At 46.6% G+C, this 229435-nt stretch overlaps 1 protein-coding gene across 2 annotated transcripts; it reads right to left on the bottom strand.

Moving 5' to 3' along the window:
* Positions 1-75756: 75756 nt before the first annotated feature.
* CSNK2A1 (casein kinase 2 alpha 1) lies at positions 75757-186846 on the bottom strand. 2 transcript variants are annotated; one of them, XM_078651725.1, is made up of 13 exons: positions 186710-186846; positions 141304-141494; positions 141011-141122; positions 139068-139169; positions 138784-138834; positions 138288-138347; positions 137830-137913; positions 123171-123281; positions 122524-122625; positions 98083-98183; positions 97341-97489; positions 97134-97220; positions 75757-77015 (listed from the first exon to the last, which is right to left on the bottom strand). In XM_078651725.1, the coding sequence occupies exons 2-13, from the start codon at positions 141402-141404 to the stop codon at positions 76900-76902; spliced, it is 1176 nt and encodes a 391-aa protein (XP_078507851.1). In that variant the 5' UTR covers positions 141405-141494; positions 186710-186846; the 3' UTR covers positions 75757-76899. The 2 variants fall into 2 exon arrangements, with proteins under 2 accessions (XP_078507851.1, XP_078507853.1); XM_078651727.1 differs by having other exon boundaries at positions 138288-138344.
* Positions 186847-229435: the final 42589 nt, after the last annotated feature.

The following is a 229435-nucleotide window of genomic DNA, read 5'->3' as shown; positions in this document are numbered from 1 at the left end:
ACACATTTGAAGTGAGCCCATGGCATATTTCAGCTTTATCAGTTCTTATCTCCTTCCAACGCTGTTGTAAATTCTGTTTGAAGTGGACTGCTGCTCTCTCATGGCATTCCCGGACTCTCTTTCACCAGTGGTTATTTGATCAACTTTGCCCAGGACAAGTGGATTTTGCAGGACATGTAGATCTCAGTGGTATTTTGTCCCTTGGACAACTAGATTATTTGGAAAATTCCACACCCCTGACTACAGCATACAGCATGGGGAAGTGGGTCAGCATCATTACTTAATCCTCTGATTAAAGTCACTTTGAGTAGCTGCAGTGCATTTTTCTCTTTCACAAGGTGCACATCCACACTCAAGGAGTTTCCCTGAGTACCAGAGTTACCAGATGTGATCGTAGAACACATTTGAAGTGAGCCCATGGCATATTTCAGCTTTATCAGTTCCTATCTCCTTCCAACGCTGTTGTAAATTCTGTTTGAAGTGGACTGCTGCTCTCTCATGGCATTCCCGGACTCTCTTTCACCAGTGGTTATTTGATCAACTTTGCCCAGGACAAGTGGATTTTGCAGGACATGTAGATCTCAGTGGTATTTTGTCCCTTGGACAACTAGATTATTTGGAAAATTCCACACCCCTGTAGTGTCCCATTAATTTGACCTGAGCTACTAAATTCATGGTAACAATTGTTGAGTTTAGACTCGCTAGACTCCAGACGGGTTCCCAATTCACAATGAAAACGTAGTTGACAAACTTTTTACTGAATATGCATTATTAATTGGTTTTTTTGTACATTTGAAAATTATGGTTTTTTAAGAACTGAATGTATTGTCCAAAATGTATTGTACATAAAAGGATTTTTATGATTCTATGTAACTATGATGATATCATTAGGATTTTAATGTGTTTAGCAAATTTTATGATTGTATTTTCTTTGCTTTGACAATATCAAAATAAAAACTATATTTTGATACATACAGTTGTTAGTGTTGGTTGAACTAGACTATTTGGGGTAATTGCTGTTGTGTTGAAGCCTAAATGAATGTTTTAGTCAATTATAAAGTTATAATACTCAGAAAGGAAATCTCCTTTTGTTGATTTATTTCCCGGTCCTTTCTGGGTTTTACAGGGAAATCTCTCCCCTTTTTTCAGTTGTTTTCTATGATAAGTTCATCAGCTTTTTATTTGAAACATTCAAGCATGTCGTGATTCGTTTGTAAATTCATACAATTTTCTTCATGTTTAGAAACATAATCAAATTCTTATGCCACTGACATCAATATAAGTAATGCGCCATTTTTTACAACACCCAATGCATTTCGGGTCGGAAATACATGACCCTTCGTCAGGGGTCTGTTAAATGAAAACAAAACAGGACCAGATTAGTCACTCTGCATACTATCTCAATGTGAAATACATTTGACACATAAAAAACGAAATGCACAGTGAAACATTCGTCTGTCAAAATGCTCGTAAACTATGTTCTCTAATAATCAGGGTCATGTGTGCTCCCATCAAACTCCTAAGCCATTGACAGCAAATTGTAGGTCTGCGCTACATATTCATTAAAAGATCTTTAAAGTTAAACATATCGTACATCCATAACACGCCATGTTAACACCCCAAAGTAACACTCACGTTAATCTTAGCGCGGTCGCGCTTCCCGGTGGATTCAAAACTGTTTCCTGACTGCGAAGCAACGAAGCTTCTCATAGGTTTACTTGAGTTACACGTGATCGCGGCATCAACCAATGGGGTTGAAATACCGTGATCATGTAATATGAGTGCAATGGCTTCACAATCTCAAGGCGCCATAGAGGACGACTAAAACTACATTACCCATGGTTATCTCACTCGATTATCATAAGAACCATACGATGACATTAACTGACCTGATGATTAAATGCACACGCTTAAATATATGCCAAAAAAAGAATAAACAACAGCATCCAATTTTAAAACGAACATATGGTGTTATACATTACCACCTTCTTTGGGGGAACAGAAATGTGCCGAAACACTGGCTGTGACTTCAGTTCTGTTATAATACCCATGTATGCTCAATACGATCATTTAAACCCCAAGGCAGGGTAGAATTCAGTCTCTTTATCCAATAAAATTCCGCTCTAAGTCTCTGTTTTATCGGATCCATGTCTGGGCTCTGTATGATCGACTCGATGACCATGAATTTTAATTGCGATATCTGATGATTCATCTCGTTCCAATGGCTTGCAACTGATGATTTAAGATTGCGTTGTCTAATGTTACTTTTGTGTTCCGTGATTCGGATTTTAACTTTGCGTTCAGTTTGGCCAATGTATATTTTGCCACATGGGCATTTGATCATGTATATACAGTTAGATGTGTCACACGTACTGGAATGTTGCAATGCGATTGAAAAACCCTTAGTAGGATGCGTGAGCGTTTTACCGCAGATGACATTATTGCAATGGATGCAATTGAAACATTTCGCCATGCCTTTCCATTTGGTCTTGTCTTTAACCGGTGCATTTAACAATTCTTTTAAATTTTTTGATCTTTGATATGCAAAGGTAATGTGATCATCATATAATCCTTGCAGATCGGGTTCCAACTGTATCAAATGCCAATGTTTGATGATGGATTTTTTGATTCTGGCCGAGTCTGATGAATACTTGAGTACACACACGGTTTTTTGTTGTTGAGATTTTTGCCTTCTCTGTGTTAAGAGATCTATTCTCTTGATTTTGTCTACTTTCATCAAAGCGTGCTGTAGTACATCATGTGGATAACCTCTTTGTTTGTACTTTGTTGTCTGTTGTTCAAAGGATTTGACTAATTCTTGTTCTGTAGATATGATTCTCTTCAGTTGTATATACTGAGACATTGGTAAATGTTTTTTCAATGGCTCTGGATGAAAACTTTGGAATGCCAAGCATGCATTTCTATCCGTTGGTTTATGAAAGACTTTGGTGCTGATGTCTTGATTGTTTATGGTGATGCTCACATCCAGGAAAGCTATAGTTTCTTTAGAGATGGTGTGGGTGAACTTGATTCTCTCATTCTGGTTGTTCAAACAATTTATGTTATTGACCAATGTGTCTTCTGTGCCGTGCCAGATTAAAAAGATATCATCGATAAATCGCTTGAACATGATTATACCTGCTTTCCACTCTGGATTATCCAAGATGTAGTCTTTCTCGAATTTCTGCATGAAAATATTCGCATATGAGGGGGCCCCCCCAAAACCCATTGATGTGCCGTTGGATTGATTGTAAAAGCGACCATTCCACTCGAAATAACTATGGTATAGTGCAAACTGCATTAACTCCAATATCAAAAGCCTCTGATATTCTTCCAAATCACTGTGTAGTAAACACCATTCCAATGCTTCAATGCCTTCCCTGTGGGGAATGGAAGTGTACAGAGACACTACATCGATGGTACATAGACAATACGACTCTCCTTGTAACAATTTAACTTCATTCAGCATGTTCAAAAAAGTTGTGGTATCCTTAATGTATGTCTCGCTACTTTGGACCAACGGTTGCAAAAATTTATCTACAAATTTACCTACTGGTTCCGAGATCGATCCGCAGGCTGAGACTATGGGTCTAAACGGCGGTTTGATGGGATCTTTGTGGATCTTGGGCAACATATACAGTTGCGGTCTTCTTGGATGTGTTATGTGAAAGTAGGCATGGGTTTTCTGAGTTATCCATTTCATGGTTAGCGCGTGATCCACAATTTGATATAATACCTTCTGGTATTCTTGTGTGGGATCCGAGCTGAGAGGGAGGTATATGTCTTGATTTAGGACATGCTTATTGACACTTAAGTTGTAGAATTCAGTGTCCATGACTATAAGGGCGCCGCCCTTGTCTGCTCTCTGGAAAGTCAAACTTTTGTCTTGGTTCAAATTTTTCAAAGTGTTCCATTCTTTTGGATTCAAGTTGTTGTGTTTAGGTTTGCTAAACGGTATTTTTTGGATATCAACCATTACCGATCTTTCAAAGGCTTCTATTGATTTGTGGGTCATAGGAGCACAAAAAGAACTTGGTGGTCTGAATTCATGGTCCCATGTGGGACTCTGAGACTGTAGACTACTATCTTTGAAGAAGTATCTCAATTTCAAGTTTCTAAAAAACTTAAAAAGGGCTAATTCGGTTTCTCCAACATTGGATCTATATGTTGGAACAAAGGTGGTGCCCTTGTTCAACGTCATCAACTGCATTTGTGACAACTGTTTCGAAGATATGTTAATAACTAAGTTGTCTTCTGGACTTGACTCCGTGTCCTTTTGGCCACTTCTTCTTCTGTTTCCTTTTCTCTTTGCTCTTCTTGTCGCGATGAAGTTGGTGGAGCGTTCGCTGCAGGACTGACGTCTAAAAAAGACGGCTGTTGTACAGGCACTTGACTGGTAGATGGAGTCACCGATTTATCCTTGCTTATAATGATTGGTGGCCTGTTTTGGGCAACATCTGAATCAGATACCACACTTTCTTGCGAAGATGTGGCGGCTGATTGTTTCTGTTTGGGTTGAGTTTGCCATTTTCTTTGTTGGTATATTTCGGCCCATGAATATACTTCATCTAACTTGTAGTCTAAAGTATCGCGACGATACTTTCTTAACTTTCTCTCATTCACTTCTTTGGCGTATCGGTCTAGTCTCTGATTGATCTCCTCTAATGTTTTATCCAAATCAGGAATTTTGTTCAATTGTTCTTTAAGATTCTTAATCTCTTCTTCTAATTCCAACAAGACTTTCGAAAGTTCCTCTACTATCAATAGCATCAAGTCCAGAGAACATTTATTCAATATTTGATACCACCTCTCTAGAAACTTTTTACTGTTGGCGCAAAGCATTGGTTTCAGCGCTATTCTGAGACCCCTGGGGATCCTTAGGTTTTTATGGTAGTGTATCAACGTGGTTGCATGCAACCTCTGGTTGACTTCTCTCTTACTTATATATTCGAATTGTCGAAGAATTTGAGCTGTAGTTGATTTATGCGGAGTGATGCATCTGGTCTCCTGAATGAGATCATAAATATCTTTGGCTGCTTCTGTGGAATATGCCAAGGTTTCGGCTCTGTTGGTTGTGGATTGTGCTATGTCATCCATCTTTAATTAGGTTGGTGGTGCTTTTAAGGATCAGGTATGACTGCGAAGTAATACTAAAAAAGAATGGTATCCTGAGCACTCCTATTAAGTGTGAATTAATAAAGTTCCTTTTGGTCGCCTACGTCGTCGCACACAGTCATAAGCGTGCCTTATGAACAGTAACAATTGTTGAGTTTAGACTCGCTAGACTCCAGACGGGTTCCCAATTCTGTTTAACGTTAAAGATCTTTTAATGAATATGTAGCGCAGACCTACAATTTGCTGTCAATGACTTAGGAGTTTGATGGGAGCACACATGACCCTGATTATTAGAGAACATAGTTTACGAGCATTTTGACAGACGAATGTTTCACTGTGCATTTCGTTTTTTTATGTGTCAAATGTATTTCACATTGAGATAGTATGCAGAGTGACTAATCTGGTCCTGTTTTGTTTTCATTTAACAGACCCCTGACGAAGGGTCATGTATTTCCGACCCGAAATGCATTGGGTGTTGTAAAAAATGGCGCATTACTTATATTGATGTCAGTGGCATAAGAATTTGATTATGTTGCTAAACATGAAAAAAATTGTATGAATTTACAAACGAATCACGACATGCTTGAATGTTTCAAATAAGAAGCTGATGAACTTATCATAGAAAACTACGTTTTCATTGTGAATTGGGAACCCGTCTGGAGTCTAGCGAGTCTAAACTCAACAATTGTTACTGTTCATAAGGCACGCTTATGACTGTGTGCGACGACGTAGGCGACCAAAAGGAACTTTATTAATTCACACTTAATAGGAGTGCTCAGGATACCATTCTTTTTTAGTACTACTAAATTCATGGAACAGGTTTAAAAGTGGAAGAGTTAGTATTGAGAAGAAGCTTTTGTAAAATTTGGCACTAAACCCATCAGGCCCTGGAGTCTTCCCAATTTGGAGGGACTTAATCAAGCTTTTGACCTCCGAGGCGTTATTGGGCTATTGATTTCTAGCTGTTCTTGATCTGAGAGGGCGGGAAGTTTGCATTCATTTAGATAGTCTTGCATCTGTGTGTTGTCCAACTCCTGGTTTTTGCTATGCAGAGTACTGTAGAAATCCTTAAAAATGTCTGCAGTTTTATCCGGGTCAGAGTTAGCTGAACCTTTATATTCTATTTTGTTCTTAATCATGTTCTTCTGTATTTTAAACTCGAAGTACGAAGCTAAGCTCTTCCCCGCCTTGTTGGACTCACAAAGCTTGATGCTTTTTGTTTACTTATCCATATTCCTGCTCTGTCACTGACAATTTTATTATACTCGTATTTCTTATTCACTATTTAGTTCAGGACTGAAGCATCCCTTGACATTATGTGTTTCCCCTCTAATATTGCAATCTCTTTTTCTAGCTTTTCAAGATTGTTACTCTAATCACTATTCATGGCGGCTCTAATTTTAATAATCTCTCCGTCTCTTCAAAGCCTTCCACCGGGTGAGGTCCGTTGTGTCATTCTGCTGGTTATCCATGAGGTAGTTCTGTATTGCATTTTCAATGAGTTGTCTGTGGGACTCTTTTTCTAAAACTTCATTGTTGAGCCCCCAAAGAGATTGTTTTTTGAGCGGCTTTGGGTCAGATATAGATATGGTGATGCATAAGTGGTCCGAGATCACTCTTGGTTCAATCGAAGTTTCTTCGATTCTGGCAGTGGCATTACCGGAAATAAGTAGGTAGTCAATGTGTAAGTAGGAGTTATGTGGGGATGAGTAAAATGTATATTCCCTTCCTGTGGGGTTTTGTAACATCCAAGTGTCTAACAGATTGAACAGTGTGCAGAGATTAATAAGGGCTTTGTGAGAGTCATTGCTGCGAAAAGGGCATCGTGAGTCTCTGTCTAATGTCGGGTCCATGAGTAGATTAAAATCGCCCGCTAGTATGTGCATAGCAGTGTCTGGGATAGTGTCAATTTGTTTGCTTAAATCTTCCCAGAATTCCAAGTTGTCCTAGTTTTGGGCATAAATATTAGTAATGTAGAATTCCGTATAGTCCTTTGCCAATTTTGTCATAACCCACCTCCCTTTAGTATCAGATGTGTGTATTAACATGTCGACGTTTAATTTCTTTGCTACTAGTCAGGACACCATTTTTCTTTCCTATTGCATGAGAGCCAGCAACTTCACTGTAGAACATATTTTTAAGTGAATTAAATTGTTTTGAGTCGATCTTCATCTCCTGAAGTAGGAAGACGTCACCTTTTTGTTTTTGAAGATAATCAAGAATCTTCCTCCATTTGACCGGGTGGTTTAAGCCCTTAACATTCAGTGAGAGTATCTTGTGGTTGTTATGTGGTACGACCCTTGGGGAGATTTGCAACATCATAAATGTGTTATCAACATTGTAGATGGATCCCTAGTTCTACAGCGACTTTTGTACACTTTACTCACTGTGTGGTAATAGGGTGTGTGAAATAATAGACTAGAGACATAAGGCACAAAGTTGAGTGTAGAGGCACGTCACTTCGAGAGGAAATACCTATCAATGCAGTTCCACCCTTATGTATAGAGGCATCATGGCAAGACCTGGTACCTAAGAGAAAAAGCATGATGAGCAAGTAGAGACACATGACATATCTTTGGCGCATACCATCCGACGAGGCGTACCATGTTTATATGACATTATCCTTGAGTAAGAAAACTTTGTACCTGCATGACAACACGCATCGCGTCTATAGGGCATCACATACAAATTGGTCGAACCTGTTTGTGCTGAGGTGTCATTGCGGGAATCACTGCGGAGACCAATACTTGAAGAAATAGGCAAGGCACTTGAGCAAGGAAAACAATTGTGAGCATCATGAAAAAGGCAGAAAACAATGAAAAATAATGTAAAGAACACAAAATCCAAAACCTTAACCCCACCCACGCTCAACCCTAACCTGAAGGTAGAAAACAGACATGGTGACTAGGGAAGAGAGCTCCCCTCCACTGTGAGCCAGACAGGATGTGTTGGTCGAATGAGACCATTGCGTGGCTTGATAGCAGTAAACTTCAGCATTTAGGAACTAAGAGCTGAGGACTAAGAACTAGGAACTGATAACTGAATGCAGTCGGGTTTGTGAAATGGATCATTGCAACACATAACGTACTATTCATGAATACAGTATCCCTTAATCTTACAATATCTACTGATAGCAATATATAGCAATATCTAACAATATCTAATATCTAATGACATTGATATCTAATGACATGCCTATCTAATGAAATGCAGCTTTGACAGTTCAGGCAACTAGTTGGCAACTAATTGGTTATCCATAACACAATACCATAACAGAGAAGGACAAACAGTGTTGTACAAATCACTGCAGAGTTGAGAATCACCATGTCCAAGGAGAGACAACCTGTATAAGGGTAGAAAACACTTGTGAACGTATCATTGCAATAAAGCATGAAGGTAAATTGAGCAATCTAAGAGCGACCTAAGAGCCTGTAGTAGAGGGACCCGGTGTAGCCGTATCCAAAGCTGGATCATCCGAGCCATCGAGGAATCTTTTTAGCTGTTAGTGATCTGTGAAAAAGTGCGGGGATCCCTGAATCATTACTCTGAATTTTGCTGGTCCTGCGAAGGCAAATTGATAGTTCAAGGATCGTAGCCTTGGTCGAATTGCTAGGAACCCCTTTCTAGTGTCCACAGTTTCCTTGCTGTAGTCTTGAGAGATGTACATTTTGTTGTTTTTCCACAGGATATGGTTGTTTTTGCGCATGAAGGCAAGGATCTGTTCTACATGTTGGTAGCGGAGAGGTTTGCATACAATTTGTCCAGGTATTCTCTGGCTTGCTACAAGTCTAATAGGGACCCGATGGGCCCTGTTGAATTCCAGCGGTTTATTAAAAGTCAAGTTGGTGGCATCCACAAACCATTTTTCCAAGAAGACGGTGCATGAGCCTGAAGGATCTTCCTCTCCTTCCGGCATTCCAAAAATCAAAGATTCCCTCTTCTGTTCCTGTCTTCGAGCCCTGACAAGCATTTTGTCAAAGAGTCTGTTGTGATTGTTAGGTTCTTGAGGGATTTGCACACTCTGGTTTCGGTGTCTTCTAGCTGTCTAATTCTACTCTCTGTTTCAGACAAACTGACGTTAGTGTCTCTAATATCTTGCCTAATTGTAGAGATTTCTTCCTTTGTTGATTTGGCGAGATCATGAACCTCAGCTAGCTTACTTAGTATGGTATCCTTCGTTGCGTTTATGTCGCGCTTGCCTTTAGTTGGAGAGTGTGGGTTTGGTGGGTCCGCTTTGATTCTCTTAAAGTTCTTGGGCTCTTTATCCGCCATTTTGGGATATTACCGTATTTCTCAATGCTTCCTGCAAACACAAGCAGCAGACCGAAGTGGTGTCTTGGTGTGACCTAGTATGGCTTGGTATAGCTGGATTAATTGTTTATAGTGCTAGCACTGTTACACAGTTAACAGTTACACACTGAACTCTGATTGTGGCAGATTTGTGATCCTTACATTGTATATAGTGCACACTGTGTATACTACAACACGAGCAGCACTAGGGCACTGGGAATAGGCTGCTGATAGGTAAATGCTAGGTGCCAACAGTCAATGATTGAGATTGGTTGTCGCAGGGGTAAGTGGTGGCTGTTGGGTGCTGGTGTACACTGGTATACACTGGTACGCACTGGTGGGCAGGTTGACAGACACTGACAGACACTGTTAGATATTGGTGCCCGTTGCCATTGCTGGAAGTTGTTGGTCAATATGTCGCTGATAATTAGGTGTTGTCTCAGTTGATTCCTGGTTGCTGCTGATTACTGAACCGTACAAACTTACAAAGCGGCCATTTTAGGGTCAGCCACCAATGGCAGGCGAGGATCCACAATATTGCATTAAGGCATCATTATTACACACCAATAACCATTGCTAAACATTCGCTGTGCTTATGGCTTGACTACAATTATCGTTTTGCTTTAGGCATTAAGGCATCAAGCGTGTGGCTGCTTATGTAGAATTGCAGGACTGCTCCGGTATGGCCGCCATTTTGTTCACAGTCTATATTGTAGTTGAATCTCCTTTAACACTGGTTGGGTTTCAGCGACACTGCCGTTTCTGTTTCAGAGTGTGGAGCTGCATTCATGCCCTCATTATCTTGACCGCTACAGTGGCCGTTGTGGTAAAAATCGTGGCAAATGAGCAGGGATCGGTACAGTTATGGTCTTTGTCCAGCCTTTTTTAAATAAATAAAAAGCTGTTTCGCTCTTTATGAACCAAGTCGATTAATTAATAGGTACCACATCACATCGCCATGCAGGAGCGTTAAAGAGCATAGCCCATGGAATGTTAAACATTAAAAGTTGCAGCGCGATTATTCTACTATAAAAGGAAAGACAAGGGCATGCTCGCCATCTTGAGCCCAGAACCACGATCGCACAATCTTACTTCACTGATCCTAGTGTCGCCGCAAATCACTGAGGCTGCTCTGTCTCTCCGCCTATGTCGGGTCAGGGGCAGAAAGTGCACTCCCCCTCTCCTGCAGTAAATACGGCCATCAGGTACAATGGTGCAGTGGAGCACGAAACGTGGTCAGGCTGTGTAACGGCCCGAGAGCGGCAGAGGCGATGAGGCTGTCTGCTATCTGCTGTGCCTGTCATCGGTCAAAGTACCCGGTTTTGGTACCGCTGGATGCTTCAGAGGTTCCGCCACATTATTGCCTCTGGGGATGTCTCCAAGATGGGTTGAAAAGCAGATTTCTGGCATTACATTGGAAGATACGAAGACTCACGGTATTTTCAAACACAGAATGTAAAATCCACCGTCACTAAAAGATGTAGTTTAACATTCTTAGTTCAGGCATACTAAACTTGAATTCCTACCTGGTTCCCCGAGTCAGTTAGGATTATAAGATGTTATAATCAAACTGCCCATTCTGGCCTATGGGAATAGGTAGCCTTGCAATACCTTTCACATACAATGCACCCTGCCCATGAGAGTACCTTGGGCCTACCTTAGATGTGACTAACAGGTAGAAAAGGGAAGGTTTAGGGACTGGCAAGTGGATGCACTTGCCAAGACAACTTGGCAGCCCCAGGCTGCACACAGGCACTGCAATGGCAGGTTTGAGCTACACTTTACAAGCTGCTTCTGTGGGTGAGCAACAAGTGCTGCAAGCCCACCAGCAGCATTTGATTTACAGGCCCTGGGCACACATGGTGCACTGTACTAGGGTCTGACAAGTAAATCAAATAAGCCAATCATGGAGTCACTAATCCATTACAACAATTTACAATAGGGAGCACTTGCACTTTGGCACTGAATAGCAGTGGCAAAGTGCCCAAAGCATCTAAACCAGCAAAACATGGCAACAGCAAACAATGGAAGGGAGACCCGCACCAATGGTGCCAGGTCTAACAGTCCACTCTAGTCAGTCTTCAGCTTGACCTTTGCTGTCGCAGTGTAATTGCTGCAATATTATAACATGTTTATAGTAGTGTCCACACTAGTCAGTCTTCAGCTTGGTCTTTGCTGTCGCAGTGTAGTATTGCTGTAAGTGTATAACATGTTTATATTAGTGTACACTCTAGTCAGTCGTCAGCTTGTTCATGGCTGTCGCAGTGTAATATTGCTATAAGTATATAACATGTTTATATTAGTGTCCACTCTGGAACAAACCATTACCCAGCTAGAATTCAAAAGAGAAATTTATAAGGTGTTCTTTGGGTAGCCTCAATTTTGTTTTTTTGCGATTTGGTCTTCACTTCTGTGGGTACTGACATCACCTTTGGGTAGTAGGTGTCTGGGGCGGATTTAGCACCCGATCTTTATATATATGTTATGCATTATACGAATTTTGTTACGCTTTACATGATGTACATAATACAATCGTAGTTGGTGAATTGTGCAGACGTTTCCTTAGGGAACACTACTACCTAAATCTTGCAGCATGTTTATAGTAGTGTTTACTCTAGTCAGTTTTCAGCTTGTTCTCTGCTGTCGCGGTGTAATATTGCTGTAAGTGGATAACATGTTTATATTAGTGTCCACTCTAGTCAGTCTTCAGCTTGGTTGTTGCTGTCGCAGTGTAAATGTTGTAATTATATAACATGTTTATATTAGTGTGCACTTGGATCAGGCTTCAGCTTGGTCTTTGCTGTCACAGTGTAATTGCTGTGAGTAAATAACATGCTTGTATTAGTGTTCACTCTAGTCAGGCTAGAGCTTGGCTGTTCTCTCGCAATATGATTTAAATAGATATATAATACATGGAATTCTGCAATGCTTGTATAAAACTGGTCTCTAATTCTAATAAAGTACTCCCTGGCAATCATAATAAGGATATTACAAGTCAACTTGAAGTTTTATAACCTTATAAAGGAACTCGTTCTTCCATCTCATTACTCTGTATGGTCATGGAATACTCTGGTGACTTGCAATATCCTTATAATGTACATCAGAGAGAACTTTATCCCATATATAACATGTCCATAATATTGTCCACTTTCATCAGTGTCCAGTTCGGTCTTTGCTCTCACAGTATGATTGAATAGTGTGTATATAGTGTTTATAACATTGTCCACTCTAATGAGTCTCCAGTCTCGCTGATGTAGATAGTGTGCGTCTTGAATATAATTCATACTGGTTGGTCTCTACCTCAGTTTTTAGCCTTGCAGTGTGATATTGTTCTTTATATATAGATATAAGGTGTCTGCACCACCACACTCTTCATTCTTAAGTTTTGCCTTCAGTCCTGCGATATTCTTTTCTTACATGAAGTGACTGGACACCATACCTTCTACTGATTCTTCAGCTGTCTTATCTCATTATGAATGCATTGTACATAGTGCTGTACACACTACTGAGCCATCAGCTTTTTCTGCCTAATGCACAAGTTACTTACCTTTGGTAACGATATATCTGTAAGAAACAGTAGTTAGTATTAGATTCCTTAATCAATCATAACACTTGTATAGCGCACTACTCACCCGGAAGGGTCTCAAGGCGCTTGGGGGAAGGGGTCCGCTACTGCTCGAACAGCCAGGTCTTGAGTTGTCTCCTGAAGGCGAGATGGTCCTGGGTCAGCCGAAGGTGGATGGGGAGGGAGTTCCATGTCTTGGCCGCCAGGTAGGAGAAGGATCTTCCTCCGGCAGTGTCTCTTCGGATGCGTGGTACGGCGGCGAGGGTGTGGCTGGTAGACAGTAGCTGGCGGGTGGGCGTGTAGAAGGTCAGGCGGTCGTTGAGGTACTTGGGGCCCAGGTCATGGAGAGACTTGTGTGCGTGGGTGAGGAGCCGAAACGTGATCCTCTTGTTGACGGGTAGCCAGGGCAGGTCTCTCAGGTGGCAGGAGATGTGGCTGCGTCGGGGGATGTCCAGGATGAGTCGGGCGGAGGCGTTCTGGATGCGTTGGAGTTTTTTCTGTAGTTTGGCTGTGGTTCCGGCGTAGAGGGTGTTTCCGTAGTCCAGTCGGCTTGTGACGAGTGCCTGGGTGACCGTCTTCCTGGTTTCGGTCGGGATCCATCGGAAGATCTTTCAGAGCATGCGCAGGGTGAGAAAGCACGATGAGGAGACGGCGTCGACTTGTCTGGTCATCGAGAGGGAGGAGTCCAGGAAGAATCCCAGGTTGCGTGCGTGGTCTGTTGGCTTGGGTGCGGTGCCCAGGGCGGGGGGCCACCAGGAGTCATCCCAGGCGGAGGGCGATGGTCCCAGGATGAGGACTTCCGTCTTGTCTGAGTTCAGTTTCAGGCGGCTGTTCTTCATCCACTCGGCGACGTCTTTCATCCCTTCGTGTAGGCAGGTTCTGGCGGTGTCGGGGTCTCTGGTGAGGGAGAGGATCAGCTGGGTATCATCAGCGTAGGAGATGATGTTGAGGTTGTGTTGGCGTGCGATGGCTGCGAGAGGTCTCATGTAGACGTTGAAGAGGGTGGGGCTGAGTGAAGATCCTTGCGGAACGCAGCAGATGACTTCGGTAGCCTTACCTTAGAATATCCTCAGGCGTCAGACTGGATCAGGAAAATTTTGCGTAGTAGTACCCCTGCACGTCGGTATGTGTCGTCTGCGGGTCCGCGTCCGTCATTGGTGCCGGGATGACGTCGTCGGAGTACTTAGCCGCCACCCTCACGCGCTGACGTCAGTTCTTATACACAGCTTTTCCGCGCCAGAAACGCAGAGCCATGATAAAAACCAACACTGGTGCCAAAAAACTAGGGCCCTGAAAGGGGATGACCTTAACCCTAGATATCGGTTCGCAGAACGGGGAGGATAGGTGGGGGCGGTAAGGAATCTAATACTAACTACTGTTTCTTACAGATATATCGTTACCGAAGGTAAGTAACTTGTGCATCTGAAAGAAACAGGTTGGTATTAGATTCCTTACCTTAGAATAGATACCCCAGCAATACCAACCCTGGTGGTGGGTCTGCGAACCAATGATCACACCAGAAAGTCCTGGAGAACAAAACGGTCGAAAAAGCCTTCTATGCGGACTTGGCTATCCAGGCAGTAGTGTCTTGCGAACATGTGCAGCAAGGCCCACGTAGCTGCCGGACAGATGTCCTGCAAGGGGACTCCCTGACCCAGGGCAGTAGTAGCCGCTGTGGCCCGAGTGGAATGGGCACGTAGCCCCACAGGAGGCTCCTTCTTAGCCAGAGAGTAACAAGCCTTGATGCACAAGACGACCCATCGAGAAATGGTCCGTTTGTGCACCGCCCGTCCCTTCTTAGCACCCACGTAACCAACAAAGAGTTGGTCGTCCACCCAGAACTGGCGTGTGCGATCCAGATAATATGAGAGCGCACGTTTTGGGTCCAGACGGTGGAGCCTCTCTTCCTCTTTCGAGGGATGCAGAGGCAGAAAGAAGGTGGGCAAGGTGATGGACTGGAACAGGAGGAAACATATGAGTGATGCCCTTAAAAAACCTATTTACAACCGGGGACTTGAACAAAGTGGGCTGATCAGGGAGCCTTAAGAAGGCGGAAATGGCAGAGAGGTAGCCCTTTAGAGTGCCCAGAGCAGAGCCCTGTTGGGCAAGAGAAAGAAGAAAGAGGAGAACCTCTGAAAGAGGAGAACCTCTGAAAGAGGGGCAGAAAGGGGATCCACAGCCTTTGCTGTGCACCATGCCACAAATTTGTTCCACCTGCAGGCATATACCGATTTTGTGGAGGGACGCCTGGCTGCCAGAATCACAGTCTCGTGGAGAAGTGTGGCTCAATGGTTAGAGCGGCAGACCCTGATGCAGAGGTCTAGCCCGGGACCAGGGTTCAATTCCCCGCCTCGGCGGGTCTTGGGCTCAAAAATTCCACGGACCTGATAAATCTCGCCTCGGTGCCTATTCCAATCATGGAGTCCCACTCTGCAACTCTGGGCAATAGCTTGCTTAATCTCCACAACGGCCCCCACAACGCTAAGGATGCCTGGCCTCCACCTTGGGGGTGCCCAGGAGTGGACACCTCACAGGGAAAGCCAGGATGGGTTCCACAGTGGTATTCGTACAAGCGCCTTGAGACCCTTGCGGGTGAGTAGTGCGCTATACAAGTATCAATTTACATTTACATTACAGACTTCAGGAGGCAAGTCAAATGGCCTCAACTGCCGCCGCTCAATCTCCACGCATGTAAGTGGAGACTGGACAGGTTCAGGTGGAGGACCGTCCCCTGCTGCTGCGACAGAAGGTCCTCCTGAAGAGGCAGACGAATCAGGGGATCGACTGACATGCGGAGTAGCTCGGGATACCAGTATCTTCGTGCCCAGTCCGGAGCCACAAGGATGACTTGGGCCCGGTCGTGCCTGATCTTCTTCAGCACTCTGGGTAGAAGTGGTATAGGCGGAAAGGCATACAACAGACCGCAACTCCACTCGCGACGAAAAGTGCCTCAGAGTGAGTGCCACCTTGGGAATTCCAACGCGCAGAACTGATGACATTGCGCGTTCTCTTCTGTGGCGAATAGATCTAACCAAGGCTCTCCCCACTGCTGAAAGAGGCCTTGCGCCACATCCGAGTTCAGACGCTATCCGTGATCCATCATGCACCGAAGGATGAGTTTGTCACAGGCACAGAGCCTCCTGGCAAAGGGTCCACGACCCCACCCCACCCCACCCTGTTTGTTGCAGTACCACATGGCGGTGGTGTTGTCCGTGAACACCTGCACTACACTCCCCCGGACAGAGGGGAGGAATGCCTTCAGTGCAAGCCGGATCGCCCGCAGCTCCAGAAGGTTGATGTGGAGCCGGGACTCCACCGGAGACCAGAGGCCTCTGATCTCCGCCTCTCCCATGTGGCACCCCCAGCCCTGGAGGGACGCGTCCGTCACAACTACGTGCTCGGGTTGGGAGAGGGATCTGCCGCTAACCCAATCGCGATCCGTGAGCCACCACTGCAACTGTCTTGCAGTGCCCTCCGAGATCAAGTCATGGTCGGACAAGTTGCCCTGATGCTGGGCCCACTAAAACTTCAGGTCCCACTGCAGAGCCCGGATCCGCCACCAGGCATGATGCACCAGAAGGATGCAGAAGGCCATCAGCCCAGGAAGCCGCAGCGTCAGCCTGACCGAGATTCGGGATAAAGGCTGAAAGATAGAAATCAGAGCCTGAATATCCCAAACCCGCTGTACGGGAGGATAAACCCGAAACTGCGCCGAGTCTAGAACCGCTCCGATGAAGAGGAGCTTCTGAGAGGGACACAGGTGCTACTTCGGCACATTGATGGAGAACCCCAGCAGGTGCAGGAGGTCGGCCATAGTCTAGAGGTGGCTGACGACTGTTTGGGGTGAGCCCGCCTTCAACAACCAGCCGTCGAGGTAGGGGGAAGACTGAAACCCCTAACCTGCACAGATGAGCTGCGACCACCGCCATCACTTTCGTGAACACCCGTGGGGCACTGGTAAGGCCAAAGGGGAGCACAGTTAACTGAAAGTGCTCATGGCCTACCGTGAACCGCAGGTAGCGCCGGTGGGCTGGCAGGACGGGGATGTGGAAATCGGCGTTCTGCAAGTCCAACGCTACCATCCAGTCTCCTGGGTCTAGGGCAGCTAAGACCTGAGCCAAAGTCAGCATCTTGAACTTCTCCTTCCGGAGGAAGCCGTTGATGTTCGGAGGTCCAAGATAGGGCGTAGGTCCCCTTTGCCCTTCCTGGGAACCAGAAAGTAGTAGGAGTAACAACCACACCCTACTTCTGGCCCATTGGCCAAGAGGGCCGTAACTTCCTCTCGCAGAAGATTCAAGTGATCCCCCGACATGCGGTGGTACTGCGGTGGCATGGCTGGAGGGGTCACCTCGAAGGAGAGGGAGTAGCCCCTTCGGACGATTTACAGCACCCACCTGTCCAATGTGATGGAGCGCCAGTGGAGGAGGTGACGGCGAACCCTGCCCCCCCACTGGCGTCACGTGGGCCTGAAAGCTCGGACTAGGAGGGCTTTGAGGCGGATGCTGTGGGGGTGGATGTGGACTGGCCTCGCCGTTGTGCCCGGGCACCCCCACGGCGGTTACCATGTCCGCCACCGCGCTGGATGTTAGTCTGCGGCGCGTGGCTGGCAGGACGTGTGGGGGCGCCCCTTCCTTGGCCACGAAAGGCAGTAGTTTGCTGGCGCGGGGCCGACAGGCCCAAGGACTTGGCCGTAGCCCTGGAGTCCTTAAAGCGCTCAAGCACACTGTCTGCCTAGTCGCCAAAGAGGCGACGGCCATCAAACGGCATGTCCATAAGGGTATTTTGGACATCAGCCGAAAAGTTGGCGGACCTCAGCCAGGCATGACAACGAATCGCCACCGTTGTTGCCATCGCTCTACCTAGCGAGTCCGTTGTATCCAGCCCACACCGGATGGAATACCGTTCCGCATCTCGACCCTCCGCAAGGGCTTGAGCGAGTTTAGTCCGGGCCTCCTCCGGACATTGTGGCAGCACGGCCGCGACCATGTCCCCCAGAGAGTGGGTATAATGGCCCAAGAGGCACGCAGTGTTAACTGACTGCAACCCCAAACTCAGTGAGGAGAACATCTTCTTACCATACTGTTCGTACCTCTTGGATTCCCGATCAGGGGGAGCCGTCGGGAATGCGGTCTGGGAATTACAGGCCTGTATGACCAGGCTCTCGGGAGTGTGGTGGGTGGACAGGAAGCAAGGGTTGCCCGGAGCCGGGCGGTGGCGTCTGGCCACGTTCCTATCTACAGGGGGACCTGTAGCGGGCCTGGACCAGGTGCCCAGAAGAACGTCAGACAAGGCCTCATTAAACGGCAACAGAGGCTCCGAAGAGCTTGCTTGCGGTTTAAGGACCTCAGTGAGGAGGTTAGTTCTCACGGCCACGAAGGGGAGTTCAAGGGATAAGGCCTTGGCCTCCGGCGTCAACACCACACTATAGGCAGCCCCCTCCTCCGTTGCCACGGAAGGATGGGAGACAAAACCAGTGTCTGGCGAAGTGTCCAAACCACTGGCATCCCCTAGCTCACCTGCCCAGTCCTGATAAGACTGGCACTCACGTGCCAGAGGGTCCTCAGACCCCTCCCAATCCGCCTCACCACCCATCTCCTGGTACTCAGGGTCAAATGATGGGGCCGGGTCATAGAAGAAAAAGTCTTCTCTCGACGTCGAATGCGGCGTCGAGCGGCGCCGCCCTGGGGTCGGAACCGGGTCGAGGGGGGGACCGGGGAGGACGTCGTCCGTGGACGGCGCTGGGGGCGACAGCCTAGGGGCCGGCGAGTTCGTAAGGTCAACCGGCAACGACCCGGATCTGGAACCGGATCCAGCGCGGCCCTGCGGCGTCGGGAGCTAAGTCGCCGACGGCGCTGGGGCCGAAGCACCTGGCCCGCTGGGGCTCCCAGTCGGAACCGCTTGGCCCGAAGGCGCCACGGAACCCGACGGAGGAGCGAGCGACCTCATGGCCGTGAGGAAGGCATCGATCTCCTCCGGCGTCGCGTTCTGCCCAGGGACCGGCGGGTATGGAGCAGGCCGCGACGCCTGCGGCTCCGGCAGGAGTCGCGTGAGCTGTGTCGCTCGAACCCCCGGCTGTGTCGGGGGGAGTCGGAAGAGCGATGTCGCCTCTTCGACTTCTTGTGCCTCTTACCTGAGGAATTTGAGCTCGAGGAGTGGCGTCGACCCTCCGAGCCGTGATGACTCCTTCCGGATCGGGACCTAGAACGGCGCGGGGCCGACTGCCGGAGCTCGAGGCGCTTGCAGAACTGCTCACGCCTAGCCCTCGACCTCAAGTCCCGGCAGTCGGGGCACGACTTGTCATCGTGGTCGGGCCCCAGGCAATGTAGACGCCGGCGATGGGGGTTGGTAACTGAAATCAGCCGGCTGCAGTCGACGCAGGGCTTGAACCCGGGCATCCCTACCGGCACCGTAGGAATTGTTCGACTTCGAAGAAAGATAAAAAATGATCGAAAAAGTTTAGTCAAAAATTGACTAAGGGTACCACTTCTTCCGGATCGGCGCTGGCTGGCGCGGAAAAAAGAACTGACGTCAGCGCGCGAGGCCGGCGTCTAAGTACTCCGACTAAGTCATCCCGGTGCCAACGACGGACGCAGAGCTGCAGACGACGCCTACCGACGCGCAGGGGTACTGCTACGCAAAAATTTTCGGATCCAGTCTAACGCCTGGGGATATTCTAAGGTAAGAAATCTAATACTAACCTGCTTCTTTCAGATAGGATTCCATCATTTGAAGTTTAAGTAGAACTGTACCTTCTCTAATATTGTGCACTCTTTAAGTCTACAGGTCTGTCTTCAGTATTGCAATATGATTCAATATTGTTTGACATCACAAAGGATTGAATTCAATGCGGTTTCGAATAGTGGGCCCCAAAATATAGGTCTTGCTCTGGGTCCTAAAAATCCTTAAAATAGCACTGCTTGGGAAGACGCCTACAGCAGCATTGTCCGTTGGTGGTTGGATATTTTGAAAGGCATTTTGTAGACAGTGTCTCGGAAAATGGAGTGATTAAGGGACGAAGTCGCAAGAAGGGGGAAGTTTTTGAGTACTGGTAGTGTCTGGGAGACTGAATATATGTGCAGTATTAGTAATGGCACCAGAATGGTTAAGGACAGCCCCAAATAAGAGATAAGCCAGTGTGTAAAACAGGGGGCTGGTAATATGGTATGAGCACTCGGAACCAAAGAGATGGTACAGTCACCACCTGTCCACTTCTTATGCAGACTATCGGTGAATCGAGATTGTCCCTCAGACATTTCAATAGAAGCAATGCCCGGAGAGTGGAATGATACACGAAATTGGTAATAGCATAAGGGGGGAGATAGTACTAAAGCCCGCTCAATGTAAAGGAATGGTAACAATACTCTGGGCCGGCTCTAGGGTGGTGCGACCGGTGCCACCACACTGGGCGCTGACTTGGGGGGAGGATGCCATTTTTGCAAGTATATTATTGTTTTAAAAGCACCTGCTGCAGTGTACCTTACCTCCAGCAATTTTCAGGGCATCAATAAAATGTCAGTTACCTCTGGTGATTAATGTTCTTCCTGGGGAGTTTCGTCCAGTGGAAGTTCTGACTCCGCGTAAGGTAGCTCAGAGGGTTAATATTCCTGCAGCAAAGAATGCATACCATGCAGATCACAAAGTGCATATAATGTGAATAGGTCAGTGAGTTACTGCATGTGTCAGAGAGATCCTTTTGTTACTTGCACTTTATAGGTTAAAATCCTAATATAGAACAGTGAGCAATTAACTGTTATCAAAGAGCTGCATGTAAAGGTATATATTAGCTCTATATGTTTTTTTTGCCCAGTCTTTCATTATCCTTATCTACAAAAAAGGGTTAATTTGGGTAGAAATCAATTCTTATTACTAAAGAGAACCACTAACAGTGGTGTTACGTTTCAAATTCTGAATCTGTGCTTTTCCAAACCAAGGACTCTTAAACTGTACTGCATACAAGTATGGTTGACATGTGACTCCTACACCTTAGTAGTGCTCTGTCTTATGTAACATTTCCTATACACTGATTTATACATGTATGATTGTCTCTGTGTAATATGTGTGTGATGTAAAATGCTTTGACACCTTACACTGGTTTGAGTGGCGCTATAAAACTAAATGAATCTGAGAAAGAGTGGTTATGGAGATGTGAGGGGCACTATGAAAGGAAGGTAGTGAGGGAATCCGTGGCAGAGGTGGTCATTGGGGGGGCGCCAACAAGCATTGTCACACAGGGTGCCACAAGTGCTAAAGCCGGCCCTGACAATACTCATACAAACAGCTCTAGTAGTCTAACTTCCTGAGACTTGTTCTGCAGATATAGCAACATTTGAAGCATATCAGAAAGAGCATGATAACATTTGGAGATATTTACATTCTCATCAACTTGCACTGAAGTGAAATATTGTTTAACAGGAGAAAGTATTTAAAAGCCATTTTGGGCTTAAGAACTGGGAGCAGACCATGCCCATCTTTTCATGGATAGGACGGGCAATCGAGACAACAAAGAAGGTACACAGCACCACCAAACGAAACAAACAAAATACTCCTGGTGATGCGCAGAGCACGGCTGATGGTAAGTCTCGTAGAATGAAGGAAATGGAGAGGAAATGTGGTTCAGGGAGTGGGCCATTTTTCAGAATCCTACATGGACAAATGTATCTGTTTAGAATATCCCTAATTAAATGTCACCTTATACATGGGATGGCTGGCAAGAGCAAAGCAGATATCAACTTGTTGGCATGTATATTGCACTGGAGGCCACTAGAAAATGATCAATACCTAATTTGGCGAGGTCCACATATATTTCATACCTCTTTACCAGTAAGGTGGCCTCCTCCCTCCAGATCATTAAGGACACTGTATTCAGACCCAACATTTTATAGCCTGGTGCATTCTGGATGTTGACGTTTTGTTTCGCTTGCATTGGACCAACTTTGTTGGTGAGAAGTTCAGGACTAGAGATAGTGTCCGTAAAGAGCTGGAGTGTGGTGGTCACCCGATTTACTAGTAGTAGTAGACCTCTACCTTTCAAAGTTTATTTTTAATGAAGGACCTCTCCTCTAGCCCTAAACTGCTGGTAACACTTGAGCTATCTCATGAAATGCTTTAAAATGAATGCAAAATGTGTCGAGAAATAGCAGATAAGTAGCCATTGTTTTATGCAAAACTGGTGCAATTTTTTGTTCAAAGAAATTGTAACCCTATGAACTTTCTTAACACCAGTATCTGCTGGCAGACATATTAGCTGATAAGAACACTTACTGGGATATGGCACCCTCTTCGGACTTCTGTAAAATCAACAAGTTTGGGAATTTGTGAAGGATTTAGGAAGCATGCACATACCTCGAAATGTGTCTGTAGCACTGAAAGGCAAGAACACTGAGACACTAAGGATAAAGCCCTTGAAAAGAGCAACGTTTTCAGTGCTTTACGAAAAGGCATAGGTTTGTTGGGGCTGTAAGTGAATCAGGTAACGAGTTCCATATTTTAGCAGCCGTGAAGGCGAGGATATGGCCACCCACCCATAGGTGATGAAATCTGGGAACATAGAAGATGAGCTGCTGACGATCGAAGAGAGCTGGTAGGGCAGTAGTGGTAACATTTCTGCTGGCGCTAGAGAGGACCAAATTGGTGGTAAGCATGAAACATAATTCAGAGAGATTTTACAATGATCCTATCGACCACTGATAACCAATTGGATTTTAGCACTTCGGAAGACTATGATGGCGTGGGAAGTTTGAGGGAGAGTGTGGTAAGCCTAATGGCATATTTGTTTTATTTCCCAGGTGTGTCTTTGTGTCCATTACTATGCATTTTGGTCACCACATGCCACTGAAATGATCAGCGCTTGAGTTTCCCGGGTTCTTTTCTGGTCAGTTGCTGAGAGGGGCTTGCTGTGACCAGTCCGCTCTCCAGCCTTGGGCCCTATAGCTTGTAAAATACACTTCCAATTACAACTTACCAGCTTGTCTTTGATCCTTGGAATGCTACATATTTTGGCAATGAGGGAGGGAGAGATGAAAGATTTTGTGGGCCACCGAGGTTGTGCTGCATGACCTCGAAGGAAGTTTGTGGAGACTTTCTTGCCCCTCTTGTTTGTAAGGAAGGGCGCAATGACGCACTTTCCCATGCGCCGCCTGCAGCAGCTGACACAGGCCGCCATTGAGGACTGGAGCTGGCGCTGTTTACTTGGCAAGTGTGTGATCTCTGCTGAAGTGATACTCAAGGCCCCTAGGCCTAATAAGTTGCCTGCACAGATATGTGGACTTTGGCATATATTAATTATGCAGGCGGTCATTTCACAGCCTACTCTGCAGCGCTTCATTGAGCATACCTGCAGTTGCAGGTGGGGAGAGGTCTGTGGGCACAGTGGGGGCACCGACCCCCACACCCCCCAAAAAAACCCAGCTAAGACCATGGGACCACATCGGCGTCCAGAGTGTGTTTTTGTCATAATGTGAAATGTCCGCAAATCATCTGCGCATGGGCACTGAGCCTCTGTTGAGCTGCACGCGCCTCCTGCCACGTTATCAACCAAATGCATCCCACAATTCCTTGCGGTGTTGCACATCATGCTCTCAGCGCATCATTGGGCATATTTTGGGAAACTCATCTTGATTTTAAATATAAAGATTCATAGCGGTTTGCTTCTAATAAAGTTCCCTAACGAGAACTATTACACACCAAAGCAGCATTTCACAAGTGATGCAGCACGATGGTGCTCTAAAAATTGAAGGGGTGCATCATAATCATGGATAGGCCGCACCCGCATATATTTCTGTGTTGTATTAATCTTTGATCATTAGAATTGTATTGTAACAACAAAGTGCAGAGTGAATTAATAGAAATTGTTCGTGCCATGCAAGAGACCAAATGGCATTCATGTTTGAAAAGAATAATCTTTAGCATGTTGCAACTGCCTAACGAAAAGCTCACGTGTAATGTAATGCATTTTGATTTAAACGTGCAATCATGTTGAAGTCTGCACGTGGAGAGGACTAATTGTGCTTCTCCAGTATTACATCTTTCATAGATTCACATGCTTGTATCTTCCCCGTCGTCATGGTGGGAGTCTCACGGTAACAGAATGACCAAGCAGTATCATAGAGAAGAAAAACTGCATAGAAAATCCCCATAGGGGCTGTATTATTTGGTAACCAGACCATATCTTTGTTTGGACCAAAAGCCAGCCAATCAGCATTGCTGCCCTGCCCTCACACTCCCCAGCAGAAGCTTCCTGCCTCAGATTTCCAACCGCCTTCGTGTGATAAGGAGTCTCCCTGAGCTCTGCTCAGTTTTCTTTCTGTTCCTGAGTGAACTTTTGACCCTTTGGAATCTTGTTTCCTGTCTACTAGATTGAGGTATTGTGTGTACTTATTTCTCTCATGATGGCTGACCGCTCTAAAAAGAGGCTTTTCAGGCCATGCAGGTCCTGTGGGAAGGCCAGACTTTTCTCTGAGGACCCACACGAGGACTGCCTTTACTGTCTCTACCCTAAACACCTGGTGAAAGACTGTAAGCTTTGTAGAAAATTTTCTGACAAAACTAAAAGAGACAGAGAGGCTAGACTACTGTTATGGCTTCAGAAGAAGAAGGCCACATCAGGCTCAGATTCTGAGGGGGAATCTTCTCATTCAACTCCCAAGAAAAGAAAGGCTTCTGTTTCTGTGGAGAGAGTGGAGTCTAAAAGGAGTAAGCCTAAGGAGAAATTAACATCATCTCTTCCTATTACTCCTCTGGAGAAACAGTCCAGTCTTAAGGAACCTGGGTCTGCACCTTCTACCAGCTCGCTGGCTTCTGCTCCAAAGCCTGTGGTGAAGACTTCAGCTCCGTCGACGACGACTTCGTCGACGACTATGGCCTCGTCGACGATAAGATCTAAAGCTACGTCGACGACTGCGACGTCTACATTGACAACATCGACAAGTAAAATCTCACTGTCGACGAAAAGGCCGTCGACGACAACCACGACGACTCCGTCGACGACAGGTTCGACGTCGAAGATGTCGACGGGGGTCCCGTCGACCAAGGTCCCGTCGACGAAGGTCCCGTCGACGAAGGTCCCGTCGACGATGGTCCCGTCGACGATGGTCCCGTCGACGATGGTCCCGTCGACGATGGTCCCGTCGACGAAGATTCCGTCGACGATGGTCCCGTCGACGAAGATTCCGTCGACAATGGTTTCGTCGACGATGGTTCCGTCGACGATGGTTCCGTCGACGAAAGTCCCGTCGACGACGGTTCCGTCGACGAAAATCGTGCTATCATCTGCAAAAGCGTTCAAATCACCGCAGTCGAAGACCATGATCTCGATCCGGTCTTTTCAGTCGACAAGAGGTTCGTCTACCATCAGTGAAGCTGCAGAGTTCACCTCATGGACAAAGATTTCGCCTTTGCCGCCGTCCTCATTGCTAGAGCAAGACTCAGATGGCGAGGAGTCCTCAGGTGCCGCCTACAGTCCTTCTCAGCTTCAGATAAAGAGCCAAGACACGGATGAGGAGGAGGTTTATTCCTTCAAGGCCAGACCACAATCTTCCAGATATGAGTCATTTCAGGAATCTGGTGATTACGATGAAGAGGAGGAGGAGCAGCATGAGGACTCAAGGGAGGAGGAACGTCAAGAGACGATTTCTATACCCATCACCCTTGTCTCTGATCTTCGGTTGATGTTAAACGACTACTACCGTCGCTTCCCAGAGGCGAATTCCTCGCAACCAGCTAGGCAGACGCCTTCCTCGCACACACCTGAAGCACCTGCTCCCCAAGAACAAGGGTTGAGATCGCCGCAGGTTGTTACTATAAGGGACGACCTAACGGAATCCGACGAGGATGAACAGCCCGAAGAAGGAGAACTCGTTCATGATGCTTCGGGGCAGGAATGGGACGAATACGTTTTACCATCGGCTGCATCGCCTGACCCACTCAAATCTACCTCCCCTCCTCAAGACATCGGAGGCTTTCACGATCTCATGGAAAGGGCGGCCAAAAGATTCAATCTGGATGTGGAGGTACAAGAGACGGATTGTTTCTTGTATGATTTCAAAGATGATAACAAGAGGTCGCTTCGCTCAATTCCGATTATCCCTCACATCTGGGAGGAGGGACTGAAGATTCTGAAAACACCTGCGTCTATAGCGGTTTCAGTTCCTCGCATTGACAAAAAATACAGAGCTCCAGAGTCCACATCAGCCTGCCTCATTGGGCACCCCAGGCCAGAATCAGTTGTGACGCAGGCGGCGCAAAGAAATTCAAAGAACCCGGTGGCTACTTCCCTAGTGCCACCAGACAAAGAGGGAAGGAGAATGGATGGGGCAGGTAAGAGGTTTGCGGTCATGGCTGCCTCTACCATTAAAGCGGCAAATGCTATGGCACTGATTGGACGCTACAACAGACAAATGTGGTCTGATATTGCACCCATACTTTCTGCACTCCCAGAGGATAGAAAGGAGGAAGCGGCAGCCATACTTAAGGAAGGAGCTAAATCTGCTGCCGAATCTATCGACATCGCCATGGATGTCTCGTCTATGGCCTTCAGGCAGATGGCTGGAGCGGTTTCGCTTCGCAGGCAGGGCTGGCTCAAGGCGACTTCTTTTCGTCCAGAGGTGCAGGCGAAAATCGTTGATATGCCTTTTGACGGTGAAAACTTATTTGGGAAGCATATCGATGAGGCGTTGCAAGGCATAAAGTCGGACACGGATATAGCTAGAGCGCTAGGAACTCTTCAGCAAGGAAGGTTTCAGTCCTTTCGGAAGAGGGGTTCAAGAGGTCAATTTAATCAAAGATCCTCTTTTCAGTCCAACCGATATCAGCCGTATAATCAACAAGGATATCGACAGTATAATACTAACAACCAATTCAGGTCCTCCAACTCCTCTTACCAACAACAGTCCAGAGGCAAATCTAACACCAGGGGGAAACCTCAGCAGTCTAATAGACGTCAATGATTTCAGGCCGGCGCTCCCCACACAACAGATCCCGGACAAAGACCACTATCTGTCTCAATTTTACACCAACTGGATGTCCATAACATCGGACAAATGGGTTTTAGATGTCATAAGCAGGGGCCACATTCTGGAATTTGTGGAAATACCTCCGGATCACCCCCCAGTACTCAGGCTCAACAAACATCGCCAGGAAATGCAGAAGGAAGTTCTCTCGCTTCTACAAAAGGGAGCCATAGAGGAAGTGCCGCAACATCTCAGAGGGAGAGGCTTTTACTCGCATTTCTTTCTCATCAAAAAGAAACAAACCCGGAAATGGAGACAGGTATTGGACTTAAGGGATCTAAATCAATACATAAAAAAGATACCCTTCAGAATGTTATCGTTACAAGAAATCCTACTACTGATAAAAGAAAACGACTACATGGCGTCCTTAGATCTCATGGATGCGTACTTCCATATTCCCATTCTTCGGAAGCACAGGAAGTATCTCAGATTTGTCGTGGAGAGTCGCCACTTCCAGTTCAAGGTCCTGCCATTCGGACTCAAGTCAGCCCCGAGGGTATTCACCAAATGCATGGCCCCGGTGGCGGCCCATTTAAGACTGCAAGGGCATTACATTTACCCATACCTGGACAACTGGTTGGTGACAGGTCCATCTTTCAGGGACGCAGCAACATCTCTTCAGAGCTGCATCCGGCTGTTTCAGCGATTGGGCCTGAAGACCAACTTAGAGAAATCCTCGCTGACTCCGGCCAAGGGCATCCAGTTCCTGGGGGCATTGATATGCACCAGAGCAGGGAAAGCCTATCCTTCCGAAGAACGAATGGGAAAGATCATGAGGCTAACGGCATCACTTCAAGCAAAAAGGTCCACTTCCGTGAGGATATACAAATCCATGTTGGGGATGATGTCATCCTGCATCCCACTGGTACCAAACTGTCGGCTTCGAATGAGGCCTTTTGCAGGAACAACTGGACGAGCAGTGGGTCCAGGCCAGAGGAACCTTCAAGGATCGCATTACCATCACGAGCCATATGAAGGTGGCAATGTCATGGTGGAAGATTCAAAAGAACTTGGATCAAGGCTTGAGCTTTATTCCTCTAGATCACGACTTCGTGATGACAACGGACGCTTCGCTGAAAGGATGGGGTGCGCATCTGGAAATTCAGGGCCTTTGGTCAGACTGGGAAGCTCAGCTTCACATAAACATGTTGGAGCTCAAAGCGGTGTTCCTAGGCCTTCAAGCATTTCTTCCCAGAATACGCCAATCGTCAGTACTTATCCAAACGGACAGCACCACTACCATGTTTTACCTACTAAAGCAGGGCGGAACGAGATCCAAACAGCTGTCGACATTGGCGCAAAGAATGGTTTGCATACGCGTTCCCTCCCTTCCCGTTGATACCGCGAATACTGCGCAAGATGAGATTGGAACCGTGCCGGATCATATTGATAGCACCAGCCTGGCCGAGACAGGCGTGGTTTTCAGACCTACTTCTATTGTCGAGGGGCGAAAAAATCCAGCTCCCGACATTTCAAGACCTCATCTCCATGAAAGAAGGGCAGATTCTGCATCCGAATCTGCAATCACTAAAATTGTCAGCATGGAACCTCACGAGCGGGAGTTTCAAAATCTAGATATTTCGCAAGAATGCAGACATATTCTCTCACAAGCTAGAGCTGTATCAACAAACAAAACATATGCAGCGAAATGGACCCGTTTCTGCCATTGGTGCAGCAGACAAAACTTGCATCCGTTTGAAGTACAACCTGAAGGTATCCTTCCTTACCTGCTGTCACTATCTAAGGCAGGTCTGTCGCATGCCTCGGTCAAAGTACACTTGGCAGCAATATCGCGCTTCCGGCGGAAGCCAAATGAACCATCTCTCTGGTCCTCCAGAATAATAAAGGAATTTATCAAGGGACTTTTTAGGGTTTACCCACCCATACAACGCCCTCCTGTGCCGTGGCACCTCAACACAGTCCTATCGCAGCTTATGAGGCCTCCTTTCGAGCCTATTCACAAGTCAGACTTACAGTTCCTGTCATGGAAAACAGCCCTCCTTCTCGCCTTAACATCAGCAAGGAGGGTTAGTGAAATCCAGGCCTTCTCAGTGGAGGAACCCTTCTTACAATTTCGTCAAGACAGGGTTATATTAAGGACAAATCCTACCTTTATTCCCAAGGTGGCAACATCTTTTCACCTCAATGAACCCATTATTTTGCCTACTTTTTTCAGCAATCCTTCATCGGAAGCAGAAAGAGCCTTACACTCTTTAGACATTTCCAGATGCCTAAAGTTCTACATTGAACGGACAAAAACGTTCCGCAGGTCCAAGCAATTGTTCATTGCTTTCGAAGGGCAAAGGAAGGGTCTTCCTTTGTCAAGGCTGAGTATTGCCAGATGGATCTCCTCAGCTATCCTGAAATGTCATGAAAAAGCGGGGAAGCCGCTAGATTCTAAGGTGCATGCACATTCCACAAGGAAGATGGCAACTTCGATGGCCTTGTTTGCAGGAGTGGCGCTGCCTGACATCTGCAGAGCAGCAACGTGGAAGAGCGTGCACTCATTTACGAGACACTACTGTCTGGACACTGCGTGGAAAGAGGACACGGCAGTGGGACAAGCTGTTCTGAAACGTCTATTTCAGTAAGGTATGACATGATGGCATGATTTGTTGTCTATGCAGTACTTTGATTTATGTGTCAACATGCATTTATCGTATTTCTTATATGCTGATGTGTATTGTTATACCTGTGTCTTACGGCAGAGCTTCCTTCTTAGTTCTGTCCTGGAAACGCTACAAATTTGGTGAGCACTGCTTACTACTCTGATACAAGCATGTGAATCTATGAAAGATGTAATACTGGAGAAGGAATTAGTTACTTACCTGTACACTATAGTTCTCCAGTATTATCTTTCATAGATTCACATGCGCCCACCCGCCTCCCCGTTTCTCAGGCAGATCCTGTTTCTCGGTATTTATCCATGTCTCTCACTCGGGGACGGAAATCTGAGGCAGGAAGCTTCTGCTGGGGAGTGTGAGGGCAGGGCAGCAATGCTGATTGGCTGGCTTTTGGTCCAAACAAAGATATGGTCTGGTTACCAAATAATACAGCCCCTATGGGGATTTTCTATGCAGTTTTTCTTCTCTATGATACTGCTTGGTCATTCTGTTACCGTGAGACTCCCACCATGACGACGGGGAAGATACAAGCATGTGAATCTATGAAAGATAATACTGGAGAACTATAGTGTACAGGTAAGTAACTAATTCCTTAACGTGTAATAATTGTAGATGCTTGCAAAGGGAAACACCGTTAACTTGTGTGTGCAACTTGATGTGTAAAGGCCTAAATTAAATGTTCACTTTGTGTAATTGAAGGCCTATTTGTTTATTCTGATTTTGGACGATTTGTGTAGGCCTGAAAATGTTATTCCCTGGTAAGCTCTCGCATTTGGTAGTCAGCGAATTTCATGTGTATGAAAGGTTGTTCTGTTAACACGTTTCTGTTGCAGATGGAAGAAGCTGCCATTGTAAGTTAGACTAACGCTCTTTGTTTTAGGGGTTAGGCATGGAGGAGGCTCGATACACTGTATGCAGATCGTCGATAATTGGGAGCCGGTGTTCTTTCTCACTGAGGAGGCCTGGGAACCAAGGTCATCAAGCCAAACTTGGAAGGAGTGAGGAAGTCGGTGGAAAATCACCTAGGAAAAGTATCCAGTGGTATGAGGTGATCTGTGGGCGTGTTTTACATCTTAGCGTTTTATATTATGGACATTGTCCCGAGGGAGGAGAGGCGGAAGGAGACGGGATTGGAAGGAGATGCAGTTAGGAGGAGACAGGATTAGGAGGAGAAGGGGTGAGGAGATCGATCTGGAAAGAGCTTTTAGAACAAGCTCTGTAGCTGTGGCTACTTGACGCATACAACATGTGTACTTCTTAGGAAGTCTTCACGAGCTGACACCTTGATTGATCTTGCCTGGGAAATGTGAAGTAGGCATGTCACTTTAGAGATAGAGTAGGGGTAGTCTAATGCTATCCACTTTTCAGCCACAGATGGAGTCTGACTTAGATATTTGAGCAGTTCTTGCTTGTGTTCTGTTTTTGGAACTCTTTATTCTCTTTAGGATTACCCGGATCAAGGTAACTCATAGATATGGCTTTGTATTAGTTCCGATGTACTTTTAGAACCTCGTCCGGAGGTGCTTGTAAATTCAGTTGATTCTGGCTTTGTAATAAACCCCTAAACTTGTGGTCTTTTGAGCCATTGTTATTGGAATTGTTGGATTGGTTCAAATGAGTTATTTCTCCCCTTTAGACTTCTCAGTAGGTAATAAAGGTTCGTCAACCTGTGCTTCCAAGTAAAACTTAGATAGCGGAACCTGACCTTATCGCAAGTGTTCACGAAGAAGCAAAGAAATCTCTTCTACAAACTATGGTTTGAAGTTTCTCTATAGGTACCCATAACACGTTTGCACAGAAGTCTGTTTTCAGGTCGAAAACTGGAGTCCTCACTATTTAATATCTAATTATTCTCAATTTGTACATTACCATTGTTGCGCTCATGCTTTCGGAATTGTTTTTCTATTCAGTCTTTCAGTAGTGTCGCAGCAATATCATTTCTCACAGCATGGCTCTCTATTAAACCAGGGGTCGCCAACCTCCTCTGTGGTGAGAGCAACGTCTGATCAGTGTAAATCATCGTGCGCTACTGAAAGCAAAACAACTCTTTTATTGTTACTAGACACCCCCTCGCCCAGCTTCATTGACTTTACGCCTAATGGTCATAGAATCAGATACTATGGTCTGAACAAAATACTTTGACTAGGGTCACTATGACAGGGCTGCCATGTGTGCCAGTGAGTGTGGTCTTTGGGGGATGTATGAACGTGTGCAAATGAATGGGGTATGTGTGACTGAGAGCCTGTGTTGTATGTCCTTGTGGCAGAGGACATAACCTTTCAGCAAAGGTGGCACAGTTACATGTAGAACACAAACCAAAACCATTTTTAGATCTCGCCTAGGCAGCGCTTGTGCTGTCTCTTCGAGACATGCTGTATTCAGGTATGGACTTGAGGCTCCACCCACTCTCCGTCCATCTTTTAATTGGCTGCTGTGACTGTTCTTTGTAAATGTTAACTTGTGATTTGTTAATAGGCTTATTAGTCCCTCCTTAGTAACTCTCTTTCGTTGTTACCTCCCCTAAGGACAGCCCCTCTTACATGTGTTCTTACACCCTACCTTTCATTAGCGGGTGGGAAGCACTATTTACTTAATTCATATCTTGCTGAAGCAAGCACAACAGAACGTGTAGCACTTGTGCCTTTCTGCTTTCACTTTAATAATGGTTGCCGCTTATTTTAGATGCAGCCCACAGCACCCGCGAGACGCCGGCTTCGGCAGGCACTAGTGTGTATTTGCAGCGCTGCATGCTCGCTTTCACTTTAGCAATAGCTGCCACCCACACAGCACTTGCATCCTGAGAGTGCTGTGTCGGGCGGCAGTTATTCTTAAAGTGAAAGCACGCATGGCGCTGCAAATACAATAAAGCTGCCAAAACGACATGAACGCAAAGCAGAACACCCGCTTCGGCAACGGCGGCAACTTGTTTGTATTTGCAGCGTTGCATACGCACTTTCACTCTAAGAATAGCTGCCCTCCCACACAGCACTCACGCCATAAAGTGAAATCGTGCACGGCCTGCTGCAAATACAAACAAGAGTCTGCCGACTTAACCGACAGGGAGCAAAGAAAAAAAAGAAAAACTGAACTTCGGCAATGGTCACTGCTTGTTTCATTTGCTTTTGCTGCATTGTTTTGAATTAGGTATCCCGCTTTTCATTTCCTTTATCTACCATTAGCTGTGCATGCTGAAGGGCTGGGCCTCCTTCCATAAAGCCAACATGGTGTGAGAGGTATTGGACTGCTGTACATTTGCACAGATTCACTGGATGTTAAGCCCACGCTGGGACTCAAATCTGCATTTTAGCTGCCGCCCTTAGTGTGTTTCCCCCCCCATGTTGCACTGTTGCTCTGCTTTAATATTTCCTTTCCGGGGAGGCATGAGGCATTGTAGCCTCTCATACTCCCCCCTTCCTAAGAATGGTGGGTGCTTCAGGTCCCGGGGGAGGGGGTCAGGGGGCTGGGGGCAGCTATGTTCCTTTCTTATTTTCTACAAGAGCCAGTTTTCATCATGCTCCCCCACCCACCCCTTGCTGCCATGTGTCCTCACTGCGTGTTTGTGCCAGTTTATAATTCTTTATACAGAGCAGCCCTCCTCCGTTCCCTTCCCCCTGTCTCACCCTATTTCAGCACAGAGGGAGTACGTAATGATTCCCCACCAAGCAGCTTCTTTTCCTTTCTTACCCGTCCTGCCAGTCGCCCTTCCCGCCCCCATGCCACCGGTCACATTTACCTCCTACCATTAATCCCCATGAAAAATAAAATACAGTGAGAAATTCCGCTTGGTAAAAAATGGATCTGCACAGTTATTCCTCATTCTGCTGGACTTAACTGCATTTACTTGAGTATTACAGCATTATACCAGTGTTTATGGGTGCACAGTTAGCAACACACCAGCACCGTCACCTTGTAAAGGGGGCCCTGTGAATAAGATGATCCACTTAACCCTGAAGAGCCTTCATCTGCATGCGTGGAAAGCTGTTCAGTCTTGACACAAACCTTACAGAGCGGTGGTGGTCCGCAAAAGCCTCAATACATTTCATCTCCATATCATCGCTACGCTCTCCAGCCTTTTTCCATTTTTCAGCAGCAGGCAGAAAAAATGTCAAAATGATGCAGGCTGTAGGCGTGCGAGATAAGGTGCAGGAGCCCTCGAGAGAAAATAAAACAAGCATTTGCAATGCAATAGGTCTCGCATTTGCGAGAGTTTGAGCTATTGGCATTGTAAATTACAATGCCTTTTATTTGTGTGTTGGTTTTTAAAATAAATAAAAGGCAGTGTCATTTACAATGCCAATAGCTTAAACTCTCGCAAATGCAAGATGTATTGCATAGCAAATGCTTGATTTCAAATGGGAGTAATTTAAAGTGCAGAACATTTTTCTTAAACAATCTTACAATTTGGAAAAAATGTTTGTCCTATTTAAAAAAATACTGTATTTTTCAGTTATACATATGGGACACAAGACCTGCTGTTTGTAAGTTTGACACTTTGAAATCACAGAAAATTAAAAACAAACAGTTAACTTGATCATTAAGGTAACTTTTCATTGTAATTTTCTCCTATTTAACAGCATTCAGAAACATCATTTTGTTCTCAACCTCCAATACTGAGTTGACCAGGACTTTTATTTAAGAATTAAATGCCTCTTTGCTTCAGTTTTTCACCTCTGTGCCCCAGCTGCAGCCTGGGTCATAAATTTGACTGAGCACTGCTCATTATCAGCCCTGCCATCTGCAACCGGATGATAATGATGCAAAATAAGCACAGCCTTCCCTTATGTTTAAAAGGAAAATGTGACCCTGTGCTTATTTAACAAGCATTTGCAATGCAATAGGTCTCACATTTATGAGAGTTTGAGCTATTGGTATTGTAAATGACAATGCCTTTTATTTATGTTTTTTTTTTTTAAACAGATGAATAAAAGGCATTGTCATTTACAATGCCAGTAGCTTAAACCCTTGCAAATGTGAGACCTATTGCATTGCAAATGCATGCTATAAATATAAAATACAGCATTAGGAGAAAGCCGGTCGTGCCTGCAACAGACGGCAGGACAACGCTATTTGAGAAAATAGTGCTCGGCGGCTGTAATTAAAGACTACAGAGCAACACACGTAACGGGGTGTCACCGTGGAAGGTTACAAAATGAGAAGGAGAGACTACACAGCCTTTTGACCAATGAACAGCCAGTTTACAGAGAACAATGACACAAGCCAATGAAAAATGTGGGTGGAGTGGGCAGAGCTTCAAGTCCCTAGCTCAATACAGAGTGCCTCGCAGAGCAGCCCATGTGCTGCCCAGGCTCAACCTAAAAATGAACTCCGGGCCACAAGCTACTCTGAAGGTGTCTGGGGGCTATTTACTGGTAGCTCACAGACTGGTTGGAGACACCGCTATTAAACAGTAATGTTGGCATCTGCATACTTATAAAATCCTGGGAGGCCTCCTATTACATGGAAACAATGTATAAGTATTCTCGAGAATTATCTTGTTGCTATAGATGCATATAAATGCAATGCTGAAAGGAAAGCCATATTTATTGTTTAATCATCTTGGCCAAAAGGGCCACAAGCTCCTCACACATGTCTACAAATTTTTTCACAACGCAGGATCAGCATATCTGAACCACTGCCTCGCATTCCACATACATGCCAGACAACTTTGCTCCGCCCATCTTGCCCTTGCCACTGTCCCAAGGATTCACAAGACCAGAACCGGAGGACGCTTCTCCTACCTCGCCACCAAAACTGGGAACACCTTGCCCCTCCACCCAAGGCAATCCCAGCCGCTGACCCAACTCAGGAATCATGCAGAGACGGAGGGCTCCGCCGTCGCCTTCCAGGCCCTGGCAATATGCCTCTCATTGAGGGTAAATCCCAGAAGCATGAGATGGCGCTTGTAAATATTGCCCCCAATTCCGTCCATAACGTGCAGGAGTACCAGTTTCGGTGAACAGGGAATGTCCCAACCCAACACTTCAGAGAGGCAGGCCATTTACCCCCCTGAATCACGCCAATGCAGAGCAGTGCCAGACAGTATGTAGCAGGGTACCCTCCTCATGCTCACATCGAAGTCACACAGGGAAGCCACAAGACCTGCCCTCCACAGCCTAACCCTAGTATAATATAGACACTGGAGGTATTTGAACGGGATAAGCTGTAAGCTCATTGCAATAGCTGCCCCTCGCGGAGAGGCCAGAGCCGCCGCCTTCTCCTCCATCAGACCTAATTCTCACTCTCATGTCTTGCGAAGATGCTGTAGCGAGGGGCAGCTATGTCTAACTAGGGACTGGTACATTTTGGAGATCTTGTGATCCTGGAGATCCGCCATAAACACCTTTGCCTACACCGGACGGACCTCTGCCAGCGTCTCCAACCCCTTCAAACTAGGGGAAATGGCATGTCAGAACTGTAAACATTTAAAAAATTGGGTTTTGGCATTTGGAAGTCTTTTTGTAGATCTTAAAAGGATTCCAAGACAGGCCCCCGCATAACATCCAGGGTAGAGATCAAGATATTGTCCCAATCGCGAAATCCAGGCAGAGCAGCCAACTGACACAGGCGCCCATTGCACCAAAGAGGGGTCTCCCGGGTCAACCTATTCCACCAACCCATCCTCTGTAGCACCTGCTGCCTGATCGGGAAAACAATCCCTGTGGCAGACGCAGGGAGCATAGCAACTGTGCAGAGTAGAGAATTGTGTATAGGGTTTGTTACCCCATGCACATCCGTTCAACAGCATACGCCGGATCAGCCCTATCCCCATACCACCATTCGTTGAGGACTAGCAGATGCGAGGCCATGTAGTACGATAGAATATCAGAGGTTGCCAGCCCCCCACGGTACGTGGACTGAAAGCAGGTCCGCAGGGCCACCCTCGCCACCCCACTAACCTAGAGAAACAGACCCAGGGCCGCAATAACCTGACGGAACCACTGGGCGGGATCGGATATGGATGATTTTGCACTTGGTACAGCAAGCGCGGGAGCGAAACCATCTTGAAGATGGCCGACCAGCCATATATTTATTTATTTATTTATAAAGGGGCAGGTAGGACCAAGTTCTAATACCCTTACGTACACGGTCCCATACAGGCACCACATTTCTATCCCAGGATGTGATAGGTGAGTCCGATAGGAACACTCCCAAGTATTTCATCCCCCCATACACCACCTGCACCGAAGATGCCCAGGAACAGAGACCCCCCCCCCCCCCCCACCATCACCTCCTAGGAACCAGAGGGTAGACTTCCGAGGGTTCATGTACAGGCAATAGGTCTCCCCAAAAAGCGGCATGATGCATAGCAGCCGCGGTCCCGTCCTATCCAGATCAGTGAGGAAAAACAGCACATCGTTGGCGTATAGGTCACTTGAGCGTCGATCCGCACCCAGGCAGCAAAGGGCTCCATCGCTAACATGAACAAATAGGGAGACAGTGGACACCCCTGTCTGGTGCCCCGTCCAATGGAAAACGTGGAAGAGACAGAGCCTGCCACACGCACAGATTCAGTGCGATCTGTATCGATCTGTATATAGTACGGTTAGGTAGGACAGGAAACGAGGCCCTATGCTCAACCTGCGAAGAAGTGCGAATAGGTACACCTAGCTTAGAGAATCAAATGCCCTGTCCATATCTGCCATAAAGAGCGCCTCCCGCTCCCCCAACCCCTGGACGGTCACAACGGGAACATGTGCCCGGCGAATATTGTGACGGGGCGCCGGTTGGGGTATAAACCCAGCCTGATCGGGATGGACTAATGAGGCAATATGCGGCCGAAGACGGTTGGCCAACGCCTTAGCCAAAATCTTGGCCTCAACGTTCAAGAGGGAGATGGGGCGGTACGACGCATGTTGATCGGAAGGTCTACCAGGCTTGTGGAACACCACCACTTCTGCAGGTCTCTAGTCACTAGGCAGGTGACCCAGTTACCTGGCCTGTTCCACCACCCTGCGGTAGGGGGGACCTAGCTGCAGGAAATACCGTTTAAAAAATTCGCTCGGAAAACCAGTCGGCCTCAGGGCCTTTGCGGGTGCTGGTCCCCTAGGGCGGCTCCCAATTCGTCCTCTGTGAGTGGGCGATATAACTCCACACTCACTTAATCTGAAAGGGCCCTAGGCGGGAGGTCAAGAAGCGGCCTATCACATCTGCTGAGAAGCATTCCTTGGGGGCATAGAGATCTGTGTAATACGTCGCAAAGCTCTCAGCAATAGCCAAGGAGTCCAAGAAGGGTTTCCCGTCTGGTCCCACAATACCAGGAAAAGCCTGGGGGTAGTGTGTCCCTTGGCACAGTCTGTGCAGCAGCTTGCTTGAGTCATCTCCCCACTGGTAGATCCTGCTATGGGTCGCCAACCATGCCTGGTGGGCCTCATCCAGTAGGAGATGCGAATAGCCCTGTGGCGCTAGCAGTAATTGGTGGTGAACCTGTTGACCCCCGTCTTTCCTACTGCCAGCCTCCAGCCCAAGAATTTCAGCTTCCGCTTGTATGAGGGACTCCCTGCGCGTTCTATGGGCCGCTGCACAGAAGGAAATGTCTACCCTATGAATTGTGGGCTTCATTGCCTCCCAGAGAGATTCAGCCTGCCTCACGGAGCAGACATTAAATGTCAAATATTGATCGATAGTATTCCTGGATTCAGTCCAGGCTACTGATGCACTGCTATGATCACTCACTAGGAGTGTAAATCCAAAATTTCGAGTAGTATACAATCTATTTCATGCAAATTCGTTACTTGTACACATTGTAATCATGCATAGTTTCACATTTCAAAACATTTTCATTTTATTCAATTGTTAATTCTTATATGAGTTCTATAGAAAGCACAATATGTGACGTTGTTACAAATTCACAAGCATCTACATTTAAACAACAATATGATAATGCGCATCCCAATGCATTTCGGGCAGGTTGTTGTGCCCTTCATCAGGGGAATCTGTGGAATAATATAACATGATATAAGTATCTATTAACGGCAGAATATACAGGGAGACATTTAGAGATGGTCAGGATTAACCAAGCGCGACTATCTGCAACCAGAGTAACTTAAAAAGTGAAGCATGACCAATTTAATGATTGATTCATACTTAAATGTAAAACCTTACTCTACACCAACAAGAAGACGTGTGTAATGTGATGTATCCTGTGTTAATATCATCAGTCAGAAGTTGTTCGTTTTCAATGATTAGTGGCATGCAATGACATGCAATGCGTTAGCGAGTGGCTAGGATTTATTCAGTGCCATGCAAGTCTTAACTTAATCGGAAAAAATATCTTGCGAATGTGTGAACCCGTTGTGAACATGCACAGGGTAAAGCTTGCATGCATATAAAACTCTTACTTCAATGCGCTATTCAAATTCCGGATATCAGGAGATACCCTTCCGTGATTACTACCCTGTTATGGATGACAATGACCCAACATGTGTTAGTCAATGACCCTGCAGTATGCACCCGTTTTACACAAGAAAAGAAAAGAGACGCGGTTACCGTTTTAGCTGGTGTGCACGATCCTCTCTAAAAAACGGAGAACGCGAGCCAGTTAGTCATCGTTTACTTCAAAAACAGTGCTCGACATATGCGGTGTCGCGGTAGTGCTCTTACCGTGAAAAGTGGACGCGAGTGCTCTTCTAAGTGATCAACGGTGCCGGTGTAGTAAGAGGAGCTAACAGGAAGTGCCTGTTTATGTGACAAATAGTGAACAAGAATGACGGACTATGGTCGCGCCATGTTGGAAGAATGAATAGAGCAAAAAGAGTCTCAACCGGACATGCAGACTTGTAATAGGACAGCTAACAAATCTCGATGTAAAAACCCTATTGTACACAATATATCGATCCATGTAAAGATCATTGCAGGAGCTTATGAATGATATCTGCCACTTTCGGTGTGCACAATCTCCTTAACTTAGTTGGATACATGACTCTCTGTGAAATGGTAGTAAACACCAATAACAGACTATGATTTTAGTCACGCCATCTTAAAAGGTGAATAAATAAAAGCATATCTACCTTTTAAAGCAATACAAAACACACAAACGAAAATACCCAACTGTAATTTAGTCGCACCTAGTACAGAGGTTAGGTGATGAGGATAAAAGAGTCACAGCAGAATGTGCAACCTCGCAAATATACCGCAGAACAGTCTTAGTGTATAAACACTAGTATACAAAATGTATCAGTTCATATCAGTTAAGTTAAAAAACCAATTACAGGAGCTTATAATTAGAATCTGCCACTATTAGTGTGCACAGTCTAATTAGTCAAATAGGATGTACATGTTATTACATGAAGCATAGCAATTCAAACTTATCATTAAGCCCTGTCGGTGTCAAGGTTTGTAAATACCATATCCAGTGTGTCTCGCGCTGAGACAAAATCTTCGCTCGATCATGTTCTGTGCTAGGTTCAATGGCTTGGAGAACCCCGAATCTTAATTGAGATATGTTATGTTTTGCAGAGACCCAATGCGTGGCCAGAGGGGAAGTTGTGTTTTGCGTGCGTATACGGCTTTTGTGCTCTGTGATTCTTATGCGCACGCTACGTTCTGTTTTCCCGACGTAATATAAGTCACACGGACATTTGATGTAGTAAACTACAAAATCACTATTACAGTTTGTGGTGTGCGAAAAAGTAATAGTTTTCCCCGATCTCGGGTGGTTCATTGACTTGCCAATTACTGCATTGTTGCAATTAGAACAATTGAAACATTTACTGAACCCTCTGTGTGTGACCTTGGGTTGAGATTGTTTTTTGTTCAGAATCTCCTTCAAATTACTCGCCCTTTTATATGCAAATAATGGGGGAGCATTAAATATTCCAACGAAATCGGGTTCTGATTGCATAAGACTCCATCGGTTTAGAATGATCGATTTTACTTGTCGTGATTGGGTTGAGTACGTTGACACAAAAACTTCTCTAGATGAAGTCTTGGTCATCTGTTTCTTCTCAAGAAGTGACTCACGGGTCACTTGTGCAATTCTGTTAGTGGCTTGATTTAAAACAGGATCAGGGTAACCTCTCTGCCTATATTTACTTTTGGCGACTTCAACCATCTGCAAGCCATCACTATCCTCTGAGTGGATCCTTTTAATTCGGAGAAACTGGGAGTACGGAAGATGTTTTTTCAAAGGCCAAGGGTGGAAGCTGTGGTACTGTAAAGCATTATTCCTGTCAGTGGGTTTAATGTAGATGGAAGTGGTTACGTGTGAGTCTGATAGTTTAACCAGTACATCTAGAAATGCTATTTGCTCATTGGAGATGTGGTGGGTAAACTGTATCCGGGGGTTGATGCTGTTGAGTTGCAGAATGTTTTGTTCCAACTCATGCTTGGTGCCCTGCCACATGATGAAGATATCATCGATGTAGCGCTTATAAACGAGCAATTTGGTGTTCCATTGGGGTCGGGAGAGGATGTTCTCCTGCTCGTACTTCATCATAAAGACGTTCGCATAGCTAGGAGCTCCAGAAAACCCCATAGAGGTCCCATTGGACTGGAGGAAATAACAATCCTTCCACTTAAAGTAGCTGTGAAAAAGACAAAACTGCAAAATTTCCATCAGGAAAATTTGGTTTGCTTTCAAAGTGTCCATTCTCAGAAGTGCCCATTCTACAGCCTCCATTCCCTCAAGATGAGGGATGGAGGTGTAGAGTGCAACAACATCAATTGTACACAGAAGGATGTCTCTATTGTTAGTGAAATTGATGTCTTTCAAGATATTCAAGAAATGAGTTGTATCTTGTATATACGTATCTCCTGCTTGAACAATTGGTTGTAAAAATGTGTCAAGATAGCGTCCCAATGAATCATGGATCGAGCCGCACCCTGAGACGATGGGTCTTAAGGGGGGATCCTGCAAAGACTTATGTATTTTAGGCACCATATAAAGCCTGGGTCTGCGTGGAAATGTGGTGTGTAAATACTCCTTAGTTTTAGGACTTATCCACTTCATTTCTAGTGCATGATCTAAAATGGTGTTCAAGACCGTTTGAAATTCATGGGTAGGGTCTTTAGGTAATGGTAGGTACGTGTTAGTGTCAGCTATCATGGTCTCAACTTTAGTTTCATATTTGTCTTTGTCCATAATCACCAGTGCTCCACCTTTATCTGCCTTGGTGAAATGTAAAGTTTGATTATTCTGCAAGGAGCGTAGAGCTGCCTTTTCACTTAAACTCATATTGGGCGTGGATTTAGTCTCTTTAGGTAGTTTGGTGATATCTTGTTTAACAAGAGTCTCAAACAAATCAATGGTCTTGTGAGAGATGGGGGAGATGAACGTACTTTTTGGTTTAAATTCTTGGTATTCTGTCTCTTTCTCACTAAGTTTAGTGGTGTCAATAGTGGAAAAAAAGTGTCTTAGTCTTAATTTTCTAGTGAATTTAAACACGTCAATCTGTGCATCAAGACTCTTGGCTTGATTTGTGGGTACGAACGAGCATCCTTTCTCTAACACCTGTGTTTGGAGTGATGTGAGCGATTTGGACGATATGTTAACTACTAGCGACTCACACGTAACCACTTCCATCTACATTAAACCCACTGACAGGAATAATGCTTTACAGTACCACAGCTTCCACCCTTGGCCTTTGAAAAAACATCTTCCGTACTCCCAGTTTCTCCGAATTAAAAGGATCCACTCAGAGGATAGTGATGGCTTGCAGATGGTTGAAGTCGCCAAAAGTAAATATAGGCAGAGAGGTTACCCTGATCCTGTTTTAAATCAAGCCACTAACAGAATTGCACAAGTGACCCGTGAGTCACTTCTTGAGAAGAAACAGATGACCAAGACTTCATCTAGAGAAGTTTTTGTGTCAACGTACTCAACCCAATCACGACAAGTAAAATCGATCATTCTAAACCGATGGAGTCTTATGCAATCAGAACCCGATTTCGTTGGAATATTTAATGCTCCCCCATTATTTGCATATAAAAGGGCGAGTAATTTGAAGGAGATTCTGAACAAAAAACAATCTCAACCCAAGGTCACACACAGAGGGTTCAGTAAATGTTTCAATTGTTCTAATTGCAACAATGCAGTAATTGGCAAGTCAATGAACCACCCGAGATCGGGGAAAACTATTACTTTTTCGCACACCACAAACTGTAATAGTGATTTTGTAGTTTACTACATCAAATGTCCGTGTGACTTATATTACGTCGGGAAAACAGAACGTAGCGTGCGCATAAGAATCACAGAGCACAAAAGCCGTATACGCACGCAAAACACAACTTCCCCTCTGGCCACGCATTGGGTCTCTGCAAAACATAACATATCTCAATTAAGATTCGGGGTTCTCCAAGCCATTGAACCTAGCACAGAACATGATCGAGCGAAGATTTTGTCTCAGCGCGAGACACACTGGATATGGTATTTACAAACCTTGACACCGACAGGGCTTAATGATAAGTTTGAATTGCTATGCTTCATGTAATAACATGTACATCCTATTTGACTAATTAGACTGTGCACACTAATAGTGGCAGATTCTAATTATAAGCTCCTGTAATTGGTTTTTTAACTTAACTGATATGAACTGATACATTTTGTATACTAGTGTTTATACACTAAGACTGTTCTGCGGTATATTTGCGAGGTTGCACATTCTGCTGTGACTCTTTTATCCTCATCACCTAACCTCTATACTAGGTGCGACTAAATTACAGTTGGGTATTTTCGTTTGTGTGTTTTGTATTGCTTTAAAAGGTAGATATGCTTTTATTTATTCACCTTTTAAGATGGCGTGACTAAAATCATAGTCTGTTATTGGTGTTTACTACCATTTCACAGAGAGTCATGTATCCAACTAAGTTAAGGAGATTGTGCACACCGAAAGTGGCAGATATCATTCATAAGCTCCTGCAATGATCTTTACATGGATCGATATATTGTGTACAATAGGGTTTTTACATCGAGATTTGTTAGCTGTCCTATTACAAGTCTGCATGTCCGGTTGAGACTCTTTTTGCTCTATTCATTCTTCCAACATGGCGCGACCATAGTCCGTCATTCTTGTTCACTATTTGTCACATAAACAGGCACTTCCTGTTAGCTCCTCTTACTACACCGGCACCGTTGATCACTTAGAAGAGCACTCGCGTCCACTTTTCACGGTAAGAGCACTACCGCGACACCGCATATGTCGAGCACTGTTTTTGAAGTAAACGATGACTAACTGGCTCGCGTTCTCCGTTTTTTAGAGAGGATCGTGCACACCAGCTAAAACGGTAACCGCGTCTCTTTTCTTTTCTTGTGTAAAACGGGTGCATACTGCAGGGTCATTGACTAACACATGTTGGGTCATTGTCATCCATAACAGGGTAGTAATCACGGAAGGGTATCTCCTGATATCAGGAATTTGAATAGCGCATTGAAGTAAGAGTTTTATATGCATGCAAGCTTTACCCTGTGCATGTTCACAACGGGTTCACACATTCGCAAGATATTTTTTCCGATTAAGTTAAGACTTGCATGGCACTGAATAAATCCTAGCCACTCGCTAACGCATTGCATGTCATTGCATGCCACTAATCATTGAAAACGAACAACTTCTGACTGATGATATTAACACAGGATACATCACATTACACACGTCTTCTTGTTGGTGTAGAGTAAGGTTTTACATTTAAGTATGAATCAATCATTAAATTGGTCATGCTTCACTTTTTAAGTTACTCTGGTTGCAGATAGTCGCGCTTGGTTAATCCTGACCATCTCTAAATGTCTCCCTGTATATTCTGCCGTTAATAGATACTTATATCATGTTATATTATTCCACAGATTCCCCTGATGAAGGGCACAACAACCTGCCCGAAATGCATTGGGATGCGCATTATCATATTGTTGTTTAAATGTAGATGCTTGTGAATTTGTAACAACGTCACATATTGTGCTTTCTATAGAACTCATATAAGAATTAACAATTGAATAAAATGAAAATGTTTTGAAATGTGAAACTATGCATGATTACAATGTGTACAAGTAACGAATTTGCATGAAATAGATTGTATACTACTCGAAATTTTGGATTTACACTCCTAGTGAGTGATCATAGCAGTGCATCAGTAGCCTGGACTGAATCCAGGAATACTATTAATACTTTCAGACTAAGGGCTTTAGCAGAATCCCTAAGACTGTTGCACGCCACGGTTAAGTTACTACATGCAATAGAAAAAGTTGAAATCAGACTAATTAGATTATTGAGTGCAAACGCTGCTGCGCCACTTTTCTGTTTCACGTATACTGCTCAGCAGACAGCAACTGCACCACCCAGTATACAGCTTTAACATGGCCACTTTCGATGATATTTTACATTTAACAGAAAACAAAGCACAAACTAAAGTATATTCAGCGGAAGAGGCGACAGATATATATGGTCTCATTAAAGAGGTCAGGAAATTTGATGTCACAGCAGGTCCAGTCCAACAACAAATAAAACAACTGGAATATCTTATGAGACGCAAAGTCAACCAACGCCTGCACGCCACCACATTAATTCAATATCACCGAGCCAGCCGCATCCCCAGAGGATTACGCCTGGCCATTAAGCCCATGTTGTTCAAGATGAATAAGAAATTCATGGATAAATGGCACGCCATTTTGAACAAGTGCTCACTCGACCTTATTCTTTTAATTGTAGAGGAGTTATCCCAAGTACTTGTAGGATTAGAGACTGAAATTAAAGATTTACAAAATGTACTTACACAACGCATGGAAAGTGATGTTTTGACAACCACACTAGAAGAGATTAATAACAGATTAGATGGGTACGCAAAAGACATTCATGAACGTAAAGTACGAAAGTTCCGCCGGGACACTATCGATTACAAGCTTGACGAGGTATACTCGTGGGCTGAAGTTTATGCGCAAAAAAGAACTTGGAGTCAACCAGGAAAGAATTCATCTGAGGAAAGTGTAGCATCTGATACTGATACCCGCATCACACGCCCACCACCTAAAGTAGGAGCCAGCATAGACAAAGATCCCCCAACAACCTCGACCACGGCCCAACCGGCTTTTTTGGCGAAAAGCCCAGCCTCCAACGAACCACCACAAGGGGCAAACACCAAACAAGGAGAGGTGGCAGGTTCAGGAAAGCCCAGCAGGAAAAAGAATCGCTAGTAGTTAACATATCGTCCAAATCGCTCACATCACTCCAAACACAGGTGTTAGAGAAAGGATGCTCGTTCGTACCCACAAATCAAGCCAAGAGTCTTGATGCACAGATTGACGTGTTTAAATTCACTAGAAAATTAAGACTAAGACACTTTTTTTCCACTATTGACACCACTAAACTTAGTGAGAAAGAGACAGAATACCAAGAATTTAAACCAAAAAGTACGTTCATCTCCCCCATCTCTCACAAGACCATTGATTTGTTTGAGACTCTTGTTAAACAAGATATCACCAAACTACCTAAAGAGACTAAATCCACGCCCAATATGAGTTTAAGTGAAAAGGCAGCTCTACGCTCCTTGCAGAATAATCAAACTTTACATTTCACCAAGGCAGATAAAGGTGGAGCACTGGTGATTATGGACAAAGACAAATATGAAACTAAAGTTGAGACCATGATAGCTGACACTAACACGTACCTACCATTACCTAAAGACCCTACCCATGAATTTCAAACGGTCTTGAACACCATTTTAGATCATGCGCTAGAAATGAAGTGGATAAGTCCTAAAACTAAGGAGTATTTACACACCACATTTCCACGCAGACCCAGGCTTTATATGGTGCCTAAAATACATAAGTCTTTGCAGGATCCCCCCTTAAGACCCATCGTCTCAGGGTGCGGCTCGATCCATGATTCATTGGGACGCTATCTTGACACATTTTTACAACCAATTGTTCAAGCAGGAGATACGTATATACAAGATACAACTCATTTCTTGAATATCTTGAAAGACATCAATTTCACTAACAATAGAGACATCCTTCTGTGTACAATTGATGTTGTTGCACTCTACACCTCCATCCCTCATCTTGAGGGAATGGAGGCTGTAGAATGGGCACTTCTGAGAATGGACACTTTGAAAGCAAACCAAATTTTCCTGATGGAAATTTTGCAGTTTTGTCTTTTTCACAGCTACTTTAAGTGGAAGGATTGTTATTTCCTCCAGTCCAATGGGACCTCTATGGGGTTTTCTGGAGCTCCTAGCTATGCGAACGTCTTTATGATGAAGTACGAGCAGGAGAACATCCTCTCCCGACCCCAATGGAACACCAAATTGCTCGTTTATAAGCGCTACATCGATGATATCTTCATCATGTGGCAGGGCACCAAGCATGAGTTGGAACAAAACATTCTGCAACTCAACAGCATCAACCCCCGGATACAGTTTACCCACCACATCTCCAATGAGCAAATAGCATTTCTAGATGTACTGGTTAAACTATCAGACTCACACGTAACCACTTCCATCTACATTAAACCCACTGACAGGAATAATGCTTTACAGTACCACAGCTTCCACCCTTGGCCTTTGAAAAAACATCTTCCGTACTCCCAGTTTCTCCGAATTAAAAGGATCCACTCAGAGGATAGTGATGGCTTGCAGATGGTTGAAGTCGCCAAAAGTAAATATAGGCAGAGAGGTTACCCTGATCCTGTTTTAAATCAAGCCACTAACAGAATTGCACAAGTGACCCGTGAGTCACTTCTTGAGAAGAAACAGATGACCAAGACTTCATCTAGAGAAGTTTTTGTGTCAACGTACTCAACCCAATCACGACAAGTAAAATCGATCATTCTAAACCGATGGAGTCTTATGCAATCAGAACCCGATTTCGTTGGAATATTTAATGCTCCCCCATTATTTGCATATAAAAGGGCGAGTAATTTGAAGGAGATTCTGAACAAAAAACAATCTCAACCCAAGGTCACACACAGAGGGTTCAGTAAATGTTTCAATTGTTCTAATTGCAACAATGCAGTAATTGGCAAGTCAATGAACCACCCGAGATCGGGGAAAACTATTACTTTTTCGCACACCACAAACTGTAATAGTGATTTTGTAGTTTACTACATCAAATGTCCGTGTGACTTATATTACGTCGGGAAAACAGAACGTAGCGTGCGCATAAGAATCACAGAGCACAAAAGCCGTATACGCACGCAAAACACAACTTCCCCTCTGGCCACGCATTGGGTCTCTGCAAAACATAACATATCTCAATTAAGATTCGGGGTTCTCCAAGCCATTGAACCTAGCACAGAACATGATCGAGCGAAGATTTTGTCTCAGCGCGAGACACACTGGATATGGTATTTACAAACCTTGACACCGACAGGGCTTAATGATAAGTTTGAATTGCTATGCTTCATGTAATAACATGTACATCCTATTTGACTAATTAGACTGTGCACACTAATAGTGGCAGATTCTAATTATAAGCTCCTGTAATTGGTTTTTTAACTTAACTGATATGAACTGATACATTTTGTATACTAGTGTTTATACACTAAGACTGTTCTGCGGTATATTTGCGAGGTTGCACATTCTGCTGTGACTCTTTTATCCTCATCACCTAACCTCTGTACTAGGTGCGACTAAATTACAGTTGGGTATTTTCGTTTGTGTGTTTTGTATTGCTTTAAAAGGTAGATATGCTTTTATTTATTCACCTTTTAAGATGGCGTGACTAAAATCATAGTCTGTTATTGGTGTTTACTACCATTTCACAGAGAGTCATGTATCCAACTAAGTTAAGGAGATTGTGCACACCGAAAGTGGCAGATATCATTCATAAGCTCCTGCAATGATCTTTACATGGATCGATATATTGTGTACAATAGGGTTTTTACATCGAGATTTGTTAGCTGTCCTATTACAAGTCTGCATGTCCGGTTGAGACTCTTTTTGCTCTATTCATTCTTCCAACATGGCGCGACCATAGTCCGTCATTCTTGTTCACTATTTGTCACATAAACAGGCACTTCCTGTTAGCTCCTCTTACTACACCGGCACCGTTGATCACTTAGAAGAGCACTCGCGTCCACTTTTCACGGTAAGAGCACTACCGCGACACCGCATATGTCGAGCACTGTTTTTGAAGTAAACGATGACTAACTGGCTCGCGTTCTCCGTTTTTTAGAGAGGATCGTGCACACCAGCTAAAACGGTAACCGCGTCTCTTTTCTTTTCTTGTGTAAAACGGGTGCATACTGCAGGGTCATTGACTAACACATGTTGGGTCATTGTCATCCATAACAGGGTAGTAATCACGGAAGGGTATCTCCTGATATCCGGAATTTGAATAGCGCATTGAAGTAAGAGTTTTATATGCATGCAAGCTTTACCCTGTGCATGTTCACAACGGGTTCACACATTCGCAAGATATTTTTTCCGATTAAGTTAAGACTTGCATGGCACTGAATAAATCCTAGCCACTCGCTAACGCATTGCATGTCATTGCATGCCACTAATCATTGAAAACGAACAACTTCTGACTGATGATATTAACACAGGATACATCACATTACACACGTCTTCTTGTTGGTGTAGAGTAAGGTTTTACATTTAAGTATGAATCAATCATTAAATTGGTCATGCTTCACTTTTTAAGTTACTCTGGTTGCAGATAGTCGCGCTTGGTTAATCCTGACCATCTCTAAATGTCTCCCTGTATATTCTGCCGTTAATAGATACTTATATCATGTTATATTATTCCACAGATTCCCCTGATGAAGGGCACAACAACCTGCCCGAAATGCATTGGGATGCGCATTATCATATTGTTGTTTAAATGTAGATGCTTGTGAATTTGTAACAACGTCACATATTGTGCTTTCTATAGAACTCATATAAGAATTAACAATTGAATAAAATGAAAATGTTTTGAAATGTGAAACTATGCATGATTACAATGTGTACAAGTAACGAATTTGCATGAAATAGATTGTATACTACTCGAAATTTTGGATTTACACTCCTAGTGAGTGATCATAGCAGTGCATCAGTAGCCTGGACTGAATCCAGGAATACTATTAATACTTTCAGACTAAGGGCTTTAGCAGAATCCCTAAGACTGTTGCACGCCACGGTTAAGTTACTACACGCAATAGAAAAAGTTGAAATCAGACTAATTAGATTATTGAGTGCAAACGCTGCTGCGCCACTTTTCTGTTTCAAATATTGATCGATGGCACCTTCCATATGTTCCCTGTAGTCCTCCTTCTGGTGGTTGCAGGCCGAAAGGTGCCATCGAAAAGGCCTGTGTGCCACCCTGCCCGTCAAGTGAGGGCCACCGGCGAGTGCTCCAAGAGCCCTCGTGGAAGGATATCAGCCGCCACCACCCTGCCATCAACCGCCCAGGGAACAAATAAGTAGCCGAGGCGAGAGTATGGGTCATGTACTGCCGAGAGGTATATGTATCCCTGTGTTGTGCCGTGTAGCCTAAGCCAAGGGTCCACCTAGCCAAGGCCCATCACTAGTGAGTGTAGTTTGGTAGGGTGACGAGCCTCCAGTGAACCCCTGGGCCTCCACCGGTCTCTAGCCACATCCATCACATCTTTCCAGTCCCCACCCACGACTGCCAGGCCATCCGGTAGATCCACCCACAGGGTCACAAGTCTCTTCACCAACCCCCAGGACAGCGGCGGGGGGGGGGGGGGGGGGGGGGCGTATACACTCCCCAGCACCACAGTTTCTTGACCCACTGTGCCTTGCAATTACAGATACCTGCCCTGAGTGTCCCCCCATGTCTTAAGGTGCGTTTATGGAACCCAGCGATGGATCAGGACTGCAACACCCCCCCCCCCCCCCCCCCCCGAGACCCCCTCATAAACCCCCCTAGTGGAAGACATGAACATAGCCAAAATGTTGAAAGCACAGTGCCATAATCCCCATGAGATGCGTTTCTTGCAGCATTAGAATGTCTGCATGGGCGCGCTTTCCCTGTTTAAGGATAGCCCGTGTCTAATCTTGTCAAGCGTCCCTCCGACGTTCCAGCTAATTATCCAAGGGGACCCAGGGAGATCTTGTGGACTACCCAACATCAACATAGCTGCCATTGGAGGGCTCTATACAAAAGAATGATACAAATGACATCATACAATAGGCGCGAAATTACTCTGGAGTAATACAAGACAGTGCGATCGAAGAACAACCCGCCCCCTCCCTCCTGTACCTGTCGCGGCGGGAGTGTGACATTTTACCTGAGGAACATGACCTACAATGACAATTTGGTATTTGGGATGAATAACAGGAGGCGTTATGTTTACAGAAACAGTATTCTGATTAATCTAATGATTTATTGGAACATTGCAATAGCTTTAAAAGAAAACAAAGCAGCAACAAAAGTGTTGAGGAGTACTTTGCTGCACTGCAAATCCCGGCCTCTACTTGCAGCTTTGAAATCAATATTGTTGTTTATTATATGTGATACGTTTGTCTTCAACTTCTTCTCGAAAGAAATACAGGAGCATTTATTGAGTTGTAGCAATCCTACACTTTAAGATGTTATTGACATTGTCAGAAGCATCAAGTGTTCTCTGCTTTCATCAAAGGTGTTTGGAACAGAGGTTGTCAGTTCTTCTATGGGGAGCATTAAAGACAATATTTCTTTGTGTGGAATCAACTGCAGGGAAAATCTGGTTGAAGTTAAAACAAAAGGAACATGGACTCTTATTACAGATGTGCGTCCAAATTCAATATGAGTTAACAGTATGACTGTTCTACTTAAGGCAAGCGTGCAATCTATTCTGGGAACAACCTGTCAAAGTTAATAATACTGAAGTAGAACAAGATGTTTGTAGCATGACTCGACAGCCAAGTCTAAGACAGTAGATGAAAGTTATAAATTTGAAAGTGATGGCACAACTGGGCTCACCTATCACCATACTCTCCGACAACTCCTTTTATGAGTATTGCGTCAAGAATGTTGCTTTGTCTAAAACTGATATTAATCCAAAAGCATATGATGAACATGATATTGACATGTTAGAGTTTTTTTTTGTTGTTGTTGAAAACCTTTATTGTGCAGAAATTGCTTACAAATACGGGCCTACAACCCCTCGGGCCGGCCACCACACTTATAGAAGCACATTGGTCAGGACAGAAGCTCCAACAGGATACCACAGTAATCCAAACAGGAATCAAAGGCGAAAAGCTACAGAGCAACCACCACGAGCAGGATGAGAGAAGGTTGATTTTATAATAGAAGAAGGGGTATAGCAGAATAATGGCAATCATTAAGGTCCAGAGGGCCGTGGCGGGCCGCGAGCAAGCAGTAGTACAGAACACAGGAGAATTCAAAAAGAACAGTTACATTTTAGCAAAGGCAGAACATGAGTCCCACATTAATAAGCAATTGCAACCGCTGCCCAGCGCCCACCCACCACTACGAGAACACACAATGATACACAGAACGAAAAATAGACTTGCAAAACAAAGCGCCCTCCGTTACAACAACCCAGGGGAGGGAAGAAAAAAGGGGAGGGGGAAAAGGGAAAAGGACAATCGGGAGAAAAAAGAAAAGGGGGGGGAAGAAAGAACGCAGCATCACAGCACGCGCCCCATGGCTAACGAAGCACTCGAAAATAGACCGGCACATGGAACCAGTGGTAACAGGAGTAATGAATGCGTAGTAAACCGTGACGGCAGGGAGACCGGAAGGCCCATGCTAGCAAAAACACCCCAGGGGGCCACACGCCGACACCGCGTCCCGAAAAAAGTGGGATAGATAAGAGCCATAGAACCAAAAAAGGAAAAAAAAAGGGGGAGAAAACAAAATGACAGACCCCCCCCCCCCACCCCGCACACCCCACCCTGCACCCCTGCAGAAGGCTATGGCCTACCCCCCAGCAGCGTGCCGGTCGCCCTAATCAGAAACCCGAAATATAGAAGAGTTAAAGTAAAGAAAGAACCACAAAGACAAAAAGAAGAAGGGGAAATAGGGGAATAACGGCGGGAGAGGAGCCCCATAATCAAAACCATCAGCTCCCACCCCCCCGCCCAAACACACTCAGAGCCCACGGGAAGATAGTAATTACAAGGATAAGCTCCAGGAACATGAAGGAGAATCGAACATAGCCATACAGTCACAAACGGATCATCCGACCATACCGCAAATCAATAGTCCACCGAGGCAAGTTCATCTCAACCCTGTCCTCGTCTATCCAAAGCCATAGGCATCCAACGCACAAGGAACCAGATCATGAGGAACCAGAGGCGAATAGCAGGGAGTCTAATCGTCAATCCACACAAGTCATATCGATTTCGACCCGGATGAACAGGAAAAGACGGCAACCACCGCAGGTAATGCAGGCACAGTTCCGCCGACAATAGGAGGAAAGTCGTCTCGGCGGAGCAACCACAGGATCTTCGTTCGGCCATTCGAGGCAAAAAAAGAATGGGAGATCCAACGAGACCGGTCCGGACGGGACCTGGCCGGCGGACCCCCAGCACAGGGGAGAGCACATGATGATTGAGGGCAGCAGGCATCCGTACACCCAAACAAGCGGCAGCCGCCGGATCCACGACCTCCAGGAAAGTCCCAGCAGCACACAGCAGCGATGAAGCCGCACACACCGGGGGGGCCCAGCAGGCCCGGCAAAATGATCATCCTCCAGTTCAGCGATAGGTGCGGTCATGGAGGCACTCCATGAGCGCAAGGCGGCGAGAATGTCGCCAAGCGTAGGCTCACCCTTACGGTATTCAGCAAACGTGCCACGCGGCGGACCAGCGTCGCCAGTCTCGGCCAGGCTGAGACCGGGCGCCGGCCGCCATCTTGAAAGCCCGGCGGGGCCGCAGCAATCTCCGACCCCCGTCCGGCCACAAGCGGGGTCATACAGGATACAGCCGACCACAAGCCGAGGCACCCCCAGGGCAGGAAGGCGGGCCACCAGAAGAAGGAGAGTCGCCGGCTCCCCCACGCCACCGGCTCCGTTCTCAGAGTCCGGGCGGCGGGACTCAAGATGGCCGGACAGGAGAACAAAGGGGAGACGAGCCACATACACGGTCAACCCCCGTCCATGGAAGGCAGCGCCCCAACACCAGGCCGCAGGACCGCCGAACCAGGCCCGGAGAGCCGTAACCGGTCTAATTGCACATCGGCCTCTCCGACCGAGTCCACACCGCCACCAAGGGCCGGCCACAGCGCTCTGCCCCGCCCAGGCGCCGCCGAGGAGTTTCAGGCCCGCCCGCTCCGGAGGCCCCAAAGCGAACAAGGGCGCAGCTCAGGATCCGCGGCACCTAGGAACAGACGGAGCAGACGGTAAGTGCCAGCGAAATGTCTTAGTTCCGTAGTCTACCAAAGAATACTTCCCGGGGCAGGATAAGACACAGGATAGACGTTCCAGGCAGGAAAGCGAACGGAGCCGAGCTTAAGCGCGGCCATCGCGGACGCGAGCTTGGCTCCTCCCATGTTAGAGTTTTTTAACAGTACACTTGAGTACCTGGGAAAGAAAACGATCATAAAAATGCTTGTGGCAATGAAGGTAAGCGATTTCGTGTGATGCTAGGATGTACACAAGATAGGTTTAATGTAGCAACTGGATGCAGAATGACCCTGTTTGTGGAGCAATGCCTACTTCAAGTTTGGCAAATAGTGTTGACAATGAAACTTGTGAGATGAAAAAGATACTTAATTTCCTGACGGTTTTAGTAATCTTGTTGATAAGGCAATGAGCTTTGAATACCACATTTATCTTAAAAGTCACGCCTCTCCAGTTGTCTATAAAGTCCCATTAAGTGTCAGGGAGAAGTTAGTCATTTAAAGTTTCATAAGTAAAATAGAGTGGTATGGGCCAATAAAAAGTGTGCAACATTATAGAAAGCAGAAGAAATATCTGGCCCGTAGTACAATGTTTGAATCCAGATTAAAAAATGTTTGCACACGTGACATTCAAACTTCTCTTGTTCAAGGGATGATTATGAGACAAGATTGTTTTATTCCACGGTTTTCATTTAGAGAATCATCATTTAAAATAGCATGTGGGACATTTGGGTGTTACTGCCACTTTAAAAAAAATTAACGAGTATTACTACTGGCCTTCTATGAATGATCAAGTAGTGAGGTGGAATAATAGTTGCCTTGAGTATTTGGCTACAGATAAACACTGTAAATATTGAAAACTCCATTCCACCCTATATCAATTGAAGGTAGTCCTTATGAAAAGGTTAGTTTGGATTTTGCTGGGCTATTTAATCTTCTAAAGGAAAATCTGCAATATAGGATTGTCATGATTGACTACTACTCTAAATGATTATATTCTTTCATTGAATCACTCAAATCTGTGAATGTAATCGCATTGATTAAATTTTTTTTTTCTGTTGAAGGTTCGCCCATTGAAATTGTTACAGACAATGGACCTCGATTTATTTCAGAGCGCATGCAAACGTTTTTGCTGCAGTATATCATGTATTTTCAGGTTGTGATACATTTTCTAGATTACTCTACAACATACTTAGTTGTTTTTTTTAGACCTTTGGCACTAAGGTTTCAGTCAACGTGCAAACCTGAGACAGAAAACCAGTGGGACTGTAACCACCCCACTGAGCAATATTTGAGTGAGATGTGCTTTAGGTAACAATCAATCTCATGAGACATTACATGGATAAACTAAATACTGGCTACAACTGCCGCATCCTCGTAGACCCCTCATTATGCAACCTAATACACAGTGACTGCTCCCTGGAATTCACCACCTCCTGCTTCTCTAGAACAGAACTCAGGGTACTGCATCTGAACAATACCCCTGATGGTCCATCTCCTCCTACGATGTCCTACTACTTCAGACCCTCCATTATGGCCAGTGAAGATTTGTTGAGATTAAGCCTCTATTGATCTCCCTTAATATCAAATTCTCCATTTTACTCCTCCCAGTTTCAAGTTATAGATCTTCCTATGATCCCTGAACTCTGCACCTGGACACTGAAATTAATAAAATGTTGAGATCAGACTCCAGTACGGGACACTGAACCTATTTTGGTGAGCTATCACCACTGTGTAACCTACACTTTGCCAGTGACACTGTCCATCCAATTTCTGCATGCTACTTGATGCAACAGTTGCTCTCAATAGTATGTGTGTTAATATTAAAAAACAAAAACAATGTTTATTCCGAAAAAAAACTAGCCAATACATGGATAGTTAGTGGGACTCCGTACCTTCTTTCATTGAGGAAGAACACACTCAATAATCATTAGGACACAATGGATATATTTTAAAGATTCATTTTAAAATCAAAACCATATCCTATCACACACGATAGGCATTATAACCAGAATGAAGGCAAATAGAATGGTAGCTGCAAGGATTTTATAGCAATCCTTCTTCAATTCACTAAAAGTAGCCATAGCATTATAGAGAAAAGAAAGCCTATTTTGAGATTCAAAGATGGTTCACACTGGCATACCCGTGTTAACAGCAAGGCTTATGATCGAAATAAAAGCAGGACCTGCTACTTTCATTGTACAAGGCCAGCAACTCTGATAAGCTCAGCAAGCGAATGCCGAATGCTTCTTTCCCTTGTACCCTTGAGTTTGTCTCGTCAACTGGTGTGAAGGTTCCTCTCTCATCCCTTACTCTTTGTGCTCAGTATTTCCCAGGTGTTGTGTCTTTGGTTTTATAACTATGCATTCTGGTCACCACATGACACAATTTGGAATGATCAGCGCCTGAGCTTGTCAGCAAAGTTCTGTTCCAGGCAGTCGCTGAGAGTTGTTTGCTTTAACCAGTCCTCCCTCTAATCGTGGGTCAATTTATCTTGCAATAAACTTCTATTACAAAGTACAAGCTTTCCTGTGAACCCACCACTGTCAGCCAGTGTCGGAATTTAATTGCCTCAGAAGATGATCAAGTGGGGAGTTCGAGTCAAGCAGCCATGTTTTGAATGCATTGAAACTGTGCAATGATAAAGATGGGTGAACCAGGAACCAAGAAGTAGCAGTAGTGATGTTCGTCCATTATTATTGATGAAAATATCGACAACTCAATAATTGGTTGACCGGGCTCTGTGCATCCAAAGATGATTGATTAGTCTGATTCGGACGTGGAACATCCTTTCACACATCGGACAGAAATGTGATGACATTGTTGGTTACATGCAGGCAGCTCTGGACTTGCACAGCTCACGCTTTCTGTGAACCTCAGCAGTATGCTTTGCCTTGAAGGGTAGCAAAAAGAACTATTGATGGACAGAATGCAGAACAATGTCATACATTCACCCCAGTACAGATATCAGGGTTAAATCCATCGTTTTGCTCACCATGCCATTCCAGTTTGAACCCATCCATATGCAAATCAGTCTTGACCCTGTGCTTCATGGGAACAGTCCAGCCCGAACTGCCAGGCCAGGTCCTCCCTGGACCGGAATGAATATGCTACTTACCAGTATGCATCTGTTCTTGGCATGTAGGGCTGCTAACATTCATATCTATAGCATAGATCGCCGCCTAGGATGATTGCACATTGTTGTCCTGGAAGAGTCTTCGAAGTATCACGAGATAGATGGCTCCTCCCCTGGACTACAGTGCGCATGGGCATCGACTCCATCCCCAGATTGTTTTTAGCCATTGTGGCAAAGATGGAGTGTAATAGTGTAAACGATGGCCATGCTTGAGATTGAATGCAAGAAAAGTCTGCAGCCGCTACTGGCGCCGGGGAGGAGGGCGGGCGATATGAATGTTAGCAGCCCTACATGCCAAGAACAGATGCATACTGGTAAGTAGCATATTCAGTTCGAGGCATGTGGGCTGCTAAATTCATATCTATAACATAGAATACATAGCAGTCCCTCCATTAACGACGGCCGCCCGTGCCAGCTGCAGAAGTTTGAAAAAGTGTCTTAAGAACAGCCTGTCCTACAGCTGCCTGCGGTTTGGAATGAACATCAACACAGTAATGTTTGGTAAACATATGTGGTGTAGACCATGTGGCTGCTCTACAAATGTCTTCCAAAGGAATGTTACCTAGGAATGCCATGGAGGCACCCAACTTGCGTGTGGAGTGTGCCCTAGGGGGGACCGTTAAAGTGCGCTTAGCTTTCTGATAGCAAATCTGAATTCACTTAACGATCCACCTGGCTATTCCTGCTCTGGAAATGGGGTTGCCTTTGTGTTGGGCTGAGAAGGCAACAAAAAGTTGTGTTTTCCTAAAATGTTGTGTTCTGTCAATATAGTACATTAACGCTCTTTTGACATCAAGCGTATGGAGCATTCTTTCCGCAACTGTTTCTGGGTTAGGAAAGAATGCGGGCAGTTCGATGGTTTGATTGACATGAAACTGCGACACCACCTTGGGAAGAAACTTGGGGTTAGTGCGCAGCACCACCCTGTTCGAATGAATTTGTATAAATGGCTCTTGTATTGTGAGCGCCTGTAGCTCACTAACGCGTCTTAGAGACATGATGGCAATGAGAAAAGCCACTTTCCATGTGAGGAACTGAAGCTCACATGAATGCAGAGGCTCAAACGGGGGACCCATCAATCTGGTGAGTACCACATTGAGGTTCCACACAGGAGCTGGCGGGGTCCTGGGAGGGATGACCGGCTTCAGCCCTTCTAGGAATGCTTTAATGGCAGGCACCCTGAAGACAGAGAGATGCTGCCTGTTTTGGAGGTAAGCCGCTATGGCGGATAAGTGTATCCGAATGGAAGCATATGCTAGATTGCATTTGTAAAGATGTAACAAATAGCAGATGATATTAGGAATGGATGCATCTAGCGGGTTGACATTGCGTTCTGTACAGTAAATGACAAACCGCTTCCATTTCGCTGCATAGCAAGCTCTGGTAGTGGGCTTTCTTGCCTCCCGAATGATGTCCATGCATTCAGGGGGCAAATTAAGGTAGCCAAACTCTAAGACCTCAGGAGCCAGATCGCCAGATTGAGCTGTTGCGGAACCGGATGCTGAATGTCGCCATGGTTCTGCGTTAAGAGCCGGGGCGTGAGGTGTAGCCTTTGATGCGGTACCACAGAGAGTTCTAGAAACGTGGTGTACCATGGTTGGCGTGCCCACGTTGGAGCAACCAGGATGAGTGTCATCGAGTGCTGCTTTAGCTTTCTTGCCACCAGCCGTATGAGAGGTGCTGGGGGAAAAGCGTACGCAAATTTGCCTGACCAGTTCATCCATATCGCATTGCCCTGCGACTGTGGGTAAGGGAACCTGGCGGCAAAGCTTTGGCATTTTGCATTTTCCCTTGTGGCAAACAGGTCTATCTCTGGATGACCCCATTGCTGGAAGTACGGGCGGAGTACTGATGGATGTAACTCCCACTCGTGCATCTGGTGGCTGTACCTGCTGAGCAGATCCGCCATCTGATTGTCCTTGCCCGGGAGGTGTTCCGCCATGAGGAAGATGTTCCTCTGAATGGCCCACTTCCACATGCTCTGAGCCAGATGAGACAACTGCGGAGAGTGTGTACCTCCCTGCTTTTGGATGTAGTACATGGCTGTCATGTTGTCCGTCCGGATCAACACGACTTTGTTGCACAGATGTACTTTGAAGGACTGTAGCGCCATGAAGATTGCCATCAGTTCTAGATAGTTGATGTGCATCTTCTTTTGCTGCGTCGTCCATAGTCCCTGCACCGTGTAGTCCCATCCCTGGAGAGATGCGTCCGTTGTCAGGATAATCTGTGGCACAGTCTCTTGGAACGGTCGGCCCTTGCAAAGGTTGTGTGGATTCCACCAATGCAGAGAGTTGTATGCCCGACCGGTCGCCAACACTAGGTCTTTCAACTGTCCTTGAGCCTGAGTCCACTGATGTGCCAAGCACTCCTGGAGCGGACGCATATGCAACCGTGCGTGCGGGACTATGAAGATGCAGGAGGCCATCATGCCTATCAACTGCATGAACACTCTAGCTGGAAGGGAGTGTTGCGGTCTGAACCTCTGGATGAGCGACTGTATGTTGTCGATTCTCGCTGGGTTCGGTTGAGCCGTGGCAGCCAGAGTATTTATCGTCGCACCCAAATACTGTCGCACGTGGGCTGGCTGAAGGTGCGACTTTGGATAGTTGAGAGAAAATCCCAGACTGTGAAGGAGGTGAATGGTGTGGGACATGTCCGCGGCGCACTGCTGGGCCGACTTGGCTTGAACCAGCCAGTCGTCCAGGTAAGGGTAGACATGTATGCTTTGTCTCCTGAGGTGCGCCGCAACTGTCGCCAGACATTTTGTGAACACTCTGGGAGCAGTGGTCACTCCGAAGGGGAGGACCTTGAACTGGTAATGCCTGTTGTGGATGGTGAACCTGAGGTATTTCCTGTGGGATGGGTAGAGTGGTATGTGAAAGTAAGCATCCTTGAGGTCCAAGGTTGCGAGGAAGTCCCCCTGTTTTAACAATGGAAGAACCTGCTGCAGTGTCAACATGTGGAAGTGTTCTGATAGAATGTACTGGTTCAGGGGGCGTAGGTCTAGAATTGGTCTGAGTGAGCCGTCTTTCTTTGGGATTAAGAAGTACAGGGAATAAACCCCTGTGCCTTCTTCCTCCACTGGCACGAGCTCTATTGCGCCTTTTTGCAGCATTACCAGAACCTCCTGCTGCAATAAGTGCAAGTGCTCTGCTGACATAGGACGTTGTCTTGGGGGTATGTTTGGTGGAGTGGAGGTCAGCTCTAAACAATAGCCGAACTGGATAAGTTGCCTGACCCACCTGTCTGTGGTGATGGACTTCCAGACTGGCAGGAACTGTTGGAGTCTCCCCCCGACAGGTGTTTGATGGTCGGGGGGCAGTGACAGGGAGTCACTGTTTGTTGGCGGCAGAGGAACGGGAACTGTGGTTTCCTCTGCCTCTACCTTTGGCACTGTTTCCTCTGTATCCACCTCTGCTCTGCTTGGGGTACGAGGATTGCGCACCACCTTTACTGAATGGCGTCTGCTGCGACATGTGCCCTCTGTTAACACCTCGACGGCCTGAGCGACGAAAAGTGTTTCCTCTAAATTGCTGTGACTGGAGAGCCCCCATGGACTTTGCAGTCTCTGTATCTTTCTTGATCTTTTCCAGGGTGGCGTCCACCTCTGGTCCAAATAACCTATCTGGGTTAACTGGCTGGTTGAGGATAGTAGTCTGTATCTCCGGCTTGAACCCCGAGATGCGGAGCCATGCTTGACGCCTCAACATCACACTAGTGTTGATTGCCCTCGCTGCCGTGTCCGCAACGTCCAGCGCACACTTGATAGCAGCGTTGGAGATGAGCTTTCCTTCCTGGATAAGCATTTCAGCTCCCTCTTTGAACTGGTCTGGAAGGTGTTGCAACAGCTGCTCTAGGGTGTCGTAGTGAGCCCTATCGTATCTGGCCAACAGAGCCTGCGTGTTTGAGATGCGCCATATGTTGGCTGCCTGAGCCGCAGCCCTCTTCCCCGATGCCTCTAGCACTTTTGACTCTTTGTCTGGGGGAGGAGCTTCACCGGTGGTTTGGGAGTTCGCCCTCTTGCGGGCATTAGAGACCACCAAAGAGTCCAAAGGCAACTGGCCCCTGATGTAGGTTGGATCGCCAGGTGCCGGCCGGTATTTCTTCTCTATTCTAGGGTTGACAACCCTTGACCTCGTGGGCTCTTTGAAAATGTCTGCCGCATGTTTAAGGAACCCTTTCAGCATCGGGAGAGTCTTGACTGTTTTTTTTGCAGTGGAGAAAGTGTCAAACAGGAAGTCCACTTCCACGGGGTCAGCATGCATTTCCACTTTATGATTTGTAGCTGCCCTTTCAATTAAGGCATTAAATGCCGCAGAATCTTCAGTGGGAGACGTCTTCACGTTATAAATCTGAGGATCATGGACTGCTTGCTGGTCCCCTTGATCACCTGTGTCCATCCATGAGTCTTGTTGCTCATCAGGCTCTGTGTTTGCAGGAAAGTTGTACTCCTCATCTTGCTCTCCTTCATCCCCACCAGAGTAAGTGGGAGAAGGTGTTGCACTCCTCCTAGGCTGTGGAAGGATCTGTTCAACCAGAACTGGTGTTTCTGGTGCAGGTCTTTTGCGTTTCAGAGGAATAGTATACGACCCCAAAGGTTGCGATGTTATTTTCTTCTTGTAGAGCGTGAGTTTCCCAGTGTCGGCATCAATGTAACGTTCCGACCGCTCTTCAATTAAAAGTTGTCGATGACTTAAAACCCCAGCTGGGGGAGTTGGCTTCGACACCGAGTCAGTGGGCACCGACCGCGGTGCAAAGGCCTTCGGCGCTACCTTAGGCGGTAACGTGTAGAGGATCGGGGTCGAGGTCTGTTTTGGTAGGTCTGTCGGCTTTGGTGCGGAAGGAGTCTTCAGTTCCGATGCCAGTGCCTTGTCCTTAATGCGCTTGAGGGAGTCCGAGACCTGCTTCGTAAAGGAAGCGGATGGTTTCGTTGACCCGACCGAAGCCCTCGGTACGCCTCCAGGGGAAGACCCGAGCGTTGATGACTTCTGCTTGTCTGCGCGGGGCGCAGGAGCACCCTAGACCGGTGCGCTTCGATCACTGTCCACGGCCGCGGACGTTGACGCCGACGGCTTTGGAGCAGTATCCTTTGCTTTTGGCGTCGGGACCCCAGACTTCGGCTCGGCGCCCTTGGCTGACTTCGTCTCGACGGCCCCCTTGTTCTTTGGGTCGACACTTCCCCGAGGCAGGCTCGACAGCCTTTTTGGATTTAGGCTCGACCGCTTTGCTTGAGCCCAGCTCGACGACCTTCTTCGAGCTTGGCTCCTTGACCACCTTCGGCACCTTCGCCTGGTCGACAGTTTTCTTTGGCTTCGAGGCCTCCGAAGACGTCGTCGTCGATGGTGGAGCAGGTGTCTTCGGTTTCGATGGCGCGTCGGCCATCTTAGTTATCGTCGACACCGATGGTTTTGGTTTCGATAATGGCGGCTCCGCTGAGGTGTCCGTAGCCGGGCCTGAAGGCGGGGCCGTGGATAGAGGTGTAAGGTCTTGGGTAAGGCCGAGTGGCGATCCCGCGACCTGAGCCTTTGTAAGAGTACGAACGGGGCATAGCTCATCCTCCGAGCTATCTTCCATGGCCCCATAAGCTTCCTCGTCGTCCCCTACCTCATCGACGATTCCTCTAGGTCTTGGCCTTCGACGTCCGCTTCGTAGTCGGACTCGACCACCACCGGTGCAGGTGAAATCTGCAACTGAAGCTCTCGCTCTTCTGCGTCGCCGAAGATGTCCACCGGTGCTGGAGCCGATCGCTGGGCCTCGAGGCGCGCCACGCGCCGAAGCTTGATCGTTTTCTTTGATCGAAATCTGGAACAGGCCATACAGTTGGCCTCGTCGTGGTCCGGCGACAGGCACTTGTTGCACACAGGATGGACGTCGATGTGTGGGTACTTGGATCCACACACGGACATTTCTTGAAAGGACTCCGCTCCATGTCGTCGAAGTCTTGCTGCGTCTACTGGGCCTCGATCACCGAAGAGTAACACGACTCCCCGGATATCCGACTCGACGAGTTGGAAGTTAAACGGGACCGAACGCGAACAATACAGACGTATAAGGAAGGCCTTTTGGCCTTGAAAAAGTTTTGTAACGACTCCGAACGGGAGACGTCGAAATCACATCCACACCCAATGGCGGAAAAAAACAATCTGGGGATGGAGTCGATGCCCATGCGCACTGTAGTCCAGGGGAGGAGCCACCTATCTCGTGATACTTCGAAGACTCTTCCAGGACAACAATGTGCAATCATCCGGACCCAACACTAGGCGGCGATCTATGCTATAGATATGAATTTAGCAGCCCACATGCCTCGAACACAAGGTTCCGAACACCAGTTTCGGGGTTTCACCCCTCATCAGCCAGGATAGCTTGACTCCAGTGGCATGGAGAGCACGGGACCCATGTCCTAATGATGATGCCCTGCCACCCTTGGGTGGATGAGGGCTGTTGCCCTTTAAGGAACACATTCCGTGTTCTGCAACTTTTGATGACATTGGCATAGTAAACCTGTTACTGCAGTGTTCGTGAAGTCAGCTTCCTACTGTATTCTCTTCTCAAGGTATTTCTCCCATTCTTTCCATGAGAAGAGCTAGGCACCTGCTCACTTGGGTCTAATCTTGAGTTTTGATTTAAATATGCGTCCTTTCCTTTATTGAAAATGTATAAGAGTAAAAATGCACTGTGCTCCAACTGATCAGTTGGCAAAGCGCTGGTCCGTACATTGTGCCTCTCAGAGAACATTTTTGCCGCTTGCTATGTTTTTGTATTAAACACATTCGAGTTCTACTGTTTTTTTTAGAGTGCATTTTCTTTCACACTGAATCTGCTACAATTGATTGAGACCTAGACTAGAAAAGAGTCATCGGCTTATGCGTGACAAAACCGTTGAATTTCACAATCTCATCGTGATCCCCCAGATTAAAACCCTACTACTCCAGTAGATCCTGACATTTCGAATCAAACAATGGCTGGAGATCCTAAGGATAAAACCATCTACACTGGGAGGCAAGTTGCTTCAGGTTATGAGCAGAAGAGTTGAAAGATCCCGTCTGAACTTAACAAAACACTTTGCTTTAAGTGGTTCACTAGCAGACAGATAACCACCTTTCTAGGTACTTTATATCGGGAGTTTACCTTGCCGTCCCATCGTTATATAAATACAAATTTTAGTGCCTCAACAAATACTTTCGATAGGAGTTTGCATTTCATAACTTTTCTATTTGAATCATAAGTTACTTTCGCATCAGAAAAAAACGCATCATAATGTGTGGACTGGGAGGTGAACAAGCTACTTACCTTTCATAATATATTTTCTGGTGGAGACAATGATACCCCACCTTTTGAATTACCCTGGCAACAGATCGGATCTGGTTTGGAGAGGGCTATTTTGCCCGCTCAGTCCTGCAAGATTTTTTGGTATGAAATCCACAGCTCAGACCATTGACTTTTTGGGAAATATTGCTCTGGTATCTATTCAAAAGGCAAGGAATCTGCAGTTAGAAGTATCCAAAAGAAGGAGTTACTTACCTTTGGTAGTGCTCTTTTTCGTAGGTATTCTAACAGAAGATTCCTCATCAACCACCCCAACCTCATTTTGAGGTGTGGATAACTAGGTTTAATAAGGTTGCAAATGGGACAGTGCACTCCATCACAGTTACTGCTTTGTTCTGATGCTCCACGATTGAGGGGGCATAATGTTTAATCACTAACTGATGTCAGCACTCAGGGATGGCACCAATATATGGTGCAGCACTGTCACTTACGGTGGTTGGAGAAAGCCAAAGTAGACAGATGGCATGACCCATGAGTGCGAGCAATTGCTGCATAAGCTTGCGTATCAAGTCTGGCGCCTGGGGGAATTCAAAAGGAGATCAATCAAAAGCAAAAATCAGGAAGGAAGCACAAATCAGGAAGGGAGTACAATGAACATAGTAAAAATCCCCAAGCGGTCAATCCAGAAGTCTCTGATCTGGTACAGTAGAAAATTGCAAAGAATAAGAGGCCTGCTCCACACACACTTTAAACATGTGCATACAGTCCTCTCACCGATAACATTAAATACCAAACCTGCTTAAATATACTTCCCAAGCAACATATATTCGATATTGCTCCTTCTTGTGGATACTTTAACCGCAGGTTACTCATCTTTTGAGCATCCCCAGGTGCCAGACTGATCTGGAGATTTTTGGAATAGTGGTCCACCTTACCGATAGGTGAAGTTGTACAGCTTCACAACGGCAACATATATTTGATATTGCTCCTTCTTGTGGATACTTTAACCGCAGGTTACTCATCTTTTGAGCATCCCCAGGTGCCAGACTGATCTGGAGATTTTTGGAATAGTGGTCCACCTTACCGATAGGTGAAGTTGTACAGCTTCACAACGGCTCCATACCACCCTGAGAGATTACATGTAGCTGCATACAACTGTCAATCCTGCACGCTGATGTCAATTTTATCAACTGCCCTTTTCTTTACCTTTAGACACACAGCACAAAACAATATGATGGGACAGAGAGCATCATTCTAAATTGGGACATTTTTATGTGAGAGGGGGCCCTCCACAATATGGGGAGGCGAAAAGGCAGTGAGAAATCTGCAGTTACATTATCCCCCAGAAAGAGCTTTTAAACAACTTGTTCTTCTGATGGATTCTTTTAATGACAGATTCCTCACATCTCGAGGAACAAGTCACTTACCTTCGGTAACGTCTTATCTGGGAGAGACAATGTATTGCCAGCTTCCTTACCTTTGAATTTCCCCACGTGTCAGACTGGATACAGTAGATTTTTCATGAGCAATACCCCTGCACACTGGTAGGCGCTCTAGGTCTGCTCAGTGTGGCGTTGTCAGATGACATCTGCGTCACCTCGGTGTGCTGACATTTACTTTTCACAGCTTTATACACCAGAAGGAGCCATGAAGTGAACAGAGAATAGTGTGTCCCAACTAGGGCCCTAAAAGGGATTAGCCCTGAACCTAGAAATCTGTCCGCAGAGTAGGGAGGGTCGGTAAGTCTGTAAGGTATTTGCATCTAGATATGGTCTCTACCAGATAAGGGATTAACAAAGGTAAATAACTTGTTCATCTGATGGACATCTAGCCGCAGATTCCTTACCTTTGAATAGATACCCAAGCAATACCACCCCCGGAGGTGGGTCTGCTAAGAAGTACTGCAGGACTGAACAGGCAAAGTGCCTGTCCCTGCTGACTGTACTTACTAGGCAGTAATGCTTGGTAATTGCGTGCAGGGATGCCCACGTTGCTGCCTGACAGATGTCCAGGGCTGGAACTCCATGGGCTAACAGTGGTCGCAGCCTTAGTTCTGGTGGAATGAGCTCTTAAATCTTCGGGAGCCTGCTTCTTTGCTAGTGCCTAGCAGATCTTGATGCAGAGAAAGACCCAGCAAGAGATGGTCAGTTTCTGCACCACCCAACCTTTCTTCTCACCAACATACCCCATGAAGTGTTGGTTGGGCAACCGGAACTCGTGTGGTCAATGGAAAAAGAAAACTTTTTGGGTCTAGACGGTGGATTTAGAGGCATGTGGAGGAGCACAGAAAATGGCAAGGTGACAGATTGGCCCACATGAAATAGGGTTACCACTTTTGGAAGGAAAGAGTCCCTAGCGTGAAGCACCAGTTTGGCAGGAAAAACTGATAGGAAGGGAGGCTTGGATGATAAAGCCTGCAGCTCGCTCATTCTCCTGGCTGACGTAATTTCCACAAGAAAGGCTGTTTTGATGGTGAGCAGCCTGAGGGGGAAAATTGTGTAAAGGCTCGAAGAAGCGCACATCAGAAATGTGAGAACCAATTTAAGGTCCCACTGAGGCATAATGAAAGGGGAAGGTGGGAACATATGTACAAGAACACTGAGAAATCTATTTACAATGGGAGATTTAAATAAAGGTTGTTCAGGCATCTGCAAGAAGGCAGAAAGATACCCTTTCAGAGTGCCCAGAGCAGAACCCTGCTGGGCAAGGGTCAAGATAAAAAGTTAAATATCAGAAAGGGAGGCAGGAGCAGTATAGACAGATAGGTGCACAGGAGGCCTGCGCTCCACTCGTGTAGAAAAGCACCTCAGAGGGAGAGCTGCCTTGGAAATTCCAGTGTGCAAAACAGCTAACATTGCGCTGTTCTCGGCAAAGGCATCTAACCAAGGCTCTCCCCACTGTTGAAAGAGACCTTGCGCCACCTCGGGGTGGACTCGTGATCAGCTAGGCATCGATGGCTGAGTTTGTCCGACCTGGCGTTCAGAGAACCTGTCAGGTGTTGAACAACCAGGAAAATACCCTGCTGTTCCAGCCATGTCCAGAGACACAGCGCCTCTTGACAAAGTGTGCACAACCCCACCCACCCTGTTGGTCTCAGTACCACATGCCGGCGGTGTTGTCTGAACACTTGTGTCAACCTCTCCTTCATGGAAATGAAGAAAGGCTTTCAATGCCAAATGAATCGCTCGGAGGTCTAGCAAGTTAATGTGGAGACTGGATCCGCCAGAGACCAGAGTCCTCTGATCTCCACCTTTCCCAGATGGCTGCCCTATCCCAGGAGTGACTCATCTGTTACTACTGTGAGAGCTGGTTGGGGAAGGGAGAGCCTCTAACCCAATCGTAGTTCGTTAGCCACCACAGATAGCCTGAATATCCAGGACTCACAGCTTGGGAGGATAAGCCCGTCCAGAACAGCTCAGATGAAAGAGCATCTGAGAGGGAGTCAGGTGACACTTCGGCATGTTGACCGTGAACCCCAGCAAAAGCAGGAGGTCCACTGTAATCTGGAGGTGGGAGACAACAGCCTGGGGCGAGCCCGCCTTCAGCAGCCAGTCGTTGAGATAGGAGAAAACTGGCACCCGTGATCTGTGCAGATTAGCTGCGACTACCGCCATCACCTTGGTGAACACCCGAGGGCTGCTTGTACAGCCAAACGGGTGCACGGTTAACTGAAAATGCTTAAACCGCACGTAATGCTAATAGGCAGGCAGGACGGAGATTTGAAAATAGGCGTCCAGGGCAGAAAAGCCCTGAGCGAATGTGAGCATCTTGAATTTCTCTTTTAGGAGGAAGTAGATAAGGGCTCAGATCTAGGATAGGACAAAGACCCTGGTCCTTTTTCGGGACCAGACAGCAGCAGGAATAGCACCCACAGCCTACTTCTGGCACCGGAATCTTCCTCCTGGAGCAGTGACAGAAACAGGAGATCCTCCGTCAATCAGTTGTAAGATGGGGGAAGTTGTAGTCTTGAAGGGGAGGGAGTAGCCCCTTCGATCGATCTGCAGACCCACGTGTTCGATGTTATGAACCGCCAGTGGTGGCAGATCATGCTACCAACTGATGATCTAAAAGGGCAGCATTAGGAAGGTTTGGAGGCAGCAGGTGCCGGGTAGGGGTGAACCAGACGCTGCCTACTTGACCAACGAGGCTGTTAGGAACCGCGCCCACGCAGAAGCTGGGAAGCTTTCGTGGCTTCGGTAAGGCTGGTGCGGTTGAAAGCCCCTTCCAGGCAGACTGGGGACATAGGGCAGCAAGGAGGCCCCAGGACTTGGTCGCAGCCTGCAAGCCCTTAAAGCGCGCTAGCACAAAGCCTGCCTCGTCTCCGAAGAGACTGTAGCCATTAAAGAGCATGTCTGAGGGAAGCCTGGACATCCCGCGAAAAGCCAGATGTTCTTAGCTTGTCGTGGTGTCTAAGGGCAACTGTCGACGAACCTGCTCTGTCAAATGAGTCTGTCGTGTCCAAGCGACAGCGTATAGAGAACCAGGCCTCAAACGCTGATGTTCCTTTGACGTGTCAGCGGACCGACAGACGAGATGTCAAAGCACGCTTGCCAAAGAGTCGCATACCGGGTCGCTAGCGGCTTCCTTGACCACACCCTCAAAGCCTTTGGTACCATAGCCCAGCTGAGCACAACCTGGAGTCGTGGGTCCGTCACTGACATGGCACGGTGACCGGCGCTGCAGGGTTTAAAACATGTCTTCCTCAATGACATCCTCGACACACCAGGAGGAGACATCAAAAAAGTGACAAAATGTCACAAAAATCCTGTAAAAAACCGACAAAGGGGTAACTCTTCTCCTGGATAAGCGATGGCTGGTGCAGAAACTAAAGAACTGACGTCTGTGCAGAGGTGGCGCGAACGACGCTTACCGGCGTAGAAGGGTACTGCCCATGAAACATCTTCGGGTTCTAGCATGACGCCTGGGGAAATTCAAAGGTAAGGAATCTGCGGCTAGATGTCTCAATCAGATTAGATATTATACCACTCATGATGCTTGGTCTGTGGAATGGACTCAGACCAAAATGTACCAAGCGGATGAAGTGCCCTTCCTGCTGGACCAGACTTTTGAAGTAGAGCTTCGTAAACTTATGTACCGACGCCCACGTTGCAAGCTGGTAAGTGTCTAAAACAGCATCCATCATCCGAATGCCATCATGTCAGCCATGGCCCAGGTATAGTGGGTGTGCGGGCCTTCAGGGGAGTGGTTCCTTAACCAGTGCACAGGTTTTGATACGGAGGACTAGTCCTCTCGACAGGGTCCTTTTTTGGAGAGCCTTACCATTCCTTGCCCCTGAGAAACTCAAATAGCTGATCATCCACGCAATAGTGTTTCACGACGTTGCTAAAAAAAAAACAAAAAACACTTTGGATCAAGTCAATGGGAGTCTCTCCTCCCACTTTGAAGAGTGGGGCAGAGCAGACAAACACTGGCAGAGTAAATGAATGACCAGCAGGGGAGGGAGTCACAACCTTTGGTAGGATGGATGCCCGAGTCCTCTGTACCAACTTGCCTGGAAAAAAGGTGGTGGAGGGCAGTTGCACAGAAAACACCTATAGCTCACGCACTCAGCATGCTACCTATTGCAATGAGGAAGGCTGTCTTTACAGTAAATAGTTGTAAGGGGCAGTGGTGAATTGACTTGATGGGTATGCACATGAGGAACATGAAGAACAAGTTCAGGTCTCATTGAGGCATCAAGAACAGATAAGACACAGGAGTCAAACCTTTTATGAACCACGTGACAACCAGACAAACAAGAGTTGATCAGGTACATGCTGAAAGAGCAGACAAATACCTTTTCAACTCGCCCACCCTAAATCCTTGCAGAGTTAATTGGAGAATAAACAAAAGTATATCCGAAAGTCTAGAATACACATGATGAAAAGCATCTGGCCACACAGAGGACATTAACCTCATCGGTCGACAAGTCTAAAGCATTCAATTACTGACATGTAAGATTACGTTGTGGAAACTCACACCGGAAGTCTTCTCAAAGCAATAGCCTCATCAGAGGACAAATGTGGAGACTCTGGGTACCACAGCTTTCTGGCCCAGTCTAAGGGATTAAAAAGACACAGTCTGTTTCAATCTTCCTCAGAATTTGAGGAAGGAGAGGTTGTGGTGGAAATAAGCACAGTATTCCAAACACTAATGTGCAAAATTGTTGACCCCCCACGTTAAGACAGCGGGAAATACATCTAGCCAGGTTAAACCCCCACTGGTCAGAGACCCATGTACCACCTTGGTTTTGAGATATCACTGGTGGTCCGCCAGACGACGTGTGCTCCGTTTAACTCTGGCACTCAGGGACCCTATAAGTGAATGGATACCAGGAAGGGGACCCATTGGCCTAGCCACCTCCAAACACAGAGCCTCCTGGCAAAGGGTAGAGGGCCTCACTTTGACCTGCTTGTTGCACTATCACATGGCAGATGTGTTTGATGAACGCACGGAAGGATGTTAGGGCTAGACGATTGGCTTGAAGTTCCAGACTATCGATAAGGAGCAGGCTCTTCACTGGAGACCGGGGGTTTCTGATTTCTACCCGCCTCATATGATCTCCCCACCCCAGCAGTGAGGCATCTGTCGTAACAGTGAAGCCTAGGTGGGGAGGAGGAAACCTTGCTCAGAACAGGGTGGCATTTGTCTGAAACCACAAAAGATGACCAGTTTCTAGTAAGATCCAGATGGAATCCAAGATGAAACTCTGATGCCGGGCTCACTAAAATTTCAAGTTTCATTGCAGTGTATGTATGTGTCATCTGGGACTAGGAGAATACATGAGGCCAGCAGACAAAGAAGCCACAGAGCCAACCATACCAAGACCCAGGATTGAACCGCAACAGTGGGATTATATCTGGAATGTTCTGGACTATGTAGCAGTTTAAAGGCCAAAACACCACAGGGTCCAGGGCACCCCGCCCCAATGAACGAATGCTCTGCAAGGCAAAGTGAGGACTTTGGTTTCTTGATAGCAAACCTAAAATATGCCCAGCTGTTGTCTAGAGGTGGTGTGCACAACTGCGGTGAACCTGCTTTGAATAACCAGTCGAGGTAGGGGGAACCAGCCAGCAGCCCACCTTTGAAAGTTGCTGTCTGATCTCTAAAAGGTGGATAGCGATCACCAACATTCCCATTAGTGAACATTCGAGGAGCAGAGGTAAGGCCGATAGGAAGAATGGTAAATAGAAAGTGTTCCTGGCCTATATTGAAACTTCCGATAATGCCAATGATTCCACCAGAATGATATATAGAATTAAGTGCCTTGAAAATTCAGGGGCAACATTCCAGTCTCCTGTATTCCAAGCTGAAAGGACTTGAGCAAAGGTGAGGATTTTGCCGTTTAACAGGTTCCTGCATCAGGATTGTGGAGTGCTCCTATAAAAGTCGATCGGGCTGAGGAGTAACTTGGGATGTTGAAGAAATGAAAAGGCAAGGCATAGCCACTTTGAACAACTGGGATGGACCACTTATCTGATATGGATCATCTCCAGCTGGGAAGGAAATGCTGCATTCTGCCTCTTATGGTCAGGCACGGGCCTTTGAGGACAAACGAACAGCATGCTAGCTAATGCAGTAGAGGACAACAATTTGGAGGATTGCTGCCCCTGCTGGCGCAAACAGTTTCAACTGTTGCCATGCCCCCGGCCTAAAAAGAGCTGGGCCAGTTGCTGCAATACAATCTTGGACAGCTGGCGTGTCTGTAAGCTAGCCCCCAAACCGCCTGTATTTTTTTGTTGTATATTTTTTTTATTTAACAGTAAGACAAGAGGAGGCAATACAAATATCAGGTGGCAGACAATAAAATGCGGAACAGGGACAGGCGGGGGAGTAATACAGATAAAACATCAATAAAAGGAACACAGAGCGTATCACGATTACGGATATTGGAAATAGGGGAATAAACAGTCTATCGTACAATCCAAAACCATCCCACCCTCGAGACCCCGTCCTAAATGATACAGGATAATTAAGACCAGTTCGGACACCCGGACAATAAAGGATCCGTGGAGAATAGACAGCCCACCTCTCGTAGAAAGGAAAAAGGAGAAAGCAAAGGGGCCATAGAAAAAAACAAAGGCAAAATAAAAAAACCCTCCCCTAACCCCCCACCCTGCACCCCTGCAATGGCTACGGCCTAACCCCACTAGCAGCGTGCCTGTCGCCCAAGAACTACCCTAAAGGAAGGGAAAAAGATAAAGTGGAGGAGGAGAAAGCAAACACACTCCCGGTCTCCCGTACCCCCCGCCAGTAGCGACCACCCAGAAACATAGCAAAACCAATATGCAGTTAAATATACAAACCAGTCGGGGGAGTTTAGTCAAAAACCACCCAACTCCCGTCACAGTATAGGCACAACCCCAGTATTGCATAAAGCTATTGTATCAAGCCCAAGCGATCAAGTTCAGCCCTGGCCAGTACGGTCTTTCATTAGAGTCTTTCACTCGAGCCGCCATCTTGATGGTAAAGGCAAAGCGTTCACAAAAGTTCATGTCGGTGCTGCAGGATCGAAAACAGGATAAAAGTTCACAAAGTCCACCAATCGAACGAGGAAAGGTGTCAAAGAACAGCGAGTATCTCCAACAGTCACTGAGGAACTTGTCACCACACAAAAGACTGTCTATAGACGTGTTAGGCGGCTGCAGAATCGGGCAGGAGGCGCTGGCGATAAACACGGGCTGGCTTGTTAGTTGGGAACCGCCAAGGCTCATTAAATCCGGGATCTGCACGGGGACCTCGATCTCAGGCGTGCAATGCACCGCTGGTACCGTAGCTAGCTGGGAACTGAACGAAGAACCATCCTCCGGTCCCAGGATACCGTCCACTTTCACAATCAGTGTCCGGAACACAGCGATCGTGTGCGAATGGAGCGCCCCAATGGCGGCCATGACGGCCTGCAGCGATGGCGTGCCTTCCGTCCGCCCCATCCCCTCTCAATAGGCGATAGAACCCCGGAGGCCGGCTACTCCGGGGTACCAGGCCACGCAAAGCCGATGTCGAGCAGTGGGCGCTCCTGGTCGTGCAGTATACACCTTCGCCGTTGGCGAGGGCCCCAGCCCGTCGACCCCGAGAGGGTAGCAAGGTCTCCGGGCACTAGACCCCGACCACGGCAGCCGGTGCGGCACGCTGGTGTGTCCACGATGTAGTCCGTGAACAGGGTCGTCACAAAAAATCAACAATTCACGGCACACTTCGGGAGACCGGGCTCAGTCCAGGTCTCGTGGCCGGTGTTGATCAATTCCGACCCGGGTAGGCTAGAAATCGAGTCCCCGGCTTCCACACATTGTTAGGCCGAGAATGGAAACACGGCGTATCGTCGTCATCCGAGAAGGTAGAAAACTCGGGATTGCACCTTTAGAAGCAGAAAAACTTCACGAACACGGGAGTCTGGCGTGAGTTCTGGATTTAAGGCAGGATATTCGAGCTGCTGGCGGCGGTCGGCGGAGCTGGGAGCTTACACGGCCATCTTGGTTGCTGGCGTAGCTCCTCCTCCCAAACCGCCTGTATTGATGTGGAAATTGCTTAGCTGGCACTAATAGCCCCAAGGACTTGGCTGTAGCATAACTATTTAAATCTTTCCAGAACCAAATCAGCCTTTTCACAGAATAGGCCCAAGCCATCAAAGGGCAGTGTCAATAAAGGACACTTTCACATTTCCCTAAAAACCCGGTTGATCTGATCCAGAAGTGCCACCTGTTAAGTGCAAATAGCTCTGTCTATGCATTCAATATTGTCCAGGGCATCTCAGAGCACATACTTCACAGCATCCTGACCATTATTTAAAGTATGGGTTGACAGAGGCCTTGGGGTGCTTGGAGGTGGCAGGTAAGATCTCACTGGCCAAGTCCTACAATGTATGAGTGTACCTTTTCAGGAGACAAACTGTGGATCCGAGTGCTAAACCGTCCAAAGAAAACACTCTTTCCAAAGGCATCAATTCTTTTTGATTCCCTGTCCAGTAGACTGGTTGAAAAGAAATTTGGATTGACCTTACTTGTTGATGCCTAAACTATCAGGCTCTCAGGTGTAGGATGTTTTTTTGTTAGGAAATCTAGGCGCCCTAAACATAGGTCGACTGACCAGAGGTCATAAGCAATGTTTGGATCAAGTTCCCTTTAAGGGCATTACAAATTACTTAATTGAAGGGCATTACAAATTACTTCATTGAAAGGCATTAACGGCTCAGATGAAGCTGGCCCTGGTTGAAAAACCCCAGCCAACAGATTTGTATTTTTCTCATTAGTGCGAAATTGCTATTCTAGAACTTCAGGTAACCTCTGAACCACCACCGCAAACAAGGCACTTTCTTCCATTGTCAGTCTATGTGGGGTACCTCTGATTCAGAAGACATCTAGCCCACAGCACTTTGGAGGTTGAAAGACAATGCTTCAATATAATAAGGGGGGCTTAAGTCGTCCCCGCTATAATCCGTTCCTTGACAGACATGAATGCATTGAATCAGTCATAAAGAGACAGAAGTCTCATAGTATTGGCGCTGTGGTAGAAGTCTTTGATTAGAGACAGAAGGCATACCAACTGGTTGCACTTTTGCGATTTTATATTATGGCATGGAGTAGGCCAACATCAGTTAGAGGTCTGAGATCTAGCATCAGCGGTTTTAATGCCAGGCATAAACCAGCGTCGACATTGATGCCAGTGTAAAGACCAGGACCGAGTCGATGTGGGTTGCAAAGGGCAGACCAGTAGGCAGAAGTTGAACTGAAGACCTCTGCAGGCCCAAAGGTGCACCACAGGGATCCTGAAACACACTGAAGATTTGCAGCACAGCATCTACACAGGCAGCAATTTGATGTAGGGGTCAAAGATGGCCCAGGAGGTTCGGGCTGTGCAGGCACCAATTTCAGGGCCACGTCAGATTAGGTTAACACCGTGGAGCATCCTCTAATCTTGCTGCCTTTCTGCTTTCTCACGAGTGGAAGGCTAGGGGGGTCTAGTCTGGCATGGTCTTCTTGGGCCTATATCTAGAATTCTACTAACCAGAAGACTACAACCAGGTAGTGGGCTTTTCACAAGAACAGCCTCAAGACTGGGACCTACCCTTTTGCTCAATGATTTAGGGCTGACATCCAGCACCGGAACCACATTTGGGTGCATAAAGGCACACTTGTCACATGACAGATTAGAGTCTGGAGCCCAACCACCCGAGACACACTTTGTGCAGATCCTTAACCAACAGCTTTTTTGTGCAGTAACAAGATGGCTTGAATCCTGTTTTTGCAGGGCAAATAGTTTGTTAGCAAGCTGTTGTACAAAATTTGTTGTCGAAGACAAAGTTGGGAGCAGCGCTTCGTATCTGCGCTGAAGGGCGCAAAAAGTAATGAACTGATCTTCGGGGTCCTGTCTGGCACCTGGGAATATTTGGAAGATGCGATACCCACCATTATAAGAATCAATCCTTAGAAATCCATATAGGCGCTTTACAGAAGGCATATTAAGTGAACTTAAATGACCCTAAATACAACCAGTGACCTGCCAGGGCATTGGAAGATAACATTTCACAAGGAGACATTACATTTGATAAATAAAACCAAACCTTTATTTACACCAAAGTCCATGACTGGATCTTTCACAAGTGGAGGACAGAGGGTGTCTATGTACAGAACGGGTAAGCAGGGATGAACACATATTCCCGCCCCCTCCCCATGAGGATTCAAAGTTTACCAATGAGGCGAAGTCTGTCTGCAAGCTCTTGCCAGCTGTCCGTGCATATTTACAGGCCTGCACAATCCAAAATGCTGAATGAAAAGGGACTTGGGCACCGCAGAAGCTCAGCATAATGGCTCCTGGCACCTACCTCCGACCAGAATATAAAAGGTTCAAACAAAAATCCTAAAACCCTGCGACAAACTATCTTAAAGAAAAGAGTAGGACTGGGCAATTTAGGTTCATGTTCATCTCTCAGAGGGCTACACTGGAGAAACTGTGTACAGAACAAGAAGCCCCTGCTCTCCAGTGTCGGCAGGATTTACAGTTTATAAGTTTTAAATTAAAACAAAAAACATGCAGGTAAGAAATGGTAGGATTCAGTCATGGAGAGAACACAGGCACTCATTCCATTCTAGGAGGGGATGGCAAGCTACATTCTCAGGAAGGGTTGAGGCAGAAAGGACGTGGGGAGTAGAATCATTTCACATTAGCAGGGCACTGCTTGAAACCTGCTGCAGTAGCTCTGACACTTTGGGTCACATTTCCAGACCTTGGGTTTTCCCCATTTCCTCTGGGCATGGCTTTAAAAATAAACCATTAATGTTTAAAAAAATGCAAAGATTGCAGATTTGTCCATGAAGCTCCAGAGAGAAATTAGAAACAGCTGTGAAGAGGCGAGACCAAAAGACAGAGCATGAAAAAATCCCACCTGAAGAAAGACCAGGAAACTGGGGAGGAGGTGGGAAGAGAAAAAAAATTGCTCTTGGATGAAGAATTTCCACTTTTAACAAAAAGCAAAGTCTTTTGTTGAAGGACCCTTTCTTGCTGCCTGGGCAGCCACGGGCCAGTGTGAAAATACAAAAAAAAGTTCATGTAAAAAAAAAAAGTCATCCTATAATTATTGTAAGATATAATGACAGAACTACTATAAATCCACGGGCAACTGCTTAGATGCGGAGCTTGTGAAGAGTCCCCACACTCCACTGCATGGGCAGCAAGAGATGCTGGCATTACTGTGGTGCACCAGCAGTGGCTGCAACCGGCGTCCCCAGGCTGTTGGCGGCAGAGATGACCGGTGATCCTGCGAGAGGTCCCATGGGCGAGGAGGTTGGCACCGTAGAAATTCCTAAAAATTTGAAAAAGCCTTTTAATGCCATACATAAAAGCCATAGACACATTTACAAAGTATATCATTCTATGATCTAAAAATGTACTGATTTGAAAGAAAAAAAAAATGGTTAAACTTCGCCCCTTCCCATAAAAATCAATTTAGAACGTTTCTTGTGGTGCTGGTACCACTAGTACATGTGCATACAAAAGAAATATGTGCCGCAGTTGACTAAGGCAAGTCACAGTGACCATGATTTCACAAGTGGTCCATCGCAGTCCATACTTTGCTTATAAACCCTGAAAGTATCTCAATAAAATAATTATCTATATTATATAGGGATGGTTTGAGCGCTTGATTGCTGCTGGCAATGGCATTTTCGTCGATGAAGCGATCTGTATCTGATGCATACCGAAGAGCAAGTAATTTAAGACTATCAACCTTGGAGTAATCAAACAATGTGAGAACATACAGAAGCTTGGATCCTGCCAATTGCTTACAATTGGTTGACTTTCTGATCATTTGCCTACTTCTTACTCTTATTCCAGCTTGTCAATCTTTTGTCCGTCCCTCGCATGAGGAATAGCATCTTTATCATCTCGATGACTGTCCACTACATGCTTTTAAATAACGACTTTTTTTATTTTGACTTTAGCGCCCCATGGGAGGGTCCATGCACTTTCTAGCCATCTCCCTCATGTACTTCTCTCTGTCTGCACTTTGTGTTGTTCAGTCACCAGCGTGCTTCTCATGGTGGGCTAGCCAATGTGCACATGCCAGAGTAGCTCCCGTCCCACCATACGCCTCATGTATTGTATTGCTCCTTCCCGCCCTTTCCTTCTAGCCTCCGGTTTCTTCCACTCACCCGCTTTTAAAGAAATGTTTTCACAATTTTTTGGGTTACGGATCCAACTCAGATTGGCGACTAGAAGAAAAGTGCGACTGCTTCATTATGTAGGTGAGCATATGTGTGGCACGGATGCATTCAAAATGACACAGCCAGCCGCCTCAAAGGCTTTAAAACAAAATATTTAGCCATGCTGCACAGCATCTGCATTGCTGTGCAGCATATCAAAAAAACACTGAAAGTTAAGACCCAAAAAGTGAGACCTACTGGCTTTGGAAATGCTGGTTTAATATTCTTGACTGTTCCTCTTATTTTAAGTATCTACCTATGTGACATGCAGCACTTTAGAAAACGCCTAATACAAATCCATATCTCCTGCCATTGTTATGGAGAGATTCTTAAGATCATCAACAGATGTCCCGCCTTAAATAAAAAAAGTTTTTACCAAGAAGGGGTAACCCTGTGTCCCTCATAACCATACTTAAATAAAAAAAGGGCAATAGCTCCAAGATCTAGAAAAATTCACCCACAGAACAGCTCCACTGATTTTCTATTTATCATTATAAAATATTTTATTTAAAAAAAAATTATAAATCTATCAAACAGCACAAATAAATCAGCGGAAAAACTGGAAAAACCCATCTTCGCGTTTAGGCGGAATAAGAACCTCCGAAATGCCCAAGTTAGGGCCGCGGTGCCCCCGGACTCCGGGTTGACCCAGAGATCCATCAACCCTATCAATGGGAGTCACAGATGTGGCAATTGCCACGCATGTGATGCCGTTATGACTATCTCTGAACTTGTGTGGGGGTAAGAGAAAGTTTCTCCTTAAGGAAATGACAAACTGCCGTACCACCAATGTTATCTACCTCCTGCTTTGCCTCTGCCGGAAGGATTATGTTGGTGAGACTGGTAGACAATTCACATTGCGGTTCAGCGAGCATAAGTCATCCATTCGTAATAATCGGATGGGAGCTCCTTTGGTTGCCCACTGGAATGAATTCAAACATGCCATTGAGGACCTCAAATGGCTTATTTTTGAACGGGTGATCTGTCCCAAGGATGGAAACGTTGATGCCCTGAGAGATAAAAGAGGTATTCTGGATCTTTACTTTATAGATTGCGACCACGGGTTTGAATGAATGTCTTCCGTGGGAGAATGCCATTATTTAATGGCGGTATGGCCCTCGATCCTTATGTTTGCCATATAAGGAGTAGTTCTTACCTGTTACTCCAGTTCTGTAGTAGGGGTATCTCTGTTATAGATCAACAATAAGGAGAGAAAGGGTATTCGCCAGTGAAGGCAGGAGAGGGACTCCCTGTCCCCTTAGATTATCAGTAAACAACAATAAGGGAGTTACACCTTGAGGAAACTGTGGCAGTCCTTTGTAAACCTGTTTATACCTTTGATCTTCGCATTGCTGTATGACCCTTTAGACTGACTCTTTTGCAATGCAAATGCGCTAGACCATCCTTTAACAATATATTTCACAGGGATATTTTAAAACACTCCTTACTCATTTTCTCAAGATGATGGTAACACCCACTAAGCCGCCTACAACATTCCGCTTTGTACTCGAAAGAAAGAGAAAATATTACGAGGAAACGAAGTAAACACGAACCGGCCCTCTAACGCCCTCGCTCTGATTGGCCACGTCAATAGTGACATGCAGTATTCCACACCCCCGCTACCCCATTGGCTAGTTTACCGATGACACGCTAGAGCCAACCACGTACAACCCGGAAACGGTACACTCTATTACCACGCCGGCTTTTCACCCCAGTAACCCACGGAGCACTCGCGGTGACTGTTTAGGTGCAAGCGGCGCCCTCTTACAAGTAAGATTGTTCCTCTGAGGGGACGCCTATAGCCTTTTGGTTTCCATATCGGCATATCGCTAATACCCTGTATGTTACCTTCTGCTAGATCGTAACGAGGAAAACGCCAGTCCCGGGGTGGCTCATGGAGCATTGAATAGTAACGCTCCTAGTAAGATGTTCAGCCTCCATTTACTCTCACTAATTTTATGCATGCTCCCAATACCAAGCACCTTCGCTCTTTTGTTAATGTGTGGTTGGTGTAGCACGTCCAGAACTGGTTTTTAATTCACGCACTACTGGCGTTCTCACTGAATGCAGTTTTAAATCCCGTGTAGCCGTTTTCACTTCCACGACGACTCCGCTTTTTCTCAGTAATTGAGACAAACACCCAGGACTTCGCCATTACGTGTTGAGTGCCCCTTTCCAAGGCTGGCACTGACACCAAGTGATTTCAGTATCTATGATACATTGGGTGTGCTACCACGTGGTATGTAATTTTGCAGGTGGCCGCGATATTGGGACTTATCTCACACGTCCCTCACATCAAGACTTTGATGAATGAAGATGTACATCACGATTCACTGATTGTGTCTTATGTATGTTTTATATATATGTATGACCGTTATCCACAACTCTTCTCCCTCATTCTTTCCACAGGCTTTTTTCTACAAACTAAAGAAGAAAACAGCTTTTTGGAGATTCATTTTTAGCTTCTCCTTCTGCCTACCTACGAGGATAGGGTGCGCCTTAGCGTGCGTACACCTTCCCGAAGGTACCCCATGGTCCTGACGAATACCTGTTAAACTTACACATAGGTAGAAACATGTAGACCTTTTTAACCCACACTCTGTATAGTTTTTTTCACCGACAGCTCTCCTAATTGGGCAACAGGTGCCTTCCTTGTTTTAATATTATCCGTTACACCCCAGAATAAATGACGTAAGCGGGCAGTACCGGATACTTTTAATTACACCTAGTTCTCTCCTTTGCACATATAAAAGAAATAAAAAACAGCTCCACTGTAATCAGGTGTCGCAGCACACCTGGATGGCATTCGGCTGTCCGGGTGGGACCCCGATGATGAAGCATGTCACCAACTAGGTTGGTGAGTGAGGGGTCTTCTAAAGGACAAAGGACGTCCTTTTCCTGGATTGTGGTTAACACACACTCGCCTCCATTGAGGCTGGTTGTATCCTCAAGGTGTAACTCCCTTATTGTTGTTTACTGGTATCTCTGTTATAGTCATAATCTAGTGAATAGTCCCGCCCATGTGCATGGACCCGGAGCAATCAAAAATAATCTCTTAAGCGGTCTTCTTTGCAGTCCTGCATAGACACTTAAGAGAAAATTAAGACAAATAATGCAGCCTAACATATTCAAGGCTACAAAGGCCACCACTTCATCTAAACAGTGAAAAGGATAGCCCACCATGTCCGGTTTTACACTATTTACCAAGTTTTCCTCACAGGGAAAACTCTTTCACCAAAATCCTTGAAATGATAGAGGAAGGGTTGGACAGACAAGCCCCCATAGGCTGCCATTATGTGTCTGGAAAAGGGATACCGTGCCTTTAAGGAACTCTCCAGAGACCCTCGGTATCTCAGGATGCACAGCCAAAGTCCTTTTACTTTCAGTTCTTTTTGAAGGTGTATAAAGCAAGGCCTGTAGCATACATTACAGTACCATTTTCTCCACCGGGGAGGAAGGCGGGCGCTTATGACTATAACAGAGATACCCCTACTAAAGAACTGGAGTTGCAGGTAAGAAACTACTCCTTCTGTAGTAGGGGATCTCACTGTATAGTCATAATCTAGTGAAACAAATGGCAATCCCTTCCCAAAAAAACCAACCCTGCGGTGGAGAAAAAACAGACAACACCTTTATTGTGCAAACAGATTTCTCAACGAAGCCTTCCCAACCTGATCAGCAGCTCTAGCATCAGAGTCCAGACAGTAATGCTTAGCAAAGGTATGGACCGACTTCCAAGTGGGTGCCCTGCAGATCTCTGCAATGGGAACATTACGAAGCAAAGCTGTTGTAGCTGCTTTGCCTCTGGTAGAATGAGCCTTAGGCTTACCCCACCCCCTAAGGTCTTGTTAGCCTTCTGTTAACAGGACACAATCCACCTAGAGATGGACTGTTTTGAGGTGGCAAGACCAGTTCTGGCCGATCCATAATTGACAATTGGTCTGACCTACGAATGTCCTTGGTCTTATCCGAGTAGAATTTCAACACCCTTCTGACATCCAGGGAATGGAGAGACCTTTCCACTGGAATGGAAGGATTCTGGAAAAACGTAGGTAAAGTTATGGTCTGATTGACATGGAAATCAGAAATCACCTTAGGAAGGAACTTAGGGCGAGTACACATCACAACCTTAGCAGCATGAAATACAGTATAAGGTTCTTGGCAACACAGCGCCTGAATTTCACTCACCCTGCGGGCCGATGTAATGGCCACAAGGAAGGCCGCCTTCCATGACAAGTGCTGCCGAGAAGTCTTATGGATGGGTTCAAAAGGCTCCTTCATAATGTAAAATGTAATGTAATGTAATGTGTATACATGTAAAGCGCACTGTTGCCAGCCGGCGTCCTGGCGCTATATACCGCTGGGGAACCCATCCTGGCTTTCCCTGTGGGATGGTCCCTGCTGGGAATCCCCAAGGTGGAGCCAGGCATCCCCGGCGTTGATGGGGCCGTTGTGGAGATTAGGCAAGCTAATGCCCAGAGTTGCCGAGTGGGACCCCTGGTTAGAGTAGGCACCGAGGCGAGAATTATCGAGTCCACTGACCCTGGTCCATGACCCTGCCGCGTCGGGAATCGAACCCTGGTCCCGGGCCGACTTCTGCTTCCGGGTCTGCCGCCTCTAACCAGTGAGCCACACCACTCCATAACCTGGACAGCACAACATTCAGCTCCCATGCTGGCGAAGGACGCCGGACAGGAGGAAACACTTTCTTCAATCCTTCCAAAAAATCTTCAATCACAGGGATCTGGAAGGAGGTCTGTGAAGGGCATTTCCTATAAGCAGTCAATGCTGTGAGGTGAACCTTAATAGAATGAAAATTAAGGCCAGACTGAGCCAAATGCAAAAGGTATGGAAGGATGACATCTTCCTTGCAGGTTGTCGGATCACAATGCTTGGAAGTGCACCAGATGCAGAACCTCTTCCACTTGTAGGCATAGGAAGTCCTAGTGGAGGGTCTCTTGGCTTTCTTTAGTATAGTCATGCAATCTTCAGGGAGATTCAAGTGTCCATATTGCACTATCTCAGGAGCCATGCCGCCAAACTCAACGATGAGATGTTGGGGCGCACCACCTGCCCCCCAAACTTCGTGAGACGGTCCGGCCGACAGCAGCCACATGTGGGATAGGAGAGACCGGTGAAGCAGGTCCGTAAACTATCACTGTCGGGGCCACTCCGGAGCAATGAGGATCATCTGTGCTCTGGATTTAGACAGCTTGATGAGCACCGCCGGAATCAGGGGAATGGGTGGAAAAGCGTACAGAAAGCTGTTCGACCAGCTGATCCATAGCGCGTTCCCCAGGGTCCTCGATTGGTAATACTTGGAGGCGGAGTCTCTGCATTTTCTGTTTTCGGCGGTGGCGAACTGATCTACGTCCGGAGTGCCCCACCTGTCGAAGATGTCTGCTAGCACTTTATTGTTTAGAACCCACTTGTGGTTTTCTTGCCCCAGCCTGCTGAGTGCGTCCGCCTGACCATTCTGCACACCTGGCATATGGGTAGCCATTATAGTCAGTCCTCTGGCTAGTAGCCAGTGCCAGATCGCCTGCGCTTCCTGTGACTGTGTGCGAGATCTCGAGCCCGCCTGCCTGTTGAGGTAATACATTGTGGTCGTATTGTCCGTCTGCACAAGCAAGGAGTTGGTCTGGAAAGACTGATGAAAGGTCTTCAATGCCAAGTGAACAGCTCTGAGTTCCAGGAAATTGATGTGATACGTGGATTCTGCCGGGAACCACGTTCCCTGGATCTGAAGATTGTCTGAATGCGCTCCCCAGCCGTGGAGAGAAGCATCTGTGATGACAGTCTGAATGGGAATGTCCTTGTGGAATGGAACCCCCTTGAGGAGATTCTCTGCAGAGCACCACCATCTCAGGGACTGTTGAGCGTGGAGGGACAGCTTGTTCCGGTCGTCCCAGCTCCCCCGCTTCTGGTCCCATTTAATCCTCCAGACATTCCTGCAAAGGCCTCATGTGTAGGCGTGCGTGTGGCGTGAGGAAGATGCAAGAGGCCATCGACCCCAGTAGAGAAGACAGTCCTCACTGTTGTCTGAAGGATCGATAAGCGTCTCTCCTCCGAAGGAGACACGCTTGCTGAAAGAGTATTGATGGAGGCTCCCAAGTACTGTAGGCACTGGACAGGCGTCGGAACGGACTTGGACATGTTTATGTGTAACCCCAGCTGGTTCAACAGAACGGCCATCCTGTTAAAGTGCATTTGCGCTTCCTGGAAGGTGGAGGCCTTGCTCAACCAGTCGTCCAGGTAAGGGTAGACAAACACCTTGTTCTTTCGCAGGTGCGCTGCCACCACTGCCATGCATTTTGAAAACGTCCTGGGTGCAGACTTCAGTCCAAACGGTAGTACGGTGTACTGATAGTGATTGGTGCAGACTAGAAATCGCAGGAACTTCCGGTGCTTCCGTGCAATGGGCACATGGAAGTACGCATCCTGCAGAGCTATTGCACAAAGCCAGTCTCCTCTTTGCAGCTGAGGATAAATCTGGTGCAAAGACAGCATGCAAAACTTTTCCCTGCGAATCCATTTGTTTGCTTGTCGCAAATCAAGAATGGGCCTGAACTCGTTCTTGTCCTTGCGCGCGAGGAAGAACCGAGAGTAAAGACCCTTTCCCCATTGAGACAAAGGGACGTCTATCGCCCTTTTTCTTAAGGTATCGGCCTCCGCTTGGAGCTCGCACAGTTGGAACGGAGAGCAAACTGGTGGAATTGCTGGAGGCGGGCTGACGAATCGAAGACTGTATCCATTGCAAACAATATTCAGCACCCACTTGTCCCGAGTAATTTTTCTCCAGTCTGCCAAGTAATGTTGGATGCTTCCCCCCACCGGAGCGGGTAACGGACGAGGGGGAAGTAGCACCTCGGGGCTTAGACCTGGCCGGGCCCTTATTCGCTGCGGAGGACTGCTGTTCACCTCTGCCCCTCTGGCGCTTCTGGAACGGTCGCCGCTGGTATTGCTGCTGCTGCTGTTGCTGCTGCTGACCAGCCTGCCGACCCTGTCCTCTGCCCTGTGCCCCGTACCGCCTTTGGAACGGGCGGTAGGCCTTCCTTTGCTCCTTCAGCTTCTCTAACCCGACAGCCGTCCGGGCCTCAGCCTCTGCCTTCATGCGGGCCATCTCCTCATCCGCATGTCTGCCGAACAGGGTCGCTGCAGAAAAGGGCAGATTGGCGACCCTCTGTTGAGCTTCGGGCTTCAGCGACGTTAGACCCAGTCAGGCGTGTCGGCACAGGTTAATACTGTGGCAGTACCCGTGGGCTGCCAACAGCGAGGAATCCGCCGTGGAGCTGATTATCTGGTTAGAGACCATCATCCCCTCCGTGATAATCTCCTGGAAGTCCTCTCTGCGTTCCCTGGGAAGATGTTCCGCGAACTGCTGCATGGACTCCCACAATGCTCTATCGTACCGCCCCAATAACGCCGAGGCACCGGCCTTCATGGACGTGGAGGCCGTACCACATACTCTCCTGCACGCTGAGTCCATTAATCGCCTCTCCTTGTCAGGAGGCACCGTTGATGATGGCGCGGTGGAATGTTGTTTCCTGGCTGCCGTCACTATCACTGAGTCCGGTACAGGATCCGAACGCAGAAAGGCAGGGTCCGACTCAGGGGCCTTGTACTTCTTTTGTAGCCTTGACGGTGCAGACTTCGTAGAGGCAGGCGTAAGGAAGAGGTCCATGGCTGGTTCTTCTAGCCCTGGCACCAAAGGTAGTAGATGACGACAGCTGTTTTTTATGTAGGGTCTCGAATATCACTGAGGTTAAGGGCGTAGGAACAGTCAGCGTGATGCCCAGTTTTGCTGCTCCTCGCAACAACACCTCCTGAAAGGAGGCAATGTCGTCCACCGGAGACACCCTCGTCTGAAGGGAATCCGAAAGCGTCAGGGAATAGTCCCTGGCACTGGATGACTCCTTGTGGCGGGACCTGGACCTGTCTCTCCTGCGGCGTCGTCTGGATCTAGTAGACGACCGACGATCATCTCTGGACCTGCTCCGTCCGGAGCGGGACCTCGGTCTCCTTTGTCTTGGCCGCTCCACTGGCCGTACAGGCGCGGGTTGTGGAGGCTGAGACGGCAGCCTAGGCCTTGGAGGGCCTGAGGGTGGCGTAGGTAGATGTAATGAGTAAGACCTCAGAGGAGGAGGTGGAGGAGGAGGAGTTGGAGTCCTCGGAGGTGTAGGTGTCCTCGGAGGCGGAGGAGGTGTAGGTATCCTCGGGGGAAGGCCCCTAGGTAATGGAGGGGGCGGTGTTTCATGCCTAGAGGGTGAGTAGACTTGTGAGTACCCAGAGCCCGGAGACTGTTCCACCCTCTTTCTCTTTGGCTTCCGTACCCTTGAAGGGGACCTCGAGGCCGACCGCTTCCTTGACGAGCGACGGCGCGACCGTGAGCTCGTGGTCGACGAAGAAGAAAGTCTGATAACGGAGCCTTGGGACTCTGTGCTGGCCTTAGAACGCCTTTGGGACCTGGACTCCCTTCTTCTCGACTCCGATCTGTTCCTTGACGTCAAACGCGTCGACCTCTTCGACGCCGAAGACTTTTCTCGACGCCGAGGAACGCCTCCGACAACGAATGCAGAGTCGACGACGACCGGCGGTGTCGCCTCGACGGCGAGCACCAGTGTCTGCTAGACCCCTCTCGACGTCGGCAGTGCCTCGACGACAAAGTTGTCTTCGACGTCGACCTTGTCGGAGGTCTCGACGTCAATCCCCTCGACGTCGAACGACAACGCCGCTTCGACCCAGATCCCTGGGGAGACGGGGAACACACCGTGGTTATTCCTCTCTACGCCGACGAGGCCATCGACGTCGACGGAGAAAGATGTTGTTTTCTGGCCTTTTCTTTACTGGGGAGCCCCCCAGAGGCCTCAGCATGGGCAGAGGAAGGAGCCCCTTTATGCCCAGACCCACCTTGGTCACGCGGTCTTCGCTTCTCCAATCCTTGAAGCCGAGTCTTCTCCCTGTCCCTCAGGGTCCTGTTGGAGAACTGTTGGCAGATCTCGCAATCCTCTGGGACATGAGAAGGGGACAGACAATGAATGCACACCCTGTGCTTGTCAGATTTGGCCTTCTTTCCAGCACACTCTGGACACCTATCAAATAGGGATGGCATATTTGATAAAAAGAGTGGCTAAACTTACTAGAAAAACACCAGCAAGAGCAGAAAGGGCCAAAGGACGTCGAGTGAAAGCACTCTGAACACTTTTAAAGTGCAAAAAGATTAGAATAACACCCAAAAAGGGAGAGCTCAATGGAACCGGAAAAAAGAACTGAAAGTGGAGGGAGTTGCTGTGCATTCTGGGACTGAATTAGCAGCGAGGACGCAACGTACGAGGAGACAGAAGCGATCAACGGATCATCGGCTTTCCTAGCAGAGACACACAGGAGGCGCCCTCAGGCAGATCGCTAAGCTGAAAAAAAAAACTCAATTATAAGAAAAGGAGTGATATCTTTTTCCTGAGACATACGAAGGAAGTGGGACGGGCCAAGTCGGCCGACTGGCCTCACTGAAGACAAGTTACCAGGCATCCTATCGGAGCCTTGGTTTTAAGAAGGCTGTCCTACACGTACACAGTCCGGATGAAGACCCGCTTTTGATGCGCAAAGTCAGCGCATCTCCGTTCAGGGTCGAAACGTCGACGCACTTTTTGTTCCATGATCAACTGCACAAAGCCTACTAGGACTAAGAATAACCCTGTGGGACTATTGTATTTCCAGTTGACATCCTTTAATAACTATTTGTGAATTGACTGCGTTATAAGGTCATCTTACATGTTCTTGAGTCTTACAGACACACTGTGAATGTTATTTTTGTTGAATCGTTTGAAATGTTTTGTTTGGACAGCTATCTATGTATTTTAATGACTATCTTGAACAACATGAAAGTATTTGACTAAAAACTTTACTTTGTTTCAATTTTGGGTTCAGTGTATTTCTTTAGAGTGACAAAATCACTAGTATCTGCATACCCAGTGTGGGGACAGAGGACAATAATAGTACAAGAGGGAATACTATATAACTGTGTATTTCATCCCGACAGAACCATTATTCATTGTTTTACTACCCACCCAGGTTCTGAGGGTTACAGTGTCACCCCATTACATCTAATGGTGCATTCTGGGATACCAGGAGAGTTCCGGAAAGTTTCCTTAAAGGCACAGTATCCCTTTTTAAGCCACATAATGGCAGCCTATGGGGGCTTGTCTGTCCTGTCCTTCCTCTCTATCATTCCAAGGATTTGGTGAGGGGGGGGGGGGTAGTGTTTTCCATGGTGCAACATGGCAGACAGGTTTAAATGTGATATTGGTGAAATATCCTTTGCATTTCTAGTTGAAGTACTGGACAGTGTAGCCTTGCATGTATAGGCTGCATTATCTGTCCTTAATTCTCTCTCAAGTGTCTATGCACTACTGCAAAGAAGACAGCTTAAGAGATTATTTTTGATTGCTCCGGGGTCCCCGCACATGAGTGGGACTATTCACTAGATTATGACTATACACTGAGATCCCCTACTACAGAAGCAACACTACCCAACTGACTACCAGCTACAGATGTTCTAGGGAAACTAGTAGGATTTAGCAGGTCGGGGGGATTGTTCCACCTTGGTAACAACGTCCATCGCCTACGTTTCCCGTGTAATGGTTTGTAACCCAGCCATCAGCCGTAACCTGTGTAGTAGGGGCAGTAGCTTCCCTTCATATGGGCGGCGTACACACCAGATCAATAGGTTTCTGCAATGGACTGTAAGATAAACATCGAAGACTGGGCAGCACTGCTTTTCCAAGCTACGCTAGGACATGCTTCAACATTATTACGGTAGGTTGACCTTTTACTTCAGTTAACAAGATCTTTTGCACTTTTCAATGTAGATCCCTGGAAAGTGCTAGAGAGAAATGATGCACGTCTGTCAGGCAGGGTGTTGGGGGCCACACATCAGGCCTTTCATGCTTTTATACTCTTTTGCACATTATATTGAATATGCTACTTACCAGTATGCATCTGTTCTTGGCATGTAGGGCTGCTAACATTCATATCTTTTGCATTAGATCGCCGCCTAGTGTTGGGTCCGGATGATCGCACATTGTTGTCCTGGAAGAGTCTTCGAAGTATCCTGAGATAGGTGGCTCCTCCCCTGGACTACAGTGCGCATGGGCATCTGCTCCATCCCCAGATTGTTTTTAGCCATTGTGGCAGAGATGGAGTGTAAAGTGTAAAGGATGTCCATGCTAATGATTGAACACAAGAGTATGTTTGCAGCTGCGACAGGCACCGGGGAGGAGGGTGGGCGATATGAATGTTAGCAGCCCTACATGCCAAGAACAGATGCATACTGGTAAGTAGCATATTCAGTTCGAGGCATGTGGGCTGCTAAATTCATATCTTTTGCATAGAATATATAGCAGTCCCTCCATTAGCGGCGGTTGCCTGTGCCAGCTGCAGAAACCTGAAAAAGTGTTTTGAGAACAGCCTGTCCTACAGCTGCTTGCTGCTTGGAATGTACATTAACACAGTAGTGTTTTGTAAAGGTATGTGGTGTAACCCACGTGGCTGCTCTGCAAATGTCTTCTAAAGGAATGTTCCCCAGGAAAGCCATAGATGCCCCCAATTTGCGCGTGGAGTGTGCTCTTGGGGGTATTGTCAAGGTACGTTTTGCTTTTTGATAACATATTTGGATGCACTTAACAATCCACCTGGCTATTCCCGCTTTGGAAATAGGGTTGCCCTTGTGCTGTGGCGAGAAGGCAACAAAAAGCTGTTTTGTTTTCCTAAAGTGTTGTGTCCTGTCAATGTAGTACATCAACGCCCTCCTGACATCCAAAGTATGAAGCATTCTTTCCGCCACCGTTTGTGGGTTTTGGAAGAATGCCGGCAAGTCAATAGTTTGGTTGAGATGAAACTGTGACACCACCTTGGGAAGGAATTTGGGGTTAGTACGTATTGGATGAATCTGAATGAATGGCTCTTGGATTGTGAGCGCTTGCAGCTCACTAACACGCCTCAGTGATGTAATAGCTATTAGGAAAGCTACTCTCCACGTTAGGAACTGCAGTTCACACGAGTGTAGTGGCTCAAAAGGTGGTCCCATTAGTCTGGTGAGGACCACATTTAGGTTCCACACCGGAGCTGGCGGTGTTCTTGGGGGAATGACTCGTTTCAGGCCTTCAAGAAAAGCTTTAATGGCAGGCACTCTGAAGACAGAGAGATGCTGCCTATTCTGAAGATAAGCTGCTATGGCGGATAGATGTATCCGAATGGAAGTGTACGCTAGGTTGCACTTGTAAAGATGTAACAGATAGCAAATGATGTTAGGGATAGATGCATCTAGCGGGTTGATGTTATTGGCTGTACAGTAAATGACGAAACGCTTCCATTTTGCAGCATAGCATGCTCTGGTAGTTGGCTTTCTTGCCTCCTTGATGATGTCCATGCATTCTGGAGGTAGGTGAAGGTATCCAAACTCTAGGAGTTCAGGAGCCAGATCGCCAGGTTGAGCTGTTGCGGATCTGGATGCTGAATGTCTCCATGGTTCTGCGTCAAAAGCCTGGGCGTGAGGCGCAGCCTTTGATGCGGTACCACCGAGAGTTCGAGGAACGTGGTGTACCATGCTTGGCGCGCCCACGTTGGAGCAACTAGGATGAGAGTCATCGAGTGCTGCCTTAGTTTTCTTGCCACCAGCGGTATCAGAGGGGCTGGCGGAAAAGCGTACGCAAATTTGCCTGACCAGTTCATCCATATCGCATTCCCCTGCGACTGTGGGTGAGGGAACCTGGCGGCAAAGCTTTGGCATTTTGCGTTTTCGTTTGTGGCAAACAGGTCTATCTCCGGATGACCCCACTGCTGGAAGTACGGGTGGAGTACAGATGGGTGTAGCTCCCACTCGTGCATTTGATGGCTGTATCTGCTGAGCAGATCCGCCATCTGATTGTCCTTGCCCGGGAGGTGTTCTGCCATTAGGAAAATGTTCCTCTGAATGGCCCACTTCCACATGCTCTGAGCCAGATGAGACAGCTGTGGCGAGTGGGTGCCCCCCTGCTTTTGAATGTAGTACATCGCGGTTATGTTGTCCGTCCGGACTAACACTACCTTGTTGCACAGATGTACAATGAAGGACTTGAGCGCCATGAAGATTGCCATCAGTTCCAGATAATTGATGTGCATCTTCTGTTGCTGCGTCGTCCATAGTCCCTGCACCGTGTAAGTGAGCAGATTAGCTCCCCATCCCTGGAGAGATGCGTCCGTTGTCAGGATAATCTGTGGCACTGGCTCCTGGAACAGTCGGCCCTTGCAAAGGTTGTGTGGAGTCCACCAATGCAGAGAGTCGTATGCCCGACTGGTAACCAACACTAGGTCTGTCAATTGTCCCTGAGCCTGTGTCCACTGATTTGCTAAGCACTCCTGGAGCGGACGCATATGTAGACGTGCGTGAGGGACTATGAAGATGCAGGAGGCCATCATGCCAATCAACTGCATGAACACTCTAGCTGGAAGCGAGTGTTGTGGTCTGAACTTTTGGATTAGCGCCTGCATGCTGTCTATCCTGACTTGGTTTGGCTGAGCCATGGCCGTCAGGGTATTGATTGTCGCACCTAGAAACTGCCGGACATGCGCCGGCTGAAGATGCGACTTTGGGTAGTTCAACGAGAAGCCCAGATCGTGAAGGAGGTGAATGGTAGTCGACATGTCCGCGGCGCACTGTCGTTCCGACTTGGCTTGAACGAGCTAGTCGTCTAGGTAGGGGTAGACATGGATGTTCTGCCTCCTGAGGTGCGCCGCTACTGTCGCCAGACACTTGGTAAACACTCTCGGGGCTGTGGTCACTCAGAAGGGTAGGACCTTGAACTGATAATGTTTGCCTTGGATAGTGAACCTGAGGTATTTTCTGTGGGACGGGTGTAGTGGAATGTGGAAATAAGCATCCTTGAGGTCTAAGGTTGCTAAGAAGTCCCCTTGGTTTAACAAGGGAAGAATTTGTTGCAGTGTAAGCATATGGAAATGTTCTGATAGTATATACAGGTTGAGGGGACGCAGATCTAGAATGGGTCTGAGAGATCCGTCCTTCTTTGGAATAAGGAAGTACAGGGAGTACACCCCTGTGCCCTCCTCCTCCACCGGCACGAGCTCGATTGCGCCTTTTTGCAGCATCACCACTACTTCCTGCTGCAATAAGTGCAAATGCTCTGCGGACATAGGCTGTTGCCTTGGTGGAATGTTGGGTGGAGTGGACTTTAACTCTAGACAATAACCGTACTGGACAAGTTGTAGCACCCACCTGTCTGTGGTGATGTTTCTCCAGACCGGCAGGAACTGCTGTAGTCTCCCCCCGACAGGTGTTAAATGGTCGGGGGGCAGTGACAGAGTCACTGTTTGTTTGGGGCAGAGGAGCGGGAGTTGTTGTTTCCTCTGCCACGTCCTCTGGTGCTGTTTCCTCGGTAACCCCCTTTGTTCTGCTTGGGGTACGAGGATTGTGCTCCACCTCTAGAGAATTGTGACTGTTGACCCATCTGTCCTCTGGTGACTCCACGTGCACCTGAGCGACGAAAATTGTTGCCACGGAACTGTTGTGATTGTAGGGCCCCCATAGACTTAGCAGTTTCGTTGTCTTTCCTAATCTTTTCCAGGGTGGTGTCAACATCAGGACCAAACAGTCTATCAGGATTGACGGGCTGATTGAGTATGGTTGTTTGAATGTCCGGTTTAAACCCCGATATGCGGAGCCACGCCTGTCGTCTCAGCATGACGCTAGTGTTAATAGCCCTAGCTGCTGTGTCTGCTGCATCAAGTGCACACTTTATGGCTGCATTGGAGATTAGTTTGCCCTCCTCTATAAGCAGTTTGGTACCCTCTTGAAACAGCGGAGGCAGGTGTTGTAAAACTTGCTCTAGGGTGTCGTAATGCGCCCTATCATAACGTGCCAAGAGTGCCTGTGTATTCGCAATACGCCAGAAATTGGCAGCCTGCGCAGCTACCCTTTTGCCCCCTGCCTCTAGCACTTTTGACTCCTTATCCGGGGGAGGAGCTTCACCCGTTGTTTGGGAGTTGGCCCTTTTGCGGGCATTTGCGACCACAAGGGAGTCAAGCGGCAACTGTCCCCGAATGTATGCAGGGTCTGCAGGTGCTGGTCTGTACTTCTTTTCGATACGTGGATTGACCACCCTCGCCCTGGTAGGTTCTTTAAAGATGTCCGCAGCATGCTTGAGGACCCCTTTGAGCCTAGGCAGTGTCTTTACTGTCCTTTCAGAGACCGAAAAAGTGTCAAATAGAAAGTCTTCTTCTACTGGGTCAGCATGCATGTCCACATCATGATTAGCAGCTGCCCTTTCAATGAGTGCATGAAAACCTGCAGAATCTTCTGTTGGGGATGCACGTGCACTGAAAGGCTGTGGGTCCTGCCCCACATTTTGGGTGCCTTGGTCACCAATGTCATCATATGAATCTTGCTGTGCATCGGGTTCATTGATGGGGAAAGTGTATTGGTCATCTTCTCCATATCCCTCACCCTCAGAGTGTTCTGGGGAAGGTGTTAGGCTCCTTCTAGGAGGAGGCTGGATAGGTTCTATCAGGGCTGAAGCGTCCTGAGCAAGCTATTCTTCTTCAGGGGGATAACATAGGAGTCCACTGGCTGTGAAGTGATTTTCCTCTTGTAAAGGGTCAATTTGCCCGTGTCTGCGTCGATAAAACGCTCAGAATCCTCTTCTGAGTCGAGTAGTCGACCTGAAAGTGCTCCAGACGTTGTAGAATCCGACTTCTTTGGCGTCGATTTTGGCGTAAAGGCCTTCGGTGCCTCCTTTGGCGGCAGAAGGAAGAGAAGTTTACCAGCAGGCTTTGCCGGAATGTCCATCGGCTTCTGGGGCGACGGCATCAGAGCCGACGTAGCAGAGGCCTTCTCCCTGATTCTCTGTAGTGAAGAGGCGATGGGGGACGCGTCACTTACAGCGGCACTTGGCGCCGACGAGGAGGTCTTGACCTTGCCCTCGGATCCGACGTCCTGTTGGCCCTTCTGAGTCTTAGACGATGATGCTGCAGCCGCAGACACAGAGTCCTTGGACCGATGCGTTGAGGTTCCAGCTTTCGATCCGTGTGATTTTGCTGGCTCCGTCTCTACCACGCGTCCGACTAACGACGTCCCAGTCGGAACCGGAGTCTTGTCGCTGGCTTTGGCGGGCTTTGACGGCGTCGCAGCGGTGGACCCGTGCCGAACTCCCTTCTTAGAGGAAACCTCCTCTGCCGACGATTTCGACCCTGTCGAATCGACAGTTTTCTTCGACTTCTGTGGACCGGGGGCCGACGGAGTCGATGAGGCAGCGGGTTTAGGCGTTTTTGGTGGAACGGCCGCCATCTTAGGGACGCTCGAATCCGTAAGTTTCGGTTTCGATTTCGGGTCGGCCATTTTAGGTGTAGTCGATACCGTAGGTTTCGGTTTCGATACGGGCTGCGCGGCAAGTATGTCCGTGGCCGGGCCTGAAGGCGGGGCCGTGGCTTGCGGTACGGGGTCTTGGGTAAGGCCGACTGGCGATCCCGTGACCCGAGCCTGATCCGCGTAACCTTCGGGGCATAGCTCATCCCCTGAGCTATCTTCCGCGGCCCCATAAACCTCTTCAACGTCCCCTACCTCGTCGACGTATTCAAGGGCTTGACCCACGACTCAGTCGTCGTCTTCCGGATCCGCCTCGACCTCCGTCTCGGGCGGGGAGATTTGAAGATGATGGCTCTGGTCCTCCTCTTCTTGGTCGCCGAAGATGTTTTCTGGATCCGGGGCCGCTTGTCTGGCCTCAAGGCGCACCGCGCGCCGAAGCTTGAGTGTCTTCTTTGACCTGAATCTGGAGCAGGCCATGCAGTTGTACTCGTTGTGGTCCGGCGAGAGGCACTTGTTACAGACCGGGTGCACATCGATATGTGGGTATTTCGACCCACAGACGGGACAGTATTTAAACGGGCTCCGCTCCATGCTGAAAAGTTGCGGTCGTGTTGCGATGAGAAGGCCTCGATGTCCGAAGAGTGATACGACTCCGCAGACTCCGACTCAAAGAGACGGAAGAACTCGAGACCGTGCGCAAACAATACCGACGCAAAGAATATAAGGCCTTTTGGCCGTAAAAAAGCTAGTTTTTCTCGGTTCCGACAGAGAGACGTCGAGACCGCATCCGAACCCAATGGCGGAAAAAAACAATCTGGGGATGGAGCCGATGCCCATGCGCACTGTAGTCCAGGGGAGGAGCCACCTATCTCAGGATACTTCGAAGACTCTTCCAGGACAACAATGTGCGATCATCCGGACCCAACACTAGGCGGCGATCTAATGCAAAAGATATGAATTTAGCAGCCCACATGCCTCGAACGTATAGGATTATTCTCCAGTGTGGTGAATCTCTTTCGATACCTTTCTGTTTCCTAGGATGCACAGGTAGGACCATCCGCAGATAACCTTCCTCCTTAAGAAACTCAGACTTCTCTATCTGGAACGTAATGATAATAGAAGGCAATGAAGACAACCAGCATGACGTTCATTGAGTTATACCAGCCGAAAGTTGTCACCACTTGGCCTATACCTTTTCTGTGTTAAATGTGGGTGTTTCTGAGCTTCAAAACACAAATTATATGTTGTATCTGCTGCATAGTACCACCACTCTCTTCATTCCATTTGCCCTGATCTACGTGGAAGTAAACACATTTTCCCAACATATGTCTCACCATCTTACAACCCACTACACTGTCAAATTTTGCAACAGAAGGCAGGCAACTCCCTAGACACATGAGGGTATTCCATCATCCAAGGGGTTAGCCTTCATTTAGGAGCAAGACAGCCAACACTTTGGGTGTTAATAGCCTTCTTTTAGACAGCATTATACACATTTCATTTTGCGCTCTATGGTCACCACAAAGCCTTGACAACTGTTGCTGTCAACAAGTTCACATTGACCAGACATGCTAAGTGTGACACAAACATAGGTGTGGTGCACTCCGCACATTTTGCCATTTTATCACACCACTCTGGTGCCCAGGCATGAAATGCTATAAGACCTATGCTTGCTCAAGTAAGAGGCTCTCCCTGTTTTGCCATAAACATAATTGTTCTAGATATACCAGGCATTACACCGGATCTCCTGGGATAACGTCTGTTGAGCATGTAAATGAATGGTCATTATTCATGGTATATCTATTCAATCTCAGTTGCCCACCTATGACTTTGGATGCAGAGGCATGCAACAGTGATTCACTGACATCACAGACTCTCTGCAAGGTCTGCATCATAGGTCAAAGCCTGGAAACACTGACCACAGTCTAACCTGAGAGCAAACACCCCTAAGATCTCCTCTGGTCTCCTCCGCTCCCTCTTTTCCAAGCAGGACTTTGCCAACTTTACCTATAACCATGCTAAAGGTGCAACAAGGTTCTTTAGAAAAACCTGGTCCGTCATAAAATGCTTCATTACAAATCTATATTTCGAGAGGGCTGCAAAAGGAAAGCAGTAATCTTGGTTTTAAAATAGAAAGCATTAGGGTAATTTCCAAGTTAGGAATGTAGGTCTAATCCTCCCGCAATCTCAAGTACATCTAACAAATGCTGTTAACAATATTCAGGCTATCACACTATAACCCTCTGAAGAATCCTTATTTTCATGCTGTGTGTTTCTACAGCTATCATCTGGAATTTAGCAGAACGATTACTGGAGTCACTAAAGAAGGTTTTCGATGACGCCACTGTTAAATCTCACATCTGACTGCCTTGCTTCAGTTTCTAGAAATGGAGTTGAGGGTCATAGTCACTGTTTGAATGGCAGGAATTAAGAAAAATAAATAGTACAGTGTCATGGTGAATTAGGAGTCAGTATGGAAACCAGCAAGAGCAACAAAAGAAACTGAGCACTGCACTTGCTATGGTGCTGTTACACTAACACCTGCATTTGCATCAGTAAATTTAGTATCTCCTCAATCCAGTTAGGAAAAAAACAGATTACCGAATTAGAGTTCCCTGCAACAGCTAATTTAAAGATAGAGGCTGGTGCGCAAAAACTTTCTGCTGTAACTCAGTGCAAATGCATTTCAATTCATAAAGTTGATCAGAATGACAAGAAGCTCTTCTGACAACTGTAGAGGCTGAGAATATTGTTAGACTAGCCAATAAGACAGGAAGAATACTTGAGCTCTTTTCCGGCTACTGCTGCAAGCCCATAAACATGATGCCTACAAATTGGACCCCTGGTGACATTTTTAGAGACTCACCTGGCATCATACTTGCATTGCTGACAGGTGTGCTCCCACTTGGCATGGTGGAGGAGCCCATACGGGCCTGGTCCTTCACAATGGGATCTTTACATTAAAAAAAAAAAAAGAAAATAGGATTACAAATCAAAACAGATGTACATAGGCGACTAACATTACATTTTCTGTCCATAGCACAATTTGGACATCAGATCATACTGTACTCACAGAAATATGGGTGGTCCATGGCCTCTCTCGCTGTCAGTCGCGTCTGGTGGTCGTATCTAAGCAGTTTGTCCAAAAAATCTAGGGCTTCGGTGCTCACAAGGTGTTGGTTTTCACTATGAACAAAACGCTCCCATCGCTTCCGAGAGTGTCTGAAAAAACCAACACACAAGAGTCAACCAGTTCTAGACAGCAGTGCTCTCACTGTTCAGGCTGTCAGTTCAACTAACAGGAACTGAAGTTTAGACGATAACTTATTTTCCCCAAACACTCACTGCTGACGTTGGCGATAGATGACAAGGAGGGCGGATCCCCCCCACCCCCTAACATGATCAGCAGCCCCAAGCAATACAAGTGACAAGCTTACCCCTGTGCCGTTTGGCTACATTTAAAACTGGCAATTAAACCAGTTTCGGTCAAAAGCTTTCTCCCTATCTTGTACCCATCATACAGCTGTCCAGCAACACCCTCTTTCCTACCCACATTTCCCTCACCAAACCATGCTAAGATAAAAGTTTCCATTTAGATACAATAGTTATAATTTCCAAACAAATAAAACGCCATATATTAACCCAGAGGCAACATTACTGAATACCTGAAAACTTGCAAAGTCTGATTTAGAGTTTTTGAAAATCCAATTTGGTTTGTGATCACATATTTAGGGAAAAGTAAAAAAAAAAAAAAGACAATGAGCTCAAGTTCACAAAAACGACCTGAATCAGGGAAGGGCGGGGGAATCACTTACCTCCCAAGGATATCATTGAAACGTGGGTCCAGTTCTATGTTGTATTTGTCAATGTAGTCATAGAGATCCTCTGTGCCCAATACCTTGGCTATTCTCACCAACTAGGACAAAAAGTTAAAGTCATTTGTAGTACACAGACAGGATGCGTCCCTGACTGAGGAAAAGTGTTGCGCTCATAGCTTTCTGTAGACAGAGCCAAAACAGATTTTATAAACTAACCAACAAAGGTCTCCTTTTAATCCTACAGGCACAGCCTAAAAATTAATTGGCAATTTCAATGCACATAACTAGTGAATGCCAAGCTCAAAATATCATCCCCATATTTACATAAGAAACAGAGTAGTACTGTCATTATACAAGTAAACAATATAAGACCATTAAGGTGGCATGCTACTAAGTCAATAGTCACCAATACTCCCCAGCATCTTAAACTAGCAGGATAGTTCAATAACAAGCTATTTAAAATAAAGGTGGAGAGGATCCTTAGAATAGTGCTAACATATGAATGCAATTGCTTGGAAAGATGTGACTGTTCTGTTATGAATAGCCCTCTGCCTTTTGAGTGTTAACTAGTCACACAGACTATCGGTAAATCAGCTTGTATGGGGTGTGAAAAACAAATTTATTCAGGTAAATCTTAAACGACTCATGGAAAAAGAATAGTAATCTGAACATAAAAGGAAATATAAAAATACTTTTAAGTACATGTAGCAGATCAGCTATACAAACAGAAGTCATAATGTCCCTGTGGACTCTGGCTTTATCAAAGTAGTCCTTTGCCAAACAGTCTCTACAATTGATGCTCACCTCTAGGATACACTTTTGCTAATAAAGGTAGGATACAGTTAAATGAAGAGACAGCCTTAAGCTGAAAGATTCAAGGTACAGAGCTGGCAGGTCATACCACTGCCTGCACTTGCAGCTTATCAGACTGTGCACTGGAGGAATAGTATGCATGGATGTGTGCTTGGTTATAGTGTGGCATATATAGGTTAGTCATTTGAGGATAGCTGTGTACCATTAGAACAGGCACATAGCCAGAACTTCATTTTAAAAGGGGTTTAGGGTTCCAATATTGATGTGCCCCTTTAGAAACAATATAAAGGAATGGAAGTTTGCTTTCCACTATGCCAATCTCCCCCCAACCAACTCCCTTTAATAACCTCCACATTTCCTCGTCTTTCCTTTCCAGTCCCATTCATCTGGGCACTTCTTGCCCAGATGTATGACATTCTTTTTTGTCTCATACCGGACACCATTTGCTCTCATCTTACTAGTCAATCAGATTCAAACAGGTTGTTAACCTACTAGAACTACGTGCCGCAACCACTCATATGAAACAGTTTCAGCACAGAGCCGGACTGGCTGTAGCCGGCATTGGGCGTTTGCCCGGTAGGCTGGGGGCTGGTTTAGCAGAGGTGGAGGGGCAGTTTAGTTACTGGGGGCCTATCTTGCAGAGGTGCTGCAATATAGGCCCCCAGTAACAGAAGCAGCAGTGCTTCACACTTTTCACACTTGCAACCCTATCCTTTCCCCGGAAGCTGATCCAACAAAATTGCCAGGGCTGCTTGGGTTTCCTGTTTTAGCCTCTTGCAGGGGCACTGCAATTTCAAAGGTTGTGACAGCAAGTGTATACTGCACAGAGTTCTCGTCTTCAGTGCATCACCTCTTGCTCTGCTGTGGTATACATCAGCTCAGCTGCAGCAAAGAACTTTCAATCCAGTTAGCGAACACTATTGTTCTTACTCTCATGGTCCCAGAGCTTTCAGTTACTAAATTGCCATTTTCACTCTAAAGTTTAGTGTGGATCGGACTCAAACGTTAAGTGTTTTGAACTCTGTGCTAGAACTTCTAGTCTTCTGGCACTAGAAGAGCTTGAGGTCTCCATGCACAGCAAATTTCTCCATTGTTGATCATGAGAAGTACATGAAAGGGTGGGCAGAGATGAGAGATGGAAGCCACACCTAATTACAGTGTACCCTGACTGTAGTACAGGGAGGTCGTAGTCTACCCGTCAGTGGCTGCAACTGAGCAGGATACAGTTGTGTCTATGTGGAAGAGAAACGGGATGCAGAAGGATTCTGCCCAGAGTTCGCATATTGGTTCTATAAAATTGGGCAATAACACTACAGAGACAAAAAAGATGTTGGTAGCCAAAGTTTGTTTTTCTGAGAGATGGAGGCAGTTTGGACAACGAGGTGAGAAAATGCTAATGACTAGCCCATAGAATGGCCTACCAATTATGGTAACGCCTCATTGCAAGGAAACACCCCTTTTACAGCACAGTGTTGGTAGGATTGAGACAAAGTTAATGAAAGTGAGTGTGTAAAAGACAAAGGGAGAAAATAAGAGATGGAAAGACTTAAGTGGCACACAGATTACACACAAAGCCATAGCCGTAACCCAGGCCATTGGCCCAAACCTTTTCTGCATAAACGTAAATTCACTGCATTTACCACAATCCACCAACTAGATAATTTACAGATTTTAACAAACAAAATGGAGTTCTAGCTCAAACAAATTCTGTTACGGAGATTGTTCGATGCTTCAACAAATACTTTTTGAAAGTTAAATTGTCACACTCCCGATGCGGATTGGTTATTCAGACATTTAAAGACGTGACAAGTATACAGAAAGCACCATTTGTCCCAAATAATACTGTGGACTCTTCAACTGGACCAGTACACAAAGCAGAAAGGTGCCATCCAGTGTAGAGGAAGAGACGTTCTAACCCAGTCCTGCATCGCTAATTATAACCACTAACAGGAGCTCAAGAATATTTCTTTGTGTGATGGCAGATGGGGTTTGAATTGTACTGTGGCATCACTCACCAAATGGCCTCATTAAACAGTTTTATGCAATTTAAAGTGGGAAAGATAAATCATTTGTGGTCATGAATACTTAGAATTTAAGAGTCCTAAACAAAATGTACCTCTTAAGTTCACTATATTGACCCATACAGGGCTTCCTAGTAGGATACAAATTACAAATAAGGAAACGTACAATACTTGTCTGTGCAGCAGTGTCATGAAGAATAAAGGTGCTTCCAGAGCCCCATAGTGTGAATACAATATGCTCACGCAGCCTTCAAAGAATGGGTGATGGAGGTAAAAGGACACAGATACAAGCAGAATCCAAACTCTTTCCACAATCTCAAAGCATTCCTGGATCACTTGGTGATCTAGGTTATGTTCGACTAACCATGCATTATAAGCAGTGTAATTGGTAAAATATTGCTACTGTCATCTGATGAATAACTATGCTCTGGGTTGCCAAAAATAGGGCTATCTTCAGTTCAAACCTTTACATTCTGTATATTTTCAGGGAAAACTTTGCTGTGCAAGATCAGACTATGTGGTTTGTGAAACTTGATATAACACTTCTATTTACAAAAAGCTAATGTGTTAAAGGTCCTTATTGCCGAAGGATCAGTCTGATGTCGGAAGCCAGCATCAATAAGTTCTAGGACCCCTGCACATTTGCTGCAGTGTGTGATGTCCAAGCTTTATCAATCATTTGCAATGCAATTGGTCTCGCATTACTGAAAGTGTGAGCTATTGGGGTTGCATTTTTATTTGCATTTCAAAATGTTTAATAATGATGAGACAAACTGAAAATTATTTTTTTGGGCTCTTTTTAAAGTGGCTACTACATTTGTGCTTTACATTATTTAATGCCCAATTGATAAGTTACCGCTAAGGTGACAAACAACTGGAATTCGCATTAATGAATCCAGATGGATTTATTGGTTGAGTCTGACAAAACACCTTATCTTCCGATGGGCTAAAAGCTAAACAAGCGCGGCTGCAGAAGGCAAGTTAACAATCAGGGAGCAATGCGCGTCTCTGCTCGCTCCCGAGACCCCTAGGCCATGGGAGTGAAAGTTCTGAGGAAAGGCAGGACATACACCCATCTTTGGCCATGTGCATGCTTTCCATATTGAAAGCCACATGCAAAGGCCAATCGAATGTGTCAAAGTATGTGGGCGGAGTGAGACCCACATATAGAAGTTTTAAGTGTTTACAAGAAGGCTCGCAGGGCAGCGCATGCGCGCTGGCTCAGGCAAGACCTAAAAAATAACCATTGTACCAGCTTGCCTCTGCCAGATCTGCTGGTTTACAGATAGTTGCTTATTTATGAAATGTCCGACAGGAGTGGCAGCTATGTGCTCAGAAGACAGCTGTAATACCAGAAACCGGTCCTCGGAAGCTTGTTTCCGGTCCAGGGAAGGCATGGCTTGGCAGTTCGGGCTGGACTGTTCCCATGAGGCACAGGGTCAGACTGATTTGCATATAGCCATGTCTGAACTGGGCTGGCAGAGTGGGCTAAAGAACGGTGATGGATCAAACCCATATCTTTTGACTGGGTGTGAGTGTTTGATTGGTTTAGATGCTCCGTCCATCACCACCCCCTTTTGTACCGCTTTGGCCGCCATAAGTGTGGCAGGGTATGCTCAGACGTGAGTCCCTTGCTCACTTTGCCACTGGATTCAAGCAAGCCGGGCTGAAGACGGCTGTAATGCCAGAAACCGGTCCTCGGAAGCTTGTTTCCAGTCCAGGGAAGGCATGGCTTGGCAGTTCGGGCTGGACTGTTCCCATGAGGCACAGGGTCAGACTGATTTGCATATAGCCATGTCTGAACTGGGGTGGCAGAGTGGGCTAAAGAACGGTGATGGATCAAACCCATATCTTTTGACTGGGTGTGAGTGTTTGATTGATTTAGATGCTCCGTCCATCACCACCCCCTTTTGTACCAGTAATGGTCTTAGGTTTCTATTGAATGGGAGGCCTGGCCTGTACTTCGTAATGGGAATTCACGTTTTTTTGAATGGCTGTAGGAAGTGGCACACATGCACTGGATGATGGAAAGGAACAGTAATGCAGACTCATGTCAACCTGCAGTTATTGAAATGAGAGGAAATGAGTGTCAGCTAGCATGCCTTGCTTGTACTGAAAGGGGCAGTCCTGTGTTGTGTGTTTGTTACTGTAGACTACAGCACAGCTTGTTCCCTGCTCCCCCGCTCTCCTGCAGCCATTCCTGAGACAATGGAGCAGAATCACTCAGTGCCTTATCTGATTTTTACCTCACTGGCACAAGGTGGCAACTACCAATCCATTTTTAAAACAAGCACTGGCAACTGCAAAAGATCTGGTGTCAGTTGACAGCGTTTAAGCTTTGTCAGTGCTTGTTTTGCCGTGCTTTTGTGAAAATATTTCAGATGACTAAGCTGCTGGGCCAAAGCATTCCCAGATTTAAAGAAAACATATGCACGCTGAAGTGTGTTTTTAAAACGTAACCAACGTGTATGTCCACGCGATGCTCTGAAAAACAAAGCACGCCATTTCATGCAACAGAAGGCTGTTGAATGTATAATGCACTATAAAGTGGGATTCTGTTGCGAGATCCCAGAACGCATGCATTCCGTGACTGTGCTATGAAAAATGTTACCCACAAGCTCATCCATCTGAACGAAGCATCCATTTGTATGCTGGGTTTGTCGTTGAACAAGCAACAAAACCATGTATGGATAAAGCAGATAAAATAACCTTCTCTATGGACGTATGCCCCAGTTAGGAATGCGTCCACTACAGCGATCCGAGTGACGATCACATTATCAAATCCAACACGCCCGCTCCACATTTGATATTTCATAAAGATCGAAGTGCCATCTCACAGGCAGGGGCTCGAATCCTAGCTGGCGCACTCAGCCTTTCATCATCCGCTACCGAGATACAAATGTGTGTCATGCACCTGTCAGGGAGGGGTTCGAATACCAGCATTTGTCACACATCTCATTAACCGACGCAGAGAACTGACGGTCATGGGTTCAGAGCCCAGCAGAACAACTCAGCTTTTCACCATTCCGGTTAAATCAATAAGAACCATTGGGCAACAGCACCTGTTAAAAAGCTTTGAAACTAGAGCGGTTAGCCTCTATTAACCAAATAGTTGTACTTACTATACAGAAGTAGAGTTCTGTTCCCAGCCTGAGGGCAGCAGCCCAGGGTAAAGATGCACTTGTTCCCACGCAGATGTGGGATGTTTTGAAAGCTAGCCCGCCTCACTCACCCCTTCAGAATACCTCTCTAAAGGCAGGCAAGCCCAGTGGCGTCTCTAATTGAGTCTCCAGAAGTGATTTTTATGGGGGCACGTGTAGATAGACAGGCGGTCGGACGGATGGATGGATGCTCGTGTATTGTTTTAAATAATAAGCGCTGCATTTGCAGTGAAAGGTAATGTTGCAATGTACGGTTTCTGTGCTTTTTCCTGCTTCTCCTCAGGGCATGGGGTGACATTCAACAACTATAGTGGGGGGTGGGTGGAAAGGGAATGTACAGACAATGACAAATAGAACTTGGACATAGCCCACATGACCCTGTCCTCCAAACTTCAGAGATGCCAATGGGCATGCGCCATGGTATCATCCCCTGGTCGTCGATGCGTTATTTTACAAGTAGATATTCTACAACCCATTACTCTCCCTGCACCTCAAGCCACCTGCAACCACTTATTGAGATGGCGCGTCACGGGTTCCAGTGGGAAGGCCAATTGAATCGGCAATATATTCTAACAAAAGTTGAGACTAAAGTTATCAGTACTTAAAATAACACCATCATGAAGTTGTGGTCATGATTGTTCCTCGCAGAGTCGGTCAAGGCTTATTACTTTAACGTCACATCGGGAGAAGCTTGGCTGCTTGATAAATACGGCGCACAAGTACATGAACTTGAAGTTTGTGCTGCTCTTTTCAAAAGAAAGCAGCGTCAACGTGCTTGGGCCCCACTATAGGTGTGTGCACATAAAATACTTCTAACTTCACAAAGTTGTATTGCTAAATTTCTCTCCTCTTTACTGATTCTTACTCCTGTTTGTTTTCTTCCCTGTAGTAGCTCTGGTGAGCAGTCCGGCGGCGGTGGGTTCAACTCTGCGCAGCTCACATGCTTGTCGGAGAGGGCTGGGAGCCACGGGGGGCTGTGGAAGAAAAGGTGAAAGTGGGGGGAATTCATGGGAAAGGTGTGGTCTCCAGATGCGGCTGGCAGCAGAGGCACCACTCTGCCCCACAGCGAGAACCACTAGGGGGGTGGGGCTGCGCAGCACTGTTGGGGTGTGGCCACGGTGCGCGCTCTCCTTCACTAGGACTCAGGTTCCCCAGTCTTGCACCAAGTTAGAGTGCAGTGAAGGGGCCCCAAACTTGAGATTTCAAAAGTCTAGACAGACAAAGCACAAACACACAGACAGGCGGGCCTGCGTCGTCCTCGTGCAGGCAAATGCTAAGCCCGGGCATGGGGAACAAGGGGCGAGTAGGGGCGCAGCCTAGCACAGAGCCCTTCTGGTGAAGGAAGGCTGCCCTGGCCTCGCTTGAACGCTGCCTTGAAAAGCGGGCAAAAATACCACAATAGCAATGTGCTTCTGTGGCATCTATTGTCAGTGGGAGGCCCCCAGCAGGGATCCTCTGTGAGGCACCACTGTACTCCACTCCACCACAGCACTTCTTCGGAAAGACCAGCTCCAACATCTGTACAGGTAGATACGTACATGCGTCCGATGCGCATCTGTGGTTACTAGTGTATTATGGCCCAACCGTGTCATTCTCAGATTCGCCTGTTTGGCCCCTCACACAATGGCATTGCGTCCCTCCCTCTCTACACACACACACACACACACACACCATGTACTTCAACCACTCTCGTACACATTGTTTGCCTTTTTATCCATACAAGTTTCGAAAATATGACCAAATTAAAAAAATACACTTAAGTTATACTTCCAATGCTTTTTGTACTTTACTTTAAAGAACCGTAGCCTAAACCCACCTGTAGTTTAGTAATTGAAAAGCTAAAAAAAATTTCCTTATTGTTTGTGTAGTGCCCGTGACGAAGTAGAGTTAAACCGCTCCCACTACGAAGTTGTCAGACCAGGTTTTTTTTCACATTCATTTTGAAGTTCTTGTGTAGTTGTATTTTGTTCTGACAGAACGTACTTTATCATGTGCAGTGCTGCCTTCATACATATTTAGGTAGATGTGTCCAATGGAATGAATATTCGTTCGTTGCCCATATAGATTGTAGCTTCAAAGAATGTGACCTAATTTACGTGTATTCGTCCCAACTGACATTGACGGGACACCCGTCTGCGCTCCCTTCCTGTGTCGTGTGCGGGTAACCTTGAGTGCTTCGAAGCAGGTTGTCCTCAGTGTGTCCTTGTGCTCAGATAGGCTGTGTTCCTCGTGGCCTTTGGGAGCACGCCGCCTTTTGGGGTCTAGAAAGTCACGAGCACGGTTATGCTTTTTTGTGAGCGACCCGATGTATATCTCAATTCAGACACATTGTAAATGCTTTCATCTAAGGGAAAAAGCCCATAGTGCAAGTAGTGTCTTGGGGGGGGGGGGGGGGGGGGGGGGGGTTAGGGGCGCATATCAAATCTGGTGAAACTGTACACGGACGATATTAATCCATTAAGCCTTTCGTGCGTTCTGTGGAGCAGAGGAAAGTGCGTGGAGGTAGAGCGAAGCCGGGACAAGTGGGCAGAGCGTGACCAAAGGAAAAGAACCTCCCATTTCCTTGTTCTTCTCCAAAAGAAAATACGAAGAGCCGATTCCAAATCCCAAATCGGACGAATAGCATGAAAATGAAACGAGTTGTGCGCGCGAGCAGACCACCTCTCTTTCCTTCTTTCATTTACTTGCTTCCGTGAAATGGATAAAATAAAAATAAAAAAACAGCGAGGCGGGCGCGCGCCACAGCGAGCCATGTGGTTTCAATTATCGCGCCCGTGTCTGGGCACGATAATTGAAACATGACCGGCGGTGCGCGTAATAGACACCAATAGGCCATGGGCGGAGCAATGCGCCTGCCTTTGGCCAATTGCGTGCAGTCTTTCATAAAGACGCACACAAAGGTCAATAGCGGGCCCAAAAGGAATCGGACACGCACGAGTGGGCGTGATTCCTAGCTCCATTTCCAACCCCCATACAAAAGTCTCATGCTGCGCGAGTAGTGCTATGCACTGCACCGCTAGGTGCGAGACCTCCTGGGGGTTTGTGTAGCCTGTAGACTAGCTCTGAACTGTATGAGGTATAATTCTGGCAGTTCATTGCTGTCCTATTCAATCAAATTCAAACACCTATGAAAGGACAGAGCTAAGCCCCTGCAAGTTTGCAATGAACTACACCATAACTTTAATATTAGAACCTCACCCACTGAAAGTCATGGATTGGCACCTGAATTGCAACAGCATCCCTCATTACTAGAAGCAGCACTTTAATAGGGCTGAGCTCTCAGGTTTACAGATTTCATGCTTTAGTATTTCCTCAAGGCCAGCTTATTAGTTGCAATTTGGTTCTTGAAGTCCTAAATTTATAATAGGCTTAAAAGGACTTCAACTATCTGAAGGACAAAAACTTGAGTGGATAAGCTGCTAATTCAATGCTGTGATACTGTGGTAGCAATTGCGAAAAGCTTATAGCTGTATAGGAAGAAGTAGTACAGCACTCTTTTGCATACTCTTACACACCTTGGTGAATCCGCCCGGACATGTTCGAATCAGTCTTAGAAAAAGCAAAGGCTGGACTAATTCTATATTTAAATATTCCCATTTTCAAACGTTTTGGGGCTCAATTACAAAGGCAGATAAGAGTAACTAAGAGTTCTCTTGTGGTGCTACTTCCCATATTTACAAATGCTTTTGTGAATCGCCCCAGTGTGAATAGGCTCTGCACCCTTTCGGCTGAAGCGCCTTTCTACTTCAGTAGCCTCTAATGCTCTAGTGCAGGGTTCTCGAAACCGGTCCTGGGGGGCCGGATCCATGCCAGATTTTTTGCATATCCCCATTTAGATACATGTAGTTATTTTAAAAATCTGGCATGGATCCGGCCCTCCAGGACCGGTTTGGAGAACCCTGCTCTAGTGCTTCAGTCTAACTACATGACGAGGCACTGGAAAGGCAAGTCCCACCCTCACTCAAAGCTGCAGCTTCTCTAGACTGCATTGTCACAACAATGTGAGGGGAGTACAAGAGCCTACAACTCCGGAGTACTCGCACCTTCAGTCCATCATGCACCGCCACAAAGTGCACTACAATGCATTCCCTATTTTCACTCAAAGCCTCACTAGAGCCTCTGGCCTTGCCATTTTACAACTGGGATAGGGGCATTTTTTATTGACACCACCTTCGCATGCTGAGAAAAAGAAAGGATTCTTTAATATACTGTTCTTGTACAGGCTGAAAACCTGAATGCCTTCATCTTTACCTAGAAACTATTGTTTTTCCGTAATTTATTGAAGGGGTCCCCATTCCTTCTAACCACTACAGCCTCCAACATAGACTTTTCTTTTAAAATGTACTTGTCACTGGCCTCAATCTACAGCCTTGTTAACCTTTTCTTGGCAGTGGTGGAGATTGGGCTGCTTTAAGTCTTTGGGTCTTATAAGACTGACTGGGACGGGGTAGAGTTTTCAGATAGAAGTATAGCCTAGCCTGTTGTGCTATATAAGAACATTGATTTTGGATGCATAATCAAAATTGCTTGAAAAATCAAAATATATCTGTGCAGGAGGTGTCATGTTGGTATTGTAGCAATAAAAAAAAAAAAACACCCTTACCGTCGAAAGATCTTGCTAGTGACAAAAAAATACTCTAAAGGACCCTAATGACGTGAATATTGGATTGTATATTCATAAACCACTAAATATCCCTGACAAGTCATGGAAGTGCTTTGCAGCTAGGTTACTACTCCATGGTGGAGCTAATTTTCAGTTTTAGTTGAGGGTTGCAGCAGGTTGTATATTTTGCAACGTTGTTCGATTTAGTATACCAAATAGTTACATTCAGTTTCTCAAAAGAAAAGTTACTTATTAATGAATGAAGCAGATGCTTATGTATCAATTTGCGCTTCTAATAGTGTCTCTCACTAAAGGACATGTGGGTGCCTTATTCTACTTTCTGGTCGTTCTGATACACTCATTGTACGGCAGTGGTGTTTAGAGAATAGTTATACTTAAATTGGGTCATGCAGGGTTCGTCACCGAGTCTTAAGGGAAGAGCTCTGGCGCATTTAGTTTAAAGGGTCAAACAACATAGGACGGAAGGACACATGGACAGACTGAATCAGTTACTGGTTTCTAAGTCAGTCAGTTATACAAGTCTTGCACAATTTGGAGATGGCTCACATGCTGTATCGTGCAAGTACAGGACAACGTTTTTATAGCGCTTACTACCCCTGACGAGGCGTCGAAGCGCTTTTTCGGCGAGTAGAACGCTACTCCGGGACCCATAGAGGATTAGTGTTGAATTAGTATAGTAAAACATGCAAGTACGTTTTAAATGGTGGATAGGTTAGTCAGTTATTTGGAATGAGAGCAGAAGGATACAGGAGGAAAAATCGTTTGTATTTATATAGCGCTGGTTACCCCTGATGGGGTGTTGAAGCACGCTACTCCGGAAGCCCCTAAAGGATTATTGGTGAATTAATATGGTGAAATATGAAGTAATTTCAGTGGTGGATATTAGTCCGTTATTTCGAGTGAGAAGGAAAGCGGAAGGATAAAAGGGGAAGAAAGGTTTGCATTCATATAGCACTTGTTACCCCTGATGGGTGTTGAAGTGCTCTTCTCCGGAACCCATAAAGGATTAGTGCTGAAAATTAGTATAGTAAATATGAAGTAATTTGAGTAGTGGATATCTTATTCAGTTATTTGGCTAGAGACGGGTAGGTGGCGGGATAGAAGAGGGACAGAGGTTTGTATTTATAGCGCTTGCTACCCCTGATGGGGTTTTAAAGTGCAAGTAGCACGCTACTCAGTATTAGTGTTGAATTAGTATGGTGAAACATGAAAGTAAATTTAGTGGTGGAAGTGTTAGTCAGTTACTTGGATTGAGAAGGGTTGGGGAGAGGTAAAAAAAGGAAAAGGTTTATATAGCGCTTGTAACCCTGATGGGGTGTTAAGACGCTTTATTGGCGAGTAGCACGCTACTCTGGAACCCATAAAGGATAATTAGTGAATTAGTATAGTTGAATATGGAATTTGAGAAGTGAACATGTTAGTCTGTTGATTTTGATTGAAAAGGATAGTGGAGGGATAAAAGAGTGAAGGATTTTTTTTCTTTTTTTAATGTCTTAGCAGTAGGGGGGAGTATTTGGATGAGTAAAAAGGAATTTTGGAGGGGAGGAATCAGAGAAGAGTTTAGAAAGGTTTGTTTTAGGGGATCGGTATAGTAAAAGGTGTCAGATGATGCAAGGAGGGGTAGAGTAGGAAAGTCTAGAAAGGGTTATTTTGGGGATCATAGTAGTGGTATGGGGTTTGGGATAAATGAAAGAGTGGAAGTAGAGGATATATTGATGAAAGGTATAGGATGGGAGATAGGGTAGTGCATTGGAAAGAGTAGTAGAAAAGTTTGAGATGAGTCAGAAAGTTGGGCTAGAAGATAGATTGAGAAAAGTATAGGCTGAGAAATAGGGTAGTGCATTGGAAATGCTAAGTTAGAAAAAAGTGATAAATATATAGATCCATAAATACATTGAAAGTATATAGATACATAAAGGAGGTAAGTATATGTAGCTTAAATATATTGATAGAGGCACAGGATGAGAACTGGGGTAGTGCACTGGATATGCTTTTTCAGGAGAAAAGTAACAGACAGATAAAAGTACATGGAAGGTACATAGATGCACAATGGAAGTAAGTACATGTAGACCAAAGATGATTTTTTTTTTCTCTCAACATAATTATTCTACATGTTTATACAAAGCAATAGGTACATATCTATAGTGAAAACAAATGCTTATAAACAGAGGTATATGCTGTAAATTTCTGTTTGCGTATGGTGCTTATTTGGGGAAGAGCCAATTCTTGAGTAGTTTTTTGAAGATAAGGTGAAAGTCTGTGGATCTTATGTTGGGGAGGGGTAAAGAGTTACATAGTTTGGCTGCTTGAACCGAGAAGGATGTGCCACCCATGTTTTTTTTTTGTATCTTGGGATTTTGAGGCGAGATGCTCCTTTAGAGCGGAGGTTCCTCTGTTGAATGTGTTTGGTGATTTTATTCCTGATGAAGAGCTGTCCCATTCCATGTATTGCTTTGTGGGTGATAGAAAGCAGCTTGAACGTGGATCTTCAGGCAAACGGTAACCAATGCAGTGGTTTCATGGCAGGGGAGATGTGGTCTCCCGGTTTGATATGCAAGAGTAGTCTGGCAGCTGAGTTCTGAATCCGTTGTAGTCTTTTCATGGTCGTTAAAGGTGATCAGTTGTAGAGGCTATTGGCGTAATCGAGTTTGGACAGAACAAGGGAGATGGTAGCTTGGACCTTGTATGGAAATCCCAAAGGAGGGAAAAATTCATTGCAGCGTTCTTATAGTGACAAAACTTGATCTTGCTAGTTTGTCCACTTGGGCATTCATCAATAGCTTGGAGTCCATGGTCACTCCGATGTTTCTTACTTCCTTCGATACTTTAGTCGGTGATTAAGCATGGGCGGATTTTGCAAATTGGCAATCCGCGAACTTGCGTATTTACGGATTCGCAATCTGCAAAATCCGCGAACCCTCGCGAATTTGCGGATTTTTTGGTTTTTTTTGTGTTCGCAAGGATTTCTGCCAGTTCGCGAGGGTTGTGTACCAGTTCGCAAATGCGAACTTACTTGTCGGCTCGCAACGGCCGCGACTATGTTGTTTCTACGTCTGGTTCATCATCACAGGTTCACAGCACCCTCTGTTTCACCACTGCCACCCTCTGGTACACCCATGCCACCCTCTGGTACATCACTGCCACTCTCTGGTTGGTTTATCACTGTAGATTATGGGGGTGAAAAAAAGCAAGCACACCTGCCCTGCTTCAACTGACATGAATTAATTTGGGGTTGATTAATGTGTCACTGAATTTAAACTTCCAGTCTGGCTGGCACCTGCTTCCTTATCTGTAATTTGCTTTCTGTTGCAGTGCAATTTTTTTTCACAGGACCTTTGTGGCCTACTTGTAGCTATTCTCTGAGCCTGCTGTGAGGGTCGGAGCAGGGTCATAGAATAGTTGCAAGTAGGCAACTAAACTCTGAGGGGGCCCCTCAGGAAGCACTACAGGGAATGGTTACTAATGAGAAGATTGAACTTTTGCACCTGCTGAGTGCTTTCAGTTTTGTCTGTAATTGCTTTCTGTTGCAGTGTAATTTTTTTAACATGACCTTTGTTGTATACTTGTAGCTAATCTGAGCCTGCTGTGAGGGTCAGAGCAGGGTCATAGAATAGTTGCAAGTAGGCAAATAAACTCTGAAGGGGCCCCTCAGGAAGCACTACAGGGAATGGTTACTAATGATAAGATTGAACTTTTGCACCTGCTGAGTGCTTTCAGTTTAGCAAAAATCCAAATATCCAGCAGCATCCACAAAAAGTAATCCTTCCAGGTCAAGGTCCAAATCAAAGTGACCAGCACATGAAGAAAGCACTGGGAGGAGCCTGCTGGACAGGAACAGGAAGTTGGAGACTGTGGGACACTTCCTTCCCCCCCCCCCCCCCAAAAAAAATGGACTCCTTGCAAAGCAAAAGTGCAGGCAAATGTCACCCTGAGGAGTTATTCTGAAAAAAATCATAATTTTCATAGTTTATGCTGCCTGCTGGTGGATTTCTTGTGCGAAATTGCAAATTTTGCAATCTCGCAATTGCGAGATTGTCGCTGCCCGCCGCATCTACGTATTCGCAAGTGTTTACTCCCGCGAAATTGTATAGTATTCTAGTTGGCAAGCGCGACCAAGCAAAAAATCCGCTTCGCACGGATTTTACGAATTTTCGGCAAGTTCGCGAGAGTTCGCGGATTGCGAATTTGCCGAAAATCCGCGAGCGGAACGGATTTTACGCCCATGCTTATCGGTGATCCCAGTTCATTAGGCCATGCGGCAAGCGGGTTGTAATGTTTCCAATCGCCACACGTAAGTATTTCCGTTTTTGAAACATTCAATTTGAGATGGCTCCAAGTCATCCACGGCTCTGAGACAGCTGAAAATTGGTGATTTTCCAATGTCTTGGCAGTATTTGCGTGTCATCTGCAAAGTTATAGCACATGAGGTGAAAATTGTTGATCAGTACTGGTAATGACTTCATGTAGATGTTGAAAAGCATGGGTGAGATGATAGAACCTTGAGGAACCCCTGCTTTTGTGGAGTACAGTTTGGACAAGAAAGGTGGGGTATAGATGACCGTTCTGTTTTGAAGGTAGGACGTGATCCATTCTAGAGCAGTTCCCTCTATGCCGGCTTAACAGAGTCTTTGTTTCAGAGTGTCATGGTCAACCATGTCAAAGGCAGCTGAGAGGTCCAAGAGGATTAGCGCAGCAACCCTGTTGTGGTCAAATGTATTCTTCAGATCATCCCAGATGGCAAGGAGGGCAGATTCAGTGCCTCTTCCCGGACGGAATTCTGTTTGGAAGTCTGAAAGTATGTCATTCTTTTCAATGAATTGTGACATCGGGGCGAACGCTGCTCTTTCTATCAGTTTGCCCAGGAAAGGTCCATTTGTAATGGGTCTGTGGTTGTCAGGGTTCAGCGGGGCCAAGTTTGTTTTCTTCAGTAAAGGGCATGTGTGAGATTTCTTTTAGTTCTTCTGGAAATATTCTGGTAGTGAAGGAATAGTTTATGATGATTCTTACTGGAGTGGCAGCAGAGATTGTTAAAAGAATGGTCTTGAAAGTTTGTGTTGGACAGGGGTCAGAAGGGCTGTCTGCAGGCCTGCTTGCTTTGACCAGGTCCATAAATTCATCGTGTGAGATGTGTTGGAAGTAACGGAGAGGCTTGGTTAGAGTATTCTTGGATTGTTGTTTTGCAAGAGTTAGTGCAGGTGCTTTGTTTCTGTTTGAAGTAGGAGACCAGCGTGTCTGCTTTGTCCATGTAATGATTTGCAAGTTTGTCTGTGAAATCTTGAGTAACAGGATGAGTTCCTTCTAGGCCAGTGTTTCCCAAACTGTGCGCCGCGGCGCCCTGGTGCGCCGTTATGAGGAGCCAGGGGCGCCGCGGCACGATGTGGGAAAGTGCAGGGCAGCGCTACATACTGGGGAGAAATGCCGTCAGCAGCACTCGCTGTTGGAGGCCATCTCACATTTCTTTGAAGTGATGAAGAGGCTTCAACAGCTCCTCCCAGACCTGCAGTCTGTCAATTAGCCCCATTGTCATTCGGTCTGTGGCGATTCTCTCACACAGAATGACAATGGGCCATACTGCAGTTACAGAAGCCTAGCGCGCGCACGGCAGGATTGCATTACCTTGGGGAGACCTGCCGTCTCTGTCCCTCTCCACCACACGCCGTCTCTGTCCCTCTCCATCACACCCTGTCCTCTGCCCTCTCCATCACACACCGTCCTCCGCCCTCTCCACCACACGCCGTCTCTGTCCCTCCCTGCCCTACTCTTGCTTGTTAGCAAAGGTGTGATTCTCTGTTGTACTGCACCGCACCTCTGCTCTTCTTTAATATTGCGTCGATCGCCTCTCCCGACTCGAGTGAAAAGGAAAGATTGATGAGGGAAAAGTAGGGCACAAGGGGAGAGAGAAAAAAGTTTGACATAAATGAATAAGGAAAGGTGAAAGACCTGAAAGGTGCAGTGCAGGGTAGATGGATATTAGGGTTAAGTGCTATGTAGATGGCAGGACATTGTTTTCCATCCGGCTTCTGTGCAGAGGCCACCATATGAGTAGATGGGAGTGAGAGTAACAGAGTGACAGAGAAAGAGTGAGAGCGACCTAGGGGTTGGAGAGAGAATCGTAGGTTCTTTAAAAAACCAAAACCTAGATAGATGCCAAGTAAAAGAAACATATGCCTTTAGAAAATAACTTAGAATCTAAGTGGAACCGGACTTTTGGTACTGTGGGTGCAGGGTGAGGGGCCTGGTGGAGAGCGCTGGGTGGGTGCATGGTCAGGGGCCTGGTGGAGAGCGTTGAGTGGGTGGGTGCAGGGTCAGGTCCTGGTGGAGAGCGTTGAGTGGGTGGGTGCAGGGTCAGGTCCTGGTGGAGAGCATTGGGTGGGTGGGTGCAGGGTCAGGTCCTGGTGGAGAGCATTGGGTGGGTGGGTGCAGGGTCAGGGGCCTGGTGGAGAGCATTGGGTGGGTGGGTGCAGGGTCAGGTCCTGGTGGAGAGCGTTGGATGGGTGGGTGCAGGGTCAGGGGCCTGGTGGAGAGCATTGGGTGGGTGGGTGCAGGGTCAGGTCCTGGTGGAGAGCGTTGGATGGGTGGGTGCCGGGTCAGGGGCCTGGTGGAGAGCGTTGGGTGGGTGGGTGCAGGGTCAGGGGCCTGGTGGAGAGCATTGGGTGGGTGGGGTCAGGTCCTGGTGGAGAGCGTTGAGTGGGTGGGTGCAGGGTCAGGGGCCTGGTGGAGAGCGTTGAGTGGGTGGGTGCAGGGTCAGGGGCCTGGTGGAGAGCGTTGGGTGGGTGGGTGCAGGGGCCTGGTGGAGAGCGTTGAGTGGGTGGGTGCAGGGTCAGGGGCCTGGTGGAGAGCGTTGAGTGGGTGGGTGCATGGTCAGGGGCCTGGTGGAGAGCGTTGGGTGGGTGGGTGCATGGTCAGGTCCTGGTGGAGAGCGTTGGATGGGTGGGTGCAGGGTCAGGGGCCTGGTGGAGAGCGTTGGGTGGGTGGGTGCATGGTCAGGGGCCTGGTGGAGAGCGTTGAGTGGGTGGGTGCAGGGTCAGGGGCCTGGTGGAGAGCGTTGGGTGGGTGGGTGCATGGTCAGGTCCTGGTGGAGAGCATTGGGTGGGTGGGTGCAGGGTCAGGGGCCTGGTGGAGAGCGTTGGGTGGGTGGGTGCAGGGGCCTGGTGGAGAGCGTTGAGTGGGTGGGTGCAGGGTCAGGGGCCTGGTGGAGAGCGTTGAGTGGGTGGGTGCATGGTCAGGGGCCTGGTGGAGAGCGTTGGGTGGGTGGGTGCATGGTCAGGTCCTGGTGGAGAGCGTTGGATGGGTGGGTGCAGGGTCAGGGGCCTGGTGGAGAGCGTTGGGTGGGTGGGTGCATGGTCAGGGGCCTGGTGGAGAGCGTTGAGTGGGTGGGTGCAGGGTCAGGGGCCTGGTGGAGAGCGTTGGGTGGGTGGGTGCATGGTCAGGTCCTGGTGGAGAGCATTGGGTGGGTGGGTGCAGGGTCAGGTCCTGGTGGAGAGCGTTGGGTGGGTGGGTGCAGGGTCAGGTCCTGGTGGAGAGCATTGGGTGGGTGGGTGCAGGGTCAGGGGCCTGGTGGAGAGCATTGGGTGGGTGGGTGCAGGGTCAGGGGCCTGGTGGAGAGCGTTGGGTGGGTGGGTGCAGGGTCAGGGGCCTGGTGGAGAGCGTTGGGTGGGTGGGTGCAGGGTCAGGTCCTGGTGGAGAGCATTGGGTGGGTGGGTGCAGGGTCAGGGGCCTGGTGGAGAGCGTTGAGTGGGTGGGTGCAGGGTCAGGTCCTGGTGGAGAGCGTTGGGTGGGTGGGTGCAGGGTCAGGTCCTGGTGGAGAGCATTGGGTGGGTGGGTGCTGGGTCAGGGGCCTGGTGGAGAGCGTTGGGTGGGTGGGTGCAGGGTCAGGGGCCTGGTGGAGAGCATTGGGTGGGTGGGTGCAGGGTCAGGGGCCTGGTGGAGAGTGTTGGGTGGGTGGGGGCAGGGTTACGGGCGTTTACTACGTCATCTGATTCAATGCTCCCCAAAAGCAGCACAAGGCCCCCTACCAAGTATTTTTTTGCAGGTTTATATGGCGCAAACTCCACCCGAAGGCATCAGAGCGCTTTACATTAGCACCAGTCGCGTTGCAGATGGACACATTCATTTTTAGGCATGGGGAGACCATCATGCTTTTGAAATGGTGCCATTGTTCCAGGTGGCAGCCCCCTCCATTGGGTGGGAAGGGTGCAAGGGGGTGGCCGAGAAGGGTGCAAGGCAGAGGGGAAAAGGGTGCAAGGCAGAGAGGAGAAGGGTGCATGGTAGAGAGGAGAAGGGTGCATGGTAGAGAGGAGAAGGGTGCTTGGTAGAGAGGAGAAGGGTGCAAGGCAGAGGGGAAAAGGGTGCATGGCAGAGAGGAGAAGGGTGCATGGTAGAGAGGAGAAGGGTGCATGGTAGAGAGGAGAAGGGTGCAAGGCAGAGGGGAAAAGGGTGCAAGGCAGAGGGGAAAAGGGTGCAAGGCAGAGGGGAAAAGGGTGCATGGTAGAGAGGAGAAGGGTGCAAGGCAGAGGGGAAAAGGGTGCAAGGCAGAGGGGAAAAGGGTGCAAGGCAGAGAGGAGAAGGGTGCAAGGCAGAGAGGAGAAGGGTGCATGGTAGAGAGGAGAAGGGTGCAAGGCAGAGGGGAAAAGGGTGCAAGGCAGAGAGGAGAAGGGTGCATGGTAGAGAGGAGAAGGGTGCATGGTAGAGAGGAGAAGGGTGCAAGGCAGAGAGGAGAAGGGTGCAAGGCAGAGGGGAGAAGGGTGCAAGGTAGAGAAGGGTGCATGGAGGAGGGGAGAAGGGTGCACGGCAGAGGGGAGAAGGGTGCAAGGGGGAGAAGGGTGCAAGGTAGAGAGGAGAAGGGTGCAAGGCAGAGGGGAGAAGGGTGCAAGGTAGAGAAGGGTGCATAGTAGAGAGGAGAAGGGTGCATGGTAGAGGGTCTAGACGTGATTCTTCATGTAGACCAGTGGTTCCCAAAGGGTGCGCCGCTGCACCCCGGCGCGCGGGTGAAAAAATGGTGGGGAGCCACAGCCAACTGCCAATTAGGTCAAGGGAGCCACGGGTCAAAAAAGTTTGGGAACCACTGTTCTAGGCAATTTGGTTTGCGAACGTGTTTATTTTGTGCTTCCTGACACCATTTCTCCCTAAAACTATTATTTTTTTAAAATATTTTTTATTAGGACATCAAATACAAAAAAAACCAATGTGACATATGTTCACAGAGAAGAAAAGAGAAAACCGTATCTGATGACCAGATTTTCAAATGGAGTTTTTTACCCCTTCCCCCCTCCCCCACCTCGGTGGATCCCCACAAAAGAGAAAGAAATTTTTGTTACACCAAAACGACGAACATAGGGGTACTTCCTGTCATAATAACAATGAATCCTTATTTGACCATTTAGTTAAGGATCCCCAAATCTTTTCCCCTTTTACCCTTGCCCTACTTACCCTTATTCTAAACACAGATCTCCCAATTGTAAATAAATAATTTACTAAACCAAACATGTATTGAAGGTTGGTTTGGATCAAGCCACACCGTGGCCAGACAAAGCCGAAATACCGCCATTGCTACATACACCATTTTCCTATCGGCTTCCTCCATTTCTTGATTCGAAATCCCTAGCATGATAACCTGGGGGGTCAATGAAACTGAATATCCCAATATAGATTATAAACGCTGTTCGATTTTAGCAAGCAATTGAGAAAGACCAGAAAAGGTGGCAAACGTGTGTGCTGTCTGCTGCCAGCAACCCACACCGAGGACAATGTATCCCCGAATCCCCCCCCCCCCCCCCCATCGATAAATACGCGCGGAGTTATGTATAAGTTACACCATGTCTTGTAACATTGTACTTGCAAATTGGCGGAAATACATGCTGTTTGGCTATACAAAAGGGAATCTTCACATTCACCTTGCCCAGCTTGCAAACTCATTTGCCATCTATCAAAATGTTCGGCTAAATCACCACCCATTTTCTCATTAACAAGTTTATATTAAGAAAATGTTGTAGAATGGCATCTATCAATTAAATCTAATAAAGGGATACAGTCCCGATTATTACGTTTTTTAGTGAGGAAGTCCCTCATCTGTGAAAATTTTAAAAATATTTATTCTCGATCCCAAATCTCTTTGATAGCCTGAAAAGTAAGCATTTCAGAATTAAATATAAGATCCCCTATACACTGAATGCCTTTCTCAGCCCAATTTTTGAAATATACAGCTTAAGAAATTGCCGGAAGTAGGGTATTGTTTACTAAAGGGGAATATAGATGTAGCCGCCCAATCCCGAACTTCTTTCCAACAGCAGTCCAGACCCTATATGCACCAAGCAACACCTTAAATTTGACCCTCCTGAAATAGGCAAAATCTACATGGCGCAAAAGGAGTCTCCTGGCTTCTAACCCATAAATTAGGTGGTAGATTTAAGACTCCACACTTCCCAAATTTCCCCCATTTAGCAACTCCCCCATCTGTTTCAGGACTGTTATCCAGTAATAAATTTGAGAGTTTGGGAGAGACCAGCCTCCCCTGTCTCTAGATAAGGTCATATATCTTAGAGCCCTTCTTTGATGCTGCCCAGCCCATAAAAAACATGAAACTAACTGGTCTAACCACATTTTATTTATATCTAAAGGATTTTGGGCAGGAAAATCATTTTAAAATCATTACTTCTCCCGATTAGAGTCAATGTTGGTTGTTCATTCATCGGGAATCTGTTTTAATTTTTTGTAGCAATGGTTTAAGATTAATATCAAGAATATCTTCGGGTTTGGAGCTTATTTCTATACCTAGATATCTGGCATTTGATACTATCCACTGATCAGTTAATGTAACTATCATTGACTACAATTTGAGTGTTAAGCCTGTCTGCTGTGTGCCATAGCTACAAGGGCATTGACTTTGAGGGTTCACCCGGATATGGGTTGTGATTATTCCTCGATGTGGGAAGTCACCTACCTTAAATAATAATCCAAATTTCCTACAGTGTTTGGAGGTTGCTGTAGAAGTACTGATTTTATAACTAAAACATTGTACTGACGGGGCATCAAAGTGCTTTTTCGGCGAGTAGCACGCTACTCCGGAACCCATAAAGGATTAGTGTGTAATTCGTATAGTGATATAATAAAGTAATTTGAGTAATGGATAGGTTAGTCAGTTATTTGGAAACAGAAGGATAGCGGAGGGATAGAAGAGAAAAAGGTTTGCATTTATATAGTGCTTGCTACCCCGGATGAGGTGTTGAAGCGCTTTTTCGGCGAGTAGCACGCTAGTCTGGAACTCAAAGGATTAGTGGTGAATTAGTATAGTGAAATATGAAATGAGAGAAGTGGACATGTTAGTCTGTTATTTTGATTGAAAATGATAGTGGAGGGATAGAAAAGTGAAGAATTTAGCCTTTTGTTTTTGGAAGTCCTAACAGTAGGCGGAGGCTTGGGGTGAGTAAAAGGGATGTGGAGTGGAAAAGTCAAAGGGAAGAGTTTAGAAAGGCTTGTTTTGGGGGATCAGTATAGTAAGAGAGGTGTCAGATGATGCAAAGGGTTATTTTTGGGATCATAGTAGGGGTATGAGTTTAGGCGTAAAGTGGATGTAGAGGATATATTGATAGAGGTATAGTGTGAGAAATAGGGTAGTGTATTGGAAAGAGTAGCAGAAAGGTTTGAGACGAGTTAGAGAGTTGCAGTAGAAGATATATTGAGAGATGTATAGGGTGAGAACTAGCATTGAATATGTTTTTTAGGAGAAAAGTAATACATATATAGATCCAAGTACATGTAAGGTATAAAGATGCATAAAGTAAGTTTATGTAGATTAAAGATGCATTAGGTGAACTGTTTTTTTTTAAAAACTATTCTACATGTTTCTACAAAGCAATACACATATATAGGTGCGTATCCATAGTACAAATAAATGCTTATATAATGGAAGCTACCCACTTGAAGCTCTGTGATAAATCCTCAATCACATAAGGAAGTGGGACTATCGTGGTTCCACAGAAATAGCCTCATTCTTGCCACAATTTCAGCACAGTACACTACCAGTGCCACCTTTAAGAGGTTCATCAGTAGCCAATAAACGACAATAAAGAATAGTTGTCACATGTTCGATGGGGGCCATAAGACCCGAACCCACACTTACCACACCAAAGGTACCATCCACTACACAACATACACAAGCGTTAGGCAAAATCCATTCCAATCCTTTATCCAAATAGCTACACAGTGATAACCCATGCTTTGAAAAATCACCTACACAAACTGGGGTCTTGGTATACGAAACTACTAAGCGTGAAGAATATCCATAAAATAAAAACACTGCAGTCTGAAAGCCAAAACACCAAGTAATTATCATTTATTGTGCAACAAATAATCTGGTAAAATAAAATATTCCTAGCTTCGAGCAGCATCACCTTTGCAGTTAAAATTGTGTCACATTTGGAGTTTTATCCAGTAGATGTTTCAAATACAAAAGCTGAACCATAATTTGAGTTTAAGTTGCATTTATTCTCATACACCAATGTACATATTGAATTACTGCTAATATCAAGTCACCACAACGCAACCAAAGGGTTACAGCAGCCTCAAATAAGTAAACAAAATAAAACCCTACGTTTATCGGTATAAGTGACATCCCCAAAAGTACAAAGCACTTAATGGATTCAGTCTCCTTATCAAAGGTAAAACAATCATACTCGCGCACAGCTCTTACCGAGCTGCACAATAGAAAGTCCCTCGCCAAACTATTCCACTTCCCCGCCAGTACAATATTGTGACCTTCACGATTCAAGTGTGCAGGGAATTGCATGTGTTGCGGTTGTCTGACTTGCTAAGTGCTAAATGAGATGTGGGTGCAAGCAAGCACAATTCAACTGGGATGATGTTGAGGTGGCAAGAGATGTAGAAGAAAAGGAGAGGGAGAAGCAGGCTGGGACAACCAAGGAGACATTTTTAATGTTAGAGATTAGTACTTAAAAAACTCCAACATGTAAGATGGGATGGGGTACGGTAATTTAGGACGGGTACTAGGGCTTGAATTAAATGCTTTTTGCAACTAGGTGGATGAAATGACCTTACCAATCTCCGATGCAAGGGCCCTCGCTGGGTTAAACGTTGGCTGAATGCAGAGGTTAAGTTAGTCCCTGATTACAAAGTGTTGTTGTGGTGGTGGTAGAATTATCTGAAAACACATACGCCAACCAGGAACCAAAGGAGCAGTGTTCTGGTTGGATGTGGTTACTTGGGAACTAATCTAGTTGCCTGGGCTTTTCCAGTCTGCATCATTTGTATCATGGATCCGCCTTGCAGGAAGGCTGGCCTGGGGAGTATTCCAATAGCCAAACAGTGACACTAACAGTTATTACAGAGTAAGAATAATACCTCACAACAGTGAAGAGGGAAAGCGTGTTTGGCAAAGTGTAACTTTGGTAAAAAAAGGTGTAGACAGACTTCATGGTATACATTACAGAAGATGAGCTACAATACCTGGTTTAAGCTTACCCTTAAAGACTAATCTAGCACACTAAACTGCTGAATGCACTGTAGGCGCTCCAGTTCCTAATGGATGTGTCAAGGCAGAGTTACGGCTCTGCTGAAAGGAGCTGCACCAGAGGGTCCACCAGCACCCATAGTGAAGCCATTTGTACAGGTGCCATGGTGGTAGTAGCACCTGGTTAGAGCTATGGGATAGGGCTTATTATACCTGGAGGGAAAGTAGCTTAATGGCCTTCCATCGTAGAACTTCTAGTGTTTAAGGAAATGAGAATTATATTACATAATGGCTGATTGCAAAGCTGACCACTACTTAGTCCAACAGTAATGAGTGTTTCAATCGATTCCTCACCTGATCATAGTTGTCGTGCCCGTGGAAAAATGGCTCCTTCCGAAAGATCATGCTGGCCAGCATACAACCCAAACTCCACATATCCAGACTGTAATCATACATCTAAAACACAGTAAGACCGTCAGCACTGAAACAAGTTGACCAAACACCACAAAGCCCTGCCCCAACTCATTTAGACCCACAATCTACACTGCAAAAGACCACGAACTAGAACTAGCAAGGGTATGCATACACACATATATAAATATATACACACATTTTCACGCAAACATATACACAACAGTTCTTTCCCCCATAGCAATGCTGTAGGAAAATCTCAACCTCCAATATATCTGTCAGTAAGTATAAACCAAACCCTGCTACATGACATCATTCATCAGTAAAGTGCATTCTGAAGGATTCATGGCTCATTTCCAGATTATAAAAAAACACGGTTGCACTTAATGATCAAATCTCCATAAATCACTGGCAAGTCCCATGAAGGTCCAAGTACAACACCTCTAGCACTCTTACAAGCAAAAAGTGAGCCAAGAGTGCTACTCCCATCCATAAACTAGCACCAGGCCCCATGTTAGACAGACTTATCTGTACCTGAATGATCTACAAGCTAAGGAAATGCTCAGGCAACCACTGCAGCTCCGTCTCACCTGATAGTCTACAAGAAGTTCGGGTCCTTTGAAGTACCGGGATGCCACACGGACATTATATTCTTGGCCAGGATGGTAAAACTCTGCTAATCCCCAGTCTATTAGCCTAAGCTGAAAGAGAAGAGTAAAGAGGTAAACACTAGTCCTGAAGACAGCCAGATGCATTGTTCTATTGGAAATGTATTCCAAGGTAAGACATAAAAGAACTATCAAATACAATGAACAAGATGGTATTTACCTGTGAAAATCTTTAGCGTGCATATTATAAATGTTCTAGCGTGAAAAAGCATACATGGTTAAGTTGCCCTCTGTACTATAAATAACTGTTGACTACAGATATCATTCGAGTTGGTTGTTATCAAGGTCATATGATGTTAAAAGAGCTAAATAAGACTCAGACTGCACCATTTTATTTTCCTTCTGGAACAGGAAATGTACTCTGAAGATTGGCAGCTGCAAGCATAACATGGTCACAGAACTAGTGTTACATGCTTCTTCAGCATGAGATTGCCTATAGAGTCCCATACTTACAACAGAGTACCCACGATTAAACTTGTAAACTTTTAATGAAACATGGAGGAATGCTTTGACTGCACAGCTTTCAGTCATCAACTTAACACATGAGAACTTACCCTGGAGAAACCACAGCGAGATGAACAAACAGGGGAGACAGGTTTAAGAGTAAAATCCTCTTTTACCACACTGACCCCAGCTATCTCAATAGAGTTCCTTGCGTTCGAGAAAGCGGTCCTGAAAGATATCAGGGACATTGACCCAAAAACTATACAAGTCTTTCACAGCACTGCGAGAAAGGAACAGAAGCAATACAAGAACTATCCAAGGACATGAGCATAGTTATAAAGCCAGCCGACTAAGGAGGAGGAGCAACAGTCATCCAATCAATTGCAGCCTACAGAAAGGAAGGTTTAAGACTATTGGGAGGCAGGAGGAATTGTGCACCATTGACTAATGACCCTATGGATTTTCTCAGATTCCGGATCACGAGTAGGATAGAACAGGCTACAGCACATGGCTGGATCACAAGTAAAGGAAGGAGAATTCCTTAATAATAAAAATCCAATAACCCCTGATTTCTACACGATCCCAAAAATCCACAAAACACTGGATAAGCCAACCGGGGCAACCAATAGTGTCGGGGATAGGATATATCCTGGAACCATTTCAAGATTTGCGGATGCCTTCCTGAGAACTGTTGTCCAAAAGACAAATACATAACTGAAGGACACAAAGGCAGTTCTTAACCTCTTAAAAGATACACAGTACAACCCGGACACACATCCTTACGGGTTTAGACATTGGAAGCATGTACAGAAGTCTACCACACTGAGAAACCTTCAACATAATTGAAGAAGTCCTCTTCGAAGAAGAATGGATTTTCCAGACACCTAGGAAGATGGCAATGGATTGTTGTAAGTAGGTTCTCACCCGGAATTTCTTGAAATTCGTAGACACTTTATTTACAATGCCACGGAACCAGTATGGGAAGCACCTTCGCACCAAGCATAGCTGGTCTGTACATAGATCACCTGTAAACACACAGAATACTGGGACCTCTCAACCCCTTTTTTGAAACGCATAAAAATGTGGAAAAGATACACTAATGTATTGTGGTGGTTTGGGAGGGAAATTAAATTACAACAAACTTTTTGAGCTAGCTGAATATACAAAATGAGTTTCTGAAATTCACCAATACTATGAACAGGAAGAAACTGGTGTTCCTGAATCTTTTTTTTTTTTAACTCTTTTTATTAAACACGCTCAGTAGACAGCACAATAACATTTCCCAAAGCATGCACATTAGAGATACTCTTACATGGGTTTGGCAGACACATGACAGGGTGCGACAGAATCCCCTTTGCCAATAAGGCAGAAGCATCATTAAAGGAGCACCATTCTCTAGTCATCTGGGGCCACTCCATTCATTGTCCACCTGGCTCTCCAGCACTCCCCTATACTCACGCCACTGGGCCCACACCGTTTCCTATTTCTTAACAGATCCTCTGCTCTTGTATACCGTTTCTTCTGCTCTCTGGCATCAATCGATGTCCCTCTCCCAGTCTGTTACTGAAGGGGGAACAGGCGCCCCCACCCACTAGCAATATTGTTTTTCCCGCCGCCAGCGTAAGCCATATGGTTACATATTTGGGCCAGACAACCTCCCTCTGGATTAGAAGCAGATTCCATTTTGTGTCCAGCAGCATGTCAGTACCCACCACCCTAGCCATTATTGCCGTGGCCCTTAGCCAAAATTGCGGTATCTGAGAACATTCCCACAGGATATGAGAGAACGTGTCCTCATACTGGCAACCTTGGATGCACTGTGGTGATGGTGCCCTACCAATCTTGTGTATCAGCATCATGGGGTAATAGGAGCGATGCAAAATCCGGAGCTGGATCAGTTGAAAGTGCATTCATATTGCTATCTCTCGCGGGCCATGAAGCGCCTCCTGCCACTCATCATCATCATCAATGTTACCCAGCTCATCCATCCAGGCCGCCCTTTTAGGCTGTCAACTGGTCAGGCAGATTGTTCATGAGCTTGCGGTATATTGTCGAAATAGCTTTCTCTGGGATAAGGTCAATCAGAAGTCTGTCTACAAGAGGAGAATAGTCAGGAAGGGAGGTGTCACCCCTTAGCTGTGTCAACAGTGCATGTCTGAGTCTCAGGTAATGGAACCTCTGGGTCTCTACCGGTCCAAACTCCAATTGGGAGTTCCTCAAACGAGAGTGGGAGCCCTTCCCTCCACACATCTCCCAGTCTCTCTAGGTCTATGGTCGCACAACCTGAGAATCCTTGAAGCGAGGACACCTATTTTAACCTAGCACTATGCCAAAGCGGTGTTCTGTTGGTCAATTTGTTCTGCCACCCCAGAGCCAACATGTCAACTGTCGCTGTGTGTGGGGGCCAACTAGGGTCATTCCGTCACGCATATAGCAGCCGCTCACAGTTCCCTGCGGGCATGGTGTCTCGGTCCACCCGGTAGGCTGGTTCATCCGTTTCTGTGTACACCCGGTCGCTGACCACCTGCAAAGCCCATCAATGTTGTTTGCGGGCCAGTGGATTCGCTTTTCGTGTGCAGCACCCCATATAGCCTTGCAGCTTGTGCCGAGTACTTCTACTGGGCATAATGCCGGATTGATCCCAGTGGACCAGTTTGGTAATAATCAGTATCGGCCTATTCACTAGTGTCATGGCCAAAACCTTGACTTCAACATTAAGGAGGGAAATCGGCCTGTAGGAACTACAGCGTTCGGGTGGTCTTCCCTGCTTATGTATTACCACTATAGTGGCTATCCGCTGGTCGACTGGTAGCCGGCCCTCCTCCCATCCTTCCTGCAGCATATCTTGTAATGGTGGCACTATTTTAGAGGCTACACCATTGAACAATTTGACAGAAAGCCCATTCAGTCCTACTGCTTTACCCACCTTTAGGGGTCCAAGCGCTTTTAATAATTCATCGTCCGTAATCTCAGACTCTAAGACCTCCCTGTAGTCGACTTACACCACAGGTAGTGAGAAGTAACTCAAAAACTCACTGCAGGAGGAGCCAAGCTCGCGTCCGAGATGGCCGCGTTTTAGCTCGGCTCCGTTCGCCTGCCTGTTTTTATCGTATATCCTGCTGTTATCCTGCCCCGGGAAGTCCTCTTTGCTATGCTGTAGCGTTCAGATACCTTGCAGGCACTCACCTTTGGCTCTGGTCGTCCCTGGGTGCCGTGGATCCTGAACGGCGCTCCCGCTCGCTTCGGGGCCTCCGGAGCGGGCTGGCCTGGATCCTCTCGGCGGCGCCCGGACGGGGCGAGGCGCGATGATCGTCCCTTGATGGTGCGGTGGACGCGGTCGTAGAGGCCGTTGTGCGTATAGGCCGGCTGTGACTTGCTGGCCGACTCCGGCGGACCGGTGGCCTTGGGTGGAGGCGCAGCCTTCTGTTGACGGGGCGGACCGTATCTTCGGCTTGCTCCCCCTTTGTTCTCCGGTCCGGCCATTTTGATTTCCTCCGCCCGGACTCGGAGAACGGGGCCGGCGGCACTGGGGAGCCGGCGATCCCCCTTCTTCTGGTGGCCCCCCTTCCTGCTCTGGAGGTACCCTGCTGCCGGTCGGCTGGTCTTCATTTGCCTCGCTGCTGCCCGGACGGGGGTTGACCGCCGCCGCGGCCCCGCCGGGCTTCCAAGATGGCGGCCGACCCTGAAGGTCTCAGCCGGGCCTGGACGAGCGCTGGAGGCCCGCCGCATGGCCCGGGTGCCGGATACTGTAAAGGTTTTCCTACACTTGAGGACATCCTTGCTGCCCTACACTCCTGGCGAGCTTCTGTGGCCGCACCCGCTGTCGCCCTGGAGGTAGATCCTCTCTTCGGGCCGTTCGGGCCCCCTAAACTGGGTGCGGCCTCGCCGTTGCTGGGTGCGGCTGGAACTATCCTGGGAAGCATGGGCCCGGCGACTGCCGCTTCAGTGGGTGTGCGGAGTTCCGATGCCCTTCATCGTCCTGTTCTATCTCCTGCGCCACTGGTCCGGGGGCCGGGTCCCGTCCGGACTGGACTCGATGATTCTTTCTGCCTCTCTTCGCCTCGAATGACCGACCCTGGCTCCTGTGCCGGCCCCGCTGGGTCGGCTTTCTTCGAACTGTCCTGGACACTGTGCCTGCGTTGTCTACGATGTTTTCTGACTTTTCCGGATCATCCGGGTTCTACTCCACGTCTCTTATCTGGACTGCCGTTTTATCTCCCTGTTCTTTGCCTTCTGTTCCTCGCGGTCTGGTTCTTAGTGAATCGGACGACTACAACTTTGGACAAACAAGGACAGGGCTGAGACGAACTTGCCTCTGTGTACGGTAGTCTTGTACTGGTTGGATGATCGGCATGTAACGGTATGACTATGTGTGACTTTGTGGTGCTCCTGGAGTGTATCCTTATATTTCTTTGACTTCCCGTGGGCTCTGCCTTTTTCAGGCGGGTGGGTGGGCGCTGCTGATCCTGTTCTATGGCCCTCTCCCGTGCGTTTTCTTTCCCTTTTTCCCTTTCCCCCCTTCCTCCTTTTTGTCTTAGTTTCCGTCTCGCCTTTGCTCTTCTATATTTCGGGTTCTATTTAGGGCGACAGGCACGCTGCTGGGGGGTAGGCCATAGCCTTCTGCAGGGGTGCAGGGTGGGCTCGCGGGGTGGGTGGGGGGGGGGGGTCTGTCACTTTGGGGGGTCTTTTTCCCCCCTTTTTTCCCCCCCTTTTTTTGTTCTATGGCTCTTACGTATTCTCTTTTTCGGGACTCTGTCTTGTCATGTGTTCCCCTGGGGTGTTTCGGATGCAGAGGCTTTCCGGTCCTATTATGATTATGACTTACTACGTGTTCCTCTCCTTGATTTCTAATGGTTGCTGGGTGCCGGTTGATGTTTTCCTGTTTCGTTCCCCGGGGGCAAGTGTTTGAGGAGGAGTCCCTTCCTTTCTCCTTTTTTCTTTCCCTCCCTTTCCATCTTGGGGGATTTCTCTCCTTTTATTGGGGTATGTGACGTATTGATTTATACGATGGGCACTTTTTACGTCTGTTTGTTAAGTCAGGTTGTAACTGTGGTGGGTGGGCGCTGGACGGCGAACGCAATTGCCTCTCCTAGTGGTGCTTTCATTGGAATTGTTTTTACCAATATGTTTAGTCCTTGTCGGATTTATCCTGTACTTTCTATGATCGCGGCTCACCATGGCCCCTCCCTTTTTGCTGGCTCATTGCCCGTCATGATCCTGTACTTCCCGTTCCCATAATAGAAAATCAACCTTCACTTATCCTGTCCATGCTGGTTGCTCTATGGCTTTCGGCCTATGTCTCCTGTGTTCGTATTGTCATATCCTGTGGGTACTTTTGTACTGCTACTTATGCTTCTGATATGTGGTGGCCAGCCCGTTGGGTTGTAGGCCCGTATTTGTGAGCACTTTCTGTACAATAAAGGTTTAAAAAAAAAAAAAAAAAAAACCTCACTGCAGTCACTTTCCGACCTCGTACTGACTGGCGAGTAAACATCCTCATAGTATGAGGCAAATGCCTCTGCAATATCTACATTGGCGGTGTGCAGAATGCGATCCTTATCCTGGACAGATGCAACCCATAAACGCTCCTTATTGCGCTTCTCGAGCCATGCAAGCAATCTGGATGCCTTATCGGCAACATCGTAGAGGCGATGTTGCACTGCTAAAGCATGTCCCCGAGCTGCACTCTCCGCTGTTCCTATTAGTTCATACTGGCGCAGGGCCAGAACGTGGCGTGGGGCCAGAGCGTGGCGCATGTCCGAGTTGCCCCGCTCTGCCACTTCCTTCTCTATCCAAAGTGCCTCTTGTTCTAGAGATTGCATAGGCCTCTGCTGTTCCTTTTTTTGGCGCCCTATAAGTGCTTGGCCCCCAATTCGTTTTGTATGCCTCCCATATTGGACGGTAGGAATCCACTGTGCTAGCGTTTTCCTGGAAGTACAGGTTCATCCCCTCATTTCATCCTTCAGCACTGGGTCCCTCAATCTCCACCGGTCTATTTTAGGGAATGCCCCCTTATTTACGCACGGCCCCTGAATTGTGACACTGGGGAGCTATCCAAGATGCCCCGAGCCTTATGTGAAGGCGCGAAAAAGCCTCCTGCCCTGTGTGAATAGATAATCTATTCTAGAGAACGAACCGTGTTGCGCCGAATAGTGTATATATATTGCTGCTGTCGGGGTTTTGCGCCCTCCAGATGTCCACCAAGCCCAGGGCCGACAGGAAGCAGAGGAGAAGCCCCTCGGCCCTCTGTCACATCGAAGCACGCGAGTGATGCAGCTCCGGATCAACACATTTTCATCTCCCACAACCAGGAGTGTGCCCACCGGCAGCCCTATAAAGATAGTACTGATCGTTGGAAATACGATTTTCTGCAGCCTCGGTGGGACATAGCACGAACAGAAGTTAACACATCGTCCCTCCCACTTCCCTGTCACAGCCACACATCTGCCCAAGCCATCTGACCAGATCTCTCCACAGTGAACAGGCAGGATACCTAACCCCATGGTGCTGGTGGTGTAACCAGAGTGGGCCGCAAGCTTGTATCCAAAGCAATCCAGCGCCTTATATTTGTTACCCTTAATGGGTCTTCCCTGGTTCATTATAACATCTGGGGTGTGCCTTTTAATATTCTGCATTACCAGGGTGCGTTTAATTTTATTCCCCAAACCATTTGCATTCCAGGTCCAGGCCTTGAGCTGCAGGGGGCCCACACTAGCCCTAGTCATGGTGTCCTGCATTCGGCCGCTTCTCGTTCCAATCCAACCCACATCCCTCCCCTCTGTGCATGTACATGGAATATCTTTTGGTTTGGAGCTGGAAACATCAAAACAAGGTAACAAAAATTAAACACTGTCCCAACCCCCCCCCCTCTCCCTGCAACCCTGCCTGGTGAGTAAAGAACCTCCCACCTCCCCAACATGCAGAGTGTCTGTCGCTCGAACTGGATAATAACTGTATTGGGGTGCGCTGCAGCCTCCAGCCACATGGTATCTTATGATACCAGTCTTCTTTATGAGTACACCTCGATGCGTATGCCTAGTCTACCATCAGCCAGTTGTCCCAGCAACATTGTCTCTGTGACTACTCCCCATTGTCTCACTTCCGTGGCAGGCTCGATATGTCACTCGCCCTGCACCCCCAATCACACTCCCCATTCTGCCAGTCTAGTACCCCAGGAGTGGTCACTTATCTGGTCTCTGCGTTGAAGTGTCGGAATCTTGGTCTTCGCCTCACTGAATTCCATTCCGCTCTTTGGAGGTGTGTTGTTGGGACTTACCTCCCTTCCGCCCAACCACTCTTCAGCAAATCGCTCGCCTGCAGACGTGAACGTCTTGCCCTCCGCAATTATTTTCAATTAGACTGGAAACATGTACTTGGTGTTTTGATCCCGCAGGGCCTGTTTTACTGCTTCGAAGGTTCGCCGCTGGCGGTGCACCTGGAGCGTGAAGTCAGGGGGAAAAAAAACGGATCGTGGCGTTTTCATGCAGATCCCCCAGTTATATCTCTATCTCTGCAGTTAAGAAGGAGCGCTATTATCGTGCGTGGGGGAGCTCCTGGTTTGGGCCCAGGGCGCGATGGGACCTCTCAATTGAGAAGAATTTAGAGAGACACTTCGGCTTCAATTTATTCAGGATCAACTTTTCCAGAAACGGGTCTTCCGATGGTCCCTCCATGCCTTCTGGCACCCCCACTACCTGAATGTTATTATGCAGGGCTCGGCATTCTTGATCACCCAGGCGAGCTAGGATGTCCATCTGGTTCTTGGTCAATTTCAGGACCTGGTCTTCCAGGCGCTTAGCCTTAGATTGTAACCCATCAATACCAGCTTCCGCCGAGGCCATATTGTCTGACATTTTACGAAAATTCTCTGAGCAGGTTGACCTCTTCCGTCACCAAGTCCAGCTTCGGCTCCAAGGTTCCTCGGAGCTCGGTTATGGCCCGAAGTATATCTTTCATTGAGGGGTCTTGTGTGATCCTCTCCTTTCTGTCCCCGAGCCGCATCCTCCCCCCCCCCCCATCCCGAAGCGCTCTCATCGGGGCCCATACCGATGGTGTATTTGTCGATTTGGTTGGATTGGCCCATGCCCACTCCTTTTGTGCGCCCCATCTGGCAGCTCCCTGATACGGTCGTTGGGCTGATGATGCCAACAGCCTCAGTCGGTCATGGTCGCTTTGGTCTGTAGAGACGTCTGACAATCGTGCCCACTCCTTCCTCGCCGGCGGACCGAGGGCTCTCCTGCGGCTCTTCTAAGAGCCCCGGTGACGACTCTCCCTAGATCAGGGCACACCCAGACCGTCCGGTGTGAGTTCCCACGTGGGTGGGGTCAATCATAAATCTCCGGGGCCCACATTGGTCCCATATGGGTCCAGCCCACTCTGTTGACAACGCTGACATTTGCACCCTCTTAAACGCCACCTGCGTGAATCAAAACCGCTCAGCACAGACCAAGGGCAGACTCACCCCCTCAGTCTCCCAATGCACCGCCAGCAAGGGTGTCTCACACGGACACCAGAGGGGCACTGGTAAGGCCGGAGGGGAGCAGGGCAAACTGAAAATGCTCCTGGTCTATCGTGAATCGCAGGTAACGCCGGTGGGCCGGCAGGACGGGAATGTGAAAATATGCGTCCTGCAAGTCCAACGCTACCATTCAGTCTCCAGGGTCGAGGGCAGCCAAAACCTGAGCCAGAGTCAACAGCTTGAACTTCTCCTTCCAGAGGAAGCGATTGACGTTCCTGAGGTCCAAGATGGGACGCAGGGCCCCTTTGTCCTTCTTGGGGACCAGAAATTAACGGGATTAACAACCATGTCCTACTTCTGTCGCAGGAACACGCTCGATGGCCCCCTTGGTCAGGAGGGCAGTGACTTCCTGTTGGAGAAGCGCAAAGTGATCCCCCGACATGCGGTGGAACGGAGGTGGCATGGCTGGGGGGCAGATTCGAAGGGGAGGGAGTAACCCCACCGAACGATTTGCAGCACCCACCTGTCCGAAGTAACAGAACGCCATTGGGGGGAGGTGATGATGAATCCTGCCACCCACTGGCGTGGGGTGCATTCCAAAGCTCAGACTAGGAAGACTTTGAGGCGGATGCAGCGGGAGCTTGGGAAAGTATAGCCCGAACCTCTACCGGGCACTGGGGCAGTGTCTGCGCCACTGTGTCCCACACAGCGTGAGTAGCGGCCCAAGAGGCATGTGGTGTTGACTGACCGTAGCCCCAAGCTGGCTGAGGAAAATAACTTCTTGCCAAACTGCTCCAGCTTTTTCGATTACTTATCCGGTGTGGCGACAGGGAACGCACTTTGGGAAGTGGAGGCCTGAATGATGAGACTTTGGAGTCGGATGATTTGTCAAAAAGGCCGGGTCCTCGTGCCGGGCGATGATGCCTGGCCACGTTCTTATTCACAGGAACCCCTGTGGCTGTTCTAGACTAGGTGCTCATCAACACTTCCGTCAAGACCTCATTAAACGGAAGCAGAGGTTCCATAGAACTTGCCGCCGGCTTAAGCACTTCAGTAAGGAGGTTCGTCTTGTGAGCGACAGTAGGCAGATCAAGGTCAAGGGCCTCAGCTGCTCTACGGAGCACCACAGTATATGTGGCGCTCTCCTCCATGACAGCGGGTGAAGACATTCATCCAGGCTCAGACGAGAGGTCAAGGCCACCTGCATCTTCCGATTCCTCTGCCCACTCATGCTCAGGCTCGCACTGCCGTGCACAGGCTGCAGTAGCTGGGGAGGCACCGGGGAATACAAGAGCTCCAACTGCGCCGGGAACGGTGACGGGAAAGGCTCAGTGTCCCAATTAGGGTCCCAAGTCGGAGCAAAATTGTCTGGGAACCCCGGCAAGGGTGGAGGTGGGACAAACTGGACCCAGTACAGTGCCGGAAACTGAGCTGCAGGGAGCCCCGGGGCCGGAGCCGCCGGCGGAGGACCGTGTGGCTTTGGAGCCACTGGCGGAGGACCTTGCGGCACCGGGGCCAGAGCCGCCGGCGGCAAAGCCAGCAGCAAGCAAGGGCCCTCAGTAGGGACCGCAGGGCCCAAAGTCACACCGGCAGGAGCCCTAGGCCTGAAAAGGCATTCTATGGCGGCAAGCAACACTTGCACCTGGGCTGGAGTAGCCGACGGACCCGGATAAAGGAGGGTAGGCCACGGGACTCAAGCTCCAACTGAGAGGCAGGGGAAGAACCCCTGGCCTTCGTCCGTGTCCGGAGACTGACGGGGGAGACGTCAGAGAGCGTAAACGCTTCTTCGACTTTCTTGTGACGTCTCTTACCTGATTCCGAGGGTGAACACTTCGACCTCGAGGAGCGATGAGAATGGCTCCGCGGTCGGTCCCTCGAGCGACCCCTGGACCTCGAACGGCGCAGAGATGACTGCCGGGCCTCCAGCAGCTTTCGGGACAGCTCCCGCAAAGCCTTCGGAGCCATCGCCAGACAGTCGGAATATGACGGAGTCTCATGGTCGTGCTCCAGACAGTAGAGACAAACGCCGTGGGGGTCGGGCACCGACATCGTGTGGCGGCAGGCACCTGCAAGATTTAAATCCAGGCATCCCTACGCAGCACCAGGTGTCAAGACTCAAGAAGTAGACAAGAGTCTCAAAAAGTTAGTCAAAAAAAGACTAGGGTACGTGCTCTAACCGGATCTGCACTTGCTGCCGCGGAAAAATAAAGAACTGACATCAACGTGCATGGGTGGCGCCTGAGTAGTCTCCGTGACGCCATCCCACCGCTTACGATGCCAGGGACAGACGCGCGGAGCCGCACGACGCCACCTAACGACGCGCAGGGGTGATGCGGATGAAAAACTTTCCAGATCCAGTCTGACGCCTGGGGATATTCCAAGGTAAGGAATCCATCACGAACGGGTCTTTCAGATATGATTAGACTGAAAACATAGGAACATACATACTGCTCCGAGGCGGTGAACTCTAACCCCCTCTTCGTTTTTTCCCAGAAACAAAAGACAACGTTCGCCAGGTAGGTGGTATACGTATATACACCTTTCAGTTGCATGCAATGTGTATTGTTATGTAGCAGGAGTTGTACCAGGAAACTATAATTATTGTAAATAATGGTTTCCCAATGGTCCTGATGAAAAGCCAAAAGAGGTACAGCTTGAAAAATGTTGACCCTTTGGGAAACTGGGTACATGCCACCCTAATTTCCTAAAGCCCCCCAGTCTTTAATCATATTGGCACGAGGTCTGAATAAATAGGTTAAACCTACTAGGCAGGTATTTTTAAGGCCCACATCCCCCCCTCCCCCCCCCCACACTCCTATTTTTTTACACCATCTCCTTTTACATTGTATAGTCTTGAAAGTATTCCATGCCACCCAGGGGTAACCCTGGAGGGTGAGGGTTTTCCGAGAAAACATTTTTTCTCCAGTGGAGGGTTACTTTCCTCAGTACTGCTGGGTTTCTGTTATGGTATTTTGAACATGCAGTTTATGGCAACTAGAACATTTTAAAAGATGTAAAATAATGAGGCAAGAAAAACATTTGCTTTGATAACCTGTTCAACAAACAAGCCAACGTGTGACTGCTGAAGGGGAAGACATATCTTTGAGGAGGAGTAACGTCCAAATAAATGCTTGGGTTTTCAGGTTTTTTTGTCGTGAATTATGGTGGATTTTCAGTGTTGTCAAAAGTTGAAAAAAGGTATTTCAGTGTTTTTAACAGCACCAAAAAAACAGTGCTGCAATTTATCCAATAGGCATTTCTTTACTCTTTGTCAATACTTCCTTCCTGCATCTCACTTATCTCTATGCTTACCATAATTTTTCTCTTACATGTAACTTATTTCCTACACCCTTGTCCCTCTACTTTTCCAGCACTCAAACTTGTCTTCCCAGTAGGGCAATCCCACATAAATCTCTAGGATGTGCTGGCAGATATGCAAGATTTGACTGCAGTAGATCAAATGTTGTGGGCACTCAATACACTATCCTGCGCTGACTGACCAAATAAATAATCTCTACTTTAGACAGCAGGTCTATCACAAAGGAATTAAAATGCATATTGGGGCTATCTGACCTTGGGTGACAGAACTGATTTGAAGTTAAAAAAAGAAGAGGAGGCAGTTCAGAAAATCTCACGATTTGCGGGAGTCCTTGGTGGTTTCCCTAGGTGGGTCACACCATGAATGTCAGACTAGTGCTCCATGGGAGGTGAATCGGAAGTTTAGTATAAGCAACTAGGCAAGGCCGATTAACATTCTGAATAGTTTATTTTATTGTTTATTTTACACTGTTGGGCCAGGCGTATGGAATTTTGCATTTGACGGTCAGCACAAGAAAAGCTAAGCATTTCTGTGAGCATGTTTACTTGAAAGCAGTGTAGAGCCTGCCATGCAACTGGATCAAACAGGAGAAGTTGCAATGGCTCTCCCTATTTCCCCCAACATCCCATCTCTGCTCCTGAAATGATTAGGACGTCAGGAGTATAGAGACGGTACCAGCCATCATCTGCAACGGACAGTCCCTGACATTTGTAGACCATTAGGATGCAAGACTAAGATAAGAACAAGAGGGTTGGATGCAGTGCTTCACTGGTAGACATTGATTTTAGGGGCATCCATAAGTACAGTGATTTTTCTTGCCACAATCCTGATTACTTAGCTTTCAGGAAGAGAAGCTCTGGAACGCTCTCTGTAAAGGATGATAGAGACTCGCCTGGGTGGTCAGCTGCAAGACTGCTGACCTCCACAGAGAACAGATCTAACCCAGACAGTCTGCCATGCTCCTAAAATGGCAGGGACGGGTGGTGGAACTATGTCTTTGGGGCCCCTAGTACATGGAGAACTGCAACAAAAGCATTTTAGGTGTCTTAAAATAGGAATCGAGTGGCCACAAAGAGGAGACTCTTCTTTAACACCATAGGTCACCAAAACAGTATAAATGCTGCAAAAGTCGCTGCTTCAGATTCATCTATAAAACGAATATTCAACCAAGGTGGAGTTTTACCACTAATTCAGCGCCGGGAAACCCTTACGGGTAGCTGTCGCGCTATATAAACTTAATAAATAAAAAAATAAAAAATAAATAGGTATAACTAAAAACTGGAAACCCCATATTTTTCAGCCTTCATTTGCATCTGACTTCCATAAAAACAATGAGTAGGAAGTACACAAGAGGAGAAATCAATCCTCGGATATTCAATGTACTCTGTAACAAAGCAACAAATTACAAGGCAGAAAAAAATAATTTTGGGGGGCCAAAAGTCGGTTCATTGAGCTTAAAGCAGCGAGGGAAGATACAGAGTTTGAACAGAATGGCTTCGTTCAAAGGCTGTCTTCACTGGGCCAATCTATTTTTTTGTAAAGCCTACTGGGAATTACAAGACAGCGATTGTTTCTTTAGAAAGACAAAATGACCCCCCCCCCTCCCCTGGTCCTAATTGATTTTATAGAAGAAAAGCAGATTGTTACGTTTAATCTGCAGTGACCATGAAAATCCCTGAAAGCTCTACAAGGAGTCAACACAATGATTTTTCCCCATACTGAGAATTTTTTTTGAGACCAAGCATACATAAGATTGGCGAAAAATGTAAAAAAAAAAAAACACGAAAAGCACACAATGTGGTGGGCCTTAAATACTGGCATTAACAAAAAAGTAAACATGCACAGGAAAGTAAACTGGATTATCTGTGGACCAACGAAAAAAATGGGCCTAAACATAACAGCAACTCAAAAACAATAGCAAGTAATTTAAAAAATGCCTTGCCACTCTCCGCAATTTGGTATTGTGTATGCAAACAAAACGTAAGAGTAAGCCATGAAACAGATTCTTCCCCCTCACTACTCCATACACCCAAGACAAACTAAGCCTTCTGTTCAGCCCTCTTACACTGCTGCTCCAGGGAGCAGCAAAAGAACCCGGCGGAAGGAGCATAATTTGAGTGGGCTGTGTCTTCCATACAATGGGTCATGGCGATCAGAACTACACAAATCACAAAATCGAGCTCTGTAAATTATTTGTGGTATCACCAACTGCCTCATAACCAAAAAGGCTGTGCTGTAAGCGTTTTAAGGGAGCCCAAAGCGCTGCCCCCCTTAGTTAATGTTTAAAAAGCCATCATAATGAGAAACTAGCCAGACTTAAAACCCTGCCAGAATCAGACTCCATCCCAGTACTTGCTTACCTTTCTGTGTTCATGATCAATCATGACATTGTGAGGTTTGACGTCTCTGTGCATGATCCCCATGCTATGACAATAATCTAGAGCCTACAGAAAGCAGAGGAAATGCAAGTTAAAACAGGTGTAAATATCAAAGCAACACCCATTTACTTAAGACAGCACGCGTCATCACTGTACAGACAGTTATACTTCTGCGAAACAGCACACAATAATAAATAGAAAAGACTGCCATCATGTGATTTCCAGCAATGTGAATAATACCCCATGGAGAACTTCAACTGCCACACAGATAAAAGGGGTAGAATGTCACCCATAACAGAGTCCTGGAAGGGTACACCCCAGAGTCCACAGGGCAGCAACACAAAGATGACAATCACAAACCACATCACTAAGTAACTTTGCAATACACTATATGGCAGAAAGTATGTCCAACATAAAAAAGTAGGCTAAGCCACACCTACCTTAAGAATCTCGTACATGTAGAAGCGGATGTCATAGTCCGTTAAAGTCTGATACAGCTGCTGTTGGAGGGAAACGTGACACTTCAGTGAGCAGTAAAAGTACTTTTCACTTTACAGTTCCCCCCTGCTAGGACTCTACAGATTTTAGATCCTGGGCCCTAGCCACTAAAATGTACTAAGCAGAGTTAACTCAGTTTATAGACGAGGGCGGAAACGCAATTACAGCAGAGAGTTTGAGAATAAAGCTTCCAATGTCTACTACTGTTAACTGCTTTGTGTTCATCGCAGTAGACGCATGATCTCAAAACTGGAAGCGCAAGCAGATTGCAAACTGGCAGCTGCTTGTCCAAGTGTACCTTCCGAAAAGTGCACTTCATCTAATTAAATGGCCTGGTGGACTCAGAGCTGCCACCATCATTAATCCCACAAATTGCCCGAGCACCTCTAAAAAAGAACATTTAGCAGAAGGAAGCATTACTGCACCACCACACTATACCTTAAAGTCTGTGTTGTTTACGTGTTCGAAGACGAGGGCTGGAGTCCGGGACTGAAAGATGAAAAGGAAGGTCAGTCTTTTCAAAGGCCCCGTTTCTACAGCTAAAAGAAGCTTGCGTTTGGTCACAGAACAGGCCAGACCTCCTTCTGAAACAAAGCCCCTCACTAAAACACATTCCACCCACCTCCAAAGCATGTCTGAAAACACCCACGATATTAAACATGCCTTTATATCCAAGACAAAGCAAACTGCTCTCCTCTGCACATCACTCTCGACAGACTTACCACTGGGTCTTTAACTATATCTGCCAGCGTTATGATGTTGGGTCCACCTCTGAGGTTTTCTAGAATTTTTATTTCACGCTTTATTTTCTTCTTTTTTACTGGCTGTAAATAAAGAAAGGTTACAGAAGTAATTAAAGTGTTTACGCCATCATCAGACAGTGGGGTGACTGTTGCATGTGTTTCGTCATAAGTGTGTCAACAGCTTATTCCATTCAGGTGAGCCAGGAGTCGATGAGAGTATGGCATTAGCTGCCAAATCCTGCTAGATGCATGCACAGCAAAAAAAAAAAAAAAAACACTAAAAAGGCATGTTCCCTGAATCGGCATGTCCTCAATACTGCACTTGGTGCATAAAAGCCTTCCTTTCAAGGACACTGGCAAGTACAAGGCAGATGCGATTTACGTTCGTGGTTATCATGTGTGTGCCAGACAGCAATATCTTGACTGCCACTCAAAGGTCAGGACTCATGATATGGATTATGGCAGAAAGCAGGCCTTCCAGAGCCTCCAGGGATGCCTCATCACACAGGCAGTGTCTTTACGAGGAACTGGTCAATTTAGACATCAGAACAAGTCAGCCTCAACAAATGCTACACTCACCCACCTCATCTACACTAAATGTCCTCGTTTACTGAGACAATACTAGGATTTCAACATACTGTTCACACAATGACTTATTCTTCCGAAATAGACACCGCAAACATTTGAATGTGTGGGGTTTCTATTAGTTTGTCTGACCCACGGGGCAGCGGGCACTGCTCACCTAAACAAATAACCAAAGGCCTCAAACAGTGCAGTTTCTAACAGATGGGAATCTCTCCCTTCATCCATGGCACACCTGCCTACTGTACTCATTTTTTCACACTTTCACCATTATTACATTTGTGATACAATCTATTCCCCGGTAGACTGATTCTGCAGAGGCCATAAAATGAATAGACATGGTTGGTGTCTGAACTCCACCGCCATATTTGACCTCTTCTGGACAATGAAAGACGGGATCACAGCTGCATAAGCCTTCAGGGCTTCCAGTACAGGGGCACTGTAGAAACAATCCAAAAAGCACCCTTATCTATAGGAATTAACGTCTGCCAAGGACAAAAATGAATACCCTGTCCTAGAAAGGATTTCTCCAGAGATGGTTTCCTATTCTGGTTCTTTCTTGAGAGGGCTGATGGCACCCTTTGCTCAGTGTTTGGTTTCTCTGAATGGGAAACTAGACCGGTGGCTTAGGAGCATGGCCGGTATTTGGGGAGGGGGGAATCTACCAATATTGTGCAAACACCAACATGAGCGCTAGAAATAGGTCTTCCTTTGGCAGATCTACAACCTATATTTGGCAACCTCCACCACAGAGGAATAGAAGCAAGCTGTATGTCTGGGAAGAATGTCCACATAACCTTTCAGTAATGGGGGAGAGGCACCTGAACCATCCAAAAATAGCACAACACATTAAAGAAGTTTCACTTGCAATCAAGCTATTTTATTTTACGTATTATAGGCTAACGGGAGGATGAGCCACAGATGTAGCATAGGGAGATGAAGGACCAGACTGACAAGCATTCCCAGGTCACTATCTTAAATACTCTCACCACAATTCTTACTCTAGCCACAAACTTGAGCCCTTCAGAGATGGTAAACGACTGAACTTACCACACGAGTGTTGGCAACACTGAAACGTCTAAATTCAGGATTTGTGCACAGCGTCGTCTCTCTAAGAGAATCGGTATCAGAAAATTGACAGTTCAAGTCATATCCCCCCCATTCCTTTTGTAGGATGTGAAAACTGGGTCTGAGGAACAATGAACACTTCTATTAAGTAAGCACCCATGCACTCCATACTGCAAGTGCAGAAAAGCATGCAAAGCATCATTTCTCCTGAAAGATTACTTTGAATTTAGGCGTGCAAGTAATGAGCCATACCTCCCAGAATCCTCATTTACCTTTAGAATTTTAACAACTACTTTCTCATTGTTCGTAATGTTGATGGCTTCAAAAACTTCACTGTACTTGCCACGACCCAATTTGCGCACCAGCTGGTAGTCATCCTGGTTACTGAGAGGAGACAAAGTAGATCAGCATCCTGAAAACCATACCTGGAGTTCCTTCCAATCCCACCATTACCACAACATCAACAGAACGTAAAGAGGACTGGCTGCCTAGTATCCTCCCCTCTCAACATTCAAACTTTCTTCCCCGGCAAAACAAGACATGCACCGGACATCCTGCTGCTTACCCCCATTCTACCACGTGCGACTCATAGTCCCAGTACTCTCGAGGGCGGTGCGTGTTCACCTCTGTGTAAACCCGGGCGCGGCTTGGCACGGGAGCAGACATGTTGGAGTGGCTGATCTGTTGGCAGGGATGGATGCCAGGTCACAGCTCCGGTGCAGGGTGAAGGCAGCAGCTGGGACACACACTTTCCAACTGAAAGGGAATCATAACACAAAACATCAATAGATCAAGAGCCGATCATGAAGTATCTATATGTACAAAGCAAATGGCAGAAGTGTTCCCTCTATACTCAACTGGGAGCCTCAATACCCCCCCCCCTCAAAAAAGAAAAACTTTCGATCTGCCATGGAATGTCACACGAAATCCCTGTTGACCTGCACATTAAAGAAAAACATATTTTATTCACATCAAATTTACTTTGGGACTGCTGTAAGCAAGCAACAAAAAAGAAATTATAATTGGGGTTCTAATTCTAAAAGTGCTGCAGAGCATCATAAAGAGAAAGGGTTTGAACCAGTGTGCAGCGATAGATGGCATGTCGAAAGACGATGAATAAATTGTTGGTTAAAGCAGAAGAGAAGGAATAGCCTGTGTATCGCAGGCAAGAGTAGGAAAACTAAATAGTTCCTCGTCTAGCTATGGATTGAGTTCTCAAAATACATATCTTAGTTAAGTATTTAGTACTTTGAAAATTGCATGTTAGTACCCCAAAACGTCTCTTATGATCTACCAAGCCACATAGAACTAGTATTAGTGATTTCTAATTACCATAGCTGCCAGGCAAGATCTAATGGCTTTCCCACTTTATCTTGCCAAAAAGACACCACTTGTTTTGAACAGCGGTCACACAATAACAAATGTCTTGCCCTGCGATTTGCAAAGTTTTAATACAATGAGGAATTAAAGCATCCTAAGGAGTGAAAGTGAAGGTGTTCACACATTTATAAAATCTTTCCTCTTCTTTTGTGCTAGCATCTGCATGCCAACTAACAGGTCTCTTCCCTTACACGCATAATATGGTATGAGTCTGAACTTTTCAACTTCCATTCACTAGTACCTAAACCATCTCATACCAACACTGCAAAGTGCTCAAAGAGGAGGCTCTCCTTACAGCCAGATGAGGTCAAGAAATGCCAATTACCTTTTTTTTTTTTTTCAAAAACCTTTATTGAAAAATTGCAAGACAGGTTACATAATTGCACCAAATTGAAGCACCATATACTTGTATACAATAGATGACAAGGTTGACTCAGTATATAAAAGAGCAAATGGCGACGGCATGGCACATATTCCGTCAGGCATAACAGGATAGAAAAAACATTAAGTGATGGGAGGCACCAGAGCAGTGGAGAGAGGAACAGGCCCAAGTGAAGGGAGCAGGGAGAGGGGGAGTGCTGATCACGGTCCAGCACCGGCGGCAGCCGCGGGCAGTGCCGGCGGGGAGCGTGGGAGAGGGCCGGGGCTCGGGGGGCCCATATGTCACGTGGGCGTGAGGACTGGTAGGCATAAGGTCCCAGAATTGTGACAATAAGGTCTGGCAGCGCGAGGCGCCCTCGAGCCATTGAGCGAACTTGGGTGCAGGTTTGCGACCCCAGCACATGGAAACCCTACGACGCGCGCAAGTACATGTAAATGTAATTTGATACTTGTATAGCGCACTACTCGCCCGCAAGGGTCTCAAGGCGCTTGTACGAATACCACTGTGGACCCATCCTGGCTTTCCCTGTGAGGTGTCCACTCCTGGGCACCCCCAAGGTGGAGGCCAGGCTTCCTTAGCGTTGTGGGGGCCGTTGTGGAGATTAAGCAAGCTATTGCCCAGAGTTGCAGAGTGGGACTCCATGATTGGAATAGGCACCGAGGCGAGAATTATCAGGTCCGTGGAATTTTTGAGCCCAAGACCCGCCGAGGCGGGAAATTGAACCCTGGTCCCGGGCTAGACCTCTGCATCAGGGTCTGCCGCTCTTACCATTGAGCCACACTTCTCCAGGACCAGCAGCATGGCAATCAAGCGACGGGAAGCGTCTGGGCAGAATTTAACAAAGCCCAAGAGGCAGAGCGGGGGGATCAGGCTGAACCAGAGAGGAGGTGATCTCTGAAATAGCAGTGCAGACCTAACGCCAATAGTCAGAGACCTTGGGGCATAGCCAGGCGAGGTGGGAGAAGTCTGCCTCAGGAGCGGAGCAGCGCAGGCATATGTCAGTGTGGATGAGCCCCAACTTATGCAATTGAACGGGAGTGCGGTAAAGCCTATGCAAGTATTTAAAATGGATAAGGCGCAGGCGATAGTTGGGGGACAAACGCTTAGTCTGGTTACAGCAATATAGCCAGTCAGCTTGGAAAATGTCAATACCAAGGTCCGCTCCATATGCGCACAATCAGTCTAAATAGAGGTAGCCGCCAGCAAGAGGCCGTAGAGCCTGGTCACCAACTTCCAAGGAGAAGAGGACGAATACAGGAAATCAAGAAAAGCAATCGAGGGAGAGGGCTGGGGTAACGAGGGATACAGCTCCCTGCAGATCGCCCAAAGCGGATAGAAAGTAAACTGTCCATGGGGCTGGAGTCGTCTGCGAGCGAAAAGAAAGTATTCCCGGGATAGAGATCTGCTAGCGTGTTCAAACCCTAAACAAGAGGCATGTTTAACGATACCAGAGGGTTGAAGAGCAGGCTCAATGAGGGTTCTTGTCTCCCAAGCAGGAAGATATTAGACATGTTTCAGAAACGGGTAGACTGGTATTCAGTGTTTTATACTAACACACATGGCTGAGAAGAGGGATAATGGCTGTCCTGGGAACACTCCTGAAGCTAAAGTTCGCCTTACTGTTCAGGGTAACTTGTAGTAATGCTGCAGGTGTTCACGCAATTCCACACTTTGAGAAGCCTGCACCATGCAGAACTCCACTCTATGCTTAAGCAGTCAGTTGTTTGTGCTGATAAATTTAAACCCAAGGGTGTCTTAGTAGCCCTAGGAAGCAGCCACGCTAATTATCCCTCCAGAGAGACAGAAGCTCCGAAGGATTCAATCTTCAATTCCCAGAAGGGGACACACCCTACTTTCGTCCCCTGAGACGGGAAAATAGACTATCTTCCGAGCAGAGATGCACACTAAGACTATTCCACCAGAAAAATGGAGGTATAGTGTTCAATAAAGAAAGAGCCGTCACACAGGTCCCTTGGGAGCAAATTAAATCTTTACAGCTACAAGCCGACTAGGTGAATTATGTTCATGGAGACATGTCACTCATTCACTTTGCAGGTGCAGTCCGGTACTTTGAAACTTGTGCAAAGAAAAAAAAAATGAAAAGATACGCCTCAACCCAAACAACCTTGGACCTTAAACTGCTGTCTAGCAACCAGACCTTTCCTCTCCTAGCAGAACACTGCAGGTTGACACATTCACAAACTAGAATGTTTAGCAGTGTGTTGTATTTCAGTTATCGCTGCTTAACTGAAAAAATATATAATAACCTATCAGGAGCACAGGTGGCATTGACATTGAGCAAGCTAAAGAGAGAGAATCGTGTCGGCAATCAGAGGGTTATGCACTAGACGTCGGATCGATTCAAAATCGCGTAACTGGCCTCATCTGACCAGGCACCTTTGTGAACAGGAGCTATGCTGCCAAAAAGCACAACTCACCGCATACAAGTACAACCATATACTATTTGTAATTTCATTACATACAGAAACCAGGACTGAAGTAGAGCACAAGGTACAGTGCTGGGGCAGATGCAAACAACATTACCAAGTCAAAGTATTTGGATATTTCTGTATGAATTGGTTTTGGTGCGTTTAACCTAGAATGTTGGCCCAGGGCACAGGACAGCCTGGTACACCAGATAAAGGACACCAAGAACATAAAAAATGATACTTTATTAATGTTTATGCCATGTACCTACCACAAAGCAGTCTGTTTACCTCGCACAGTTATTATCAAACAACCCCACTGCCTGAAATTACTTTAATCAGTAGCCTAACGTCAAGGATCAAACAAGGGAAAGTAGGTTACCCCATACCCCTACGGCATAACTGTGCAAAAAAGGAGGAACGTTCATAAATATACCCCATCACAATTATTTTGGTGTAATTACCCAGAATTGTATTATACAAGTCAATAATATACTAAGATATCAAAATTGTATGAATATTATAATAAATACAGTGACAGATAATAAACAGTCACACACACTCTTAAAGTCCAGGCGTAAGCAAGAACAGATCAAATGCACTGTACAACCAACTCAGCCATTCAATCCATTTAGAACCGCACTCGTTTACTAACTCATCACACTGCAAGACAAGACCATAACCCAGTTGGCACAATGACCTCCATGAAGGATGGTCCAACATATAGTACAATTGAATTCATACAGGGACTATTCATGTTACTTATTGTTGGCAATTTCAACAGTTTAACAATTTCTTTCCCACAGATGGTTGATGCATATTTTTGCATCTTTTATACAGACACAACTACAGCAAAAGTAATAACTATTGTAGAAAGGTTGTGCCGAACAGCTGGGAACATGCGCCGACGCGCGTTTCGGTGAAAGACCACGGGAACAGGCCACACCTTCAGGGCGCTATATGTTTCAGATGCAAAAAGCAGCAAACACCTGGGGAACCTGGACAGGCCCAAACTCGAAGATTCCAGAGCAAAAGGACCTCGTCTGGCTAAAGGAACTACTGAGAATAGGGCTGACCTCAATGGATGAATACGGAGGGCCAAATAAATAGCACTGTAAGAAAATAGGAGCGAAACGTAAATCCAGTCAAGGTATATGAAGAGATTGTAATCACTATGGCCGTGAAATATGGCAGCAAAAATGGTACTGAGTAACTGGTATCCAACACACTCTGGTGCAAAGGGCGTCTCAAAGATTCGGGTCCCTGGATCGCCAGAGTTCCAGCCAGAATGGATACAGGGCACCTCGCACAGTTAACCAACAAGATGTGGTATCCAGTAATGATATGTATTACTTTTGGAAGTGTTATCCTAACATGTGGAAATGCAGAGATGTTTCAGCTTGTGTTAGGTTGTGTGATTCCATGGGTCAGTTGTTGCTGGACCTGGAGGCCACATGACCTATGGATGGGATGTTTTTTAATAAAGAACCTACTAAATCTAAACCAGGATTACTTACTGGCGATGAGTGGAAAGGATAGCATTTCAACATCAATCAAACCCAGGATTTTCCCTCATTTATTTTCATCCAAGCAACAATTTTTTCTAAGTTAAGTTACTTTCAAGCAATTGTTGTTGTTCTTTGATCTCTATTGCTCTTGGATTCTACTTACTCTAGGAGTTCTTGGTATAATTCTCATTTTTTTTCTAGTAAGGACTGTGCAGTGGATGTGTCACTTTTCTCACAGTCTGCGATGGGCTGCATTGCATTGTGGAACTTAGTGCGGGCGGTCTCTGTGCTGGGGCTATTTTGTACTGAGTGGGGAAGAATTGTGTCATTTTACACTGAAATCAAGGAGAACAACTACCCTACAAAGGAGCTAGTGTAACGATGCATTACCTGCATTTACCGGTAGGCTCAACTTTTGAATTTCTCTGGATTAAAAAAATGGAGCCACTCACCAGTAAATGAAGAATCTTCTGAGTGCTTGACGTTTTGGTATCCTGAAGTAGAGCATCCTCTTCTGATTTTCCTGTGGCCGACTTCCTTCAGAAAGGGATGTCTTTGGTTTTCCCAGGCATTGTCAGAACAATCCCTACGGTCCTTAAGGAGGCAAAGCACATTTGGCAGCCATTGTGCTTCAGGATATTTATGGTTCTGCCTATTCCTCGCACCGCGATAGGCACTCCAATCTTTTCTGAGGTACACGCTTCTGCATCACATAGGCGATAGGCACGCCACTTCTGCTTTTTTATTCGTGGCTGTTTCTTGCAATGGCGATAGGCACGTCATGAAGTTTAGTGACTGCCTGGTTGGTTGTTTACTCAGGCCGGTTTCTTACACTGATTTGTCACGATACAGGCACGCCTTGAATTTCAGCACGCAATAGCTGCACCTGAATTCAATTTCTGCCTGCTTGTGGAAGACGGTCTTCTACTGGTGTTATACAACTGTTGTGAGTACTAGTGGCACAGCGCTTGTCCAATTGTGCCTCGTGCCAAATGAAGCATTCCGCTTCATTCATTTTGCCTGTTGTCGTCGGCGATGCACACGCCTTCTAAAGGGGTGTGATCGCTCATAGGTTTCTGAGCTCTGTATATTGCCTGTGGGATATTTCTGAGACTGTCCTCCACAGCACTACAGCAATAGGCACACCTTTCATGCTCTAGTAAATCATAGAGCAGTGATTTGGCTATGTTACGTGTACTTTTACAGCTCTTTATGTCCGTCGCAAGTGTGTTTTGGTTGGCTTATCATGCATAATGTTATTGCTCTGCCATTTTTTCTCTCTGCCCCTGGTGAACCACCTGTTATATGGTCCAAATGGAAGAAGACATTTCTGCATTATACCAGAGTTTGTGGGGCAAATCTTTCATGCGAGAGGAAAACGTCTCTTTTGTTACACTGTTTGGGGTGTGTGGAGCAGTAAATCTTTGAAAAACTAGAGATTAACACTACCGTCCCAAAGTTAGCACAATTCCTTGAGAGTCACCATTTCGGAATGAGTTGCAAGGGAGTATGTGATGTTTTAAGGAAGTTAGCTTCCACCTGCAAGTTTGGGGCTGTATTAGAACAGAGCAGTTTATGCTCCGGTGTCTCAGTGAAAAGATTAGATGTGAACTGTGGGTGAAGGATAATCCTCCGTTACTTGAGGTTATCAGCATTGCCAAATGCAGATACCATACTCTAGCCTGTGTGGAGGAGCTTGATGAGAGTAAGAAAGTTGCTGTGAGAAAAGTAGATGTGAAGGACGAGGGGAAAAGCGAGGAGGCAAGTAAAAATAAAACCTCACAGCCTCAAAGGAAAATCGTGTTATTGGTTTGTCAATCCAGGAAATGTTGCTTCATTTAAGAAATGTCCTGCACAGAATGTCATATGTAAGACCTGAACAAAAAAAAAGCAACCATTTTGCGAAGTGCTGATCACCCAAAAATGTAACTCAAGGCGCTGTACAGTTAGAAGATGGCTGTATTTTGTCTGTGCATAGCAACGAAGGAGTGAAGTACCCTAAGGAATGGGTTATGAATGAGGATTTGGACAATGAGACTGATTCAGGTTCATGACTGACAATATCAAATGAGTTGTTTGATAAAGAGCTCAGTGGTAAGACCAAGCTGGAAGATCCTGATGCTGTTCCTGAAGCTTACGTGGATAGACCTTTGATTTTAGAAGATCATTTTGAGTCTGACCTTATGTTCAGTCCAAAGACTATCCATGGAAAGATGTAAATCCTGGGAAAGGGAATAGTATTTTGAGTTGGCTGCATCAGAGACCTATAGGCTTATACCTGTTCCGAATTCTCCCACTCCTGTCATGATCAGGGAGAATTATATTAAGGCGCTTCTATTGTGCTCAGTGCAGGAACTCAAAATTTGGCAAGGAGATGATACAACAAAATTCTGTGATGAGTTTACTGAGGTTTTTAGTGAGGCTGCAAGAGTACACGATAATTCCTATCTTCATGAGGGAAGTAGGTGAGATTGAGAGTTTGTGTGGCTAACTCATTATTGAACCGGTTGAGAGCTCTGAATAGGTTGCACCCACTGTGGTAGCTGCAAACATTCAGGTGACATTAGGTCGTGTGTGGACCGGAGAGCTCTCATCAGGTGTGTAATAAATTACCATTTTCCTCTCCCCAACATCAGAGAGATGGTCTCTTTGCCTCCTGGTGCCAAACACTCTCCTACTTTAGTTTTGACTGCGGCATACCCCCAGAATAAGCTGCATTTAGACTCCAAAGACCACCTTTATAACACTGGATGGGACTTACGGCTTTGCGTGCATGCCACTTGGCTTAGTACCAGCTGCTTCTGTTTTTCAGCGTGTAATGTACAGTCTCTTCTGGAGTGTGCAAGTTGTCAAATGCTTTCAAGATGACATTCTGACTTATGGGGATACCAAGGAAACACATGATGGATGGGTCAGGAAGTGTTCGGTATCTTGAGGAAGAGTGGATTGAGACTCAAGTGGAGTAAATGTGCATTTGGAAGGATGGACATTTAATATTTGGGCTAAAATAGTGAGTCTGCATAGTCCAGAGAAAAAAGAGGCGCTGTTAACGTTCTTGGGCATGGTGGAATTTTATGCACATTTATTGCCTAATTTGGCTTCCACAACATTGAATATGAGAAAATTACTAAAGAAAGGGGTGGAGTTTGTCTGGAAAGAAAAGTGTGAGAAGGGGTTCAAAAGGAATCCAAAGGGAACTTGGGAATACAGATAATCAGTTGTTTTGGTCCTTTCAAGGAGTGCTTCATAATGACTGACGCAAGAATCAAAAGTCTTGGTCCTGTTTTAATGCAAAGAGAAAAAGGAGGTGGTGAGCTCAGACCCATTGCACACAATTACAAGTCATTTCATGGGATGGAAGAGAAGTACTTCACAACTGAAAGGGAAGCTATCTATTGGTGTCTATTGGTCAGTTAAGAAAAGTGTGTGGGGTGGCAATTTAGCATTTGTACGGATCACAACCAGTTGGTAGAAGGTCTCACCAAGAAGGGTCTTGACATGATTTCCATGCACAATTGCAAAATGGAGGTCGCCAGGAGTTTTGTTTCAATGTATGCTATGTTCCCAAACCGCGGAACAAAATTGCTGATTGTCTCTGAAGAACTCAGTTCTGTAGTTGAGGAGAGCGAACAGGGGGGAGATGAGCAAGTGCCAGTATTCAGAATTATCGAAGGATGTGTATCGCAGGAGGAGTGGTTTGTGCTGTTGCTGGTGGTCTGTTTTGCAACAGGCACGTGATGCTATGAGCAATGGCTGTAAGTAAGAGATGAGGAATATCCCCATGCTGGAAAGGTTCTGGAAGATAAAGGATGAACTTTCATCTGCAGGTTGCATTCTACCTGCTTTGAGGCCTGTGGTGCCAGCAGTATTGAGGGACAAATTATGAGTTTGGGACATGAAGGGCATCAAGGAATGAACAAAACCAAGGCGAGAGTGCATCTTAACTACTGGTAGGCAGGAATGAATTTGATGATAGAGCGTTTGGTAAGAGAATGTCCAGACTGTAAAAGTCGCGATAAAGCATATAAAGTCAGGAATCCCCACCCCCATGAAGTGCAGACATCTTCCATCCAAGCCATGGGATGTGGTGGCGGTGAATATTGTAGGACCATTGCACTTTAAAGGGGCTTCAAATTATTTGATTGCCCAACGAGAGAACTGATCAACAAGAGCAGAGATAGGTATTGTCAGCAGTATTGAGACTAAGAGGATTACCTATTTCCTGAGTGAGATTTTCAACTGTGAAGGTTTGTCCAATGCTACACTGACGGACAATCCTCAAGTTCAATTTGTGTAGCTTGAAACGGAGGATTTTTTAGACATGAAAAGGTATTAAGCACATGAAGTTTTTCGCTATATCATCCCAAAGGCAATGGTACAGTTGAGAAGTTTAATAGAGCAATTAAAGAATGTATCCAATAGGAAGTAAGTTCAGGAAGGAATGTGCAGGAAGGGCTAAAGATGGGTTCACACCACATCTAACAACGGGAGTAGTTCACTTTGAATTATTTAGGGGAAAGAAGACCAATATTGATTTGTGCCCTGGGTGGTTACGTTGAGTAATTGGGAATCAGTGAGGGGTGGCAGTGAAAAAGAAAGGAAGTGTGTGGAATATCGCAAGTTGTATTACAACATTTGGAAAGGAGTGAAGAAATTGGACATGTCACTGGGTGATCTGGTATTGATATAGAAACCAGTATCCTCAGAAGGTGGGTCCAAATGTATGGGTCCCCAGAGAATTGTCAAATATTTCTGCAATGCTGTTAAGGTGGAGGACAAAAGAATCTGGAACCTTAATAGAGTTGTGAGTAAATGATCAAGTGTGAATTGTAAATGTTCTACATTGGGTCGACTGCAATGATGTAGGGCTTTATTATCTTTTTTGGTTAGTTGGGGCAGGTTACTGTTTAAGTGTAGGTTTTGTTTCTCTTTTGTACTTCTATATTGCAATCGTTTATTTTTCGCTTGTCTTTATTTGTAAAGGAAGGAGGTGTGTGGTATTTAGTAATGATATGTATTACTTCTGGAAGTGTTATCCTCACATGAGGGAATGTAGAGATAAATCGGCCGCTAGCGAAAGTACGCTTCGGTACCAAATGGCACGCCGGAGACAAGATAAGGCACTGGACACAGCAGCTGCGTGGGAGGCACTAGTGCAGGCCTTGCGCGACTATGCGTTGCAAGACGACGAGAAAGAGCTTGACGCTAACGTGGAAACTCCCCAAGGTACATCAGGCTAACTACACATCACACACTTAGACACTTAGACACTTATTAGTTCCTGATAACGTCCATAGCTGTAGACTAGATGAGCTTGCATGCGTAGGTGGTGGGGTTTTGGGGGGTGGGGGGTGGGGCAGTTGGGGTAGTTTAGGGGTTGAAGGGGGGGGACAAAGAAAAGCGGACGCGAGTACTTTTTGCAAACTAGTAACAGCTCTGCATGGCACTTTTGCTCCTAGCATTTTCCTAATTAACGCCGCCCGACCCCAGGGATGTGGGCTTAATGGCTGTGTACGGAACTGAACAGAGGATGGCGCATAGCCGCTACCAGAAATGACATTTCTGCATGGAAGAATTGTGTGTATTGTAAGTCTGCAATAAAAATTCTTTAAAAAAAAAAAAAAGAGGGAATGTAGAGATGTTCCAGCTTGTGATGTCAGGTTATGCGATTCTATGGGGTCATTTGCTGCTGGACCTGGAAGTTACATGAACCATGGATGGGATGCTCTCTAATAAAAAAAAAAACTTCTAAATCTACGCCAGGATTACTTCATTATTACACCAGGTCTTTCAGGGAAAGTTGGAAAAAAAACAGCAGACCCTGAGTGCAGGAGTACGTGGAAACTTAAAACTAAGGACATAGAATTTCTATTTAGCTATCTTACTTTAAGCAGATAATAACGAAAAACTTAACCTGTCCACTCTTAAGCCAGGAACTGGACGAGAAAGTACATAGCACTTTAGGGTGAAAGGAAGACAATGTGCATTTGCAGATCAGAATGCACACAGATGCCACACCAACACATTCTGTTTTTTATGCCAAGTGGAAAAGAGGTATCTTAATTTTTCTCTTTGCTCAATGGCCCGTTGGGTTCGTCTGACCCAACCACTGCATTCTTCAACCACTCTTTTTCAGGTATTGACTTGAAACTTTTGTCTATCACGTCTTGGCTAAACCCAGCAGAGTATAGATCTCTAACTTAATGCTACGGGATGTATCTTTCTTTCTCCACTCGAGTGCTTGTTCTGAACTACAAACTACTTAGCAACTAAAGCCCTACCTGCTCTTGCTGGATCCCTCCCGTCTCTCGCAATATGCCAATGCAGCATGTATCAGTGTGTTACACACATTATCCGCTTTGCCAGTGCTTGCTTTGCTTGGCCATCACTCGGTGGAAACAATTGGGTTGTATTTCTCAAGAAACGGACTACTCCACAGAAAGAGGATCCATCATAAATTCCATGTATCTAACACAGTTGCTGCTCTGACCAGGAATGATGCTGAAAGTCTATGGCACCACAGACCAGGACCAGAAGTGAGCGGATAGGTATTTAGATAGAATGGAAAAGATCTTATTATGAAGAGAGGTCCCGCCTCTCTTTGGATGGCCATGCAGTGGCCATACTGCATGACTACAAGAGCCAGACAGTCAAGCTCAACGATAGAAGGCAGGGTAAAAGGATTCTGCCTGAGAGCCTGGAAGCCTTATCATTGGTTATCAGATGTGTATCAAAGACAAATTTTACTTTTTTTCAATGAAGTTTGTGCCCACAGTGGAGAAGGGAAAGTAAAGGGGAGAGGGGAGTGCTGTGAGGGGATTCTGTGAAAATGGCAAAGACATAGTATTCATTTATGTGACAGATAAATCCAATATTCATATATTCATATATACAATTCTGAAGTGATTCCCCAGAATCGGGGCCACACAAACGATATGCACACGTCAATACACTTTCTTGTAACCAGACTTCTATGACCGCTGTATCAATCTTGCTGGGGGTAGAAGCTGGTGAGGTAGGCGGAAGTGGTCTACGTTTCTTGTAGTGGTAGTTGCCCTTACAGCTCGGGTCTTCGTCAGGACAGGGGGGTGGTGTGGGCTGACCGCCTGGGGGTAAAAAAGTAAAAATAATCAGGGTCAAGGGTCTACGATGTAGATCCCTATACTAGCCATCGTGGGATTTCCCACTCGGACAGAAAATTAAAAACACATACTGAACAGAGGACTGGTGAAACAACTGGATATCCAAGTTAATGAAAAAACAAATCATTGCACTGTCAAGGGTCAAGATCTACGGAGGAGGGTTTATGTGATTACCTTATAAACCGGATATAGTGCCGGGCGGGCTTCGGACCACGCGGTCCTGTTCCATCGGCCGTGATGTGATCTGGGGGCCCGAATGGAGGAGGTTTAAATACAAATACCGTTTCAGGAGAACCATCATAGGTAAAAATAACACCAGTGATTTACCTTGTATAACGGGGGTCAGGGTCCGCAAGGACTGGAAAATAAATCCGAATTCCCGATTCTGTAAGAAGGGGAAGAGGATAAGTATCCCAGTTTCATCAGGATTTTAAGAAGCATAAGAGAGAGCTCCAGTTGGAGGCGCCGTAAGGCACTCACCTATCCAATAAATTGATAGCCAGGGAGAGCTGGACAACCACGTTGTTCAGTCTGAAGGCAGTGAATGCACGAGACCGGGCTAGCGTCTCCCGTAACCAGGAAATGGGTAGTGGAGGGCGTTGCCGAATTTCATGGAGGGGGAGGAAAGACTGAGTTATCTAGCGTATACGTTGCTAAGGAACCTGAGAGCGACGCGACATCCGGATAGGATGGAGTAGTGTACTGTAAAGTACATAGTTACACAAGGAGGTGCGTACCCAGTGGAATGTCGCCTGTTATTGATCACGCTGAGCACAAACCTCGCAGGGCAGTGTAACTGCGTTACGGAGCATATCATTGTTACTTCAGATATACATCTCAAAACTTTTTATCAATAACATGACCTTAAAAAATCACCTGTCATGTCGACCATTGACGCATGGTGTGTGTACCTCCCTGGCATGGTGGTAAAACACACGAAAGTTCATTGAGCACATGTATAGCAGAGGTGGCAGTTACCAGAAAGATTTGAGAGAGACCAATTACAAATTGGCTAGTTGTGCAAAACTACTCTCAGACTCATTAAGCCCCATTTGTACAGAATCAAAGAAAGTTATCCATTTGAGTTCTCTGACATTGAGGTTGGGAGCTATGTTACCCCCCCTAGGGCCAAGTGTTACATGTTCCAATACAATCCACTTGAGGCTTTCAGGTAGGTGATTTTCTTTCATACAATGATCCACCATTGGAGCACCAATCACTTTGCACCTGATGCGGCTACAGTGTAGCAAGAAACACATTTTTACACGTTGTTGAGTTTGTCCAACATAAATCAGATCACACGGGCAGGTTATGCAATACACCACGTCCGTGGTGTTACAATTGGTATGTGATTGTAATCTGATTCGGTGATGTTTGAAGTGAAATTCCTTCGTTTGAATAGCCTGGGGGCAGGCTTTACAGCTGCCACACTTATAGTGGCCCAAAATTGGTGGAAGATTCCAAAGCGAGTTTAAAGTGGGTGAGGACGGTGTTTCTAAGAAAGAACATACCACATGGTTGCGAATGTTTTTAGCCTTTTTGAAGGAATGCATGGGTAAGGTGTTGCTACCCAAGTCTTCTGATACCATTGTCCAATGTTTGTTTATGGTTTTCTTTATGGCATTACTCTTGGTGGAAAAAGTAGTTACGCATATAAGGCGCTGGTTCTCATTATTGTCACGCTCACTGGGTTCCAACAAAGATTCTAGTAGGCTGAACCACGCTCTCTTTCTTGCCTTTTTTATTATGCGCTTGGGGTAACCTCGTGCAATCAAGCGGTCCATCAGGTTCTCCGATTCATCCATGTAGTCATCTTTCTTGCTGCAGTTGCGGCGGATCCTAAGAAGTTGACCGAAGGGTAGATTGTCCCTAAGGCCCCTCGGATGCAGGCTGGAGTATTGGAGCAATGAGTTACACTCTGCCGGTTTCCTAAAAAGAGTCGTGTGGAGCACTTCATCCTCGGCAATGATGGAAAGATCTAAAAAGTCTATTTTGTTTTTGTTGGATTGGATGGTAAATTGGATATCCTGAGATCTCATATTCAACCAGGTGTGGAACTTCACTATTTCCGATTCAGTTCCTGCCCAAACCAGGAGAATGTCGTCGATATAAGGCATTCATAATTGTATATTCGACCTGAAAGGATTAGAGTCATTCAAGATAAAGGTGTTTTCAAAGGTTGACAAAGATTATCGCCAGTCCGGGCGAAGGCTGCCCCCATCGCTACTCCCTTGGTTTGTAAATAGAAGCAGTTCTGAAATACAAAGAAGTTCCTCATCATCGCAATTTTAAGTAGCAGAATGATGAACGAGGTGGGAACACGTGTCGGAGCTTCACGTCGGTCCAGGGCCATAGCAACCACCAGCAGAGCTTCTTCTTGGGGGATACTCGTGTAGAGCGACACAATGTCGCACATGGCCAAGAGTTCTTCGTTAGGATTGAAAGGACATGATGTTGATAGTGTGGGTGGTATCGCGTAGATACGTTTGTTGCTTCAGCTAGAGGTTTCAAGAAAAAATCAATGTAGCGGCATAGGGGTTCCAGTATCGAGCCGCACCCGGATACTATCGGGCGGCCGGGAGGGTTCTGCATGTCCTTGGGCACTTTTGGGGGTGTGTATATAGTTGGGAGGCGAGGGTTCTTTTTATTCAGGTATGGGTATTCCTGTTCGGAAACAAAGCCCTGATCCAGGCCTTCCTTCGTGACTCGTTGGATTTCTGCTGCAAGATCTTTAGACGGATCACTGGCCAATTTTTTATAGCTGATCCCATCACCAAGCTGTTTCATGATCTCATCTTTATATTTATTTACATCTTGGACAATAATTGCGCCGCCCTTTTCCGCTGGCTTCCCAATGACGTCTGCTGGTGGTTGCTATGGCCCTGGACCGACGTGAAGCTCCGACACGTGTTCCCACCTAGTTCATCATTCTGTTACTTAAAATTGCGATGATGAGGAACTTCTTTGTATTTCAGAACTGCTTCTATTTACAAACCAAGGGAGTAGCGATGGGGGCAGCCTTCGCCCCCGACCTGGCGATAATCTTTATGTCAACCTTTGAAAACACCTTTATCTTGAATGACTCCAATCCTTTCAGGTCGAATATACAATTATGGATGCGTTATATCGACGACATTCTCCTGGTTTGGGCAGGAACTGAATCAGAAATAGTGAAGTTCCACAGCTGGTTGAATATGAGATCTCAGGATATCCAATTTACCATCCAATCCAACAAAAACAAAATAGACTTTTTAGATCTTTCCATCATTGCCGAGGATGAAGTGCTCCACACGACTCTTTTTAGGAAACCGGCAGAGCGTAACTCATTGCTCCAATACTCCAGCCACCATCCGAGGGGCCTTAGAGATAATCTGCCCTTCGGTCAATTTCTTAGGATCCGCCGCAACTGCAGCAAGAAAGACGACTACATGGATGAATCGGAGAACCTGATGGACCGCTTGATTGCACGAGGTTACCCCAAGCGCTTGATAAAAAAGGCAAGAAAGAGCGTGGTTCAGCCCACGAGAATCTTTGTTGGAACCCAGTGAGCGTGACAATAATGAGAACCAGCGCCTTATATGCGTAACTACTTTTTCCACCAAGAGTAATGCCATAAAGAAAACCATAAAGAGACAATGGTATCAGAAGACTTGGGTAGCAACACCTTACCCATGCATTCCTTCAAAAAGGCTAAAAGCGTTTGCGACCACGTGGTATGTTCTTTTTTGGAAACACCGCCCTCACCCACTTTAAACTCGCTTTGGAATCTTCCACCAATTTTGGGCCACTATAAGTGTGGCAGCTGTAAAGCCTGCCCCCAGGCTATTCAAACGAAGGAATTTCACTTCAAACATCACCGAATCAGATTAAAATCACATACCAATTGTAACACCACGGATGTGGTGTATTGCATAACCTGCCCGTGTGATCTGATTTATGTTGGACAAACTCAACAACGTGTAAAAATGCGTTTCTTGCAACATTGTAGCCGCATCAGGTGCAAAGTGATTGGTGCTCCAATGGTGGATCATTGTATGAAAGAAAATACCCTACCTGAAAGCCTCAAGTGGATTGTATTGGAACATGTAACACTTGGCCCTAGGGGGGTAACATAGCTCCCATCCTCAATGTCAGAGAACTCAAATAGATAACTTTCTTTGATTCTGTACAAATTGGGCTTAATGAGTCAGAGTAGTTTTGCACAACTAGCCAATTTGTAATTGGTCTCTCTCAAATCTTTCTGGCAACTGCCACCTCTGCTATACATGTGCTCTATGAACTTTCGTGTGTTTTACCACCATGCCTGGTAGGTACACACACCGTGCGTCAATGGTCGACATGACAGGTGATTTTTTAAGGTCATGTTATTGATAAAAAGTTTTGAGATGTATATCGGAAGTAACGATGATATGCTCGGTAACGCAGTTAAACTGCCCTGTGAGGTTTGTGCTCAGCGTGATCAATAACAGCCGACATTCCACTGGGTACGCACCTCCCTATGTAACTATGTACTTTACAGTACCCTACTCCCTCCTATCCGGATGTCGCGTCGCTCTCAGGTTCCTTAGCAACGTATACGCTAGATAACTCAGTCTTTCCTCCCTCTCCATGAAATTCGGCAACGCCCTCCACTACCCATTTCCTTGTTACGGGAGACGCTAGCCCGGTCTCGTGCATTCACTGCCTTCAGACTGAACAACGCGGTTGTCCAGCTCTCCCCGGCTATCAATTGATTGGATAGGTGAGTGCCTTACGGCGCCTCCAACTGGAGCTCTCTTATGTTTCTTAAAATCCTGATGAAACTAGGATACTTATCCTCTTCCCCTTCTTACAGAATCGGGAATTCGGATTTAATTTTCCAGTCCTTACGGACCCTGACCCCCGTTATTCAAGGTAAATCACTAGTGTAACTTTTACCTATGATGGTTCCCCTGAAACGGTATTTGTATTTAAACCTCCTCCATTCGGGCCCCCAGATCACATCACGGCCGATGGAACAGGACCACGTGGTCCGAAGCACGCCCGGCACTATGTCCGGTTTATAAGGTAATCACATAAACCCTCCTCCGTAGATCTTGACCCTTGACCGTGCAATGATTTGTTTTTTCATTATCTTGGATATCCAGTTGTTTCACCAGTCCTCTGTTCAGTATGTGTTTTTAATTTTCTGTCCGAGTGGGAAATCCCACGATTGCTAGTATAGGGATCTACATCGTAGACCCTTGACCCTGATTATTTTAACTTTTTTACCCCCAGGCGGTCAGCCCACACCACCCCCCTGTCCTGACAAAGACCCGAGCTGTAAGGGCAACTACCCCTACAAGATACAGGGTCGAAACGTAGACCACTTCCGCCTACCTTACCAGCTTCTACCCCCAGCAAGATTGATACAGCTGTCATAGAAGTCTTGTTACAAGAAAGTGTATTGACATGTGCATATCGTTTGTGTGGCCCCGATTCTGGGGAATCACTTCAGAATTGTATATATGAATATATGAATATTGGATTTATCTGTCACATAAATGAATACTATGTCTCTTTGCCATTTTTCACAGAATCCCCTCACAGCACTCCCCTCTCCCCTTTACTTTCCCTTCTCCACTGTGGGCACAAACTTCATTGAAAAAAAGTAAAATTTGTCTTTGATACACATCTGATAACCAATGATAAGGTTTTTTGAGTACTTTGTGAATAAAAACATCGTACTTTGGATTTGTTCCCGCCTTTCTTGATTTCTGTTGAACAAAGTTATTCTCTATTTTTCTCTAACTTTATCCTTTCCCAGTCTGGGACCCCGCTGTTTATAACATTTAACTACCCACGTCCCAGTGACTTATTTTGGGTTAAACCCTGTTTATTATAACATGAGAGCCTGGAAAGCAGGTGTGGTATGACTGGCAGTGTCTTGAGAAGCCAGAGGAACATCTGGAGATGGTTGGGATGCCACCACTGGTGAGGCTAAACTCGGGCAATGAACATCATTTTCGGGTTGCTGAACCTGAACTTGGTGATGACCTTGGGGAGGAAATGCATAGAGAAATCCTCTCAACCAGGTCATCAAAATTGCATTCCCCAAAGATTGAGTATCTGGACACCTGGAAGATTAGGCACAGTACTTAGTAAGTATCCAAGCAATCCCAATCAAGCTATCGGAAATGTCTCCGGGAAGAAAATTCAGAAACTGGTTTAAAGAATCCCTAAGGTACCCATCCTAACAGCTTAAACAGACTGAAGAACTGGCGCCTCGAACAATCCTAGCTGAAGTTTGAGAATCTTTGTTTTGATTTCTTTTGCTGAGGGTTTAATGAGGAAGATCTCACATAATAACCAGTCCATACTCAAGGCTGACACTTTCCAGACCCTTCAACTTCCTGTATATCTTGCAAATGTCAATCTTTTATAGAGTAGGAGTCCAGAAGACATATTAGGCATTCCTAGACATATTCCCCAGGCAAGCTGTACATTTATTAAACGAAACATTATGGCTTCAGACAGCAGAGTGATAAAAGCCCATAAAAAAACCAGTACGCAAGCATTGCCAGAGCCAACAAGTCTATCCTATGCTAGAGCTACTGGCTTTACCATTGTCTTTTAGCCAGAGCACAGCAGCATAGCTGCCATGCAGCTGGCCGAACGTTAGAAATAAAAGCACTATGACATGGTCAGCGCTGACCGTATCATAACTTATCTTCCTAGCTGAAGTGGCCAGGGAAACCAACACAAAGTGGGAGGGACAGTGCAAGCAACATAGGAAGGGCACTTGAAGGACAGTGCAAGCAACTATGACGGCTAGGCAAGAAAACACCAGAAAGGGATGGAGCAAGCAATGTGGGGACCCAGGGCAAGCAACAAAATGCAGGAGAGTGTGGAGCCAACAGCAGGAGTAAGGTGGCGGGGTAAGCACCTTGAGGGTCAGTGGGAGGAAGGCAGAAGAGGGAAAGCAACATGGACAGCGGGAGGAGTAAGGGAGGGCAGAAGCAAGATGACAGTGGGAGGGGGCAAGCAACACGACTGGCAGCAAGGGAAGGCACCCAACATACAATCTCATGGAGTGCTGCCACAATAAGAAACAAGCATTTGCAATGCAATAGGTCTCGCAGTTATGAGAGTTTGAGCTACTGGCATTGTAAATGGCTAGGCCTTTTATTTTGGTTTATGAAACAAATAATAGATTGTCATTTACAATGGCAATAGCTTACACTCGCATAAATGCAAGACCTATTGCATTGCAAATGCTTGTTAATATTCTGTAGAAGCCTGGTGGTAGAAAAAGGGTAGCAGGGATCTAGTCTGCTTTGCTCAGGCAGGGTTAGAAAATACACCATTCCACCCAGTGCTTAATTTGAACAAGTGTTTGCAGGTGCATGCGCGATGACTCCGCCTCGACCTAAGTAGTTTACAGAAATATCAAGCTATCGTATTGCACTGAACACGCTTCTGTTTGTCCGTCACTCGCACATTGCATTTTTGAATGTGTGCAGTCTCAGATCACACACCACTTCACAGAAATATCTTGAAATGGACGCGTTTTAAGGAAACCAAAAAACATACATCACAAACAAACGAAGGCGTAGACACTCTAAAAAGTGTACATTTCCAATGAAGAATGTCACACTTTTCCTGTCAGCTCATGCCTTTTCGTTTCCATGCAGTTTGACTGTTCAGTGGCACTTGGCGCTAAATAAGTTCTATATATCTGCTTAGTGCCATCTGGGAAGATTCGGATATCCAGTAAGGCCTCGATGTGGGCACCCTAGCTAATCACTGAGGGCTGGTGGGAGGGGGTTGTGTCACCGTGACAAAGAGTATCCGCAACTCGTGGTTTGGATGTGATCACAAAGAGGCAGAGTCATAGCTCTTAGAAGACGGGAAGATAACGATGTTGGACATCGAATCGGTTAAGAGGGGCGTTGCCACAGTTAGACATGGCACTCAGAAAACTGATGGCAGCAGTGCCAGGCATCTGGAGTAAGGGGCAAGAACCACAGAAACAGACCGAGCCACCAATTTGGGTTGAGGAATGGCTACCGTCTAGGACATGAACAGTGAGGGCGTGGGAGTCTCTTCTCTGCTCTTTACGTGTTATTTGCTACTGGAGTTTTTCCGCTGCATTTAGCAGTTCTCGGCTTTTTTAAATACATCTCCGGAACGCTGTTACTGTCCTGCAATTACGGACTGCAAACTTGTTTGTAAATATTGTATGACTATCCGAGGCGAAGCCAATGTTACAGCATTGTTTATTTGCACGTTGGGTACACCGTAACCCAGCAGTGCGTGCACAAATAGTCACCTTTGCCTCTCTTTTTGCTTTTTGAAATCAAGCGATAAAAAATAAGCACACCCCGGCTTCCCATATTTAGTCTGTTCAGTTTTAGTTAAATCAACAAACATGCACTGTAAACTAACATACTTTATAAACACCTGCGCACCCCGCTGTGCATGTCTGCGCTCTTCAATGCAAGCCCGGTGTCCGTCTGTAATGCAATTGGTGCTGATATAAAGTGCTCTAAAACATTTGGGTCAAGTTTACGCTATATATAAAAGTGCCAAAAAACTAATGAATTAAAAAAAAAACTACCTCTAGCATATCCATTCCTATTTCGCGATGCCATTTGCCCTAGGGTCCATGTACTGCTTAACTGCATCTGGCTGTGGGTGACCTCTATGGCAGGAACAGTTTGTTGTGGGGCAGACACGGGCATGAGCAGGTTGTCAAAGCTCTGGGGCCCTGCGGCCCATGTCTATGTAGGGCAGCCCATCGTTGGGTGGAATGTGGCCGGGGGGAGTCTAGTGTCACGCTGTAAAAGGGTCTGGATCCGTACACGAAGAAGAAACCGCTGCTGTCACTGGGGAAGCTGAAAACAGTGCTGCTAGACAACAGGCTGGCAGCGGTAGGGGATAACAATGGCAGGCCACAGTAATAAAAGGAAGGCCCGGGAGAGCAGGGAAGGAGGGCAAACTAGCACTGCCCGCTAGCAGCAGACCTCGTCTTCTCACCTCGCGTGCCGCTTCACAAGTCACTTACAGTTGACTGTTTAAACAAAGTAAAAAAAAAGGGGGGTTCTTACTGCCACATTGTACCCCAAAATGCTTTATTTGGTGGAAATTCCAGTCCAGCAATTACAGCCGCTGCGCACAAATTTTGAGACTACACCAGGTCTTGTAAAACAGTTCCAGGATTCAATATGAGCCAGGAAAAACCACGTGTAACTTGTGAGATCGAGAATATTCCACAGAACTTCAACAAGCATTCGCCATTGCGCGAATGCAAAAAAAAAAAAAGTGCTACCGTGTATTTAAAGGAGACCGTGTCACGCAGCAAGTACAAGATCCAGTCCAGATGGGCGAGCCTAAAAGGAGACAGGGCGTGAACAAAGAAGCCTCATTTCAAATAGGGAGGCAGCGAGCATTTAGCATAAACGGTGATGTTTGCCAATAAAAAGGATGGGCGGGGCTTTCAGTCCACTTCTAAGATCTCCTCGATTACAAGAGGCTTCACAAAGCTAGGTGAGACCTAAAATCCAGCTGCCAAAAGAATGAGCATTGGAAGGACACTGAGCAAGGAAGCAGTACTTGGCCACGCTCTAGGGGGTGGACAAACATGAGAGGAAGGAAAGCCCACTGAAGCTAATCAATAGGAAGCAAGCAAAAAAGAGTGACAAACAACCAATGGCATGCAATAGGCAAGCCCTAAGCCCCTTGTAAACTAAATGTAAATGTACAGGAATTTATATAGCGCAAATCACCAAGCGGTTTCTAAGCGCTTGCTTAGGGAACCCGTCCTGGTATTCCCCTGTGAGATAACCCCGGCAGGGTATCCACAAGGTGAAAGCCAGGCATCCCGCCGCGAGGGGCCGTTGTGGAGATTAAGCAAGCTATTGCCCAGAGTCGCAGAGTGTGAACCCGTGAATCGAGTAGGCACCGGAGCGAGAATTGTCGAGTCCATGGACATTTTTTAGGACTCAAGACCCCGCCGAGCCGGGAATTGAACCCTGGTCCCAGGCTGACCTCTGCTTCCAGGTCTGCCTCCTCTAACCAGTGAGCCACACTTCTCCTAACTTCTACTAACAGTGATTCGCACCAGACAGCGCATGCATTGTTTTAGGCGAGATCTGAAAAGGCAACTTTAGACTCAAAAAAAGGCTACAGAAGATAGTGTCATTAAGAAAACACATTGTGAGGATACTGCTCAGTAGTAAGCAGCACGCACAAACTCACATGGAAAGGAAAATGCTAAATTAAAATTCAATTGTTATGTTGTATGATTTTCTCGAATAGGAGGATGGGCTACTACCAAGCAGTTTCCTGGTAAAAATGCAACCACATCTTGCTAAAATGATTTGGTGGTCAGAGTGCACAATTTCAAAATCTAGTAACTTTTAATACCTATCCAAAACATTCTAGATTAATATTCACTCCACAGATGAGACCCTTGTCAGTTCAATACTGTAATTTGATTATGTTTTAAATGTTGAATAATTTTTTTTTTAAACTGAGATCTAATTTAGCTTTCACCAATATCAAATTGGAAGTATTCTGTGTCTGGAATTCAAATAAAGTTACTTAAATGACAATGGCTTATAGGATCAGTTTGACTGTGACCAGGGTGATTAGGCCCCATTTGAGATATTAATCCGACATGTAAACCATGGAGGTCAGAGAAGGCTTCCAGATGGTTTTGGCTTGCACTAAAACTTCAATGCAGGGAAATTTCCTAGAAGCAATAGTTAACAAATATCCCTTACTCTGGGAGTGGCGTGGTACTAATTTGTTTGAAATGTTGGAATTAGTGTTTCCTCACAGAGCAAACAATTCTGTCTGTGGTTGGTGTTGATCTTGTAACAGGGTTGAAGCTTGAAAGCAGTTTCCTCCCAGGGAAGAGCTTAACATTTATACTTGTCGCTCTCTTGGACTAGTCAGCTCAAAAGAAACACAGCCTTGAGGTTGCATCCCGATCGATACGAGGTTTTTTTTCTAATATCACTTAGGACCTTAAGAAAACTATGTTAATTTTCAAACCCGGAAATATTTGCAATCTGTCCTGTATCTTCCAAGCAGTAAATTTGGTTATAAATAGTCAAGCATGTCCTTTGAATTTGTGGAAACTGCTATGCTCATCCTGCGTGCAGCTAAAAGCCTACACGGAATCTCCTAATTTGTAGACTGACCAAGTGCATGCCAATGACGGGGCAGTGGAGGGACCAGGGGAAGAACTCAATCCCTCCATATTCCTATTCAGAGGAACATGGAAAACTTAACCAAAAAACATGGCTATCTATGATTTGGAAGAAGTAGTAAGAGTTTGGTTAAGAACTTATTTCTTACTGCACATGCACTGCAAGCTCGCAACGTCATTAGCGAAATACGTTGTTGCTTTATTACTATTAGACAATCTTCTCGCAGCTCAGAAATATGACTCCCATGTAGTGTTGCGACCTCACAAACTCCTTCACCGAACGAGCGACTAACTAAAAAAATAAAAATTAAAAATTAAAATTAAAAAAACATCAGGAAACGTAATTAATTTTTTTTTATCTGGGGATTCTATCTTTTAAAGTGGCTAATGGCTGTACAAGCCCAAAATAGTTTTTTTTTTACTAAATATATGAAGCTTTATTGGGTAAGCCCATAAACAAGTTTTGTACAAGAAGTTTCAGAGTAGGGGGCGTGGCTAAGCCAGCCAAGATGGAGGACGCACCTTTCTAGCACTCCGACCAGCTGCCTACTCTAGTTGCACATAGCCCTGCAAACAATGCCTGAACCTCGGCGAAAACAGGCGCAGTAAATACTGCTGCCCACGGAGATTCCTGCAGAACTCGAAATCGCAATCAGATTGGTGTGGACATCGAGATACGGGACCGACTCCCCGATCCCAGCACTAATGTAAAATGACGCCGTGGGCCAGCGGCGGATGACTAGGGGAAGAGAAACCCAACGAGCCCGGGAATCACTAAACGAAGCAGTGACGGCAACACCAATACGGCGGAGACACCTGAACGGCAATTCAATGGCGATATATAGCCGCAGTGAGTACATATAGGGGACACAAGGACACAAAACGCGCTAATGTGATTACGGTGGGGTCCGTTGCCAGACCCAAGAACTCCCCGCTGAGATAAGAACCCCTAGTTCGACTGGACGCGGAGGACGGCCCCCCCCCCCTCCCCTCCTAGGATCGGTGCCGGGACCAGAGGCGCAAGGGATGATGAGATGGGAGGGGCGCCCTAAGTGACAGTGCCAAAGCGGAGCCCAGACAAGAGAGAGAGACCCCCCTGCTAAGTAGAAGCACCAACGCTACCCCTGATCGCGGATCTGCCGGACTTCCCACAGCGACCGAGCCTAGAGTAGCGGTTCCCAGCCCGAACAAAATGGCGGGACTCGAGGACTGACACAGACGGGGGAAGAAGGAATGCATAGAGACCCCCTGAGGTGTGGGGGGCATGAACCCCGAGGGCACTAAGAAGAGGGGGGCCTCCCCGTATGTCACCACCGGAATAAAAAAAGGCAAAGGTACTCCGGTCTCCCCTCCACCCGGCCACGCGGCCCTGAAACTGCCGCAGACACAGGCCACATGTAGAGGGAGCCAGACCCGGGAGGTATTGCAAAGGAGAAACGGCGAAGCAGTAGGCCTGGGTGTCTCAGCACGCTATCGGGGCGGCGCGCGAGAAGAGAGACGGGAGCTGTGTCAGAGGGACGCTCGCAGGGAGCCATCAGTTCCGTGAACCACCCCGAGGGCACTAAAATAAAGGGGGCCTCCCCGTATGTCACCGCCGGAATAAGACAGGAAAGGTACTCTGGTCTCTCCTCTACTCAGCCCTCAACTGCCGCAGACACAGGCTGCACGTAGAGGGAGCCAGACCTGGGAGGTATTGCAGAAGAGAAACGGCAAAGCAGTAGGCCTGGGTGTCCCTGTACACTATCGGGACTTTAAAGCGCAGTGCGCAGGCGGTGCACGAGGAGAGAGGCGGGAGCTGTGTCGGAGGGACGCTCGCGGGGAGCCATCAGTTTCGTGATCCACCCTCGGGCACTGGGCCTGGGAGTTATAGGACACAACAAAAGACTGAAGCCACGCACCTATCGTGGAGGGGTCCTTCAACACACTCTGGAGCATTACCAGAGTCAAGAGACAGCGGGCAGCACTGTGGGAAAAGGGTCATCAACAACATTAGTACACGTGCCCCGCCCCCCCCCCCCCTCCCAACGCAATAAATCTGAAATCTGGAATACCCGGGCCAAGCAGAAACATTTCCCGATACCGACGACAGTAGGCATCAACAACAATTGAACCTCCGCCGAGGTGCCCTCACGACACACATCAAAGAAAGATACACAGAGAGAAGGAAGCGGCGAACCACGCTACCATCTAAAAGGCTATTACAAGATCGCTATGCAAAGAACGCAGCAAGGGGACAACATCGGCTGGACACGAACATGGGGAGGCAACGGATCACAGGCACAACGCCAGGCCCAGCGGTAACAAGACAGTCCTCCCCGGGCCCCTCAGAGATGAAGCCCCTACAATCGGACGCCATGTCCGCCAAGCTCGACAAAGTTCTGGCAGCGATAGAGCAATCCCGGGTGACCATGGAGTGCAAATTTGGCGAACTCACAGCGGACCTCAGCCTGTTACAGGACGATCCCAGAAAACTGGCTGATAGAGTCCAGAAAGGACATTACAGACAGTGGAACCACTAATACAATCACATCAGGAGGCCATCACAGATCTACAGGCCAAAGTGAAAGCTCTGGAACGCAAGACGGATGACCTGGAGGGGCGCTCCCGCAGGAGCAACATCCGGGTTCTCAATCTGCCAGAGAGAGTGGAGGGGGCGCATCCCATACGATAGGTTGAAGCATGGATGGATCAGAACGTTCACCCAGGCACAGGATCTATCACCGTTCTTCTCGGTAGAGAGAGCACACAGGGTGCCGGCCCGGAAACCACCGTTCTCCACCCAGACTGTTCTTGCTCAAACTACTTCATTACCAGTATAGAGATACAGTACTACAAGCGAGAACACTCAGAGTCGAGGACAAACAGGTGATGCTATTCCCGGACTACTCACAAGCAGTCCAAAGACAACGAGCCACGTTCCTTGCGGTAAAGCGCACCCTACGTCAACACAACATACAATATGCACTCCTATTCCCGGCCCGCCTCAAGATCATAGATGGAGGATCGAAACACTTCTTCGTGGATCCGGCAGAGGCTACAAATTGGGTGGAACAACACATGGGAGAATTGACCGAGCGCAAAATCAAAGACCCCCCAGTGGGCGGCGCCACCAATCAAGACAGATCACTCACACAACTGAGTCACCCATCAGTCTCCAACAGCAGGAGCTCTCCAGGCTTGGAACAAATAATAGCGGAACGCAGACGGGCCTTACAGGCGGCAGTGACAAGGCAGACAGGAGACAGTTCGGAGGGAGAGCGAGGCCCCCATATCTTCACATCAGAAGACGAACTCAGTGATACACATGCCTCTCGGGATGGCTCGGTCACACCACCATTGGTAACCCCTCAAACAGCCGATACATTGATATGATTGTGACGATATTGGATGCTGCAGGAGGAAAGGAGAGGGGGCCTTCCGGTCCACACCATCGGGTCCGCTGACACATACCGGACACGAGTGGTCACCCCACAGCAGTAACCAGAGTGCCTCTGGAAGTCACCTGTCACCGAATGTCACGCATGGCAGAAAGGAGGAGCGGCCATCAGCAGGCATGTACACTTCTACATCATGGATTGGGAAGCTACGGCACTGACCCCCAGTGATGGAGCCTAGCCACTCCCCACACGTAACGAACTAGAGACAGTACGAGATGTACAGTTTGGACTTGTTGTCTCGAGCAATTAAGTTGGGAATGTTTCCCGAAGTTCGAATTCAGGTTCCCCCCTTTAAACCACTTTCCTAGAACCCCTATGGGAGCGAGCGACCAGATCATTAAAAAATGTGAGGAGGGTGACTGTGCCACCGGGTGGGGCCCCAAGGGGAAGTCGGGACAATGCGGAAGTGACTCTTATGTAAGTCACTACAGACATGTCCTCGAGACTTCTTAACACTGACATCAAATGTATCACGTTGAACGTTCGGGGCATGCCTACAGCGAGCAAACGATACGCAGTATACGCCTACATAAAGAGACAGCAGGCACATATTGCCATCCTGCAAGAGACTCATCTGACAGCGACTGAAGTAGAGCGCCTGCGTAGAAAATGGAGGGGTATCATATGCACCACAGCGCACTCAGCGTTCGCCAGGGGGACCCTGGTCTGGATTAGACCGGGAACCCCCTTTACAGAGCAGGCACGAATGCTAGATAAGTTAGGGCGCTACGCGATGATAAGAGGGATTATTAGATGGGCAACCCGTGCTAATAGGGAGTATATACGCCCCTAATGTAGAGCAGGCCACATTTTGGGGTCGCCTCACGGGAACGTTATCTCAGCATACACTTACCCCGTGGATACTTGGTGATGATTCCAACTGCATCTTAGACACTAACCTGGATAGGTCACATCCCCCACCAGCACACAGGCAAGCAGAACTATTTAACACATGGGTTAAACACTGGGCGCTGACAGATACGTGTAGAGCACGAAACCCTACCACCAAACTATACTCTTTCCACTCCGTCCCTCATAACTGTGGAAGAGGTGTGACGCCGCGGCCAGGGCGACTGACTCCGGAATCTGGGGATCACGGTTCGATCCCCAGCACCGGCAGCAGGTTAGCCCAGCACCATGTGACTCTGGGCAATAGCTTGCTTAATCTTCCCGACGGCCCCCAGCGCCTAGAGACCCTTACGGGTGATTGTGCGCTTTACAAATGTGGATTATTATTATTATTATTATAACTAGCGTGTGCACCTCAATATGCACGATAACCCTCAGATGGAGACCACCTCGCCCCCCCATACCCACCTGGAAATTACAGCGAGAGTGCCTCACAGCCCAGGTGTTCAGGCAGGAACACTAGGAACACATCCAGGAACACACACTAAATGAGGGGTCAGCAACATCACGGTTGATCGAATGAGACGCAAGCAAGGTTGTAGAACGAGGACACTGCATACAGCAAATAGGGGTGCGTAGAATACTAGAAAATACATTACAAGGAGCAGAGCGCACCTTAGCAGACATTTAGGAAAGAGGCGAGGCCACTGTAGAACAAGTAGCCAGGGCCAAGACGAATCACGCGGAAACGTTGAGACCTCCGCAAATATAATTTTAGGCTATATGATGCCAGGGTACACTGGGAGGGCAACAGCTCGCCAAACAACATCTAGAGGTGAAACCAATCACAGAGATACGAGATCAGACAGGTGCACTCCAGCAATCACAACCGGATATTCTACACGTCTTCCATACATACAATTCTAATATCTACCAAACTCCGAGACAGAGTTACCCTCAAGCAACCGCTAACTTTTCACAACCAGTATTGCTGCCCCAGGTCCCACAAGCGGATAAGAAAAAGCTGGAGAAGATTAAAACCGTAGATGTAACTCAAGCTATGAAAGCGATTGCGCGAAACAAAGCCCCAGGAATGGATGGCTTTCCACTCTAATATTGTAGCACGTTTTCAACCCACTTGCTCCCACACATGGTCACCATGCATAATGACGCACTAGATAGAGGTGAATTAACAGGATCCCTTAGGGAATCGATCATAGTCACGTTCCTGAAACTGCATAGAGAGCCAACGCTCCCCTCTTCATATAGACCAATTACTCTACTTACCGCAGACTGTAAGATACTAGGCAAAATACTAGACCCCAGAAAGATTCGCCCAAATCTGATACCATTGGTTCATCCAGACCAATGCAGCTTCGTCCCACGGCGCAACATCACAAAACATACGCAGACTATTCCACATACAAGACAGATCGGGGAGGCAGTTCCCCAATGCAGCATGCCTAATATTAGATCTCGAAAAGGCATTTGATATACTATTGTGGCCATATTTATTCGAGGTCCTCAGAAAACTCAACATCGGACCAGTCCTGACAGCATACACCAAGCTCCTGTACACACGCCTTACCTCTCAAGTCAGACTAGGCAAATACATCTCCCAGGGTTCGAAGTAGAATGGGGTACCAGACAAGGTTGCCTACTGTCTCCTCTCCTGTTTGCCCTGCCGGTAGAACCCCTGGCGATGCGCCTGAGACAGGAGGGCAAGGAGTGGGGAATCCCACTGGCGGACACAATACACTGTGTGTCACTATACGCAGACGACCCATTAATATACGTCCATGACACCACCCGGGACCTGACATCTATTTGGAGGGCACTTGAAGACTTTGCGGACGCCTCGGGCCTCAAAGTGAACTGGGAGAAATCCAAGATATATCAGCTGAGCCCCCACTTGGCCCCATTCGAAGTGCAGATTGGATCTCAGTCACTGGAGTGGAATGCTGAGGCACCCAAATATTTGGGTGCGAGATTATAACACTTCCGAAGATCTGTATTAGGGGAACCATCGTAAGGCGTTAGCAGGGATTCGGGTAAACATTGCCCCTAGCCCCCACAGGACGAGTGGCACTAGCGAAAATGATAATTGTCCCCCGACTATTCTATAATTTCACAAACCTCCCACTTATACCGCCACGTTCCTTCTTCAAGGAATTGGATAGCCTTCTTACCGAACTGATCTGAGGGGGTAGCCGGCACATGGTTGCGTTATCAACATTATACTTTCCCATGACGGAGGGAGGATTGGGAGCACCTTCATTTGAGGCATACTTCCTGGCGGCACAGCTACAGTGGCTGTCCTGCTGGACAGCAGGGCGCCACACGGGGGGAGATCACCACCACGGAGGGCCATACACCACTGCCGGCACTCCATAGATTGTTGTTGTCGGGCACTAAGCCCGTACGCACCCGTCCATTATAGGTGTCTATTGCCTGCACATGCATGATGAGAATACACCGCATGTCTACGGTTAGGCCTCCGTACTCACCCCTGCTACCACTGGTGGGCTTCCCCAATAAAGAGAAATACTACACAGCAGGCGCTCTCCAGCTATGGACTGACCTGGCAGTCACCGAGGTAGAGTCCCTGTTCGAGGAAGGTTAGCTCAAAACATACGCCCAGTTGAATAATATGATCTCCTGCCCGGCCAATTTTTAATGCATAGACAACTGATGGACAGTAGCTGCCAGTACTGAAAGCCTAATGCAGGGGAACCTCCGACACATCCAGTGATACACATCATTTTACACATGGGAGTGGGACGGCATGGTCACTTGGCTCTATAAAGCTGTGTGGGAACTGATCCTCCCCTCCCTTCAGCCCTTACGTCAATAATGGGAAACAGACATAGAAAGGGTGGTCAATGATAAAGAATGGAATGGAGCCTTCGAATATCCCCAAAAAGTCTCCAGGAACGTGCAATTTCGGAACATACAGTTCAATATACTCCACAGAGCCTACCTCACGCCACACAGACTCCGTCAGTTCTACCCAGACACTTTGCATGCCCCCGATGTCAGACCCCCGAAGCAGACTTCAAACACATGTTCTGGGACTGCCCCACCATTCACGATTACAGGGACAAAGTCCATCAGACACTCAGGGCAACAACCATGTCCACGTGGGAAGTATGTGGTCTCGGGATCTTCCGCAGGCGGAAGACTGAAAAAGTGCAGTGCTGCATTATGTCCCTAGCCATTCTGCAAGCGAAAAGGGGGATACCCATGCACTGGAGATACCCCACCAGACCACCAGAGGCAGCCTGGATAGGAGCCATGTAACAAGTATTTGCAATGCAACGGGTCTCACATTTGCGAGAGTTAAAGCTATTGCCATTGTAAATGACAATGCCTTTTATTTATGTGCTTTGCAAACCAGCACGTGTATAAAGAGACATTAGCATTTTTAACCCCTTGCATGCTGCCGCGATTCTGCTCCTGTGCTGAAGATTTCAGCGCGGGTGCGGTCATGACGGCCCCCAGCCGTCATCAGCACACGAGCACTGTAGTGCATGACGGCTGGGGGCCGTCAGCATGCAAGGGGTTAATGCCAATAATTCAAACTCTCGCAAATGAGAGCCCACTTCAATGGTGGCTACGCCCCTTGCGTTAAGACGCTGCCCGCCGTATTCAGGTCACAGCAAGCCGTGTCTAAAGAAAGGGGCGTGGCCACTATTAAAGTGAAAGCATGGTATGGAGCACTTACACTGGGAAAAGAAAAGGTTTCGTAGTGCGGCTGATAAAGTTAACGCAGACCGTGTTTACAAATACAATAAATAAAGAAATGCGGCCACTATAGTTACTGCGGACCACGCTGCCCAAGTAAATAAATAAAGAAGCGGGTGGCGTGGGTAAAGCGGGAGGCGTGCTGCTTTGTAGGAAAGCACGTCGTGGGTGGAATAGGGGAAAATCGTTAAAGAAAATAGTGCTCACAGACTACATAAAGCAGACCGTGTAACCACAAGTAAAAAGTCCAGACTTCAGGGGAGGTTAAAAATGCAGACAAGTTGGTACCAAGGAGGGACTACTAAGCATATTCATGAATCAAATGCAACGATTTAGAAAGGACACTAAAAGGAGCCAATTAAAAAGATGGGCGGGGAAATGGGCAGAGCTTCAAGTGCCTACTAAACAACAAGAGAGAAATGCCAATACTGATACTCAATTTACAACTAAAGTTCGTAACCAATGTACAGACCACAGTTCAATACATGTATATGCTATTAAATAGCTATTTATTTAAACATATTTTGATTGTATACAAATTTTTTTGATCAAAGAATGCAGTTCAAACGATATTGTATGAACAATGAAAATCAGGACACAAAAAATGGAATAAAACCTCATACATACCATCACTCATCACTCTTCAGACATATCACAATCAAAACATCTTACATTCAAACATTCAAACTGGATACCCCACACAATCTGGAGGGTCAAAGCACCAGTTGAAGTACAAGGTCTGCTACAAAGTAAAGAGCATTCCCTAAAATAAGAAATACACTATATCCAATTCAATTCAGTCAAAAAGATTTTAAACATAATCATCAAAAATCAAGTGTATATACACGTAAATCAAGATGCAACACCAAATAGGCACCAAGATGCAAACGGCCTACGCGTTTCAAATCCCTATTATTCACGGGATTCTCTTCAGGGCCAGTCAGCTCAGTATATCTTTAGCCAAAAGGTCGTATTCACAGATGGGGGCTCCTCAAATAGTGGGGGAGGAGCATTGTGTCCTAAGCTTGCTGGTATCAAATCTTCAGCTTGCTGGTGTAATGGAAAGACCTCAAGGGTACTGGCAAAACAACGCGACGTGGAGCTGTTGTCAAAGTTGATCAGACGTTTTTTGGGTGTGGGGTGCCACGCGGAGGGGCACCAGAGAGATCCGCCGCGTCCTCGAGTTAATCGACGCCGGGACGATGCAAGCCATGTATACAGCATGCCTCGCAGAGCAGCGTATGTGATGCCTAGGCTCGACCTAAAATTATTATAACTCATCCCAAGTGTTAAACCTTTTTTGACAATCAATTTTATGGAGTTTTGAATTAGACAACAAACAGCACCATTCAGAGCTACATTATACATTAGCAGAAAAAGGGATAAAACACATCGCAATGACATCAAGACCACAAAGAAATCAAGAATAACATATCCACTTGCACCTGGAGAGCAGACCACATCATCTCATTTGTCGAGTACCTCAACCTATTTCCCCCACATGCCATGAAATTTCTCGGGACACCCCCTGGCTACGTATAAAGGCTGCTCCTGCGCAGCACACCAATCCACCCCCCCCCCCCCGACGCCAGCGCCCTAGAGTGGGAGGGGCAGTGTTCAGCCAGTGAGCAGCGATGTTCCTCTTGGCAACCACCAACGGAGTACTGAGGAAGAGCTTCTCAGCCATGGAGCCATCCAAGTGTTAAACCTTAGACCTTTTGTAACAGCATCACACTTGTTCAGAGTCAAGCAGCCTTCTATAGCATTTCCGGCCCCAAATTTGACCTTAGTTAGGGAGGTCCTTGGGTAGCTGGCCAGGTGAATATGCTGACGCTTTCATAGGCAGTCATGGGGGTTCTTATATTATTGATTAAATGTGGCCAGAGCCTTCCAACCCAAAATGAGCCTGGATGCAGAGTAATGAATCCTTGGATTGGGGGAATATCTCTCTTGTAGACATTTCGAAAGAGAAAATGCCATTTCCCAGTCTCTGTGATCAGTTACACACAGCACTGCCCCTTATGACACTTCACTTTTTGATTTCACTCGAGAATAAAGCTCAAGGCAATGGTTGTATATCCACAGCCTCAATAAGGAATATACACTTTAAAGTATCAGAGGTCCCGAGAAGCGTCTGTGTGTTGTCATACTCTAAATAAAATGTCATGATACACATGATACTATCAAGCAAAGGTAGCAATTTCACAAATCTTTCCTCAATCATGGACATATTGTGCCCTGTTTGAGGGTCAGCAACGTTATTGACAGCCAGGCTCTGTAATTAAGCTTTGACACCAATGCCAAACAACCTCACTGATGCTGTTGGTAAAAAAAGACAAATCCCACTGCATGCAGGGAGGAGCTCAAAAGTGGCGCGTAATCAACATGTTGACATATATTCAGCAAAAAATTTGCAATATTTAATTCATGGTGCTCTAGGGAACAACATGCACGGAGAACAGCTCACACTACGGCTAGTCTAAAAAAAAGACATCACAAATGCACCGCCATCAGCAAAAGAGAAGCTGGCAGTCTCAGCGCTCACTTGACAGTCGTACACAATCCTAATCGAATGAAAGCCAAAGGGTGTGATAACAATGACTGGAACTTTGTGCTGCTGGGTATAACGTCTTGCACTTTTTTCTTCTCTTTTACGCCTTAGTGGGCCAATCATATGCAAATAATGTGAGGCTGTTGTCACAACTTTTCCATACAAGCCACATGGAGCCTCAGATGCACTTCTGCCTGTTTGGGTTTCATCGGGAAGGTGTAGCTCGACTTTCGGGCCTCACTGAGTCCACGTCTAAACATTCTCGCATCAGACTCGGTTACAAAAAAAGTTACAAATACACTGTTTCCTTCTCTGTGTCTGTATTTCTCATTCTCTCTCTCGTGCCTCTCTTGCATAGCGCTCTTCGCAATCCAGATAACATCTAAGCGCTCACAATCTTGCAGGTCTGAGACAACGGGAAGCCAAAAGCATTTGTCCAGGATCACACCGTGTGCCAGCCGAGTTCCTGGTCTTGCGGTACCTAGGCCTGACCTATATCGCCCGGCTCGCCCATTGGCACGAGGTGCTTTTCTGCTCTCAGAGCTCTCTACCCTGGTTTCCGGGTGACCGCCCACAGCAAGTGGGGCCCACTTTTGGCAGAATAGTGGAGGGTGATTGTATCAGGCTTCTCCTATTGCACGGAAATCGATTAATCGAGGTGCCTCCGTTGCCTCAAATCAGCCTTTCTGTCTTCGGCTGGAAGGGGCGGGTTTTGACGCACAGATGTGCGCTCGGTCCATCTCCGATTGATTCGACACAGTCCAGGAGGTGGGTGTAATGATTATTTACGGAAGGGCAGCAGTTAGCTATGCGCTTAGAGATTGCTGAACCGATTTTGGTTGGTGTTTTTATTGTGCTGGTGTGCTTGGCAGCCTTTCAATTAGGAGCAGAGAAAACCCACCCGTCTTCACTGCTTCAGTCAGCCTGCGTTCATAGGCACTAAGAATGCTTATTATATCTGACGAAAATTCAGGTAGTTTCAGACGTCGGGGTTGGTAGTGTTTTATTACGTGAAACAGCCTTCATTTCTCTCTTTCAAAAACACGAACTGTCTGCCTAAGGTTAGCGCCCACTGAAGCTTCATATATCTTCAAAACCCTGCAGCAAAGTACGGGGAGGCATGTCACGGTTAAGAGGAAGGACTGCGGAAGCCGACAAGGGGGTGGGACGGCTGAAAGCATGCGATGCGCGCTGCCAGCCTCCGGGAACAGGAGATGTGCACACGTACGGAGTGCGCATCTGCTGTCCATACGCGTGCACATCTCCTGTCCGCGCGTGCCACCTCCTGTCACCCTTCGCAAACGAAAGCCACAGCAATAGAGCTCGCCAAGCGAAGCAGCTGCGCTGCATTCGCTACGGGAGACCTAAAAATGGGGAAAGTCAGAGGAACAGACACTCAGGGAGGAAGAATTAAAGGGAACCCGTAAACATCCTCTCTCCCTGGAATGGGCACAATTGCTACATACTTTTACACATGAAACAAACCAGCCGGAGACTCACAACCCGAGACATCACCGGCCCCTCCTGCTAGTCCTAAAGAAGAAGCACCTCAAGAGAACCTGCCACTCCAGAGTCAACCCTAGGTACCCGACATGCAGGGAATACCCCTCTGGACGCCGTAGGAAAAACTGCTGAGGATCACACCCGACCCTCCTTCTTACATACAAGCAGCGAGGACATTAAAACACTGCTTGTATGTAATTTTAATAAATGTGCCAAGTGGGTCACCCTGCTATGGCTTACTAGGGATCCTTTGTAGACCCTCTACCCTGATTATTTTCATGCTCTTTTAACCCTAGGAGGTCAGCCCACCGCCCCCCAGTCCTGAAGCAGGCCCGCACTGTAAGGGCAACTTTCCCTACATATACAGGGTCGAAACGTAGACTCCCTTCGCCTTACCCACCAACTCCTAATGCCCAGCAGGATTTGTACCGCTTTTGTTAGGTGTTTGGCTTTCTAATATTGCAATGACATGTGCTTTTTTCATGTGGCCCCGATTCAAGGGGACCATTTTAGGAATGTATATATGAATATTGGACATTCAGTAAAGTAATACTATGTCAATTGTCACTTATCTTCACTGAACTCCCTCACAGCACTCCCCCTTCCCTCTCTACGTGGGCACAGAACATTTTTGAAAAAAAAAATTTTGCTTCTTGATACATATCGTATAACCATTCATAAGGTTGATACAAGTGCTTTTGTGAATAAAAACATTGCACTTTGGATTTGTTTCTCTTTCTTTTCCTTTCTCATCTATGTTAAGTATTTCTCTCTCTTCATTGTATATAATCTGTTCTTGTAAGTCCGGGACCCCTCTTTTTATAACACTAATCTACCCAGGTCCCAGTGACTCCATTTGGGTTTAACCCTGTGTAACATAGCGCGCGCACCAGTTTTTTGGGAACACATTTAGGGAAGAATAGACATGGCAACATCGGGAAGTCCACTTAGCAGCGACAAATCCATATGCGCCTATGGGCGGCAAGATACAGCCGCAAAGGACTCAGAATCGCTGACGATTTAAGAGCAACAAGTAGACTCCCCCCTGACAGTCCTTTTACCACAGACTATCCAGTGCTAACAGTGAAACAGTAAAATGTACAAAGGCATGGACTGAACAGTTATGTCAGAATGAAATAACAAAATGTACATTTATGATCACGAGAACTGTGCACTTTCTTGTGACTGTTTTAATGTCTTACACTGATGTACAGAGTCAAAAAGCCATAACAATTGTTAAAACCCAATAAACAAAAAAAAGAAGTTTCAGAGAATGGCCACTACATTAATTTAAACAACTGTTTTTGATAGAAATTGAACCCCATCCACCTTCATAATGTAACCCCCAGGTTACCAGAAAGGTGCCTTAAAACTCCAGCAATAGAAGAGTTTCTTTCACGTTGGCAACTATCTTGCTAGATACTCAACTAAAAAAATGCCTCCTCCAGAAGAGCCAGCAGCTGGCTCACAATTTACGCACAAACGAAGAGATTATGAATCATCCATCCTATTTTTAGGACGATAAATTCAAGAGAAAACTCCTCCAGAACAGCATCATTTACACAAGACATCTACTCCCAGTCCCTAACAGACCACTGATGCTGTTGAACTAGCATATTCATGTAACAGATCGAGGTCTTGAAGTTAGTCCCTACGTATGTCCCTACGCGGTCCCTCAGATCGGAATCTCTCCATCTGGCGGTTAATATACGGTTCAGACTTAGTAGGATGGGAGGTCGCTCTTTTAAAGTATTAGCGGCTGGATTGTGGAATTCCCTCCCCGCCCACATTCGAGCCCTGAACAGTCTCACTCCTTTCAGGCGCGCCATAAAAACTTTTTTGTTTCAAACTGTTGAATGATTTCTTCTTGTCTTTCCCAGCACCGATTTGTTATGTTGTGGTACCTGATCAGGCGCCGGGACGCCCCTTGGCTGGGGCAGCTGTGCGCCTTATAAAAAATACTAACATAACATAACAGTCTACAAATAATGTGACCGACTGGAAATCAAAGACCATTTTTGATAATCCACTAATTCCAACAGTGCCAGCCAAGATACATATAAATCTTTGCACTAGAGAAAGGAGCAAGCCAACTGCCTACTTCCATCACATGCTTAAGTAATTGGATACAAGATGGTCAGGGTAATCCTATTACTTCACTCTAGAACAGTGGTTCTCAACCTTTTGACTTATTGGGACCACCAATTAATTATTGGTGGAACCCAGAGGAACCCCCCCCCCCCCCCCATCATTACCGGAACCGCAGAGTCATGACTGCTGAGGGTCCCAGTCTAAGCACTATAGATTATTTGAACAGTAAAATAATACACACAAAACATTCAAACAAATACACAAATAGTATTTATTTCGCAAACAAAAAAGTATAAAAATTGTAATTTTAATATTAATGTTGGAGCTTTTCTAAATTCATTTGAGGCCACTCATCATCCTAAATACTATAATCTGTTTGACGCATTTGCCCTGCTCCCACAAATCAATCTGAGGATACCAATTTAATGTTTAGTCTCCAGTTTTAAATCCTTCAAATTTACTGTACATTTTCAAAATTTGAATTGTATATTTAGCTTCTTTATTTATAGAGACTTTATCGATCTGTTAATATTATGTAATTATCCAAGTAGTCATGGACACCCCGAGGAGGCTTTGCGGATCCCCAGACCACAGGTTGGGAACCACTGTTCTAGGATTAATCATACCAGATAATGAGTAGAGGCAAAAGGGACATGCGTTTCCTGACTTGGAATACAAATGTTTTAGGTCAAGCAATAGTGATGCCTGCACAACATCAGGAAGCTGACCACTAGCTTGTCGGGGAAAAGGAAAAGATGTTTCCATTGTTTCAAAGTCAGCCACCTCCTTTGTTGGCCCATTCCTGCCCAGCGTATGGTGCAAGTGCTAGGTGTGAAAATAAAAACGGTGCTACTATAGATCCAACATTTTTATTGGTATTTCCTCAAGATAAAACTAAATGAAGGGGAGATTAATTAAACTGCGATTGAGCATGAAGCCAGACATACGAGGCTGCCCCTGCCCAAAAGACTGTGCAGCCATGGTTCAATGAATTGTCCATCTGAGGGACCTGGAGCAGAGACAGTGTTGGAGAGTTGCATGTCTGTGGGCATGTTTAGACTCCATATCTTATTGTGTGATAGAGAACGTGTCTCTAAGCCTGGCAATCTGTCGTCCCTCCAGTTTCACCCTTCCTCCCAGCCCCAGTTAGACTGTATAGTTAGGTAGGGGCCTAACCCTCAAATGAAGCTGGTAAATGATTTTTTTGAAATAGTGGGCATTAGTGGAATGGTAATGCGATGCCATGGGATTTCATTGCAGGATGATGCCCATCTCTGGCATAATGCTAGCTGCAGTATAATGGTGGAATTCTTTGGAAAGAGTACATCAATAACACAATGGTGCCCAAATATGAGAGCATGGTACTGCAGGCATTCATGGCATGTGTCCCCATCTCTGGAAAATTGATGCCCCTATCCCAATAGAGCATAATCTATGTAGAATGGGCATCCATTCACTAATGCCAACCCTGTCTGAAAAATTGGGAATGTTGGCAAAAATAGGGCACCCGTGGCATGACACTTGCCACTTCTGGCATAATTTTGACCCTGGGTTCTTGGTGGCAATTCTTAGCATACTTTGGTATGAATGGTATGTATGGTTGCACCCGCTCCTACTATGGTGACGGCGGAAATCCTTAATATAAGATCTGCATCCTGGCAGGTGATAACACGTACATTTAAGGCAGAATGCAAGTATGATGCAACTGACCGACCAACTATTAATTGGGGGACCAAAAGGTTTACTTCAAAACAAAAGCTAGTATATAGAGACTTTTGTTTAATGAAAATGCCATGTTTCTATTTGGAGCATACTTCAGTTTATCCAAAATTAAAAGCATGCATTTTACACCAACATGTATACATTTGCAGAAAGTAACAAGCCGATATGTGGGGGACAAAAGAATTGCATTTCCAAAATATACTTATGAAACGTATTGGTACTAACAGCATGCCCTAAGAGACGTGAAAAATAAGCCAAGTAGATATGTCCTGCTGACAGCTAAGCTCTAAACATGGGAAAATCAAGCCCCCATAAATGTGTTTGTTCTCCATCAGGGTCCGTAGCTCTGGATACCAAAAGCACCATAAACAGTAATGACTCAAACAGTTAAAATAAAAACCAACATCCAGCACATCCAAGACAGGTTTTCATTTGTGATTTATTGTGGCACCTAGAATCGGTTAAAACTATGTAGTAAATTACAAAAAAAAACTCAACAAGCTTGATTTGCACAATACATAACATTCCAGCGTTTCTAGAGCCCCATTTTAAAAATCAATGGATTTCCTAGATGCTTTCAAAATAATGCTTTTGGTCCACAACATTAGCAATCCTACCTAAATTTGCTGGGAGGACAACGGTATAATTTACCACATACAACTATTACATTAAATCCTGCTTGACTACACCAATGATGTGACTGACCCCTTCATGTCTGGCTGAGCTGGAAAGCCACCTGCCACTGCCTGGACAGCACCCACCCACACAAATTCTTCTTCTGTTGCCTCAACATTGCTAAATATCTCAACCAATGACTCCAAGTCATAGTTCACAATTAAATGCACCAAAAGAAATACTGATGACTTGTGCCACAGCAATAAAAGCTGTAATCATACATCTAGTTTAACCTTTTTCTGTAAACTCTCAGAATATACAAATCTTATTTACTTTTACATCATACTACATATATGGGTGAAACACATTGTACTAGATACAATGCAGATAAGCAATTTGAAAGCATGAGTAAGTGAAACATTTTCCAGACTTCATTCACCCCCACACAATTGAATTAAGCTAAGAAACTCACATGTGTAATACTTATCGCGTTACCCTTTTCCTGTTTGATCTTTAGAATCCTCGGAAATCCCTCCAAGCCCCCCCATACTTTCCCCCATTTTTTTAGGCATCCCCTCCGTTGCTACACCGGCCTGCTCTGCTCTCTGACACCAGTCTACGTCAGACATCCAATCTCCTAAGGACAGGAGTTCTATCATGCCTGGGGTACAGTTAGCTTGGCCACTCAGGCGCCAGTGTCACCCAGATGTTCTGATGCCCAGGTTCTTCTCCCGATATCTTCTGTAAGAGCACTTTTGCATTCATCGAAATTGTGATAGACGTCACTTGAGTGAACACCTCAGTCAAAACAACAACAAAGTACTCAGGAGCTGCACAAATAATGGTCTCTAAATGTCTCACATTTCTAGAAGAAGAATTTCTCAAAATAAAATTCAGATTTATAGAACGTATACTAGCCCACCCAAAAAGCAGCATGCTTCTTGAGTCGTAGGTTAGGATTGTTACCAATGTGGATTGCAACCCTGATGAGCAGAGGAACTCTTATGGTGTCCAGTGTGGATGTGCAAACACTGATGTGGGTCGTCAACTGACGAAAACAGAAGGGAAATGAGGAAAGTAAAATTACCTACGACTAACAGCTTTATTTTTCTCAGTATGTGTAGTTAAAAAAGACAGAGGAGGGTTTCATCCCTGAGGGAGAGTGACTTATTTAGGCCCCATTCTAGCCCAAACATTCACATTCAGTAGGCTGTTTTCAGAACTAATACCCTCAGCACAACGAGCACTGTATGTGGTGAACAAAAATGAATATAAAAAAAACAATAAAATCCTGGAGTGTTTTGCAAATATACCACACCGGTCCTCCACTGGTTCTCTTCCTTTCTCCACAACTGCTCACAAAAAATCAAAATTAAAAACTTTGAGTCCGACCTCCACCCAGTCATCAGAGGTGTCCCACAAATATCTGTGCTTTCCCCTCAGCTTTTCAACATTTACATGGAACCCCTCACAGCTTTACTCAGGAAATCCAACATCCCTTTTCACTTATATGCTGACGACACGCTGGAAACCACTACCATTGATGACATCCAGAGACTTAACAACACGCTCAAGGAGGTGCAACTATGGCTCACAAATAATCACCTGAAACTCAACCTAGAGAAAACGGAATTGCTCCTCATCTCCAACAAAAACGACAACCCCCAAATTGAAGAATAGCTCAAAGCCATTGACGCATTCAACGGCAACCTCGCCCTGGCGGATTCAGTAAAATCTCTTGGCATCACCCTAGACCCGAAACTGGACATGAAAAAACATATTTCAAGATCGGCCAAAAGTGCCTTTGACAGACATTTACAGACCACAGTAGGAACTGTTACTGAGTACCACACTGTGGTTGTATTGACTGAGACAGGAGGATGTGCTCAGGAATTTCTCTCCACTCCCACTGATATTGGATACTCCCAGAGTAAGACATCCCTGTTACATCCAAAATATTTGAAGCTCTGCAGGACTCCCCCATACAAGAACTATGTACTTCCATTCCTCAAAGAGTTCTAGTACTAATCGCATACCAGACTTGCAGACAGCCACATTACGATTCTAAACCAAACTGAGTCAGTTAATAACAAGTTATCAGCGCCTTAAGACCACGTTACAAAAGTGTAGTGATTAATATGTGATCATCTTCTTGGGTGTTCAAAACAAAGTTGTAGACTACTTCACCATCCATCCTTCAAAAATAATTCAAAGCAATTCCTAGGAGGGGCATATGACTGCAGCGAGCTAAAGCTTCAGTTTCCACCTTAATTTATTATTTTTAACACTGCTGCTGTCCAGGTTACTTATTGGGGACTACCTTTGAAATAATCCAAAATACCCCGATGCTACCAATCCGTGTTATTCCAAACCATTCTCTACCACCAAAGTAGTAGCATCACTGCTGTTGTAAATTCTGTTCGGGCCCCAACTGCTAATAATCCCATTCATTGTGAAGTCTATACTCCAATGATTATCTGCCAACCCCAAAACTGTAGATCCATCGCCCCACCTTGATATTGCATTGGTGGAATCGCAAATGCTCTCAAAATGACACTAGCCCACATCAATAATCCGAGTTCTGTTGGGATATGCCCAAAGACAAATTGTAATGGTACTAACACAATTGCAGCCTTTTGGGGTTAGACACAAACTAGAAATATCACCCCCACAAAATCTCCAGTTAACTGGAGTTGCAAGACTCTTTCAAAGGCTAAGCCCCCTCCCAACTCTTAATCTCTACAAGTAAATCTAGGGTGCACCACTACTAACATGCATTCTTTAAATTACTGATAATGAACACTCATTCAAGAGTATAAACTTCATTACAATGTTATTGCGTGCTGTGGTGCTCAAATATTATCCCAACTGATTACACAATTAGTTTAAGAATCTCTATGTTACTCTTATAACCCAGAGCAGAATTTCAGTTGATAGGTAACCAAACCTTTTGTCAAAATGACATTTAAGTTGGGCAATCCATTTAAGATTTACTAAGGTACCAACAAAGATTCAGTCCTACTAATTCCTCTTCATTCCAGACCTTGCTGGAGGCCCTAAATGTCCACATCTATATAGTACAGCGACCGATTATCCTTAACTTATTTGTCTTCTAACATACGTTAAGGCTTTAGTACCAACAGACTTTGTCCCTTTATGCCACTATACACCAAAGATGACCCACCAACACATCTGCCAGGAATCTAGCCCCACTACACTGGGTGATCTAGAACTGTCCTTAAGCAACCTAACAGCTTATTGCTCCATTTATCCTACTACAGCCTATTAGACCCACACTACCAAACATTTATTCCCATGAAGTCTGGGTGAAAGTCCTCATAAGTATGAGAACTAAATGCTGCAACACTCCCCTTTTAATAGGATGGTACATACACCAAAATCGGCATTATCCACATTATTATAAAATATTATGAGGCTTAACCTTCCCCAAAAATGCATTCCATACTGGTCAATTCATTTTTGGGACAATCCTCAAAAGCTTCTTTCCCTTCTACTCTAAGATAGAGGACAGGTGACATTTCAACAGAAATGCAACGAACATTAGTCTACTGTCGAGTACCTCGTCGAATTATTCAAATTGTTCTTGTGATGCTCACGCAGCAAAAGAGGCTAAATGCCATTAGGAGTTGTGTGTTTTTGCCACATGGAAAGGACTGTGAAATCACAAGGAATCCAATGCGACCACTGTCAACGCGTGTGAGTAAGCGGAACGTATGTATCCATTATGCACAATGTGTTATTGCAATGGCTTACTACTAATTTGCAGTGCACAGTAGCCGAAAGTTGGCTGAGATGTTTGCTCCTGACATCTGTGAGATCTGCAAGTCACGAGATTAACTTTTTGTAAAGGAAACCCAGCATGTCATCCTTCTAAGGTCGGGAATGACAAAATCCTTTAGATCGAACATCAGTGGAATTTTGCTCTGCGATTTATTTGCTATAATACTATTTAATGCTCATTTCACAAGCCACAACTTAATTTTGGAATCCTCTCCCTGTTTCTCTGGATAAACTGGGGTGGCGCATGTCCCTTAAAACACAGCCTCTGTCATACCAAGACATGCAGGGTACCAACGCACGTCACTTAACACCTCTAGTCCCTGTTGCAACGCTCATGTTACTAATGGTGCAACTCTTTAATTAAATGTGAAATGGGGTAAATGCACAACAAATCTGTACCAATTTCTTCAGTATTTTAGACAAACCTTGAGATAACCAAGAACCTCTATAGATTATCTTATTAACCTATATTAAATGTAAACCTTGCGATTATGGAACCCCACGCAAGAGGTGCTGGGCTGATAAAACATCCCCAAAAAGTGCGACTAGCCCATCATTCTAATACATGCTTTGCCGGAAAGGCCTTTAATTATTTTAAGACTTCATGAGAAATGTACAAGCATCCACTGCTGTTCCCTACCCCTTTTCTGTATAGTGACAGGATCGTCTACATATCAAAAGCGGTTGCCTACTTATTATATGACGCACTGTAGAAATACTCACGCCAAAAGCTACACTTTTTGCTTTACATATGCAGAGACAAACGTCCCACCGCTGCAGTCCAATTATTGTATTCACTTAAACACTTGTAGGACTCTGCGCAAAGATGTAGGCGCGTTTGGAAATAAGGTAATGCGCTGGGGTCCATCTAACAGCTAAAGCTCTTAAACATTGCTAGGTGCATTAATTTCCCTCAACTGTAGCCCTTCAACTCTCAGCAATACTGGGAGCCTGCAAACCACAAATGCGAGTACACCCACCCTAGCCGAACATTCTATTGCACCACTGGAATGGATACATATGCGAAAACCTACGGTCTTAATTGTATGCATTGATGAAACCCCAAAATATTATGAAATCTAAAGATTGAGCATTATAAAAATTGACAGGCTGCCTGATAACCAATAAGGAGACCACCACTCCATAATTATTGCTAATAAAACCGAATAGACAAACACACACACACAATTAATCTATATGCGGAACATATACCCAAGATATGTAGCCACACAAGCTTGCAGGTACCTACTTACACGTAACTATTACTGGTTTGGATACATAGCACAAATCAATATTTAATCACCCGCCCTGACATTCCATAGAGCTGGTGAGCCCATGCACACGAGAACTAGAACCCCGTTACTCTGTGTCTTGGAACGTTCAGTCGTCCCACTCTTTCATTCTAAGGGGCCACTCTCAGTGATTATTCCGCTACTATGTACTGAACTGCATAACCCAACAAGCCCCCACCTCATCGTTTTACCTCCCCCCATGACAGGCGTCAGTGCCCCCTCGCTATCACATCCCGAAGCGTTGGTACAACCCAACATTGAGCCCGCCCCTTACTCCATTCAGCGAACCTCTGTCTTTCACCTCCAATCCACTGAACCCCACGACCCATAGCCAAGTGTACACCCCCAGTACCTGCCGCCTCTCCCCCGCCCCGCGGCCTCCGCTTCCTGCCGGCCTCACACAGACAATATGGCGGAGCCACACACCGCTCAGCCGACAGCCGCAAGGACCACAGCGAGGCCGGACGGAAGCGGAAGTGTTCCCGCCCGCCATTTTTCCCACGTCTAACGCCAATCGCGCCATATTGTGTTTGGAAGAAGTCACGAGCAAGGAGAATATTTGGGTTTAAGGCCGAACCACAGGTCAACCTATGTTGCGGAAAATATATACAGCAGGCAGTAGTAGCTGTCACAAAAGTAGATCGGACACCGGTTGCGAGAAAATACGTACAATCCGGCGGTTGGCTCGTCTGTTGACCTTGCCAACCAGCAAGGCCAGCAATAGAAAGTAAAAGAAGACAGAACCGGGCCAACCTTCTTGCTGTGCCTGCTGATTCTTAAGCCACGGCGAGTGGTAATAGATTTCTCAAAATGAAAGCATCTAAAATGCTATAGAATGGCGGATTGCTTCTATGCGCAAGTTGTTTTAATTAAACACTGGTACAATGTTGCTCATTTCAATACATTGACATGTTATACACGTTTTCTAAACGAGCGACACGTCTACCAAATGTTCATTATTTTGCGAAGACTAACAATGCTGCGTGATATTTAATTTTCTGGCGCCTTTCCGTGGCCTGTTTAGCCGGTCATTTTAAAGATGGCTGCCGCGTATTCTTTCGTTACGGAGTGGTTTCAACCAATACTTGACAGTCACGCCCTGATTTCCTTTACTCTGTTCTTCGTCCTGAAGGATGGGAGTTTGACGTGTGTGAGCTGAACAGAAGCGTGCTGTACTTGTCAACTGATCCCCGGAGGGTAACGGGAATGGTAGTGCGAAAGTTCCTGAAAGCGGATGCCCTAGATTCAACCGTATCCATGGCCTTGTGTGTTACTTATTCTAAAACGAAAGTGACTTGTAATGCGGGCAAACTCCTTACACTTAAAAAAGTTATTTTTTTTGTAGCGCTCTGTATGTTGCTTGCTGAGTTTTCGACACGACATTGGTTTTTAATAGCAGGCTTGCGATCTTTTATGGCCAAGTAATTTCGCTACTCTGAACAAAAGTAAAAGAACTTTCAGTTGAAGAGGCAGTTTTGAGTCTTGCCCTTTAGACGTCTCTTGCGAGTTACATTTTTGTTAGCTTACTCCAGTCATCTTCTAACGTTTTCATGCCGTGCCCCAGTATTAAAAAAAATCATTGCCCCCTCGAATTTTTCACAGTTATTCTATTAAATTTGCAATGTTTAAATTTGCCTAGAATTATTTAAACATTACAGTTATGTTAAACGGTTTAAAAATGCAATAAAATACATGATTGCCAAACATACTATTCTGCTTAGCTGGGCCCTACTAATGTGTAATGTATTGGTACCCACGGTGTGATGATCTGAAATGGGAGAGAGAGGAGGTGTTGAAGAATATTAGGAGTCCCTTCCCTCTTGATCCATACTCCCACCCAGGTAATTACAATTTTTTTTTACTAGTGTCCCATTACAGAGTGCTGATCATTTGTTTTCAGCATAAAACAAAGCACTGCTATCAGCATGATGCTTATTTTAACCAGAGCTGGCGGGCCCCCACCCCAGGATCAGTTAAGGCCCCCCAGTTTGAAGACCCCTGGCTTACAGTGTCCTTATATCCCCACCCATTGCCTAACATTAGTGGCTTTATTGTCACTCTCATTTGCTTGTTTCTTTTTTTGCTAGATCTCGTGGTACGTCTTTGTTCTTTTTAGGTTTTTTTCGCGCAGGCGAAATCCTGTTGAGAACTGTAGGGTGCTTTGGGTCGGCCCTCGTCATTGATTGGCTGGCTCCGTAAACGGAGCCTTGCCATTGGACGAGGGGCCTGTCCGTCAATGCCGGACCAGACACGGGGGCGTTCCTGACATTCTTTCCCTTTTGCCGACGTCACGCGACGCCGGGAACGCCCCCGAGTCTGTTCCGGCATTGCCGGCACCTCCCTTGCTCTACTGTCATCACCACAACACTGCGCCCATTTTATCCCAAGCTAAACACTCGGAGAGGCGCAGTGACCGGGTCTTTGAAGGCCGCTCTCCCAATGAAAACAAGTTTTCTCTCCGAGTCAGCACGAGCAGGAAGACGAGCAGCGCGCCTCCCAGCTGGCCTCTCGCATCAGCATCCAGAGCTGCCCTGCGCGGTGTGTAGCTTCAGTGGAGCTTCAGAGTGCAGAGTGGAGCTTCAGAGTGGAGCTTCAGAGTGGAGCTTCAGAGTGGAGCTTCAGAGTGGAGCTTCAGAGTGCAGCTTCAGAGTGCAGCTTCAGAGTGGAGCTTCAGAGTGCAGAGTGGAGCTTCAGAGTGCAGATTCAGAGTGGAGCTTCAGAGTGCAGAGTGGAGCTTCAGAGTGCAGATTCAGAGTGGAGCTTCAGAGTGCAGAGTGGAGCTTCAGAGTGGAGCTTCAGAGTGCAGAGTGGAGCTTCAGAGTGCAGAGTGGAGCTTCAGAGTGGAGCTTCAGAGTGCAGAGTGGAGCTTCAGAGTGCAGAGTGGAGCTTCAGAGTGGAGCTTCAGAGTGCAGAGTGGAGCTTCAGAGTGCAGAGTGGAGCTTCAGAGTGGAGCTTCAGAGTGCAGAGTGGAGCTTCAGAGTGGAGCTTCAGAGTGCAGAGTGGAGCTTCAGAGTGGAGCTTCAGAGTGGAGCTTCAGAGTGGAGCTTCAGAGTGGAGCTTCAGAGTGGAGCTTCAGAGTGGAGCTTCAGAGTGGAGCTTCAGAGTGCAGAGTGGAGCTTCAGAGTGCAGAGTGGAGCTTCAGAGTGGAGCTTCAGAGTGCAGAGTGGAGCTTCAGAGTGCAGAGTGGAGCTTCAGAGTGGAGCTTCAGAGTGGAGCTTCAGAGTGGAGCTTCAGAGTGGAGCTTCAGAGTGGAGCTTCAGAGTGGAGCTTCAGAGTGCAGAGTGGAGCTTCAGAGTGCAGATTCAGAGTGGAGCTTCAGAGTACAGAGTGCAGATTCAGAGTGGAGCTTCAGAGTGCAGAGTGGAGCTTCAGAGTGCAGATTCAGAGTGGAGCTTCAGAGTGCAGAGTGGAGCTTCAGAGTGGAGCTTCAGAGTGCAGAGTGGAGCTTCAGAGTGGAGCTTCAGAGTGCAGAGTGGAGCTTCAGAGTGGAGCTTCAGAGTGGAGCTTCAGAGTGGAGCTTCAGAGTGGAGCTTCAGAGTGGAGCTTCAGAGTGCAGAGTGGAGCTTCAGAGTGCAGAGTGGAGCTTCAGAGTGGAGCTTCAGAGTGGAGCTTCAGAGTGGAGCTTCAGAGTGCAGAGTGGAGCTTCAGAGTGCAGATTCAGAGTGGAGCTTCAGAGTGCAGAGTGGAGCTTCAGAGTGGAGCTTCAGAGTGGAGCTTCAGAGTGGAGCTTCAGAGTGGAGCTTCAGAGTGGAGCTTCAGAGTGGAGCTTCAGAGTGGAGCTTCAGAGTGCAGAGTGGAGCTTCAGAGTGGAGCTTCAGAGTGGAGCTTCAGAGTGGAGCTTCAGAGTGGAGCTTCAGAGTGCAGATTCAGAGTGGAGCTTCAGAGTGGAGCTTCAGAGTGCAGATTCAGAGTGGAGCTTCAGAGTGCAGAGTGGAGCTTCAGAGTGCAGATTCAGAGTGGAGCTTCAGAGTGCAGAGTGGAGCTTCAGAGTGGAGCTTCAGAGTGCAGAGTGGAGCTTCAGAGTGCAGAGTGGAGCTTCAGAGTGGAGCTTCAGAGTGCAGAGTGGAGCTTCAGAGTGGAGCTTCAGAGTGCAGAGTGGAGCTTCAGAGTGGAGCTTCAGAGTGGAGCTTCAGAGTGGAGCTTCAGAGTGGAGCTTCAGAGTGGAGCTTCAGAGTGGAGCTTCAGAGTGGAGCTGCAGAGTGCAGAGTGGAGCTTCAGAGTGCAGATTCAGAGTGGAGCTTCAGAGTGCAGAGTGGAGCTTCAGAGTGGAGCTTCAGAGTGCAGAGTGGAGCTTCAGAGTGCAGAGTGGAGCTTCAGAGTGGAGCTTCAGAGTGCAGAGTGGAGCTTCAGAGTGGAGCTTCAGAGTGCAGAGTGGAGCTTCAGAGTGGAGCTTCAGAGTGCAGAGTGGAGCTTCAGAGTGGAGCTTCAGAGTGCAGAGTGGAGCTTCAGAGTGGAGCTTCAGAGTGCAGAGTGGAGCTTCAGAGTGGAGCTTCAGAGTGCAGAGTGGAGCTTCAGAGTGGAGCTTCAGAGTGGAGCTTCAGAGTGCAGAGTGGAGCTTCAGAGTGCAGATTCAGAGTGGAGCTTCAGAGTGCAGAGTGGAGCTTCAGAGTGCAGAGTGGAGCTTCAGAGTGGAGCTTCAGAGTGGAGCTTCAGAGTGGAGCTTCAGAGTGGAGCTTCAGAGTGGAGCTTCAGAGTGCAGAGTGGAGCTTCAGAGTGGAGCTTCAGAGTGCAGATTCAGAGTGGAGCTTCAGAGTGGAGCTTCAGAGTGCAGAGTGGAGCTTCAGAGTGGAGCTTCAGAGTGCAGAGTGGAGCTTCAGAGTGGAGCTTCAGAGTGCAGAGTGGAGCTTCAGAGTGGAGCTTCAGAGTGCAGAGTGGAGCTTCAGAGTGGAGCTTCAGAGTGGAGCTTCAGAGTGGAGCTTCAGAGTGGAGCTTCAGAGTGGAGCTTCAGAGTGGAGCTTCAGAGTGGAGCTTCAGAGTGGAGCTTCAGAGTGCAGAGTGGAGCTTCAGAGTGCAGAGTGGAGCTTCAGAGTGGAGCTTCAGAGTGGAGCTTCAGAGTGGAGCTTCAGAGTGGAGCTTCAGAGTGGAGCTTCAGAGTGGAGATTCAGAGTGGAGATTCAGAGTGGAGCTTCAGAGTGCAGAGTGGAGCTGCAGATTCAGAGTGGAGCTGCAGAGTGCAGATTCAGAGTGCAGAGTGGAGCTTCAGAGTGCAGATTCAGAGTGGAGCATCAGAGTGCAGATTCAGAGTGGAGCTTCAGAGTGCAGAGTGGAGCTTCAGAGTGCAGATTCAGAGTGGAGCTTCAGAGTGCAGAGTGGAGCTTCAGAGTGCAGATTCAGAGTGGAGCTTCAGAGTGCAGAGTGGAGCTTCAGAGTGGAGCTTCAGAGTGCAGAGTGGAGCTTCAGAGTGCAGAGTGGAGCTTCAGAGTGGAGCATCAGAGTGCAGAGTGGAGCTTCAGAGTGCAGAGTGGAGCTTCAGAGTGCAGAGTGGAGCTTCAGAGTGGAGCTTCAGAGTGGAGCTTCAGAGTGGAGCTTCAGAGTGGAGCATCAGAGTGGAGCATCAGAGTGGAGCATCAGAGTGGAGCTTCAGAGTGGAGCTTCAGAGTGGAGCTTCAGAGTGGAGCTTCAGAGTGGAGCTTCAGAGTGGAGCTTCAGAGTGGAGCTTCAGAGTGGAGCATCAGAGTGGAGCATCAGAGTGCAGAGTGGAGCTTCAGAGTGCAGAGTGGAGCTTCAGAGTGCAGATTCAGAGTGGAGCTTCAGAGTGCAGAGTGGAGCTTCAGAGTGCAGAGTGGAGCTTCAGAGTGGAGCTTCAGAGTGCAGATTCAGAGTGGAGCTTCAGAGTGCAGAGTGGAGCTTCAGAGTGCAGATTCAGAGTGCAGAGTGGAGCTTCAGAGTGGAGCTTCAGAGTGGAGCTTCAGAGTGGAGCTTCAGAGTGGAGCTTCAGAGTGGAGCTTCAGAGTGGAGCTTCAGAGTGCAGATTCAGAGTGGAGCTTCAGAGTGCAGAGTGGAGCTTCAGAGTGCAGATTCAGAGTGGAGCTTCAGAGTGCAGATTCAGAGTGGAGCTTCAGAGTGCAGATTCAGAGTGGAGCTTCAGAGTGCAGATTCAGAGTGGAGCTTCAGAGTGCAGATTCAGAGTGGAGCTTCAGAGTGCAGCTTCAGAGTGGAGCTTCAGAGTGGAGCTTCAGAGTGGAGCTTCAGAGTGGAGCTTCAGAGTGGAGCTTCAGAGTGGAGCTTCAGAGTGGAGCTTCAGAGTGGAGCTTCAGAGTGGACCTTCAGAGTGCAGATTCAGAGTGGAGCTTCAGAGTGGAGCTTCAGAGTGCAGATTCAGAGTGGAGCTTCAGAGTGCAGAGTGGAGCTTCAGAGTGCAGATTCAGAGTGGAGCTTCAGAGTGCAGAGTGGAGCTTCAGAGTGGAGCTTCAGAGTGCAGAGTGGAGCTTCAGAGTGCAGAGTGGAGCTTCAGAGTGGAGCTTCAGAGTGCAGAGTGGAGCTTCAGAGTGGAGCTTCAGAGTGCAGAGTGGAGCTTCAGAGTGGAGCTTCAGAGTGGAGCTTCAGAGTGGAGCTTCAGAGTGGAGCTTCAGAGTGGAGCTTCAGAGTGGAGCTGCAGAGTGCAGAGTGGAGCTTCAGAGTGGAGCTGCAGAGTGCAGAGTGGAGCTTCAGAGTGCAGATTCAGAGTGGAGCTTCAGAGTGCAGAGTGGAGCTTCAGAGTGGAGCTTCAGAGTGCAGAGTGGAGCTTCAGAGTGCAGAGTGGAGCTTCAGAGTGGAGCTTCAGAGTGCAGAGTGGAGCTTCAGAGTGCAGAGTGGAGCTTCAGAGTGGAGCTTCAGAGTGCAGAGTGGAGCTTCAGAGTGGAGCTTCAGAGTGCAGAGTGGAGCTTCAGAGTGGAGCTTCAGAGTGCAGAGTGGAGCTTCAGAGTGGAGCTTCAGAGTGGAGCTTCAGAGTGCAGAGTGGAGCTTCAGAGTGCAGATTCAGAGTGGAGCTTCAGAGTGCAGAGTGGAGCTTCAGAGTGCAGAGTGGAGCTTCAGAGTGGAGCTTCAGAGTGGAGCTTCAGAGTGGAGCTTCAGAGTGGAGCTTCAGAGTGGAGCTTCAGAGTGGAGCTTCAGAGTGGAGCTTCAGAGTGGAGCTTCAGAGTGCAGAGTGGAGCTTCAGAGTGGAGCTTCAGAGTGCAGAGTGGAGCTTCAGAGTGGAGCTTCAGAGTGCAGATTCAGAGTGGAGCTTCAGAGTGGAGCTTCAGAGTGCAGAGTGGAGCTTCAGAGTGGAGCTTCAGAGTGCAGAGTGGAGCTTCAGAGTGGAGCTTCAGAGTGCAGAGTGGAGCTTCAGAGTGGAGCTTCAGAGTGCAGAGTGGAGCTTCAGAGTGGAGCTTCAGAGTGGAGCTTCAGAGTGGAGCTTCAGAGTGGAGCTTCAGAGTGGAGCTTCAGAGTGGAGCTTCAGAGTGGAGCTTCAGAGTGCAGATTCAGAGTGCAGAGTGGAGCTTCAGAGTGCAGAGTGGAGCTTCAGAGTGCAGAGTGGAGCTTCAGAGTGCAGAGTGGAGCTTCAGAGTGGAGCTTCAGAGTGGAGCTTCAGAGTGGAGCTTCAGAGTGGAGCTTCAGAGTGGAGCTTCAGAGTGGAGATTCAGAGTGGAGCTTCAGAGTGGAGATTCAGAGTGGAGCTTCAGAGTGCAGAGTGGAGCTGCAGATTCAGAGTGGAGCTGCAGAGTGCAGATTCAGAGTGCAGAGTGGAGCTTCAGAGTGCAGATTCAGAGTGGAGCATCAGAGTGCAGATTCAGAGTGGAGCTTCAGAGTGCAGAGTGGAGCTTCAGAGTGCAGATTCAGAGTGGAGCTTCAGAGTGCAGAGTGGAGCTTCAGAGTGCAGATTCAGAGTGGAGCTTCAGAGTGCAGAGTGGAGCTTCAGAGTGGAGCTTCAGAGTGCAGAGTGGAGCTTCAGAGTGCAGAGTGGAGCTTCAGAGTGGAGCTTCAGAGTGCAGAGTGGAGCTTCAGAGTGCAGAGTGGAGCTTCAGAGTGCAGAGTGGAGCTTCAGAGTGGAGCTTCAGAGTGGAGCTTCAGAGTGGAGCATCAGAGTGGAGCATCAGAGTGGAGCATCAGAGTGGAGCTTCAGAGTGGAGCTTCAGAGTGGAGCTTCAGAGTGGAGCTTCAGAGTGGAGCTTCAGAGTGGAGCTTCAGAGTGGAGCTTCAGAGTGGAGCTTCAGAGTGGAGCTTCAGAGTGGAGCTTCAGAGTGGAGCTTCAGAGTGGAGCATCAGAGTGGAGCATCAGAGTGCAGAGTGGAGCTTCAGAGTGCAGAGTGGAGCTTCAGAGTGCAGATTCAGAGTGGAGCTTCAGAGTGCAGATTCAGAGTGGAGCTTCAGAGTGCAGAGTGGAGCTTCAGAGTGCAGAGTGGAGCTTCAGAGTGGAGCTTCAGAGTGCAGATTCAGAGTGGAGCTTCAGAGTGCAGAGTGGAGCTTCAGAGTGCAGAGTGGAGCTTCAGAGTGCAGATTCAGAGTGCAGAGTGGAGCTTCAGAGTGGAGCTTCAGAGTGGAGCTTCAGAGTGGAGCTTCAGAGTGGAGCTTCAGAGTGGAGCTTCAGAGTGGAGCTTCAGAGTGCAGATTCAGAGTGGAGCTTCAGAGTGCAGAGTGGAGCTTCAGAGTGCAGATTCAGAGTGGAGCTTCAGAGTGCAGATTCAGAGTGGAGCTTCAGAGTGCAGATTCAGAGTGGAGCTTCAGAGTGCAGATTCAGAGTGGAGCTTCAGAGTGCAGCTTCAGAGTGGAGCTTCAGAGTGGAGCTTCAGAGTGGAGCTTCAGAGTGGAGCTTCAGAGTGGAGCTTCAGAGTGGAGCTTCAGAGTGGAGCTTCAGAGTGCAGAGTGGAGCTTCAGAGTGCAGATTCAGAGTGGAGCTTCAGAGTGCAGATTCAGAGTGGAGCTTCAGAGTGCAGATTCAGAGTGGAGCTTCAGAGTGCAGATTCAGAGTGGAGCTTCAGAGTGCAGATTCAGAGTGGAGATTCAGAGTGCAGCTTCAGAGTGCAGAGTGGAGCTGCAGATTCAGAGTGGAGCTGCAGAGTGCAGATTCAGAGTGCAGAGTGGAGCTTCAGAGTGCAGATTCAGAGTGCAGAGTGGAGCTTCAGAGTGCAGATTCAGAGTGCAGAGTGGAGCTTCAGAGTGCAGATTCAGAGTGGAGCATCAGAGTGCAGATTCAGAGTGGAGCTTCAGAGTGCAGAGTGGAGCTTCAGAGTGCAGATTCAGAGTGGAGCTTCAGAGTGCAGAGTGGAGCTTCAGAGTGCAGATTCAGAGTGGAGCTTCAGAGTGCAGAGTGGAGCTTCAGAGTGCAGATTCAGAGTGGAGCTTCAGAGTGCAGAGTGGAGCTTCAGAGTGCAGATTCAGAGTGGAGCTTCAGAGTGCAGAGTGGAGCTTCAGAGTGCAGATTCAGAGTGGAGCTTCAGAGTGCAGAGTGGAGCTTCAGAGTGGAGCTTCAGAGTGCAGAGTGGAGCTTCAGAGTGCAGAGTGGAGCTTCAGAGTGGAGCTTCAGAGTGCAGAGTGGAGCTTCAGAGTGGAGCTTCAGAGTGCAGAGTGGAGCTTCAGAGTGGAGCTTCAGAGTGGAGCTTCAGAGTGGAGCTTCAGAGTGGAGCTTCAGAGTGGAGCTTCAGAGTGGAGCTTCAGAGTGGAGCTTCAGAGTGGAGCATCAGAGTGGAGCATCAGAGTGGAGCATCAGAGTGGAGCTTCAGAGTGGAGCTTCAGAGTGGAGCTTCAGAGTGGAGCTTCAGAGTGGAGCTTCAGAGTGGAGCTTCAGAGTGGAGCTTCAGAGTGCAGAGTGGAGCTTCAGAGTGCAGAGTGGAGCTTCAGAGTGCAGATTCAGAGTGGAGCTTCAGAGTGCAGAGTGGAGCTTCAGAGTGCAGATTCAGAGTGGAGCTTCAGAGTGCAGAGTGGAGCTTCAGAGTGCAGAGTGGAGCTTCAGAGTGCAGAGTGGAGCTTCAGAGTGCAGATTCAGAGTGGAGCTTCAGAGTGCAGAGTGGAGCTTCAGAGTGCAGAGTGGAGCTTCAGAGTGCAGAGTGGAGCTTCAGAGTGCAGAGTGGAGCTTCAGAGTGCAGAGTGGAGCTTCAGAGTGGAGCTTCAGAGTGGAGCTTCAGAGTGGAGCTTCAGAGTGGAGCTTCAGAGTGGAGCTTCAGAGTGGAGCTTCAGAGTGGAGCTTCAGAGTGGAGCTTCAGAGTGGAGCTTCAGAGTGGAGCATCAGAGTGGAGCATCAGAGTGCAGAGTGGAGCTTCAGAGTGCAGAGTGGAGCTTCAGAGTGCAGATTCAGAGTGGAGCTTCAGAGTGCAGAGTGGAGCTTCAGAGTGCAGAGTGGAGCTTCAGAGTGGAGCTTCAGAGTGCAGATTCAGAGTGGAGCTTCAGAGTGCAGAGTGGAGCTTCAGAGTGCAGAGTGGAGCTTCAGAGTGCAGATTCAGAGTGCAGAGTGGAGCTTCAGAGTGGAGCTTCAGAGTGGAGCTTCAGAGTGGAGCTTCAGAGTGGAGCTTCAGAGTGGAGCTTCAGAGTGGAGCTTCAGAGTGGAGCTTCAGAGTGCAGATTCAGAGTGGAGCTTCAGAGTGCAGAGTGGAGCTTCAGAGTGCAGATTCAGAGTGGAGCTTCAGAGTGCAGATTCAGAGTGGAGCTTCAGAGTGCAGATTCAGAGTGGAGCTTCAGAGTGCAGATTCAGAGTGGAGCTTCAGAGTGCAGCTTCAGAGTGGAGCTTCAGAGTGGAGCTTCAGAGTGGAGCTTCAGAGTGGAGCTTCAGAGTGGAGCTTCAGAGTGGAGCTTCAGAGTGGAGCTTCAGAGTGGAGCTTCAGAGTGGAGCTTCAGAGTGGAGCTTCAGAGTGCAGAGTGGAGCTTCAGAGTGCAGATTCAGAGTGGAGCTTCAGAGTGCAGATTCAGAGTGGAGCTTCAGAGTGCAGATTCAGAGTGGAGCTTCAGAGTGCAGATTCAGAGTGGAGATTCAGAGTGCAGCTTCAGAGTGCAGAGTGGAGCTGCAGATTCAGAGTGGAGCTGCAGAGTGCAGATTCAGAGTGCAGAGTGGAGCTTCAGAGTGCAGATTCAGAGTGCAGAGTGGAGCTTCAGAGTGCAGATTCAGAGTGCAGAGTGGAGCTTCAGAGTGCAGATTCAGAGTGGAGCATCAGAGTGCAGATTCAGAGTGGAGCTTCAGAGTGCAGAGTGGAGCTTCAGAGTGCAGATTCAGAGTGGAGCTTCAGAGTGCAGAGTGGAGCTTCAGAGTGCAGATTCAGAGTGGAGCTTCAGAGTGCAGAGTGGAGCTTCAGAGTGCAGATTCAGAGTGGAGCTTCAGAGTGCAGAGTGGAGCTTCAGAGTGCAGATTCAGAGTGGAGCTTCAGAGTGCAGAGTGGAGCTTCAGAGTGCAGATTCAGAGTGGAGCTTCAGAGTGCAGAGTGGCGCTTCAGAGTGGAGCTTCAGAGTGCAGAGTGGAGCTTCAGAGTGCAGAGTGGAGCTTCAGAGTGGAGCTTCAGAGTGCAGAGTGGAGCTTCAGAGTGGAGCTTCAGAGTGCAGAGTGGAGCTTCAGAGTGGAGCTTCAGAGTGGAGCTTCAGAGTGGAGCTTCAGAGTGGAGCTTCAGAGTGGAGCTTCAGAGTGGAGCTTCAGAGTGGAGCATCAGAGTGGAGCATCAGAGTGGAGCTTCAGAGTGGAGCTTCAGAGTGGAGCTTCAGAGTGGAGCTTCAGAGTGGAGCTTCAGAGTGGAGCTTCAGAGTGGAGCTTCAGAGTGGAGCTTCAGAGTGCAGAGTGGAGCTTCAGAGTGCAGAGTGGAGCTTCAGAGTGCAGATTCAGAGTGGAGCTTCAGAGTGCAGAGTGGAGCTTCAGAGTGCAGATTCAGAGTGGAGCTTCAGAGTGCAGAGTGGAGCTTCAGAGTGCAGAGTGGAGCTTCAGAGTGCAGAGTGGAGCTTCAGAGTGCAGATTCAGAGTGGAGCTTCAGAGTGCAGAGTGGAGCTTCAGAGTGCAGAGTGGAGCTTCAGAGTGCAGAGTGGAGCTTCAGAGTGCAGAGTGGAGCTTCAGAGTGCAGAGTGGAGCTTCAGAGTGCAGAGTGGAGCTTCAGAGTGGAGCTTCAGAGTGGAGCTTCAGAGTGGAGCTTCAGAGTGGAGCTTCAGAGTGGAGCTTCAGAGTGGAGCTTCAGAGTGGAGCTTCAGAGTGCAGCTTCAGAGTGCAGCTTCAGAGTGCAGAGTGGAGCTTCAGAGTGCAGCTTCAGAGTGCAGAGTGGAGCTTCAGAGTGCAGAGTGGAGCTTCAGAGTGCAGAGTGGAGCTTCAGAGTGCAGAGTGGAGCTTCAGAGTGCAGAGTGGAGCTTCAGAGTGCAGAGTGGAGCTTCAGAGTGGAGCTTCAGAGTGTCAAGAGCAATGCCAATAGCTCTAACTTTAACAAAGGCAAAACCATTGCATTGTAAATGCTTGTTGCATTTATGCTTCCTCCGGAGCATGGACACATTATTTACTCTTCAGGAGTGCATGTGTTTGCCAGTTATCTCCTTCATGTACTTCTCTTCCAGCCTTTGCCGTGCTCTGTTACTCTTTTTCGCCTGTGTGCTTCTCCCCCACTCACTCTGCATTGCTTTTTTGCTCATGTGCTTGTCCCTGACTGCTCCATGTTTGTTCCCCCACTTCGGTCTCCCGTTTTTCTTTTGTATCACGCTCCTACCAGCATGTTAATTCTGCCCTGTTCTCGTGTAACTTTCTTGCGACCTGTGTTGCTTCCTCCATGCATAAAAAAACATTTAGAACTTTCATTTAAATTACTGATCCAACAAAAATTGGTAACTAAAAAGAAAAAAAATAGCATCTGCCTCATTTTGCAGGTGTGTGCATTTGTGGTGCACATGCTTACAAAATTCCATACCTGGCACAGCATTTTGTTTCTTTTTCATTTTTTTAGCCATGCTGTACAACATTAGGGATGCTGCGCAGCATATCTAACTACAAATGGCAAAACCAATAGGACCAAATGACAAGACCTATTGGCTTTGACAATGCTTGTTTGGTTTACCTTAAGGTCTGCTGTCCATGGAATATTGGGTATATGTGTGATACACACCAGATAACCATGAACTACGGTGCAGTGTTGCCATCTAGGGGATCTGGTGACATCGGGAACAATGAGGATGAAGGCAAGTGGTTTGTAAATATCACATAACCCTGAGATGTAGGGTGGGTGAATTCCCATTATGACTTCACTGCACACTTAGCATATTCAGAGGCACTTTGCATGCACCAACACATCAGCAGGCGTATGTAAGAGATCAGGGGTGCTATAAATCACATAGCAAATTTTTAGGGTTATATTCTTACTCCTCCTCCTATAAATCAAGCAATTTCAAAAGATGTAACTTGGCTGGAGGTAGAGCTTCAAGTGTGAGAGGGTGGCCTGGTATATGATGTCCACTAATGTATGTTGGCACCCTGCACCAATCCAGACAACCCTCATGGTGATTTAAGAGGTCTTAGACAACCTTAGAAAGCTCTCTAACTGGTAGCTGTGGAGAGCAGCCTTCAAAGTTAGTCCAGAAGGAGTGTAAATCAGCTTGTTTTACCAGAATGCAATCTCATATGTATAAATTAAGTGAAAAAGAACCACACATGGTATTTATAAAAATATGTATTTATTATATAATTCTCTCTAACACATACAAATATCTCCTATCCAGTGCGGGAGTGACCCTTGACCTTCCAGGTAGGTCGCTCCCCCCTTTTCCCCCCTGCTGCAGCTCCACCAGCACTTGTGCCCTGCCTCACTGGTTTCTCTGATTGATTGCTGGTTCTTGCTGCCCATCCCTGGGCGCTGTTTCCACCCTACCCACTTCTCACTTTCCCGCCGCTGCTGCCCATACGGCCCGCGCCCATTCGCTATCCTCTGCCTCCCGCCCCCCAGGTGCTCCTCCCTCCCATCTCCCCTTAAAATGGCCGCAGCTGTGCGGGCGCGCCTAAGGCAAGCCCGTCTGCACCCGTCCGTGCCTGGACCGCGCCCAGCGCCAGAACGCCACGAAACCAGACTTCAAACGCGCATGCCGGAAACTGGAGAAAATATGGCTCCACGAACGCACACCGGACAACCACGCAGCCCACAAGGACACCACCCGCAGACATCACCACCTCATCAGATTAGCCAAGAGATCCTCCTTCAAAGACCGCTAGGACAACCACGCACACAACAGCAAAGAACTCTTCAGTATCATAAAGGAACTCTCCAACCCCAGCGACATCCCACCCTCACAAAAACTGCGACTCACTAGCCATCTTTTTCCACCACAAGATCGCTGACATCCACAACAGCTTCAACACCACAACTGCCCCGACTACGCCATACTCCGCCTCCCCTGAGAACACCACCAGCGCCATCCGCCTAACCTCCTGGTCCAACGTCCGCGACGACGAGACACACAAGGTCATGAACTCCATCCACTCAGGATCTCCGTCAGACCCGTGCCCACACCACGTATTCAACAAAGCAGATGCAGCCATCACACCCCAACTACGGAAGGTCATCAACATCTCCTTCGAAACAGTAACATTCCCGGAAAGCTGGGAGCACGCAGAAATCAACGCCCTCCTCAAGAAGCCCAAGGCGGACCCCAAGGACCTCAAGAACTTCCGGCCCATCTCCCTGCTCCCGTTCCTGGCAAAGGTCATCGAGAAAATCGTTAACAGGCAACTGACCCGCCACCTGGAAGACAACAACATCTTGGACCCATCCCAGTCCGGATTCTGACAAAACCATAGAACCGAGACAGCCCTCATCGCCGCCACAGACGACATCAGGCGCCAACTAGACAATGGCGAAACATCAGCCCTCATCCTCCTGCACCTGTCGGCCGCCTTAGACACGGTCTGCCATCGCACTCTAAAGACACTCCTCCTAGAAGCCGGAATCCAAGAGAAGGTCCATGACTGGACCTCATCCTTCCTCTCTGGCAGAACCCAGAGCGACCGCCTCCCACCCTTCTGATCCGAAGCCACAGACATCATCTGCGGCATCCCCCAGGGCTCATCCCTCAGCCCGATGCTGTTCAACATCTACATGGCCCCCCTCGCACAAGTAGCCTGCCAGCACGACCTCAACATCATCTCCTATGCCGATGACACCCAGCTCATCCTCTCCCTCACCAAGGACCCACACACCGCCAAAACCAACCTCCACGAGGGAATGAAGGTAGTCGCCGACTGGATGAGGAGAAACCGTATGAAGCTGAACTCGGACAAGACGGAGGTACTCATCCTCTGACCCACCCCTTCAGCCTGGGACAACTCCTGGTGGCCGACCACACTGGGAACAGCACCAACACCCACCTACCATGCACGCAACCTAGGATTCATCCTCGACTCCTCCCTCTCCATGGCTAAACAGGTCAGCACTGTCTCCTCCTCCTGCTACAACACCCTCTGCATGCTCCGTAGGATCTACAAGTGGATCCCGACCGAAACAAGAAGAACGGTGACACAGGCTTTTGTCAGCAGCATACTGGACTACGGCAACGCACTCTACGCAGGAATCCCAGCCAAACACCTACGACGACTACAACTGATCCAAAACGCCTCCGCCCGACTGATCATCAATGTCCCCCGCCACAGCCACATCACCCCCCACCTGAGAGACCTACACTGGCTCCCCGTCGACAAGACGATCACCTTCAAGCTCCTCACCCACGCACACAAAGCACTCCACAACGCCGGACTAGCTTACCTTAACAGCAGACTCAGCTTCTACACCCCCACCGGCCAGGTCCGCTCCGCCGCCCTCGCCGCTGTCCCCGCATCCAACGAACGACCTACGGCGGCAGATCCTTCTCCTACCTCGCCGCCAAAACCTGGAACACCCTCCCTACCCACATACGGCAGACCCAAGACCTACTCGCCTTCAGAAGACTCCTCAAGACCTGGCTCTTCGAGCAGTAGCAGCATCAGCGCCTTGAGACCCCTGCTGCGCCTTGAGAACCTCATGTGTAAGTAGCGCACTCTACAAGTACTCTGATTGATTGATTGATTGAATGCACACAATAATTTGCATAGAAATCCAGTAAATAGTACAAAATACACAGTGAACCCCAGGGGAGGACCAAACCATATACTAAGAAAGTGGTATAAGAACCATGACTCGGGTCAAGACAATGTCGAAAGGATGTGGAAGTGCTGGGGACCTAGGGAGCCAGCACGACTGCGTGCTCCGTACAAATCAATGTGTAAGTCATGATTGGAATATTAAAGATTAAGGACCCTTCCTAATGGTCCATGAAGAAACCCTGTGGAAGACAGAAGGTTGGAGAGCCACCCCACCCGTGGATACCCTAATACCCTTAGTACCTACACCAGCGAAGCCGGGTGCATAGGTGTGAAGTGGTGTCGGAAACCGCAGTCAAACCCAATGGAGGACTTCAGGAAAGTGCAGCTGCTGAAGAAGGAGAAAGTGTAAGGTGGAATCCGAAGATGGATTTTAGTTGAGAGGTACCTGCAAGCAGAGGGGACAGAGTCTATGTCACTCAGGAATGACCAGGAGATCTGGAAGACACATGCCCACCGATGTTGGGTGTTGCAGAAGAGTTGACGGTGACCTTGACTCTGCAGCTGTGAGGACCAGGCAATGCTGAGGAAGACCAGGAGCCGTGCACAAGCTGTCCCACGTCGGATGTCGAGTGCTGAGGGATCGGTGTCTGGCGGGAGCACCAACAAGCCTTGGAAACTGCAACCAGCGCAGAAGTCGTAGAAGGTGCAATGTCGGGACCATCAAGGTCCTGGGGACTCACCAAAAGTGGGGAGTTACGGCAGGTCCGAGCAATCGGGAGCCCCAAAGAAGCAAAGATGACCCTCAACAGGACCCACAGGCCAGAGGGACCAGAGTCGCAGGAGGACCTCGAGCAGCTCACCAAAAGATGCAGGCCACGGTACAAACAACGCGATGTGGACGAAGACTTTGGTCACTGGAGGTGCTTGAGGTTGGGGCTACTTGGAGCGCGAAGATCATGGTGGAAGCAAGCCAATAAGCCTTTTCAACTGCAAGTCAACGCAGTGCAAAGGGGTTTGGTTCCTGCGGCTCCTACGGGGGATACTGGCCTCAAACTTGGTGAGAGGGCAGGACAGTCCTCGAGAGCTGTGGAGGACCACCACCTGTGTTGCAGAACCTTTCAGAGTCTGTAGGAGGTCAGGCTCAGCAGACCGGTCAGCTTAGTTGTGGTGTCTGCAAATGCAGGGAAGTGATTCCTTCACTTCAAGGGACCTTCCTTCAGGTGTCTTGGATGCCAACAGGCCTTGGGAGGTTCTTGTATGGTGCACAGGCACTGACAATGCAGCAGACTGAAAGGGGGGCGAAGTCGTGCCCAGAAGTCCAAAGTGCCCAGACCGTAGAAGTAGAAGGGGTGTCTGAAATTAATCTTATCCGATGATGAATCTAGGGACCCACCCCCAGGTAAGCCCTTAAGTACCCTAAGGAAAGGGTTGGGACGATTCAGGGGACCTTGCCAGGGGAGGGTCTGGTCACGGGGGAGGTTATTCACATGTCCTTTGTCCAGTTTCGTGCCAGAGAGCGGGTTTGAACTGGACCAAGCGTGGGGACACCAAATGTGCCCGTCATGCAGACTGAGTGGTGCTAGCAAGCGCACACACCCAGCCCCAATACACTAAATCCTGTCTGTGAGGTGGTCACACCCCCCTGTGACAGGATGCCTATTGTTCTGCCTTCCCCTGCTCAAGCTTGGCTCAGCATCAGGAGAGCAGAATCGTGTCTCTGGTTGGCAGAGACCATTTTGTGCTCTCCGGGCCTAGAAGAGTGGTACCGGGAGCACAGACAGCCTATCAGAGGGCTCTTCAAGTGTTTGGAATCATACTTCCCTCACTGTTTACAGTGTGGGGGATGATTCCAACATGTTTGATACCAAACATGATAGGATTTGTTGCAGCCAATTTCGAGACAGTCATCCCATTATTAAGTGGTGCCCCTCTATATAGTGTATGGCTGTATCACTTACAACCTGGGAGAATGGACTCCGTAGGCTGTAGGGGTGTCCTGCTCTTGCAGGGGTACCCTCACACTTAAAACCAAACACCCTGCCTTCAGGATTGCAAAGACCTGCTATAGGGGTGACGTATAGGCCCTAGATATAGGAAACCTATATCTTTAGTAAGAGGTGTTAGCACCAGCTTACACAGGCTGCAATGGCAGGTCTATAGTTCAATTTTGATTGGTCTCCCATGGGTGGCATAATGTATGCTTCAGCCCGTGGGGGACCTTTGAGGTACCTATGCCCTGGGTACCTTAGTACCATATACTAGGGACTGATAAGGGTACCCCACCCCAGTATCCAATCTGGGATGTACCCAAGTACTCAACATAACAATTTAAGGGGGAACACCCATCGCATTGCATGCGTCTCATCGCATGCGTATACGCCGCGTGCTGTCACAACACACGCGACGTTACATCGCGGGCACCATCACATCGCGGGGGCTTTTATAACGCAGGGACGGCGGAACAAGGCGAGAGACAGGTACGGTGAACTTTAGTGGAGGGGATGGTTTTAGGCTTTAGGGTTAGGACTTAGGGTTAAAAGTCGAATATGGTGGTGTTTTAGGCTTTAGGGCTAGGGCTTAGGGTTAGGAGTCGAATATGGGGATGTTTTAGGCTTTGGGGCTTAGGGTTAGGAGTCGAATATGGGGGTATTTTATGCTTTAGGGCTTAGGGTTAGGAGTCGAATATGGTGCTGTTTTAGGCTTTAAGGTTAGGGCTTAGGGTTAATGTTACTATATGGTACTGTTTTGCCTTTACCGTTTACACTTTAGGGTTGTTAGTGTATGGTACTGTTTTGCGTTTACTGTTTGCACCGTAGGGTTGAGGGGAAGTGTCAGGGCGTTGTACTGTGTTTGGCGGGGCCGTGAGGGAGATTTTTGCGGTGTGATTGAATGTATGGTCGTAGTGTGCAATCAGAAAGTCTTATGCATGCGTGTGAATGCGGAGTCCGATGTAATGGTTTGCGTGGTGAGTGCGTGCAATGTAATGGTGTGTGTGATGTGAGGAATGCAATGTAATGGTGTGCGTTGTGCTTGTTTGCGCTGAATCGTCAAACATCCCAATTTAAGTGAGAACACAGATAGACTGGGGTCTTTATTAGCAGGATCCCAGTCAGACTAATCAAGAACAGCTTAGTACCTGGCAAAACACGGGGGTAACCATAAAAGCAGATCCTACTTTCCTACAAAGCGTGACTACTATTCATACTACATTAGAGTTCAATTTCTTTACCACTTCCTGGCATAAGCATTGACTGCTTCCTTTTGCAACTTTTGAGACAAGTTTAGAAAATGAACACCTCTGGTAACGTATGTTCCCTGTAGGCTGCGCACACGCACAGCCTTTCTACTTTGAGCACCCAGACTCACTCAGGGAGCGCGCTCGTCATTCACAGATTTAATAGAGAAAAAGGGAGGTGTGAAATATCCCCTTTTCGCAGCAGGCGCACCAGGGGGCCTAGAAAATGCGTCAATGACGAAAGGGGCCGCTGCATTTACGTTCAGAGCGTTTTATGAGACGGACAGCATCAAGTGCGAAATAAACAGGTGTGATCGTGTTTCACATGGCAGAGAGGGTGAGTATGTACAATTACTCACAACACAATGTACAAGGGGGGACCTGGAGCTATTTAGAAAGAGAGGTCCAGTACCGATGCTCCCAAAGAATCAAGTGTTTATCCCTGAGGGGTTACTGTTCCTAATGGAAAGAAACAGACAGCAGCCTAATCTGGTTGCTGAAATAATTTGTGAGTGAAGTCTGGTTTACAGTCAAGGTTGGATGCCGATGAAGGTGGGGGAATTTCTCCTTTTGGAAAAAGTGCCCTCAAGCATCCATGCAGGTGTCATGCTTCATCGGGCGTGTGTTCCTCGTGGGGGTGACGCTGCTGTCCCCCATATGCCTCGCAAGACTGCTCTTGTCGGAGATCTTTTAGGAGTAATGCTGCAGTTGTGCGCGTGGGTCTAAAAGTTATGTGAGTGAGTTCAAATTACCCCCACGGTACACAGAAACAGAATTTTATTCAGGGGTCCAGATGGTAAGATTAAAAGTGAAGGATGAGGAGAACCTCTTTCAAAAAATATTGTAGAGGAGTGAGTATTATCTTGTTGCTCTCTTATCTGTGAGTGTAGGTGAAAGTGAGAATATGGTCGACATGTTTCAGGCTAAGACTTGGTCCCTAGTGGATCCTGTTGCACTTCTTCAGGACCATAATGGGATTTAAAATATTAAAACTAGGAATCAGAGACGGCAACACTCTGTATTCCTATAATACCTAGAGTCGGGTGTGTAGGAGTCAATGTGCCCATTTGAACGTCATATAGGCGTTCCAGATTCCAACCCTTTAATTTGTAAAGATTGGCCTCCTCGGCTAAACCTTGCGGTAATGAAGAAGTATACTATGCTTCTCCTTAGTTGCAGCACATTACCTGCCCCGTCGCTGTTTGGTTCGCCGGTGACTTTTTCCAATAGGAGAAATTCCCCACCTTCATCGGTATCCAACCTTGACTGTCAAACAGACTTCACTCATCAATTTTTTCAGCAACCAGATTAGGCTGCTGTCTGTATCTTTCCATTAGGAACAGTAACCCCTATGTAGCATTACTATCAATCACTGCAGGGTAACTGTCCCTAGAAGACAAACTGGCCTATTCGGTCGCTAGAAGTACAGGAGAAAGAAATTCCTTCAAAGGTTAGATATATAGAGGTGAAAGGGGGAATTCCTCTCTGTTAGAGATGTGCCCTCACACACCCAAGCGGGTATCATGCTTCATTATTGGGTGTTGCTCCTCGTGGGGGTGGCGCTGCTCTCCCCCACGGGCCCAGCGAGAGGTCTCTTTGTCAGAGATCTTTTAAAGGAATGCCTCAGTGGTGATTATACAGTAAATGACGGATTATGTGGTAAATCCATAGCTATGCGGAAAAGGCCATGCCCTTGCATAATTCCAGTGGTCCTAACCTTAGTACAAGGGTGTCAGGGTTCTGCCAAGCATAGGTTTTGTACTTGAAATGGGATCTTTCTAGTACCAAAAATATCCTTTAAGACGTGTTCCACTGTATTTATGCAGCACAGTGCAACACACATACAAAGTTTGAAAAATATGGAGACTTTAAAATTTGCTGCACTGTTAAGCCTGCCTTGAGGAGAGGATCTTTTTTGGCTCACACCCCTGTCTACCCACTGGCAATCACTCGGGGTAGCATTCCAAACAATTGTTCTTTTGCCCACCATGCCAAATCACTGTGGACCGGGCCCTATGCAAATCAGTCTTGACTCTGCTCAACTAGGAACAGCCCACCCAAACTGGCAGGAACCAGAACGCAAGCAGCCAAAGACTGCCCTGATTTTCATAAGAGTTTTGTGACGGGGTTTAGCTCTGTGTGGTCTCTTCCTCTGGGAGGGGGTGGGGAGGAGTCATTCAAGCAGAGAATGAAACCGGTCTCAGGCAGGCACTGGTAAAACTCAAAACAGAGGATACATCGGAGCAGAGGCCAAACATTCATTCAGTGGGTTTTGTAGGAGCTTGCCCTACGGTGAGACAAGAGAACAAGGAGACAGGGTGGAAGCTGATGGATGAGGCAAAAAGGCAGCGGAAATGAAGAAAAACAGAATGGTTAGATTAAATAGAGGTGGATAGGATGAGGTTGGAAGGAGGAGGTCAACTGTGGATGAAGTAGAGAGGATATAGGAAGAGTAGAGACAGCATTAGAAAATTAACAAGGAGATAGTAAAGACAGTATGTAAAGAAAGATGGAAGTATAGAGAAAAGGAGAAAAGTTAAGTATGGGATTGAAATGAAAGAAAAGAAAAGGTACTGGGTAGGAAAGGAGAACAATAACAGATAGATGGGAAGGAAAGACGATTGGGAGTGCTAGAGATGGGGAGATGCGAGTGTAGAGAGAAAAGGAGCATATATGGAGAGGTTAAGCTATGGAAGTGAAATAGAAAAAAAAAACAAGTGAAGAAAAAAGACATGGAGGGAAAAGAAAGAAAGGGGAGTTTAATGTAGAAAGGGAAGCAAAAAGGGAGGGAAAGGCATAAGGAAGGAAAGGACGAAAAGATAACCAAAAGGGGATGGGTAGGCCAAGAGGTGACAAACAAGGTCGGAGACAAGAAGAGGAATGAGGTGGGTAAGAGAGTAGCATATTCAAGATATAGATTTTATAGACGTGGATTGTAGAAAGGAGACCAGATGAGGGAGAAGTGGAGCAGAGCAGAAATAGAGAAAGAAAAGTAGGGGGTAAAGAGTATCACAGTGAGAAGAAAAAACTTTTAAAAAGGGAGGAAGGAGATGAGGACAAGTGAGAGAAATTGAGTGGTAGTGGATAGGGATAAGAAAAGGTGCAAGGAGGAGATAGGAGCAGCATGGAGATATCAAATTGAGAGGAATTGTAGGTAGAACAATTAGGGCACAGGATGCTGTGGCACCCATGTCCATCTGTGCAAGGAGCCCACTCCTTCCTTGTAATGGGTGTCTTTTAATGTCAACCCAGAGGTAAGAGGGACATTTTGTTCTTGTCTGCATTAGGGCCCATGGCACCCTTCATAAGACATTGATTTTAGAAGCTTGAATATCGCACATGCTTACATATTGTTGTTGCTTGTCTTCAGCGCACGCAGCCGTAGCTGCAGTGCATGGAGCACCATTATTGCCGCACATAAAGGAAAAAAATTAGAGGGAACATTGCTGGTAACTAAAAGGAATGAAACAGATTTGAACTTTGAAGCACCAATTGTAAATTTCACCATCTACTACACATATCACACAGTAGCCACCTAAAGCCACATGACCTGGTCACGTGGATAACTTTTAGCAGTGGATTCAGAATGCTTGAAATCTACTCTCTGTTTTAATACTTCACCAACTATGCTAGAAAAACGTATTCTAAAGATGGACTGGGCCCACAGCACTGTGACATTGAACAGGGGCCATAGCACAGAGATATTTACAATGGCAGCACAGCCCCCTGGTGTTGCTCTTACAATCGCTGCCACCACAGTTGCAGTCTAGTGAGTTAGAAACAGACCTAGTTTTCAAACCTGGCTGCCCATTTGGACAAATTGTGTGGTCTTGGGCAATCACCTTTTGAACTTATTCCTCTGCTCCATCTTGGCAACATTTGAATAATTTAGAATCAATGTAAAATCTGCTAATAACTCTGTGGCCAAAATAATATGACTTGATATTACCTGCGTGGAGGGCGAAGCGCTCAACCTGTCGTATTTTCACCATAGTTCATTACGGTGGTAAATATATAGCCTTAAAAACAAGTAACATTGTACTGTAATCTTTGGTCTACTACTTTACTAAACTGTTTGATCCTCGGCAAATAATATCCTCCCTGTGCCTCCACCCACTGATCTGACAATATGGCAGCACTCTGAAACTTTTTTAATGGAAGAAATAAATGCCACGGGCTTATTCCCAGCAAAGACCTCACATCATGATTTTCATTCACACATTCAGGGCTGTTTATCTGCAAGTGCCTGGATTTGCATCTCAATAGCTGAAAGTGCACCTGAAGCTGCTCTGTGCAGGCCCCCTCCTGTTGTCTAGCTCAACGGTCTCAATCACAGACAGGCACCTCCATTGCAGCTCATAAAGGGCTGAAAGAGTGAGAGTTGCTTGTCGTGGAGAGGGTTAAAAGTGGCTGGGAACTAAAATGCGGTCAGGGGGAATCCCGCAGTGCCTCTGTATGAATAATAGGGCAGGAGCCACATTTGCAGGACAAACCTGCAAAAGGCAGAACACTTGGCTACCTTACTGAGGTGGAAATGTAGAGGCATATTACACATTACCCATTATGTGTTTTTATATTTCAAGTTTAGTATGGGGTTGTAAGCTTCAAAAAGGCATTCTCTTTAATTATGGATTTACAAAAGTTGTCACATTTGTTGTTTCTAGCTCTAATGGATGAAAGTAGTACTGCCGAACAATGGGGTCGATTAGGATCGTGGACGGACTTGAGTCCGTCCGCGACCCCCTGAGGAGGAGGGAACGTCCGCATGGGCTGCGGCGTTCCCTCCGAGCAAATTAGGATGTGACCGCCAGGGTGGCGGTCACATTCTCTATCTTTAACATTGCGGCGGGTGCAGCTTCAAGCTGCACCCGCCGCAATGTTAAAAATGCATGCATCGCATTTGCATGCACAAAGCGTCAGGCACCGCGCGGTGCCTGCTGCTTTGTGCACGCAAATGTAGGGGGGTACCATAGGTACCCCCCATGTGCACCCCCCACAACGGGCCCCCGAAGTGAAACTCCGTATGCTTTTCTACGGCGGAAAAGCAGCTGTGGAAAAGCATTACATTCCCACCATCCTAATATGGCTGGCGGTGTCTGATAGACACCGCCAGCCATGTTAGAGCTTTTCCGCCGCGATCGGAAGGCGACCGCGGCGGAGAAGCTGCGGACGGAATCCCAGACCCACCGCCATCTTAATTTGGCGTTGGGTCTTTGGAGGCTCCGCAGCGGTTTTCCCGCATCCTTCGGGCCGGCGGTGGCTTCCGCCGGCCCGGAGGATGCGGGAAAACCGCAATCATAATCTGCCCCATAGTGCTGTATAATTTGTATTTTTTTACTATACATGTTTGTTTGTGTGTGTGCTTGCATATATCTATATATCTGGATCGTGAGCAAGGTGGAGAGACACTGAAACGCGTAGATCTAATGCACTGTATGCCCTGTAACTAAGAGAAATAAAGAAGATTGCTAATACTCCAACTGGTTGTGCGACCCGTTTCTTCCCCGTGCGAAAGTTGGTGAATATCTATATATCTATTAACACTCCACGGTTGCCACTGGGTAGTTATAGTTAGGACCACGTATCCATTGGAAAAAAAATAATTTGATTTGCTTATAACTTTGGGCAGTTTGACAAATCTTCACAACACTTTCCCAAATAAGTCTCATCCACCTCAGTTCCTTCCTGGATAGCTTTGGGGTGATCTGTAAAGCAGGAGGACTTGGAAAAAGGGTGGTGGAGAGTGCCCAAAATGCGTTTTCCGCATATGAAAATAAGACAGAGCTACATCCCAAACGACTGAACAGAATTACTCCAGATTTGACATAAAGCATGATCTCGGTCCACAAAGCTTGCTTTTTGTGATTTGGTGTGATTCACTTCAGTTGTCTCAGGGAAATAAAGGTTAAACAATATAGATATTTCACACCGCAGAGGATCCATTAAGCCAACATATCTCGAGATGAGACCTGATGGGCCGTCACCACATTAACCAAGATGTGATGGCTGTCATTTTAGGACTCGGGGACTCAGTTCCCTGTCCTACAACAAAGTAAAATAAAATGTGTAGAGGGACAGGTTAGGTCTCATAAGCCAAAAAGATATATAAAAAAGAATTCTGCACCGTGGATCTGTGGAGGATCTGCGGATCCTGGCACTGATTGAAAAAAATAAAGCACTCTCCTGACTTTTTTGTTTTGTTACCCCCAGGTTGAGCCACAGCCCAGAGGGATGGAGCATTGTTTTTATGTGGATGGGTGCATGCATGCCCACCTCCCCAAACCTTCATTAGGTCCTTGGGACACCATCCTTCAGAGCTGGTATTTTAAAAACAGGGGGGTGCACCGCCTCTCTTCCCAAGACATGGGCTGGGAAGTCTTCTTGCCGAAGGCAGTAGAAGGCTGCTCCCACCAGGAGGGATCACAAAATATACTCCCTGCAACGGTTCTCGGGCAGGGAAACTGAATTGATCCCACTCGGTGAAAGCAGAAGAAAGGCTGCTCTCACAGAGTGGGAGCAATACCGGCCCCTTCCAGCACCAGGGATGGGTGCTGGAAGGAGGGCTGCAGAGGCCTTGTGGCTCTCCCTGCAGCTCTCAACATGGAAAATGTTGTGGGGTGCCCCTGGTGGGCACCAAGCCACCCGGCTATATAAAAAAAATGGTGGCCGACATGAAGGAAGCCAGAGAGCTGCGTGTGTCCTGGGGCTCCAATCCCTGCCTAAAAAGGAACGAAATATTGTGGGCTGCCTTATGTGGGCACCATTGCACCCCGGTATGTAAAATTAAACTTGATACTGGCTTCTGCGTGGCTCAAGGGGACACTTGCAGGGAGCCGCTAGGGCCACAGTGGCCCCTGGGGCTCCCACGTGACCCCCCCCCCCCAAAATATGTGGATGTCCCGGGTGCGTACCGAGAGACCCCAAAAAAATTAAGAATAATAAAAGAGCAGTAGGAGCTATTTATTTATCATTCACTGCTCCTAGCAAGGAGTATCCCATAGTGCCCTGCAAGGCCTTTTTACTGATATTGTTTAGTTTGATTGTGCCCCTAGAAGGGGAAGTGGCACCACCAAGCTTTTTTTAAATATTGTGGGTGCCGCAGGGAGTGCAGCAACCCTACAACGACATTAAAAAAGTAAATCTCTTGGGTCTTTAAATCCATCACCCCAGGAGAACTTACCATATTTGTTTAAAGCACTCCTAGCTGGAGCTTTATGCTCTTCAGCTGGAGTGCTTGACCCTCCTGTGGTTGTTTTTATGGCTCCAAAGGTTAAAATAAAGACTCAGATTTGTTTTAAAAATAAATATGACACTTGTCCATTTTTTTATGATAATCACTTTTATTAAACACTGCAGTGTGTGAATATTTAAATATACATTTGATTATAATAAGAAGTAATTAAGAATTAGTTATTGTTAATTGTGTAATTAATTTTGATGATGTAATTTATGGAATAATTATTTATTTTACTTTTATTTTAGTTGCGGGCTGCTAGGTTTGTAGGGTTTTATGGTAGAAAGTTAAATAAATACCAATTGTTAACTGTTTAATTGATTTTAATTCTGTAAATTATGGAATACTTATTTTTAAGTTATATTTTAGGTACAGGTTGTGAGGTTTGTAGGAGTATAGGGTAATAAGTTAATTAATAATTAAATAATAGCTAATTATCAATTGATAATGTTTTTATTGAACTAATTATGTACATCGCATTTTTTTTATTGCATATGTATTTTGGTAATTAATCATTTTTATATTAAGAGTTTCATATTTTTTCTACCTTCATGGTGTTACTTATAAATGTAACGTGTTTGAAGTGACGTACTTTCCCTACTCTTGCTTGGACTGCAGTAGGAATAGTAAAATTAACCTCTTTGTAATTCAACACTCTCCCTACAGTTGCACTGTTTGGAGTGGGAATAGTACATTTCAACCATACAAAATCCAGCGCTACCCCTACTGTTTCACAGACTGGAGTGAGAATAGTCTATTTTACGCCTCCAAAGTCCAGCACTTTCCCTACTATTGCTGTGTTTGAAGTAGGAATAGTACATTTTTGCCCCTCCAAAATCCAATGCTTTCCCTACTGTTGCAGTCTAGAATGGGAACTGTTGCACATAGTGGAATGGGAATAGTAAATGTTATATTCTTAGACTCCAATAGTTTTCATAATGTTGATTAAAGAGCGTTTATAGCATTAATTGTGTTATTTTTTATATTTCACATTTGTTTTTATTTTTAAATGTATTTAAATGTTTATAGTATTTTTTTGTAATTGTATTTTTTGGATTTTGCAATTTTTAATAATTTATTTATTGTTTACATTAATTATATTGTTTCTAATTCACTTTTTAAATATTTCTCATGGTTTTGCATGTGTGTATATATATATATATAAAACACACACGTATATATATACATATATATATATATGAAGCAGTTGTTGCCCAATTCGGTGTCGGCGCTCATCTATCAGGACGTGGTGCAGTTTTTACGACTGGGCATATCGTTATTTATTGCTGTTAGGTTTTCCAAGGGAAAAGTAAAACGCACTCACCCGTCTTGGTGTGTTTGACAGCGGTTTATTTAGCAACCCAAACCCAACGCGTTTCGCTTTCTTCCAAAAGCTTGCTCTCGTGAGCAAGCTTTTGGAAGAAAGCGAAACGCGTTGGGTTTGGGTTGCTAAATAAACCGCTGTCAAACACACCAAGACGGGTGAGTGCGTTTTACTTTTCCCTTGGAAAACCTAACAGCAATATATATATATATATGTATGCAAAAAAAGCAGAGAACTCTGGGCAGTTTCCAAGTTTAGGTGGAGGGCAGCTCCTGTATAGAGCACCCTACAACACCAGCGACACTCTGAATTTACTCACCCCAAATGTCTGCTTTTCTGTCAAGGTTTTTAAGCATAGGATTAGCACATTGCCATCCAAGATAGAAAGGGACAACGTCTTTTGCCATTTATATGCGGCACAGGTGAGCAAATTCAGAGTGTTGCTGGTGTTGCAATAGGTGTAAGTACACATGCCCAACAGGAGCTGACCGCTCTGTCTCTCATGCCTGCAGAGATCCCCTTATTATCAGCTAGGCAGTCCTTGTCAGACAACCCCCTGCTAGGACGCAGGTCCAGCGAGAACTGACTACCCTATTCTTCTGTCAGCGAAGCCCCCACTGACACCAGCAGTACTCCCACTAGCATTGCAGGGACACCTGCATACAATAAGGGAATCCTCCTGCACCCTGTCCCAGAGTGCAGCAGTAACTGGGGTAGAATTCAATTATAGCCCCATGGGTCATTGTGTTGCCTCCAAAGCAGCTGCATCAACGGCAACTGTCCAGTCACATACATAGGCAAGGATCCTGAAGGTTGAGGCAATTAGAACAGTCCCTCCAGAAGATTAAATTAGAAGATAGGCAAGAAACCAAAATCACTGGGGTGAAGACAACCATTTAACCCTGTGCAGCATCACATCCTCGTCTCCAATGAAGAAGTTCACCACAAGATGAGGTAAGTGTTCACTTTTATTCTAAGATACACAGATATATCAATAAATCATTCTAAGTTCTAATGGTATCAATCTAATAGTCAAATCAATCAATGTCAATTTTGAATCAGTGAAAGCGAGCAGCTCAACGATCTGGCACTTGCATATGAATCCACCTATACATTGAGTTCTTCATCATAATTTAACCCCACAGGGTGTTTTATCCCCTAAGGATACGAAATATTGTTATTCCAAGCAGTTTAGTTTGGCTACTCTATCGCCTACTCCGATTTTCACTGATACGCAGTGACCATGCCAAAGTATCCCCAACTAGTCGGCATTACTGTTGTGTTATTGATAAAAATGCCTGGCCTCAGGGTACGTAAAGTCACAGGGTATGCACAGTGTTGACATCAATGATGAAATTTCAGCTGTGATCGGTGATGTTATCACTGATGTCATAGAACGCGTCATGAGTGCTTTAAATATGTGAGGTCACAAGCAGCGTACGATCAGGGAAAGAGCTATAGTTACTTCAGTTAACTACAACTGGCGAAAATCAGTGTTTTTTTTAAACTTTAAAACATTATGTTTTAACTGACAATTTCACCTAACTAAAACTTCACTTTAACCTTTGTTTTTTCCACCAAATTTTGGGAGGTTTTTTTCAACGTAAAATAAGATATTTTTACCAGACCTAATTATAACGTCACTATAAGCTATGTTTTTTTTCAGTGAATTTTTGAGCTTTTTTAACGTAAAGTTACAATTTAAAGGGATGACATTTGAAGTGAGCCATAACAAAACCAAACTATAAAAAGCTTGCCTGTTGCGTTTAGCAAGGGGTCAAACATCAACCTGTATAAACCATATTATTGACTTTTTCAAAGAGTCGCCACAATGATTTATCAATAGCCTTATTCCAAAGTAATCCTTACAAATCCACAAATGGCAATACATAATAATTAGCTTCTCAAAAATATTTAAAATAAAACATACTTATTCGAAACATATCTAAATGTGTGTCTGAGTTTTTCTTTAAAACTCTTCAGGCCACAAAATGCAGCCATAGAATGGCATTAGAAGAGCCTTATGGGGCATTCCTGGCCAGGGAGCAGTGAATAATAAATGAACCGATCCTGAAAACTCATTTATTATTATTATTTTAAAAATGTTGGGTGTCCTGGTTCACCTAGAACACCCACAGTTTATGTATAGTTTGGAGCTGCGGGGGAACACCAAGGCCTTCACGGCCCTGCATCCTGGGTGCCGGTGGGTGCTAGCCATTTTCAATCTTCGGTGGGTGCTCTGGGCCCATCTGGGGCACCCACATCTCTTTTACTTGTTGAGCACCATGGGCCCCGCTGCCTATGCAAGCTCCTCAGCCAACACCCATCCTGGATGCCGACTGGAGCCAGCCATTTCTTCCTCTGTGGGTGCCCAGTCCCATCTGGGGTACCCACATATTTTTTAATTGTTGGGGCCCATGGGTGTACCCACAAGTCCACTAATGGCTTCCCAGCCAGCACCCAGTGTTGGTGGGATCCTGCTACGATAAAAGTACTCTAGTCTTGCAGGAAAGTGAAGCTTTGCTATAGACTGGAGCATGTCTGCTCCCCCTGAGATGGCAGATAATACCTACCCAGGTCCCATGAGGATGGAGTCCCCAGGGCATAGAGATAGCTCAGGGGTAGGGGCGCACACAGGCCCTCCATCCAAAATAAAATGCTTTTCTGCCCCAGGGGATGGGGTCCCTCTGGCCGTGTCTGGAAGGGGAGGGGGCATTCTCATACACACCAGAGGGGTTATAATGCACCACTGTACTGTTAAAAAAAATCTGCTTTTGGCCCCATAGACTCCTTTTGGGCACTAGGCCTAGGGCAACAGGGATCTCTACACTGCCCACTCCGTGGACGCTGCTGTCTTCATAAAGATATACCTTGCGGCCAATTTTTTGCTGTATCGCTGTTTAATTTTTTTTTACACGCACATGTACAATCTAAAAGGATACAGTGAGTCAATAAGAAATGTAGTATAGAAGAAAGAAGTGACTCTAAAAAGATGGACTCACCAAAGAACAAAAATACATATTTTCACTACAGTTTATTGGCTTTTGCCTTCCTCAGGTAGTACAAGGTTGTTTGCTCGGTGCCTGTACAACCGACAAAGCTGGATTTTCAAAAAGCATCATGAGTGAAGATTCCATTTGGAATGTGGAATCTATACAATCCTAATATGTCTTTAGATATGTTGTAACCATGTGGTGTTGTCAGTGATGTTCAGTCCACCTGGATGAAATGTTTTAAACAGGATATCCAGAAGTTCTTCCTTTAAGACATGTTCTACAGGGGAAAATCTTCAAATCTAATAGCAAGTGGTCCACAAGGTTAAAATTATTGGCTACAGGCTGGTCAAGTTTTTTATTAGTATTTGCTGATTTCTGAATTATGTATGGAGCTCATTCATTGTTTGGCCTACATATTATTTTAACAGCTTTGGCGTTGGCATTGACTCATAAATAATGGATGCTAATCGACATGTAAGCTGTTGTCTTATGCCACACTTGTTACTAAAGATGTTTGTAAAAGGAATTCACATGAGATGTGTGTGTGTGTGTGTGTATATATATATATATATATATATATATATATATATATATATATATATATATATATATATAATATATATCCAACATGACCTCCCTCCTTAGAGAAAGACGAGACCACCTAGGGGAGCCATTTGGAGCCAGCTTTATTTAAGGAACACCTCCGTACAGACAAATGCATTTCGGCATAGTGTCAGCCTTCTTCAGCGTCTGAGGTATTCTGCAACAGTGAAGGAGTTCATATGTCGGTATAAATACCCGCCTCCCCCTCGCTGTTCTGTGCTCGCTCCACCCCCTCCAGGTGCAATCCATACGCATATGCCTCCCGTTTGGCGCTAAGTTGTTATCGCCTACAGGTCCCAGAATGCAATTAAAGAGTGGGTAGGCATTGCGGGGATAGGAGCAAGCACGGGCTATGATGTTATGCAATAAACCCCAAAGTACGAGTGTCCCAAAGTTCAGCAAGCTCCTCTGGTCCCCTAAATCGCAGCGCCCCTCAGGCCAATGGGGTTCTTGTAGCGGGGGCCAAGCGGAAAATCCGCCCCGTCCATAGAGCAGTCGAGTGGCTGCTACACCGCACCACATTATCCACTGCTTGAGGGTGGGTCCATGGTAAATCCAGTCACCTGGAAACAGCAAAGATTCCGCTGGAGCAGAGACCAGTGAAACCCGGACCAACTTGATGCTGCGGGGGCCTCGTAAACGCGACACTGGAAATCGCGTCATTGTATCCAACATGACCTCCCTCCTTAGAGGAAGACGAGACCACCTAGGGGAGCCATTTGGAGCCAGCTTTATTTAAGGAACACCTCCGTACAGACGAATGCATTTCGGCATAGTGTCAGCCTTCTTCAGCGTCTGAGGTATTCTGCAACTGTGAAGGAGTTCATATGTTGGTATAAATACCCGCCTCCCCCTCGCTGTTCTGTGCTCGCTCCACCCCCTCCAGGTGCAATCCATACGCATATGCCTCCCGTTTGGTGCTAAGTTGTTATCGCCTACAGGTCCCAGAATGCAATTGAAGAGTGGGTAGGCATTGCGGGGATAGGAGCAAGCATGGGCTATGTTGTTATGCAATAAACCCCAAAGTACGAGTGTCCCAAAGTTCAGCAAGCTCCTCTGGTCCCCTAAATCGCAGCGCCCCTCAGGCCAATGGGGTTCTTGTAGCGGGGGCCAAGCGGAAAATCCGCCCCGTCCAGAGAGCAGTCGAGTGGCTGCTACACCGCACCACATTATCCACGGCTTGAGGGTGGGTCCATGGTAAATCCAGTCACCTGGAAACAGCAAAGATTCCGCCGGAGCAGAGACCAGTGAAACCCGGACCAACTTGATGCTGCGGGGGCCTCGTAAACGCGACACTGGAAATCGCGTCATTGTATCCAACATGACCTCCCTCCTTAGAGAAAGACGAGACCACCTAGGGGAGCCATTTGGAGCCAGCTTTATTTAAGGAACACCTCCGTACAGACGAATGCATTTCGGCATAGTGTCAGCCTTCTTCAGCGTCTGAGGTATTCTGCAACAGTGAAGGAGTTCATATGTCGGTATAAATACCCGCCTCCCCCTCGCTGTTCTGTGCTCGCTCCACCCCCTCCAGGTGCAATCCATACGCATATGCCTCCCGTTTGGCGCTAAGTTGTTATCGCCTACAGGTCCCAGAATGCAATTGAAGAGTGGGTAGGCATTGCGGGGATAGGAGCAAGCACGGGCTATGATGTTATGCAATAAACCCCAAAGTACGAGTGTCCCAAAGTTCAGCAAGCTCCTCTGGTCCCCTAAATCGCAGCGCCCCTCAGGCCAATGGGGTTCTTGTTGCGGGGGCCAAGCGGAAAATCCGCCCCGTCCAGAGAGCAGTCGAGTGGCTGCTACACCGCACCACATTATCCATGGCTTGAGGGTGGGTCCATGGTAAATCCAGTCACCTGGAAACAGCAAAGATTCCGCCGGAGCAGAGACCAGTGAAACCCGGACCAACTTGATGCTGCGGGGGCCTCGTAAACGCGACACTGGAAATCGCTTCATTGTATCCAACATGACCTCCCTCCTTAGAGAAAGACGAGACCACCTAGGGGAGCCATTTGGTGCCAGCTTTATTTAAGGAACACCTCCGTACAGACAAATGCATTTCGGCATAGTGTCAGCCTTCTTCAGCGTCTGAGTTATTCTGCAACAGTGAAGGTGTTCATATGTCGGTATAAATACCCGCCTCCCCCTCGCTGTTCTGTGCTCGCTCCACCCCCTCCAGGTGCAATCCATACGCATATGCCTCCCGTTTGGCGCTAAGTTGTTATCGCCTACAGGTCCCAGAATGCAATTGAAGAGTGGGTAGGCATTGCGGGGATAGGAGCAAGCACGGGCTATGATGTTATGCAATAAACCCCAAAGTACGAGTGTCCCAAAGTTCAGCAAGCTCCTCTGGTCCCCTATACCTACATGCTGTTGTGCACACCCCACTTGGGATATAAGTTGTTTAACACGTTTTGAAACCGGGCGACTCACTGAAGTAAGAGAAGCAATACATCATCCTGCAGGTCAGAGGAATGGCCACGCCCACTGTCGGGGAAGGAATTGTTGAAATAGTGGTGCGAAAAATGCTGGTTTCATTTCTGTGGTGTCTGGAATCCTTTGAAGAAGTGCTCTCCACACACGAATCGCGTCAGGAAAGGACTATCATGGTGCTACAATGTTCGTGGCTGTGCTTGCCCTCGCTCAATAAATGGTGACAAAATGAAAACCTACCTGGTGTTGGTCCTCTCTCAGCAGGCAAAACTTTTAGTGTTTGATGTCTAGTGACCTCGCCTGAGCCACGAGAGTGACCCTGCTGCGTTCACGCAGTCTCGCTGAAGTGCCAACCGGCATTTTGGCAGTGGGACAGGGATTGTGGATTGTACGAGGTGAAGTGGCAAGCCAGAAACCTACATGCTGTTGTGCACACCCCACTTGGGATATAAGTTGTTTAACACGTTTTGAAACCGGGCGACTCATTGAAGTAAGAGAAGCACTACATCATCCAGCAGGCCAGAAGAATGGCCACGCCCACTGAGGCGGGGAAGGAATAATTTAAATAGTGGTGCGAAAAATGCCGGTTTCATTTCTGTGGTGTCCGGAATCCTTTGAATAAGTGCTCTCCATGCACGAAACACGTCAGGAAAGGACTCTCATGGTGCTACGATGTTCGTGGCTGTGCTTGCCCTCGCTCAGTAAATGGTGAAAAAATGAAAACCTACCTGGTGTTGGTCCTCTCTCAGCAGGCAAAACCTTTGGTGTTTGAGATATATATATATAAATATATATACACACACATACATATATATTTACATGTATTTATTACACTAGTGACAACAGCGCCACTGTAGTTATGTTTAGTTAGAACTTTCAAGCTAAAGGTATCTTTTGTGTTCTTAAGAACGTTGGCATCAGTTCATAAGTGTTGGACTTGACCCTTCTTGCAGGGTCATCTCGGAACATTTTGCCTTCCTCTTGTACTTTGTCTGACCTGTTTTTGTTGGTTTTATGACTCTGGGCACTTTACCACTGCTGATCAGTCCTAAAGTGCATATGCTCTCACTATTATAAATGTATGTATGGATTAGTGACTCCATGATTGGCTGGTTTGGTTTACTTGTCAGACCCTAGTACAATGACCGGAGTGTGCCCAGGGCTTGTAAACCAAAAGCTGCCAGTGGGCTTGCAGACTGGTTGTGCCACCCACACAAGCAGCCTGTAAAAGTGTGTCTAAGGCCTGCCATTGCAGAGCCTGTGTGCAGTCTGGTACTGTCATGCTGACTGGGCAAGTGCACCCACTTGCCAGTCCCTAAACCTTCATATCAGACGCCCCTATGGTAGGCCCATGGGCAGGGTGCATTGTAAGTATAAGGTAGGAAAAGCCCTGATGTGTGTGGCATGTCTTAATAGTGAATTACAGCCATTTTCGTTTTTCACTATTGCAAGGCTACCTATTCCCTATAGGCCAGAATGGGCAGTTTGATTATTACATCTTATAATCCTAACTGACTCAGGGAACATGGTATAAATTCGAGTTTAGTATGCCTGAACTCAGAATGATGAAATACATCTTTTAGTGAAGTTGGTTTTAACATTCTGTGTTTGAAAACACCACTTTTAGAAAGTAGGTATTTTCTTATCTAACTATCCAAGCCTGCCTCTCCTCGGTTGTGTATTCCTTGTCTGCAGTTTGAGTGACGGGGGCTGGGGGATTCCAGGAGACAGGGTGAGTCAGCCCAGTGGGGAATAGAGAGATCTGCATCTAGATGGGAGGGAGGAGTTGCACCTGGGCTCTGAATAGGGCTGTGCCTTCCCTCCACAATGCTGGCACCACCTCCCGTGGTGCAACTGATGTTTCTGCCCTGCACTGTGAAAGGAAAGAAGGAGTCCTGTCAACAGAGTGCTCCAGGACTGACCAGAACTGGTTTGGACTAGGCAAGGCCTCTCTGCCTTCAGAGAACAAAGAGAAACTGTGTATAAAAGAGTGGGCCCAAACCCCAGAGAATTAGATCACTTTTGGACAAGAAGAAGAAACCTTTGCTGAGGAGAGGAACCAGAAGAAACTGAGGAGAGACTATCCCTAAGCTGAAGTGCTGCTTGGGGGATTGGCCTGCAGGGGTTGCCTGACTGCCAAAGAAAGGAGAAAGGGACTTTGTGTACTCTAGTTAACTTGTAAGGATCTCCAAGGGCCTGAGAGAAGAGCTTTCCTCCTGCAGAAGTCTCAGGGACAACAGACTTCAACCACCAGCTCCCCAAGAGTTCTTTGGAAGTGCCTGATGCTGTTTTGGGCCTCTGCGGGATTGCGTATCGCAAGGAGCTGAAAGCGCGACTCATGAAGAAGCGTGTCGCAGACGCTGACGCCTCATCACTGAACAAGGGTGTCGCCGCTGTAGCTGGCGCATTGCACTGCTTCACAAGAAACGTTCGCAACATCGAAGAAGTGTGTCGCCATTGCAGCCGCTGCTGTCGCATTTCTGAACAAGCATGTCGCCGCTGTAGCTGACGCATTGCACCGCAGAAGCGCCTCGCATCCACGGAGAAGCGCGCCGCCATCGGAGCTGCTGTTGTTGCATCTCTGAACAAGGGTGTCGACGCTGCAGCTGTCGCATCGAGCGGATGCGTCTCGCATCGGGGGAGAAGAATGTCACCGCCAAAGCCCCTGTCGTCGCATCGCTGAACAAGGGTGTCACCGCTGCAGCTAATGCATCGAGTCGAGGCATCTCGCAACATGCGCTGCATCAAGAAGACGCCATCTTTGTTTCTTTGCATCAGATCTTCAAAGCATCACCGTCCTTGCGTGCCAGGGACTACGGCATCACCTTTCCTGCAACACTTTCGTTGCCCTGCGTGTCGCATCTTAAGGTACATTGACTCAAAGTGTTGCATTTTAAGATCTAAAGAGGACTAAGCCAATTCTACCATTTTAAAAACAGTATAGTGGAATTTTGTTGTTTGTGGTCTTGTGTTACATCTATATAAAGAATACTTTTTTTTAATATACAACTGTGTGGTGGCCATCTGTAGTGTTGTCACTGTGTTACTGTATGTGTTCACAAATGCTTTACACACTGCCTCTGAGATCAGCCTGTCTGCTCGTGCCAAGCTGCCAAGGGGGTGAGCAGGGGTTATTTTAGGAGTGTACCCCCTTACCCTGACTAGACGCAAGGGTCCCTATTTGTCACAAGTACCTACCTGTGCCAACTAGAGACCCCCAAATCTAACAATAAGTTTTCCAGAAATTCGAGTTTAAAAGATATTCAGATTAGGCATGAACAAGTTACATTTTAGAGCGTCCTGAACCTGTTAATTCCCAGGCTCTCCACTAATTTACAAGTCTATGGAGGAATTGTGACTGCATTTAATAACTAGCATTTGCAACGCAACATGTCTCGCATTTATTCAAGTTTGAGCTATTGACATTGTAAATGGCAATGCCTTTTATAAATGTTTTGGTTTTTAAAAGGTAAATAAAAGGTATAGTAATTTACAATGTTAATAGCTTAAACTCTCGCAAATGCAAGACCTATTGCATTTCAATTGCTTGTCTATTCTATGATGTCATGCAGCCATCTGGTTTGAGTTGGAGAAGACCAGGCTGAGGGGCTGGCTACAGAAGCACACAACCATAGAGCGGAGATTAAAGCTAGAATGTAGGTTCGGTACTACGACCTCTACTGCCGGGTCCAAAGACTACGTCTGCAGCTTGTTCGCTGTTGTGTGACACAACTCAAACGTGTTCCTGTTAGTGAATTACCCCTAGAAGTTGACAAACAATTGTTTTTTTTGGTTAAAGCGCCCCATGCTGCACTTTCACTTTACTGTTGGCCATGCTCCTTTCTTTAGACGCAGCTCTGGTAAAGAAAGGTGGGTGGCTAATATTAAAGGGAAAGCGCCACATAGGGCACTTAAAAAATAATAATTAAGCATTTCTTAAGCAGCACAGCACGTGCAAAAGTGCTCTGCTGTGCAGAGAGCATTTTTTCATAAACCGCAGCGTCCATGATCATGCGCTGCGCTGTCAGGAAACGGTGGGTTAGGGAGAGCCTGTCATGGCTGCTAGAATAGACATTAAAGAAAATAGTGCTCAACGACTAGATAAAGTATACAACAAGAAATTGCCTAAAACACACTTACTGAAAGTAAAGACGACTTTTGGGGTCAGAGGACTATTTATTATGACCAGACCCTGGCATCATTATTTCATGCCACTTTTTAATAATTTTTCTTTACATTTCTACTAGACTTTAAATAGCAAAAAGACAAAACACACTGTACACTCTGATATTTACACTATTGTTCATACTACATAGCATGTAAAGTTACAAACTAACATGAATCATCCTACACAGAAACGTTACAAAAACACAACATTACATACAAAGAAATCAATGGATGAACAAAATCAATAGAACGAGGAATATAAGCCAACAAATGGCAAATGTTTGAAAAAATTATGTAGGCTAACTGATCCTAGTGTCTCTTTCAAGCCAACACTCTATTCCTCCAGATGTGCCGACGCGTTTCGAGGCCAGGCATCAAGTTCCTAGACTCTCATCAGGGCCTTTTCTTTTGTGTCAGACTCGAATTCGAGGGGAAGAAGGCTCGTAGGTCTTGCGGTGTAATAACCTGTTGTGCTTTAAAGATCACCTGTCACTGGTGTCCCTTCAATGTGTTTATCAAGCAATCTTACTCGTCGTGGTGGTTAGCCCAAGGTGTGTTAAAGACAGGCGTCATGGTTTAAGCCACTGTATCATCTGACTCTGGTGTCCGTGTATCTCATACTACTGTTCATGGGACGCCTTCGTTCCTTCACTCCACGAGTGTGATCCGAAATGCCACTTCAAAGAGCTGTGCAATTGGATGTTCCTGCAATCTAATGAGTGATCCAGTGTTGATGTGCAATCTTCACCTTTCAAATGAACTTCTTTACCCTCCCTCAGGCACCTATAGGTGAATGGCAGAGACCAAACTTCATGGAGATAAGTTCTCCCCAAAGGTTCATATCTGCCTATGGCATAGTATTTCATACATGAATCGAATTTAAATATGGGAAAAGGCAATGTTATTAACCCATGAATGAGCCAAACAGCTGATTTATATTCGACCACAGAAAATGGTAAAGGTTCTAATTTTTCAATATGCAAAAGTGAATACGCAGCATCCTTCATAGACATGAATTGTTGTTTCACAGTCAAATCAAATTAAATGGTAAAAATAGAGAAGAGGTATTCATGTAGTCCCAAGGCACTTTACCAGCCTTTAACGTTTGCAATGTCCAAGCAAATTGCATAATGGAACGTAATTGATTCTGATCATGGTTCATAACAGACACTTCATCCTGTACGATATCAACAACAGATGAAACAATATTATCCAATGTGTAAATTCGGGAAGAAAGGGTATTAATGCTGTTATCAACAACTGGAAGCACTTTTTCTAAATAAGCCTGGTCAATTGCACATAATCTAGAAGCTGCTTCTATTTGAGATTGTTTCCAAATTTCGTTGTAAACCGCATATAAACCAAAAAGCCATTTTTTTGACCTGCCTGCTGCAGGGCCTTTAACAAAATCATTTAAATCAACATCCTCAGTTAATTTGGACAAATGGAGTTTAGCTGACGCTAAGGTGGAATGTTTAAGCCAATTTTGACATAATTTGCCTACCTAATAGGTAGTAACAGTATGGTCACTTTCAAAACGGAGATCCACCCTCACCTGTGTATAGTCAGGGGCCAGACCCAGAAAACGATGTTGGCATAAATCAGAACTTTTTTGCCATAACAACGAGCCTTGGGAATCAAAACTGGAAATGTTAAAGATGAATTTAGCAGCAGAGACTGTAATTCACTAAGGGACAAATCGGTGTGATTGTGCCATGTAGGGTATTTTTCCAAATCAGGAAGAGAAGGAGCATTTAATTTTTTAGACGTAGCCAATCCAAAGCAAGTGGTTTGTGAAAAAGTCGAGTTCAAAAGCAACATATGGTTCGAGATGAGGTATGCACGATGCAAAGCTTCAGTGCCCTGTACTTCCCAACTTTTAGAACCCCAAACAGATTTAAGATGTATAGTATCTTTCCACAGTTCATAGCCCCCTATTGCTAATTGGTCAAGAAAGGACTTAGAATATAGTAATTTAGTGTGGGTGAGTCTAACTTTGGAAGAGGACTTAGCAGTCATCTTAAAATAAAATGAGTCCGGATTAGTTTGATTAAAATCAGTAAAATATGTAAACTTTTTCAGAAGTGATTTTGAGCTGCCCTCAACGGGAGTTGGACAATGTTCCCATTGTGTGTAATTAACCACATTTCTAAATGTGTTTGCTTTGTGCAGAAAATGATTGCCATAATGTTGGGCGCAAAATACAAATCTTCAGCATCAAAAGCAGCATAATATTTCAAATCAGAAAACAGGGCCTGGAAATCCCAATCATCAGAGCGTATATTTTGTTTAACCACATCCCCCATTGAAACACGTAGTACATTGGGAACATTTATAACCTCAGTGGGGCCGTGGATCTGAAATTTAACAGCATCCCATACAATCCCATCTAAAATGGCCAAGCTGTAATGTTAACAAATGTCTGGTCCCTCTTCATGATGTGAGATGAGGAGTGGGGTGCCAAAGTTCCATCAATTAGTCTAATTGAAGTTCTTTCCTTAACATATACAAAACGGAAAAAATACACCACAAATCCAATCGAAAAGAACATAAAAAATAGAAAAAAGCACTAGCCAAATGTAAGTCCATGGGGGTATCAAAAAATGTTTTTTAAACCAAACAGCAAAAATCGAAATTTTCAATGGAGACTTTGATGTAGTAGAGTCAGTATCAAATGAAAAGCGTGACTGGTTAACTGCAGTTGTTTGCAAATCAGGCATCGACAAATCTGTGGGATAGGTATACTCAGTATCATCAAGGGGATCACCAACAGGTGGATTCAATAAAGGTTTGGTTACTGTATGCATCTCGATGGCAACGTCAGGCCTGGTGGAACTCGCCGGAGCCAAAACTGAATTTCTCAGCATTGCTGGACAAGAGACCGCTGGAGTCATACTAAGAAGAATCGGCCACTCGCTGTAATTTGACATTGTCAATAGAGATGTACCTGTTTTCCTTGCGACCAGGAAGTGGAGGTAAAATGACTGTTCTTGTGCCCTGCACTCCAAGCACAGGAACTGGTGCACAATATGAGGGGCCGAACTCTTTCTTGTTCTCCACCTTCTCATGGACCAGGGCATCGACTCGGGGTAGCCAGCCAACTACCGGGAACTGAAGAATAGCATCAGATGTGGAGGGCAAGTGTTCCTTTGCAAGACTGTCTCTGGTCTTTTGTACGTTTTGTAAAATAGCAGAATGTTCCACTACGTCAAAGGATGCAGCAGACGCCGCCATGTCTAGACTCTCAAGGTCCGGAACAAACATTTTGATGCCAAAGAGCATTTCGTATGGGGTCCGCCCACCCAGAGACCTTCTAGGGAGATTATTAAGTGCACACTGAACGCTATAGAGATGGGCCAGCCAGTTCCTGCCACTACCTAAAACCCTAGCTGTCAAGGATTGCTTTAAGTCACGGTTCATCCGCTCACAACTATTGCCCTCAGGCCTGTATGGAGACGAAAATTTGACTTGGACCGCCAATTAACCCATGGCATCCTTGTACGCCTTAGAGGCGAACGCTGGACCCTGGTCCGAATGAAAGGTGCCCCTTGCAAAAATTCCCACAAAGACACGCAAATCCCTGATGACAGTGTGGGCATCAGCACTTCGTGTGGCCACACCCAAACAAAGCGTGTGCACAAATCAACTGCAACTAAGATGTACTTATACGCAGTATCTCAGGAGAAAGGACCTCAGTGATCTAAATAAACACACCCAAGCGGTTTATTCGAAATGTACAACTGTGTCTGGGGCGGGCGCGCAGCAGTTGAAGGTTTAATCTGCTGGCATATATCACAATGAAGGACATAATCACGTGTCTATTTGTACAATCCTCGCCACCAGTAACGCTGTTGTAAGAGAGATACAGTAGCTGACACGCCGGCGTGAGCCGAGGCCATGCCCTCGTGACCTGGAGTTATCAAGGTTTGCCTGTGGTCCGCGTTGGAAATCAACCTGTCACCAATGTCGCTAATTCTCACATAGGGAACTCTATCAGGACTTAAAAGATAAAAGTATTTAGAAGGGAAACCTCTAGGGTAATTACCTCCCTTCTCTGTAGCGGCAATAGCTGTCAAGATGTCATCATCAATCTTACTTTTGAAACGTGTAACTGCTGCTACTACATATGTCGCAACTGCTGCCTTGGCTGCTTCATCAGCAAGACTATTGCCAACAGCGTGTACCCCTACGTGCTGATGACTAAGAGTATGAATTACAAACACGAGTGGCAGTCGTTCTTTAAGCTCGGCCACTCGAACCCATAGCATTTTGTGTTTAATCGTGCTACCCTTGGAATCACGATAATGATTCTGAGTCCAAAAGAATACATTGTCATTGTAAGACTGAACACAGTAGTAAGAGTCACTCACAATAAGAGTAGTCACACAAGGGTCCGCGTGCTCCAGTGCAAGCACCAGAGCACGTGGCTCTACCAATTGGGCGGTATAGTCCCCTAATGTCTGTGTATGCACAACATCAGACTTGAACTCTCCATTCACCTTAGTACCAACCACTATTGCGCAGGCCGCTCAATACGCATGCTTTGACCTCGTCACCGGTTGCGCCGACCCATCAGTGTAGATGATACAATGGAAATCCTCAAGCGGGCGCATGGTCAGAGGAGCCGGATGAACTAATTCATACTGCAAGTACTCCTGAGTTTGCAAAGACTAATCAAAGACAAACTTAACATCCAGAGACGTTAAGGATGTGGCCCATTGTATCCAGCGGGGATGCAAAGCTTTTGAATTCGGTACACTGGCTTTCGTCACTGCCTCCAAGGCAGGATACGGTGTAACAGCCAACATGCGTTTCCCTAGCGACAGCGCTCGTTCTTTAAGAATCGCCACCTGCACTGCAGTCAAAACTTTTTCCACAGAAGAAAACTGCTTTTCAGCCGAAGTGTACAAGTGTGACTTGTAAGCAATAGGGACTGTGTCACCCTCATTAAAAGTCAGGTATGTGAAACCCACCGCCCCAGGCACAATTCGTATTACCAGGTTGGTGTGGTTGTCACGAGTCAGTAAGTATTTAGATTCAAGAAGATCAGACTGCAAAAATTGCAATACTGCAGAATGTTCAAGCAGCCAGCAAGATTTGGTGAAAGTTGGTT

The sequence above is a fragment of the Lissotriton helveticus genome, chromosome 7, assembly GCF_964261635.1.
Source record: "Lissotriton helveticus chromosome 7, aLisHel1.1, whole genome shotgun sequence".
NCBI lineage: Eukaryota > Metazoa > Chordata > Amphibia > Caudata > Salamandridae > Lissotriton > Lissotriton helveticus.
This window is presented reverse-complemented; position numbering and strand designations above follow the sequence as displayed.

Excerpts from the sequence above, each read along its gene's own strand:
- CSNK2A1 (XM_078651725.1), bottom strand. The coding sequence starts at position 141,404 with ATGTCTGCTCCCGTGCCAAGCCGCGCCCGGGTTTACACAGAGGTGAAC. Across the intron at positions 138,348-138,783 it reads TAAACAACACAGACTTTAAG|CAGCTGTATCAGACTTTAAC; the intron begins GTATAGTGTGGT and ends TCCCTCCAACAG. Across the intron at positions 97,490-98,082 it reads TTCAATGATATCCTTGGGAG|ACACTCTCGGAAGCGATGGG; the intron begins GTAAGTGATTCC and ends TGGTTTTTTCAG.